The sequence below is a fragment of the Grampus griseus genome (assembly GCF_964374135.1).
Source record: "Grampus griseus genome assembly, chromosome: 2".
Classification (NCBI taxonomy): domain Eukaryota; kingdom Metazoa; phylum Chordata; class Mammalia; order Artiodactyla; family Delphinidae; genus Grampus; species Grampus griseus.
The window spans coordinates 34142048-34408050 of NC_139018.1; the positions used below are offsets into that span (position 1 = coordinate 34142048).

The 266003-nt window shown below is 44.9% G+C and overlaps 7 protein-coding genes across 15 annotated transcripts in view; 4 read left to right on the forward strand and 3 right to left on the reverse strand.

The window, feature by feature from the left end:
* ZFYVE26 (zinc finger FYVE-type containing 26) overlaps positions 1-57217 on the forward strand; it is a 62109-nt gene extending 4892 nt beyond the window's left edge. For 2 of the 3 annotated variants that reach the window (XM_082647679.1, XM_082647678.1), the window contains exons 4-42: positions 1125-1214; positions 2617-3139; positions 3513-3643; positions 4603-4767; positions 4915-5003; positions 5969-6132; positions 8831-9034; positions 10044-10661; positions 11126-11212; positions 13531-13599; positions 14220-14371; positions 16523-16724; positions 17661-17924; positions 19760-19879; positions 19974-20138; positions 20695-20913; positions 21528-21630; positions 22427-23172; positions 24056-24252; positions 26433-26537; positions 28074-28196; positions 28589-28765; positions 30065-30311; positions 31373-31471; positions 33508-33671; positions 34727-34863; positions 37075-37106; positions 37895-38031; positions 38972-39192; positions 41761-41908; positions 42132-42341; positions 42822-43040; positions 47485-47682; positions 48353-48552; positions 49335-49476; positions 49779-49838; positions 50915-51097; positions 52205-52249; positions 54893-57217. In XM_082647679.1, coding sequence (XP_082503805.1) covers positions 1125-1214; positions 2617-3139; positions 3513-3643; positions 4603-4767; positions 4915-5003; positions 5969-6132; positions 8831-9034; positions 10044-10661; positions 11126-11212; positions 13531-13599; positions 14220-14371; positions 16523-16724; positions 17661-17924; positions 19760-19879; positions 19974-20138; positions 20695-20913; positions 21528-21630; positions 22427-23172; positions 24056-24252; positions 26433-26537; positions 28074-28196; positions 28589-28765; positions 30065-30311; positions 31373-31471; positions 33508-33671; positions 34727-34863; positions 37075-37106; positions 37895-38031; positions 38972-39192; positions 41761-41908; positions 42132-42341; positions 42822-43040; positions 47485-47682; positions 48353-48552; positions 49335-49476; positions 49779-49838; positions 50915-51097; positions 52205-52249; positions 54893-55096 — 7359 coding nt within the window. In that variant the 3' untranslated portion in view covers positions 55097-57217. Of the gene's footprint in view, positions 1-1124; positions 1215-2616; positions 3140-3512; positions 3644-4602; positions 4768-4914; positions 5004-5968; positions 6133-8830; positions 9035-10043; positions 10662-11125; positions 11213-13530; positions 13600-14219; positions 14372-16522; positions 16725-17660; positions 17925-19759; positions 19880-19973; positions 20139-20694; positions 20914-21527; positions 21631-22426; positions 23173-24055; positions 24253-26432; positions 26538-28073; positions 28197-28588; positions 28766-30064; positions 30312-31372; positions 31472-33507; positions 33672-34726; positions 34864-37074; positions 37107-37894; positions 38032-38971; positions 39193-41760; positions 41909-42131; positions 42342-42821; positions 43041-47484; positions 47683-48352; positions 48553-49334; positions 49477-49778; positions 49839-50914; positions 51098-52204; positions 52250-54892 lie in introns of those variants that run through there. The other variant, XM_082647680.1, reaches the window with a different exon arrangement.
* Positions 57218-72542: 15325 nt separating this feature from the next.
* RDH12 (retinol dehydrogenase 12) lies at positions 72543-81687 on the reverse strand (the record flags this gene model as incomplete). Of its 2 annotated transcripts, none has more annotated exons than XM_082649059.1 (7): positions 72543-72645; positions 75395-75584; positions 77247-77456; positions 78287-78355; positions 79427-79582; positions 80061-80179; positions 81620-81687. In XM_082649059.1, the coding sequence occupies 7 exons, from the start codon at positions 81685-81687 to the stop codon at positions 72543-72545; spliced, it is 915 nt and encodes a 304-aa protein (XP_082505185.1). The 2 variants fall into 2 exon arrangements, with proteins under 2 accessions (XP_082505185.1, XP_082505184.1); XM_082649058.1 differs by having other exon boundaries at positions 78287-78391.
* A 13966-nt stretch (positions 81688-95653) lies between these two features.
* RDH11 (retinol dehydrogenase 11) lies at positions 95654-120284 on the forward strand. 3 transcript variants are annotated; one of them, XM_082648885.1, is made up of 7 exons: positions 95654-95783; positions 98363-98481; positions 99764-99919; positions 101093-101197; positions 101778-101987; positions 105319-105508; positions 118562-120284. In XM_082648885.1, the coding sequence occupies exons 1-7, from the start codon at positions 95716-95718 to the stop codon at positions 118662-118664; spliced, it is 951 nt and encodes a 316-aa protein (XP_082505011.1). In that variant the 5' UTR covers positions 95654-95715; the 3' UTR covers positions 118665-120284. The 3 variants fall into 3 exon arrangements, with proteins under 3 accessions (XP_082505011.1, XP_082505013.1, XP_082505012.1); XM_082648886.1 differs by lacking the exon at positions 95654-95783 and adding an exon at positions 95967-96010; XM_082648887.1 differs by lacking the exons at positions 98363-98481; positions 99764-99919 and having other exon boundaries at positions 95677-95783.
* Positions 120285-122016: 1732 nt separating this feature from the next.
* VTI1B (vesicle transport through interaction with t-SNAREs 1B) lies at positions 122017-144839 on the forward strand. The gene is made up of 6 exons (XM_082648544.1): positions 122017-122278; positions 136595-136653; positions 138818-139009; positions 141213-141386; positions 142913-142974; positions 144557-144839. Exons 1-6 carry the CDS (start codon positions 122164-122166, stop codon positions 144651-144653), a joined length of 699 nt encoding a protein of 232 aa, XP_082504670.1. The 5' UTR covers positions 122017-122163; the 3' UTR covers positions 144654-144839.
* A 196-nt stretch (positions 144840-145035) lies between these two features.
* ARG2 (arginase 2) lies at positions 145036-172249 on the reverse strand. 2 transcript variants are annotated; one of them, XM_082647560.1, is made up of 8 exons: positions 172037-172249; positions 171046-171118; positions 152612-152789; positions 150021-150180; positions 149061-149155; positions 148780-148884; positions 147675-147808; positions 145036-145319 (listed from the first exon to the last, which is right to left on the reverse strand). In XM_082647560.1, the coding sequence occupies exons 1-8, from the start codon at positions 172145-172147 to the stop codon at positions 145114-145116; spliced, it is 1062 nt and encodes a 353-aa protein (XP_082503686.1). In that variant the 5' UTR covers positions 172148-172249; the 3' UTR covers positions 145036-145113. The 2 variants fall into 2 exon arrangements, with proteins under 2 accessions (XP_082503686.1, XP_082503685.1); XM_082647559.1 differs by having other exon boundaries at positions 147675-147811; positions 172037-172247.
* A 15803-nt stretch (positions 172250-188052) lies between these two features.
* On the forward strand, positions 188053-195896 carry PIGH (phosphatidylinositol glycan anchor biosynthesis class H). 3 transcript variants are annotated; one of them, XM_082649511.1, is made up of 4 exons: positions 188053-188284; positions 192297-192506; positions 192962-193045; positions 195237-195896. In XM_082649511.1, the coding sequence occupies exons 1-4, from the start codon at positions 188105-188107 to the stop codon at positions 195327-195329; spliced, it is 567 nt and encodes a 188-aa protein (XP_082505637.1). In that variant the 5' UTR covers positions 188053-188104; the 3' UTR covers positions 195330-195896. The 3 variants fall into 3 exon arrangements, with proteins under 3 accessions (XP_082505637.1, XP_082505638.1, XP_082505639.1); XM_082649512.1 differs by having other exon boundaries at positions 192965-193045; XM_082649513.1 differs by having other exon boundaries at positions 192998-193045.
* Positions 195897-197947: 2051 nt separating this feature from the next.
* PLEKHH1 (pleckstrin homology, MyTH4 and FERM domain containing H1) lies at positions 197948-239393 on the reverse strand (the record flags this gene model as incomplete). Its single annotated transcript, XM_082649115.1, has 28 exons — positions 197948-198124; positions 199053-199199; positions 199499-199585; positions 201125-201254; positions 201372-201514; positions 202654-202795; positions 203796-203896; positions 204960-205115; positions 205658-205835; positions 206328-206425; positions 206790-206966; positions 207595-207707; positions 208515-208623; positions 209017-209199; positions 209532-209612; positions 210590-210751; positions 211105-211191; positions 212105-212215; positions 213174-213316; positions 213474-213624; positions 216006-216097; positions 216754-216832; positions 218915-219636; positions 219772-219853; positions 222297-222380; positions 226316-226465; positions 227399-227461; positions 239268-239393. The coding sequence occupies 28 exons, from the start codon at positions 239391-239393 to the stop codon at positions 197963-197965; spliced, it is 4059 nt and encodes a 1352-aa protein (XP_082505241.1). The 3' UTR covers positions 197948-197962.
* Positions 239394-266003: the final 26610 nt, after the last annotated feature.

Consider the following 266003-nt stretch of genomic DNA (forward strand, 5'->3'; position numbering starts at 1 on the left):
CATTGGGCAAATTCTTGCCTGGTTTAGGAATGTTAGTTGTCTATGACCCTGCATATGCATAAAGTAATTTCACCAGTAAAAAAAAAGATACAAGCTAGTCAGTCTTCAGGATTTTAATGAAAGTCCTAAAATCTTAACCAGTTCTTTTGTTAAGGGCCTGCTGTCTGGGCTTATCTATTCCTTCCTCTTAGTCCTTGATAGAATCACTAACTTTCAGCTTGCCAGAATGAATTTTCTCTACACCTTCCAATCATTAGCATTATATAAGCATTCAGATGGCATGATTTACAGGTGTCTCTAATTTAAAAGAGTGCCTGTCAGAATTAGTCCCAGACTTTCATCTCATTTGTATTTGTGTCTGGAGAAAGGGGGACTATCATTTTAGTTTTAAGGACCAGGTGAGGGGAAGTTATTGTGAAACAAGCAGGTGCAGGAAGAGTCAGAGGCTTTCTCTTCCTTTATACATTAGTCTCTGATGTCCTGTCTCATTAACAAACAATGGGGTCACTTTTTCCTTTTCATGCTTGAAATGATTAGAAAATACTTCCTAACCATTTCATCACTACTGAAGATTATTTTTAAAAACATCCTGATGCCATAGTTTTGTTTGATTTAGCAATATAATGAGATTTTAAAAACACATGAAAATACGGCACATAGTACCTGGCACATAATAAGTGTTTCATAAACATTAGATCTCTCCCCCTTTACTTTTATTTTCCAACTAAAAATGAATACCAAAAATGGGTTTAGGCCAAAAGAGGATCATGTGGGCCATTCCATCCCAGCTTACCCATAACTGGGTGTTTTGGACACTGCAAGGGAGAGTCTTGGAGGACTTCAAGTTAGAGTCAAAAAATCACATGAAATAAACAAGCCTTGGCATTTGAGGCTAAACAGTGTGGGATTTAAGTGTTAGTATTTAAGAGGAGAATGTGTTCGGTTTAGCTGTTTCCGTTTATAAAGAAAAGTGTCTGAAGACATACCCAGGAATTTAATGGTCAGAAGTACTTTATCTTAGAGAAAACAGCAGAAATAAGATGAACCAGAAAGAAGTATTTATTTATAATTGTCAGCTAAAGCACATGCTTAATATCTATGCTTCCTTCTTATGATTCTTCTAGAAGTTACTTCCAGCTGGCTTCCGGAGAAAACTTGAGTTTCTTTTATTGTCAGAAGACCTCCCAGGTGACATCCCAGAGGACATCCTCAAGGTGAGAGAGGGCCCTGGATCTGTCTGCCCAGGTTTTCAGTCACTCAACAAATTCAGCTTTCAGGGATCCAGCAGAAACAGGTCCCCAAGATGTTGGCAGTTCTCTGTTCTCAGGCAAGACCAGGCTAGGTGGAGGCCCCTTGAGGGGAATTTAGAGATAGGGGAAACTTATCTGATTGTAGAATTCTTAGAGGTAGCTTGGCCAGAAGTACTAATCATAGCTGAGGATTAATTTTTTTTTTATTTCATGTGAAAGGAATACCTAACTTGGTTTTAAACTAGATGTTTAAATTTTTCACCAGAATGTGGCAGGGAATATAAAGGGAGAAAGGAACTAGTATGTATTTGCTGAATACCTTTTCTGTAACAGGTGCACTGAATGTGTTATAGCTAATCCTTACAACCGCCTTCTGGGAGCAGATTCAAAATCTTAACTAGATCTATACTTAAGTGCTTGAGGGATGCTCTGAGGTTCAATACTTATTTTCTTCATGACCCAGCCACCAGCTAACTGAAGATATATTCACAATAGGATTTAAGGTAGGGACTTTCACTTGTATTAGGTCAAGGACTCATGGTCCTGTGACCATCTTGGAGGTGGTTACTGAACAGGTATCCCTGAGTACCACCCACAGAAATGGTGCTGAAGTGTGGGAAATAACCTACCAAACAAATTATAGGCTACAGAGATCTTGCCTTTTAAAGGCTTGCAATCTAGCTGGGGAGGAAGGAAATACACACATGGCACAATTAGGTACTAAGCCATATGGTACTAATTTTAAGAACATTGAAAGCCCAATAAAGAGGGAGAGTTGTGTGAGTTGGAGGTACTGGGGAAGGTTTTAGGGAAGGATGAAGAATGATTTACTTTTTTAAAGGACCTACCACTAATTGTAAAACTAGTGTTACTACATTCTGTATCCAAAATCTTGGTTGGGATTTAGATCAGGGGTTAAAAACTGGTCTGTAGTGTTCTTTTAAAAGTTGAATTTAAATGCCTTGAGCTGGGCACAGTGTCTTATTCCCATCTGTTACCTGGTCTATGAGTTTGCAGTCCCTGATTTAGATTGACAGTGCACGTTTCGGAGGCAATGGGGGTGGGGGTGACTAGCTTGAGCATGGAGGCCTTGGGCAAATCTCTCTTTGCCTCAACCCCCTGATTTGAGGACACCTTCAAAACGAGGATAATAGTAGTGTCTTCTTCCTAAGGCGGTTGTAAGTATTAATTTAATTTTTCTGTGTAAAGGACCTGGCACATAGTAACTACTACAGAAGTATCTGCTATTGCTACTGTTGTATATACACACATGCATATATATACACTGAAAAGAGGAAAACATGAAGGCGTGTAAGTTATAACATTCTGGACATAGCGCCCATCCCTCTCTTCATCCCCTATTTAGGAGCTGTACACGGTCTTAGCACAAGATGCGGCAGACTCTGTGCTTGATGGAAATCAGAGGCGAGAGAGCTGGCCCCCTTGGCTCAGCTCAGAAGCTGTCTCTCTGCTCTGGGATCTTCTGCGGGAGGCCCCTCAGCCTGCGCAGGCCCTGCTGGAGCTCCTGCTTGGGGAGGAAGATGACACGGGCCTCCAAGGCTGGTTCCTGCAGAAGGCGCTGGTGGACCTCATTCGAAAGGCACTGCGAGCTTTGCGGGGTCCTGCCACCGGGCACCCAGGGGCAGTCGATGCCATCTACGGAGCCCTGCGGACTCTGCGCTGCCCTGCAGAGCCGCTCGGGGCTGAGCTGCGTCTCCTGTGTGAGGAACTGCTGGAGGCCAGCAGGGCAGAGGGGAGTCCCCTGCGGGAGGAGCGGCTGCTTGGCTGCCTGCTGCACGAGGCCGGGCGGGGCCTGGTGTCCCTGTATGGCCACACCTATGCAGAGAAGGCCCCAGAAAAGCCACCGACGACCACACCCTCGGGAAAAGGTGTGTTCCCTGCACTGCTTCTCTCATTCCACTCTGCCCAGCCCCTCTGACTCCCTCTAGCCTGCTCCCTTCCATGTTGTTCAGGAAACCTAATGGGAGAAGCAAAGCAAAAATGGGCAAGATGTTCTGTGAAAGCACAGCTTTCATAGCTTAAGAAAGAGTGATGGAGAAAAAAATAAAGTAATAGTCATAGCAGAAAAGAACTTTTCAGAAACTACTGAGAGAAGTAAAGAGTCTTTAAGAGAGAAGTATAGAAAACCTGGTTTAACTTTTTAAAAGAGTGAACTCTCATATCAATTGGTTTTTCAAATGGGCTTTACCTTAGGAAAGAAGAGTCCAGTTCCCCAGTAACCCCATCTGGTTTGATTTTCAGTCTCACTGGCTCATCTAGATCCTGAGCGGGCAATGCTAGCCTTGTTCTCCAATCCTGACCCAGCCCAGGCTTGGAAATTGGCCTATTTCTACTGCCTGAGCAACAGCAAGCACTTCCTCGAGCAGATCCTGGTAAGTCAAACTCAGTGCTTCACCACTCAAGTACCCAGGGACTCTCTCCAGGCTTCTTCACTCCTCCTTTCTCTCGCACTCATTTATCCAACACAAAGCAGTTTAATTAGCAGTGAGTCATCTAGTTTGTGTCCATCCCACAGTTCCAGAAGGCTCTGAGAACCAGTATCATTCATAATTAGAACTGCCAGCATTTTGTGTCAGTCCTTGGGCAGGCACTGAAATGTTGGATACATGTAAGCTTTCCGGAGGGTGCAAGGAAGAAAAGACAGTGGCAGCGATATGTTGCCTAGCTAACAGGGGACTCTAATTACTCTAACCTTCTCTTTCCAGATTGCAACTGAACTTTAGTTTAATTCAACAGCTATTTTTTTTAATATTTATTTATTGTATTTTTTTTTTTTTGGCTGTGTCAGGTCTTAGTTGCGGCACGTAGGATCTTTCGTTGCGACACAGGTTCTTCGTCGCAGCGCACAGGCTTCTCTCTAGCTGTGGCGTGCAGGTTTTCTCTCTCTAGTTGTGGTGTGCGGGCTCCAGGGCACGTGGGCTCTGTAGTTGTGGCAGGCAGGCTCTCTAGTTGAGGCACACGAGCTCATAGTTGTGGCGCATGGGCTTAGTTGCCCCACGGCATGTGGGATCTTAGTTCCCCGACCAGGGATGGAACTCACATCCCCCGCATTGGAAGGGGGATTCTTTACCACTGGACCACCAGGAAAGTTCTTCAACAGCTATTTATTAACCTCATTCTATGTACTATGTACTATGCTAGGATCTGGGGGTACAACAGAAGTCAATCCCTGCCTTCTAGGAGCTTACAGTCTAGTGTTTTCCTAAACACTTTGTATTCAACTGGCCACTTCTGTCATTGTCAGAAACCTCCCTTCTATACTGAAAAGCTTCTTACCCTGATTAGCAGCAAGTCCCCAGAGCTGCCTCTAGCAGCCTCCTTTGGCTTCCAGGTGACAGCACTCACCCTGTTGAAGGAGGAAGACTTCCCAAGTCTTGGCTGCCTGCTAGATAGAGAATTCAGCCCTCTCAGTCGACTGCTCGTGCTCCTGGGCTGGACACACTGCCAGAGCCTAGCGTCAGCCCAGAGGCTGCTCCAGACACTCCACAGGACCCAGGTAACTCTCACTCTGAAGCCCAAGCATCTCTGGAAATGAGTATGGTGGCACTTTGGGCTGAGGCAGAATGCAGGGTCCTGAAATCGGTCACATCTCTGAACCCAGGTGCCTGAGTCAGCGTCTCTTTCTTCTCCTGTATCAACACAGGACCAAGGCTGTGATAAGCTCCTCAGGGATGCCTGTGATGGGCTGTGGGCTCACCTGGAGGTCCTGGAGTGGTGTGTGCAGCAGAGCAGGTATGGCCCTGCACAGCCAGCCCTCTTCCCACCACTGGGCACACTTGACCCATGCTCTGCACGTGTGGCCATTTCAAGACATCTTCCCTGTAAATGGTTTAAGTTGACAGTGTTGACCAGCAACAAATAATTGTTCCAACTATTAAACCAGGAAAGAAGCATAAGTAGTGATTATCTTCACCACAGCCATAAGGTCATAACTAGAGGATAATTTAAGGATGACAGTGATCACAAGAACAAAACCTCACACCTCCTGAGCACTTACTATACAGCAGGCATTGCTCTAAGCCCTTTACGTGATGATTTCACTTAAGCTTGACAATAATCCTGTGAGGTAAACACCAATATTATCCTCATTTTAAAGGTGGGGCACCTGAAGCCCAGAGGTGTTAAATAACATGCCCAAAGTCACACAGCTAGTGAGTGTGGTCCACATTCTTAGCCACGTGTTATCTCAGATCACATTTTTATTCAACAACTGCCTCTTGAAATGTGTGCGCGGCCCTGTGTTTTCCTGATAACTTAGCCTTGGGTCTTCCCTGGATCTGGGTTCTTATTTTGTTCTTCACCCACCTCACCAGCACTTCTGAAGTCGAGTAGGCCACTGCGGGAAGTAGCAAGGGGCCCTGACTCAAAGAAAAGCAGAGAAGCTTGTGTCAGCTCTCAGCTAGGAAAATTACAGAAATTAGGAAGCTTAATCTGTGGGCCCTTTCTAGACCCTGCTGAGCACAGAGGCCCTTCCTAGGTCCTTACTAGACAAGTAAAGCCAGCTTGATGAATGTCCTTCCCTGGGGGTAAACAAATGCTATCCTCTATCATAGACCAACTGAAATTTAGTGTTTGGGGAAGTGAAACCTGTGGTGTTACAGGCCAGAGAGAAAGAATAAGAGGGAATGGAGACTGGTCTTTCTCAAAGCAATTATATAAACTGCCTCCCCTTCCATCCTCCCAACTTTCCCTTTCAGCAACCCCATACCAAAGAGAGATCTCTTGTGTCACTTACATGGTGGAGAAAGCCACTCAGTGCTCTACTCTCTCCATCACCTTACAAACCTTCCAGCCCTCAGGGAGGAAGATGTCCTCAAGCTCCTACAGAAGGTGCCAGCCAAGGACCCCCAGCAAGAGCATGGTGAGTTGGCGATGGAGTGACCTGGGCAAGGTTCCCTCTTAGGACAATCTTGCAGATGTTTCTTACAGCACAAGATTTATCTAGATGTGATTGCTGGGATCTATCAAGATGGGTGGTCCAGCAGGTACCCTCTAAATTAGTGCTGTTTGCCACAATCAGATGACAAGATGTAGGGACATCTTCCCCTTTCTTGATGAGGCCTAGGGTATCCTATGAGAACAATTCCATAGGAACATTTGTCCTCATGGATCCAGCTCAGGAGCCATGAGCATACCCTCATTTCACTGGAACAGAATTAGGAGCTGCCCTCTGAACTCACAGCATCGTCACTGGCAGTATTTATGCAAATTCTTGGTGAGTCTCTCCATGCTTCATAAGCTTTCTTACAGCACATTTTGTGCCTTCCTTCCCTCCCATATCTTCTTCATAGTCTATTGAACAGGTAAAGAGTCTTTCTTCTAGAAGATTCTTGTTTTGAGTTTTTTTTTAGAGTTTTTCTTTTAGAAGAAAGACTTGCCTGAAACAGTAACAAAGCCTTGTTTTTTTGGGTTTTTTTGTGGTACACGGGCCTCTCACTGTTGTGGCCTCTCCCGCTGTGGAGCACAGGCTCCGGACGCGCAGGCTCAGCGGCCATATGGCTCACGGGCCCAGCCGCTCCGCGGCATGTGGGATCTTCCCAGACCGGGGCATGAACCCGTGTCCCCTGCATCGGCAGGCATACTCTCAACCACTGCGCCACCAGGGAAGCCCACAAAGCCTTGTTTTAACCTTAGATCTTTGCTTAAAATTCAAGTCCCCATTAAACAAGCACTCTTTTTTGCTCTCAAAAATCATATGATGGTGTGGTCACAACCTACTACACAGGCCGGGGACCTTACTTTTGAGAGAAACAAACATTCTCATATGGCAGTAGATGTCTGTCAGCCTAGATATTGCTTTGATTTACTTTTTTAAAGGACCTACCACTAATTGTAAAACTAGTGTTACTACATTGTATATTTTTTGGAAAGGTAGACAACTTGTTTAGCAGATTTCCTAAAGAAACTGGAACTCTCTGTTTTCTACATACGAGTACAAAAGGCTTCCGAAGAAGTGTTTGAAATCTATCCCTGGTGACCCACCAGAACACACTTAGAACTCGAACTTGGAAAAGGCAAAAGAGGAGTGATAATAGGGCTTGGACTAGGGTGAGGCAAGAGAGGCATCTGGGGCAAAAATGTAAGGAGCCACTCCCTCTCAGCGAGCTTGCAAGTCCTGGCTCTGGGCAACAATGCCATGAAGAGGTCAAGACCATAGAACAATATTGACTTTGTTCTGCTTATTACCCTGACCTTGGCGAGGCCAAGCTTCTAAGAAGTAATCACTAGGAAACCTATACCTAAAGGGGCTTGTTGCAGCATTGTAGTAGCAAAACATCCCTAACTATTCCAATGTCCTGCCCTTGAGGAATATGCCTAGACAGGGATTCATTCAGTAGAGCTATATGCATCCAGCAGAGATTTAGTTTGTAAAGAAACATAATCAAATGCTTATGCTCTAAAGGATTTTTAAGAAGTAGGAAAATTAAATAGTATATAAAATGTTACACTCAAACACATACACATGTACACAAAACTATTAAAGGGGTTAAACCAGAATGTAGCAGTGGTTGTGTTTAGCTGGTAGGCTTATGGGTGGTATTTTTTTCTTCTTTTTGCTTTATTACATTTAATGTTTTTTCTTTGAACAGGTTATACTTTTGCTATGATAAGAATTAGGGGTAGATTAAGATGTTTAGAGATTCTGTAAAGATGGTAACCTTCCTCCCTCCTAAATTCAAAACAAATTTTTAATGAAAAATTATAAATTATTAAACAAGTGTACGGAATCTCAACAGCGTTTATGTTTTTTCTCATGATGTCTGCTTCAGGGCTTTCCTAAAAATATCAAGTATTTTTTTTTTTAAACACCGTGTTACCTTTGCTCTCTTATTTCTCAATCTAAACACATTTTAAGCCTGTCTCTTGGGTAATGTGGCATTCGAAAGGTAGACCAAACATGTACTTCAAGTTTTATTTTTTTAAAAAAGGAAAAGCAAGTATTTTAAGAAATGTAAGGGAAAGATTTGTTAAATAGCTATGAGGCCTAGGTTGAACAGACGTGTAGAGGGGAGGTTGGTGGGGAAAAGGCAACCGAGAGACTGAAAGTTGTTGAATAGAAAAAAAGGCCTGGAAGGGACACACATCACACTGCCAGAAAGGAGAGAGGGTGAGAACACCTAGGGGATTAGCAGTGTGGCATCTCTTTGCTTCAGCCATACATGCAGCCCCTGCGTGAAAGAAGCATCTCTGGGACTTCCCTGGTGGCGCAGTGGTTAAGAATCTGCCTGCCAATGCAGGGGACACGGGTTCGAGCCCTGGTCCGGGAAGATCCCACATGCCGTGGAGCAACTAAGCCCGTGCACCACAACTACTGAGCCTGCGCTCTAAAGCCCGCGAGCCACAACTACTGAGCCTGCGCGCCTAGAGCCCATGCTCCACAACAAGAGAATCCACCGCAATGAGAAGCCCGTGCATTGCGACAAGGAGTGGCCCCCACTCACAGCAACTAGAGAAAGCCTGCGCACAGCAACAAAGACCCAATGCAGCCAAAAATAACATAAATTAAAAAAAAAAAAAAAGCATCTCTGAAGTTCTGCCTGTTTCTCTCTATAATTCAGATCCAACTGACGCCACGGTCCCTGCGCACCTGAGCCGGTGTCAGAACCTGACACTCTACCGGAGCTTCTGTGCCATGAAGTATGCCATCTATGCCCTCTGTGTGAACTCACACCGGCACTCCCAGTGCCAGGAATGCAAAGACGGTCCCTCTGAGGACCTGGCCGTGGCTGCAGAACCAGTGAACGATTCTCTCTCCTCCCCAGGTGCAGCGCCGCCCCCCACCCCTTCCCTGGCGGGAGCTGGGAACAACCTGTCCCAGCAGGTTCTTTGCATGGGAACCCTTTGCCACCTTTGCTGGGAGGTGGCCTTGGTTTTATTATGCCCACGAATAATTTTTCAGCCTCTGTGAATCAAAGGGACATAGAGAAAGCAAGTGATCTGCATAAGTTCTAACAGAGCCTGAGCACCTAGTACAGTGTTTTCCAAATGCTTCTTTTTTTTACTCCAGTCCACAGTAGATAGCATTTCACGTCACTCCAGTTTGTACCTAGGTATATAATTTGTGCTTTCATGTGTATGTGTATATGTGTGTATGTGATGCGTAAACTGAAATAAGTTTTAAGAAACATTACTTACCCTTCCAAACAGAGCACACTCCTGATTATTTTTCTGCTTTATTTCGTTTTTTCAAATGCAGCCGTCCAAGTCAGTGTCAGAGGTCACAGCCTACAGTTTGAAAGAACCTTCTGTCCTATTAGCTCTCATTTTTCTTAAAAACTTATAACTCCTTACCTTGCTTTCTGTGACTGGTGGTCAAGTGTCTCTCCCTTGCAGCTTTGGAATAGACCTTCATCTCTGAGCATGGTCATTTTAAGAGATCTGGGTAGGCTGTGATCACCTGTAGTAAAACAATGAGTGCAAACAGGAATTGAGGAATAAGGAGTCTCCAGGCTGCCTTCCTTCTAGGAACTGAAATATGGAGTGCTTCTCAGAGATAAGGAGTAATGTAATTTTAAAAAGCAGAAACAAAATAATGAGTGTTCACTGAACTGTACTTTTAGTTAAGGGAACAAAATCTTTCTACAAATCATGAAAAGACATGGCTCAATAGCCTCTTAGTCTTCTGACTGTAACCACGGTTCCCTGAGTCACTACAAAGAAAGAAATGAGTTAAACTTGGGAGAATGTTTCAGTCTGGCAAGTACTGTTTCTAATGTTTGCATTTTCTCTCTTCTCTTTCTCTGGCCTCTTCTTTTATACATGCTTCTTCAGGTGCTTCAGATCTCTTTTCAACATACCTGGCCAGGTGTCAACAGTATCTTTGCAGTATTCCTGACTCTCTGTGCCTGGAACTTCTAGAAAACATCTTCTCATTGCTCCTTATCACCTCTGCTGATCTTCACCCAGAGCCTCACCTGCCCGAGGACTACGCTAAGGATGATGACGCTGAGGGGAAGGGCCCGTTGGGTTTGAGGTCCCCGTCAGAGAGCCCTCAGCACATAGCACAGCCTGAGAGGAGGTCAGAACAGGGTTCCCTGGGGGCCTCCAGGAGCCTGGCCTCCACAGTTCCAAGCTCTCTGAAGGCACAGCCAAAAGACAGTTGCCCAGAGCCTCACAGGCACAGCTTTTTGGACCTAAAGCACTTTACTAGCGGTATCAGTGGGTTCCTGGCTGATGAATATGTAATAGGGGCCTTCCTCAGGCTGCTGCAGGAGCAGCTGGATGAGCTAAGCAGCCGCAGCTCCCCCGAGAAGCCAAAGCTGCTTGAAGGCCAGAGTGGCCTGGGCAGCAGCAGCAGAGACGGACTGCAGAGCCGCCTGCACCAGTTCTCCAAGGTTCTCTCTGAGGCCCAGTGGAGGTACAAGGTGGTGACCAGCAACCAGGGCTCAGGTGAGAGGAGATAACAGAAAGGGAGGAGGGAGAAAAGTCTCGGGAATGTGGGACAGCTAGGAGTGCATGGAGGCACACTAGTTCAGGGCATATCACCATGGCCACTTGTGTCAGAACTCTGGGGTACCGCTCAGTGTCACACAGGCCAGTCCAGATCTTCCCCTACTTGTTACCCCAGGAGGTGGGTCAAATCAAAACTGATCACTTTCAGAAGGGGGAGGGGCAACATAGGAGTAGGGGAGTAAGAGGTACAAACTATTAGATATAAAATAAGCTACAAGGATATATTGTACAACGCAGGGAGTACAGCCAATATTTTATGACTATAAATGGAGTATAGCCTTTAAGAATTGTGAATCGCGATATTGTACACCTGTAACATATAATATTGTACAGCAACAATACTTGAATTGAAAAAAAAATTGATCACCCTCCCGTATGACCCACTGGGTTTGCTGTTTCAGAGGAGCAACCCTCCCGAAGATACCGGCCCATCGCCGCATGGCACCCCAGTCTCCGCCGGGGTCGTCGGACAAGAAGGAGCCGGGCAGGTAATCTGAAGAACTCTCTCCATGCCTCCTTCCCACAAGCGGCAAATGGTATAGTGCCGCTTGTCTAATATTCTCAAGATAAAGCAGTTCATAAAGTACCTTAACACTAATGGTAAAGATAAGATCTGAAAGTATCTTAAAGCAATTCTTTAAGATGAGGTACAAACAAAAGTGATCTAAGATTATCCTAATCCCACTCCCCCAAAGTAACCCTTGCTAATAGTTTTCTTCCAAAAATTCTCCATGAAATACAAGCATGTGTATCATTTTAGATATACAGATGCATCATACTACATAGAGAGAACTGCAACTTTCTTTTTTCATTTATATCCTCTTACATATGCAAACATATCATACTCTATATTGAGAACTCACTTCTCTTCACTTATTTTAAAGGCTGCTTAGTAGTCCATTGTCATATGTACCCTTTTGTGGGCATTTAAATTGTTTCCAGTTTTTTACTATTATAAATAATGCTACAGTAAACGACCTTGTACGTATGTCTGTGCATACTTGTGTGAGTATATCTATAGGATAAGTCCCTAGCAGTATAATATAGAAGGTCAAAGTATATTTGGGTATAAATACAGATATAACAAATTGCCCCCCAAAAAAGGTGGACCAAATTTACATTCCCACCACCTGTATGTAAGTGCCTATTTGCATATACATTCAACAAAAATGAGTAGTATCAGGTTTCTTTTTAGTCTTTGCCAATATGATTAATATAGTAATGGTGTGTCATTGTTTTAATACTAATTTTTAGTTTGAGATTGAATGTCTTTTATTGGCCATTTATATTTTTCAGTCTAAGGTACATATTTTCTGTTGGGTTTGTCTTTCTTGTTGAATTGTAAGAAGCTCTTTATACCTTAAGAAAAATATTCTGTCATTTTGTGCTACGAGTTTTGCTCCATTTTGTATTTTGACTTGATTATGAGTTTTTCTAAAGGAGTTTAACACAGACGCATTATACAGAAGTATTAAATTTTTAGATAATCAAATTTCCATTATGGTTTTTGGTAGTTTTAAAATAATTAACAGGGAGTTCATAAAGAGTTTCCTGTGTGCTAAAAAAAATACTAGGTATCTTGAGGGAGGTCAATGAGGCATAAACCAGGACTTTGCCTTCAAGGAATTTATAATTTACCTGCATAGACAGTATACATGAAAAACTTAAACTGCCCGGAGGCACGGCCTGAAAACAGAAGAGATCTCATGGACGGGGAGGTCAGCGTAGTCTACAAAGGCAGAGAAACAGGTTTTCTGAAAGAGTTGACTTTTGAATCAAGCTCAGAAGAATGAGTAGGCTTTAGCTAAGTGGCAACAAGAGACATGAACATGCTGGCTGGGGTGGAGACTACCATGAGAGAAACATGGAAAACGTAAAGGCTGAGCCCCTTAAGTTGCTCAGTTAATTGGTTTGAGTCAGTTTGCATCCACCTGACCCATCCCGCCCAGAATGCACAATCCATCTTCTCTTTTCCTACAGCTGTAGGAAAGCAGGTGTTGAGAAGAAGATGCTTTTTCTCCAGGACTTTCAATATCATGGTCTTTTTTTTTTTAATAAATTTATTTATTTATTTGGCTGTGTTGGGTCTTTGTTGCTGCACGTGGGCTTTCTCTAGTTGCAGCGAGCAGGAGCTACTCTTCGTTGCAGTGTGCGAGCTTCTCTAGTTGTGACTCAGTAGTTGTGGCTCGCGGGCTCTACAGCGCAGGCTCAGTAGTTGTGGCGCATGGGCTTAGTTGCTCCGCGGCATGTGGGATCTTCCCAGACCAGGGATCGAACCCGTGTCCCCTGCATTGGCAGGCGGATTCTTAACCACTGTGCCACCAGGGAAGTCCCAATATCGTGGTCTTTGATCAGCCTGGCCTTATACTTTGGTTCCCTACTTTTTTAACTATGAGGACAACTTTTTCTATGTCAGAAAATTTTGTGACCCTCTTTGGCACCATACTGGTTCCATGTCATAATAGTTGTGCTTTAATTTTTTTTTCAGACTATTGACAGTGCTTAGTGAGCAATGGGGGTCGCTGACCCCTAGAAGTAACTTGAAAGCTCCTGGGGCTCTGAGACCCAGAGACTGGAAACCACTGATATAAGCTACTATCCAAATGAGCACTGGGACCATATTAAGCCCACCCCTGTACCTTTGGTCTGTAGGAATTTGCATTTTACTGTAGAAGGAACCACTGGTATAGTAGCTACCCATTATCTTCTCACTCTACCCAGATCTCAGCTTTTAAGCCAACTTCTCACTTTCTACACTGTAAGGCACTGATGGTTGATTTTCTCTCTTTCCTCCTAATACCTCTAGATGGCCGGGACAGAGGTTCCAACCCATCCCTGGAAAGTACAAGTAGTGAGCTGAGCACAAGTACTTCAGGTATGGGGGGTCCGAACCAGTTGCCAACTTCCAGCAGCTTTGCCCTCATAAAGAGATGCCATACACCACGGTGTGAAAACCTGGACCGAGCAGTTCATGCTTGTGTTCAGTGGGGAAAGGGCTATTTCACTATCAGCTGAGTTACCCATCAGTAGAGAGAAACACAGGTAAATACCCAAGGAAGGTTGTTGGTACCTAAGTCTTATATTCAAAGATGATAACATATTAACAGATACACACTACCATATATAAAATAGACAAACAACAAGGATTTACTGTATAGCACAGGGAACTATATTCAATTTCTTATAATAACCAATAATGGAAAAGAATTTTAAAGAATGTATATAATGTATATAAATATATATATATATATAACTAATCACTTTGCTGTACACCTGAAACTAACACAATATTGTAAGTCAACTATACTTCAATTTAAAAAAAAAGAAAAAGATGATAGCATAGGTATGCGCTTCATTTGAGGAAAATTCAAGGTCCGTTTACAGACCTTTTAGAGAAGGACTTTGAGAAGATAGGAGTTTGGCAGCAGGTGACAGAATAGTTTTTCCTCAATTTCTATCCCTTCCTTGGACCCCCACATTCTTGTGTCCCGACAGAGGGAAGTCTGAGCACTGCATCTGGGAAGAATGAGCTGGATGGCCGGTTGCAGCCTCAACCTCAAAGTTCACTCATCCGCATGATGTTCTCCCCACCTGAGTCACTGCTGGCATCCTGCATCCTCCGGGGGAACTTCGCAGAAGCCCATCAGGTGAGGCGGGTACTTGTGCAGCAGGTGTTAGGAGCCTAGGCTCTACTTTGTCACAGTTAAGAACGCTAAGGTAGCCCTTTGCTGTCTGGGACCCGCGGGGCATCAGGTAAAGCCAGATGCTTGTGCAAGCAGAGCCAGTCGGGCGCACCTGAGGGGCCACGTGTAGCAGAAGCAGGAGGGAGTTTCCATGTATGGAGCCTGATCTTGAGCACTGTGGATTTCAAGATCCAGAAGGAGGAGATTTAAGCCGTTGAATCATCTGTTTGTATAAACAGTTTTTTTTAACAGTTTTTTAACAAGAAAAAACTGTTTTAAAACAGTTTTTTAACAAGATAAAAGAAAACATTCGGCCACAGTCAAAACGTTGAAATATTTTTGTTTCTTGTAGTCCTTTTCTGAACACATATGTGGTTTTACATAGTTAGAAATCACTATGCAAACAATTTTTAATAATAAATAGAATGCCAGTTTAACATACAGGAAGTGTAGGGAGCTAGCAAATTAGAATGTTGTGTAGGGAAAAGTGCAGGGAGTCGAAACCAGAAAGACTCTACTCCCTCTGAGCTTTGACGTCCTCATCTGAAACTTGGAGTTAAATATAATACCTGCTTGTGCTACCTCTTGGAATGTTAAGCGGATTATGTGCAAGCTGTGAGAAATACAAGAATCCTCTGCTATTGCTTAAATTTAAAAGCATAAAAGCCCACTCTTCTAGTTTTTAAAACTCTCTTGATATATTTATGACGCTTGCACTGGTCCCTTAATACATAGGTCAGAATTTTTCTTTCATGTGAGTTTACTTGTTGAGGAGTAAATCATCGAAACATCTAGGTGATTGGATAATTTTTACTTAACTTCCTCTGACACATTTTAAATCCTGTACTTTAATGATAATGATAATTCTATCCCTCTGGGAAGGATAGGACCCTCGCCAGCCTTTCTGACACCCAAACCAAGAGGAAGTCAGTTGTAAGCCCCCTGATGCTTTACCGCTAAGTGTCCTCACTTCCTCTTCCTTTCCTGGGGCTTTGATCTTTTCTTTTTTTCATTTTTCTTTTTTAATAAATGGTTTTATTTTTAAACCTGGTTACAGAGCAAGTTGTGCATATTTATAAGAAAATACCAAAAAATATTAACCAGAAAATAAAATTACTTTTTTTCTTTTTTTTTGTGGTACGCGGGCCTCTCACCGTTGCGGCCTCTCCCGTTGCGGAGCACAGGCTCCGGACGCGCAGGCTCAGCGGCCATGGCTCATGGGCCCAGCCGCTCTGCGGCATGTGGAATCTTCCCAGACTGGGGCACGAACCCGTGTCCCCTGCATCGGCAGGCGGACTCTCAACCACTGCGCCACCAGGGAAGCCCTAAAATTGCTTTTAACCTATTGTCCAGAACAACCAATACTAAAGATAAAAGCATATTTTTGCCAATGTTTTTCCAAGATGTATGTGACTTTTATATAGAGCCAAGATCATTTTGAATCTAAAACTTAGTGCCTTTTTTACATTATAATATAAGCATTTGCCTAGTAACTGATTTTAGTGACCTTATGATAGTCTGCTCTAGTAGCTGCATTTGACCATTCCCTGTTAACTCACATTTATTTTCAACCTGGTAATAGTTGTAGTGAATAGTGTCAAGATTATCACCTTTATACATTGACTTTTGAATTATTTCCTTAAGAAAGTTTTTCATAAAAACGACTGAGTCAAAGAATATAAACATTTTTAAAGCTCTGTAGACTGCCAAATTGCTTTTCAAAAAGGTTGTGACAGTTCATTCCGCCACCACCCCCTGAGGGTTTATTTTTACACTTTGTCATTATGGTAGATGCAAGGTAGTATTAATGTTAAATTCCCTGAATTACTGGGGAGGGAAAACATTTTTTACCTGTGTATTAGTCCTGTGTATTTTCTCTTTGAAATTGTCCACATCTTCTGCCTATTTTCCGCTGGGGCTTTAGTGGCCCCTCTTGCTGACTTTTACGAGTTATTTCTACATTTGACCTACTCTTTGAGTGTCCAGTGTTCTTCCAGCCCCACAAAGCAGATGTCTTAGGGCCAGAGTCTGATGACGAGCAAGATCTCAGATCTGTAGACACTCTCCACCTCAGTGGGCCTGCCGCAAGCCACACTCCTTCCTCTCCTGTGGCAGGTGGTGTTCACATTCAACCTGAAGTCCTCGCCCAGCTCCGGGGAGCTGCTGTTCATGGAGCGCTACCAGGAGGTCATCCAGGAGCTGGCCCGAGTAGAGCACAAGATCGAAAACCAGAACTCGGACGGGGTCAGTGGCACCATCCGACGAACAGGCAGCGGCCGCTCAACTCTGCAGGCCATTGGCAGCGCTGCAGCCGCAGGTCCGGCTTCCCTGTTGCCAGGTGGTGAGGGAGCTGCGGGAGGAGGGTATGGGGGAAAAACCACCCAGATCAGAGGCTCATCATGAAGGTGAGCAGAAACCTAGAGAAGGACGGTTGCCTTGAAGAACAGCAGTCCTGACACCTCCAGAGTCATTTTCTAGCTGTGCCTAACCTCGCCGACCACGGTGGTCACTTACCTGCCCCACGAGCTCCTCCATTAAGCTTGTCCCACGTGACTGACACTGAAGAGTGTGAATGCAGTTTCCACCATGTGTTTTGATGGCCATTAATCTTGGGATTTGGGGAATTGCTTATTTTCTTCCCATGTAATCATTCAGGGATAAAGCATATTCTACTTTTCTAGCAAGTGAAGAAGTTGTATCTAACACCTGTGGCCTGGGATTCACAGATGTCAATTCCCACCCTTGGCTGCACTGCGGAAAGGGCTCATCGTTTCATTATTTCTTGAAAGTGGAATCTTGTCCCATATTTTTACATCTCTTGCTGGTCTAGGCTCTATATATCAAGTTACCATCACTCGTTGCTCCTTCTATAAGCTCCCAGAGATTTTCTTTACATCCTTTTTGTTTTTAATATAAATGAGTTCTTCCAACAAGTACTATTTTCTACCTTGCTTTTTTAGTGATGTATCTTAGAGATCTTTTCGGATGAGCACACACAGATCTACCTCATTTCATCCTACTTTTAGATCCCATTTGGATCTAAACTCCACCTTTTTGAGTTTCTCTTGGTCTTTCTTTCCTTGCCATTGTTTTGATGCCGTAAGAGTGGGCTGTAATGGTGGTCTTGATATGCATAGATGGTATACTGTGCAGAAGGACCTCAGACATTTTTTAAATAACTACTTTTCAAAATAAAAGTGCTAGTGAGAGTCATTTTAACCTCTCGCCTTGTATCCCACTGCTGGGTGTCCAGGAATGGTATTTTACTCCATCTCTGATGTGACCGACAAGCTGCTCAGCACCTCGGGAGACCCCATCCCCACACTCCAGGAGGACTTCTGGATAAGCAGTAGCCCAGTGGAGCCCACTGCCCCCCTGAGAGAGGTTCTGGAAGACCTCAGCCCCCCCGCCATGGCTGCATTTGACCTGGCTTGCTCTCAGTGCCAGCTCTGGAAAACCGGCAAGCAGCTCTTGGAAACTGCTGAACGGCGCCTGAACAGCAGCCTTGAGAGTCGGGGTGAGTGTGCTGCTTTTGCTTGATCCCTTCATTCTCAAATGAGGAGATGGGGTTCTGAGATGCTTAATAATCGTGCAAGAAGAAAGTTATCGGGGAAGGAGGGACGGGGAGAAAGGATTATTAGTTCATTTCCTCATGTCCGGTCTGGCAACTTAAATATAGTTTACTGAGAGTCTCGCCTTCTTAACAGATATAACAAATTCCAGTCATTTGGGGAAATTCTCTTCTGGTTTATAGATAAATTCAAGGAAGAAATATACATTCAAAAATGGTACCAATGGAATTTGTGCCCTTAAACTGCATACCTCCTCCAGAGTGAATCCCACTTAACCTAAAACCTGAGTCTCAAGCTTGTAAACCAGGTATAAGGGAAAATTTAGTGGATCACAGTTGGAGGGAGGATTGTATCTTGAGGTTAATAATATCCCAGAATGTGTACATGGAATTCTTGGAGGAATGAAGGTAGAGGAATGTGAAGAAAGAATTAGGCAAAGTTCCACTCCCCACCCATCCTTGATACACACACCCAGCATTGGAAGGACTGACCAGGGAGAGAGAAAGAAACATGTTCTCTCTGAGTAATATGGAGGGAGGAATGGTGAATAGATATGATATGAATAGCCTCCCTTAGGTTCAGTGATTCGATGAGTGAACTCACAGAACTCAGCATATAGTCATACTCATGGCTACGAATTATTTCATCAAAAGGACACAAAGCAAAATTAGCGAAGGGGAAAGGTTCATGGGTAAAGTCTGGAGGAAATCAGATACAAGCTTCCAAGAGTCCTCTCCCACTGGAGTCACACGGGATGTGCTTAACTCCTCCAGCAATGAGTTGTGACAACAAACAAGTGTGAAGTGTTGTCTGCTGGAAGCTCATTAGTGAGCCAGTGCCCAAGGTTTTTATTGGGAGCTGGTGACAGAGGGACCCTCTGCCCAGCATGTACCAAAATTCCAGGCTCTCAGGAGGAAGGCAGGTATTCAGCATAAACCACATTGTACAAACAGTTTAGGCACAATCAGTCGCTCTCATCATTTAGAGAAAGTTTTATATCAGTGTAGGAAACCGTTTACCAGTCAAGTTCACAGACACCAACCAGGGACCAACCTTGCAAGCAGCCCTTTCTAAGGATAGCAGTCTCAGGCCTGCTGTGATAACTCTATTCTGCACACCCTTCCAAATCACTTCTGAGCTGTTGATTTAAAAGTCCTTTAACATTGACATAGTCCTTCTAGGAAAGTATGCCATGGCATACACAATGCTGTTTTTATCGAACAATTTCCCTCTCCCTCATCTAGTACTTAAATTCTAAAATGAATGTAAATATTATCCAAGCTATTAATAATATTCAAGCTGACTGGTTTCATGCCAATCAATCAGGAATTAACTTAGTACCTACTGCATTTCCAGATTATCCCAAGTATATGGGAGTACAGGAGAGGTATGAGGAATAATCTCTGTCCATAAAGTTATTTATAGTCTAGTCAGGGTGTCAAGATACAGATAAGATCCCAGCTCAAGTTCTCAGCTGAAGGAAGTACCAAGGCACATGCACAGGAAGTGCCTGATCGGCTTGGGACAGCGATTCCCTAGGAATGCCAGAGCTTCTGCGTCTGCTGCTGTGGACAGCTGAGGCATCTTGCCAGAGGTAGCCCTGGAACAGTGGGCGTGGAATAAGCCCAGTACGCTGGTTGTCATGAAAAATGGCACAGCGTATGTTTCTTCCTCAATATTGGAGAAGATAAAACTTCACAAGTCAATACAGGACTGAGTGTCAATCTCTGAAAGTACCTTATTTTTTTCTGCATTCCTTCTCGATTCATCCTGTTTCCAGGTCGCCGGCTAGACCACGTATTCCTCAGTGCTGATGGCATTCGAGGTTTTCCAAGCGTTCTTCAGCAGATCAGTAAGATTCTCAATTACCCACTTCTGTCAGCCGGACAAATCAAACCAGGTGAGCTGCTTTACTACCCCTTTTTAACCTCCCAGCCTCGGAACATGAGGTCAGCATCAGACCTCACTTTTTCTTTCTCATTTGCTCTCCGTAGAGAGTGTAGAGGAAAAGGGGGGAGGTCCCCCACGGTGCAGCATTGCTGAGCTGCTTCAGATGTGTTGGCCCAGCCTCACCGAGGACTGTGTCGCTAGCCACGCTACCCTCTCCCAGCAGCTGGAGCAGATCCTTCAGTCACTGAGAGAAGCACTACAGCTGCCAGGTACAGGCCCGACTGCATGGGAGCAGATGAGGTTGAAATGGGGAGAGGACACAGTGGAACGGGAAAGAGTACTTTGGAGCAGAGGCTGAGGACTCAGAAGTGGGCCCTACCAGCCCTCTAGTTAACCAGGGCCTGTCTCGTAACTAATTCCACCTGTTTCCCCACCGCCTAAGTGAAGGGCTGCTTAGCACTTCATTAGCTGGAACATTTTTCTCATTCCTTATGAGAGATATACCCAGAAGGGACTCCGTAAACATTGATTAACCCTTCCGCAAAAGAGTGCTGTAAGCTTCACAGAGCTGTTCCACCCGAGACATGGGTGAAAATGGAACTCTCCACCCTGATTTCTCCAGACTCAAAGCTCTTCCTGGCTGAGAATCACTTGTATAAGCAACCAACTTAGGATTTTATAACTGCCTTGTCAGCATAGCAGCCAGGCTATAGGATTTCCCATGCAGTGTACAGAGGCCCAGTTCCCATATTGTTTGGAAACTGACCCAAAGCCAGATGCACAGACTCAACACTACATGCTTTCTCCTTTCATAACTCCTCCCAGAGCCCAGGAGTACTCCACTCACCTCCCTGGTGGAGCAGGTGGCCGAGAAAGCTCTGGAGGCAGAGGCCCACCCTGTGTATATCCAGACTCAGCTCCTCCAGAAGAACCTGGGCAAACAGATGCCGGCAGGCGGCAGGCAGACTGACTACATGGGCACCTTCTTCAGGTACTGCAGCACCCTGGCTGCTGTTCTCCTGCGGAGTTTGAGCTCTGAGCCTGGTAAGTAGCAAAAAAGAAAATAGAGTCAGGACTGGCCCACAAGTGTTTAGGGGCAAGGAAGAGGAAGGCGCACACTGAAGAGGTCCTGGGTACAGCGGTAGCCGAGGACACTACGTATGAGGTCCTCTGTTATTCACCTCTGTGTTTTATTCACCTCTGTCTCCTTGATGCCTCGTACAATGGTACAGCACATGAGAGTATTCAATACATTTTGATGGCATTAATGACTCAAAAATACCTCTCCCAGATCTTCGATCTATTGTGGATATGAGGACCCACCAGGGGAATTAAGTCTCTGAGTCGAGTGCCAGATTCTTACTCAAGTCCGCAGAGCGAGTATTACCTGCACTTCAGTCATATCGAAGGGAGCAGTCTGGGCTGTCTGTGGCTAGGCCTGCTCACTGAAGTCTGTCTGTAGTTGGAAGTCTTTAGAACAGTGGTAAGGCGTAGATAAACCTGTGGTCAGCATCATGTCAGGAACACCTTTTACCTAGAAAAATATCAACAGAAGGGCTTTCCATGTAGTTTTGACACTACTTTTTTATTGATTCTGGAAAACAGCGCTCTGAATGTTGCAATCAGTGGTGCAAAGATCACTTTCTTTACTTTTGTAGAGCACGTGGAAGTCAAGGTGGGAAACCCCTTTGTTCTCCTGCAACAGAGCTCTTCCCAACTGGTGTCACACCTCCTGCTTGAGCGACAAGTTCCCCCAGAGAGGTAGGAGCCAGGCCTGGGCCTTCCTAATTGTTCATCAAGGAAACCAAGGGCTCAGTGGGGCTGTGTTTGAGTTCAATACAGGAAGTTGAGATTTCTTCCAGACTTTTCCCTTAATTTGCATTTACTCTTATACAAGCTACATTAAAATTCAGTGTACCTCGTTTCTTTCTCTCTCTCCACCTCTAATGTTTATATTGCAAGTATAAAATTAAGGGGACTCTTCACTTATGAGTAGGCAAAAATCCAAAACTTTGATAACACATTAGTTGGCGAGGCTGTAGGAAAACAAGCATTCTCATAGATTGCCAGCAGGATATAAATTAGTACAGCCCCTGTGGGAAGGCAGTTTGTCCATATCCACTAAAATGACAAACCACATTTTTGACCTAACAGTCCACCTTGGGGAATTTATCCTTTGTTATAAGTATGAAAAATGCTGTATGTACCAAGTCATTTTATTATAGCTTTGTATGGCATAGCCATTGTCCGCTAATAGGAGACTAGTTAAATTCAGTTTCTTCCACATAATGGAATGCTATGTAGCTGTAAAAAAAGAATGAGGGGCCTCTCTGTAGAGGGCTATGGACAGATCTCCCAGATTTGTTATTAAGTAAAAAAGCAAGGGGCAGAGAATTGGGTCCAACAGGCTGCCTTTTGATTTAAAAAGAGAGGGGTTGGGGGAACAATTAGAGGGTCTACATTTACATTTGCTTGTTTACACATAAAGAAATTCTGAGATTGAGTGATGGTGCCCAGGCACTGAGGCCTTACATGCCCTCTGCTTCTCTCCCTCCAGGCTGGCAGCCCTTCTGGCCCGAGAGGGTCTCAGCCTGAGTGTGCCACAGGTCATTGTCAACTGCTGCTGTGAGCCCCTTGCCCTTTGCTCTTCCCGTCAGAGGCAGCAGACATCATCCCTTCTGACCCAGCTGGGCATTCTGACCCAGCTGCATACCTCACACTGCCTGGAGGACCTCCCACTTTCTACACTGAGCTCCTCAAAGCCAACTGAGAATCCCACGCTGGAGAGAAAGCCCCCCTCCTCCCCGAGGGATTCATCAGGCCTAGCCCTCACCTCCTCTGCCTTGGCCTTCCTTAAGTCCCGCTCAAAGCTGCTGGCTACCGTGGCCTGTCTGGGGGCTTCCCAGGGGTCAAAGATCACCAAGCCCAGCTTGTCTTGGAAGGAGCTTCGTGGCCACAGGGAGGTGCCTCTGACTGCAGAGCAGGTAGCCCAGGAGTGTGAGCGCCTCCTGGAACAGTTCCCTATGCTTGAGGCCTCCCTCCTAGCTGCCTGGGAGCCCCTACGAGGGTCCTCCAAGCAGGGGCAGAGTCTGGCAGCGGGTCTCTGCGGCCGGGCCAGTCTCTCTACCGTCCTCCTGGGCCTGCATTCTCCCATAGCCCTGGATGTGCTCACCAAGGCCTTCGAGGAAGCCCTGGTGGCCAGAGATTGGCACCGGGCCCTTCAGCTCACTGAAGTGTACGGGCGAGATGTGGACGACTTGAGCAGCATACAGGATGCGGTCCTGAGCTGTGCTGCGGCAGGTGGTGAGCAGAAAGCCGTGCCTCCCTCCTTCACCAGTGGTAATAGTATTGGGCATTCACTGAGTGGATCACCGCATCTGATGCTCACAGTAACTCTAGAGAAAGGTGCCACCATAATCTCATGATACTGAGAGGCGAACGAGGCTCAGAGGGTAGGAAACTGCCCAGGATAGTCAGTGGTAGAGCAGAGCTTAGAACCCAACTCCATCGAACTTTAGGACAGGCACTCATAACCAGTATTCTCAACCCTGCATGGCAGAATCGTTGTGAAATTCTATAAACTACAAGTATCAGAGCCCCGTTTACAGAAGCCCATGATAGGGTTCAGGCAAGTGTTTGCTTTAAAGTAGGGGTCAAGAAGGTTTTCCTGTAAAGGGCTTTGCAGGCTGTACAGGCTCGGTTGCAACTACTTGGCTCTGCCGTCATAGCATGAAAACAGCCATAGACAATACATAAATGAGTGAGCGTGGCTGTATTCTAATAAAACTTTATTTATAAAAACAGAGTCTGGGCCTGTTTGACAGCTCCCCAGGAGACTTTGATGTGTACCCAGAGTTGAGAGCAATGACCTACAGCTGTCCACTAGGGGGAGCAAGAGCTGGGCGGGCTGTGGGGAGTGGAGAAAATCTTTCCTTTTTCCTCTCCTTTCGCCTTTTCTCCCTCTCTTCAGAAAGTCCCGTGACTATGATTACATTTGCATAAAGAGAAACAGGGTATAGTATTTCTCCTATAGTGTTTCAAGTGTAAAGACTAATTCAGGTCAGAAGGATCTTCAGGATCCTCCAAGCTTCTGTTTTGTGAAACTGAACAAAGCCCTTCTCTTGAGAAGTAACCTGGACTCTTGAGCTCCGGCGCCAGCCTTGCTGAGCATCTTTTTGTCTTGTAGTCAAAGAAGGTTGGCAGTACCTGTTTGCTGTGAAGGATGCATCTCTGAGAAGTCGGCTAACACTGCAGTTTGTGGACCGGTGGCCCCTGGAGTCATGCCTGGAGATCCTGGCCTACTGCATTTCAGACACAGATCTCCAAGATGGGCTGGAGTGTGAGCTACAGAGAAAGCTAGCAGAGCTGCTGGTGTATCAGAAGGTATAGGATTCGGCATCAAGAGAAAGGAAATAGCCTTCTCACCTTATTACCAACTCCAGCCTATTCTCATGTGATGGTGGATTTTTTTTTTTTTTTTTTTTTTTTTGCGGTACGCGGGCCTCTCACTGTTGTGGCCTCTCCCGTTGCGGAGCACAGGCTCCGGACGCACAGGCTTAGCAGCCATGGCTCACGGGCCCAGCCACTCCACGGCATGTGGAATCTTCCCGGACCGGGAGCCCGTGTCCCCTGCATCGGCAGGCGGACTCTCAACCACTGCGCCACCAGGGAAGCCCGATGGTGGATTTTAAGAAACAGAAAATCTGGGGCTGGCTTTTGCTCTGTATCTTGCTTCTGCTCTGTATCTGGCTTCCGTTCTTAGGTGAAGAGCGAGGGAGCCTCTATCTGTTTCCTATTTTATTTACTCCTATAATTTTAAATATGTACATGTCAGACAAGGATTAAAAATTAATAATAAAATTAACACTAGAATGGTGCTTTACAGTCCACAATGCCTTTTTCATATGTACAGGCACACCTTTTTTTTTTTTTTACTGCATTTTGCTTTATTGCACTTTGCAGATACTATGTTTTTTACAAATTGAAGGTTTGTGGCAACGCTGCATTAAGTAAGTCTCTTGGCACCATTTTTCCAACAGCACTTAACTCATTTCATGTCTACGTGTCACATTTTGATAATTCTCACAGTATTTCAAACTTTTTCATTATTATTATATTTGTTATGGTGATGTGTGATCAGTGAACTCTTTTTTTAACTATTTTTAAAGATTTAGTTATTATTTATTTATTTTTGGCTGCGTTAGGTCTTAGTTGCGGCACGCGGGATATTTTGTTGCAGCGTGCAGGCTCTTCATTGTGGTGCATGGGCTTCTCTCTAGTGGTGGCGTGCAGGTTTTTTTCTTCTCTAGTTGTGGCACGCAGGCTCCAGAGGGCGTGGGCTCTGTAGTTTGCGGCTCGTGGGCTCTAGTTGAGGCGCACGAGCTGAGTAGTTGTGGCATGCAGGCTTAGTTGCCCTGCAGCACGTGGGATCTTAGTTCCCTGACCAGGGATCAAACCCACGTCCCCTGCATTGGAAGGCGGATTCTTTACCACTGGACCACCGGGGAAGTCCCTGTGATCAGTGAACTCTGATGTTGCTATTGCAAAAACATTATAACTAGATGAATGCTCAAATTAATTGCTAAAACTAATTTTTTAGCAATAAAATATTTAATTAAGGCATGTACATTTTTTGTAGGCAATGCTATTGCACAATTTATAGACTACAGTGTAATGTAAACATAACTTTATTTGCACTGGGAAACAAAAAAATTCGTGTGACTCACTTTATTATAATATTCACTTTATTGTGGTGGTCTGGAACTGAACCCACAGTATCCCCAAGGTATCCTTGTATATGTGAGCTCGCTGTATGTTTTATGTATATTGTGTCTTGTTGTTCAAGAGTTTTTATAGAATTTAATCTCATGTCTTTTTTAAAGATTGTTTTAAACTTCAGCTAAATTTCAAGAGCCATTTTGAAAGGGATGCATGAGAGTGACAGTTTCACAGTGAAAAATTTTGGGATATATGTGTCATATTCAAGATCAAGAGGCTCAGGAAGACAGATTTCGATGGTACAGCTACATAACAAGTATACATATATGCTAATTTTTCCATGTGTGCTTGGAACTGAACAGAGCCCAGAGCCCAACCAGGGAAAGTGAAAGTGGCAGGTGAAAAAGATTTTCTTTCCACTCTTCCATAGCACTTTTCATGCAGAGCTAAAATGCTGCATGAAAGGTGATCCCACAGAGCATTCAGGACAGAAGAATAACCTCTCTAGAGTTCTGAGCTGGCGGGGCAGGGGACAAGTGACTCCAGAAGACCGAACAAGCTGCAAAGCACAGAAGCCTCTGAGGATTGTCCTCCAAGTGAAAGGCCCCGATCCTGGCCCCCCCACTCAGCCTTTGCTCCCTGATTATACTTGCTGGATAGGTTCTCTCACCTCTCCAAACACTCTTTGTCCCATTCGTTCTAATCCCTCCTCTGTCCTGGCAAGTTCTGACAGCCTGACTTTGGGACAGAGACCTGGGGATGGCCCATCCCTGGAAACTCCAATGACTTATTCCTGAGCAGAGTAATTGCAGTGTGGTTTGATAGCTTTTTCTGTCTTTCCTTAGATTCTAGGTTTGCAGGCTACCCCCGTGTGGTGTGACTGGCAGACCCTGAGGAACTGTTGTGTCGAGGACCCATCAACTGTCATGAATGTGATTCTAGAAGCCAAGGTACCATTTTCCTGGGTACTATTCCCCTTCCTCCTCTTTCCAGAGTTGCTGTTCCTTAGCTGGTTATGTAGACCTCTTTCCACGTATCGAGGTTCACATTTTTTTCTATAACTACACAACACTTTTTTTTTTCTCTTGTGTGTGTGTGAAATTTACCAACATACCTAGAAGAATAGAGGATAATACAGTTGACACTTTGGTACTATCACCCTTGTTTTCATTCACAAGATTTCCTACACTGTTTACACTAGGTACAGAATGTGTACCTAGCACTGGAATGGCTGGAGCATGAGGCATGAGCATCCTCACCTTTTCTAAGATGTTACAACATTGCTCTTCAGATCCGTCGTCCTGTCCCTGTTACTCTCCCACTCACAGTTCCTGTTGTTCCGTCTTCTTAGCAACTTTGGCATTGTCCAGCTTTTCACTTTTTTGCCAATAAGATGGTATGTCATTATGGTGTTAATTTACATTTCCATGATTACTAATGACCTTGAATATCTTTTCATGTGTGTATTGGACATTTGAGTGCCAAGGAGACTTTTTTTTACCCTTTAGGGAGCTGATATACCATAGTTCAAAATGAGGTGTATTTATTCAGATGTTCATTCATCCGGGAAACCTTTACTGTCTGTTATTTACCACTGCGCTAGATGGTGTTGAAACAAAGATAATTAAGCTTAGTCCTTGCCCTTGTGCAGCTCACATTTTGGGAAAGGAGGGAGCAGGGCGGGGCGATGTGAGACACATCCCTGGGTGATTGCGATATACCAAGTGACCGAAGTAAGCCCAGACTAAGGTGGGGCACAGCCAGGTGCCTAAGACAGCCCAAGAAACAAGGAAGCATCCTGAAGAAGGTGGCCCCAGGCAGAGTTGTGGGGAGGGCCTTCCAGATGCCATCATATTAGAACACATGGACAAAGCTCTGGGAAGCTTTAATCCAGAGTTCACAAATTTGGTGTTGGAAGGGGGAGTAACAAGGGGTGATATCAATGGAATCCAACCCCAACATGTTTGTTTGGCCCATGTAGTATTGCTCTGCAGAATTTTTAGTTTTCGTATTGATTTCGTTGCCAACATTGTAAAATAGGGAATTTTTTTAATTAAAAAAGTTTTTTTGGCATTTTTAAAAGTCTGGCACCACTGGGCCTGCACATTCATAGGGCAACAGTCAGAGCTGAGCAGGCACTGTCTCCTTTGGACAGTCTTTTCGGTCTTCCCCACTTCCTTAGTATCTTCCCAGGGCTGACACCGAGTGTCAGTAGCTGTATGTCATCTGTTTCTTTATTATAGTAGAGCTAAAAGAAAAAGGGCATCCTGAACAGTCAGCCTACTTGGATCATTTTCATAACTTACCTTGCCACTCTAGTCCTTTATGATCCCACTTTAGTCCCACAGTGAAGTTCCCATCAGCGCTTCCCAAACTTTCCTGGGGCTTTAGCAGACTCAAGACTCCTGAGAAAAATCAGGCAAGAGCTGGATGAGTGACAAGGCCAGGAATTTAAAGGGATTGAAGGCATGTGTGTTTCCTTCCAGGAGTATGAGCTGTGTGAGGAGTGGGGCTGCCTATACCCCATTCCAAGAGAACATTTAATCAACCTACATCAAAAGCATCTTCTCCACCTTCTAGAAAGAGGCGATCATGAAAAGGCTCTGCAGGTAAGCCTCCAACTCTTCCCAGTTTTCTTTTGGTAGGGGATGAGAAGTTTAGTCAAATCAGTGGCTCTGTTCCTGCTGGATCCCATGCAAAGCATTCGCAGTCTCAGATCTGCCCCTCCGTGTCCTTCAGGAGCTGGTTATAGTCACCTTCCCTAGAGGTGCCTAGCCCTGCATTAGGTGCCAGATGGGCAGCTGGGTCCAAGACTCTGCTGATCTCTGGTCCTGTCAAAGCCATCATTTGTAAAGCTTTGGGGGTGGTGAAAAAATGAGTGCAGAGAAGGGGTTAATCCACAGTGACTAAACCTGAAGGTTCTGTTCTCAAACAAAACAAGGCTGTTCTAAGAGTTCTTCTAGAGGTCTCACCTTTCTCCTCTACCTTCCTCCTGCAACAGCTCCTGCGAAGAATTCCTGACCTCACCATGTGCCTTGAGGTCACAGAGCAGTCCCTCGACCAGCACTCTAGCTTGGCCACTTCTCACTTCTTGGCCAACTACCTCACCACCCACTTCTATGGAGAACTGACCGCTGACCGACACCGTGAAATCCAAGCACTGTACATGGGATCCAAGGTCAGGAGGAGAAGCGGGTGTTGGGAAAGCATGCCTGAGGGAGGGACTGCTGGCCCATCTCCCACTTCAGAACTTGCCCTTCCAGGCACCTGCCATCCTTGACCTGTGGTATATAAAATCTTGACCCTAACAGCCCACCACATCCCTTAGGACTTACCGTTCTCTTACTGCTCTGCCTCCAAAGTGAATTTTACTGTCCTCTTAAATTCTCTTTATGCTTTCCTTGGCATCTGCTATACCAAGCCTTCTCAATTCGGACCATGAATTAGAATCACCTGGACTTTCTAAAAATAGCAGTAGTTAATCTCCACCCTAGAGTAATTAAAACCGAACCCCTTGGGACAGGGCCTACCTATCTTCCAGAAGGATTCTGATGCGAGGATTTAAAACTACTGCTTTAAATCCTTAAAACTACTTTGTGCTAAAGGAAAAGGGTTAATTGTCTAGGCAATGAGATAAGTCTTTACCTTTGATGTGTAACCTTGGAGACACTAATAGAAGAAATTATAAGCTAGAAAAAGTAATCCAGTGAAGGAGAGTTTGGGGAGAGATAAGGCCTTCTAACTCTCTAATAATGATTCTGATTGGAAGTCATATATACTGGCCCCCTGAGTGTAGAACTTGCCCCATGAATAGAATGAGTGCTGGGAGAGCCACGAATATGACCACGAGCCTATTGCTAAGAGTTCAACTATGTAAAATAATTCTAAAGAGGATACACCTTTTTTTTTTTCTTTTTTTTTTTTGGATGTACTGTACCTAAATGGAATCTTTGAAAATTGGCAATGAGAAGAGCCAGTGAATGTATTTCAAGCCCAGGAATAACGCCTCTAGGAGGAATTTAGAGTCATCATTCACCTGTAGAACACTGGAGGTGCCAGGTTCAGTCCACCTTATATTGCTTATTCTAGTAAAGCCTCAAATGGACAGAATGGTGGCTTTAAGGATCAGGCAGGGGTCAACCATGCCTGGTTGGTCTAGGCCAGGAGTCAGGAGACCACCACCTGTGGGCCAAATCCAGTCCTCTGCCTGCTTTTATAAATCAGGTTTTATCAGGTTTTATAAATCAGTAGTTGCCACAAAGACCTCATGGCCTATGGAGCCTAAAATATTTACTATCTAAACCTTTACAGGAAAAGTTTGCCAGCCTTGCTGCCTAAGAGACTCCTAGCCAGTTTCAGTAGCTGGCCAAGTGCCCTTTGGTCCCAGATACCCTTCCCCCTTCCCAGTAAGAATCTTGGCTTTCTTCTGAAATTCGTGTCCTGTTTTCTTCACTCTGTGGCTCTGCCCCACACCCAGGTCCTGCTAACCCTGCCCGAGCAGTACCGGGCCAGCTACTCCCACTTGTCCTCTAACCCCCTGCTCATGCTGGAGCAGCTGCTCATGAACATGAAAGTGGATTGGGCCACCATGGCTGTGCAGACTCTGCATCAGCTGCTGGCTGGCCAGGAGATTGGCTTCACCATGGACGAGGTGGACTCACTGCTTTCCAGATACGCGGGAAAAGCCCTGGACTTTCTGTACCCTCTGCGGGAGAAACGCTCAGGTAACCGCCAGCATCCTCGATGGGAGTTCTACATGGAGAAGGAAATACCATGCTACATCCTTCATTTTTCCTCTTTTATAATTTTGAGTTGATTGAGAGTGAAAGGATACACTTCAGGAGAGATAGCTCTTTTATATAGGAGAGATCTCAGTCTTGGAGGAAGTGACAGGCTAACCAGAATGAAAGGATGGTAGATAACCACCACGTGCATAATAATATAAAGCTTCGGGGGAAAAAAACATGCTGGGGGGTACTTCCCTGGTGACGCAGTGGTTAAGAATCCGCGTGCCAATGCAGGGGATACGGGTTTAATCCCTGGTCATGGAAGATCCCACATGCCGCGGAGTATCTAAGCCATGCGCCACAACTACTGAGCCTGCGTTCTAGAGCCCGCAAGCCACAACTACTGAAGCCCACGTGCCTAGAGCCCGTGCTCCACAACAAGAGAAGCCACCACAATGAGAAGCCTGCGCACTGCAACGAAGAGTAGCCCCCACTCGCCCCAACTAGAGAAAGCCCCCATGCAGCAACAAAGACCCAAAGCAGCCAAAAATAAATAAAAACAAAAAAAACATGCTGGGGGTGGTCTCTGTCTGGCCTTGGTGCACTGGGCTCTAAGCCATCGTTTTGTACTGAGGGTGTGCGCTATTCCCAGGATCACATCAGATGCCACTAGTGTGGGAACTGACTCAACCTCTTCTAGAATGAAGAAAATGAAATAAATGGGGGCTGATGTTCCCAGCCAGCTTTTTTTTTTTCTTACTCCCTACCCTCCAGGACCACCATTTAAATGTCTTCTACTTCCCCCTGGGCATCTTTAGATTTATTTTGTAAAATCCTAGTGTCTACTTCATTTATCTCACGTGCCTCACACAGTTTGTTTATTGAGGCATTTAAAAAGCATGCTTGCTGTCGTCTTAGAAGTACCTCTGCCATTCTTTGCATACCTAGTAGAGTCATGGGATGACAGCGAAACCAACAGGGCTTTGAACTAAATGCCTAGCACAGCAAGTAAGGATGTTTATGATAGAACAATCTGTCAACATTTTCCCTCCCTACAGATCCTGTGATTTACCTCCAGGAAATTGTCAGTCCGGCTTCAGACCTCGAGACCTTGTCTAGGTCACCGTCAGCAGAGTTCTCTTCTGTTGCTGCTCCTGGTAAGGACAGGTTCTGAGAGTTACCCATTTTTCAGTTCAATCTTGCCTTACTCTGATTTTCTGATTCTTTTGCTTCTTTTTTCATTTCCAGTCACAACATTCTTATTGTTTTTCTTGATTCTTTCCAGCTTTTTGTATCCCAGAAACTTCAACATACAATCGATTCTTATTATTTGCAGTGGTATATCTATGAAGGCACCACAAACACTGAATTAGCAAATACTAAACCACTGCTCCTAGGGAAAATACGCCCACGCGGGTGTGTGATTACATGTGTGGACATGCACACACACACACACACACACATTTCACATACATTATAATCTCAAATTGGAAACAATTCATCCCAGTAAATTCTGTTTTCTTTATTTTACAAAAGAGAAAAAGCGGTTCAGAGTGTTAAAGTGACCTACCTGAAGCCACCCCGTTAATGAGTGCCTAATGAGCCTTTGGGATTCAAACCCTGTCCAACTAGCCCCAGAGTGGAGCTTCTTACACTACCCTGCTGCACTGTCCCCTACCATCTGCATCCTCTGGTCGTCTCTGTATGAGAGCTGAGATAAGAAAGGGAAACATTACCTTGTTCAACCCCAGATGAGAAGCTGTATACCAGGCAACTCAAATTATTCACCACTCTGTGCATGTCTGCAAAAGCAATGCAAATATTGATTTTGAGGTTACAAACAAATTTTAGCGAGTAGGCAACTTCACAAATACGGAATCTACTAATAAGGAGAATCGACTTATTTAGTCCTTATGTTCACTCTGACCCTGTCCTGCAGGTAGTTATTTATATCTGTCACCCACACAGGGTGCAAGGTCCTTGAAGGCCTCTGCCATGTCTTGGTCACCCCTCTTCTCCCACAGTCTCCTGACTTGCCCAATGGCCTACACGCAGAAGCAGCTCAGCAAGTGTTTGTTCTGCCAACAGGAGAGCAGACTTCTAGGGAGAGGTCGACAGCCCGTCTTCTTCTGGGTGCTGCTAAGAGTCACTGTGTTTTCCAGTTCTCTTTTTCTGTGACCTGCCAACATCGTTCTGCTAGTTGACAAGAAATCTCCTTAGATATCATAAAACAAAGACCGTGGCATTTCGCGGCCATGCTTTGAGAATTAGCCATGCTTCACAGGAATCAGCAGACCTGACAGAAGGGCTCAGACGTACAGGCATGTGAGCAGCTTTGCATAAGGCAGCCTGAGCAGCTTGGGTTACTTAATTTTTTTAACTCTTTATTACAGAAAGTTTCCCGTACACGAAAGTAGAGAGACCAGTGTAATGAAGTGTCACATACCTATTACCCAGCTGCAATATTTATCATGTCAGTATGACCATTCTTGTTTCATCTTTACCCCTGTCCCTCTACTGGATTATTTTGAAACAAATCCTAGATATCATACCATTCTGTTTATAAATAAAACAGGGTATATCTCTAAAAGGTAAGGACATTTATAAAACAAAACCATAACATCATTCCCATACCTAAAACCAAATTAATGATTCCTTATTATTATCAACTATCCAGTCACTCGTCAGATTTCCCCAGTTGTCTCATGAAGATTCTTTTTAGAATTGGTCTTTCTAGAATCAAGATGTAAATAATGTCCACACATGGCATTCGACTAAACTCTCTCTTAAATCTGTTTTAATCAGTAGGTCCCGCTACCTCTTTTTATTTGTGGAGGAAACTAGGTCATTTGTCCTTTAGAGCTTCCCACACACTGCATCTTGCTGACTGTCACCCCATGGCAATCTGGGTCTCCGTCCCCTGTGTTTTCCAGTACACTGGTAGATAGATCTAGAAGCTTGATTTGATTCAGGCTTAATGTTTTTTGGTTAGTACATTTGATAGGTGGCCGTGTGCCTTCCATCAGGAGACGCACAATGCTCTTTTTGCAGTCAGCCATCGATGATCAATAACTGGATCTATGCTATCAGTAGGGTTTGTAAAGTGGTACAGTTCTAACTCTCTCATCCCTTCTTTGTTTATTAGCTGGACTACTGATCACCTTTTACTCTGATTTCTGGCTTTGACTCCCAGGTGTCTCCATTGTGCATTCCCCCAGTCCGAGGGAGAGGAGCTTCCCACAGAGTCAGCCGCCACTGGAGTTTGTGCCCCCAGCAACGCCCCCTGCCAGGCACCAGTGGGTACCGGATGAGAGTGAGAGCACCTGCATGGTCTGCTGCAGGGAGCGCTTCACCATGGTAAGCAGCATCCGTCTCCGGCTTTACCTGCAGGAGAAATTAAAGGAAAGCTCTACTTCCTGAGCTTGAGTTTATAGTCACCTCCTGTCCCCAAGAGGATATGGGTATGTTCAGAAGAACTGACTACCAGATCTACAGTTCTGGGTTTACCTTTGACCTGACCAGAATATATTTTCTAAATTTAGACAGATGGTAGACACCCTCAAGGAGCCTTAAATTCTAAAATCTCTGCCATTCTCATGAAATAAATAAAAAGAGCCAGAGTGGTATTGCATGGGAGGAGTCACCAAATGTTGGGGCATCTCGTTTCTAGCTCCTGTGTCTTTTGCAAAAAGACGGGTGACCTGGTAATGGTTTTATGTGCTGGCGCCAGATGACCTCAGTTCTAATACCAGCACTGCCTCTTACTAGCAATGTGACTATTAACTTTCTCAGTCTCAGATGCTCACTTGTAAACTAGGGATGCTAGGTTATTTGGTTCATGGAGCTATAAACACTAACTACAGTAACAAATGTTACCACCCTGAACACAGTACCTGACTGGCACAACAGCTCAGCTGATGAATAGGATGACGATGCAATTTCTCTGTGTCTGTTTCCTCCTCGTGTATAAAAGCAGTGTAATATATCTGTCAACCTCTTATGAAATAAGGCAGTATTTGTAAAAGCATCTTGAAAAAAACACTGTTTCATCATCATCAATACCATGTAGACATGTGATCCTCATTGGCTGAGAAAGTCACTTCTTCCCCACTGCTTTTTGCGGTGTCTTCACATGTTTCCTCCACAGACAGATAAGACTTGTCAGGAGCTATTGAAAAACTGTCCATGACTTGGACATCTTTGCCCATCAGATGAGAGAGATCTTTAAATGTCAGCTTCTTGAAGGCAAGGACTAGTGTGTTCTTTTCTCAGTAGAGGCCCAAGCACATGGTATTCTTAGTAAATCACAGGTGGCTAATTCCAAGGATAAATGGATTGCCGGGTGCTCACAGGTCCTGCAATCTCACCTTCTCTTCCTCCCTCCTCCTTCTCTTCCTGATGACACTCCTCAGTTTAACAGGCGTCATCACTGTCGCCGCTGTGGTCGGCTAGTGTGCAGTTCCTGCTCCACTAAGAAAACGGTGGTGGAAGGCTGCAGAGAGAACCCTACTCGCGTGTGTGACCAGTGCTATAGTTACTTCAACAAAGAGTGAGTGTCCTGCAGCGGGGCCGCTGCTGCTATTGACCACTGCACCCTCCCCCAGGTCCCGACACTCCTGGGGTCTCGTTATGGAAAGCGTCTCCAATCTGAGCAATTACAGAAAGTTTTCATTTCACATTCACACTGAAATGCCATTCACTCTACAGTGTAATGTTTGACCCTGCTCAGAGAGACTTCTAAGAGAGGAAGTAGGGATGAGTAGAAGCAGAGATCAGAGCTCTTACATGATGTTCTCTCTGGGATCAGGACACTTAGTTCTTCGGCCTGTCCTCTAACTGAGGCCATGGGCCTGTCCCCTAACTGAGGCCGTGGATCTTAGTTTGCCAACAGCCTCACCTCTTTTCCAGCCACTCTCGCTTTGGTTGGTCTCAGCTGGACTCCAAAAGACGCTGAATGTTGGGGCCTCACTTGCGTCAGCTCTCACTGAGCTCATCATTCTGGCTTGTTATCCGCAACTAGAAGAGCCCACACACTTTCCTGTGCACAGTTCAGCTGGGAACAAGCCTCAGAAACTGCTCATGCCTCTGGCAAGATAGGTCAAGACTGTGTTTGCCGGCCCAGTATTGCTCAATTTTTTCTACTTCTTCTAGCAGCAGAGGAGGGTGAAACTAAGACTGCTAGAGCATGTGGGAATAGGAGCCAAAGCAGCTCTCCAAGAGCAAAATCACTTTGAGTTCTTCATGTTTTACTAACAGACATAAAGGGATTTTACATTCTGCCCAGTAGCTCAGCAGCATTTTTGTGTTTCTTTTACTAGGAACATTTTTTTAACATTATTTACCATGGTGATTACTGACCTGATAGGAAGGAAGACGTGCCGTGTTCATACCACAGTTTCTGTGACCCTGGCATACCACTGCCTCCCTCTGGGTGGGGGACAGGGAAATTACCCATTTATCATACTGCTGAGATTAGAAATGAGCAGTTGGTATCAGTGAGGATTCTTTCATTCAGCAATCACTGAGCAATAATCACTTTGCCCTCAAGGAGCCCCGATTTTAGTGGGGAGACAGCCAAAACACAGACCACAGAGCCCTTGGGTAAGTGCAGTGTGGAGACACACCCAGCTTAGCCCAGTGATCTGGAGGGTTTTCTAGAGGTGTGGCACTTGGTCTGAGACTTAGAGGATGAGAAGTTGGTAGGAAAAGAAGCCAAAACAGAGCATGCCCCAAAGTGGGAGTAACAACTGCAAAGGTAGGGGCAGGAGAAAATGTGGGTCCTTTGAGGAAGTGTAAATAGGTAAGTGATGGGCTAAGGTTCTGGACTCAGAGGCTGGCAGCTGAGCTGGGAGGACCTAGGGAATGGCAGAGAGGCTTGAAGCTTGCTCTTTGAAGCATGGGCCGGGGTTGACCAGGAGGCTCCTCGTGCAGATGCTAGACCTGGGCTCTGGCTTGTGACATTGGGATTTAGTGGTTGGTGGCACCAACTGAACTTGATCAGAGCCCGTAGCAGTGTGGGGAGGACTCTTATGGGTTGAGCAGAGGTCATGGGTGGTAGGAGATGGTCTCAAGAGGCAGCAAAGCCATAAGGAGCTTTGTCTGCTAAACTGCAAATGTGGAATATTTTACCCTGAGGAGCTATCAAAGAATTTGGTAAAAGAATTTTAAGCAGAAGCATAATATGACCAGATTTGCATTTTTTTTTAAATTTTTTTTCTGCGGTACGCGGACCTCTCACTGTTGTGGCCTCTCCCGTTGCGGAGCACAGGCTGCGGACGCACAGGCTCAGTGGCCATGGCTCACAGGCCCAGCCACTCCGAGGCACGTGGGATCTTCCCGGACCGGGGCACGAACCCGTGTCCCCTGCATCGGCAGGCAGACTCTCAACCACTGCGCCACCAGGGAAGCCCCAGATTTGCATTTTTGAAAGCTCGCTGTACCTACAAAGTAGAGAATAGCTTGGTAGAATCAAGGAGACCAATTGGGAAGCTATTGCAAAGGCTCTAGCATTAAATGATGAGGGCCCTCTCTGAGGCAGGGATGAGGAGAGAGATGGGGACATTTAAACAGGTATTTTAAATGGCACGGGCAAGAAATGGTAAGTGGTTGATTGTGACAGGTGAGGGAGAGAAAAGAGTTTTGGATGATTCCCTGATAATCTCATTCGAGTAACAGTAAATGTCAGTGCTATACACTAAGCTCAAAACAAAGAGCAGGAGGAGGGATTCAAGCATTTCACTTTTTCTTTCTCTGTTTCCAGTGCGCCAGAGGAGAATCCAGGACAACCAGGAGGTAAGGCTGAATCACATTCCCTGTGACTTTTTGTTTTTTTTGGCCACACGACCCAGCTTGTGGGATCTTAGTTCCCCGACCAGGGATTGAACCCACGCCCTCGGCAGTGAAAGCGTGGAGTCCTAACCACTGGACCACCAGGGAATTCCCTCCCTGTGACTTTTTGTCTCTGTGCTCAAGTTGGCTCGTCCTTCAGCATATCTGCTGCAACTGACACCCTCAATGGCAACTCAGTCCAACAGGTTGACCAAAGGAAGTTCTTGGCATTTCTGTCAGGCTATTTCCCTTAAGGTTTGTCATCACAGTAACCTATCATACTGGCCCATTAGCTTCCAGCATCGAGGAGGCCAGCAGCCAAAGAATTTGGTCCTTAACTTTTAGTAGCTTATTTCTCTTCCTTCCCCCACTAGGTTTCCCTTCACCACCATCCTGCCTTCTAATGCTCCCTCCTTCCCCTCGGTAATCATTATTAATAATTTGGGCAGGTTAGTTTTTAGAGTAGCCAATGGCTCATCCCTCCATTTGGGAAGCATGCAGCATTCAGAGTTTCTCGTGTGAAGCAACAAGTTTGTGTGACAAACACTGTAACACTCATTCCAGGTCTGTGCCTGGGGAAGAAAGTTTGAGGTACCCAAGGTGGTCTCCTAAAGGAAATAAAAGGGACCAAAAGGAGAGAAAGGGCCCTAAGATATCAGGCAAGGATCTGCCTGCAGCTCGTGGCTCCCTGGGCTGGGCTAGACTGGACTACCGGCCAGTGAATGACACACGAACGGCATTTGTCTTCTCAGCACCAGACAGCCCCAAGAGCGAAAGCCCTCCATACTCAGCTGTGGTGAGAGTCCCCAAAGCAGCTGAGGTGGAATGGATTTTGGATCTGAATGAGGAGGAAAATGAGCTGGTGCGGAGTGAATTTTACTATGAGCAGGTAATAGCAATAAAATGTGACAGTCATTTGAGTTTCCTTATGATGTGTAGTAGCATGGCAGGAAATGCAGAGTTGGGCAGACACAAGCAGGCCTTCACTTGCTCACAGTGTAATATCATGGGAGCTAAGACAAGTAAACCACTTAAAGCAGAAAATGAGGAACAGCTTGAGAAATACACAAGAGGAAATCAGGAAAGGCTTCGTGGAAGAGGTAGCATTTAAGAGGAGCCTTGGAAGTGCGGTAGGAGTTTGACAAGCAGAAGTTTGGGTGTCCTGAGTGGAGTGAGGATAGGAGAAGGGCAAAGAGTTCCAAACTCTAACATCCAAGCGAAGGCACAGTATCAAAAATGATTGGGGAATTAGAAGTGGTTTAATTTGGAGAGAACATAGGGTGTTAATAGAGAGGTAGGAAAGGTAGGGTTGAAACAGGCTATTTATGTGTAGGGCCTTGTACTCTGCAGTAAGATATATGTACTTGGTAGGCATCAGGGCCACGGAAGGTTTCAGAGTGTGCTTTAGGAATATTAATTTAGCAGCACTGTTTCCAGTGGCTTGACACAAAGACTTCTGCAGGTAGCCAGACAAGCAAGGTGACTATCGTCCAAGCCAGCATTAGGAGCACCTGCGCTGGTGGGACAGTAGACTAAGAAAGAAGGGCACCTACAGGCATTCCCAGGAAGTAGGTAACACGTGGACACAGCTGCCTTCCTCCCAGTAAGGAGACAAAAACCTAGCAGCCAGAGCTTTGCCAGTGCTACCTAGAACTTCTGAAGTATGTTTAGCTCTACTTCTGCTGTGCCGTGGGATTTTTGGCTCCTTCCCCCAGGGTTTTTCAAGCTTTGTGAAACGGGAAGAATAATTCCTCCCTCCCAGCTACATTTGAAGACTGCTTTGGTCTGGGAACTCACAGTGTGCTTCTCTCCTCGTCCACCTGGGCCAGGCCCCCAGCGCCTCCTTGTGTATCGCCATCCTGAATCTGCACCAGGACAGCGTTGCCTGCGGCCACCAGCTGATTGAGCACTGCTGCAGGCTGTCCCAGGGGCTCACCAACCCAGAGGTAGATGCGGGGCTGCTCACAGACATCATGAAGCAGCTGCTCTTCAGCGCCAAGATGATGTTTGTCAAGGCGGGCCGGAGCCAGGACCTAGCTCTTTGTGACAGGTAAGTGGAAATGAGTCTCTCTTCTTTCACACGGTGGTCATGTCTGTCCAGCTTCTTTTTCTGACCCTACTGTGGGTTTTCACCTCCCAATCCTCTGACAAGACATGCTGAACTGTTTTGCGTCTCCATTTGACGTTGATGAAATGCTGTTACACAAGCAGTCTTCCTCACCCTACGCTGACAGCCTGTGTGCTTCTCTTTCCCTGAGTGGATCCTCAAGGCAGGTTCTCTAGCTATAGAGTCTTTCTTTTCCAGTTGGAAAGAAAGACTTGGGTTAATTTGTAATGCACATCAGTTTTGGAGAGCACCTTTAGTCTCTGTGGAACTTTCTGCCTTTTAAAGGAGATGTGTCCTCTACCCTAGCCTTGACCAAATTCAGACTGTGGCCTCGGAGTTCTGGGTAACAGATCTATAAAGCTCACTGCGGACTGGTCTGTCCCTAAGTCCCAGGGAGGAATGAGTCATAAAGTAGAAGTTTCTATGGAAAAGTGAGGATTAGGCCCCAGCTCCCTACGCAGCCTGCTCTGCCTCCATTCATTAACCTGACAATGAAAACTCCCAGTTCCTGGCTTATCCACCCAGATGTGTGACTCACGTGCATTCCCAGCTCTCAGTCCTAGCCAGATTTGAGAGCAAAGAGCATAATTTTCTTTGACGTGTCAGTGCTTCAGGCACTTGCCCAGGGTACTGGCCTGCAAACTCACCAGATAACAGAGAGTGCAGTGACTCTCAACTTCACCGCTTCCTAGCTCTGTAACCTTAGATGAGTCTGTTAACCACTCTGGGCCTCGGTTTCCTCCTCTAGAAAATGGGGATGATAATAATATTTATTTCATATGGCTGTAAAGTGAGAGTACTGTATCCATATAAAGGGCTAAGAACTGAGCCTGTGTACTCCAAAAATGTTAGTTTTATTATTCTTACTAACAAAAACCAGAAGGTTGAGAAAGGCAGAAGGAGGTGGGACAGAAAGTGGAAGGAAATATAAAGGAGTTAATTTCACTCATATCAAGAGGCAAAAGATTCTACATCATTTTTCAAGTTGACAAATGAAAAATGAGCTGTATAATATGTTAAATACAATTTTTTAAAGAACCACAACTCTACCAATTTATCAGAAATGGAGGAGAAGGGAAGGAAAGAACAGAAACCATTTTATATAGCAAAAGGTAGAATTTAACGCAAAAATAAAGATATATCTAAATATTTCTCAACTATCAGGAGTGTAAATGAGATAAAATCTTATTAACAGAAAAGGATACTTAGATGGGGGGCTGGAGAACAAATCTAACAGCAAGTCCTATACTTCCTTCAAAATCTAATATAGATGGAGGAAATATCCACTTTGGGTTAAAGGAGCAGAAATTAAGGAAGTCCTTGCTTCAGTGGGATTCTCACCCATCCCCAGGTGCCATGGGCTTTTCTGACACTTAATAGCAGTGGTTTCAAATTACACATCCTTTCTTCCCAGCCCTGGAATCGGTACGCTCACTCTAGGGAATCACTGCACTTGTGCCCCGTTGCTGATGATAGTAGATTCGTCTCTCATGTGTGTTTAGAACTCCTGGTTTGCAGAGTATTTTCCACTGTTTTTAACTCATACCTTCTTCTGTAGACAAATAAATAAATGTTTAAAAGCAAAACTCACACCACCTATTACACACGTCCAATACATTATGATACCGAATTTGCTTTTACACACTATGCTCTCCCCTGCCCATCCCCACTAGGTTGAGAATCACTGATGTACTGAATCCCTTTCCAGGGAAATCAGTGGACAAGTCAGGATCTGCAGGGGGTTTTGATAGAATTATGATACAAGATTCAACAACCTTGAGTGTAGGCCTGTCTCAGGCAGGACTAAACAGAATGATCCCAGACAGCTCTCTGGGCTCTGTTGTTATAAGGTTTTTGCAATCACCAGGTGTCAGGAATAAGATCAAAGGCAGCAGTCCTAGTAACAAGAATCCATCCTTAACCCAGAGAAAGGATGTCAAGTCCAGGGCACTCGAATCTGAGGGCCCTGCCCAGCAGCACCTCCAGAGGATGGTAGTGATGTGACCTCTGTACTGACCGGGAGTGCAGGCTGCCGATACAGTCCATATACACTCTCCCAAGCAAGCAGGGTTCCAGAGAACCAAAAAGAAACGGGTAGCTTGCGAGCTCTCAGCGTCGGTATAAAGGCCTTGCCTCAAAATAGGAGACCTGAGTGTCCTGGAGCGTCCGTACTCCATGTATTGATGAGTGCCTACAAAGCTCTAGACACCATCCTAAACTCTTTTCCTCCGGTTATTTCATTTTATCCTTAAAACTCCCCATTATTCTGTCCATTTTACAGATGAGTAAATTGAGGCTGAGAAAGGTTAACTAACTTGCCCAAAGTCATAGAGCCACTAAGTGATAGAGTTGAGTTTCCGAGAGTCTGACTCCAGAGTCTTTTCTCCCATGTACCTCACAATTCTCATTATCACATTTCACATTGGAAATGAAATAGAAAACCTTTGAGCAGCACCTGTTCTTGGGATGACCCTGTGGAGCCTCACTGCCTTGCCCTTTTCCTCCCTGTAGCTACATCAGCAAGGTAGATGTGCTGAATATTTTAGTTGCTGCTGCCTATCGCCACGTGCCATCTCTGGATCAGATCTTGCAACCAGCCGCAGTAACCAGGCTAAGGAACCAGCTTTTGGAAGCTGAGTACTACCAACTGGGCGTTGAGGTGAGGCACAGACAAAGCTGACATCTACCCCAACGAGTTACCTCCTCTAGTTGTCCTTGGCCATGGGGAGTGTCTAAGGCATGACAAGTTTGCCAGTGTGGGAGTAATGGCAGGTGGGGTGGTGGGGAGGGAAATGATTGACACCAAGGGGATAGAGTTGGTCTTTGGGACCTCAGGCATGGCTGTGGGTGCCTCCCCCTAAAAGGAGCAGTTTTTCCTCCAGGTCTCCACAAAGACTGGCCTTGATACCACTGGGGCATGGCACGCTTGGGGCATGGCCTGCCTCAAAGCTGGGAACCTCACCGCCGCACGGGAGAAGTTTAGTCGCTGTCTGAAGCCCCCTCTCGACCTCAATCAGCTGAGTCATGGCTCAAGACTGGTACAGGATGTGGTTGAGTACCTGGAGTCCACAGCGAGGCCACTTCTATCTGTGGTAAGAGCACAGCAGGCAGAGGGTGGGCTCCAGGGCCAGGGGGAGGCCCAGGGGCAGTAATGGCCTGGGGAAAGTATGAGCTTCCATTCAGCTGACAGTGGCAGCCCTGGCTCAGAGCTGTCAGGTTTGGATTTTGTTCTTTCCATTATATATGGTTAGATAAGTCATAAAGAGTCAAATTTCAAAAAAAAAAAAAAGAAAACTAATTTTAAAACAATGAAAATCACATATAATCCCATACCCAGACTTAAGCAATATTTAGATTTTAGTGAATTTTCTTGGTTATGTTTTTGATTTAATTGGTGTTGTACAGTTTATAATATATAGAAGTTTATATCCTGCCTGTTTTCTACCCTTAAAACTATATAATAGTGAGCACTTTTCCACATTGTTAAATGTTCTTTGAAAACAGTATTTCCAGCGGCTGCTGAGAACTCCCTGAGTTCCATTGTTCCCTCACACTCTGTCCTCTCTTGGCAGCAAGATGATGATTATTTGGCCACCTTGAAAGAGCTGGAAGCTACCCTTCGGACCCAGAGCCTCTCTCTGGAGGTGATTCCTGAAGGGAAGATCATGAACAACACCTACTACCAAGAATGCCTCTTCTACCTGCATAACTACAGCACCAGCCTGGCCATCATTAGCTTCTACGTGAGGCACAGCTGCCTGCGGGAAGCCCTGCTGCACCTCCTCCACAAGGTGGGACGTGCAGACGTGGCTGGCTCTCACACGGCAGTGCCTGCTTTGCCCGCTTGGCTTGGCCCATCCAGCTTTCATGGAGGCAATAACCCCCCTTAACCTTACCCCAGGGTTGAGCTATGAGATCATCTCTGGCAAAGTCAGGTCCAAATGGCAAATTCTAGGGAATTCCCTGGTGGTCCAGTGGTTAGGACACCACACGTTCACTGCCGAGGGCCCGGGTTCAATCCCTGGTCGGGGAACTAGGAACCTGTAAGCCTCATGGGGCAGCCAAAATACAAAACAAAACAAAACACAAATGGCAAATTCTGTCTGCACAAATCATGATTTGATGAGTGTGCGAAAGTCTTAACCTGGATCCCAGATTGCCCTTCTGACGGGCAGTGACAAATTTCATCCCTTCTCCCAGAACATTTAGCAGAACCAAGTAATAGCTGAGAGCATGGTCTCTGGAATGAGATGCTTGGTGTAAGTGGCGTGACCTTGAGCAAATTGCCTAACCTCTGTTTCCACACACTTCCTACCTGCTGCCGACCCCACTGCTCGTCCACTCAGGGTTCTTACCACAAAGGCCAGGAAGCACCCATGAGCCACATCCTCAATTTGGGGCCACAAGTATCTCATAGAAGGAGAGTGTGCCCTCCTTTGTTTCCTCTGGCATCCTCTGCCCTCCTCCCACAGGGGGCAAAGGCACCCCTGAAGTGCATTATTTCTTTGGAGCCATTGTTAGGACTCTGTTTCACCATGACTCTTTACCCTTCTCTTTTTTATCTGAAAGTCCCATGCAATTTTTCTGAGGAATTGAGTGATTAGTACCAAATTTCATATAAAATTAAAGGAGCTTGAGTTATGCTTTAATTCCAATCTGCTGCCTTTATCCAAAATGGCGGCCATTGAAAGTTTACAAACAGGCATATCTTCTAGGATTCCTCCAAGTGGGTCAACAGTACAGAGTCGTGGTAACCATACCCCTACAGGACAGCGAAAGGGAAGTGTTTTCACTACTGCCGTAGCTACCGTGTCTTAACCGGGTGTCAAGAATATTGTAAAAGTTATATTATTTGGCATTTAATTGCTGAAACCTGTTTCCCTTCCCTCAGTTTCCTAAAGAGTTTGGAGGTAAAGCTACTTCTCCTCACCCAGTTCTGTTGCTTCTAACTGATGACCACTCCAGAGGGTTAAGCTGCTTACTTACTTATTTTGGTAAAAGCTGACGGCAGCATTGCCCCTGCTTTACATTCGTCAGAGCTAGGAAAGAAGGCTTCTTTTTATCTCCTGTAATCACAGCTACCCTTGAACTGAAGTATCTTACCTTCTCAAGCAGGTGGGGAACAACAGAAAAAAACATTGTGAAAACTATGACTGAATGCCTAGAGCATGGAAGACGTGGTGTTTCCAGCCTCATTCCCTGCCTTTTCACCCCTTACCCACCACATTGCCCCAGAGTGAGCTTTCTAAAACATAGTACATGTTATTTATGTTATTCTTAATTCATGGTATTCCTCCCTCTAAAAGGCCTTCAGTGGATCCCCATGGCCACAAGATGCAGTCCAAATTCCTTAGCATGAATGCAGGACCCAACAGTATCAGGCCCCCTTATTTCACCAGTTTATTTTCACTGCAAATCCTATCTATGCTCTATATTCCAGACTTGCCAAATTACTTAAATTTTCCTGATCGTACCATGACCTTTCTTACTTCCATGAGTCTGCATTGCTGTTTCCCCGTACCTAGAATGCCCTGCCCCTCCTTGTTTTCTTGGAAAACTCCTGTTTATCCTTCCAGACCCTCTGTATTGAGCATTCACCTCTTCCTATAAACCATCACTGTACCTAGAACGTAACTCTGTTATTGCATTTATCCCACTGGATTGCAACTATTTGTTTACAATCGTGTCTTCGCATCTGGAGCGAGAAGGCCCATATTTACCTTACCTGGTGTCTTCAAGTACCTGGCCTAGTGCTAGTTATGAATGAATGAGTGGATAGATGAATGGATGAAATGGAAGTTCTTTTTTTTTTTTGGCTGTGTTGGGTCTTCCTTTCGTTGCTGCACGCAGGCTTTCTCTAGTTGCGGCGAGCGGGGGCTACTCTTCGTTGCGGCGAGCGGGCTTCTCATTGCGATGGCTTCTCTTATTGCAGAGCACAGGCTCTAGGCATGAGGTCTTCAGTAGTTGTGGCTTGCGGGCTCTAGAGCGCAGGCTCAGTAGTTGTGGTGTACAGGCTTAGTTACTCCGCGGCATGTGGGATCTTCCTGGACCAGGGATTGAACCCGTGTCCCCTGCATTGGCAGGTGGATTCTTAACCACTGTGCCACCAGAGAGGTCCCAAAATGGAAGTTCTTAAGGGGTTGAATGGCCAAATGGTTTTCTTTTCTATGACTGTGGAATGGGGGTTTATGACTCATGGTCTCTGAACCACAGATGAACTTCAGAAGTGAGCAGATTAGTATGTGTTTGTACTTTCCTGATGAGTTGGTCTATGATAGTTATCATTTATTCATTCATCCAAGAAATAGTTATTAAATAGCCAAGGACTATTCTTCACAATAGTGAAGAAAAAAAAGGCAGACAAAAATAGTTGCTCTATAAAACTTACATTATAGTAGGGAGAGAGACAATAATCAAGATAAATAAGATATATAGTGTAGGTGACGAGTAATAAGAAGAGTAAAGTGGGGGAGAGGGAAGGGACGGATTGTGTAATTTTAGACAGGGTGCCCAGGACAGATGACATCTGAGTAAAGGCCCAAAGTAGATGGGGAATGAATTGTGCAGATTGTGGAGGAAGCACGGTCCAGGTGGAGGGAGTAGCAAGGGCAAAGGCCAGGGCAGCTTGAGCAGAGTAAGCTGGGGAAAAGGGTGGTAGCAGATAAGGTCAGAAAGCTAACAGGGCCTAGATCATATAGAGCCTTGTAGACATTATGAGGACTTGGGCTTTGTGCTGAGTGAGAAGGAAAACCATTGGAAGATTTTGAGCAGAGACGTAACGTGATCTGACTTATGTTTTAACCGAATCACTCAGGTTGACTGGTTGGCATTAGTCAAAAAAGAGGCAGGAGTGGAAGATGGTAGACCAGGGAGGAGGCCATTGCAATCATCCGGGCAAGTGGTGATGATGACTTGGACCAGGATGGTACATGGAGGTGGTGAGAAGTGGTCAGCTACATACAGATTCTGTATGTATTTTGAGGTGGAGCCAATAGAATTTGCTAATGACTTTTATGTTGTGGTGTCAGAGAAAGATGGCTAAGGGTTTTGGCCTGAACAAATAGAAGAACAAAATTGCCATCTGAGAAGGGGAAGACTGCAGAAAGAGCAGATTGGGAAGACACAATCAGGAGTGCAGTTTTATATCAATATGTATTGTTCTCTAGATACCAAAGAGGACTTTTTGCGTTGGCAGTTGGGTATAAGTTAGGTATACAATTTTGGAGTTCAGAAAGAATAAACAGGCTGGGAATAGAGATTTAGACATAATCAGCAGATAGATAAATTTAAAGCCCTAAGACTTATGAAATCAAAAGAGTGAGTAAAGAAAAGAGGACAGGGACTTCTCTGGTGGCACAGTAGTTAAGAATCCACCTGCCCATACAGGGGACATGGGTTCAATCCCTGGTCCGGGAAGATCCCACATGCCACAGAGCAACTAAGCCCATGTGAGGCACCAGTACTGAGCCCAGGTGCTGCAACTACTGAAGCCTGCGCGCCTAGAGCCCATGCTCCACAACAAGAGAAGCCACCACAATGAGAAGGCCACGCACCCGTCGAAGGGTAGACCCCGCTCGCCGCAACTAGAGAGAAAGCCCACGCGCAGCCAAAAAACCCAACGCAGCCAAAAACAAAGAAAAGAGAACAGCTCCCTCCTAAGCCCTGGAGAGATTAGGAGGAATCGGCAAAGGAGACTGAGAAGGCGTAGCCAGAGAAGCAGAAAGAAAACCTGGTGGGGGTGGTATCCTGGGGGCCAAATAAAGAAAATTTTTCAAGGAGGAAGCCATCAGCTGTATCACAAGCTGTTGACAGAGCAGGTGGAAAACAAGGACTAAGAATTTTAGATTTAACAACATAGAGGTCATTGGTGACCTGAGGGGCAGTTGCAATGGAGTTGTAGGTGCAAAAGCTAGATGTGAGTGAGTTCAGGAGACAGTCACCGGAGAGGAACTGGAGACAGGGAGTGCAGATAACTCTGGAACAGGGAGTGCAGATAACTCTGGAACTCTGGAGTGCAGATAACTCAAGGAACTTTTCTGTACGGAGAAGGAGAGAAGGCGAGCAGTTACCTGGGCGGGATTCTCAAAGGGTTCCATCTGTGATGTGCAAAAAGATAAGACGCACCGCTGTGGGAGGATGCTGAAGGGCTGTGAGTGGAAGGAAACTCAGAATGGGTCCCAGACAGTGCCAGAACCAGGCTCAAGACTTCTGACTTTTTGCTTTGCCCTGCTCCAGGAGAGTCCCCCAGAAATCTTCATAGAAGGCATCTTCCAGCCAAACTATAAAAGTGGGAAGCTACACGTTTTAGAAAACTTGCTAGAATCCATTGATCCAACCTTGGAAAGCTGGGGAAAGTACTTGATTGCCGCCTGCCAACATTTACAGAAGAAGAACTACTACCACATTCTGTACGAGCTACAGCAGTTTATGAAGGTAACAGCAGCCCCATCCTGCCTTCTACCTCTGTCCCTGTTGGCCTGTCGCGTGGGGAGACTGTGCAGGATGAGGGAACGAGACTGTCGTTTTGGTTCCTGGCCTTTTGCTCCTTGACTAAGCCTACCGCAAATCCACGTTACTCTCTAGCATTCTTACATAGTATCAGGATTTCCATTCTTATCCTAAAGAGGCAGACTTTAATCTTGTCAGTAATAGCATTCTTCAGAATTCAGGGAATATAAAGATAAAAAAGAGGGATATGGTAGTTTCAAGATAAACATGGGGCATGAATGCAGAATTCATAAGGTGTGAAGGAGAAGTAAGTGTTTTTACAGAAGATGCATGAAAGGAGAGGGATCATGTTTCTTCCAATCTGTCTGAGGGTGGCCAACACTAAATCACAGAGAAATTGGCTTATTCAACGCCAGCGTCAAAGTGAAGGCAAGTCAAATGGAGAATCAGTAGTCTCCTTTTTAAAGATCTCTTTTGTGCTGGAATAACGTCCTACCTAAGGTCCCAGCCAGTCAGTTCACTTTGGGATCTCTTGGGCCTCTGAGGGAAAGGGTGCTGGCAGCCAGGCTTCACGGGGGGACATCAGATCAGAGTTCTCCTCACACCCCCACCCTCCAAATCTCCTTTGACCTGAACATTCATTTTCCTCTTCCAGGACCACATCCGGGCCGCCATGACCTGTATTCGGTTCTTCAGTCACAAAGCAAAGACATATACGGAGCTGGGAGAGAAGCTCTCTTGGCTGCTTAAGGCCAAGGACCACCTGAAGATCTACCTCCAAGAAACCTCCCGCCGTACTGGAAGGAAGAAAACCACCTTCTTCCGAAAGAAGATGACAGCAGCTGATGTGTCAAGGTAACTTGGGGTTCAGGGAGCAATTGGGGTATGGCAGAAAGGCTGGAACTGAGGGTCTGTCGGTGATGCAGCCGCTCTTGCCCATCTCTGAACTCTTGGGAAACAAACACATACACATACACGCACACACCTAACAGGAATCATTCCTGGATGACAGTGTCCGGTACAAGCCTGGAAAGCCGCCAGAGGAGCTTGTAGGAGAAGAGGGAAGTAGGGGAGGCACAGGGACTGGGATCACATGTGACAGTCAGACTAAGCCCCTACCCCTTACAAGACACAAAGGAGGTCCTGGGTGATCTGGCCCCCGCCTGCATCTCCATCTTACCTCATGCTACTCTCTCCTTTCTTGTGGCGCGTCAGGCACCCTGGCGTCCTGGGGGTTCCTCAGCACCCCAGGTCCTTCCCTCCTCTCAGCCTTTTTGCGGAGAACACATCTGAAGTAAATGCTCCACCGCTACCGTTTATCCCTTCACAGTCCCAGTCGCTAGATACTCGATGTGTCTGCTTGTTACCCACCTCTCCTCTAGCCTCTGAACTCTGGAGGGCAGGGTTCACGTCTCTCTCAGCCGCTGCTGTTGTTAGTAGCACGCCGTGCTCCGTAAACACTCATCAGCCGCTTTCGTCTTGTCATAACTGCTCAGAGGGTATTTTGGATCTCTTTTCCCTCCGCGTCCTTTCTTCTGCCTTTTCCATTGCCATCCTATTATGATTTCTCAGTCACCTGGCCCTGTTACCCCTGAGGCCCCTCCTGAGGCTAGACTGTGCATCTCCTGTCACCGTAGGCACATGAACACACTTCAGCTGCAAATGGAAGTGACCAGGTTCTTACATCGCTGCGAAAGTGCTGGGACCTCTCAGATCACCCCCTTGCCTCTGCCAACCCTGTTTGGAAACAACCACATGAAAATGGATGTTGCCTGCAAGGTATGCACGATGTGTCAGACCTCCGGCAGGCTGTTCTCTTTCAGAGCGCCTGTCACACTTGTAATCGTCCAGTTATCATTATTTCAGTCATTCTTTTGATGGCTGCCTCCCCGATGGAATGAGAGCCCCGGAAGGCTGGAGACTGAGTCCGTTTTGATTACACTTGTATCGCTAGTGCCTGCACTCAGTAGAGTCTCCACAAATATTTGTTGAATAACTGAATGAGTGAGGGCCTCGTTCGTGACTGAGGGGCTGCTCCAGTAATTCTTGCTTCTTTAAGCACGTTTCCCTCTCATTTTCAGGTCATGCTAGGAGGGAAAAATGTAGAAGATGGTTTTGGAATTGCATTCCGGGTTCTGCAGGTATGACTCAGATTACTCAGGATTATACCGAGGGCGATCAGCACATGACCACAGTTCTGTGAGAGATCATTCTTCAGAAAATTTTTATACCAAGGAAAGCAGATTTACACGTACATCAAGGATGAAATCAACAAGAGGGCTGTTACAGAACTGGGTCAAATTCAAGACCGTAGGCCACTTTGCCAAAAGCCAAGCAACCAATGACGAGTTCATCAAAAGCTATCAAATAACTACCCGAAACGAGGTCTAGGAGAGTTCCACACAGCTGTCCTCATTGTGGGGGGCGTGGCTGGAGGAGGTGGCAGAGGGGCTGCGGTGTGGGGGTCCTATTCAGGGGGAGGGGCCACTGCCCAGGAGCCGGCTCGAGGCATACATTTTCTGTTGCTTGTGATACGAGGACATGGGTACAGCTGCGGCACTGGAGCAGAGGATGGAACAGGGCGCCAAAACCATGAAAAGCCAGACCACTCCCCACCACACAGTGACACACAGGCACGCTGAGGCCCATCACCCTCCAGGCAGACACGGTCTTCACACAGTGTGCATCTAAAGGATCAAAGACCACAAACCATCTGACAGATTTCTTTCTTCCCACCCATTTTCCCTGTTGGGCAAAGACCCCAAGGCAACAACATGTTTATCTGGTAGTTTCTAGCAAATCAGTCTTTTGGTGAATTGGTCTGTTTCCTAACACCAAGGCATCTCTTAACAGAGCACCAAGTGTCCAGGGCAGCCAGTATCAGCCCCCGACATCCATTTTCCAAGAGAAAGGTGACTCGTTAGAGAGAGAATGAACTGGTCTTGGGCATTTGATTAGAATATTTTCAGAAAGTGACACGGCAGCACGTGAGATGTACCGGTGTAGGTATCAAAGTTACGATTTTTGTGGCTGCTTCCTAAATGTCTGCCAAGCTCCAAGAGAAGAACTTTTTGCTGATTGTTTGTTTATGTATGTTCTCTATTGGGACTGCAGTCTTGTCTACCCCAAGCCCAGTGGGAGCTCTGTAAATGTCACCTTCCTTCCCGCCATTGGTGTCCCTGCCTCCCTACACCCATCACCCCACGTTCTGTTCTAGGACTTCCAGCTGGACGCTGCCGCAACCTACTGCAAAGCCGCCCGGCAGTTGGTGGAGAGGGAGAAGTACAGTGAGATCCGACAGCTGCTCAAATGTGTCAGCGAGTCAGGCATGGCGGCCAAAAGTGACGGGGACACCATCCTCCTCAACTGCTTGGAAGCATTCAAGAGAATTCCACCCCAGGTGCGCTCACCCCCAGACCTCTCAGCTCCTCTGCCTATTTCAGTGTCTTCACATCCCCCTCTTTATTTTTCTCTTCCTCATACTTCTGTACCTGAAACTCTACAAGATCCCTCTGTCTTTCTGACCCCTCTGTAATGATGGCCTCACTAATCAACCCTTCGCTGGAAAGAAAATTCATGGTGATAATCACTGTATCCAGAGGCCATCCCTCAGCATCCCATTGTCTGATGCTGTTGGCACCCGGAAGTGTCTGCAGACGGACAGAGTTGAGTTTCTCCCTGTGATTGTAGAGGAGGTCGTTGTGGGCCTGCAGGTGGCCTTTGAAGCGTGTCACCTGCAAAAATGTCCCCCAATGGCTTCCTAGAGGGGTGAACAGAGCCACATCCTTTCTTTTTTTTTTTTAATAAATTTACTTTATTTTATTTTTGGCTGCGTTGGGTCTTCGTTGCTGCACGTGGGCTTTTCTCTGGTTGTGGCGAGCGGGGGCTACTCTTCTTTGCAGGGTGCAGGCTTCTCATTGCGGTGGCTTCTCTTGTTGCGGAGCACGGGCTCTAGGTGTGCGGGCTTCAGTAGTTATGGCTCGCAGGCTCTAGAGCACAGGCTCAATAGTTGTGGCGCACAGGCTTAGTTGCTCCACAGCATGTGGGATCTTCCCAGACCAGGGCTCGAACCTGTGTTTCCTGCATTGGTAGGCAGATTCTTAACCACTGTGCCACCAGGGAAGCCCCACATCCTCTCTTGAAGGCCAAGGACAGGCCTTGTTTGCTGTTGCTTCTCAGATTCCCAAGCTTCGTGTTATCATTAGCTTTCCTCTGTTGCTCTTACAGCAGGAGTTGAGTTTGGTTTTTGTGGGGGTTTTGGCCGTGCCACGCAGCTTGTGGGATCTTAGTTCCCTGACCAGCTATTGAACCCGGGCCCTCAGCAGTGAAAGCATGGGGTCCTAACCTTTGGACCGCCTGGGAATTCCCAGGTGATGAGTTTGTAGAGAAGGGTCAGGCAGGCATCCCCACCCTGAGTCAGCATGGCTGGGCTGAGGCTGGGTTGGGCCCCGGCTGCCACGCTGGGGACCCCTCCATCTCGTGACTACTGTGTCTCTGTTCTGAACAGGAGCTGGAGGGCCTGATCCAGGCGATGCACAGTGATGACAGCAAGGTGAGCAGAACTGTCTCCACACCCAGTAGCGCTCGGGAGCAGCACTTTGGACTTGCCTTTTCACCTTTATCCTTTGCTCGCTACCATTCAACCTGTATCTCAGCCTCTTTGTTATCAGAGGTGGGACTGAGACCCAGATAGGGGCGTAGAAGGGAGGGAATAGGTGGGGAACGTGAGAAACCTGACCACATGAGCCTTTGCCCTCCCATTTCTTTATCCCCCAAGACACACATGTCCTAGGCTTCTCTCAACTCTCCATTTCCTATGGAGGTTTTCTCTCAGAGCCCTAGGAAATCCTCACTTTCATCTTCAGATGGACTCACTGCATGAGGTTCTCAGAGTGAGCAGGCATCTCTTTATCCTGGAGGAACAAGTGTACCCTCTACAGTAAGGAAAAACCCCACCCAACCCTTTGACCAACGATGTACGTTGGTGCCTCAGTCTGCAGAACAGGCCTTGCCCCTGGGGCCTGCAAGCTCTTTCTGTTGAGTGTGAAGGAAATCGGTGAACCTTTGGGAAGGGTGCCAGCGGCTCCTGTTTGTGGCCTCACCGCAGGTTCAATCCACCTGCCATCTGGAGGAAGGCCCACAGGCCAAGAGAGGCAGGAGAAAGCCAAGCCAGCCTGCCCTGCCCACTAGCAGTGGAATGATCTGGCAGCTGAGTCCCTTGTGAAGAAAACTAATGTTAGGCAAACAGCTTCTCACGCAGCCACATTGCTGCTCCCCACGGCGGTATTGCTAATCCCTGGACTGAAGTTGCAGGGCATTTTTCATTTGAGGTTAGGGAGAAGCTGTTCTTAACATTTCTTCACTTAATTCTGCAACATGCTGATGACGTCCTGTGGAAGGGGTGGAATTCTGACATCCTAAAATGTGGAAAATTACTTTTTTAGAATCAAAATGAGAACCCGACAGCCAGGCCAGACACCCAGGTTTCTTGATTCTCCGGCTATGGTTCTTTTCCAAGCCTTCAGTGATCCTCCTGTTCTGTAGGACAGAGACTTTGTGCCTGGGAAAGATGGACGCTGAAAGCTATGCCGTCGTTATTACTTTTTCAGGTTTTTTCTGGCAGCAGCTGTTCTAACACACTTACGTGATTTCAGGTCACAGGATCTTGCCAAAAAACAGCTTCGTTCAGTTTCTATTCCAGACTTTCTGGAAAACTGCCCTCCTCCTCTAGGTAGGAATTTTGCCTGCCAACTTGTGATATTCTGTTTAATGTACACTGGTACCAAGCAGAGCTGAGGGCCTGGGTGAAGCGAATGTCCTAGAGCAGCAGGTAGATAACCATACTGCAGGACTTGATCACTTCAGAGAGCTCAGACATGTCAGAACATGTCTTCTAGCTGTAGGCGATTATCTATAATTGAGCTTAGGAAAGGAAGACTTTAGTGACCAAGGTAAAAAAAAAGAAGATGGAGCATTGAAACATCAAGAGAGAAGAGTCCCCTCCAACCACCAGAAGGACTGTCACGGCAGAAAGGCAGCTGCTAGCGGGAGCTCTGAGGCAACTCACCTGGGCCTTGCTGTTCGCTGGCCTGGAACCCTGGCTAACCAGGGAGGTGCTGGTGAGGTCGTGGCCAGGGAAGGCAGGGGCTCTCGTCTCCACCCAGCTGGGCATTCCTGAGCTGGAGGGTGTCCTGAATGTAGGAAACTGAGCTGCCTCTGTGCCAAACTGCAAGTCAGATCAACCTGGGGTCACGCCTTATTTAGAGTTTTTCTAATTGTGTGCGTTTTCTTCCCAAAATTTCCTGTTAAAAGATTTTTAATTCAGCAGGCCAGAAACAGAAAATAGAGAAAGGGGCTCTGTGTGCCCATTGTAGGGGGCAGGTATGATGGCTCATTCATTCACTCATTCACTTCATGCATTTTCATTGAACACCTGCATGCCAGACCCTGTGCTAGGCACCAGGAATGGCTAGAAAAAGCAGACACCATTCCTGCCATCCTGGCCAAGGAGGCAGTCATCAATCAAATCATCAGACAAATAACTACAAAACCACAGTCTGTCGGCAGCGAGGCCAGGAGGAGGCTGGAGAGCCCAGGGGAGTGAGGAGGGCCTTGGAGGGAGTGGTTAGCGGCCAGACTCTGCCTGCCTACCTTCTTCTTTTTGAAATTCTTAGCTTATTTGTAATAACTTTTTACACTATAAAATAACAGTGTAATATTTAAAGAGTGGCCGTAATGTAATAAAAGGCAAGAACCCAATTATTTTTTTTCCTAATAACCTCTAATCTGTTTTGACAGAGTATCTTTTCTTTTTAATTAATTAATTTATTTATTTTTGGCTGTGTTTGGTCTTCGTTTCTGTGAGAGGGCTTTCTCTAGTTGCGGTGCGCGGGCCCCTCACCGTCGTGGCCTCTCTTGTTGCGGAGCACAGGCTCCAGATGTGCAGGCTCAGTAGTTGTGGCTCACAGGCCCAGTTGCTCCGTGGCATGTGGGATCTTCCCAGACCAGGGCTCAAACCCGTGTCCCCTGCATTGGCAGGCAGATTCTCAACCACTGCACCGCCAGGGAAGCCCAAGAACCCAATTATTGATTGGTAGGTGAGAAGTGTGTCTCATCTGCTTGAGCTCTCTGTGCGCCTGTTGGTGACTTGTCAGTGACGGTTTCCTTCCCGCTGTTTCTTACACCCACCTGGCAGGTTCAGGCCTACCTGACGTGTTGCAAGCTGCGTTCTGCCTACTTGATCGCCGTGAAGCAAGAACACTCGCGGGCCGCGGTCCTCGTCCAGCAGGTGCAGCAGGCCGCCAAGAGCAGTGGGGACGCAGTAGTGCAAGACATCTGCTCCCAGTGGCTTCTGACAAGCCACAGCCGGGGTGCCCACGGCTCGGGCTCCAGGAAGTGACCCTGGACTACGGGGCCTGACAACTGTGGGAGGGGAGTGATGGGCATGCTTCCAGCTCTTCCCTCCTGTGGGACGGGACTTCCCTGGCTCCACCCCAGGTGGGAAAGAGCTGGAATTGGGCCCGACTTGCCATCCTGGGCAAAGACAGGACCTTTCACACAAGTGCCATGTTTCTGTAAAACTGTGGAGTCTGTGTTTGTCTGGAGATGGCCAGTTCTTTCTACCTCAGAGTGAGTGTGTGTGTGTGCACGCTCTTTGCGCTCATGTTTACGCCCAAGCATTTCTGAACAAATGAAACTCTCCCCCCACTGCAAAGAGGCACTTTACTTTAGACTTCTGCCTGTCTGAAAACCTTCCCCGCGTTTTTGGTTCTTAACCCGGGTTCATCCTGTTTGTACACAGTTCCCTCTGTGTGGAGATGTTCCAGTAGCTCCTCGTGACTGGAAGGGTTTTAACAGAGAATTATAGAGCAGCATCAAAAGGATTTCCTCTTCTTCCCTCCTTCCCGTCCCCAAATTCAGAGATGGCTTTAGGGCAGTTGCTTCCTGTGCTATAAAACCATTCTGAGTGTCTCTCCTCTCACAAGCGCCAGAGTTACCATGAATCTTCGGAAGGTGGTCTGAACAGAAAGGTCCTCAGGTGCTGGCATCTGAAAGCTGTGGCTACCTGTGCACGTGATGGGGTCTGGAGCCCTACACATGGGCAGGAGGGGCGCCATCACGTTTATCCACAGGGAGAGAAAAGGGAACCTCTCCAAACAGGATTGCAGGAGGGTTGTTGACAAGCAAAGAACTGGCTCTTGTCAATATCCCTGCTGCAAAGTGAGAGTCTGGGGAGAGAAACAGTAGCCCAGACCCTGGAACTGAATGGCTGGACTTCCTATATGTGCCCCTTAAATTGGTTAGGAAATCACTTCCTCTTCCCTCCTGCTTCTCTTCAGTCTCTTCGGAACAGAAGGATGTACACGCAGAGGCCCAAGGTTGTTGAGAAGGCAGTGCACTTCTTTGTCTTAACAAAGGGAGTCACGGGTTCACTTTGAAGTTGGACCAGCGGACAAGAATTAAACAAGGGGGGCTTCCCTGGTGTCTCAGTGGTTAAGAATCCGCCTGCCAGTGCAGGGAACACAGGTTCGAGCCCTGGTCCGGGAAGATCCCACATGCCACGGAGCAGCTAAGCCCGTGTGCCACAACTACTGAACCTGCACGCCTAGAGCCCGTGCTCTGCAACAAGAGAAGCCACTGCAATGAGAAGCCCGTGCACCGCGACGAAGAGTAGCCCCCGCTCGCCGCAACTAGAGAAAACCCGTGCACAGCAACAAAGACCCAACTCAGCCATAAATAAATAAATTTATTTTTTAAAAAGAAGAATTAAACAAGGGGATGGTGAAATAGGTCATGTCCAGTTGGGCAACTAGGTGAAGTGCTCCTTTAATAAGCATTGGCCTGTCTTCCCACCAGAGATGTGACAGCGTTTTGGAAAAGGTCTTCCATAGTCCATGACTTGGATTTGCAAATGAGGGGTGTGAGGAAAGCTCCGCAGCTGCGAGCCTCCCACCAGCCAGAGCTCAGCCTGTTGATCTCACGTTTGCTGCTGAGAGAAACGGGAGCTAGAAGCCAAAGTCACTGTCTCTGGCGCTTAGAAACCCTGTGGATTTCCCTCTGAACCAGGTTTTTTTAATAGTAAAATAAACAACTGTAAGAGCATCTGTCAGATTCAAAGTTTTGGTCCTCTTAGAGAGGGGAGAGACTGAAAAGAAAATACTAGACCCCTTTATGGGAAAGTGTGACAAGTGGCTTTGAGTCATAAAATGCATCTGTCTCCCAGAAAACATCATTTCCTGGCATCTGCTTGCCCTTCTGAGTCTGCCCTTTTTGCACTGAACATAAGCACTTTATATAAATGGGTTGCAAATCTTACAGCCCTTAATTTGGGATGTTAATACCAGATTTTCCTGACTCTCAATTAGTTGAACTATAAAATAGGCAGCCGTTGACTAGACTGACGTAAGATGAGGCTAAGGGCTTTTGGGCATCAGGCTGTGGTCTCCAGCAAAAAACAAAATAACAAACTAATGGACGCGTCAAAGGGTTGAATATTTTATTATAAGCAAGTCTTAATAAAGTGTCTGTCCTACAAGTTCTTGGCTTCATGGCTCCTTTGTGCTGTCTTGCTCTTATCCTTCCTTTCCTTCATGCCTTGTGTTCTGTGTGGAGAGAAAAGGTGGGTGGGAAACATGAGATGGCTTTCAACTCCTGAACTTCTCTAAATGATTCCCATCATAACTCAGGACTGTGGTTAGGATTTATCTCAAGATTCCTAATATGTTAAAAACTATTAGTGTACTCTCTGCCACCAGGAAACTGTCTTGCTTCATTCAGAGTGGTGGGTGGAGGTAGGTTATACATTCATCAGGTATAGAAGGCAAATGAAAAGTCCCTCCCATCCCTGTCCCTTTAGCCCAGTCCCCTCCCAGAGGCCACCAGGGTGACCAGTTTCTAACGTATAGTTCCAGAGCTATTTTATGCATAAAGAAGCAGTAACGCCTAAGGTATTTCGTGGTGAAGACACACCATAATTATTTAACCAGTCTCTGTTGATGGACATTTTAGGTTGTTGCCATCTTTGCCACAACAGATTATGCTGCAGGGAATCATCTTGTCTCGAATACCCTGGGTCAGAGGATATGTGCATTTGGTAAATATTGTCAGTTGCCTTCCAAAGAGGTCGTGGCAATTCACTCTCCCACCAGCACTGTAGGACAAGTGCCTGCTTTCCCACAGTTATCAAACTTTGTATATCTTTGCCAGGCTGAGAATGAAAAATGGAACTCTGAAGTTTTTTTCAAGCTGTTAATTCTACGTATCTTTTTAATAGCAACCAAACTGTGACTCTGAAACCAGGTGTAGGGTCTTTGGGGAAAGTAGAACTCAAGTTGGGCTTAGATAGTTTTCTTGCCACCCTCTGACAGCACACATGTGCAGTATGATACTTGAACCATGGACAGTAACATTGCTGCCATTATCACCTTTCCCTGGAAACATGATCTCATCCAATTTCTCATTTAAAAAAATTAACAAAGCTTCAGAAACAGAGCTTCCCTGGTGGCGCAGTGGTTGAGAGTCCGCCTGCTGATGCAGGGGACACGGGTTCGTGCCCCGGTCCGGGAAGATCCCACATGCCGCGGAGTGGCTGGGCCCGTGCGCCATGGCCGCTGAGCCTGCGCATCCGGAGCCTGTGCTCCGCAACGGGAGAGGCCGCAGCAGTGAGAGGCCCACGTACAGCAAAAAAAAAAAAAAAAAAAAAAAACTTCAAAAACAAACACAACAAACAAAAAGTAATGATGAAGGTAGACTGGAAACCACCTGTTTGGGATCTGGCACAAAGATGCGTCACAACAAAGGAAATTGGAACACCCAACCTAACCCTAGGATAGAGGACGCTGACTATGTTTAGAAACCTGAGACATTCCAAATTTACCGGATATCTTTGGCTGGAGCTTAAGTGAAGTAGATCAAATGCTGTCAGACTTTTCATACTCAAGCAACCAAATGTCAATAGTCACAGTTACCCTGAGGGAAATGGTCTGTTCTTGGCCATCATCTTCTCTTCCACAGTAATGATGTTGACTAACCCATCCTTGAAACCTCCGATTCTACAACAAATTTATTCAACATCTGGTTTACTGAAGGGCTTCTTTGGTGGAGCGCTTTCCTGCTCGCTATTTCTTCACATTCTTATTTCTGCTTGGAACTCTTTAACCACCTCCGCTACCCCAACCCTCCAGTCTTCTGTTGTTAAAACCCTTTCGTCAAGCCCCTTTCAAGTACCTTTTCTACAGATTATTTGCTGCTCTGGCTATACTTCCTCTTCATCCCACTGAAGGGCTAAAATTCTTCAAGGTCTTATCCATTCTCTCTTGACACTCTTATACTCTCCCATACAATCCCATAACTTCAGCAATCATCTTGATTGGCTGGGTTCCAAGTCAAATTTCTCCCCCTTAATGTTTTTCCACAGCAGATCCACCTTTTGATTGCTTTCTGGAACTCACCCAGATGGCTGACCTGCCTGCCTCTAAAAATAGTAGCATGTCCAAAATGGAACACATCCTATTCCACCCACAAACCTAATCTTCCTGTGTCAGTGAATATTAGTATCAATCAATTAATGTTATTATTACTATTGTGCATGCTGCCTGGGTTAGAAACCTCAGGTGTTCTCTGTATTGACTTTCTGTTCCCTTCTCGATCAACAAACATTCAAGTACCTTCCATGCATATATCCAGTTGAAAGCCAAATCCTTTCATCCTACTTTCCCAGTCGGAAGACACTGGCCCTTCCACTGCATCACCTTACTTCAGGTCCTTGTCACTTTCTCCCCTGACTGTTGCAGAAGCCTCTTTTCTTCACCTCAAACACCTATGCAAAAGTTGGTTCTCCTACCAGCTCCATATTAACAAACAATACCTCTAGAAGAATAAACAACTCTATCATCTTCAGGCGTGGGAAGTCTTTCTAAGCAGATACAAACCCAAGGATCCTTGAAACATTTAATTGTCATTATTGTGGTTAAAATGCCCATAACGACAACAACAAAAAAATTTACCATTTTAACCATTTTTAAGTGTACAGTTCAGTGGCATTAAATACATTCACATTGTTGTGCAACCATCACCACTGTCCCTCTCCAGAACTTTTTCATCTTCCCAAACTGAAATTCTGTACCCATTAAGCACTAACTCTCTATCCGTCCCCCCACTGTCCCCAGCCCCTGGTAACCACCGTAATGCATTTGACCTTTGTTTGTCATATATGTTGCAAACATGTTTTTCTAGGTTTTGATGGTCCTTTTATTTTTGTTACAGTGTATTTTAGTTATTTATTTTATTTATTATTTAATTAATTTTTTGGGCTGCATTGGGTCTTCGTTGCTGCGCGCAGGCTTTCTCTAGTTGCAGCGAGCTGGGGCTACTCTTCGTTGCGGTGCGCGGGCTTCTCACTGCAGTGACTTTTCTTGTGGAGCACGGGCTCTAGGCGCACGGGCTTCAGTAGTTGTGGCCTGAAGGCTCTAGAGCTCAGGCTCGGTAGTTGTGGCGCATGGGCATAGTTGCTCCGCGGCATGTGGGATCTTCCCAGACCAGGGCTGGAACCTGTGTCCCCTTCGTTGGCAGGTGGATTCTTAATCACTGTGCCACCACGGAAGCCCTGTTACAGTGTATTTTAAAAACTCATGAGCAACACATTTGATTACATAAAAATTGTCTTTTCATTATGCTAAGTGAAGCCAGATACAAAAGGACAAATAATATATGATTCCATTTACATAAGGCACCTACATCAATTCTATCAGTACTTCAGGGCCCTTTTCAAAAGGCACTTCTGCTGAGAACATTTTTGTTTTCTGCTTCCCCGCTTCCTTCTCTGCTCCTGCCCCATGGATGTGGACTCTTACTCCTTTAACCCTTCTGTGTCTCTTAAAACTCCCCTATTCTGCCTTCCTGACAGTCATTTTTTTACTTGTCCTTTTGTTCCCTCATAGACCATAAGCTCCTCAAAGGCAAGGATCATCTCTTGCTCACCTTTGAGTTCACCCACAAATTACTTGCACATTATTTACTAGTAAATAAAGATTTTTGAATTAAACTGTAAAGAATATAGCATGTCCTGAACCAGAAATAGTTGAGAAAGTGAAACATTTTTTAAGTTATCTGTTCAAGAGTCTTTCCAGACTGTAAGCTGGTCAAATGACTATAAGTTCAAATGCCTTATTTATATCCCCAGGACTGAGCCTGGCACATGATGGGCTGTCAGTAAACTTTAGCTGAATTTTTTAATTGGATTGAACTAATGGAAATAGTTCATTTAAGGAAACTACCAGTATAGAAGTCATTTCCTTAGAGAGAAAAACATTCTTTGCTTGTAGGGAAAATGGGCAAGATTGAACATATTTAAAGAAAAGCTGAGAAGATTCTTTTCATTTCTGTGTTGATATTTTAAGAACCTTTGAGCTGAGGGAAAAAATCCAATATAGTAGTTACTCCAGTTTAATGGAAATAGAAGCTCAATGAATAGAAATTTGACTCCCACTATCTTTTTAAAAGTAAATTATTGAACTGTTCCTAAGTCACCTGCATCAGACAGCACCTACAAAGAACTATGTACTTTTTAGAGCTAGAAGTGATCGTAGAAGACATTGACTACATCCCCTATTTTATTTTTTGTTCACTTATTTATTCAACAAATATTAAGGTTATATTGTGAGCTGTATGCTGGAGTTTACAGAGTCATAGAAGATGCCCGGTCACTTGCTATTGTCTCATATATTAAATATTGAGAGGTTGTCCAGGGTGTAAATGAGAGCTCATGGAAGGAGTACTGAATACAGACTGGAGGGAGGCCAATGAAGGCTTCCCAGCAGACATGATGCTCAGGATACAAGTAGCGGGAGAAAGGGGTCCAGAGACAACAGAGTATCTAACTGAGAGAAATCAAAGAAATCGCATCAGGCTGGAGCCTGGTCAGCGTGCTGTGACCAGGTCATGTAGGGTCTCGTAAGCTTGTTAAGGAGTTTGGGATTTAACCCATTGGATAATAGAAGGACACCAAAATGTTCTAAGCAAGAGAGTGACGTGACGTGACAAATTTTAAGGTCACTTTGGCTGCAGAATGGAGCACAGGTTAGTCAGGGGGAAAAGTAGAAGCAGAGATGTTACCAAGTTTGGGTAGTAGTTGAGGCTTCCTGTAGCCCTCAAAATAAAGTCCAAATTCGGACTTCCTTGGCAGTCCAGTGGTTAAGACTCCAAGCTCCCAACACAGGGGGCGTGGGTTCCATCCTTGGTCAGGGAAGATCCTGCATGCCATGTGGTATGGCCAAAAATATATGTATATAATAATAATAATAATAAAATCCAAATTCTCACCAGGGCTCATAAGGCCCCTCCTTACTGGATCCCTGCCTACCTCTCATTTCTCACCTTCTACCCCCAACTCCCTTCTTTCAGCTTCTCAGATGTGATATATGCTTTGCCCCCTCTGAGCCTGCTGCCTGGACCACTTTTTACCGTCTCTTCACCTAGTGAACAAGTCTTGTTAAGCGTATGCTACTTGGTTTAGGACGTCTCCTTAGATCTCTTCCCTCCATCCCAGACTAGCATGGGCATTTCTGCCACATGTCCTTGTAGTGAGGGCCGAAACAGGAACACTCTGGGTCACTTCCTACCGCCCGTGCTTGCAACAATCCTGGCACAAAGTGTGTGTGTTCTTTTTAATAAATGAATGATCTAATGGTGGCGTGAAGGTATCTACAATTTAAGGGGCAAGTAGAGGAAGAAGAACCTGCAAAGAAGTCCCAGAAGGAGGAGGAGAACCAGAAGAATGCAGGTCACAGAAGCCAAGGGAGCAAGTGTGGGTCTCTAGGTTCCATATGGCTCTACTTGTAAACCACCCCCAAAGAGCCAAGGAGGGCAACAAATAGAAACATGAACTTCATCTTTGATGAAAGAAGGAGACAAATGTTAAGAGAAATTCTCAGCATGAAGATTAAACAATCTTCATGGATGGAGTGACACCTCTTCTACTGTGGAAAGAGGCAAGGAAGAAAATATGAGTGGGATATAGACAAGTTTGCTGGTTTTGTAGCAGAAAGTTGAGGGAGTTAAGACTGATGGCTTCCCAGTTCTCCATGAAATCAGAGGAGAAATCAACTGTTAACAGTTCAAGGGAGCTGTTGGGTGGAGTGGCTTGAGAATATGGAGAGGACGTGAACCTCTCCATATTGTAACCTAAGAGGCATTTTCACTATGAAGTTTTTGAAGCTTACTTGGGCCCCTGTGAGTTAAGGGAGTTGCTGGAAGTTGTATTCTAGGTGGGGGGGGGGGGAGCCAAGTTGCTTCTGAAGGCATTTTTATGCAAGCATTGCTGTCAAATTACCTAAAGAGATCTCAGAAGATCTTAAATTCCCACGGCTCTAATTACTTTTGGTTGGGGGTGATGGGTTTCTTCATTCTAAATCAAAGTCCAATTTTGTACCTAATTTTGTAACTGTAATTGTGTATTACTCTTTTAAAGATGATCCCATGAATTGTATAAGCTTCCTTGGATCCATCCTTGACTGTGGAAGAACAGGTGATCAGGCAGCACTGAAAGCCCAGTTGACACTGAGGACCAGTGATTGATAGTGGCTCCAGTCTGCCAGGTTGAGTGATTTTCTCCAGCAGCACTCTTGGCGTGTAGAAATCAGAGAGTTGGATTTTTCTAGCCTTTGCTAGACAGGATGATAATGGCACAGGGAATTGACAAGAGAGAAAACTGGGGGAGCAGAAGGTTGTGGTTGGAGTGGGATGTTGGAAGTTAAGATATCTGAGAAGCAGCAAGTTCATGTGATGACAAAGCGCCCAGGTGTGGTCCTTGTCATGGGAATGGGAGATGAAGAGGGGTGGAGGAAAAGGTCAGTGTTGAGGAGATCAGGGAACTGAGTCTGAGTGGACGTGCAGGACACTTTCAAATATTAGTGCTAGAGAATAGGAAACATATTTAAGAATATGTGGAGATCTCTTTTACTTAGGCTCTGGTGCTCAGTTCTGACATAATACAACCTGATACCCTGGACATCGGCTCCCATGACTAACATTGTTTAAGCCCCAGGGGAACACACCTTGACTGCATCCAAATGCTCTCAAGGTGTGTAGATTGTGCTGCTGCTTCTGAGTGCAGGCAGAATTTGAAGAGAGGAAGCAGTTGGGGAAAAGACAATTAATTAACTTGTCAAATTCTTTCTCAGCATGATCGTAATGGAGACTTGCATTAAAATGAGCATCATTTTCACGTAGTAGTGCTGAGTGTCTATTTTCTTGTCTCTCCATATTTCAATATGTGTGCGTTTGCAACACGTATAATGGAGGCTACAAAATAATTAATTTATATTACATTTAAATTGATAGACATGTAGGTGTAGAGGAAACATGCATGAAGTATGATATCCATTGTTTACATTGGCGGTTAAAGGGACATTGAACACTAGAATCATGAATAGTTTTATTTTTATAAAAATTCATAGAGATAATTAAATTTTTTAAAACAAAAAATTAGTTTATTTAAATAATTTTGATTTAAAATGTTGATATTCATCTCTATAATGTTTTATATTTTGCCTTTTAATTTTGATAGATAATTTAAATATTTTAGAAGAAAAATAAATACATTAAAAAATTTTTTATTTCTTTAATTTACATTTTTATGAAAATATATTTAAATTGCATATACTTTGAATACAAGTACATTTTGTATTTTTTTAATCCTTTAGTTAAATAACTACTGCCATTACAACACAAAATATTGGGTGATTAACACCACGTAATCAGTGATTTTATTGAGCTGAAAGCCATGTGAAGCAGAGCTACCTTCCCACTCCGCTCCCTCCATTGGACTATGACAAGAGCAAGAAATAAACTTTTTTGCATTAAGCCACTAAAATTTAGCATTGTTTGTTACAGCAGTTAATCTACCTTCTATCAGAACAAGTTGTACAACATGTTTTCTGATCTTCTCAGCTGATTGTTTTGGCTAAGAGATATCATATATCCATATGTAGAAAAAATAGATTGTACATATAGATTAAAATTTGGATGAATACCTGTGAATGAATAGCAGAGCTATTAAGACTCTGTACTAGGATGTTAGATCAGTTATCGCTGTGGATACTGAAATTAATGAAAGATGACAGATCTTTGGGGTGGAGAAAAATATAATGAAACAGGTAAGGAAATTGAAGGTGATGAAAGTAAGTCAGGAAGACATCTGCCTTGGATCCGCAGTGACGATGGAAAAAAGTAGGTGTAAAAAATGGTAAGATATCAGCAATTTTATATGGCTCAACATAATACTATTGTGTCAGTTAGGACATAGACTTCAACAATAAGGACCATTTATCGTGTTATGTAACAAGTCTTAAGGGAGGGCAATCCAGTCTTGGCTAATTCGGTGACTCACTGCTTTATCGTCAGCGACCCAGGTTATTTCTATCTCTCCCTCTACCATCTTCAGCATGTGAGTTTGGTCTTTGGGCCAGCTCAGCTCCACTCATGACTCAAGATAATTGTGGTAGATTCAGATGTCATATTCAGCCATGACAATGTCCAACAGAAGAAGACAGAAAATTTCTTCCTGTGCCTCACTTTTTAGTCAGTGAGGAAGCCCTCTCCCAGAAGCTTCCATACCCCATGATTGAGGCACATGCTTTTTCCATAACCAATCACTTGCAAGGGAAATATGCTCACCATGATTGTCTTGGATCAGCAGTTCACAGCCCCAGCTGCACATTAAAATCATCCAGGACTTTCCAAAACTTTGCCCAAGAACAGAATAATTAAACATGAATCTGAGGTAAGACCTAGGCATTGGCATTTTATATATATATATATTTTAAATAAATTTATTTATTTATTTTTCGCTGCATTGGGTCTTCGTTGTTGGGTCTTCATTGCTGCGCATGGGCTTTCTGTAGTTACTGCAAGCGGGGTCTACTCTTCAGCGTGATGCGCAGGCTTCTCATTGCAGTGGATTCTCTTGTTGCAGAGCTCGGGCTCTAGGTGTGTGGGCTTCAGTAGTTGTGGCACTCAGGTTCAGTAGTTTTGGTGCACGGGCTTAGTTGCTCCACGGCATGTGGGATCTTCCTGGACCAGGGCTGGAACCCGTGTCCCCTGCATTGGCAGGTGGATTCTCAACCACTGCGCCACCAGGGAAGTCCCAAGGCATTTTATATATTTTAAAATACAGCTAGGGTTGAGAACACTGCAATAGGTTAATCAGGGCCATGGTGACAGTGGTAGCCAACAGCATCTGCTGAAACTACTAATTTTTAATTTCCAAGTAAAATATGAAAATATTCTTTTTTTTAATTGAAATATTATTTCCCATAATTCTTCTCAAGGGCAACCTCTCTTGTGTGTTCATTGTATATAGTTTTTGACCTTTTTCTGTACTGTTACATACTTATATATGTACCCATAGAAAATATATGGTATCATGTTAGATGTGTGTAATTTTTAAATATAAATCTTATCACCTGCACATATTCATCATTCTGCAACTCATCAATTTATATAAATATGTGTGTGTGTGTATAATCATCTTTTTGGACTAATTACCCCAAATACAAATGTACTACTTCATTGTGTGATTATACCAAAGATTATTTAGTTTTCTCCAATTGATGGACTTTTAGGTTGTTTCCATTGCTTTTCTAGTACAAGCAATGCCTCCTTACACACATGTAGTAATGTTATTGCAGATATTGAGAAGTAGATCTCTGGGTAGAATTGGCATCACCATTTCTTCCACTCATACCAGCAGTATATAAAAATATCTATTTTCTAGACTTTTGCCAAAATTTGTTAAGCTCTCTAATTTTTCACAATCTGATCATTAAAAAATTACATCTTGTTTTGATTTGTAGTTCCCTGATCATTACTAAGGTGTATTGACCATTTTTATTTCTTCTGCAAATTTCCTGTTTATATCTTCTGCAAAGTGCTCTGTTGGGAACTATGTCTTGTTCTTATTGAGAGGTAAAAGTTCTTTATATAATGTGATTACTACTCTTTTTTCTGATCTATGTATCAGCGTAACAGATGCTGTGGGGTGCCAACCATCTTATTCATTTCAGAAACGATGCACCCATTCCCCCAGAAGCTGGGAACGTAGGTAGCTGACAGCTCACAGCTGAGTCTCTCTCTAGAACTTGCCTTCACCCAGGTCATGCCCCCTTCCTGGAAGCTGCGCACATCCACTGACAGGTCAGTGTGGGGAATAAAAGTCAACCTCCTTTCCTCAGTTCAGGGCAACTCAGTTCCAGAGCTCCCTGTGGGATCAGGATCGTCTAAGCCTTCGTGAGACTGTACCACAGTTCCACTTTGCCCTTTGCCCAGTCCTACTTCCATCACTCCCCCGTAGGTATTGATCCCAAGAGAACTCCCCACAAACTCCCTGTGTGCAAATGTCCATCTCAGAGTCTATATCCCAGGATACCTGACCTGAATTACAAGAATACCCATCAACATCACGACTTTTAACTTAATTTTTGTGTGTTTTTTAGTTGTATCCCTCTTTTCCTGTATGCTTTTTGCTTTTCATATCTCAAAAAGACCTTCCCTCTTCTAAGATCTTAAAGATATACTCCTATATTTTCATAATACTTTTAGTTTTTTTTTTTTTTTTTTGGCTGCATTGGGTCTTCTTTGCTGCATGTGGGCTTTCTCTAGTTTCGGTGAGCGGGAACTACTCTTCATTGTGATGCACAGGCTTCTCATCGCGGTGGCTTCTCTTGTTGCGGAGCATGGACTCTAGGCATGCAGGCTTCAGCAGTTGTGGTACGTGGGCTCAGTAGTTGTGGCTTGCGGGTTCTAGAGCGCAGGCTCAGTAGTTATGGTGCACGGGCTTAGTTGCTCCGTGGCAAGTGGGATCTTCCCGGACTGGGGCTCGAACCCGTGTCCCCTGCATTGGCAGGCGGATTCTTAATCACTGCACCACCAGGGAAGTCCCTGGATAGCTATTTGTTCAACATCATTTATTGAACAGTCTACTTTTTTATCCCTGATTTGAAATGTGACCTCTACAGCTGTCACATTCTCACATGACTCTTCCCCCCACACCATAGCTAAATGCTTCCTAGTGAGCATCAGACCCAAGCCAAACCTGAGATTCTTTAAATACTAAAAATAGAAAATAGCTGCAGTGCCTCTTCAATGGTAAAAACCACAAGGTGTAAAGCTTGAGAGTTTTCAACAGCCGAGTGTTTTGCCACTTACTCTGAAATGAAGCCCACATCCAGAGAAAGGCACATATATAGGAATCTTGATTCTTGAGTTCTAGTTACTTCTGAGATCTATCCCTGCCCTTTCCCACTTCTCAGTTTCAACCCATCTTTGAATTTATGAGCAAAATATTCCATGTTTTTTTTTGGCCTAAGATTGCTCAAAGTGGGTGTCTGTCTTGTAAAAGAGGCCAAACACACAAGGTAGATCCTCCAGGGCTTGAAGGCATGGTGACACATAGCACAGACTTGAACTGGACAAGGACCAAGTGCCAGCTAAGGTCATCTGCGGCAGCTGGTCATCGCTTAGGTAATCTGTGGTCTGGAACTGTTTGCTTCTCAATTTTCATATGTCTCTTTGATTTCCTTTCCCTTTAGTTTCCCAGACAAGCTTTACTTTTAAGAAATGTAAGCCAATCTCAGTGGAGCCAAAGGGAAAGATTTTCCTCACCTGGGCTAGGCTGGCTGAGAGTCTCAAAGCATAACAGAAACCAGGAATAGTGAAGGCAGTGACCTGGGGCAGCTGGAGAGACACCCAGGAGCAGAGAAATCCATGGTGACTGTCATTCCTGGGCCTTCATCCTTGATTTTGTCTCCGGTATTGTAAGGAGCACTCTTCCAGGAAGCCAGGAAGCCTGGAAGCCATATTTATAGCACACACAGACTGGAGGGAAAATGGCTCTGTGGTCATGGGAGAATCTAGGGAGCAGAGATGGGAAAGTGGAAGGGTGACTCAGCCACTGGATTCCCGGCCTTGTCTGTGCTGAGCCAAGGCCTTTCCCTTGTGTGGTGGTGACCTTGGGGCAAGTCTCTTCAGGAAACATAGCAAGAGGCCAAGGCTGGTACTTATTCCTTGCCCAGGCTGAACATATGAGACAACATTTTTGGTGCTGGGCAGGGAGCTACACAGAAGCAAGATGAAGCCTGTGCATGAGAGGATTCCAAAAGGGGAGTAGTGCTGAGGGAGGCTGTCTCATGGGAGCACCCGGAGGCCACGAGCAGTGACGGAGTCCGGAATCTGAACAAGGGAGAAAGGGAAACAATGATTGCTTCATAGCCCGAAAATACCAACAAAATGTGAAGTCAGTACCCACACCTCTTTGGGTTTTTTGTTTGTTTTGTTTTGTTTTCTGTTTTTTTGCATTCTTTGCTTCTCAGCTCTCCCATAGTTGGCATCACTGCTGTTAGGTATAAACGCATCCGAAAATTTGATAGGAGAGAAAACTTCCAATTTAAAATATTTTCCCTGGCCAAATAATATTTCACAGACTTCTTTCAATGAGAAGCAGCATAGCATTGTGGTCAGGAGTAACCACCTCCAGCCTGTACCTCCTTGAACTGGTTAAGCTATGCCACTTGCCTAGGATGGCAGGAAAGGAGGCATGTTTCAAGTAGTCATTCTTCAGGAAGTGAGGGAATCTACAGTATGGAAGTTATGACTAGGGAAGCAGAATTGGGGCAATTTCTGTGTTTTCCAGAGACCAGGGTTAGGTGATAACGCAGGGAACGCCATCTTCCCCAACCCCTGCCCTAAAACTCAAGAGGAAGTATTTCTCCACCAAACACCATGACCTTAAGGTCAGCCATCATCTTACAAAGTTCCTAAGGCCATTAGGCTGTCCTTCCCTCTTGGGTGTCAGATTCCCACTCAGATTGCTTTCATCTGCCTCCCCAAATTAGATGGGCCCCTTCTAGCATTCACAGACTCTGAGGATTCTATATTCAAGCTTCTTTCTTGGTCCTGAGTCCTAGGCCCTGCTCAGTTGCCATTCCCCAGCCCCTGTACTCCAGACTGAGGCTATCAGCCCCCTGCCCCCAGCAATTGGCCCCAAGCTCTCTGAGTCTCTTAGAAAAAATACAAAGAGGTTTTTCAAATTTCAGACTTCAGATATTTGATACAAGTCAAGAATCGGATGAACTTCATTAAGCCAATCATACTAGCAAGTAATCTGGCAAACAAAAAAGTATAAAATGTAATAGCCCAAAGGATTCCAAACACACACACTCTAAGGATTCCATATATTTTAAAGAACAATCTTTTGAATGTTGTTAGCATTCTGTTCTCTGAAAAAGATGTTCTAGAGAGAGAAGATTCCAATTTGATAAAAATGACTATTTTTGTTTTTTTATTTTATTTATTAAACTACATTTGATTTAAAATGTTGTGTTAGGGCTTCCCTGGTGGCGCAGTGGTTAAGAATCCACCTGCCAATGCAAGGGACACAAGTTCAAGCCCTGGCCCGGGAAGATCCCACATGCCACAGAGCAACTAAGCCCATGCACCACAACTACTGAGCCTGCGCTCTAGAGCCCATGAGCCACAACTGCTGAGCCCGTGTGTCACGACTACTGAAGCCTGCGCGCCTAGAGCCCATGCTCCGCAACAAAAGAAGCCACCGCAATGAGAAGCCCATGCATAGCAACGAAGAACCAAAGCAGCCAAAAATAAATAAATAAAATAAATAAATTTATTTAAAAATTTAAAAATAAATAAATAAAATGTTGTGTAAGATTCAGGTGTACAGCTTCAGATTCTTTTCCAGTATAGGTTATTACAAGATATTGAATATAGTTCCCTGTGCTATTCAGTAAATCCTTGTTGTTATCTATTTTATATATAGTGGTTTGTATATGTTAATTTCATACTCCTAATTTGTCCTTCCCCCTTCCCTTTCCCCTTTGGCAACGTTTGTTTAAAATTACTGTATTTGGGCTTCCCTGGTGGCACAGTGGTTAAGAATCCGCCTAGCCAATGCAGCCCTGGTCTAGGAAAATCCCACATGCCGTGGAGCAACTAAGCCCATGTGCCACAACTACTGAAGCCCGCGCGCCTAGAGCCCGTGCTCGGCAACAAGAGAAGCCGCACAATGAGAAGTCCGCGCACCACAGCAAAGAGTAGCCCCTGCTCGCCGCAACTAGAGAAAGCCTGTGCACAGCAACGAAGACCCAACGCAGCCAAAAATAAAATAAATAAATTTTAAAAATAAAATATCTACCCAACCCCCCAAAAAATGTTATGGGGGAAATAGATGAAACAAGATTGACAAAATGTTAACAACGTTGAAGCTGGGTGACAGGTAGGTACGTGGGGTTTTTCATGATACTATTTGCTTTACTTTCATCTATTTGAAAATTTCCATAGTAAAATGGTTTTTTGTTTGTTTTTTAAGTCTACTTGCTATGGAAGGAAAGGGAATTTTTGTCACCACATGCCCTTTGGATGCTTTCAAACTGGAAGCAATAACATAACTTCTTGGGTCAATTGGCTAAAAGATTTGGCATGTCTCTCTGCTCTTCTTGGAGAACTTCAGCACTTAAGGCAAGAAACAGGTCACCCAAGGCTGCAGCAGAGGAGAGCAGGGAGGCCAAAAGAGAAAAGAGCTATGATTTTAGGCAGAGGGTTTATCAGAGCTTGGTTTTTCTGCATCTGTGTATCAAATTAAATGAAGTCCTTATTACCTCTGGGCTTAATCTATAGTGAAGCTCAGCATCTGTATAATTTAAGTCACTCCTATCACTTCTTAGATAATCAAATGTGAGAGCTGGAAGAAACTGGAGAAAATACTCAACTGAACCATCTTATTCTGCACCCAGAGGAGATATTATAAGAAGGTTATGAGTGGCTGGGTAGGGTGAGATAGTACTCATTAAACTTGGTTTTGGGACTTCCCTGGTGGTCCAGCGGTTGAGACTCTGTGCCCCCAATGCAGGGGGCCCGGGTTTGATCTCCAGTGAGGGAACTTGATCCCACATGCTGCAACTAAAGATCCTGCACGCCACAACAAAGATCCCATACACAGCAACAAAGACCCGGTGCAGCCAAATAAATAAATAAATAATAAAACAAAACAAAACAAAACAAAAACAACAACTTGGTTTCATTTCTCCCTTGCTACCTTGAGAGAATAAATAAGGCAATAAGGTGAATGTGCAGTCTTTATTTTCTCTAAAAATTGAGGTAAAAGGGAACTCTTTAGAAAAAGAAACCATCTACATTGAAAATGGGACGGTCCAAACTTACACAATATGTTAATTATATCTCAGTAAAGCTGAAAAAATGTGTTTTTAATTTTTTTTAAGTACTGGAAAAAGAAAACAGGAAGGTCCAGCTTTACATCGTTGCTCCAGGATGCTCAGAGGAAGGAACTAAAATTGGCCAAGGTTGAGCCAAGATTTTCCTGAGTTGGTCCAGACTCCAGATTAATGTTTCAAAGAGGAAAGAGATCAATCAAGAGTTTTTGAGTCTATAGTCCCTGGAAAGAAGTGACGTTGATGCTCCTGTCACCTCAGCTGAGCGTGCTAGCTGGTCTTGGTAAGGAAATTGACCCAATTTCCCAGGTTCTTCTGCCATCCCTGTGCCCAGCCTGGCATCTGCCCAGTCCTCCTGGTCCGAGAGGGTGGCCGACTCTGCAAGTCTTGGAGAAGAATACTCTGTAGGTGTGACTGTCTCGTGCCATGAGCCAGCCTCACGAGAGGGTTGGGTGTGCGAAGATTTCTAGAAGGGTCAGGAGTATCAGGGCAGGGCAGGATTCGCAACAGCAGCCAGCCAGGACAATCCTGCAGGGTGGGCCTTCTCCTCGGTCCCCTTTCCTTATGGCATGGACTGAGCCTCATACAGCTGTGCCTATTCCACCAGCTCTACTCCCACTGGATTCCCAGCAGCTCACAGCTGACGTTCCACAAGCGCTCAGCCGTTTTGTTATTCCGGGCCCTTGGAGACACCCAAGTCTTCTTGCAGTCACTGGAGGGCATAGAAAGGGGGTGAACATCCAGGAGTGAAAATGGACAGTCTGGAAAAGTTTATGTCCTCTTCTTCAGAATACATTTCTAAATGTGTAATAAAATACATTAGATAAAAAGAAACTAACTGTATTGAAATGCAGTTTTAAAATATTTCCTTTTCTTTTTTGCACTGACTTGTAAAAAATTTTAATTTTATTGGAGTGTAGTTGATTTTCAATGTTGTGTTAGTTTCAGGTGTACCTCAAAGTGATTCAGTTATACATATACATATATTCATTCTTTTTTAGATTCTTTGCTCATATAGGTTATCACAGAATACTGAGTAGAGTTCCCCATGCTATACAGTAAGTCCTTGAGGGTTATCTATCTTATATAAAGTATAAAATATTTTAAAAACAATGTGTGGTATAGTAATGTGTTCTATTAGAAGAGCTAGCACTGGGTCTAATCACTACCAGATTTCAAAGTATTGGCGAGAAGTGACATCCTGAGGTATCTGCAACAATTGCAATGTGACATGAAATTATTTATAGTTTTCTTGGGGACAAAGTCACCGGTATCACTACTACTGCAGTTCACTTCCTACATTCATAATCAAAGGAAATGGCAAATTTCAGATGGAGGTTAGTGAAACTAAAGATGAAATTATCTTTCCATCCAGGTTTGAAGACCCCTTAAATTCTATCCACAGACCCCTTGTGTCCCATGAACCCGACTAAGCACCCCTGTTTTGTTTTGGGGTGAGCAGGGTTGGGGCAGAGCACACTGTTCATGGTGTTTTTCTTTAAATAGAAGTTTTGGACTTCCCTGATGGCGCAGTGCTTAAGAATCCTCCTGCCAATGCAGGGGACACGGGTTCCAGCCCTGGTCCGGGAAGATCCCACATGCCGCGGAGCAACTAAGCCCATGCACCACAACTACTGAGCTTGTGCTCTAGAGCCTGCGAGCCACAACTACTGAAGCTCACACACCTAGAGCCTGTGCTCTGCAACAAGAGAAGCCACCGCAATTAAGCCTGTGTGCCACAACGAAGAGTAGCTCCCTCTCGCTGCAACTAGAGAAAGCCCACACACAGCAATGAAGACCCAACACAACCAAAAATAAATTTTAAAAACTTAAAAATTAATTAAAAAAAAACTGGGATCATACTGTACCTAGTTTGGGGAGGATATCTTTCTCTTGTTAAAAATGTACAATTTTAATTTTACAAGTAATGAATTAATATATAATCTTTAAAATTTATTTTTAAATAATAAAGGAATACCTAGAGTAAAAGGTTAAAATCCTCCTTCACACTGCCCCCCACCCCCCGACTCTTCCTCAAACTCCCTGGAAGTAACTACTACTGTGTAGTAGTTTGCTGTGTATCCTTTCAGACTGTTTTCTATGCATGTACAGTGAATAATTATATAGTTCTATATTTCATTTTTTTCTGATAATATTATATCACTAACATTTTCCCATTAATTGAATATTGTTCAAAAATACTTTTATACAGTGACTGTATTATATTTTATCACATGATTAAGGAGGGGTGTTAAACACCCAGACTCCAGGGTGGCATTGTCTAGTAGAAATATGATGCGAACTACAAATGTGAACCACATGTGTAACTTTAAATTTCCCAATAGAAATTTTAAAGTATTTTTTTAAAAAGTGAAAAGAAATAGGTGAAATTAATTTTAGTAGTATATTTTATTTAACCCAACATAGCCAAATTATTTCAGCATGTAATCAATATAAAAATTAATGAGATAGTTTACATTTCTGTTTTTCACACTATGTCTTCAAAATCTGCTGTACATTTCACACGCACAGTACGTCCCAGATTGGACTAGCCATATCTCAAGTGCTCGGTAGCCATATATGGCTAGTGGCAACCACACTGAACAGCACGGCTCTAGAGCCAGGCTGCCTGGGTTTAAATCCCAGGCCTACCGCTTATAAACTATATGACCCTGAGCAAGCTAATTTTTCTGTGCCTCAGTTTCTTCATCTGTAAAATGGGGACAATAATACGATCTACCTTTCAGAGTTGTGATGATTATACGAATTAATACACGTAAAACTTAGAAGAGTGCCAAACATGTTGTAAGAGCTCAAGCAACATTAGCTATGATCATTTATCCATTCCCCAATTGTTGGACACTGAGGCTATTTCCAATGCTTCCCTTAATAAATGGTGTACCAGTGAACCATCTTGAACAAAGTGGGACAGAAAAGCAGACTGGGCTGGATCAAGTCATGGAATGGGAAGAAATGTAATCCTGGGCTTCCCTATATTCCCAGACTCTGATTGCCCATTGAGTTTGTGATAAACCTCAACATCAAAATGTCTATTTTTATGTTCCAACAGATAGTGCCAGTCTTCGCAGCTTTGGGAGAAGTGTCCCTAGAGTTCACACTAGGGACAGGTGACTTTGCCCTGGAGTTTCGTGCTATGTGTCATTTAAAAATTCATGAAGGAAGTCAGCCAAAAGCTTCAAGGAAGAGAAAAAGGCTCTACAAAGGCTTACCTGGAAATGTGGCACACAGGTTTGAAACAGAGCCATAAAACCAGCTTTTGCCATGTTTCAAATGTAAGTTTCCTTAGAAAAGTAACAGCATTTGGTCTACTGGCCCAACGTGAACCTGGATTCCCCCATCAGGCACAAACTTGGCCACTGGGGGTGCAAAGCCCAGGGAGTCTTATGCCTGCCTCACCATACACACAGGTGATGGGGAGAACGCATGCGGCCTCTGCGCACCTGAAGTACTTGCCGCTCAGGGGCTCCAAGCCCTCAGCCAGGGCGCAGTGCAGGCTGGTCTGGGCCCCCTCCCTTGCCGTCTTGAGGAAGGGGGAGAAGAGCTGCCAGAGCAGGCACAGCAGGAAGGAGTGTCGGACCAGTTCGGAGCGGACGATGCCTGGGTGCACTGCGTAGGTGGTGACCCCCGTGCCTAGGGCAAAAAGGGCACAGTTAGACCAGAGACACACTCCGAGGCCGTGGAAACAGCTCATCTCCTGCAGCAACATGCACGATTGAGAAGAAAGGACTTGGGAAACAGAACCCCAGTGTTCAGAAGACACCACCTCTAGCCAGGTAGAATCTCATGAGTAATTAATTGATCTTATCCAGAAAGATCTATAGCCTTCTCAGCCTTCTATGCTCCAAAAGGAATGCTTGGTTGAACATCCTTCTATTTTAGTGTCATCTTAATCTTTGGCTTAAATGGTATCTTTGGAATTTCTATTGGAGGGTCTTAGGGGCAGCAATCCTGTTAGAAGGTAGGAAGCTAGGACCTTGTTGTGAATTGCATTTGCCGGGCAAGCACATTTTATGAGGTGTAGATTGAGGGGTGTTGATGGAAATGATCAGAATTAACATGCCCCCAAGACACCCCTGCCGCCTCCACTATTTTTAGTACTTATTACGTACAAGGGCTGTGCTACATGTTTTATGTGTTATCTCATTTGACTCTCAAAGAGGTTCATAAGGTCGGTAATATTAAGAAGCCCATTTACAGCTGAGGAAACCGAGTTCTCATCACAGACAGGTTAAGTAAATTGCCCAAGGTCACACCTGGCTGGTTGCAGGGCCAAGGTCTGAACCTCGATGTAGAGTAAAGAGCGTAGACTTCTGAGCTAGATTGCCTGGAGTTGAATCCTGGCTCGCCTCGGAATTAATACATCTTGCTCGGGCAAGTTTCTCAAGATATCTGCGCCTACCTCTTCTTTTGTAGGGAGGGGAAACATAATAGCACCCACCTCATAGCATATTAAATGAGTTGAGACACAGATAGTATACGGCACACACAAACTCTCAATTACTGTTGTCATTATTAGTATTCATTTAAATGATTACCCTATTCTTCTACTTTCTGCATTCTGATAGTAAATACCATTTTCCCCAAACTCTGGCTTATTCACTGTAGCAAACGGTCCTCCAGATTCACAGATGTCAGTGTCAGAAGCTCAGCAAAAACTCCAGGGCAGCACAGAATCATAGGATCAAGAATGGCCTCACCTCATTTTACAGCTGAGGGGAGAAATCAAGGGAGGTCAAAGGGACATGTTTGTAGACACACGTGGCTACTATGTGGTAGAGCAAGAACTTAGACCCAAGTATCTGAAACCCTGACTCCAGGCAGTGAGTGGCGGCTCTGTAGCTCAGCTCACCCTGTAAACCTCAGCAACTGGCACAGCAAAGGAAGCACCTGGTTTAAAGCAGAGTCCCCACTTTCCAGTCCTCACTCCTTCACTTGCCATATAATCTTGGGCCGGCTGCTTCTTGGACTTCAGTTTGGACCCATAAAATAGTGAAAACAATACCTACTCTGCCTGTTGCAAGAGGTTGTTGTGAAAAATCAGATGAGATGATAAATATGAAATAAGATGTGACAAAGCACATAAGGTTTATAGGTTCCTGACCTCTGTCCAGTTTTAAGCTTCCCAAGGGCAAGGACTCTGTTTTTACTCAGTTTTATAACCTCATTCTCCTTAGTGCACAGAGCTGCCACTGAAATGTGCACGTTTGACATCCTGACTTCAGAAGTTTCTGTGAACCTCTAATCTGGACTGAAGCCCCTGCTTCTTAACCCTGGCCCTTTCTCTAGACTTACCTTGGAGCCTCTTGGCCAGCTCACGAGTAAAGAGCACATTGGCCAGCTTGCTGTGGCAATAAGCAAAACCCCGGTTGTAGGACTTCTCACCCTGGAGGTCATGGAAGCGAATCTTGCCAGCATGGTGGACCACTGATGACAGGTTCACCACCCGTGCAGGAGCGGACTCCTTCAGCTGCCCCAGGAGCAAGTGGGTGAGAAGGAAGTGGCCTGTGAGGAGAGCCAGCAGAGGAGATTGAAGAGTGGAACGGCAGCCCGGGCTCGGGGTGTGGGAGCTGATGTATGACAGGGCTTCATCACTAGCTCACTATCTTCTGGGTGTGAACATTTTGATACCATGAGTAACAGTGTTAATGGTCAGTCAGTCTGAGTTAGTGGAGTCCTCAAGGCAAGGGCCAGAGCTGGACTCCAGGTAAGGCAATATATACGTAATCTGTTGTTATTTATTCCTCTGTCCTTGCCCCGGTCAGGAGCAACTGCTAGCTTCTGACATCCCCCGTCTGGTTATGATCACACAACTGTGGGCATGTACAGAAGGAAGGTTGGAATAGTCAGGGAAAATAACTTTTGCCGAGGATCAGAGAACCTGTTCTGTGATCCCCTCACTAGAGCCATTGCCTCGAGCTGTGAACACTAGCCTCTCTCATACCTCAAGTCCTCAAGGTCTGCCTCCACGATGGACCAACCCTTGCTTGCTTGGTCCTCAGTTATAGATATGACCCCCGCTCCAGCCAAACACGGACTTCTCCCCCACTCCTGACCCTGCTTGGCAAGTCTTGCATTACCACAGTCCCATCCAAGAAGGACCTTCTTCCTGGTATCTCCTATGTTTGGGGTTTCTTAACGGTATGAGTAGGATAAGCTCTCTTTTTTGTACTGGTTAGGAGAGAGATAGTGAAAGAAAAACCAATACCTCCAGTCTAGCAGAATCTTGGTCTCTATGAGGACCAGTGGAGATCCTCAGCACTGGTACAGGGTCATCTCCCTACAGAGAACATGATGGCGTATGTCTCGCTTTTCACTCACTCTAAGATACTCACCCAGGTAGTTGACTCCCAGGTGGGTTTCAAAGCCATCAGCTGTCTTGGAATATGGGCACATCATCACTCCTGCATTGTTGATCAGAATATGAAGCTGCTTTTCCTCTAAAGAGCACAACCAAGGAGACCATGTGGTTAGCAAGGAGTCAGCTAGCTGCCAGTCCTGAGTGTTTGTTCCTTGCGTTTGGACCTATCTCAGTGATATTCAGTAGCCACTGTCATTGGGTTTCTAATTTTATATATATATATAAATTTATTTATTTATTTTTGGCTACGTTGGGTCTTTGTTGCTGCACATGGGCTTTCTCTAGTTGTGGCGAGCAGGGGCTACTCTTCATTGCGGTGTGCGGGCTTCTCATTGTGGTGGCTTCTCTTGTTGCGGAGCACAGCCTCTAGGTGCATAGGCTTCAGTAGTTGTGGCACGCGGGCTCAGTAGCTGTGGCTTGCGGGCTCTAGAGCACAGGCTCAATAGTTGTGGCACACGGGCTTAGTTGCTCCGTGGCACGTGGGATCTTCCTGGACCAGGGCTCGAACCCGTGTCCCCCGCATTGGCAGGCGGATTCTTAACCACTGCGCCACCAGGGAAGTCCTGGGTTTCTAATTTTAGTTGCTGTTATCTTCCTGGACACCATTCATTCATTCATCCATTCATTCAGCAAATGTGTACTTAGTACTGACTCTGAGCTGGGCTGGGCACTGGGCATACAGTGGTAAAATAAGACAGACATGGTTCCTGTCCCTCATGGATTTCATAGTCCTTGATAGAAGATGGTCATTTTCCAAGATACAGAAGAATATTGGCAGCAGCACAACTTCCCCTTGTGCCTATGGCCACAGAAGTTTGATTCTCAGGATGAAAGAAGAGAGTGGCATCAGGGCCACACCTCGATGGCAAGGTACAAGCCCAGGCAGGGAGCTGTCACCTCCACCATTCCCACTGCTGAGGCAAGGAGGTGAAAAGGATCCTGCCCAGCCTGTCCACCCGCCATCCCCGTGCCAATTCCCTGCCCTGCTGGTTCGTGTGGCAGAACCTGTGCAGTGGAATCCATGATGGGTCTGATGTAAAGGTCAGAGCTGGTCCAGGGTGGAGCAGCCACTCCCACACCCAGCTTCCTGCCTTTCTAACCCCCAGGGCCTCACCTGCCCGGAAGCCCTCAGCAAAGGCTCGGATGGATTTGGTATCAGCTAGGTCCAGTTTCCGTACCAGCACCTGGGAGTTCTTTGTATCAGCTCGGATTTCACTGGCAGCAGACTCCCCCTTCAGTACATCTCGGCAGGCAATGTATACTCGGGCTCCTGGGGCCAAAACAAACAGGCAGCAATGTGTTCAGACCCTGGGCTGAAGAAGAGTCTAGTGAGTGAGTTTGGGACTGGTGGACAGAGCATTCCCCGCACCATCCCTAAAGCCGTGAGTGGCTAAATTGCCACTTCCAGATTCTCCTTGCTATCAGCTTAACCCCAGGCTGGGAACCCTGGTTTTTACACCCTGATATTTAACATGGCTTAGGATCTCCTTTTAGAATAACTGACCTGACCAATATTATACACGGACATCATTGTTTTCCTTACTTTATATAAATAGGGAAGGAGCAGGAAGGAAGGAAAGTTTAAGCCACAGAGTAAGTTGGTGTCACAGCTGGACTTGAATCCCAGGTTCCTTGAGTTCCTGACCAGAATTTCTAAGCCCAGGAGGAAAGATAAGGGAACATGAGTAGAGTTCCTAGTGAGAAAGACAGGAGGTGCTGCCCTGTGGAAATGGAAAGGAAGGACTTGCCTCTGCGAGCAAGCTCTCTGGCTGTCTCCTTGCCGATGCCTGTGTTGGCACCAGTGATCACCACCACCTTCCCGGGAAGCTGCACGTTTGTTCCACAGACACCACCAGCAAAGAACTTCCTACAGGCAAGAGAAACAAAACATTTATGCACCATCCTGTCCAATCCCAGACTGAGATACATAAAATCCACCCAGCCTCAAAGAGGGATTTCTTTTTGTTGCTGTCAGGAGACTTAAAGAAGCTAATCTTCAGGGGACAGCGTCTCCCCAGTGGGCAAGGCAGTCTCCTGCTTATCAGCTCAGCTTGGGAGGTCACGTGCCCGGAAGCTACAAATGATCATGTGGGCAAATAGAATAAGTTCTCTTGAGCCAGGGCCAATGGTTCCTTGTTAAACAACAAAGATACCTCGCTCCTATCTCTAGAGGTTCCCAGAGGTCATCTTCCTTCTCTATCCTGCCCTTAAAACACGAGGGGGATGGGCATTAGTGGAATCAGTGGTCCTGACCCCTCACCTTCAATAAGCATCAATGGTGAATAACTGATGAACAGCACCTCCAGGGTCCCATATAGAAATACGGCTCTTGGGCTGCCTCTCCAGTTTTAGAGAGCCAGAATATTCTGCCATCCCACTAGAGATTTCATACTCGCCATCCATGCACAGAGAGGAAACCTCCCTTGTTCAGACCTCTGTGCAGAGAGCATCCTTTTACATAGAGTTGACTTGATAAGTTCCCAAAAATAGGACGAGAGGAAGTAAAGCTAACATCACCTGAGCATCATCCAACTGCCAAGCACTAGGCTAGGCATTTTCCAAGGGAATTTAATTCTCTCAACCACTCTGTTATTATCCCCACATTACAGTGGAGAAAGCTGAGGCTCAGAGAAGTTCAAGTCACTTGCTAATGGTGGCAAAACTGGAACCCAAACCCAGCTTTCTATGACGGGACCTAGAGCAACACTCTGTCTCTGATATGTCCATTTAACCTTCTTTATCATCAACAATTTAAAAGTTCTCTACTCATAACACACATTTCTTTGACATCTCCAGAAATCTTCCACAGCAAAAGAGCCAACCCAAAACGTTAGTTGAGGATAGTCTCAAAGGGAAGAGAGTGTGTTCCCTTCCCCAGATGCCTGGTACTTAACAACTGAGTCCCTCGGCAATGACCACCCACCGTAATGCAGCAGGGCCACCTTGACTAGGGACGGTGAAGAAAGGGAGACCTTCAGAGGAACCCAAGGGAATGGAGTGAAAGAGCAAGGACTCCCCCATAAGATGTCTGTCAAGCTACTTAACAGAGTCATCCACTCAGCCTTCCACTAGCATCAGAATTCAAACCCGCCCCTCCTCTCCCAGCCCCAGGTGCTTCCTTCTCGTTTCCCACCACAATATTCATAACTACCTCCTTCCTTCCTGCTTTTCCTGCCTGACTTTCTCTCCCTTGGCCTCCATCCCTTTCTCTTCCTTCAGCAGCTAAGAACTCATCTTCTTACAAGCTCCGTGGCTCCCAATTCAGGGCTTTGTAAACTATTGAATGAGTTACTGAATTAAGACAAACCTGATGGATGGAGCTGTCACATACAGGAAAGAAAGGAAGGAGGTGAGCAGTCCCAAGAAAACCAGCATCTTTTCAACTTCTTTAGTTGCTGCTGCTTTACCAAGAGCAACTTTGACTCCAACTCTGGCTCGGGCTCCACCTGGTCTGGCTCCAACTCTTGGCTGCTTCTTGCTGCTTCTCTTTCCTCCAGCTCCTCTCGCTCCTGGGTGTTCAGCAACAGCCTGGCTCTAAGCGTAGCCCAGAATCCTATTTAAATCCGAGAGCTGTCAGAGCACAGCCTGCTGGGAGATGTAGTCCTGGGAGAGAAGGATGGAGAAAAGAGCAGAGCCTCACACTTACCGGCAAAGAGAATGAGGGGAGATGGAGAACTGCCCCTAACTTTCCCACCCTCAGTCATTTCTCTTATCTAAGGAATGTGTTCCCTCCACCACCCTCACTTCCACTCCTGCAAAATAGAATATTTTTAACTTTAGCAGCAGACCCCATGATACTTGAAATACAGTGTGATTAAAATAGACAGACAAGGAAGAAACCCCCAGGAGAGAGGTGAGAGAATTCAGGAGAGTGTTTCCCTTGGTGGGGAAGGGGTAGAGACTGGGGTGGGGTATGTTGGGATCTCCTGGGGGGGGGGCTGGTAGTGTTCTGTTCTTTGGGGGAGTGCTATTACACAGGTGTGCTCACTTTGTGAAAATTCACTGAGTCACACACTTGATGTGTACACTTGACTGTGTTTTATGTTCTGTTTCAATGAAGTTAACACACACATGTATCATACATGCCAAAGAAAAGGTATAGTGTTTCAGTGCACGGGCTCTTAGCATGGACTTCTTGGTTCAAATCTCAGCTGAACTGCTTACCAGATGGGTGGCCCTGGGCAAGTTACTAAACCTCTCTGTTAACTCACTTTCCTCACTTGCATAATGGCATGATAAAATATACACCTACCTTTTAAAGTATTAAATTAATTAAATAGGTAGGAAATTTGAGACGGAGACTAGCACATTGTAGACACTGTATAAAAGTTGGCTGTTCAGGGACTTCTCTGGTGGCACAGTGGTTAAGAATCTGCCTGCCAATGCAGGGGACACCTGTTCAAGCCCTGGTCTGGGAAGATCCCACATGCCGTGGAGCAGCTGAGCCTGTGTGCCACAACTACTGAACCTGCGCTCCAGAGCCCGCAAGCCACAACTACTGAAGCCCACACGCCACAACTACTGAGGCCCGGGCGCCTAGAGCCCATGCTCCACAACAAGAGAAGCCCCTGCAATGAGAAGCCCGCACACCACAACAAAGAGTAGCCCCCACTCGCCGCAACTAAAGCCCGCACGCAGCATCGAAGACCCCAAGAAGCCAAAACATAAATAACTTTTTTAAAAAAAAGAAAAAAGTTGAGTTTCCCTGGTGGTCCAGTGGTTAAGATTCCGCACCTCCACTGCAGGAGGAACGGTTTCCCTGGTCAGGGAACTAAGATCCCTGGTCTGGGAACTAAGATCCCGCATGCTGTGCAGCAAGGCCAAAAAATATATATATTATAGACAGAGAGTTGGCTGTTATGATTAGCTGTATTGATTTCTGTCCTACTTGCTTTATTCAAGGGTTTAGTGTAGAAAAGGGAGAGGTAATGAATGCAGGTGATGTTTCAGTTGAATGCTATTAAAGATGACGGGAAAGACGAGAAACAAACCAAGCAGAAACTCTCAGTGCCCTCTGGAGGTGTGTGAGGGGATGGGAGGAGGATACGTAGGGTTCACAGCCTTTGCTCACTCAGTATTCCTCTCCTGGACATGACTCCAAGAGTCATGCCCCAGATCTGCTCCTTCCTGCAAAGCTAGAGGAAGCTCCAAGAAGACACGAGTGATGAAAGAAGACTCTTGTGGCAGGCAGGTGCTCACTCCTTCATTCATTGATTCATCCATCCATTTAACACACACTTACTGAGCATTTCCTGGTTCCATTCCTGCCCCTTGCAAATCCCAAGAACCTGATGAACAGAACAAGGAGTAGTCAGATCATTCCCAAGGGGAATCCCTCTTGACTCCCAGGTTGCCTCTCCCATCTCTTCGTGCTTTTCCTGCTCTGGGTCCAGTTCACTGCAGCAATGTCAGCTGCAAATACTGCAGAGTCCCTGAAGCCCCTCAGGGGAACTTTCTGCTGGTGTTCCCCAATGCCTTCCTCCTAGTGGATGTCTGCTGGGCAGACATCCTTAAACTCAGTGAATACACACTTAAGATTTGTGCATTTCACTGTATTTCACCCAGCACAACCAAATAAATAAATAAAATATTTAAAATTTAAAAAAAGATATATTGTACAACACAGTGAATATAGCCAATATTTTATAACTATAAATGGAGTATAACTTTTAAAAATTGTGAATCACTATGTTGTACACCTGTAACATATAACATTGTACATCAACTGTACTTGAATAAAATAAAATTAAAAAAATCTAATTGCCACAAAGATCACAAAGTCCAGAAAATTATATTTTTATTAACTAACTGCCTGACATGCTTAATGATATTTTTTCTCTATTTTTTGGCTGCATAGTTCTGATGGCCTCTTGCTGTGACAATGATTTTCTAAATACCATTTTCCATAGACAGAATTAAAAGATAGTGCAGCCTTACCTCTATCATGGATGATCAAATTTGTTTAAAAAAATTTTTATTTTTAAGGGTTACAGAGAAGTTGCAAAAATAGTACTGAAAGATCCCATGTACCCTTCATACAGCTTCCCCTAATGTTAACATCTTAAATAATTTTAGTACAATGATTAAAACTAGAAAATTAACATTTGTATAATAATAGTAAGTAAACTGAAGGACTTATTCTATTTTCACCAGTTTTCCCACTAATGTTCCATTTCTTGAACAGAATCTAACTCAGGACCCCACACTGCATTTAGTTGTTAGGTACAATGGCACGTTTGAAGAGTACTGGCCAGTTATTTTGTAGAATGCCTCTAAATTTGGGTTGTCTGATGTTTTCTCATGCTTAGATTGAGGTTTTATTCAAATTTGTTTTGAATTATTGATAGTTGCATAAATTATGCGCTTTCATACACAGTCACATACACTCGTGGTTTGTAGTATTGCCGCCCTAGAAACGGAAATTCTGATCAATTATTTTTCATGTATTCACACCAAAAAAACAAGAAAAAATGGTACATTTGTAATTGTATGTGCTGCATTATTGAATAATTTCCATTTTGACTGGGCATTGATGAGAACAAAACAGTCCACATTCCACTTACCTTTTACACTTCTGATGATTGGAAGAATTTTCTACTGATTAGCTTCTAGCTCCATACATTTCAAATCTTATTACTGGTGTCCTATCCACATACTTACAGTGCTGGGCACCATCGGACCACATTCATACTATGATATGACATCTGGCTCCCCTACACCCACCCCTAACAATCAACATGGAGATTTCTTTTCAGAGCAGTGAAAAGCAAAACATAAGTTTAAGGTCTCATCAATTCACTCTGCCACATTTATTTTAACAATCCTTGATCACTGTGTTACATTTTAATGATAAGATGTAATCAAATGTTAGTGAAATCATCCCATCTTTTGATTTTACATAAAGTTGGCTTAGATCCCTTTCCTATATCTATTGGGAAGACCAACAATCAATCTCCCGAAGATTTCTGTGAATTCACACATTGTGTGATTTCTCCAAGATTTGGGAAAATGGAGGGGGTTTATAATTCAGCAACATAATTGACTTAATACTAAACTTTAAACAGCCCTTTCTTAAAGTCCTTTGGTTACCCTGACACTGAAAAATTTTCACTGGTTACTTTTATCTATGAACTCTAGTTCCTGACATGTTTCTTACTAATACTACTCTTCTTTTCTTCCTCCCCTCCCCCTCTTCTTCTTTTCCTCCCCTCTCCCCCCTTCGCCCTCCCTCCCCTCCCCCTCCTCCTCCTCCTTGTTTTCTTGAGGCACAACTGACAAATAAAATTGTAAGATTTTTAAATTTTTATTTTATTGAAGTATAGTTGATTTAAAGTGTTGTGTTAGTTTCAAGTATACAGCACAGATATTGTTATACAAACCCACACACATATGTGTGTTGTGTATATATATATGTATATATATATTCTTTTTCAGATTCTTTTCCCTTACAGGTTATTACAAAATACTGAGTATAGTTCCCTGTGTATACAGTAGGTCCTTGTTGGTTATCTATTTTATATATAGTAGTGTGAAAATTGTAAGATATTTAAAGTATGCAATGTGATGATTTGTTAACTGTCTTCTTTAGGGAGTCTTATCTTTGTTCCTTTTTGACTATTCACCCAAACCCCCAAATTCCTTTATCTTCTCATGCGAGGCAGTTTAGCTATTTCTTTATTAAACTGTCTCCATTGGGTACCTGTTGCCTTCCTAAAGGTGTTATAAATGTTTTTTTCCCAAACCAAGAGAGTTATCACCTCCAAGAGAAGCTATATTTTCCAGTTTTTAAATGTCTTTTCATCCTACTTCTTACCTAGAGTAAATACTAATAAAACAAAATTTGTACCACTTTGTAACCATGATGCATAGCAAGAGGGAGGAGAGCATGAGAGTTAGACCCACAGGTTGCGGGGCCAGATTTCCTGGGTCAAAATCCTGACTTTTCTCAACAATAAAAAGATAAATAACCCAACTGAAAATGGGCAAAGGATCAGAGTGGACATTTCTCCAAGGATACGTGCCTAAAAATAAAATGGCCAATAAGTATATGGAAAGATGTTCAGCATCATTAGTCACCAGAGGAATGCAAATCAAAACCACAAAGAGATACTACTTCGTACCCACTTGGATACTAAAATCAATACACAGATGATAACAAGTATTGGCAAGGATGTAGAGAAACTGGCAACGTACACCGCTGATACGAATGTAAAATAGCTTCTTTGGCAAACAGTCTGGTAGTTCCTCAAACAATTAAACATAGTGTTAATATATGATCTAGCAATTTCATTCCTAGGTGCATCTACAAAATAAATAAAAATATATATCTACACAGAGACTTGTTCACAAGTGTTTATAGTAGCATTATTCATAATGGCCCCAAAGTGGAAATAACCTAAACTGTGCATCAACTGATGAACGGATTAAGAAAATATGGTATGTCCATACAATGAATTATTGCTCAGCCATAAAAAAGAATAAAGCACTAATACGTACTACAACGTGGAAGAATCTTCAAAACATTACGCTATGTGAAGAAGCCAGACACAGCCACATATTGTATGATTCCACTTTTATGAAATCTCTAAAGGCAGACCCTTTAGAGAGAGAAAGTAGATTAGTTGCTGGCAGTAGCTGAGGAGAGGAAGGAATAGGGAGTGATTGGCAAAGGGTATAAAGTTTCTTTTGGGGATGATGAAAATGTTATGAAATTAGACAGTGGTAATGATTGTACAGCCTTGTCAATATAATGAAAACCACTGAATTGTATACTTTAAAAGGATGAATATTGTCGTATGTTAATTACAGCTCAATACAAATTAATTAATTGATATTAAAAATTTTTAAACAATGCCCTCACACATATTTTGAATGATAACGATTTCAGTAATTTTACAGAAATACCAAAAGAATAATTTCACTTGTAAAATATCCTTCTAGATTCCAAGCAAGAACACAGTTTAAAGATGGCATACACTGTGGTTGCTGGGAAGGGGGGGCGGTGTGTGGGGAGGGTTGGATTGGGAATTGTGAAACAAGCAGATGCAAACTATTATATATAGAATGGATAAACAACAAGGCCCTATGTGTAGCATAGGGAACTATATTCAATATCCTGTAATAAACCATAATGGAAAAGAAAAAAAAATAAAGATGGCATACATTCTCTTGGTCTCTTGACAATTGGAGAGGTAGGTCTATGTGGCCCTCCTCTCTCTGAATCTTGGTGAGCTCTGTGTGACTGTAGTGTGACTTCTCTGACCAATAGACTACACGGAAGTGACGTTGTGCCAGTTTCCAAGCCCAGACGTTAAGAAATTTTCTATCTCTTTTTTTTTTTCTTTTTCTATCTCTTAAATATCATTCCTCAAGTTCTGTCATTTTGGAAGAAGTTGAACAAGCCTGCTGGAAAGACCACGGAGAGGCCCTGAGTCTATATGGAGAGAGAGAGTGGTCCATCTGAGTTCAGCTTCTAGCTATCCTCCCGAGATTCGAGACATGTGAGGGGAAGCCTTCTTGGACCAACCCAGACATCATCTGGATTACCCCATGGAGTAATTCCAGTCAACGCCACATGCAGGGGAAGAAACATCTAGCTGAACCCTGCCTAAGTTTCTGACCCACAGATCGTGAACATTATAAAATAAATTCTATTTAATCTTTATATGTGGGTGGATTGTTACGTATATAGTGTGTTGCAAAACTGTAGATAACTGAAAAAACAGACTTAAGAGAACTGTCCTGGAGAATTCTTGCTAAGCCTGTATTTGCAAAATAATTTCCTTAAGCAATAGAAAGTAATAGATAGCCTTACTAATGAAATCTTACTCTGTATGGATTTATCTTTTAAATGAAAGCTTGGAAGAGACAAAGAAAATGATATGCCATAGATCAGTTCTATCGTGAACCCAGTATGTTGACTGGGTCACCTCCAAACATTGATTGAGCATGATAATGGAGCAAATTAATGAATATGCATGTTAGACAACTTTGCTGTTAACCATTGATTTGTCCTGGCACCGACCTCCCCAGGAGCATGGTTTTCTCTAACAGCACCCGCGAGATTGGATGTAGGCATAAAGAAGGGTGGCGTCATTCACTAGATTCAAGGCACACACAGGGAGAGGCCAGGAAAGCCAAAGGCAGAGGTCTGGCAGGTGGTTGGAAATATAGGTCTGGAGCTCAGAGAAGTGTAGGCAGGAGAAATTGGTTTATCGAGCATTACAATTTGTTTGGGAGGACAGCAGTTGGGCATAAATCCAATTATGTCATTCTGCCTAAAACCTTTCACAGGCTTGATTTCAGGATAAAGTTCGAACTCTAGCTTGGCACACAGGCCCTTCATGATCTGAACGTTGCCTGTCTCTGACCTGATCTACCATCCCTCACCCATCCCCACCCTTTGATATAGACTCATTCACGTTCTTAGAACACTGTGAGCTCCATCACGCCATGTGCTTTCAAACACATAGCTGGTATGCTTTGATCACCCCTCCTCCCCATCTACTGGCTCACTTGGCTCAACTGCCCCTCCTCCTGGCCCCTCGACTATCCCTTTCCTTCATCAGCTGGAGTTTTGTTTGCCTTCGCCTAGGAGTACTCCACTTCACTACTTGCAAATGCCCTGTGCTATTTGCACAACAGCCCTTATCACAGTGCATCCACACTGACAGTTTTCTTCGTTGTTGAAAGAACAAACATACCACACTGCACACAGGGTTGCTAAGTGAACATTCCCAAACATGAACTCATTGGTCTTCTCCCTGACCCAAGCCCACAATCCTCTCCCCTCCACACTTCTCACCGGAATTCCATTTTCATGAATAATAAACACCCTCACATCTTCAGCCTTTGTATCTCTAATGTACCCCCAATTCCCGGCCTCAACTGAGAACTGGCTGTGTCCTGTGGACACCCCTTTGCCTGCAGTTTCTGAAGTGGCAGTTTATTCTCCCGTATCCCACATGCCTCAGCTTCCCGGGGGCACCCCCACTTCCAGACCCTTCCTCCATCCTGACATGAAACGCCTGCTCCTTTGAGCCTCAAGTCATGAGGCTCCTCCTCTCTGACCCTGTCCTGGATTTACTTCCCTCCCATGTCTCTTTTTTCACAGATGATTTTGGTGCCTGGTTCTCAGCCTTCTCATCCTAACACTGCCATCGTCCAGGTGACTTAATTATCTTCATAGATGTGCCAGCAACTCCCTGGACCTTCAGGCCCTTGACCTCCTCCTCATCAGAAACCTTCTCTACCTCATTCCACTCCTCAGCCTGTCAACACCTGGAACCATCCACCTCTAAAATCCTGCATTCAGACAACCCCACCACAGCACCTCCTATTCATCTAGCTCTCTTGTGGCACGAATCCCAACATAACAGTTATTGAACCCCAGGAGGACCTCCAGACCACTATAAGGCCCTGCTGTCATCACTTCCTTTTTTATCCAACTGAGATTTCATACTCATCACTTCAATAATTCCCTTGCCAATATCCTCAGCCCCCTGACCCCCTTGTCTTTCTGCCCTGAGAGCCTGAAAACCCCAACTCAGGATGAACCCATGCATTGGTCCTCTTTGTGCAGCTGGCTGATGAGAGCTGCTAGAGACAAATCACATCGCCTTGCATGTTGATGCCATTATAAGTACAGAGCCACCAACATCACCCAGGGCTTCCAATGAAACTGTCCATCTTTTTTAATTTCCCTAATTGCCACCAACCTAATCTCCACAAAGATTATTTCAAACCTTCACTATCCCTCTTAAACTCCTTGCCTCAATTTCAACATGTATCCTGACCTCTTAACACACACACACACACACACACACACACACACACACAAATAGGGACCACCAGAAGGAATATTCTGCTACCAAGTTTAGAAGTCTACTTGAATTCATGCTCATCATATTTTCCTTTCCTCCTGAAGCGAATTTGTCTCTAGCCCATCATCTCCTGCTTTCTCAGAGACCTTACTCTATCATTTATTTCCTATCTCCCCTTTATCTTTAACTTTTTCCTCTGTGCTCTTTAAAAATGCTCCTACCAGGGAATTCCCTGGTGGTCCAGTGGTTAGGATGCCACACTCTCACTACCGAGGGCCCGGGTTCAATCCCTGGTCAGGGAACTAATCCCACAAGCTGCGCGGTGTGGCCAAAAAAATAAAATTAAATAAATAAAAATGCTCCTACCTTCCCACCTCCTCTTCCTGATACTAAACTCTTTTCTCCTCCCCAGCCTGAAAACGTTGGCTACATTTTCTAACTTTCTGCTCACCCCACAGCCTCCTCCAATCAGGCTCCCACCCCACCACTTCTCTGAAGCTGTTCTCCCCAAAGTCACCAATGACTGATACAGTGCTGAATCTAGTGGACACGTCTCAGTTCTTTGTTGCCTGACTTCTCAGTAGCATGGCACACTTGATCAATACCTACTTCTATTTTTCACAGTTTTATTGAGGTATAATTTATATGCACACGTTAAAAGTATACAATTTGATGAGTTTTCACATTACCATACATTCATCACACAGTCTATCACCACTGTCAAGACAATGAACATGTCCATCACCCCAAAAGCTTCCTCCTTCCCCTTGGTAAAACCCTCCCATTCCTCTCCACTTTCCTCCATCCCCGGGAAGCCACTGGTCTGCTTTCTATCACCACAGTCTATAACCTACAGTTAGCGTTTTCTAGGACTTTATATAAATGGAATCATTCTTTTACTCAACATAGTTACTTTGAGATTCCTTCAGGCTGCTGAGTGCATTGAAAGTCTATTCCTTCTTATTGCTGAGTAGTATTCATTGTGTGGATGTATTACAATTTGTTTATCCATTCACCTGTTGATGGACACTCGGGTTGTTTCCTATTTTTTTATTATAACACAGAGTCTATGATCATTCACATACAAGTCTTTGAATGAATAAACTTCCATTTCTCTTGGGAAATTACCTAAGAGTCATATGATAGATGTATGCTTAACTCCCATTTAACTATTTGAGAAATTGCCCAACTGTTTTCCAAGGTAGTTGTATCATTTTGCATTCTCAGAAGGTGTGTATGAGAGTTCCAGTTGCTCCACATTCTCATCAATACTTGATATGGTCAGTCTTTTTTATTTTACCCATTATAGTAGGTATGTAGTGGCATTTTATTGTGGGTTTTTTTTTTTTTTTTTTGCGGTACACGGGCCTCTCACTGTTGTGGCCTCTCCCGTTGCGGAGCACAGGCTCCGGACGCGCAACGGGGCACGAACCCGTGTCCCCTGCATCGGCAGGCGAACTCTCAACCACTGCACAACCAAGGAAGCCTTTTATTGTGGTTTTAATTTGTATTTCCCTAAGGACTAGTGATATTGAGCACTTTAAAAATGTACTCATTTGCCATCTATATATCTTTTCTTCCTTCCTTCCTTTCTCTCCTTCTTTCTTTCTTTCTTCCTTTCTTTCATTTTTGGCTGTGTCTGGTCTTAGTTGCGGCACATGGGATCTTCGTTGTGGCACACGAGCTCTTCATTGTGGTGCGTGAGCTTCTCTCTCTAGTTGCGGCACGTGGGCTCAGTAGTTGCAGTGCTTGGGCTCAGTAGTTGTGGCACACAGGTTCTCTAGTTGTGGCCTGCGGGCTTAGTTGCCCCTCAGCATGTGGGATCCTAGTTCCCCGACCAGGGATGGAACCCGCATCTCCTGCATTGTAAGGCAGATTTTTAACCACTGGACCACTAAGGAAGTCCCTATATATCTTCTTTGTTGAAGTATCTGTTCAAATCACTTGACCATTGAAAAAATTGGGTTGTTTTCTTAATTTTGAGTTTGGGGAGTTTTTAAAATATATATTCTGACTACAAGTCCTTTATCAAATATGTGATTTGCAAATATTTTCTCCCAGTCTTTATTTTTCAAAGAACAGAAGTTATTAATTTGGGTGAAGTCTAACTTCATTTGTTCTTCTATGGATCATGCTTTTGGTGTTGTACCCACTTCTTTAAATGCCTTTATAATGCATTCTATTACACCACATCCTCTGGGTTCCCTCTGGTGCCAGTTATCAATTTGTTGCCTTTCAGCTCCAATTCATCCTTTTTGCCTGCTTTACGAGAGTGGAAAATGACCCTTCTATTTTCTATATTCTCTTCTTTGGCATCTGGCACAATATTAAGCTTTGTCAATAGATGGCACTGGAGAGACACTGCGGAAGGAAGGGGCTTGCTTTCTGGTTCTGTTGTGCTAGCTCTGCAGGCTTCTGCAGCAGGCTTGTCTCCCGCAGTGCCAGGCTCCTGTGGTCCAGGCAGCTTCTGCACCATCAAGTGCCTGGCTCCATCAGCATTCAGTGGCCGGCAGCGTCCCCCAGCAACCCTCCCCTCAGGTGGTTTTGTAGCAGAGTGCCTCCAGTGAGACACTTCCCTGTGGACAGCTTTCCCTAGCACAGTGGATTTCCAGCAAATTTCAGTGGTGCAGCAGACAGTGACTTCTCTGCCATTCAGCGTGCTATACTCTCCAGCAAGCCCTGGGCTTCAGTCTGGGAGTAGAAGGGGTCTTTTGGTTGGCAAACTGTGACCCACAGGCCAAATTCAGTCCACTGCCTGTTCGTGTAAATAAAGTTTTATTGGAACACAGCCATGCTCATTCATTTACATATTGTCTATGGCTGTTTTCATGTTACAGTAGCAGAGTTGGTAGCTGCAACAGAGATGGCCCCCAAAGCCTAAAATATTTACTTTTCTTTATAATAAAAGTTTAATCACTCCTGTACAAGCCAGTTCCTCATTATTCCAATCCCCTGTTATGGTTAATAATTCTTCATATTAAAATTTCCCTGTTCAAATTTACTGTGTGGTTTCTCTAACCTGCTCAGACCCAGGCTAATACATCTCCAACCTCTCTGTCCCCTTTTCACAGTCCATTTTCAGTCTTACCTTTCTCTACTTATCCCATAATTTGAGTGCTCCTCAAGATCCTCCTCTGCACTTTCTCTAACTTCCTCTCCAAGTGACTCTTCTGCTTACCCATCTTCAGTCATCAATTTTGTGGAATTGACTAAAGAAACCTCAGCTACAATTGGAGTGGGACAGGCCTATATGGGGAGCTCTCATGCCCAGCCATGCATCATCAATTACTCCAAACAGGAAGAGATGTTTGCCTACATCTCCCACAGGAAAGTGTTGCCTACATCACTATCCAGCAGGAAGAAGAAAACTCTCCACTGCCTACAGTCCGGCCAATCAGACTTTAGCAGCCCAACCAATGAGAAGCCTCCATACTTTGGATTCCCAGCTTTCTCCGATGCACTCTTTGATTATCACAGCCCCTCCCACCCCCCTTTTGCTATAAAAGCAAGCTCCCCTTCCTTGTTCTCTGGATTTGCCCATGGGCCACCATAGTTTGCATATCTTGAATTGAGGGTTTCTATGGCTATTTCTGAATAAACTCACTTTTACTTGTAAATAACTCCCTATTACATTATTAAAATTGACAGGTTTAACCAATTGTTTTTAATCTGGGTTCTATGGATGAAATTGCCTGCAAAGTTTGTGTAGATGCCCAAATGTGCATATGTATAAGAAGAAGTTCTCCAGCCTCATCTTTTGGCAACACGGCCCAGTCATTAAGGGCACAGACCATGGATACAACCTGCTTAAGTTTGAATCCCAGCTCTGCCACTATGTCCTGGGCTAACGTATTTAAACTTGTTGTTGTTTCAAGTTTCCTTGTCTGTGAAATAGGGAAAATCATAGTACCTACCTCACAGAGTTGTTATGAGAGTCAAGGTAGTTAATAGATATAAAGCACTTGGGGGCAGGGCCTGGCACATAATAAGCACTATATAAGCACAGGCTGTTATTGCCATTTCTGGCACTGCCCCTAGCCCCTGTGCCTCAACTAGACCAGTGTTTTCCATTGTTCTAGTGGCCCCTGTTTGAACTCTGCACCATCAAGTGCACTCACTCAAGTCCTCTGCTCAGAGCACTCTTGCCTATATGTTGCTTGCCCACTAACTCCTGACCTTCCTCAGGCCTCAGCTCAAACGTTATTTCCTCAAAGAAGCCTTCCTGATTTCCAGACCAGGAGAGGTCTCCTGCTATGACCTTCCAAAGCTTTCTCTATTTTCCCTCATAACCCTCATCACAATTTATTCACAGTGATCACTTGTTACAGAGGTCATTTCTCCCTTGTACTAGGCTCCTTGCTGGACCTCAGCACAGTGCCTAGCACATTGTAGGAATACCATAAACATTTGTCAAGTAAATGAGTGAATGAATAAGGAACAAAACATGGGAAAAGCTTTTAATACAGGTGTAAAAGTCTATTCAAATATTAGGTAACCCAATAATGAGCGTGTGACAAAATCTGATGACTTAGATAATATCATGTTAAATCAGTAGAAATTTGTATTGTGTGAAGGAAACCCTCTCCTCTCCAATTGCTATAAAATATATTGGTTCAAATTGAGCTTGGCGTATGTGTCTTTCAATCAAATGGAAATGAATTATCAAGAAGAACCAGAATACATTACTGTGCGCAGTCAGGGACCACAGACAGATAATGACTTAAAACATTCCCCACCTTCACCCCCAAGAAAATGAGACATAGTCCTCAGATGGCAGACCGAAAGGAGTGACTGACCAGGGAAACTCCTTGTTCCCAGAGAATTCCCATGGCTTTAATTCAAGACAGGATTAAATACTTTCATGAGTAGGCAAAACCAACTGTGCTAATCTGAGAAATCCATTGCTACCCTGGAAGTTAATATAACTAACCCAAGTCATCAAGAAAACTATATTCTATCATCAATTCACACTCAAACACCAGGAAAATTACGATTATACTTTATATTTCATTATAATTCCAAAAAGACACAATAAAATGATTCTCCTGCTAGTGTCTTCAGGGACCGATTGCTTCTGCTTCTTTGCGTGAAGGAATCCCTAAGGAGGAAAGATTCCCCCCTCCCCCCAAACTGTCAGACTCCAACCGCTCCTCTTTTGTGCAATCAGCCTTAGAACATTTCCCAGACGCCAATATTTGACCTCCAGGAGAAACATGCGGTAGCCACCTAACGATAATTGGGGAAAACTGAACCAGGGTCTGGACTTAGGCACCGGCACAGAGAGGACTGGGGAGATTTCATGGTGGCCAGAAGGGCCATGGGAGAGCTGGTTTGATGATCCCAAAGGCCCTAGATCCTAGCTGGTTGGGGACCCGTTGCGTATCTGGTGCAAGATTCAGCTTCTCTCAGCGTCTGGGAACAGCGTGCTCACATGCCAAGCTTTGGACTACATTTCCCAGACAGCTTTACTCCCCGGGCTGTCGCACTTTACTAGGGCGTGTCTTGGAAGAGAGGCCACAGCCGGCGAGCACCGCTGGGGCATCTCGCTCACCTCCGGCAGCCGCACCTGCCTCCCCGCGAGATGATTGGGGTCCTGCTCGTGCTCCTCCTCCTCCCCTTTCTCCTGTACATCGCTGCACCCCAAATCAGGTCTGTGCAAATGTATTGCCTTCTCTTGAGAAGTCTTCGGGGGAAATATTCATCCCCATAGAAGCTCTGTTCTTCAAAAGAAGGAAAGGAAGACTCCCCGCGGGGCTCCAAGTAGGGGAGTTCGGTTGGTCGGAGGAGGTGCAGGTCCTGGGTGAGGAGGGCGATACCAGGAGACCCCAGGCCGTGGGAAGGGGCTGCAGTCCGGAGCACCCTGCTTTGTTTCCTCAGTGCGAATCGTGACATCTGCAGCTCCATTGCTTGCTCTCTTGTTGCTGTTAGATTTGCTTTTTCTCTGGACAGATGTAGTAAAGGAGAGAATTGAAAGGGTTTCATCACATTCTCCTGCCTACTACCTGCCTTCGCAGCAGGAGTTGGGGGTGGGAGGTGGTCCGAGCCCTGCTCTGGGGTTTGGGGGTGGGGAGGAGAGGTTGAGGGTCGTGGTCTCTTGACCAGGTGACACATCAGCCAATGGCTGGCTGAGTGCTCCGGAGAATCAGCAGCGAGTTGCACACTGCTGATTGGTGCTGAGTAAATCACCAGTAGTGACGGTGGACCAGTGACTGAAGACACACACTCCTTCCCTCGGTGGGGATTGGATGGGCGGGGGAAGGGGGACGCGGTCACTGTCTGAGTGGAACTGGAAGGCGCGCTAGATCACCCTCTGCCGTTTCTTACCACATTCACCCCTTCCCTTTCTCCCCACCTCCCTCGAGGCCCTTCTCCAGTTGTATTTTTCCTCCCCTCTGCACACGCAGTCCTTCCACCTCTAGGCACACATGGGTGTTGGTACTGGGGCGAAACGCTGCTTTTTATCTCTTTCTGCCACGACATCCTCTTATCCCCATAGAATCTCACTGAAGAGTTGAACCTGAACTGAAAATAGTGCTCATACCTCAGCAAGATTTTTCTAAGGAAGGTTGCACTCCAAGGGTGATGTTCCAAACCACCGAGCTAGGTCATGGGGGCTCGACCAGAGCTGGACTTTCATAGTTGATTGTCTCTTTTCTTCCTGCTGGTTAAGCAGAAGGAAGAGCTGGGTAGAGGCCCTGGTATGTTGTGGCTCCTGGAGCTAAAGCTGAAGGAATGTGGGAAACAGAGCAGGGAGGCTTGTTCTGAGGAGGAAGATATCCGTTGGTGGTCACCTTGAGTTAGTTTGCTTCCTTCGTGGCCTGTGTGTTCTAAGCAGGAACTTGAGTGGCTAGAAGTGTGCACTTTGCAATTCTAAGTTCAATGAAAAAGGTTGAAATGCTCTTAAAAATGCATCTCCCAGTCAACAAATTGTTTTAAATTGAGCCCCCAAGATTTGCAGAGAAAAAAACAATCCGAGGCCTACTAATATCTGTTTGTGCATTCATTCTTCTGGAGAAGCAGAATGAAGGAAGAAGGACTCAAATTAGTGAAACCAGGACTTGAATCTCAGCTCCCCTTTGTACTTATTAACATTATTCTTTGTCTTATTTATTTATTTTTTCTAAATGTATTTATTTATTTTTGGCTGCATTGAGTCTTCGTTGCTGTGTGCAAGGTTTCTCTAGTTGCGGCAAGCAGGGGCTACTCTTTGTTGCTGAGCGCAGGCTTCTCACTGCGGTGGCTTCTCTTGTTGTGGAGCACGGGCTCTAGGCACACAGGCTTCAGTAGTTGTGGCACGCGGGCTCAGTAGTTGTGGCACACGGGCTTAGTTGCTCCGTGGCATGAGGGATCTTCCCGGACCAGGGCTCGAACCCATGTCCCCTGCATTGGCAGACGGATTCTTAACCACTGTGCCACCAGGGAAGTCCCTCTTTGTCTTATTTTTAAGTGTGTGTGTGTTTCTGTTCGTTTTGTCCAGGTTGACAAGCTTTCATAATTTTAACTTTGTGTTCGGTAAGCTGTTTTATTAAGACCATAAAGTGACAGTTATGGACAGATTAACATCAGTGGACCAGTTCTTTCTTTTTCTAGGCTGAGTCTTGTGATTTCCTAAGCCTAAGAAAGAGCTCACCAGGATCCTGGCTAAACAGATATTCATCAGTTCTTGTAACTGCAGGGAACAGTGCTAAGGTTTGCCCTTATAATAGAATCACTTCTGTCCTCAAGCAAGAGCAGAAACATTTGGACAAGCAAATCTTTTTCTTTTTAATAAATTTATTTACTTATTTATTTATTTTTATTTTTGGCTGTGTTGGGTCTTCGTTGCTGCACACGGGCTTCTCATTGCGGTGACTTCTCTTGTTGCGGAGCACGGGCTCTAGCCGCGTGGGCTTCAGTAGTTGTGGCACGCGGGCTCAGTAGTTGTGGCACGTGGGCTTAGTTGCTCCATGGCATGTGGGATCTTCCTGGACCAGGGCTCAAACCTGTGTCCCCTGCATTGGCAGGCAGATTCTTAACCACCGTGCCACCAGGGAAGCCGAAGCAAGAAAATCTTAAGAGCAGAAAATTTTGTTTTCTTTCCTCCAACCTTCCTTTAATCTATAAAAAGCCAGCAGTAGAAGGAACCAAAACAGCCCTCAGCCTTGGGACCTGTAGACGCGAGAACATTGCAGGAATCTCTGGCTGAGACAAAGAGAATGAAGAACTGATGAGCTCTCCTCTGTCTGCAGGAAAATGCTGTCCAGCGGGGTGTGTACATCAACCATCCAGCTTCCTGGGAAGGTCGCTGTGGTCACTGGAGCCAACACAGGCATCGGGAAGGAGACAGCCAAAGAGCTAGCTCAAAGAGGCAAATTCATCTGCTTGTAATTCCCTCCTGCCACTGTTGTTTTTTTTTAATTGAAGTGTAGTTGATTCACAATGTTAATTTCTGCTGTACAGCAAAGTGATTCAGTTATACATATATATACATTCTTTTATTAATATATTCTTTTCCATTGTGGTTTATCATAGGATATTGAATATAGCTCCCTGCGCTATACAGTAGGACCTTGTTGTCCATCCATTCTATATGTAATAGCTTGCATCTGCCAATCCCTAACTCCCAGTCCATCCATCCCCCACAACCCCCATCTTGGCAACCACAAGTTTGTTCTCTATGTCTGTGAGTCTGTTTCTGTTTTGTAGATAGGTTCTTCTGTGTCATATTTTAGATTCCATGTATAAGTGATATCATATGATATTTGTCTTTCTCCTTCTGACTTACTTCACTTAGTGTGATAATCTCTAGTTGCATCCATGTTGCTGCAAATGGCATTATTTCATTCTTTTTTATGGCTGAGTAGTATTCCATTGTATATATGTACCACATCTTCTTTATCCATTCATCTGTCAATGGACATTTAGGCTGTTTTCATATCTTGGCTATTGTGAATAGTGCTGCTATGAACATAGGGGTGCATGTATCTTTTTGAATTATAGTTTTGTCCAGATATATGCCTAGGAGTGGATTGCTAAGTTATATGGTAATTCTATTTTTAGTTTTCTGAGGAGACTCCATACTGTTTTCTATAGTGGTTGCACCAACTTATATTCCCACCAACAGTGTAGGAGCGTTCCTTTTTCTCCACACCCTCTCTAGCATTTGTTATTTGTAGACTTTTAATGATGGCCATTCTGACTGGTGTTAGATGATATCTCATTGTAGTTTTGATTTGCATTTCTGTAATAATTAGCGATGTTAAACATCTTTTCATGTGCCTATTGGCCATCTGTAGATCTTCTTTGGAGAAATGTCTATTTAGGTCTTCTTCTTGCTACTGCTCTTTTATCCCTTGCAATGATGACCGTTCTCATTATTTCCTCCCAGTCTTGGAATTCAAGAACATTCCAAGTGCCCCGCTGATTTGCTGGTCTGACACTAGTACAATGTTCTATATATAATGGACACAATGAATATTATTGATTTATTTTTCTTTTCTGATTTGTTCATCAGATACCTCTGTGTCAAGTAGGGGTAATTCCTTTTTTAAAAAAACAGTAGAAAATAACATTTAACATTAGTATTAGGTCTTTGATGCTCACTCAGAAACAGAGCCGACAGTTTGTCTCTTTTATATGTTGGTTGACAGGAGCCCGTGTATATTTAGCTTGCCGGGATGTGCAAAAGGGGGAGTTGGTGGCCAGAGAGATCCAGATCATGACAGGGAACCAACAGGTGTTGGTGCGGAAACTGGACTTGGCTGATACTAAATCTATTCGAGCCTTTGCTAAGGGCTTCTTAGCAGGTAAGTGTGGAACTGGAGACTATGCTGTGGGTCTTGCAATCAACATGGCAGACTTAGCTAAAAGGAAAAGACTCCTCTCCCTCTCTGACACATAGAAATGCTAGACAAAATATAGCCAAAAACTTATGATTCATAGCTGAACTCATTAGTAACAAAGGGAAATACTCAAGAGGCAGAAACAAAAAGTGAATTCAAAGGTTCATAGCAGTGCATAAGAACTAAAGCCAGAAATCTCATACGTGTACCAGAACTCAAAATGGGCTTTAAGGTCTGGAGTCCAAATATCCACACAGGGATAGGAGATGAGACCTCAGGATGTTGAGGGCTGGGTTGCTGTCTGTATCTGAGGCTCCACGTAAGGTTGGGATTCACAGAAAGCCATCTGGTCCTTGGTACAGGGAGCTTAAAAAAAAACCCAGGCCACCAGCTCAGGGACGTGACAAAGAAGCTTAACATCTCTTTAGAACATGGATGGATAAACCGTAATCTGCAAGAAATTAGAACTTCAAGCTGACATCATTTATGGGGTGGTGGGGAATTCATTCACACCACCAGCCGGTGCAAGAAACTTGAGCTGAGAACTTAATGTAAAACCCCATAGTATCACATCAAAATTGAGTCCAAGAGCACCCTGAAGGCTTATTCCCTCATAACCCAGGGATCTAGACCTCCCAAGGGAAGCAACTTCCACTGATATATACTTTTAGTCAGAAATTACAACTCATTTGAGGAAATAAATCATAAGAGAGAGTTGGCAGATGAAACAAAGCGGTGAAACCAGTGTTTCTTTGTGGGCCTGAATCCGAGCGGCAGGGAGGCATAGAGAGTATCCTTTTCCTCTTGTTTTGGAATTTCCCATTCAGCTTGGGAAGTCTTTCTGTTGGGAGAGATAGACAGAACACTTCCCAAAAGCACTGAGTAAGTAGCTCCTGAACTGGAAAGATTGGAAAGGCCATTTGGTAGTGTCAGGTGGAATTTTGCCCTGTATTAAGAGTATGTATGATTCAACTGAAGTCTTAAAATGAAAAAACAATACAAAATAAGTATGAGGGGAAAATAGAGGAAAGATTGAAGCCATGCGTCCTCATTTTCAAAGCATGGGTATGGGGCAGATTTCAAAGATGTAACAGCTGTGGCTGGCCACTTCCACACTCCATCCCCTCTTCCCTGCAGAGGAAGAGCATCTCCACATTTTGATCAACAACGCAGGAGTGATGATGTGTCCCTACTCCAAGACAGCCGACGGCTTTGAGATGCACATGGGAGTCAACCACTTAGGTAAGAAATTGTGTCTCATCACAAAGCTAGAGGGAAACTAAAGTTCTCCTTGGAAAACTTAGGGTCACATGGAGCCTTCTTTGCGGTGTGATTGGACCTTTGGGCCATAACAGACTATAAATGTATAATAAATAGTGTTGTCCTGCCTGAAAGCTCAGGCTCGCTTGAGGTTCCTCCCACTTTTTAATCTGTGCTTCAGATTCAATTTACCTTAGGATATTTTTGAACAACCTAATTGGATTGGGGGCTGTGTTGCTTTCTTTGTAGAGACCCTTGTGGCCAGCATCAAGTAGAGGCCACCTGCTCTTAAACAGCGATGTTATTCAAAGTTGGAATAAGACATGACTTCATATCCGTATTCACATAATCCAGACCTACCTCATAGAAAGATGTCTCATGTCTTTGGCTGTGCCTATTTCCCTAAACCGTCACTGAACTTATTCTGTAGTTGATAATGAATTAATGAGACAAAAAGCCTTATTCTTGAATGCTCTGCCTTCCATAGCTGAGCCCGGCTCACCACTACTCCCTTCACCCTCCCATTGGCCCTGAACTCTGTTAATTCTACTTTTTCTCAAAGGTCACTTCCTCCTGACCCACCTGTTGCTAGAGAAGTTGAAGGAATCAACCCCATCAAGGGTAGTGAATGTGTCTTCCTTAGCACATCACCTGGGAAGGATCCACTTCCATAACCTGCAGGGTGAGAAGTTCTACCATGCAGGTCTGGCCTACTGTCACAGCAAGTTAGCCAACATCCTCTTTACCCAGGAACTGGCCCGGAGGCTAAAAGGTAGGCTTAGAAGAAATGAGTGTGGAGACATGAGTCAATGGGAAGTAGCTAAAAGCCACAGGAATAGGAACTGTTTTCTGGAGCCCATCCTCTGGACAGGACCTGCTTCCATGGCTCTACCTGGGTATAGTTTCAGTAAACAGCCCGCAAGTGAATGTTAGAGGTGACTGGGAGGTAACGGGAAAATTCTGAAGGCTGGGCTTTGGCAGTTATTAGCTGCATGACCTGCAGCAAGTTGTTTAACTTTTCAAGACTTATTTCCTCATATGTAAAATGGGACTGCTTCACGGGTTATTGTCATGATTAATTCAGGCCTCATGAACAAAGCAAGTTTTTTGACTCGTAATGAAACTAGATAGAAGGGAAGGACCAGAACTGGCACTGGCTACAACCATTGGGATAAAACAGGTGCTGGGACTATGGAGGGGGTCTCCCTAATAACAAAGGGTCATATAAGAGGGAAATGTATGCTTGAGGAGGGCAGTCTCCAGTCACAAATAAACAGAGATCCTTGGAATGGTCTACTATGGATTTCCAATAAATAGAACGGGAAATCCAGGGTGGACAATTAGAGTTGCTTAGGATTAAGGCAGGCAGAATTTAGGCTGAAGGTATCAGACATATTAGCTCCATCATTGGAACAGGATCCTCAAACCACATGGACAGCTGTGAGATGGAGAGTTGTGTCTGTGCCCAGGGCATAACATCCTTTATCAGCTTGGGATGGATCAGGGTAACTGGATGGTGAAAACTACCCAAAGGTTGGTCAGGGAACTAGGGTGGCCTGGAAGTGGAGAGATGGACCCAGCTGTGAGGATCAGATAAAAGCAGAGGCTACACGAGTGAGAAAACCTGATAGGTATGAGGACTAAGTGGGAAATAGCTATGATGCAATGAAAGAAACCTGGGCATGACGGAAGAGTCATTCATTCAGCCATTCAACAACCACGTATGCCAATGTCCATGCTATTTTACACACTGGATTAGTGGAGTGGTGGAGTGGTTCACATCCAATGGGAGAGAGAAATAATTAGCAAGTATTTATACAACTGTCACATGTAAAATCACATGTAAAATCAGTCTAGTAATGCATGAGTAATTCTCATTGTAAAAAGTTCAAATAAGATGGAAGTATATAGAGTTATTCTCCTCTCTTCCCTTTCTGCTTTTCTACCCTCAAGATACCACTGTCAACAACTTGATGTGCACCATTCCAATTATTTTCTTGTGCATTTACATGTGTATATGTCATACATAAGGAAGTGAAATTCCAACACAGCATCTTAGAGATCTTTCCATGTACTAGATAGAGATTTACCCCGTTACTTTTGTTGGCCACATTGTATTTCATAGTATAGATGTGCTTTAGTTTATTCATTTCCTAAACAACGTCTAGACAGTTTTCTTTTTGTTGTTGTTATTTAATTATAATTGTAATAAATGCTATAAAGGGGAATTACGAGGACCTATAATGGATTGGCAGGGGGGTGGTGGGGAGAACCTTATTCAGTCTGAAGGATCAGGAAGGACTTTTCTGAGGGAGTGAGTTGCAAGCTGAGCCCTTGCAGGATGATTAGAAATTAAATGGGTTAGGGCTTCCCTGGTGGCGCAGTGGTTGAGAGTCCACCTGCTGATGCAGGGGACACGGGTTCGTGTCCCGGTCAGGGAAGATCCCACATGCTGCGGAGCGGCTGGGCCCGTGAGCCATGGCCGCTGAGCCTGCGCGTCCGGAGCCTGTGCTCCGCAAGGGGAGAGGCCACAACAGTGAGAGGCCCACGTACCGCAAAAAAAAAAAAAAGAAGAAATTAAATGGGTTACAGTGTGGGTGGGGTGAGGCAGCTGAGGGGGCTGAGGAACATTCCAGGTAGAAGGAAGAGAATGCATGAAGGTCTGGTCTCTGCTTGAGAAACTGAGAAAAGGCAGTCATAGTTAGAATGTAGAAAGCAAGAGGTCTGAGCTGAGACTGGTAAGGTTGGTGAAGGTGAGATCCAGAGAGGCCACAGTAAGGGTTTTAGTGTTTATTCTAAGAGCAATGGAAAGCCGTTAAAATGGAATCCTTTTTTAAAACGAGGGCAAGAGTGGATACAGCAGGTGATTTCTGTGGTTGAGATAAGAAGTGAGGATAGCTTGGACTAGGGTGGTGGAGACGGAGGGGAATAGACACTCCTGAGAGATATTTAGAATGTGAAAATCGCAGGGCCTGTTGATTGGAGATGTATGGTGAGGTGGTGGATCCTTAAGGACTGGCCCTGTGTGCCTGCCTGGTTGAAAGTGTAGGGAACACTGCAAGAACCAGGTCTGGCCTTAAATATATGAAGTCAGTTTTGGACCTCTGAGTCTGCATTACTCTGGGTCATCTAGAGTAGATGTCAAGTGGAAAATAATACAGGTCCACAGTCCTTTTTCTGTAATTGTGAAATCCACAAAGGCCTGAAAACTCAGTTTTTTCCTAAGCTTGATACCAAAACTCATTTGGCAGCAAAACCTCACCTGTACTAGGGAGAGTAGGTAATAGACACTTTATATATATATAATAAAATTTAAAAAATTGGAAACATTTCTGACCCCAGGGTTTCTAGAAGAGAATTGGGGACCTGAAATAGCACATGCATAAGTGTCATTTAGCACTTATCATGCACCAGACAGTATTCTAAGCTCTTTTACACATGAACTCATTTAATCCTGAGAACAGCTCTGTGAGGTGTAGGTATTATAATTATCCCTATTTTACAGATGAGGAAACTAAGTCACAACATCAGGAAGGTCACACAGCTAGTGAGTGGTAAAGCTTGGATTTGAAACTGGGCATTCTGACTACAAAGTCCATACCCTTAACCACCACATTATACTGCCTTTTATTGTCAGCCAAGAGTTAAAAGGAGCCACTTGGACCATAGATAAAAATGAGTGCTGTGAAGTTACAGAGAGGGAATTTAGTGAGCCATGAGAACTCTTAACATTTAAAGTTTGGGTAGAAGATGATGAACCGGTCCAGGAAACAAGAGGATGCATCCAGAAAGGTTAAAAAAACCAGAAGAGGTGTGGGATCATGGAAGCCAGTGAAAAGGCAGCTTTAGGATGAGAGTGGTTAACAATGTCAAGTGCTTCTGAGAGGTCCTGGCTCTGCTGCTTCCGAGCAGTTAATAACCTCTCTGAGCCTTAATTGTAATCCGTGAAATGAAGGTATAAATTACTGTGAGGAGTGCTTGCGATTGCATCATGGGAAGGGAGTCCACATGGGGCAAATGTTTATTCATGTCTTCTGCTCTCTTTGGCCACTTGGCAACATAAAGTCCTGTCTTCCCCTCTCTATATGGCATCCCCGCATCAGGCTGTGGCGTTACAACGTACTCTGTACACCCTGGCACAGTCGACTCTGAATTGGTTCGGCACTCATCCCTCATGAGATGGATTTGGTGGCTTTTCTCCTTCTTCATCAAGACCCCTCAGCAGGGAGCCCAGACCAGCCTGTACTGTGCCTTAACAGAAGGTCTTGAAGTTCTAAGTGGAAACCATTTCAGGTATGAATGTATCTGTTTTTGAAGATGGAATTTCATTGCCCACAGGAAATAATTTGGATTTGTCTGGTATACCATACTCTTTTTATTTTTGGGGGGGGAGCGGGTGTTTATTTATTTATTTAAATTTTCATTTTATATTGGACTATAGTTGATTTACAATGTCGTGTTAGTTTCAGGTGTACAGCAAAGTGATTCAGTTATACATATATTCATTCTTTTTCATATTCTTTTCTCATATAGGTTATCATAGAATATTGAGTAGAGTTCCCTGTGCTATACAGTAGGTCCTTGTTGGTTACCTATCTTAGATATAGTAGTGTGTGTATATTAATCCCAGGCTCCTGATTTATCCCTCTCCACCATGTTTCCCCTTTGGTATCCATAAGTTTGTTTTCGATATCTGTAAGTCTGTTTCTTTCTGTTTTGTAAATAAGTTCATTTGTGTTATTTTTAAAAATTAGATTCCACACATGAGTGATGACATATGATATTTGTCTTTCTCTGTCTGACTTACTTCACCTAGCACCTAGTATGATAATCTCTAGGTCCATCCATGTTACTGCAGATGGCATTATTTCATTCTTTTTTATGGCTGAGTAATATTCCATTGTCTATATGTATACCTTACCTTTTTAAAAAAGTACATTGTCCAATATGGCTTTTGTCTCTTGACTCTAGGGATGAGGGTAGTTAATGATGCTTCTAATGATGCTGATGTTTTATCTTTTAATAGGGGAATTTGACCCATTCATATTTTTTTGTGGTAACTGCTAGGTTTGATTTTATTCATGCCATCTTTTATATGGATGATTATGCTTTCTGGTTGTTTCTTTTCTTCCTACATTTTTTATGTCAATCTAGTTTTCTTTGTTCCTTTTTGGACTCCTAGTTCTATTTTTTCACATTAAAAAGAATTTGAATCTGTATTTCTCCATTGCTTTCAGGACTAAAATAGTATCAATGGACTCCCTTCTTGAATAAGTGAAGACTTTTAAAACTTTGTATTGTAGGGAATTTTGAATGTACACAGGAGTAGACAAAATAACATGTTGAATCCCCATATACCCGTAATCAACCTCAACAACCATTAACCCATGGCCAATCCTGCCTCATCTCCATCCACTACCCCTTCCCATACTTTTCTCATTCCATATTATTTTGAAGCAAGTTCCAGATATCACATAAGATCAAAATTTTAACACGGTTTCACCTCCACCTTCAAGATTTTGTGGAAATAATCTGAAATTTTAGAGAAAGGGCTGTAAATAAATTCAGATTGAAATGAAAGGTAGACAGTCAGATCATGAAAGGTCTATAATGCCAGGCTTAGAGAGGAGCCACAGAAGTTGTTTCAGCAGAGAGAGCCACAATCTGGTCTGCGGTTTAGAAAAATATCCTTAGTAACTCCGTTTGATGAATGAATGAAGTACCTCAAATGAGAGAGAATGAGTTCCTGATGTAGGGTAATGACAGCCGGAATGAGGAGAATGATTTAAGTGAGAGACCCTGAGGAGGCAGAATTTTTACCACTTGATGACCAACCAGTGAGGGGGTAGAGGAGGATTTGGTGACCTGGGTTCAAGCCTGACTTATTAGGAGATTAATTGTGACATTAACTGAGACAGAAGTTGTAGATAAATAATGTGTATAACTTAGGGTTCTTTGATTCCAAACCAGTGGAAATGGACTCTGGCTAACATAAGCAAGAAGAGAATTTATTAAAATATGGGGATACTCCTAGGTTCGAAGGGAAGACTGAAGAGTCAGGCTTCGAACAGGCAGAATGGCCAGTCAGCTGGCCAGGACCCTGCTGCTGGAGTGAGTGAACGCCAGCTGTCTTCAGTCTGTTGTGTTGCTCACCATCCACTCTCCAGGGAGGAAGCATTGGGTCTCCTTCCTGCCCCGATCATCGCCTCCATCCTCTCATCCCCACTCACTTGGCTACAGGAGGGCAGGCAGGCATTTGACTAATGGGCTCTTCAAACTATATCCAAGAAGAAGAGGTAATTCCATAGAAAGAAATCAGGTTTCTATTGCCAAAAGAATGTGGGATGGGTGTTCAACCAAAGAGTAACAACTGCCCACTACGTAACAAACCCGGCTCTGTACATGTTGAGTGTGTTATCCATAAGATATGTGAGCAGAACTGTGTAGCGGATAGTTGGAAATGCAGGTCTGAAGTGCAAGAAGATAGATTATTTAGTTTTGTACACTGGAATGATTTTTCAAGAGTGACTGGATTCTTCTTCCCTGGAGATTTTTTAAAATGAAATAACCCTCTATCTTGGTTTTGACTGAATGGCTTAGGGTCAGCTTCAAATCCATAATTATTGAATTGACTTTTGAAGAGCCTTTCCAGTACAATGGATTCTTAATTTTAAGCATTTTGAAGATCCAACAGCAGCCATGTAGACCACTAGCAAGACATGAACATAGAAGTCTGTCTTGATTGAAGCTTTAGGACCTTTGCACTGGTTGTTCTTTTCTGCCTGAAACTACTAATCAACTTTTTGTCTTTATAGATTTGCCTATACAGTTGGAATTATATAATATATGGCCTTTTGTGACTGGCTTTCACTTAGCATTACATGTTAAAGGTTCATCCATGCTAGAGGGTGTATCAATACTTCATTCCTTTTTATTGCCAAATATTTTATGGATACACCATCTTCATTTATCCATTCATCAGTTGATGGGCATTTGGATTTTTTTCCCATTTCTGGGTTATTAAGATAATGCTGCTATGAACATTCATGTACACATTTTGTATGGATATTTCTCTTGGGTATAAACCCAGAAATGGAATCTCACTGGAATATGGGTTATATTTTAACTCTACTTTAGCTGTTGAGAAACTACCAGACTGTTTTCCAAAGTGGCTGCACCATTTTACATTGCCACAAGCAGTATATGAGGGTTCCAATTTCTCCACATCCTTGTTAACACTTGTTATTGTCTGTCTGTCCTTTGATATTAGCTATCTGAGTAGGTATGGAGTAGTATCTTATTGTGGTTCTCATTTGCATTTTCCTGCTAATGATGTTGAACATCTTTTCATATGCTTATTGCCCGTTTCTATATCTTTGTTGGAGAAATGTCTATTCAAATCCTTTGCCCATTTTTAAATTGGATTGTCTTTTTGTTGTTTAGTTGTAACAGTTCTTTATATAATCTAGATATGAGTCCTTTATCAGGTATATGATTTGCAAATATTTTCTCCCATTCTGTTGGTTTGTCTTTTCAGTTTCTTCATGGTGTCCTTTGAAGAACAGAAGTTTTTAATTTTGATGAAGTCTCATTTATCTATTTTTTCTTTTATCACTTGTGCTTTTGGTGTCTTATCTAAGAAACTATTGCCTAGCCCCAGGTCACAAAGATTTATTACTGTTTTCTTCCAACAGTTTTATAGTTTTAACATTAAGTTCAGGTCTATGATCCTTTTGGTTTTCTTTTTGAATTTTATTTTATTTATTTTTTTATACAGCAGGTTCTTTTTTTTTTTTTAACATCTTTATTGGAGTATAATTGCTTTACAATGGTGTGTTAGTTTCTGCTTTATAACAAAGTGAATCAGCTATACATACACATATATCCCCATATCTCTTCCCTCTTGCGTCTTCCTCCCTCCCACTCTCCCTATCCCACCCCTCTAGGTGGTCACAAAGCACCGAGCTGATCTCCCTGTTATACAGCAGGTTCTTATTAGTTATCCATTTTATACACATCAGAGTATACACGTCAATCCCAATCTCCCAATTCATCACACCCCCACCCCCACCCCCGCCACTTTCCCCCCTTGGTGTCCATACGTTTGTTCTCTACATCTGTGTCTCTTTTTCCGCCCTGTAAACCGGTTCATCTGTACCATTTTTCTAGGTTCCACATACATGCGATAATATATGATATTTGTTTTTCTCTTTCTGACTTACTTCACTCTGTATGGCAATCTCTAGATCCATCCACATCTCAACAAATGACTCAATTTCGTTCCTTTTTATGGCTGAGTAATATTCCATTGTATATAGGTACCACATCTTCTTTATCTATTCGTCTGTCGATGGGCATTTAGGTTGCTTCCGTGACCTGGCTATTGTAAATAGTGCTGCAGTGAACATTGGGGTGCATGTGTCTTTTTGAATTATGTTTTTCTCTGGGTATATGCCCACTAGTGGGATTGCTGGGTCATATGGTAATGCTATTTTTAGTTTTTTAAGGAACCTCCATACTGTTCTCCATAGTGGCTGTATCAATTTACATTCCCACCAACAGGGCAAGAGAGTTCCCTTTTCTCCACACCCCCTCCAGCATTTGTTGTTTGTAGATTTTCTGATCATGCCCATTCTAACTGGTGTGAGGTGGGTGATACCTCATTGTAGTTTTGATTTGTATTTCTCTAATAATTAGTGATGTTGAGCAGCTTTTTTAAAAATATTTATTTATTGTTTATTTTTGGCTGTGTTGGGACTTTGTTGCTGTGCGTGGGCTTTATTTGTGGCGAGCGGGGGCTACTCTTCGTTGCGGTTTGTGGGCTTTTCATTGCAGTGGCTTCTTTTGTTGCGGAGCACAGGCTCTAGGCGAGCAGGCTCAGTAGTTGTGGTGCACGGGCTTCGTTGCTCCACAGCCTGTGGGATCTTCCCGGACCAGGGCTCGAATGCGTGTCCCCTGCATTGGCAGGCGGATTCTTAACCTCTGCGCCACCAGGGAAGTCTCTGTTGAGCAGCTTTTCGTGTGCTTCTGGGCGTCTGTATGTCTTCTTTGGAGAAATGTCTATTTAGGTCTTCTGGCCTGATTGGGTGGTTTGTTTTTTTAATATTAAGCTGCATGAGCTGTTTATATATTTTGGAGATTAATCCTTTGTCTGTTGATTTTTTTTTTTTTTTTTTTTTTTTGTGGTACGCGGGCCTCTCACTGTTGGGGCCTCTCCCGGACACGCAGGCTCAGCCGCTCCGCGGCATGTGGGATCTTCCCGGACCGGGGCACGAACCCGCGTCCCCTGCATTGGCAGGTAGACTCTCAACCACTGCACCACCAGGGAAGCCCTGTCCGTTGATTTGTTTGCAAATATTTTCTCCCATTCTGAGGGTTGTCTTTCCGTCTTGTTTGTAGTTTCCTTTACTTTGCAAAAGCTTTTAAGTTTCATTAGGTCCCATTTGTTTATTTTTGTTTTTATTTCCATTACTCTAGGAGGTGGATCAAAAAAGGTCTTGCTGTGATTTATGTCAGAGAGTGTTCTTCAAATGTTTCCCTCTAAGAGTTTTAGTGTCCAGTCTTACATTTAGGTCTCTAATCCATTCTGAGTTTATTTTTGTGTATGATGTTAGGCAGTGTTCTAATTTCATTCTTTTACATGTAGCTGTCCAGTTTTCCCAGCACCACTTATTGAAGAGACTGTCTTTTCTCCACTGTATACCCTTGCCTCCTTTGTCGTAGATTAGTTGACCATAGGTGTGTGGGTTTATCTCTGGGCTTTCTATACTATACCATTGATCTATATTTCTGTTTTTGTGCCAGTACCATACTGTCTTGATTGCTGTAGCTTTGTAGTATAGTCTGAAGTCAGGGAGTCTGATTCCTCCAGCTCCGTTTTTTTCCCTCAAGACTGCTTTTGCTATTAGGGGTCTTTTGTATCTCCATACGAATTTTAAGATTTTTTTGTTCTTGTTTTGTAAAAAATGCCACTGGTAATTTGATAGGGATTGCATTGAATCTGTAGATTGCTTTGGGTAGTATAGTCATTTTCACAATATTGATTCTTCCAATCCAAGAACATGGTATATGTTTCCATCTGTTTATGTCATCTTTGATTTCTTTCATCAGTGTCTTATAGTTTTCTGAGTACAGGTCTTTTACCTCCTTAGGCAGGTTTATTCCTAGGTATTTTATTATTTTTGTTGCAATGGTAAATGGGATTGTTTCCTTAATTTCTCTTTCTGATCTTTCATTGTTAGTGTATAGGACTGCAAGAGATTTCTGTGCATTAATTTTTTTATCCTGCAACTTTACCAAATTCATTGATTAGCTCTAGTAGTTTTCTGGTGGCAGCTTTAGGACTGTCTAAGTATAGTATCATGTCATCTGCAAAGAGTGACAGTTTTACTTCTTCTTTTCCAATTTGTATTCCTTTTATTTCTTTTTCTTCTCTGATTGCTGTGGCTAGGACTTCCAATACTATGTTGAATAAGAGTGGCGAGAGTGGACATCCTTGTCTTGTTCCTGATCATAGAGGAAATGCTTTCAGTTTTTCACCATGGAGAATGATGTTTGCTGTGGGTTTGTCGTATATGGCCTTTATTCTGTTGAAGTAGGTTCCCTCTATGGCCACTTTCTGGAGAGTTTTTATCATAAATGGGTGTTGAATTTTGTCAAAAGATTTTTCTGCATCTACTGAGATGATCATATGGTTTTTATTCTTCAACTTGTTAATATGGTGTATCACATTGATTGATTTGCATATATTGAAGAATCCTTGCATCCCTGAGATAAATCCCTCTTGATCATGGTGTATGATCCTTTTAATGTGTTGTTGGATTCTGTTTGCTAGTATTTGGTTGAGGATTTTTGCATCTATATTCATCAGTGATATTGGTCTGTAATTTTCTTTTTTTATAGTATCTTTATTTGGTTTTGGTATCAGGGTGATGGTGGCCTTGTAGAATGTGTTTGGAAGTATTCCTTCCTCTGCTGTATTTTGGAAGAGTTTGAAAAGGATGGGTGTTAGCTCTTCTCTAAATGTTTGATAGAATTCACCTGTGAAGCCATCTGGTCTGGACTTTTGTTTGTTGGAAGATTTTTAATCACAGTTTCAAATTCATTACTTGTGATTGGTCTGTTTGTATTTTCTATTTCTTCCTGGTTCAGTCTTGGAAGGTTATACCTTTCTAAAAATTTGTCCATTTCTTCCAGGTTGTCCATTTTATTGGCATAGAGGTGCTTGTGGTAGTCTCTTAGGATGCTTTGTATTTCTGCTGTGTCTGTTGTAACTTCTCCGTTTTCATTTCTAATTTCTATTGATTTGAGTCCTCTCTCTCTTTTTCTTGATGAGTCTGGCTAATGGTTTATCAATTTTGTTTATCTTCTCAAAGAACCAGCTTTTAGTTTTATTGGTCTTTGCTATTGTTTTCTTTGTTTCTATTTCGTTTATTTCTGCTCTGATCTTTATGATTTCTTTCCTTCTACTAACCTTGGGTTTTGTTTGTTCTTCTTTCTCTAGTTCCTTTAGTGTAAAGGTAGATTGTTTGAGATTTTTCTTGTTTCTTGAGGTAGGATTGTATTACTATAAACTTCCCTCTTAGAACTGCTTTTGCTGCATCCCGTAGGTTTTGGATTGTCGTGTTTTCATTGTCATTTGTCTCTAGGTATTTTTTGGTTTCCTCTGATTTCTTCAGTGATCTCTTGGTTATTTAGTAATGTATTGTTTAGCCTCCATGTGTTTGTGTTTTTTACCTTTTTTCCCCTGTAATTGATTTCTAATCTCATAGCATTGTGGTCAGAAAAGATGCTTGATATGATTTCAATTTTCTTAAAGTTACTGAGGGTTGATTTGTGACCCAAGATGTGATCTGTCCTGGAGAATGTTCTGTGTGCACTTGAGAAGAAAGTGTAATCTGCTGTTTTCGGATGGAATGTCCTGTAAATATCAATGAAATCTATCTGGTCTATTGTGTCATTTAAAGCTTGTGTTTCTTTATTAATTTTCTGTCTGGATGATCTGTCCATTGGTGTAAGTGAAGTGTCAAAGTCCCCCACTATTATTGTGTTACTGTCGATTTCCTCTTTTATAGCTGTTAGTAGTTGCATTATGTATTGAGGTGATCCTATGTTGGGTGCATATATATATATATTTTTAACATCTTTATTGGGGTATAATTGCTTTACAATAGTGTGTTAGTTTCTGCTTTATAACAAAGTGAATCAGTTATACATATACATATGTTCCCATATCTCTTCCCTCTTGCGTCTCCCTCCCTCCCACCCTCCCTATCCCACCCCTCCAGGTGGTCACAAAGCACCGAGCCAATATTCCTGTGCCATGCAGCTGCTTCCCACTAGCTATCTACCTTATGTTTGTTAGTGTATATATGTCCATGCCTCTATCTCGCCCTGTCATAGCTCACCCTTCCCCCTCCCCATATCCTCAAGTCCGTTCTCCAGTAGGTCTGTGTCTTTATTCCTGTCTTACCCCTGGGTTCTTCATGACATTTTTTTCCCCTTAAATTCCGTATATATGTGTTAGCATACGGTATTTGTCTTTCTCTTTCTGACTTACTTCACTCTGTATGACAGACCCTAGGTCTATCCACCTCATTACAAATAGCTCAATTTCGTTTCTTTTTATGGCTGAGTAATATTCCATTGTATATATGCCACATCTTCTTTATCTATTCATCTGATGATGGGCACTTAGGTTGTTTCCATCTCTGGGCTATTGTAAATAGAGCTGCAATGAACACTTTGGTACCTGACTCTTTTTCAATTTTGGTTTTCTCAGGGTATATGCCCAGTAGTGGGATTGCTGGGTCATATGGTAGTTCTATTTGTAGTTTTTTAAGGAACCTCCATACTGTTCTCCATAGTGGCTGAACCAATTCACATTCCCACCAGCAGTGCAAGAGTGTTCCCTTTTCTCCACACCCTCTCCAGCATTTATTGTGTCTAGATTTTTTGATGATGGCCATTCTGACTGGTGTGAGACGATATCTCATTGTAGTTTTGATTTGCATTCCTCTAATAATTAATGATGTTGAGCATTCTTTCATGTGTTTGTTGGCAGTCTGTATATCTTCTTTGGAGAAATATCTATTTAGGTCTTCTGCCCATTTTTGGATTGGGTTGTTTGTTTTTTTGTTATTGAGCTGCATGAGCTGCTTGTAAATTTTGGAAATTAATCCTTTGACACTTGCTTCATTTGCAAATATTTTCTCCCATTCTGAGGGTTGTCTTTTGGTCTTGTTTATGGTTTCCTTTGCTGTGCAAAAGCTTGGGTGCATATATATTTATAGTTGTTATATCTTCTTCTTGGATTGATCCCTTGATCATTATCTAGTGTCCTTCCTTGTCTCTTGTAACATTCTTTATTTTAAAGTCTATTTTATCTGATATGAGTATTGCTACTCCATCTTTCCTTTGATTTCCATTTGCATGGAATATCTTTTTCCATCCCCTCACTTTCAGTCTGTATGTGGCCCTAGGTCTGAAGTGGGTCTCTTCTAGACAGCATATATATGGGTCTTGTGTTTGTATCCATTCAGCAAACCTGTGTCTTTTGGTTGGAGCATTTAATCCATTCATGTTTAAGGTAATTATCAATATGTATGTTCCTATTACCATTTTCTTAATTGTTTTGGGTTTGTTTTTGTAGGTTCTTTTCTTCTCTTGTGTTTCCCACTTAGAGTAGTCCCTTTAGCATTTGTTGTAGAGCTGGTTTGGTGGTGCTGAATTCTCTTAGCTTTTGCTTGTCTGTAAAGCTTTTGAGTTCTCCATGGAATCTGAATGAGATCCTTGCCGGGTAAAGTAATCTTGGTTGCAGTTTCTTCCCTTTCATCACTTTAAATATATCGTGCCACTCCCTTCTGGCTTATAGAGTTTCTGCTGAGAAATCAGCTGTTAACCTTATGGGAGTTCCTTTGTATGTTATTTGTTGTTGTTCCCTTGTTGCTTTCAATAATTTTTCTTTGTCTTTAATTTTTGTCAATTTGTTTACTATATGTCTCGGCGTGTTTCTCCTTGGGTTTATCCTTCCTGGGGCTCTCTGCGCTTCCTGGACTTGGGTGGCTATTTCCTTTCCCATGTTAGGGAAATTTTCGACTATAATCTCTTCAAATATTTTCTCAGTTCTTTTCTCTCTTTTCTCCTTCTGGGACCCCTATAATGTGAATGTTGTTGTGTTTAATGTTGTCCCAGAAGCCTCTTAGACTGTCTTCATTTCTTTTCATTCTTTTTTCTTTATTCTGTTCCGTGGCAGTGAATTCCACCATTCTGTCTTCCAGGTCACTTATCTATTCTTCTGCTTCAGTTATTCTGCTATTGACTCCTTCTAGTGTATTTTTCATTTCAGTTATTGTATTGTTCATCTCTGTTTGTTTGTTCTTTAATTCTTCTAGGTGTTTGTTCTTTATTTCTTCTAGGTCTTTGTTAAACATTTCTTGCATCTTCTTGAACTTTGCCTCCATTCTTTTTTTTTTAATTTATTTTATTTTTTTATTTTTGTCTCTGTTGGGTCTTCATTGCTGCATGCGGGCTTTCTCTAGTTGCAGTGAGTGGGGCTACTCTTCATTGAGGTGTACAGGCTTCTCATTGTGGTGGCTTCTTTTGTTGTGGAGCATAGGCTCTAGGTGCGCAGGCTACAGTAGTTGTGGCTTGTGGGCTCTAGAGTGCAGGCTCAGTAGTTGTGGTGCCCAGGCTTAGTTGCTCCGCGGCATGTGGGATCTTCCCGGACCAGGGCTCGAACCTGTGTCCCCTGCATTGACAGGTGGATTCTTAACCACTGTGCCACCAGGGAAGCCCTGCCTCCATTCTTTTTCTGAGGTCCTGGATCATCTTCACTATCATTATTCTGAATTCTTTTTCTGGAAAATTGCCTATCTCCACTTCATTTAGTTGTTTTTCTGGGGTTTTATCTTGTTCCTTCATCTGGTACAAAGTCCTCTGCCTGTCTTTCTGTGAATGTGGTTTTTCTTCCACAGGCTGCAGAATTGTAGTTCTTCTTGCTTCTGCTGTTTGCCCTCTCTCCTTTTTTTTCTGGCCATGCCACACAGCATGTGGGATATTAGTTCCCCAACCAGGGATCAAACCTGGGCCCCTGGCAGTGAGAGCAGAATCCTAACCACTGGACTGCCAGGGAATTCCGTATGATCCATTTTTGTTAATTTTTGTATATGGTATGATGTAGGGTTCCAGCTTCATTCTTTTGCATTTGGATATCCAATTGTCCCAGAACCATTTGTTGAAAAGATTATTTTCTCTTTGCTGAATTGTCATGATAGCTGTATTAGTCCATCTCGGGCTGCCATAACAGAATACCACAAACTAGATGGCTTAAATGACATTAATTTATTTTATCACAGTTCTGGAGGCTGGAAGTTCAAGATTAAGAGGCTGGCAGGGCTAGTCTCTGGTGAGGCCTCTCTTCTGCATTGCAGATGGTTACCTTCTTGCTATGTCCTCACATGGCCTTTCCTCTGTGTGCATATATTCTTGGTGTCTCCTTCTCTTCTTAATAAGAATGCTAGTTCTATTGGATTAAGGCCTCACCCTTATGACCTCATTTAACCTTAATTACCTCCTTAAAGACCCTATCTTCATTATAGTCACATGGGGGCTAGAGCTTCAACCTATGGATTTGGGGGGACATGAATCAGTCTATAACAGTAGTGTTACCAAAAATCAATTGACTGTAAATGTGAGGGTTTACTTCTGCACTTTTAATTCTATTCCATTCATTTACATGTGTATCCCTATGCCAGTATAATGCTATCTTGATTATAGTAGCTTTATAGTAAGTTTTGAAATTGGTCAATCTTTTACCTATACTGATTAATACTTACCAAAGTCCCACTGGAAATATCAGCATCATGACCATGCTGATGTCATAACCATACTTCAGTAGTTCTTATTGTATGTAATATTTGAATTTTGTATTTGAATAATTTTTACAGCATGTCTTAGCTTACAGGCGATTTTCATGTCCTTTGTATCATTTGCTGTTCACCATAAACTTAGAAGGAATTTAAGGCTTAGTGCATTGGAGGCTGTAGAGGCCTACAGAGGCCAAGTCATTTCCAGAGAGTCATCCAGACCCTCTTGGTCATCAGTGATAGTCTTTTCACTCAGAAATGGCAGGTTTTGCTGGTGGTATTGGTGAGTTCCCTTAAACAGAAGTACTACACTTATAAGGCTTGTTTTTTAAATGCAAAGTTATCTTTAAGTATTTTTTTTCAACCTTTCATGTATTTAAGAAACATTTGGAGAACTGGTTGAAAACAGATTACTAGGCCTCAATCCTAGAGATTCTGATTCAGCAGGTCTGGGGTGGGGCCTAAGAATTGGCATTTCTAGCAAGTTCTCAGAGATCCTGCTGTTTGTCCACAGCCCAGAGTTTGAGTAACACGGTTTTAATGGACATAGTGTTAGGGGTTTGCTTCACATGGTTGTTTCAGACTTATCAACTCTCCTTTTTACCTTCAGAGTTTGCTTAGATGGTCCAGGAAGCAGTTTTCTTGAAATGGTATAGTTTTAAAAATTGTTTCTCACATGACGTCAAAGATCGTGAGCCTTTTACTCAATCATTTAAAAAGAAAATAACCCTCCATTGAATCCCTGCTGTGTACTAGATGCAGAGAATACAAACATGAGTAAAAGAATTATCCTTGAGAAACTTTTCTGGGTGGTGAAAAGTTGGGACACCCCTCCGGCATTTAATGGGGACTTAAAACAATTGTAGTTACAACAATGAAGAGAAGGTATATGAAACACCTGGGACCTTGTTATTACCATTTCTTTTCTGCTATCATCTTTTACTTCTTTTGTTGGTTATGAAGCTGACTTTGCTTGTTCTTTGAGTTTAAAAACAGTTATAACTGCAGGTAGATCAGAAGGAAGAAGGTTTTTTTTTTAGCCACTCCAAGCATCTATGACCAATGTAAATAGCAGTATCTCAGCTACATGACACTGTACAAGGTCCTATAGAGTGAAGCTTAGAGACATGTTTGAACAAGATGGACATACACAGGAGTCAGGCAGGCACTGATATTACAGTTAAATATATATACACACACACACACACACACACACAGGGGAATATAAAGACTAAATGGTACACATTATATATCAAACAAAGCATTCTGAGCCGGTGTGGTCTAGTGAGCCCTAAAATGGTAATTACATTTTCTCTGAGGTAAACATTGGAGGATGCAGAATTAGGGCAAACACTGGTCCTGTGAAGCGCCCAGAGCACATGTCATCCCTGGGTTGTTTTTCTGTTGTGTTCCTTATCCCAGGCAGAGAGCAGACTCCATTCTCAACCCTGTGCTTTCAGCCTTTCTCTTTCCTTTCCAGTGACTGCCGTGTGGCATGGGTCTCTGCGCAGGCTCGTAATGAGACAGTAGCAAGGCGGCTGTGGGATGTCAGCTGTGACCTGCTGGGCATCCCTGTGGATTGACAGGTGATGGCAGTTGGACCCAAGAGAAGCCTGCAGTAGACTACTAAGTACTCCCTGCCAAAATGATTCTCCTTCAGGATGGCCAAAACCTTGAGCACAAAGAAAGCAAACCTTCCAGCCTCACCTGCTTGATGTCTGGTAACAGCCCCGTGTACACTGCCAGATTCATCTAAACGCCTCGCATTTGTCCAGATTTATTTTGCTCCTGTTACTGCCAGAGTTACTAGAGATAATATAGGATAAGTAGACCTTCATATGACCTCCAAGCTCATATCTTCCTTCTGAAGCCTACTACCTAGGAGAACCTAAGCTATGGCAGGGGTTAATTTCTGGCACTTTGGATTAGTTTCTATCCTCTTTGTCCACAATGTAGTTCCTCCCAACCAAACAGCCTTCAAGGGGGCCATCCTTTAGCCTTAGCTAAACTCCAGGAGTCACAGTGGCTTGGCTCAAGAGCAGGGCTTGTCCCTCACCTCTTAAGAAAACCATCATGGCACCAACGTCTGGATTCTTTCAGGAAACTTCACTGAATCTGGATTGTGGCATGGCTTTATCTCTGACAACCTAAAGCCACTGCTGCTAAAACACTTTCACATGCCTAGACCACAGAAGAGCTTCCTTTTCTAAGAAGTTGGTAGAGTTTACAGGATGGCAGAAACTTGGGGAAAGGCAAAAATAAAAATCAAATTTAAACTGTCATTCATTTTCCTGCTGTTTCTCAAATCAGCAAGAGGGTAGTGAAAGAAGCAGCTTGAGAAGATAGGCCACCTGACTTCAGTTACTGACCCTAGATCCATGGAGGCCTCCTTTTTGTGCCTTCGTTTCTCTTAGAAAACCAGAAGGGAAAGGCTATTTAGTGATTGTCCCTGAGTATATCTTTGTGTGTGTTCTTGTGTATTTATGCAGCTGGGAGTATTCAAAATAGCCACAAAGGAACAGTATTAAACTGGACCCCTGTGCAGGTAAATAATCAGAGACGGAGCAGACCTGTGTCATTCAGTCTTTGATACAATGGAAAATGAACTCTGTATATGCTGATAACTACCCACCAAGAAGCACATGGGTGGCAGGGAAGAAGTCCAAAAAAGAGAACAATCCTGGAAGATAATGCATGCAAAGGCAATGAAGGGACTAGAAAAGGGTTTTAAAAAAAACCACACACACACTCACACAACAGCTAAATATGTTAGTAATATCCAGCAATAGGAGAATTGAGGGTGACCACCTGAGTTCAAGTAAGACGGGAAAGGCACTATGTTAAGCACCAATCAACCTATGTGGTAGAAAAAAACCCAGACAAACAAAAACAAAAAAAAAACAAACAAAAAACCCCCAATTATTTATTCAGCAAAATTGTCTTAAGGACTGATATCGGTAATTATAGTCAATTTAAAAATCTTTCAGGGCATTTCCTTACATTATCTTGACAAGATTAAAATGTCTACTGTATTTGCTAGAAATCTACAGTTTATTTGGAGAATGTTTATCAAAAGTAATGCTGCCAAAGGAAGGTTGAGAAATTGGTACTGTTCCATCACTTGTTTGGAGTACATTCTTCTAATAGAGCTTGTGATTTTCTTGGACTAACAATTTACATATTCACTTTTGTGGAGAAAAGAGTTATAGGACCACAGTCTTCTCATATTTGTAAATAATCTTTTGTTGAACTTGTTTTGACCATTAGGATATATATTTAGACATGGTCATTTTATGGAAAAATTGGAAAACTTTTGATAATAGTGCAGAACTGAGTTAATATTTTACTTAATTTATATTAACTGTCAATGACAAATTAAAAAATTTGATTATTTATGTTTTTATTTACCAGAATAAAAACTGTAACAATTAAACATTTAATTTGAGTCAACAGAAGAAAACAATTAAATGAAACCTTAATTAGAGTCAAAAGAAGAAAACACTTTTCATTACTACGGTTATGCAATCATTTCTTGTTCATGAGGATAATTTGTCCCATAGTTAGCCACAGTACAGTCTCAATTCAAACTCCATTAACTTGGGTTGTGTGATAATTTGATTATTCATTCACCCATTTTCTACTAATCTTTTATGATGCTGTTCAAAGATCATGTTTTCCATCCCAGGCTATTTGTTACCTCTCCTTTTTGTACTTGTCCCTTCTATAACACAATGCTATGGGACCTACAGTACACTGCCACTAACAACCTGACTTTTCCCTCTCTCTCTATGCTCAATGAATATTAGTAAATCAACAAAAGTTTGTTGAATAAATGGTCTTTGAACTCAGTCTAATAAGGGTCCAGGAGATATAAATCACCAAATCATTTCCCTCTGAACAGTCATATGTCTTTTAATACGTGTGGGCAGTCTTAAGTATTGGGCTGCCAAGCAAACATTTCAGAACGGGCTCCATAGGCACACCATCAGTGAAAATAGGAATTTTCGTCCACTAAACCATGAAAACCCACGGAGTGCAGGAAAAGACTTCGTAATTGTTAACACATTACATACACTTACTGAGAAAGAGACCTGATGAAGCCAGGTCCGCCTTGCTCACTACATATAAATAATACACATATAAATTACATATATACATATGTACACACACATATATTACATAAATAATACATAAATTACCCAAGGTCAGAGTGAATCTTTTATTCAACACATGCCCAGATCCAGGCACAAAGGCTACGCTTAAATTGAAACACCTGCTGAGTGAATGCACGGCGTGCCCAGCCGCTAGAGGCTGAGCGTATATTTTGGGGGTCGCACTGCCCGGGGACCACTTCTGAAAGAATGTGACTCTGGTGACTTGACTCCCCAGTAAAAGTGCTTTAAGCTCAAGCGCAGGCAGGAACCTGGCCCAGCTATCTTCCAAGAACTGAAAGCTAACAGTCGGAATGTGAACTGAGAAAGTAAGGGTGGCCAAACAGTGCGACGACTGAGAAGATAACGACCAGGCGCCTACTGATACCAAATCATTGCGCGTCAGCATCACGCTGACGCCCGCGACGACGGCAGAACTACCGCCCCCAGCAATGCTTGACTTCCGAGTCTGAGTGTCTTCCGTGCCGAACTACAGCCTCCGGCATGCACTGCAGCGTCCGCCCCTCGCCAGAAGGCGAGGCCTGGGAGAGAGGCGGCCGCGCCGCCGGGCCCGCGGGTTCCCACAGTCCGTTCCGCCGTGGCGCTCTTCCCAACCCCGGACTGACTAATTCCGGAGTTCCGAGACTGCCGCTCGCGCCCGAGCGCCACCGCTCCCTCGGGAGTAGCCCGGGCAGCGCAGCCCGCCCGACTTTCCGTCAGGCTTTGGCGCCCGGCGCGCCGTCAGTGACGGCATGCAGGGGGTGGGCGTTCCGGCTCGGGAGGACCCCGCCGCGGCCCCGGAAGCGCCTCGTCCTGAGCTGCGGTGGTGGCGGTCGCCGGGATGCCTGCGCGGCTGGGCGGCTGACGGCGGAGTAGGAACGGGCCCCGTGCCCGGAATCTCGGCTGCCGCTGCTAGAGAGCGGCCTGCGCCATGGCCAACTCAGCCGCCTCCTCAGAGCATTTCGAGAAACTGCATGAGATCTTTCGCGGTCTCCATGAAGACCTACGAGGGGTGCCGGAGCGGCTCCTGGGGACGGCTGGGACAGGTGAGGCGGAGTCAGGCTGAGCCCAGGAGCACCCAGCTCCGCCAGCTCTGGGAAGAAGAGCTCCCACCCCCTTCCCAGACCCTCCCTCCCTTCTCTCCGTTTCTCATTCTCAGACACGCCCCCTAGGGCTGGCTGGGTCCCGGCGCCCAGGATCTCCCTGCCGCCACTTAGCGTGCTCAGGGATGCACCTCGGAGTGTCATCTTCCTCTTGATCCTCCTGTAGCCTTCAGATTTTTCTCGTTTCATTTTCACTATGGCAAGAAGAGTGTAGGGGACCTAAGCCTGCGATCCGGTATTTGAGTAGAATTGGGTTTTCTTTTGTAGCTCTCTTTTTTTTTTTTAGTTTTTTTTTTAAATATCTTTATTGGAGTATAATTGCTTTACATTGTTGTGTTAGTTTCTGCTGTGTATTTTGTTTTATACGTTTAACAGTGTTATTCTCAAAAGAGGTCCGTAGTTTTCACCAGATTGGCAGAGGATTTGTAGCACAAAAAGGGTTAAGAACCCAAGGGAATCATAACTTTTGGGGTTGGTAAATAACCAGTCGTGAGGGGGATTGGTCTTTAAAATCAGGATTGTGGTCTTTAGGTGTGGTCCCCTTATGAACTCTCTGCTTAGACTGTCTCTTGCCCCTTGGTTTCAAAATTCAGTGCTGCAAGCTTTGCTTGGAGGAGCTAAGAGTTTTCCAGTTGAATCTGTATAGGAAGGTCTCCTATAGCTCTTTGCCTTAAGAAAAATAGATCTTGATGGCAAAGCAGATGAGACTTTTATCGCTTTTACTTAAGTGTCAAAGCTTGAGTGTTTGCTCTGTGTGTTACCCAAGGTCATATGAATTGAATGACTCTGGTGAGAATGAAATTCATACCTTTGTTTAACATTTACTGGGAGAGGCTGCTGCGTGCCAGGCACTGTCCCTAGATGCTGGTAATATTGCACATTACAGTGAAAAGACTTACAAATCTCTGTTCTGATGGGTCGATGATAGTATATAAATATTAAGAGGTGGTGTTAAGGGCAATACAGGAAAATAAAGCAGGGCCAAGGAATGGGCGGGGGCTCTAATTTTAAGTTGGGTGGCTGTGAAAGGCCTCTTTGAGGAGGTGGCATTTGAGCAGAGACTTGAAGTAAGGGAGTAAGCCACGCAAAAATCTGGGAGAAATGAGTGTCAGGACAGAATAGTACTGCAAATGTCCTTAAGCAGAAATGAGCTTGGTATGTTCTAGGAAGAACAAGAAGGCAGTGTGTTTGGGGTGGAATGAGCAGGGGAGATAGTTAGTGGTAGTAGATGAGGCTTTAAAGAGGTAGGCAGGGTCAGATTGCATATGGGCCCTTGTACACCAGGATGAAAGATTTGCATCTTTTTCTAAATGTAGTGGCTTGCAGTTAAAGGATATAGAACAGGAGAGTGATGGGATCTGATTTACATGGTTGAAAAATAGACCTTCTTTTCAGCCTTGTGTTGAGTTAAATTTTGCAATGTCTATTTCTGTAAGGCTAAATAATGCCAAAGGACATTCTGTTTTGAAAAATAGAAAACTGAGTTAGTTATATTTACTTTTGTCATCTACCTAAACTTCTAATTCCTGCAAAGAGGACACTCAAAAAGGTGTGAATTTCTACCCAAGTGCAAAATACTCTAACACGAGTTGCTGGTAATGCTTTGTTCAATGAGTAAGTAAATAGAATATACAGATATCCACAGGTTATAAGAATTTCAACAACTTTTAGTCTTCTTATTCACTACTTTATTCATACTTCTCAATAAATATTTGTCAAATAAGTTGAATTTAATTAAGCAAACACACCAGGCCTCATCTCTGATTCCTCTTTTTTCTAGGCCTGAGACTACTTCATAGGCTTTCCACCAATGAAGCTTTATTTTCCACCATGAATTATGAAGCACTGAATAATGTACATAACACATCCCTTGCATTTAGCTTATGCTCTGTAACTGAATTCAGTTTTTTCAATAAACATTTATTGAGAATTACGTATCAGTTAGTGTCCTGAGCCCCGAGAAGTTCCAAGAGTTCTTGCCTTAAATGGGAGCAAATTTACAACAAAGTGTGTGATGAGTCCTAAGATAGTTTTGAGACCATGACAGAAAAACCTAACATGGGCGTGGGGGAGCAAGAGGGAAGCTTCACAGAAAGGGGAACTTCTGAGTGTCACGGGTTGAACAGGAGTCTGCCTGAGAGGGGAAATGGGAAGAGGCAACAAAGGAAGAAAAAAATCAAATATTCACAACTATTACTGGAGCTTAAGATATGTGTGGGACCTAGAGGGGTGGGATAGGGAGGGTGCGAGGGAGATGCAAGAGGGAGGGGATATGGGGATACATGTATACATATAGCTGATTCACTTTGTTATACAGCAGAAACTAACACAACATTGTAAAGCAATTATACTCCAATAAAGATGTAAAAAAAAAAGATTCTTAATAAAGAGTGGCTGCCACTTTCATTAAAAAAAAAAAGGTATGTGTGGGAGAATAGTAACAGATGAGGAAAGTAAGACACAGCCGGACAGTTAAGGGACCTGAGTGTCACATTAAGACATCGAGACTTGATATGGAGAATCAGTAAAGGACTTCAAATAGCTGACTAATATGGTTAGATTTAATTTTAGAAGGAGAATGCTGGTGGCTGAGTAGAGGATGAAAGAGAGGCACAAGAATCTGTATACCAGGGACCATGTTAGGAGCCTTTATGGCAGTCATCTAGGTAACATGGGACTCTAGAGAGTCCCAAATCCAAGAGGTGATTCTGGACAGAAATTAACCATACTGATTGGACATGAGGAGTGAGGGAGACAGATTCAAGAATGTCTGCATTTTCTCACTTGGTCAGTTGAGTGAATGATAATTTTAAGAAATGTAAGAGTAGAAGCAGGCTTGTTTGGGTTGTGGATGAGAACATCAAGAGTGATTACATAGAATAGAGAACGTATGTCCATTCTAGCCTGACAGATATTTCTTCTCCTACCATTAAAAATAACATTTATGAAGAAGATACATGAGTTGAAAGGCAGGGTATTGTAATATTTAACAGCAAGGATTCTAGAGCCAGACTGCCTGAGTTCATATCCTGGGTCCACCTCTTAATAGCTTGGTGACCTTGAACAACTTACTTTAACATAATTAGTTTCCCTTGCAAAATGGGAATCAGTCATTATATTTACTTCATAGGGATTTTTTGAGGATCAAGCGAGCTAATATATGTAAAGCCCTTAAAATACTGCCTAACAGTAGTAACAGCAATTAGCCATTATTCCTATTATATGGGAAATTGGATATTTTATTTAAATAAAACATAAGAATACCAGCTCTGTATACAACTACCCTTACCTTGCACTACTTTTCCTTTTTTTCTAGAGCACGTATCTTCTAACACACTAGACACTTCACATAGTTTTTTAAATTAATTAATTAATTAATTTATGGCTGTGTTGGGTCTTCGTTGCTGCGTGCAGGCTTTTCTCTAATTGCGGTGCGTGGGGGCTACTCTGTTGCGGTGCGCGGGCTTCTCATTGCGGTGGTTTCTCTTGTTGCAGAGCATGGGCTCTAGGCACGCGGGCTTCAGTAGTTGTGGCACACAGGCTCAGTAGTTGTGGCGCGCGGGCTTAGTTCCTCCACAGCATGTGGGATCTTCCCGGACCAGGACTGGAACCCATGCCCCCTGCATTGGCAGGCGGATTCTTAACCACTGCGCCACCAGGGAAGCCCAGACACTTTACATATTTATGATATTTATAGTATATTATTTGTCTTCCTTTCAGTAGAACAGTGGTTTTCAAAGTATGATCCCTGAACCAACAGCATCAGCATCACCTGGAAACTTGTTAGAAATGCACATTCTTGGTTCCCACCCAAGACTTATTGAATCATTAACTGTTTTAACAGTCTATTTTAACAGCCCTCTGGGGGATTTCTGATGCCTGTCAAGTTTGAAGGCCACTGATCTAGGACATAAGCTCATCAACACATGTTGTTTCTTTCTTTCTTTTTTTTTAAATACATGAAGCCTCTTGATTTTTATTTGTGAGCCACCAACTCAGATATTTTTTGTTTGTTTGTTTTGTTTACGTTTTTTTATGGGTTTTTTTGCGGTACGTGGGCCTCTCACTGTTGTGGCCTCTCCCGTTGCTGGCCTCTCCCGTTGCAGTTGCGGAGCACAGGCTCCGGACGCACAGGCTCCGGACGCACAGGCTCAGCGGCCATGGCTCACGGGCCCAGCCGCTCCACGGCATGTGGGATCTTCCCGGACCGGGACACGAACCCTTGTCCCCTGCATCGGCAGGCGGACTCTCAACCACTGTGCCACCAGGGAAGCCCCCAACTCAGATATTTTTCAAATGCTTTATGGACCAAACAGAGCAAATCTGCAGGTGAAATCTGACCTGCCAATTTAATCTTCTGTAGGTATGTTCAACAGGTACTCATTGAATGAATGCTTATGTACGAAACTAATGATTTGAAAATCAAATCATGGTTTTCTATTAATTACATTCCAATTGTAGAGACTACTTTCTCCAGAAGAAAATGTTGGCCTCAGTCCATAAAACACTGCTTAAAATTTTAACATTTACATGAGAATCATTCTTTTGTTAATGGGAAGCATAAGCAAATCTAATTCTAAAAATGACCCCTGAAGAAGTTAGTTAAATGGATAATCAGTTCACTCTTATAGATGCCTTCTCATATGATATTAAAAGGATCACACAGCCAGCATGTATTGGCATTCTTGTTTATTTCTTGTTACTTAAGTAACAAGAAGAAGTTTAAATGTTTAAACTGCTTAATTTGATCCTTTTCATGAAGGCATTTAAAACTGCTATCAGCCATACTGATATCTCTTTGAATTTCTATAGCACATGTTATTTCTTGTCTTTTTGATAATAGCCATTCTAACAGGTGTGAGGGGATATCTCATTGTGTCTTTGATTTGCATCTCCCTGATGATTAGTCAAGTTGAGTATCTTTTCATGTACCTGTTGTCCATTGTATGTCTTCTTTGGAAAAATGTTTATTCACATCCTCTGCTCATTTTATAATTGGATTGTTTGGGTTTTTGCTATTCATTTGTATGAGTTCTTTATATATTGTGGATACTAGCCCCTTATCGGATATATGATTTACAAATATATTCTCCCAGTAAATAAATTTTTTTCATTTTGTTGATAGTTTCCTTTTGCTATCCAGAAGCTTTTTTTTTTTTCAAGCAATGTATTTTCTGGTGTGTGTTTTTTGCCTTTTTTTTTTTAATGTAGTTGATTTACAATGTTGTGTTAATTTCTTCTGTACAGCAAAGTGACTCAGCTATACATATATATATTCTTTTTCCTATTCTTTTCCATTATGGTTTGTCACAGGATACTGAATATAGTTCCCTGTGCTATACAGTAGGACCTTGTTGTTTATCCATCCTATATATAACGGTTTGCCTCTGCTAATCCCAAACTTCCATTCCTTCTCTCCCCTACCCCCTCTCTCCCTTGGCAACCACAAGTCTGTTCTCGATATCTGTGAGTCTGTTTTTGTTTGGTTTTGGTTTTGGTTTTGTTTTGGGTTTTTTTTTGGCTGCACCACGTGGCATATAGGATCTTAACCCTTGCTCCCTGCAGTGGAAGCACAGAATCTTAACCATTGGACCACCAGGGAAGTCCCTGTTTTGTTTTGTTTGTTTTTTAGTTAATTTATTTTTGGCTGCATTGGGTCTTCATTGCTGTGCACAGGCTTTCTCTAGTTGCAGCGAGCTAGGGCTGCTCTTCGTTGCGGTGCGCGGGCTTCTCATTGCAGTGGCTTCTCTTGTTGTGGAGCACGGGCTCTAGGCACATGGGCTTCAGTAGCTGTGGCTCGCAGGCTCTAGAGCACAGGCTCAGTAGTTTTGTGGAGCATGAGCTTAGTTGCTCTGTGGCATGTGGGATCTTCCTGGACCAGGGCTCGAACCAGTGTCCCCTGCATTAGCAGGAGGATTCTTAACCACTGCACCCCCAGGGAAGTCCCCCTGTTTTTGTTTTGTAGATATGTTGATTTGTATCGTATTTTAGATTCCACATATAAGTGATATCATATGGTATTTCTCTTTCTCTTTCTGACTTACTTCATTTAGTATGATAATCTCTAGGTCCATCCATGTTGCTGCAAATGGCATTTCATTCTTTTTAATGGCTGAGTAATATTCCAATGTTTTATATATATTTATTTACACACACACACACACACACACACACACACACACACACACCCCACATCCCACATCTTCTTTATCCATTCATGTGTTCATGGACATTTAGGTTGTTTCCATGTCTTGGCTGTTGTGAATAGTGCTGCTGTGAGCATAGGGGTGTGTGTATCTTTTTGAATTATAGTTTTGTCTGGGTATATGCCCAGGAGTAGGATTGCTGTATCATATGGCAACTCTTTTCCATACAGTTTTCCATAGTGGCTGCACCAATTTACATTCCCACCAACAGTGTAAGAGGGTTCCCTTTTCTCCAAACCCTCTCTAGCATTTGTTATTTGTAGACTGTTTAATGATGGCCATTCTGACTGGTGTGAGGTGTTACCTTATTGTAGCTTTGATTTGCATTTCTCTAATAATTAGTGATGTTGAGCATCTTTTCATGTGCCTACTGGCCATCTGTGTATGTCTTCTTTGGAGAAATGTTTATTTAGGTCTTCTGCCCATTTTTTATTGGGTTGTTTGGGGGTTTTTTGTTTTTTCTTTTTCTTTTTTGGGTTTTTTTTTTTTTTGCGGTACACGGGCCTCTCACTGTTGTGGCCTCTCCCGTTGCGGAGCGCAGGCTCCGGACACGCAGGCTCAGCGGCCATGGCTCACGGGCCCAGCCACTCCGCGGCGTGTGGGATCTTCCCGGACCGGGACACGAACCCACGTCCCCTGCATTGGCAGGTGGACTCCCAACCACTGCGCCACCAGGGAAACCCTGCCCTGGGTTGTTTGTTTTTTTGTCGTTGAATTGTATGAACTGTTTGCATATTTTGGAAATTAAGCCTTTGTTGGTTGCATCGTTTGCAAATATTTTCTCCCATTCTGTGGGTTGTCTTTTCGTTTTGTTTATGGTTCCTTTTGTTGTGCAAAAGTTTGTAAGTTTGATTAGGTTCCATTTGTTTATTTTTGTTTTTATTTCTATTGCCTTGGGAGACTGACCTAAGAAAACATTGGTATAATTTATGCCAGAGCATGTTTTGCCTAGGATCTCTCAGAAGCTTTTAGTTTGATGTAGCCCTGCTAGTTTATTTTTGCTTTTGTTGCTTTTACTTTTGGTGCCAAATCCAAAATATCATTGTCAACATTCACGTCTTTAATCCTTTTTGAGTTAATTTTTGTATATAGTGTAAAGATAGTGGCCCAGTTTCATTCTTTTACATGTGACTGTCAAATGTTTCCCAACACCATTTATTGAAGAGACTGTCCTTTTCCGTGAGGGAACAGGAAACAAATATTTCTCTCTCTCCTGGCACAGAGCTTCTAAAACCCTTGTAATTTCTGGGAGCATCTTTTATTCAGTGAGGCTGCTCTGGGTGGGCTCCTAGGTGGCTTCTGGATGGGAGCTGGTTACCAGAAAGACCAACCCATGATTAGAAGCTTGGATTTTCAGTCCTGCTCCACACTTCTCTGGAGACGGGAAAGGGGCTTCAAATGGAATTAATAATTAACCATGTCTATGTGAGGGAGCCTCCATAAAATTTCAGTAGTATGGGGCTCAGAGAGCTTCCAGGTGGTTGAACATATCCACACTGGGAGGGTGGTGCACCTCAGCTCTGCGGGGACAGAAGGTCCTGCGGGACAGAACAGGAGGGGAAAGAGACCCTCCAAGACCTTGCCCTATGTCTCTCTTCATCTGGCTTTTCATCTGTATCCTTTATCATGTCCTTTAATAAACTGGTAAACCTAAGTAAGTGTTTCTCTGAGTTTTGTGAGCCTTTCTACCATATTAATTGAATCTGAGGAGCGGGTCATGGGAACCTCCAGTTTGTAACCAAATTGGACAGAAGTTGTGGGTAACCTGAGGACCTACTACTTGCAATTGGCATCTGAGGTGGTGGTGGGGCCAGTCTTGTGGGACTGAGCCCTGAACCTCTGGAATCTGATACTGTCTCTGGGTAGATAGCGTCAGAATTGAGTCGAATTGCAGGACACCCAGCTGGTGTCTCAGAGAATTGCTGCTGTGGGGAAAAAACCCATACATTCTGTGACCAAAAGTGAAGTGTTCTTTGTGAGTAGTAAAGGAGACACACGGGAAACAAACAACAGGAGGAAGGACTAAGTTTTTTCCTATACAGGAGAGAAAGATAGGAGGGAGAAAGACTGGGTTTTTCCTAATACATTTCCCCATTGTATATTCTGGGCTCCTTTGTTGTAAGTGAATTGACCATATATGTGTGGACTTACTTCTGGGCTCTCTTTTCCATTCCATTGAGCTTTGAATCTGTTTTTATGCCAGTACCATACTGTTTTCATTATTATAGCTTTGTAATATACAGTTGACCCTGGGTGCCAACCCTCTGCGCAGCTGAAAATCTGAGTGTAACTTGTTGGCCCTCCTATCCAAGTTTCCTCACTATCTGCAGATTCAGCCAACCACAGGTTATGTGGTACTGTAGTATTTACTATTGAAAAAAATCTGTGTATAAGTGGACCCGCTCAGTTCAAACCCTTGTTGTTCAAGGGTCAGCTGTAGTTTGAAATCAGAAAGCATGATGCCTCCAGCTTTGTTGTTCTTTTTCAAGATTGCTTTGGCTAATTGGGGTCTTTTGTGGTTACCTAAAAATTTTTGGATTGTTTGTTCTATTTCTATAGAAAATGCCATTCAGTTTGCTATTATTTTGTTGAGGATTTTTGCATCTGTGTTCACCAGGGATATTGGCCTATAATTTTTTTGTGGTGTTCTTCGCTGGTTTTGGTATCAGTGTAGTGCTGGCCTCTTAAAAAACTTTGGAAGTGTTCCCTCTTCTATCATAAGCTCTATATTTTGTCTGTTTGGTTAATTATGTATCCTAAGCACCTAGAGCAGTGCCTAGTACATACTAGGTGCTCTATAAATATTTGTTGAATGATTGTATAAATACTGTGAATTGTTGGGAAGAAAATAGTAATAATATATGATTGGTTATAAAAACTCAGTGTGATTTTATTTCTATTCTGCCATGTTTTCCACAGTTTCACCACTTTTAAAATCTATCTATCTATCTATATACCTATTTAAAAAAGGGATAGGATAACAGACACAATGTGTCCTACTTTAGGAATTTTGTATGACAGTGACAATCCATTAGCATATGTGATAATTATTAATCCATATAATATTACATTAAGTACCTACAACCATAATTTCTAGTCTTAGCTTTGCAGCATATGAAGATGTCTCTCCAAATACCTCAGACTGCTATAAATTCTTATCCAATTAATAGAGTAAGTACCTATAGTCATGACTTTTAGTTTTAGTTTTGTAGCACCTGAAGGCACATTATTTTTTTTTGAAGGCACATTATTAATGAACATTATAAAATTATTGAAAGTTTTTCATTTTAATTCACTTAAATCTCAGTATCTATACGTGAGACTCCATTATTTTAGAAACCAGAAAAAATAATAACTATGAAGGACCATATGTAGCAGGTTGGTAAACACAATTACTCACTAACTGCAGAATTTTAATTTTTCCAACACTCTTCATATTCTTTGGTGAATTTTGTTTTTGCTTAGTTTTTCCTACCTAGGAATTTACTTTTAAAAAACAGTGGTAGTTACTATTTATTGAACCCTTAATATGCTTGGCATTTGTTATGTGTTTGTTATGTGTATTGTCTCTTTTAACTCTTTCAGACAACTGTATGAGGTCAGTACCGTTATATTTATTTATAGTTGAGGAAACAGGCTTAGAGAGGATCAGGTAACCATGTGGTCTACAAAGAGGATGTAGGTCCTAGAAATGCCACAATGGGGCGCCAAAAACATTAATCACAGATTTTAAAGATCCTGGTGAAACTGAAGTTATTTCCACAGTTCTGATGGACCAAGGTTAGTCATTCTTGGGCTGGCAATTCAAATAGCCTGTAAGAAAGAGAGGCTGCCACCTTGGTCGAACATGAGGTAGGTTTCCTCTAGCACTTTCAGAGCTGGGTGTTTCCATTTTATTCCATGTCCGGGGCATTGTGCGGCCATCCACCCAGTTTACCAAACATTCAGCTTCAGAGTGAGTCAGTCACAGGTGAAGGGTTTGGGAAGGCATGTGAGGTAGGGGATAGTGTTATTTGGAGTAGCTCACTCTTGTTTCTGGTGTCTGTTCTACCCAGTATCAGTCCTGTTGTTTTGTAGTTGATTGTAGTGTTAATTCTAACTCCATAAAAAATTAAGAGGTTAAGAGGTTTGAACATATTATACCTGTATACCTGGGAGCACGAAAATGCCCCTCAACACTATAGTGTACAGAAGCACTGGGTTGGGAGTCAGGAGACTTGCATTCTGGAACTAGTGTTGCTACACATCTACTCCTTCTGTGGCCTTGGGGAAGACAGTTTCTGCAGGCTCTAATTTCCTCAACTGCTAAATGAGAAGGTTAGACTAGATGATCTCTGAGGTCCATCTCAGCTCTTATATTCATTGATTTCACAATTCTGAGTCTAAAGCATAAAGGAACAGCTATTAATACCTCTCAGTTGGGTAGGGGTTTAACCTCTTGAACCTTTAAAAGTGTATAAGTTGTAGAGCACTCCTAGTAGAATGCATGCCTTATGAAATTAGATAGAGAGCAGAGTATTCCAAAAAGACTGAGAATAACAGAATCATGCAGGGAAGTTAGTGAAAGGATCAAGATTCTGTGTGCTGCCTCCTTCCCCCCCCCCCACTCTTATTTATGTAGCTACTTTCTTTGAGTCATTCTTAGGAATGCAGATTTTCATGTCTTTTAACAAAGAAAGAATAAAGGAGGAGAATTTATGACTAATAGAGATGTAGAAAAATCTAGGACGGGAATGCACTTAGAGAATACTGTCATCTTGGATCAGAAGTGAGTGTGCTTGAGTTTGGAGATGTGCCTATTCAGAGGAGTGACGACACTCAACACTTTAGTGAATGCTTGTTACAAAATAATATGATAGCTCTCCATGGAAGTGGCCATTCTTGACTGCAGATATTATTTCACTGCTGATAGCTGAAAACGCAGACTACTCAAGGATAATAACAGCTGCTTTGGCACTTATTTCAGTTACATCATGGTTAGTCAAGAAGTAGGCCCTTTGCCAGGGCTGAACTTTCTCCTATTTTTTTTTTTTTTTAAACAAAAAACCCTGGGTTTTGGGCTTCCCTGGTGGCGCAGTGGTTGAGGGTCCGCCTGCCAATGCAGGGGACACGGGTTCGTGCCCCGGTCCGGGAAGATCCCATGTGCCGCGGAGCGGCTGGGCCCGTGAGCCATGGCCACTGAGCCTGTGCATCCGAAGCCTGTGCTCCACAAGGGGAGGGGCCGCAGCAGTGAGAGGCCTGCTTACCGCAAAAACAAAACAAAACAAAACAAAACAAAACAAAACAAAAACCCTGGGTTTTGTGAGTGGTGTGTAGTGAGAAATAGTTTACCTGGAGTACCTATTTAGGGAATGTCACATGACAACGAAGGCAGCTTAGTAAAGGGTGCATTGTCGTTTGCTCTTGTAGGCAATAGCAGTGTCTAAGGAGTACCCTACCAGGTTTAGAGTTCTAGAAGCTATGGGATGTATAAAAGAAAAAGTAAATTTCTCTACTCAGAAGGAGCTTGATCTCAAGTTGAGAATATAGAATATACACAAGCAAAATGATTTATGATCATTTGAAAAGCAGTGGACAGCTGACATGCTAGATGCTGTTGTGATTAACAAAATGTAAATGCATATAAAGCATTACAGTGGTGTTACATCTTACATGGTATTTGGCTTTAAAGTCAAGGTGTGAGATGAAAATCAGGGTAAACAGAATTATCCAAGAAAATCTTAGGACAGCATGTCGAGTACCCACGTGCCATCCCTTTGTAAGCGCAACTCAGCTGTTTTCTTGGCATTGGAAAAGATTGCTCTTTCTTCAGTTGATGGAAGTGCTGGCTTGTATTTAGAAATCACATTGAGCTTTTTAAAAGACCGTGTCCTGGGCTTCCCTGGTGGCGCAGTGGTTGAGAATCTGCCTGCCGATGCAGGGGACACGGGTTCGTGCCCCAGTGTGGGAAGACCCCACATGCCGCGGAGCGGCTGGGCCCGTGAGCCATGGCCGCTGAGCCTGTGCGTCTGGAGCCTGTGCTCCGCAACAGGAGAGGCCAGAACAGTGAGGGGCCCGCGTACCGAAAAAAAAAAAAAAAGACCGTGTCCTTATACATGCTACAGTATGGATGAACCTTGAAGACATTATGGTAAGTGAAATTGTAAGATTCCTCTTATATGAGGTGCCTAGAGTAGTCAGATTCATAGACACAGAAAGTAGAATGGTGGTTACCAGAGTCCAGGGAGAGGGGAAATGGGGAGTTAGTGTTTAATGGGTATGGAGTTTCAGTTTGGGATGATGGAAAGGTTCTAGAGGTGGATAATGGTGATGGTTGCACGACATTGTGGATGTACTTAATGCCCTTTAACTGTATACTTAAAAACAGTCAAAATGGTAAATTTTATGTTATGTATATATTTTACCACAATTAAAGAAAACTATATCCCCAGATTGTGAACATAATTCCAAAAGATGAGTTCAAAAAATATTGTAAGCAATGACAACTTTGTGGTAATAAGTAGATTATGTATAGATTTCCAGGGAGAACATTCATTTGGATGTATACATTAAAAAAAAACTCATAAATAGGACTAATTTTTGCTTGTTAGATATGCTAATAAGCCCTAATAAGGGCTTCCCTGGTGGCGCAGTGGTAAAGAATCCGCCTGCCAATGTAGAGGACACGGGTTTGAGCCCTGGTCTGGGAAGATCCCACATGCCATGGAGCAACTAAGCCTGTGTGCCACAACTACTGAGACTGTGCTCTAGAGCCTGTGAGCCACAACTACTGAGCCCGCATGCCTAGAGCCCGTGCTCCGCAACAAGAGAAGGCCCGCGCACCGAAGAGTAGCCCCCGCTCGCCGCAACTAGAGAAAAGCCCGCATGCTGCAATGAAGACCCAATGCAGCCAAAAAAAAATTAAAAAAAAAAAAAAAAAAAACTATGCCTGTTAGGTATGATCTACCTCCTCATTTTATAGCCAAGGAAGGAGGTTAGGTCCCAAAGAGATGAAGAGAATTATCCAAGCTTACATGTTGAGTCAGACCCAAAGCTAGAACCAGAACCTAAGCCCCTTTACTCACCAGCACTTCCCCCATACAGATGTTTACCAGGTGACAGCATGCCAGTACTCCCTTCAACATTTTTGCTGTGTCCAAGCACCATTTTACTATAATTAATCATTTTATTTATATGAGTATTTCATGTAAAATGCATTTATTTAATACATAAAGTTACTTTAAAAGGAAATTTTATATCACTACCTTAAATGGAAAATCTATAGAACCTATCTAAATGATCAGAAAAAATACAGTGAAGGCAAAACAGTGCTGTTTTAGTTAGATGTTATTGCTTTGAAGCTAAAGCCTGTTCTGTTTTTGTTAAAAGGGGAGATTAGTAATTTTTAGTTGTTAAAGACATACTAGCACTAAAATGATATGATGCAAAGTACTGAACAAGGAGTGACTTTCCCTGTGTGAGTCAGTGGTATTTTACGTCATTTCCCATACCACTGCCCGTGGGTGTGGCTAAGAAACTTGTGCTGTATACCATGCAGTCTCTCCAGTGAGCAGAGTAGGTGGGTTTTGAATTTGTTTGGAGAACAGCAGTGGATAAGGGTTAATATAGAGATGTGATTTACAGTGGGAGTGAAAATGGGGACAAAGATTTCAGAGAACTAGTATTGTTAAACATTCTTATTGATGAAAGTGTGCCTGGTTCCTGTTAGGATGGGTGAAAAATGACTGACAATGATTGATTTAGACCTGTTGTCTTTCCTAGTAGGGATGCTGTTGGTCTTTGGGGCCAGATCATTGTTATGCAGGACTGTCCATAGCATAGATACTCTTGTTCCCTGGACACTTAATGCCAATGGTAATACCGTCCCTCTCCCTTCCCCCCAGTTACTGTGATAACTAGTTCCCCTATGTTTCTAAATGTCTTTTAGGGGTGATTAAGTACTGTAGTAGTACCCTCAGGAAAGGAATGTGGAGTTTATTCTAAGCAGGGGATATAGCCTCTAGGAATGTTTGGAAGCAGGACTGAGCATTGAAAACTTGTCTGTCTTTTCCAGAAGAGAAGAAGAAGTTGATCAGAGATTTTGATGAAAAGCAACAGGAAGCAAATGAAACGGTGAGAACAAGGAACAAGTCCTTATATCTTCTTCCTGTTTGTTGGTCTTTTCCAGAAGTAATGCTTGTGACCTGATCACAGATTAACTGTTCCTGTCCATTGATCTTGCTTTTGATTATTTCTTACCAAATGAGGCCAGTTGATGGGGCTGGGTGTTGAGGGGCAAACACAAATGGGTAAAGCTTGGAGACTCTCCTGAAACGAGTCTTTGATAATACATTGCTGCTGTAATAAGGACATTCTCATACTTCTGCCTGGGTGGTCTTTTAAAATCTCATTTTAAAAGCTGGCCATTGAGATCAGTTATTCTCCTTTGTTAAACTTACTGTCACACAAAATGGAGCTCAGAGGTGGTTCTAGCCATGTTCCCTTCTGGTTTTGGGGGTTTTTTTGGTTTGTTTGTTTGTTTTGGAGAGTGTTGAATTTTGCATATATGCCAGTGTAGTTTTTATTTTATTATTTATTTATTTATTTATTTATTTATTTTGGGGGCTGCGCCGGGTCTTAGTTTCAGCACACAGGATCTTTCGTTGTGGTGGGCAGCCTTCTCTCTAGTTGTGGCGTGCGGGTTTTTTTTCTCTCTCTAGTAATGGGCTCTGTAGTTGTGGCACGTGGGCTCTGTAGTTTGCAGCACGTGGGCTCTCTAGTTGAGGCGTGCGAGCTCAGTAGTTGTAGTTCGTGGGCCTAGTTGCCCAGCAGCACGTGGGATCTTAGTTCCCTGACCAGGGATCGAACCTGCGTCTCCTGCATTGGAAGACGGATTCTTTACCACACTGGACCACCAGGGAAGTCCCTGTTCCCTTCTGTTTTAAAAGACAGGAGGATTTGGTACCTTCGGCAAGGCATGCATGGACAGGATGAGTTCCCAGTCAGGACCCAAAGCTTGTCAGATGTTGGTCCAGGTTGCTGAGCAGTTTAAGAACTGCTTCTCTCTTAATCTGTGCCTTTTCTTTAACAACAACAAAAAACAAACAAAGAAACAAAAAGCAAGTTTTGCTCTCACCTTTTCGAAGTAAGGGTCCTCTGTTCTCCATATCATTGTGCTCTGGCTTCAGCAAAACCTTTTAGGAGGCTGGAGCTAAAATCCAGGTCCCTGGTAGTACTCCAAAGAAATAGTTGCCCCTAGTATTTGCTACTCCAGAGTAGACTGAAAAATTCTTTTTAAGCCAGAGAACTTCTTTATTGCTTGTTGAAGAACAACTTCCTTATCTCAATGCAGTTCTGAGAAGTTAAGCTTATCTGCATCCTTTTCTCTATTCTGCATCTATTTTAAGAAGGATCAGCCTACCAGACTGTGGAAACTATCTCCTTCATAATGGGAGTACCAGAAACTTTTCTAATACCTGTGTACAGCTGGGCATATCCATGATACCTGTTACAGAGCCAGTCTTCTTTTTCACTTAACATCTTGGTAGCATTTCAAAAACCTTTTAATTAATACCAATTTATTTGTTTGGTGCTTAGATACTTTCTTTCCCTGAACTTAAAAAAATTAACCAGTCCTACTCTGGCCATCCCAGACAGACGGCTTCTTGTAAATTGGGTCTAGGTGTTACAGTTTACTTATCCCAGAAAAATGGGAATGATTTGGACCCCTGGTTATTCTGACATGGAGACAAACAGTTGATTTTCAGAAGGAGGAGGAAGGGAAGAACCTTGATGCCATACCCGTAGCATTTTTAGTACAGTAGATCTCAGAGCGCTTCATGAAAGCACTTGAACCATAACAAGCTAAGAACTTGGTATACTGAAAAGAGAATTTGAAGATTTTTGAATCCTGACTTCTCTTGTTATGTAATCTTGAGCAGGTTTCATCAAGTCTTATATATGAAGTAGAAGTAGTATTTCCTACCTTATTGATCTGTTGTGAGGAATAAATGAGAGAATGCATGTAAAAAATGTTTAATAAGCTATAAGGTACTTGTTAGTTTTCTCACTCATTCATCACATACTTTTTGAAGGCCTGTTCTATGCCTGCTAGGCACTGTGCCAGGCACTAAGAGTAATGAAGTGAACGTGTCACATGTGGTTCCTGCCCTCCTGGACCACATGGTTGAGTATTTATTGACGGTGATCTGTGGTTTGATTAGTCCAAACTAGACGTATTACCCATATGAGAGAGAACAGAAGCAGACCATCTACTCACTACTTTCTGCCTTCCTAGCTGGCAGAGATGGAAGAGGAACTACGTTATGCCCCCCTATCTTTTCGTAACCCTATGATGTCTAAGCTTCGAACCTACCGGAAGGACCTTGCCAAACTCCATCGGGAAGTGAGAAGCACACCTTTGACAGCCACTCCTGGGAGTCGAGGAGACATGAAATATGGTACATATGCTGTAGAGAATGAGCACATGGTAAGCTTCAGCTGTCTTTTCCTTTACTGGTCTGTGGTACAATGATTAACCATATTGTAGAGTATACAGTTCATGTCATCAGTGCACACTTGACTTTTTTTCCACCTTATCCTCTTTCTTGCATCCAATTCCCCTTTTCCCCTTGGGTGCCCACCTCTACTGAATTTAATGCAGATCATTCCAAACAATTTGCTTGTTTAGATTTCTTTGTATCCTTTATGTATAAAACAGTGCTTGGTGTGTAGTGGTGATACACAAGTGTTACCTATTCATATTACATCTGGACTCTGTAGTCTGACTCATTGATCCAGTTTCTTTCTCACATATGCCCCCAAAGTTCAGTTAGGCTTTTAATTTATCAGAGTATTCTTACAAAATTAACCCATGCTTTCCCTTACATTTATATCAGGATGGCCCAACAGCCCAGATACAGTAGAGAAAGCAGGCTGCTTCTTAAAAAGCGGGCTAACACCTTACTTTGTTGTGATAGAAAGTGCGCCAGACTGACTCTCTAGCCTCCAGTATTCTCATTTATAAAATTAGACTGTCTAAGCCGAAAACCTGTATTCTCAAAACTGTCTAGAGAACACGGTTAAAGGAATAAAACTTCACAAAGATTAAATTTTATGTGTTACATTTGGGATTATATTCCACACCACAAAGTAGAAATGGCCTGACCAGTAATGTGGGAGAGAAGTGAACAGGGCCCACCAGTGCAGACTGCACGGATGTAGAAAGGCTAATGGCACAATTTTAAACAAATCCTATTTCATGATACATCCTGAATATAGTTTAAGAGATATTCAAATGATACTAGCCTGACATTCCTGATGTCAAAACTAGAGTATTTGAGAATGTTAAATTTTCAAAATTCACTTGTGAAAGGAGGGTGAGAAAAGGCTGGCAAGTAGAGCTTGTTAAAGTGAGATGAAAGGTGTATAGTGACTTTGGTCATTTGTGACCAAAAAACCCTGAAAACAAAAAGGGGGGAGATAATTCCAAATAATAATTTTGCTTTAAAATTATTAGTTTCAGAAACTATTTAGATATACAAACCACCTGCAGTAGAATTATTGTTCCGAATCTGGGGTTGATCTGTGTGACCTTACTGTCTCTTCCTGCTCTTTCTTAAGCCTAATCAGTTGAAAATCCCCATCTTTTATTTTTAAACCCCCTTTTTCCTGCTGCTTTATAAGCCAATGTAACTGGGATTTATTTCAGCCTCATTCAGTGGTTTCCTCATCCACTTGTTCATATGCCATATATGAACTGAAAAGCCTTCTTGTTGCTTCTGATCTGGGGATGCATCTTTTGCCTTCTTGGTGGTGGGGTCTAGTGCTAATAGTCACCTGCTCAGTAATAGGCCTTGTGAGCCAGCCCCTTTTTGAGTGTGTTCACATGCGTGCTTTGAATAGCTGAGAACTTAGAGCTGCATCCATTTCTGTCAGTGGTTATTTCTGGCCTGACAAAGGCTACTTCTGTCCTTTTGCCTTCTGTGCTTAGGATTATAGGTGGAATAAAACTTGGGTGGAGATTTAGAAATAGGGTGCTTGGGAAATTAGGGCAGCTTTTTTGGCTCCAGATATTACCTTCCCTGAGAGCAAATCACCAGTGCAACAACTTCAGTTTTTGTTTTCTGTGTTTGGCCTAAGGTGAAATTCTTTTGGAGGCTTACCAAGAGTGTAGCCACTTTTTTCCCAGAATGTGGTAGTGTCTCACACTTTTAAATGAGTTCTATATGTGCTGAAAACAAATAGCTTATTCATGGTCCCTCAATCCTCAATACCAATCAGTGGGCATTTTCAGTGAACTAAACTATTTCTAGGGCGGTAGAGTTTAGTTGGTTTGCTCTCTCAAAATTACAGGCTGTATGCATTTTGGGGAAGCTACTGTACCCCACATCAGGGCCATTGCCTCTCAGAAGTTGCTAGTCCAGAAAGCACATGAACCAGTTCAAATTCATCAGGAGCACAGGGAAAATGCTCTGATGTGTTTAATCCTTTTCTTGCCTCACTTAAGTGTAAGAAGCAGTGAATTGGGAGGTATTATGATCCTAGATTGAATCCCAGGTTCTCTTTTAGTTTGATTTGTTAGCATCTTTGGTTGCCTTAAAAGTAATGAAAATTATTGCACACGATATTCCTTCTTATAACTTCAGTTATAATGGAAGAAGTATAACATTTCCCTTCCATACTGTTGTCAGAATCGGCTACAGCCTCAAAGGGCATTGCTTCTGCAAGGCACTGACAGCCTGAACCGGGCCACCCAGAGTATTGAGCGTTCTCATCGGATTGCTGCAGAGACTGACCAGATTGGCTCAGAAATCATAGAAGAACTGGGGGAGCAACGTGAACAGTTGGAACGTACCAAGAGTAGAGTAAGTCTGAGTGGATGGGGAGAGGGGCAAGAGTGGGGAAAGTAGGTGGGCCCGTTACACCCCGATGCCTTGCTAGTGCCAGAAGCTACCACAGTTCCAAATTCAGGGTATGACCTTTTAGGTTCTTACTCTTTTCTCTGTCTGTAGTTTGCTTGGCTGAAAGATATCCCTTGGAAGTAATTTTACTTCTAAGATTTAGAAGTCATGGGGGGCGGGTAGGGGGTGGGCTGCAGAAATCCAATTTCTGCATTTATTGAAGATTGTCAAATAAGATTGTAGCCACTCCATCCTTTTACTAGGTCCTGTATTATGAATCAGATTTTCATTTCTCATATGTCTAGTAGAACATCTGCTATTCTTAGGAAAGCTAAGATCTCTTTAAGTAGATGATGCTTTCATGTCATTTAGAGCCAAGGCTATTTTCCACATGTCATAAAATAGTACTACTGACAATTTAGAGAGGTTCAATTCTGGGCTCTAACTCTTTACTGTTACCTAAGGTAAGGGAGATCATTGTGAGAAGAAAACAAATACTCAGGCCAAATGATGATTATACTGTGGTGTCTAATCTACTACACTCTAAGAGGCTCTGGAAAACAATTCATTCCTTCCTTTCTGTACCATCTGCAAAGGAATTTTGAAAATAGTACAACTTGCCAATGGAATGCTGTATTCTTAAGAGCATGAGGCAGATCCAAACTGAAAAACAGATACTGTGGGCAAGACTTAGATATATGAGAAAATCATCTGAAATCCCCACACTGAGTTATTTTTCCAGCTTAGCAGCTGTAATTCTCCATTCTTAAAATTAAGTCAAAATGATGCCCCCTTCCCTCCTTAGTGAAAATCCACAATAAAGTACCGAATTCAAGTTAAGCTGTAGAGAAGGCAATTTGTTTTACAGATTGTATGTTTTTTTCACTTCTGAACTTAACCAGGTGGATTAGTTGAACTTAAAAGCTGAGAAATGAGCTGAGAGATCAACTTAACAAGGTCGCTGGGGAACAGGAACAGATGGCAGGTGGCATCTGTTGAAATATCCTCCAGCTATATAGATTAGTAACAGGCAACCAAAAGGGAATAAAAAAGGCTTTAAAAAAAGAAAGAACCAGATCCCAAAAATGGTAGTCCACCAGCCTGCAAAAACAAACATTAACTCAAGAGGCTCTTCTGGAGTTTGGCTGATGAAATTCAAATCTTAAGTTGCTCAGTTACGTCAGTTACTGGCAGGTACACTTGAAGACTTTGTTTTGAGTAGTCAAGGTGAAAGATTAGCCCAGTCCCAGAAGTCTCCCCACAGCAACCTTGGGATATAATAATTCCTAGGCCTACTTGATGAGTACTAAAGTATATTATCCTTTCCAGTTTCTTCTGCTTATATGCAGAGGCCATCATTTAAATTGATTTGATTTCTGGGAGTTTTTCAACATATACCCCTTAATGCCCACTGTCAATTTAGGAATGTTCAATTCTATAGTGTGTACTTTCGAAAGAAGGGGGAAATAATTGCTATTTTCTCTTCTCAGCTGGTAAACACAGGTGAAAACTTGAGCAGAAGTCGGAAGATTCTCCGTTCAATGTCCAGAAAGTAAGTTTTAAAAATAGTCACAAGATTAATTTCTCTTAATTCTAATATCTTTCAACCAAGAATGTCAAAGCTTTAAACAGTGACTGGCAAAGGTGCTAATAAAGCAGAAGAAATAAAAAATATCGTATAGTTAAATATCCCAGGACAAAGTCCCTTGTTAAAAGTATATATACTGCTCTGATTTAGAGCAGTGGAAACTTTGTCCATTGGAAGGACTTTTATTTTATTTATTTATTTGGCTGCTTTGGGTCTTAGTTGCAGCACGCAGGCTCTTTGTTGCGGCATGCGGGATGTTTTTTTCGTTACCGTGCACGTGCTCAGTAGTTGCGGTGTGTGGGCTTCTCTCTAGTTGTGGTGCACAGGCTCAGTAGTTTCAGCGCGCAGGCTTAGTTGCCCCACAGCATGTGGGATCTTAGTTCCCCGACCAGAGATCGAACCCGCATCCCCTGCATTGAAGACAGATTCTTAACCACTGCACCACCAGGGAAGTCCCTGGAAGGACTTGTAATCCCAGCTTACTTTCCTTAGAGAAGACAGCACATGGGAATAGAGCTTCATATTCCTGGAAATAAATCTGTAAAAACTTAATTAGAAAACTTTTCACTGCTACTGCTTCGTACTTGCTTTTGGCTCTGCTTGCCCTTCATGGGAGTCAACCCCTTATTTGGGAGTTCTGTCTTGTTAGTAGAAGTTGACTTAAAAAAAAAAAACAAAAAATGTTGAGGTAAGTGCTGACAGCAACAAAACCAGGGGCAGAAAGGAAGTATTGCCACTGAGGCTGAATTTGGGGTAAGTGGGTGTAGGTATGCATGAAACAAACTACAGTCGAGTCATGAAACAAGCAGGAGCGTGGGATTTTCCTAAACGGTGGCAAATTCCTTGTGGAATAGGGGAATACGTTCAATTTAGAGTGATGAGATTTTTTGTGTTAAGAAAAGAGTATAGGAGCTTCAAAAAATTTACTGCCTTTATAAAGGTACCCATAGAGGAAGAAAGTAAAAAGGGCAAGAAGTTCATAAGAGATTGAAAGGCACTACTCAGCTTCTAGTTAGTTACTTATCCTAAAGCAGGAACCCCTCTCCCCACCCGAGCTGGACTTCAGCACTGGAGTGTCTGTCGCCAACCCTTCTCCTAATGTGTGCTCACAGCTGTATTATGTAATCAGTCAGTGCAGCTCTAGATGGTTAGGTAGTGGGTTTGTATTTCTGCTGTTTTGCAATATGATTCAACCTGATTTCAGAAATGGTGTACTTCTTCATATGTATATTTAATATTTTTCGAACTAGCTGCTCATAGAAAAACTATTTTTAAAGTGAAGTACTAACTACCATTTGAAGACATTGTAGAAAAAACATTTATATGCTTTGGTATCTATTGCCCCAATTTTCAATATTTCTGTGAAGTAGATAGTAATTATTTATAAGTTTCTTTAGCTGGTAATACTAAGTGGCTACGTGATCAAAAATTCAGTCTGCCTCACAGTATCTGGCCTTGGCCCCAGGTCAAACCCCTAAGTATTAAGAATGGAAAGAAATAGGTTATCCAGACTTCTGACTACATCCCACTTTGCTTCTCCTTGTAGAGTGACAACCAACAAGCTGCTACTTTCCATTGTCATCTTACTGGAGCTAGCCATCCTGGGAGGCCTGGTTTATTACAGATTCTTTCGCAAGCACTGAACCTCCTACAGGGAACGGTTTGTGGACCAGGACTGTGACTCTGTGAATGGTGTTAGAGACGTGGAAAAATCTTACTGTTGCTGTGAGCTAACGGTTCAAGAAGGCACTGTGTAGCCAGACTGTGGGAGGAGGGAGGAAGATGGAAAACCACTTAAATGTGAAGGAACAGCAATAAGACCAGTATGATATACCAAGGTAGTAAATGCTGTTTATGAGTTCTTTAAGTTTACATAGTGCTCTAACATATTAATACCCTGTGAGCTTCAAAAAACCAAATACATTTACAGCAGTATTATCGGTCACCAAAATGAAGGGGAAGGAAACTTTACAATTGTGAGAATGCACAAATGTTCTCATTAAGGCAGTACTGACCCAGACGATCATTTAGTATCTGTCACCACAAATGCCTCCCAACTCTGGAATGCCCATTGCGACAGACACGTGTCGCACACAGTATTTCCTAAATTCTTACACGTTCTTCACTTTCCGATTCATCTGGTGAACTAGGAGTAGGAAGTTGGTCATAGACAATGTGCCCTCCCTCCCTTGTCTGCCCAAAACTTGAAGCAATCACATCCACTGCCAGGCTGGCTGTAGCCTTGGCCTCTTCCTCCGACGCAGCCAACCGAGGATTGACTTCCACAAGATCCAGTGCTGAGAGCAACCCTGAAAGAACAAAGTATGACCAAAAAAACTTGCTAGCTGCTACTTTCAGTGAGAGTCGTCCCACCTGGGTAGAACAAGCTAAGGTAAAAAACAAGTTATTTTCTACTATAAAATTATCCACCGTCAGGAAGCCCCTTATTCCTCATTCTCTTGGGCATGAATTTAAGTTAAAAACACTCATATACCAGAGTAGGATTGAAAGAAACCTTTAAGGTAATAAAATCAATTATCCCTGTTCAGTGAACGTAACAGGCATAGCTGACAGGCTTTCCGGTTCGCGTAGGAGCTGGGTTGGGGTGGGGGGTAGGGGGGTGGTAGCAAGAGTTTCCAACCTAGTCGGGAAAATGTGTCATTTCCAGTGTTTCTGGGCCCTCCTAGATGCCTGCCTGTAGTTGCATGAAGAGCAGATCTCTCACATCTCACTAGCCAGAGCACGGTTCCCACTTTTGAACTCTTTTGCTGCATCTGTATCTCTTAAGGCACCATGTGCCCTAAAGTATAGTTATTACTGCATATCTCACTCTCACCCCTGAGCTCTGAGGGCAGGTTCCACTTCGGACACAGTTTTTAGGTCTCCCATCAGACTAACCCAGCATCTTGCACTTGGTCAAGGGAAGACTTGGTCATACTTTAATTTGAACTCCAGTTACCTTCTGTGACAGTTTGGGAACTTGTGCCAAAGGGTTTGAGATGGGAAGATTAGACCAGAAAAGAATCTATCCAGACCTGCCCTCTACCACCACCCCAGTACATACGTACGTACGTACATACATATATATATACTTCTAGGTATATATAGTTGGTTATTCTGGATGAAGTTAATCTACCTCCTGCAAGAGTCATCTGAAGAAACTAGCACTGGAGAATATAAGTATCCGAATATTTAGGGCGGCCATAAAGCCTGGAAGCAGGGGTGAATATACCTATTGGTTTACCAATATTACATTATAGTACCGATACATGTTATGTTCAGTGCTGTTACGTCCGCTCAGTGTGCCGTCCCTTATTAGCAATGCAGAGTTCAGTGCGCTGTGCAAAACTACAATGAGCAGGTATGTTACTATAGCGTTTCCACCAATCCCTGCCTGCACGTTCATCTGTGTCTGACGGCTTGTGTGTCTGATTTCCACTGACTAAACGTGGACCTTTTCATAGCCCAGAAGTAAATCAAGAGGGCACAAGCTATTAAAAATATATATTACCCATGTTTCTAGACTGTTGCCACCTTGTAAATTAATTTAAGCAAACTGCTTTATCTATCTAGTTGACAGTGTCAGGACAGACAGCCTTTTAGAATAACATTGCAGCAGGGGAGGGAGGGACATGGCATGACCACTGCCCCATCTAAGTGCTAGAGGTTACCAGCCTGTGCTCTAAGTTGTGTTACTGGGAACCAGAATGGAGAATTGAACTTCCAGGTTCACTGGCCAAGGACAATTGACAACATCTACAGTTGTGGGTCTGAGAATAAGGCTATCTTGCCCCTGTCAGATCTGATAGACAAGCATTCTTCCCCTTTCTTTAGTGCCTAAGGCTCTGGTAGGCTCCAGAGCCAGGGAGACCATTTCTCAATTTCCGTATCTATCCCAACTAGTCAAGGGTTTTCTATGGTCCTGAACCTTTCAGTGTGAGGTCTCTATGCTATCTTGACCCTAATTTCACAAGGTAGTATTGAAGTACCATGTGGTAGTTGCTTAAATTTTGCAATGAGAGGTCATTTAAAGTAGCCTTAAAACCAAAAGCTTTCTGACAGAAATGGAAACTGTTTGCAAATGAGTATGAGTTGTAGGATAGTAGCCTCTTGTAGCTACTCTCGATGATCTTGCATTCAGTTTACTCATCTTCCTGTCAGCCATTCATCTTCCAGTATCCCCCTATTACAGGTCCTATCAAACAAGCCCTAGTATAAGACTTACATGAAAGGACCCAAGGTATTGTCCAGCTTTGAAACATCTTCAAGAGAAGCTTTGACTTGACATTCTTAACTCCCAGTGAACCAACCTCTTAGTGTCAGGCTTAAAATTATAGCTATTTGGCCTCGGCTTTCAATCTTAATCTGCCTTTATACAATTCAGATGCAAAGAACTGCATCAGTTTGGCAGTTTATTCTTGTATTTATTACACGTTTAAGTAGACAGACAATTTTTTATTCAGTGTTACCTTGGCATATTTTGTTATAAAGCCAGGTCCAAACATGCCTCTAAATGACTGTCCCTTATTAGCCTGACCACATGACTTATAGCTATAGACGTTTAAGCAAAAACAGTGTCGGCAGTGACGTAATAGTAGAAAAGATCCCCTGGCAGGCAAGAGGCTTAAGCATATTATGTAGTTAGCAGGTTGATCACTGCTTACCTGTATTGTGTACTTCCTCAGTAATATACATGCCTTCTCGATAGGTCAGTCCCCCTACAACAGGGGTTCCTGTGGCTGGAGCCAGCGTAGGGTCAAATGCATCAATATCGAAACTCAGATGGATTGGCCTTTGTCTTCTTGAAAGGAGTAGAATAAGAATAGTCATTTGGGCTGTACTTGGACATTCGTCCTTCCTACAGTTGCAACTCCTTGATTTTGTTGCTGTTAATCCTAGTACTTTGTTAATATAGCACATTTCCAGATTTCCTATTCTGGAAGCTGTTGAGTATGTTAGATGCCTATGCACCACTTCATAATTTTGCCCTTTGCTCTGTGTGCCTCAGACAGACTAACTCCAATTTGTATTTCTGATTTACCCTGGGCATCAGAGCTCTTACATTAAGAACTATCAACAGAGGGAATTCCTCACTTCCATAGGACATGGGCTCTGACAGATTGTAGTTTAAGTTGGATTGATCTAGGTTACAGTTGCAGTTGCTGTTATACTCTGAGAGAATAACAGCAGCTCTGAACTTAACTCTGAGTTTATGTTTGCAATCTTACCATCTCCTACTTCTAACTTGTTTAGCCCAGGTGTCCAGTGGCTGAAGCTAACATACAGCAAACACCTATACAGTAAATTATTTGCACTTCTTAACAGCTTAAGAAATGGCATACTACCAAGGTGACAGTTAATCACCCAGAAATGAAGACTCGGCACTGGGAAAATGTTCTTAACTAGCATTTGATTAGTATTCATCTCCCATCTTTCTACACTACCAAGATTTGCTTAATATAAAACTTTCAGATGAAGCAGTTGTGAGGCTGGGAAGAAGAGGACAGTTGAATGCTTCTCCTCTCAAAAGGTAAGCATTAAAAATGGAAAGAGAAATTCATAAGAGCTGTTTTCCCTCCCAACCCCAGAAGAAAAATATGACCTATATTTCATATTTTCCCTTTCTGAATTTTTTTTATGTACATGTTTTACTTTTATTTTAAAAGAAAGGTCATTATCCTCAAGAGACAGGCTAAAGTGTACTGCCCACTGAGAATCTGTCCTGTTCCCTTTGGGACCTAGAAGTAGATATCCATTGTAGTTACTTACTTGCCAATCAGCAGATCGAATGTCTGTTCCATGACCTTCTGGATACCAAGTCGATCTATGTCTCTCATGGAAAAGTACTGGATATCATAATTCTTTAAAATAAAACTGGTGACATATAAAGGAAGGAAGCCTTAGTTTAAAGAGCATTTTTAATCAAATGTGGGGGGGCGGGGGGTTGTCTTCATAGTGACTTACAACAGGTTAAGGCAAGAAACAACCCATCAAGTGGAACATTAGTGGCCAGGACAGGCCCAAAGCTCAACTCTAATGTATCAACTTACTGTTCAGGAGGATCCACATCTCTTAGTCCAATGTATACAATACTTGGAGAAGAGATACAAGGTTTGATCCAGGAAAATCCTGGGAGTTGTGGGACCTATGAAGGAGGAATGAACAGGATTCATCAAGGATTCTTGATCTCATCAAGATAGTCCCCGTGTGCTTCCCAGTGTGCTTTCTCCTCTTACCCACAGTATATGGGTAAAGCAGCAGACACACTTGATCTGGGAAGGAACTGATAGAAGTGGAAGTGATTCAGAAGGGCAGCTGAAGAACACAGCTGAAGAATAAAATACCTACTCCTAAGGTGGCCTTGGTTTCTCATTAACTTACCTAAATAGCAGGAATACCGCCGATTAGGCCTTTCCATCTCTTTGCACACTACTGAATTGTTTACAGATTGGTTCTTGAGATGGCAACTGGGTTATGTTTCAAGTCCCCAACAACCAAAACGTGAATTCTGCCTAGTGAATAACCTTTGTACTGTCCTGGTTTAACTTGGTCCCTCACTGAGGGGAGGGATACACAGATTCTAGTCTATGCATAGCATGGTCTCCCATGTCTTCTGAACAGCCTGGGAAAAGATTACCTAGACGTAATCATGGTTTTACTTGTCTTCTAGACCAGTGGGTCTGAGAATGAGGCCTAGGAGGTTCTTACCAAGAAGTCTTCCGGCTGTAAGTGTATCAGACCACTAGAGTTACTACCCACTCACCACATTCCTTTATTATGAGATTATGATCCCCCCTAAGAGCAGGGACCATGTCCTAGTCATCTTTATGCCTCCAGCATCTAGACTGTCTGGTCCAAAATAATGTTTGATGAACAAATGAAGGAGTGGTAAGCATTACTACAGCCACCATAAACCCATCCTTCACAGAAATGTTACTGAACTAGACTCTCAAAGTCCCAGGATAACCCTTGCAAGCTGTTCAACGTTCTCTTCATTTCAGCCCACTAACCTTGTCCTGTAGTTCTTTGAGGAGAAATGAAACTGGCTGTCCGTGGAGATTTCCAGATGAAGTGGTGAGGGGTGTATTGATGTCAGCATGGGCATCAACCCAGATCACACAAAGGTCTGGGGAGTGCCGGGCGTGCCCACTAATGGTACCGATTGCCAGGCTGCAAAGAACAAACAGTAATATTAAAGGCCTTCCGCTTGGCAAGCATCACTAACAAATATCTTCAGCCAGCACAGCTCACACTTTGTCCTCAGGGCAAAGTCAAGGCCCTACATTGAGGCTGGATTTGGATGAGATAGAGTCCCTGGGACTGTGTTCCCAAAGATGAGACTTGAGAGAGAGAGAGAGAGACAGGGAGAAATGGAAGGCTCTAAAGATTCAAAGCTGACAGCTGGTTATCCTTGTAGTGTGACAGGTGTCATTGCTGCCCCCAAATCCCTTTAATTGGATCCATTAGCCTTGGCCCAGAAAAGGACCCAAAATATTTGTTCAACAGATGAAATCCTGTTAAATGCTATGGGCTGTATGTAACAACTCACTAATACTACTTAATACCTTTTGAGAGACCAGGGAGATCTAATTACTTTTAAAGAATCAGTTATATTAACTTGTTAAGGATAAAAATTAGTATTACAGCTGTTTAGAAAGATTATGTGGTATTTCCTAAAACAAGAAGTCAAAGTTTTTAAAGACATCAAAGTTAACAGGGCAACCCAATTAAAGACCTCATTAGATGACTGAATAAAGTAGAAGTTTATTTCCATGTTATCTTATATACATTAGCATGGCATGCAAATATCATTAAGTGTTTCTGGTTTTTGCTTTGTCCTTGATCTCCGCTTGCATTAGCCAACTGTCCTTGTCTGACCTGTAGGAATATAGCTTTTGAAATTGTGCTTGGAAAGCTGCCCAAGCTTCCTAGGAAGCAAAGAATTTGACATAGATGAGAAATGCAGGTTAAGCATCTTAGGAACTAACTACAGTCATCTTTCTTGATCAGTACAGCCTGAGGTAGCATTTTAAGCTCCATGTCCCACATAGGACCTTTTCGAGAGATAGCATGGTCTGGCGCTAAAAGCACTGGATTAAGTCCGAATATTGGGGGTCTTTCTAGGAAGAAATGTGTGAAATAGGGCAAGACTATCTATCTAGACTGCAGTTTCCCTTTCTAGAAGATAGGGATAATAATCTTAGCCTGTTTAAGTCAGAGTTGGTTTGACGATTAAAGCAGTAGTGAATGTTGTACTATTAAAGGGAGCTGAGTGACCTAAAAATGCCTCTTCCTTTAAAATATTCAACAGCTGTTCAGGTTATTCACACATCCCTTCCTTTCTAGAATCTTCCAGACAGCCTAGGTTTTAGCACTGAACAGGAAACAGGGAGCAGTGATAGAGCTGCAATCTAGACAGAAACAAAAGGAAAAGCAAGGATTATGATAATTACAGTAATAAGCAGTCCCCAAATAGTATGCTGACCAGAAGAGAGCCAATGAATGAACTTTGAGCACTGAGCTAAGAGACAAGAGATCCACCCTTGGGTTATTTAATCAGTTTCAGTAGAGAACCTGTGACTGACTTATTCTACTTAAAATTTTATTCTTGATGAGGAATCTTCCTGCATTTGCAGTTCCATTAAGTGATCTGAGAAGCTCTCTGAGTACCTCAGGGGAAGTTGCTAGATTAGATCTCAAAAGAAAATTAAATTGCCCATAGAGGTCACAATGGACTTGAATCCCAGCTCTGCTACTTCCTGGCCCTAAGACCTTGGGTAAGTTATCTAACCTCTGTCCCTCAGTGTACCCAGCAGTGAATTAGATAAAATTGTATCTGCCTCATTGCATTATTTTGAGGATTAACTGAGAATATGTATGAAGTGCTTGATATTCCTAGTGTTTCAATGCCATTTTTCTTTCTACCAAAAAAATCTTCATAACTTAGCTCAAATCACACTTAGCTGTGAAATCTGACTACTCTAGCCTAGACTGATCTCTTCCTTCTGAGATGTAGGATTCAATATTTTTTTCATTCCATGTGTATTTATTTCATTTAATCCTAATAGATCACAAGTTTCCCATAATCCTTAGCACTGCTTGAGAACTCATCAGAACAGTGCTCGATAGATAAAGTGCATGCTGATTTCACTGAGAGGAAGGATCTAATGTATTAGCCACCTAGGGAGGCTAATACAATACTGTGCAGGGTAGAGAATGTATTCACATGCCAAGTGGGGCATTTCTAACAAACCTATTAGCAGAAATGCTTTAAAAAAAAAAAGCCCCAATTCAGCCTATCAATAGATCCCTCCAATTCTCCTAAATAACCAAAATGAAAGTCATGAGACAGTTTTAAGAAAGCTTTCCAAGAAATAAGCATGAAACATACTGTCTAAAAACTTTGCTTAGTTTAACTCTGAACTTATACTACGTGATATTTTCTCCAGTGGTTCATGATCTTAGACATGAAAATACTATGCACGTTATACCCTAAAAATTCGAAAGGGTATTTTACTCTAAATGAGGAAAGTGAGACAAAGAAGCTAATTGATGGGCTGATGGAATCCAGCCCCTCCACCACCCCTGGCTCCCAGCTTACCTGTGGTCTCCTCCCACGGTGACACAGCTGTAGCCACCTGACACTGCTCTACTAACCACCTCTGCTAGTTCCTGGTTGGCAAGGCCCACTGAGCGAGGATTCACTATCAAGTTATTATAGAGATCATCTTTGGGAACTGGGGTAAAACTCAAGTCTCCGAAGTCTTTAAGGTGGCAGCCTAGAAACAGGGATGACAAGATTAATTATAATATATGTTATTACAGCTCTTACTGGCCTGGGCCACAAATAATAACTGTGACAAAGTACACATCATACTTATTGCCATGGTAACTCAAAACGTCACATGACAGTGGCAGGATCCTCCCAGTCCTCCCAGCAATCCTGTGGGGTAGATCCTGTTAGGAACACCATTTTGCAGATAAAGAAGCTGGGTTTTAGAAAGTAAAGCCCAGAAATGTTCACTAACTTAACCTAACAATCACAAAACTGGTAGCGATTTGTAAGACCTCAGATATCCCTGAGTTACAGAGTGAAAATAAAATACCGAGAGGAACTGGCAGGATTTTAAGAAACTTAAGTATTGTTAATTTAGGACAAAGAAACATACTTAGGAATTTTCACATTACAAACTTTTTTTTTTAAATAAAAGGCCAGGGCTTCCCTGGTGGCGCAGTGGTTGAGGGTCCGCCTGCCGATGCAGGGGACACAGGTTCGTGCCCCGGTCCAGGAGGATCCCACATGCCGCGGAGCGGCTGGGCCCGTGAGCCATGGCCGCTGAGCCTGCGCGTCCGGAGCCTGTGCTCCGCGACGGGAGAGGCCACAACAGTGAGAGGCCCGCGTACCGCAAAACAAAACCAAAAACAAAAAAAAAAATAAAAGGCCAATCTGAGGACCTAAATATTTCTTAATTTTAGGATGCTTTAACAGTTATTACTTACAAGATCCCAAACACTGTTCCAACTGCTCAACAGAAATTCTTAAGACTCACAACAATCCTATTAGGCAGCTACAGTATGCCATTCTGTAGCTGAGGGAACTGAAGCAAGGTCCCAAGGTCACACAGTTGCTAGGTGCCAGAATCAGGATCCAAATTCAGGCTGTCTGCCACAAAGTGTGTATTCTTGACTCTGCAGTTTGTATCTCAACGATTCTCTCTTGATTCTGACAGTTTTAAGAACTAAAGAGTCCTCTCCAAGGTACTTCCCTGGTGGTCCAGTGGGTAAGACTCCGCACTCCCAATGCAGAGGGCCCGGGTTCGATCCCTGGTGGGGGAACTAGATTCTGCATGCATGCCGCAAATAAGGAGTCCATGTGCCACAGCAATAATCCCGCGTGCTGCAACTAAGACCTGGTGCAGCCTAAATAAATAAAATTAAAAAAAAAAAAAAAAAAAGAGTCCTCTCCAAGGAGCCAACAAGGTGGCAAAAGTGGAGCAGAAGCAGCAGTGGACCTTCTGCAAGTTCATCCACTTTGGTGAGCACCTAGACCAGGCACTGGACCTGTTGACACAGTGACACAGCTGCACAGTGCCCTGCGGCTGTGGCAGAAGCACCTGGGCAGGGCCAGCCTGGGGGCACGGCCCACAGAGAAGCTGTAGGTGCTGAAGATCATCCTGCCCAGATGGTGGGCGTGCAAGACCTTCACCCAGGTGGAAACCAAGCCCAAGATTATTGGCCACTACCTGGGCGAGTTCTCTATCACCTACAAGCCTGTGAAGCACAGAGCCACCCACTCCTCCTGCTTCATCCTCCTTGAGTAGCCTGTTCGGCCAGTAAAGGCACAGACTTCTCTTTGAAACAAACAAACAGAATGAACTAGTGGTATATTCTGACAGTAAGCTGTAATATTTTCCCACCCGGGGTTCACATATTCCAGCAAATTATGACATTAGTCACTACATGTTAATCTTTAGTGTAAGTACCAGTCTTTCAATCTTAACCACTTATATCAATAAATTGGTTGGATTTAGGGTGAGGACTAAGTAATCCAACACTACCAAAGGATTTGCGCAAACAGAACGTTAGCATGGATTGTATTCTTACGGGCCTGTTTCTCAAACTACAATCCAGGTATGTTGAGGGGAGGGGCAAGTGGTCACAGTATAGACATCTGAATGTTTGCAGAGACTTGTATTAAGACTAGCACAGACCAATCTTGAATATAAATTGTACAGTTTGAGCTTTACCTCTTGAACCCAAACTCAATCCAAAGCCAAACTTATGAGAGAATGTAGAGATTTGAGAAGCAATGGCCTGGAACATAAACCCAACCGAGGGATCACCACCAAGACCTGGACGACTAAATAAGAAGGAAAGGTGCTGAAGGTAGAAGAATATGAAAACAGGCCAAAGACATTGAGAACCAAGAGAAAAAATAAATAAAACATCTATAAAAATCTTCTTAAAATCTTTTAAAAAGAAAAAAGCCACGAGTAACATCACAATGTATTTTACTAAATCTCGAAATATGGAAGGACATTTTAGATTTAAGAAAAATGAAGCTTTAACTTTCAAGTCAATACCAGGTCTTGCCATTGTTGCGACACAGTCTTGAGCTGGACAGATTTGAATGGCAGTGCCTGTACTTGATGTCTTAACTTCCATATCCATGTTTATCTCAGCATCTCTAGGTGCAAGATGCCATGGCTTGACTGGCGTTTTATATTAGGTGTATAATTAGAAAAGGTTTATAATCTAATTGAATAATAATGTTAATATTAAATTTTGAAGACTAACTCATTTAATCCTTCCATGACCAATAAGAAATACATGCGAATTAAAGTGATCATCCTGGTGGTTAAGTGGTAGAACTTGGGGAACACTAAGTCCAGTCATGGAATCTAGGATGTAGACTTAGATAAGTATGACAGAAAACAGTACAAACTGGGCTATTATTTACTTATCAGAATAAAGCTGCAGAAAGCTTAAAAAGGGAACTTAAGAGAATTTGATAGTCTTACAGCAACACTCGCCATGGAAGAGAGACTGAATTTCATAAAGGTATTTTGGTCATTAAACATATAACTGTGGAGTGAATCACCAGCTTAATTCACAGCCTGGTTGGTGGGTTCCAACTCCTTGCTCACCAAACAGCCTTCTGCTTATTCACTTAGTTTCTCAGTTGCCCTCATACCAGCAAGAGAGCTTCCTGACAGTGGATGCCAGAAGGTCTCTTGCTCACTGAAACTACGCACGGGCATTTGGGCTTATACATCATGGTTAGCACGAGTCTCTGGGTCTGAAAGCCTGATAAACTCTGCACACTTCAAGACTTCTGTTCCTGGACCCACAGAGCTGAGGGCCAGACCCCCTGAAGGGATCAATACCTTGAGAGGCCCTGAGTGGCCCACCTTATATGACTCCCAACTCTGCTCTTGATTTCCGCATTAAATTCCTGGTAAGGACTAGGGACAATGAGTGAGTGCTAAAGGAGTGAAAGGAGGTTATAGGGAACATGAATTATGACCCGTAGGCCAGTGTTTGAGGAGTAGAGAGGCTGATGGGAGGTTAATTTTTTGTTAAGGATGAACTGAGTAATGATAAAGCAATTACCTTAGCAGAGTACAATGGCAAGTTCTTCTAGTTCAAAAGGTAAATGGTCTCACTAATTTTAAAGAATCTTGGAATAATAGTGAAAAAAGCAAATATTATAACATGGAATATCTATCATACTGGAGAGAGCTGTCCCTTTCTCAAACTTTTTGTGCTCAGGTCAACTCATCTGCAAGTCTAAATCAGATGAGACATAATATTTCATTGCTGCTCTTTCCTCTTTTAGAAGGCATTGTAGGATGAAATAAACCTGAAACTTCCAAGGAAGCTCTCATATCAAACACATTTGGAACCGACTGGAAAGGGCTCTCATTTTTCATTTGCAGTGGGAAAAAGTCAAGCTCTGTATACACTGGTACCACCTCACTGCTTCTCTCCCCAGTGCTGGTAATAAAAATACACTGACTACTACTCTGATCTTTTAGGCCCGGTTGTTACTTTTGGCCTTGATAAACCTCTCAGGTTCCACTGGAGTGGAACAAGAACACAAGTGCATCCACAGAATGATGCAACCGGAAGAAATCCAAACAGCCCTATCTGACGTTAGCAGTGTCTGTGGACAGCACTTCTGTTTCAGGGCCCTCATCACCAGTGAATCCTTGAAAGAAGTCAGTGACAGGAAAGAAGGAAAAGGAACAAAACTGTCTTTCTCCACACACCACACAGTGCTAGCTGGATGCTTTACAATAGCTACTAATCCTTACTTCCTCTGCTGGTATGATTATCCACATACTTTGGAGGAAGAAACAGCAAAGTTAAATAGCTCCAACTGTTTAGAGCAAGCCTGAATCCTCCTTTGGTTAGAGACTCACGAAAGAATGAGTGAGCAGGCATTTTGATAGCATAAGGGTAGCGCATTCTCTCTGCTGCTCTGACTTCCACTTACAGGTAGCTCCAGCTGCTCCCAAGCCTCCCAGCAAGTCAAGAGAGGTGGGTTTTGAGGTGGGCTGACACACGGGCGTGTCTGCCAAGCCACAGGTAGCTCACTGGCAGAATATTAGACTTGGAGAAAATCTAAGAGTCTATTAGTGTACAGTTTTTCGAACTGTCCTTGAATAGGATGAATGTTTATGATTTGTCAGGAATAACAAGTCAGTGAAACATGCAGAAAAACAAAGACTCTGAGTTCTCATTTGGTGCTGAGAGAACACTGGTGGCTATTAAAGTTATAGACTCAAATATTGTACACAGCAGATTTCATCCCACAGAAAGGGAGTTCCCAGTATTTTAAAGGATGGCATCTGCTAACTCTTAGAACCTCAAAGTTGTACCTGGAAGACCAGCCTACTGAAAACAGTTGCAGTGTTACTGTAAACTAGGAAAGGAATGCCAGTTAATTCAGGTCATTTGAAGTAGGCAGAATTTCTCTTATCCCTAAAATGTGATTTGGGTAATAACCTTTGAAGAGACTGTTATATAAGGTAAACTCATTTGGCTACCACCAATAAAATGCAGGGGTCTGAATTCTGTTTAGTGCATTTAACTCCCAGAGGCTGTACAACCTCAAGAACCATGTGTCCTGGGGTATCTAAGAATCAGCTCTTTGCTTCCTTAGACCCAGCCTCCAAAATAAGTTTGGTGCTTTAGGGAAAGAAATCATATCACACAAGTATACCTATTTGTTCTAGTTCACTTCTTCAAAGCCCCTCATAAGACTGCTCCAACCAACCCTCTCGACACTCGCTTCCTCCCCACTCTGTTCTCCTGTTCAACAGGAGGTGTTCTCAGAGGCAGTGAAGACCATGGATGAGGAAGACCAAGGACAGTGGCACTAGGGGCTCAAGGATGGAAGGTGACCCCGGGCATCCAGGCCAGTCACTTCAGACATGGCCATCTAACATCTGTCGGAGTTTACCTCAAGATCAGCTGATACAGATGTGATGTTAATAGATGCCTTTGCGTGAATGTGATCCTTGAGTAAAAAATCCCAATACAAAACAAACCCAAAAGTTTGGCTCAAGACATGTAACTGAGATGACTTGCAACACCAGTTATGTTTCCTGCTAATTGGTTCTCCAGCCACATCTTAACTTGTCGAAGAAGAACAGTGTACCACTTGCTGAGGATGGGCTTAGTAATGTATGCCCCTCTGGACCCAACCCATGTCAACCCTCCAAGCACCTCCAAGAACATGGTGAGCCAACTCAGGCTTTCTTGGGCAGACTGTTAGCTGACGGCACCCTGACAGCCTGGTTCCAGCACAAGCAGGGGCAGAGGTAAGAGGAGGGTTCCTCTGGCTTCACGGGTCACTGCGACAGAACCACTTTCCCTCGTGCAGAACAAGACTGTTAAGCTTCTCTGAGAAAAAAAATCTGTTGTTAACATGCTGACAGAACTTCAAGCTACTCCAGTATCTAACCACGGGAAGAGACAGCAACAATCCCTGGGGCTAAAGTACTGCTTTTTAGAATATGGGATCTTTCTTCTTTAAATTCTTGATGCTCCAACTTGTTCCAGAAAGGATTTAAAGGGCTAGTGACTACAGCTCTGCCAGTTAACCAGTCCACATGTGTAGCTCCCTGCCCCATACCTGGGCTAGCATCCTGGTGAGTTTCACAAGGGACCTCAACAAACCAGACAGACCACATTCCACGCTACTCCAGGCTGAAAGCAGAGCGCACAGGAGATGAGGTGGCCACAGTGGGTCAAGTGGCCACAACAGACACGAAGGAAAGAATCCTGTCCTTTGGCCCCTAACTTCCCAGAAGAGTCAAGATCACCAATGAAGTTCAGTCTCGAAGTTTGTCCCACCTCACACAGCCGTTAACAAGGATTGAAATGAGATAACAAGGAAAAGCCTACACATGCTAGGGGTTACATTATTAGTTCAACTAGATGAGGCATCTTTGTGGTTTTTCTCCCCACCCTACCCTTTTCTTTGCAATAGATGGTGTAATCTAAGACTTCCCAAAACTTGTTTGCAATACGACTATGTCATTTGGATAAGAACAAGAGTTTTTGGTGAGAAGTAGCAAACGTACACAGGCCCACTGATTTCTCATCGAAAGAGCTCCTAAGGAGCCCAGCTGTCACACACAGTTCAAATTTTCTACCTTCCCTGTAAAAAAATATAAAGGCATGGCCAATTTCACTGGAACACCAGTTCTCTGAAAGCCCTAACCACAATGCCACACCCTGCTGTGACTCAGTTCTCAGGTCACACAGGAAGGTATTTTCTACTTCTTTTCCTATTCTGTGGTTCTGGCTTCCTGGGGTAGAGGAGGGGGCCAAAAAGATGCTTTCTTCTCTTCAGATACTAGCATTACCACACCTATTATAGGAATACACCCTCATTATTAAGAGAGCTTGGGGGACTTCCCTGGTGGCGCAGTGGTTAAGAACCTGCCTGCCAATGCAGGGGACACGGGTTCGAGCCCTGGTCCAGGAAGATCCCACATGCCACGGAGCAACTAAGCCCGTGCACCACAAGTACTGAGCCTGCGCTCTAGAGCCCGTGAGCCACAACTACTGAGCCCACATGCCACAACTACTGAAGCCCGCGAGCCTAGAGCCTGTGCTCCGCAACAAGAGAAGCCCCCGCACCACAACGAAGAGTAGCCCCCGCTCACTTCAGCTAGAGAAAGCCCACGCACAGCAACGAAGACCCAATGTAGCCAAAAATATAAATAAATAAATAAACTTATTTTTAAAAAAAGAGAGAGCTTGGTCATTAATAGGGACAAGTAAGTTTATTCAAGGATTAAATTATTTAAACCAACCACAGTAATCCCCTTAGGTTCTAGGCCTCTGAATGTGCTATTTTGGATATTAAAGGAGTAACGCCACTCCTTTCTAAAGCAACTAGAGGCTTGAAGCAGTCATCATTAGCTACTTAGGTCCTGGAATAAGTATGTTTCAAAAAAGGAGGCAAAAACTAGCCATTGCCACTTACCAACATTTAGCTTGACTAAATTCATCAACTGGTAGCCCAATACCTTGTAAGAGTTTAAAATTTGATATATGACAGTTATTCAATTTAAACATTTTTAAAATCTGGGAAACCAGGGGGCTTCTGAGGAACAAACCATTTTGAGAGTAAGGAAATAGTGATCCGGGAAAATCCCACGGATCACGATGTGAATGAAGTTCCAGGAGAAAGCCTGGATGCTTTGCCCCATTTCATCCTTCAACAAAAGCTAACTGTGTGCTGACTGTGCACCTGGTTGCAGCCTTCAGGAAGCTCACAGCCTCGTCAGAAGACAGGCAGGGAAAGCATAGGCCAGTGCAAACTGCGAAGATGCAACTGTGCACAGGGTGTGATGGGAACGGGAAGGTGCTGACTCAGACCCAGGATGAGCCAAGGGGACTTCTCAGAAGCATCAGTACCTGAATCCTGAAGGTTTTAGCCAGGAATGAAAGGGGAAAGCCTTGCCAAGCAGAAGCACATAATACCTTCAGCCCTACAGAACAATGCCCAGGGTCCATCCGGTAGGACTGCAGAGAGATGAGGAAGGAGGAAGGGGCAGGGCCCAGGTCCTAAATGCAGCAGGGAGCTACTAAGGTTCAAGTCAGGAGGTAACAAATCAAATCTGCACTATCCTGCGTGCCACAACTACTGAGCCAGCGTGCTGCAACTACTGAAGCCCGCGCACCTAGAACCCATGCTCCGAAACAAGAACCCACTGCAATAAGTAGCCTGCGCACCACAACGAAGAGAAGACCCCACTCGCCGCAAGTAGAGAAAAGCCCGTGCGAAGAAATGAAGACCCAACACAGCCAAAAAAAAAAAAAAAAATCTGAAAAAAAAAAAAAAGAATCTGCACTGTTAATCTAGTGATCTGGTGGCCTCTGGAAAATGGCCTGGCCTGCAGAAGAGCAGCTCCCAGAGGGGCTGTAAAGACAAGACAGACAGAACTGACAAGATTCCAGCAATACTTAGAGGGGTGTGGAGGAGAGAGAAAATGTTTGCCCTCCAGCTTTCTGGCTCTGCTACCATCAGAGATGAGAAACCACAGGAGAAGGGAGTGGAGATGATGGTAAGTTCAGTTTTGGATACTCTGATATTGGGGCGTTAGAGACTATCCTGTTGATAATATGTCGAAACAAGTTAATGGCTCAGATCTAGGCAGTGTTCAATGGCTGATGACATCACTTCTGATGGAAGTGTACACCACCACCTATGAAGCAGAACTGCCAGAAAAAAAAAACTGGACCTGAATCTGACCAAGGATCTAGATCCAATAACCAGTAGAAAGGAAATACAGGGGACAAAGAATATGTCACAGGATGCCACAGGGATGTGATCTGCAAAATACAAGCTGAGAGATTCTACAGACAAATGACCTAGTTTCCGCTACAGATCAACTGCAAGGAAGAAGGAAGAAAACAGGAAGGACTTATAAAGGACTTACGAGATAACACTACAGACCTTATTTCGATCCAAACTCAAAAATAAAAATAAACACAAAAAGTGTAAAAAAATAAACACAAAAAGTGTAAATCAGTCGGGCAATGTGAACATTAACTGGTGTAAGGGCAGATACAAGTTGAAAATAGACTTAATTATCTCTGTTGAAAATAAGGGTAAAAACTTCTCTCCTCCCTTGTGTTTCAGAATTTCTTTCTCTGTCCTTTTCACATGTACGTAATCTTTATAATGACTAAATAGGCCTCACAACCCAGGAATGTTTCCTCAAGGACTTGGGAACCACTTTTTGAAATACAAACATCTAGGTCCCCAACCTCCCAGTTCTATGGGTATGAGTGGTTGGCCCCTTGCTTCAATTTGCCAAAAAACTACCTCCCCGCTTTAAGATAGGAGAAGTTTGTTTCCCCTCCAGATAAAGCCAGTCAGCTAACCGGTAATCACTCCAATTTCCATGATAAAGTTAGGATGAGCTACATGTGACAAAAGGTCAACTATCAAAGTCCTCTAACTGGAGGACTAGTTATTAATCTTGAAAACATGGATTGCGTTGCACCTGCTTGGCTATAGAAAAGAGTAAGATTTGTCTTTGCAGTCTTTTATCAGATCACCCAATTTAATGCTTATTCAATAATAAACTGTTTTTCCTTCTCTACCACCTTTGTGGATAGGTTCTCAGATGGGAGATTTTTTTAAAATTATATTTCCCAATACTGGTATTTGATATTAATTTATTTTAGGTGTGATAATGGTATTGTAGTTAAGTTTTAAAGCATTCTCGTATTTTGAAGACATATAATGAAATATCTGCAGATGAAACAAAATGATGTCTGTGATTTGCTTCAAAAGGTATGGAGGTGGGGTGAGAAACCTTGCCAGGTATAGATAATTGATGCTAGGTGATAGCTATCAAGTTCATTATGTTACCATCTCTACTTTTCTTATGTTTGAACACTCCTGTAATAAAAAGTTAAGAAGATACATGGAAGCCAGCTGGTATACAGGTTTGGAGCTGGGAGGGAGGGGGAATAAGTGCTGGAGATAAAGCTCTGGAGGCATCAGCACACAGGTCACAGGAAGGCCGTGGAAATGGACAAATGGCCAACTGAGGCAGCATAAAGTAGAGGGTCAAGGACAGAACCCTGAGGAATACTAAAATGTAAGGGGTAGGCAGCAGAGGGTCTAGCAAAGGAACCCGAAGAGTTAAAATCAGAAGAGAGTGGTGGCAGTTTCAATAAGATAAGATGGTTAATAGTGTCGAAAGTGAATGTTGCAGGGTCCACCATATTAAAAAGTAGGAGGTCAGAGACCTCAGCAAAACCAGTTTCATTGCAGTGATGGCCCAGGACCCCTGATTATAGCAAGTTGACCTGTGAAAAGGCAGTGGGGAAGCCAGTTATTTTGTTTCTGAAGAGAAACAAAATAACTGGACAAGAGCTAGAAGGCTACATACGGCAGAGGGGGATGGGAGGTGGGCAAGATTTGCACTTACTTACTGAAGGGACAGGTTAGTAGAGAGACGCTGAGAAACAAGGGGAGAGAAGGGCTCAGTGCTGGAACAAGAACCCTCGGGAGCCAGGAAGGGATGGGATCTAGAGCACAGGGAGATGGTGTGGCTGACAGCCACTTGTCCGATATCTGCTCTTCCCTTCCTCCACAGAGGATTTTAGCTGGGGCACGACCCCTTAGAAGAGACTAAATTCACCATCTTCCCTTCCAACTAGCTGTGGCCATGTGACCCACAGAAGCCAAAAGGATAAGCAGAGGTATCCTGCAGCAGTGTCCTGGGAACTTTCCTTAAGGGAAAGCACAAGTTCTCCCTTAGCCCGCTTGTCGGTTTATTTTCCCATCCTGCTGCCAGAAATGAGGCCACAGCCATCTGGGGCCATTAGATAGAGGCCTTGCTGGTAGTGCAGCAAGATAAGAATCTAGGAACTGAACTTCAATGAACTGAGCCTCCAAACCAGTTCTGGACTTCTCTCTAGACTATTTCCTAGAGAGTGAACTATTTTTCTTAAACCGCTTATCTGGGGCTCTTATCACGTGCAATTGTACCTACCTAATACAGGAAGGACTGGATACCTCATCCTCTGAGGACAGTGTAATAGTATCTTTGTCGATACAACTCATTGGGGGATGATGGGGAGAAGAGCTAGAAGTTAGGGAGTTCATACCTGAGTTGGAAAAACAGAATGATTATGGGTACAGATTTGAAATAGCCATCATGAGAAACAGGATTTTTGGAAGAAGTTGGAGACCGTACCTTTATGATGGTGCCACTCAGTTTCTTCAACCATGGTAAGAGCTGAGAAGGCAGCTGACTGCACCAATTGAGGGGCTAGATTGTATATGGTAAGAAATGAGGTTCTCAACTACTTCTACTGCTGACTGTATGAACTTCAGGCCATACTTTACTTTTTTCCATTCTCAGCTTTTATAGAACAATGTGCTAAATAACAAGCTGAAAAAAATTTTCAAGCCTACAGCATTATGTCCCTAAGAAGTTACAACCTCAAGTGAACTTCCTTGTTCTTAGAATATTCTATTCTAACTTATTTTTAAGTGTTTCCTTTTTAATTTTAAATTGTGGTAAAATACACATAAAAATAACCATCTTAACCATGAGGTGGTATTAAGTACATTCACATTGTTGCATAACCATCACCACCATCCATCTCCAGAACACTTTCTTGCAAAACTGAAATTCTCTACCCGTTAAACCATCTCTCTCCATTCCTCTTCCCCCAGTCCCTGAACCACCATTCTACTTTGTCCCTATGAATTTGACTAATCTAGGTACCTCATAAGTGGAATCATACAGTATGTCTTTTTGCAACTGGCTTATATCCCTTAACATAATGTTCTCAAGGGTCACAATGTTACAGCATATGTCATTTTCCTTTTTAAGGCTGATATTCTATTGTATGTTTGTACCACATTTTGCTTATCCATTCATCCATCAGTGGACGCTTGGGTTGCTTACACCTTTTGGCTATTGTGAATAATGCTGCTGTGAATATGGGTGTACAGATATCTCTTCGAAACCCTATTTTTCAATTCTTTTGGATATACGCCCAGAGTAGAATTTGTAGATCATCTACTAACTATTTTTAACTTTGAGAAAACTCCACACTGTTTTCCACAGTACCTGTATGATTTTATGTTCCCACCAACAGTGCACAAGGGTTCCAATATCTCCATATCCTCACCAACACTTGTTATTTTGGGGTTTTATTCATGCTAGCCATCCTAATGGGTATCATAATTTGCTCTTAAGATTAAGAATCACATAATAGGGACTTCCCTGGTGGTGCAGTGGATAAGACTCCACGCTCCCAATGCAGGGGGCCAGGGTTCAATCCCTGGTCAGGGAACTAGGTCCCGCATGCATGCCACAACTAAGAGTTTGCATGCCACAACTAAGGAGCCGGTGAGCCCCAACTAAGGAGCGCTTGAGCCGCAACTTAGGAGCCCACCTGCTGCAACTAAGACCCGGTGCAACCAAATAAATAAGCAAATATTTAAAAAATAATAATAAAATGCATGGATAATCCCAAACTTTGTTTAAAAAAAAATCAGATAATAGCAAGAACCTAGCATAGTGCCTAGAACATAGTAAATGTTAGATATCAAACAACTTTGAAATATAAGATGTAAGTTAAATTCTTTGCTGCCTTCTTCTAAGCAGGAGAGATATGGTTACATTGAAATTTGCCAAATCCCAAAAACATCTATAATAGATTTACCTATATTGAGGTTCATCAGTGATGTATGCTTTTGCCAAGGCATTAGCAAATTACTAATTCCAGAAAAGCTTTATCACACTCCGGAAAGAAACCAGTGCCCATTAGCGGTCACTCCCCATTCCCTCTCCCCCCAGCCCCTGGGAACCACTGATCACTTTCTATATGGATTTGCCTTTTCTGGACATTTCATATAAATGGATTCATACAATATGTGGTCTTCTGCCTTCTTTCACTCAGTATAATGCTTTCAAAGTTTATCCATTTTGTAGCATGAACTAGCAATTTATTCCTTTTTATGGCTCAATACTCCATTTTATGAATATCACATTTTTCTTAAATCTCCCGTAAAAACCCAGATTTCTGGCTTTTCTTGAAAAACTGGAGATAAGAGTGTAGAAAGGCCCTTCCCTTCCCACATGACAACCACTGGCAAGACCTCAGGAACAGCTTTTCGTTCCCTGAACATTCCAGGCACTTTTCTATCTCAGGGTCTTTGCACTTTACTTACCCTCTTCCTGAAATGCTTTTCTCCCAAATATGCACATGGTTCCTTTCCTTACCTCCCAAGGGTGTGCTCACATGACCCCTTCCTCAGTGAGGCCTCCTACCTACATCTGCAATGCTTACCCTATCCCTCCATCCCTTGCTTTCATTTATTCTATAGCGTTCATTACATCTGACATACTGTATGTTTTACTTATATCTGCTTCCAACCACCCCTCATTAGAATGAGAATTCCATAACAGGTATTTCTGTTTTGTTCACTATTATATTCCTAGTACCTAAAGCTTAGTAGTGCTCAAATTTTTTGAATATATACAAACAACGAACTTGTTATAGTTTTTAGTGACTGAAAGCTGCTAAGAAAAAATCTGAAAATGTTTAAACAGCTTTAATGCATACTTTATATTGACACTTTAAGTGCAATGAGTTTTGGCAGTTATATGTAGTCCTGTAACCTCCACCATGCTTAAGATATAGAACATTGAAAGTGAAATTAAGTCACAGTAACACTTTAAGGTAGGTCTGTTTACTATAGTCAGGCATGCCTAGAACTTGAAGATGTTTTAAATTAAAGCTTTAGGCTTGGGACTGCCCTGGCGATCCAGTGGTTAAGACTCCGCGCTTCCAATGTAGGGGGCGCGAGTTTGATCCCTGGTCAGTGAACAAAGATCCCACGTGCCATGTGGTGCGGCCAAAAAATTTTAAAAAAAAGGTTTTAGGCTGTTATTTCAGAATTTGTATTAAGGAACATGATAGTTCAAAAATCAGAACACCAAGAGAACAAGGAGTTGCTAAAATCCAAAGGGACTAAAACATACTCCTAGATTAAAGACCAAAGAAAGCATAACCTAATGAGCTGTGTTAACATACAAGAAGATTGTGTCAGTACTAGGGGAAAAAAGCCAACAAAAGAATAAGAATTTATTATCAAGGGCCTGGAGAGAGAGGGCTTTTCATATTCAATCCACATGGTAATTTCTCACTGGAATTTGTAAACTGATTTATCGGTCAGGAAGTTTAAGCTGCAAGCAACAGAAACCTTTCTAGCTAATTTAAAGAAAAGCAGTTTTTTCAATTTGGGTAACTCCCAGAATCATCTTAAGAGGACCAAAATGTGGTTTAAAGGTCACATTGCCAGGAATAATGGCCCCAAAAGTCACACTGCAGATTGCTCCAGTGAAGATACCACTGCTGCTGTCACCTCCACTACTAGGAAAAGGAGTACTGCAGCTTGCATGGCTGACCCCACTGACACTGGACAGAAGCTACTGCTGGAACTGCCGCCACAACTGCCCATCACAGAATGAATTCTTTATTTCCCCTTCTTCCAAAATGTCAAGACAAGGTTTAGGGTGGGTGTTTCTGTTGGTGGAGCCTAGGTCAAGAGCCCACAACCCCAGTTACAACACAAATGAGGTGGAATGTGGATGGAGAGAAGTCTAAAGAGGTAAAAGAGGGTCAAATTGTAGAGGATCTGTCTTACTGGTTGTCAAGCATGGAACACATACCACCAGTGGTTGAGGGTCAAATACCAAAATGTAAAACTACTAAAATGAAAATTTATTAGAAAAATGCATCTAGCACAAGCCTGAGATTTCATTGTTTACTGTAGGGGCAGGCTACATTTTAAAAGTATAAAGCTTTAAAGCCAATTTAGAGAACAACACCAAAATAAATAATATGGCAAGTCAGCAAAGATGGTATATGAATGACAAGACTGAGAAGCATGGCTGCCTGTAAAAAGCCATGGAAAGACTAAGCAAAGGAGAAAAATAGTCTTAAAAAGATCAGTCTGGTGGCGGTAAAGAATGAACTGAGGTAGGCAAAATGGGACAAGAGTCATTATTGGAAAATTAGATCTGTGTGTGAGAAGGACAGAACTAGAGCAGGGCCATTAAGGGAAAGGACTCTAATCATTTAGGAGGAGGAAAAGAAGTCAACAAGACTTTGTGATCAGAAGTAAGGAACAAAAGGGACGACAAAAGAATTCTGATGGTCTTGGAGTTTGACTTGAGTAACTAGATAACGAGTGATAGTGTGAAACAGATAATGGGAAGACAGCAAGACAAGCAGATTTGACGGAGAAGATAATGAATTTTGTTTCGAACCTGTAGAGTTTGAGACATCTGTGACAGTGAGATGAGGCTACTTAGAACAAAGCTGGTGGAACACTGGGGACATGAGCATTTGAGGGCTGGAAAGAAGAGGAGGATCCCCAAAAGGAGTCCAGGAAGGACCAGGCAAGGGAGAGGAGGCTCAGGAGAGAGTAGTGTCCTGACTAACGGAATATTTCAGGAATAAAGTGGTCAGTTGTGCAGTAGAGAGGTCCAGCAAAACAGAGGCTGACCAATCAGTGAGCTTGATCAGAGTAGTTTCAGTGTGATGGTAGGATGGGAGCCAGGCTGAAAAGCATCACTATCATAAAACTAAATCTGTGACGGCTGCTGTTCTCTACCAAACACCGAAAGCACATCCAGACCCCTGCACTCACATATCAATCTGTTCCAAATGAACAGCTCTCATGCCTTTATGTTTAAACTATCTCAGGCTTTCTGTTGGTTCTTGCTGAAGCAGCTCAGATTCTTGGGTCTCAACCAGAGTTGCCTGCTCTGCTCTCTCATGGAGCACCAAATGGAGCAGAAGAATAAATGTCCCTAGCCTAGTTGAGGGGAGCCAGAATAGCTCCCATATGTCTTCCTGAACTCCAGGACCCTTGGCTGGTCACGGGAATACAGTTCATTTAGGCCGTCACCGCTTCAGTACCACAGCTGGGTCAAATTACCATAATTACAATGACAGACACGACAAACTGTTTATATTACCCACAGAACACTCATCCTACTTGTGAAGAAAAAAGGGCAAATTGGGCTTCCCTGATGGCGCAGTGGTTGAGAGTCCGCCTGTCAATGCAGCGGATACAGGTTCATGCCCCGGTCCGGGAAGACCCCACATGCCGCGGAGCGGCTGGGCCCGTGAGCCATGGCCGCTGAGCCTGTGCGTCCGGAGCTTGTGCTCCGCAACGGGAGAGTCCACAGCAGTGAGAGACTCGCGTACCGGAAAAAAAAAAAAAAAAAAAGGCAAATTACCGTGGCTATAAGAGCTAACCAGAATCATGAGCAGAGGCACTGCACCTAAGCCTTGCCAGAGCAATTACTTCTTCATTTTTCTCAGGCTCTCTTTGTATACTAAAGTAAGTGGTTACCTGAGAGAGGAACCATTGAGTGTCCTTACTAAGCCCAGGGTGGGGAAAAAAAAAAACCCAGACAAAGGCAAATATATTCATTCAAGAGAACAGGAAGTATAACTGATGCCATGGCAACACCAGCAGCCTGTGACATCAGAGCAGAAGGCAAGGAACAAAGGGATTTATGAGCTACCTTTCCATGGGTCTTCTCTCCCTTGAAATTTGACCCATGCCACTTATGCTGTTTCAGAATAGAGCAACTGAAACTTCTCTTGGTATTTTTCTCCAACGTATGTCTGGAGATTAGCCGAAACCACATGCTGGAAACCTGCTGAGTGCCACAATCTTATTAACATGCAATGAGATTCTGTTTCAGACTGCTGGTGATACCGGACTGCCAATCGGCTACAGGGTAAGGATATAAATTGTAAAACGAAAACTATTTGAAAAAAATTAAAGGGGAGACCAAATAAACTGAAGCTTCATCATCACTTTAGGTTGGAGATTTACACAGGAAGTATTTGAGGGAGTGGAATTTTAGGGAGAATGGCTTCCCCAGGTTGGAGTGGAAAAATACCAGGAGCTGTGGCAGGAAAGGAGGTGTACAAAGCATGAGTAACAGAAGCTGCTTATAAATGTTCCCTTCCCCCTCATTCAGCAGCCTCGGCTGGATACTATTAATGTCCCCTGTGTAAGAGGCTACAATTGAATCTAGTCAGAAGTCTCTTCAGACAGAATAGAACAATGAGCAGGCAATTTGAGCAAAGCCAGGCTCAGTTTATCAGATGAGCTGCAGGATTACCAGGTATTAAAAAATAGTGATTAGCAGAAATTGCTTTCCCTCAGTGTAAAATTATGCTTTTAAAAACAATGTGTACAGCTGATTTAAAGGGACAGTATCTTCATTTATAAGCGGGGGGAGGGGGGACAACTTCCTCCCATTAGGTGACCTGCGACACATTAAGTGTAAATCTTATCTCTCATCTTTGGTGGTAAACTTGGAGAATTATTAAAGTGATTAATTATTCCTTCTTCAGTAGGGTCTCTTTATTATTTAACAGAAAAGGTTTGAGTATCCAAATCAAGACACCACATCCATATGTAACCAGAGGTGTACGGAAGACACACGGTGACTTCATTATTCCTGTTTTAGAGGGAGATAACCCATCCCTGGAATGGGCTCAATGATCAGCAGAGGAGGTTTCAAAGCAAGCACGGGTAGGGGATTTGTAGTTCACCTAGATTCTGTATTAGTATCTCCAGGACCTATAGTTCCCTACTGCCATGCCTTTTGCACTTTATAGCTCCAGAAGAGATATATGAATGGCCCTAATAAAATAGAGGAAATGGACTTGAACAGCAGCTAGGAACATTTGGATTAGATATAAGAACCTTCCTACCATAAGGGTGTTGGAATTTGGTACCCTGTTACTAAAAAGGTTTTCCTTTACTATATAAATGGCATTTATCTCTGGGTTGGATTTACCTCTGGTTCTGTACGTTTAGAGTACTGTCCAGATTACAAGACTGCAACGTTACTTTTGATTACCTGGGGTGCCTGTGAAAATGCACGTGTCTGGGTCCTACGTCAGAGCCAATAAACCAGACTCATCCGCTGAGAAGCCTAGCAGTCTCTCTTTCTCACAAGTAAACCAAGTGATTTTCATAATCAGGGAAGTTTGGAGAAAACGGACCTAAGGCTCTGCTTACAGTAATAGAAAGTTCTTAAACCTAAGGAGGAAATGAATGACTTGAAGAGAGGAAGCTGGTTAGACGGATGAATCATAAGCACCTCTGACTGAGTTAGGAAAGCTGGAATTTTGGGGAAAGGTTGACTGCACAGTGGGAGTGAGAGCCAGCATGCTCAGCACTTCGCAGTCACTAGCAGCTTGTTCCAGGCCCTGCCTCACTCCGCCTCCTTGCCTTCCACACAGGCTGTTTATTGCAAGAAGACTTTGCCTGGAGACTCCTCCATAGATCTTAAGCTGCATGTGGAATCCAAGGGAGGATGGGAAATGCTTTCCAGATACACAGCTGACGCTGTGCAGTTCCTGGACATGAGGGAATAAGACTCTGAACTGGCGTGTTACCAGCCCTCAGACTTCTAAAATCCAGCCACTTACCCAAATCGGAGAGCCTTTTCATCAAACCAGCTTCTCTTACAGCAGTGGGACCATATTCCACTCCTTTTCTTTTCTGTAAGATAAATTACACAGATATGAGGGAAGATGACTAGAAAATAAGACCACTTTAGCTCACAAAAATACAGAAGTCTGCAATGCTATACTTAGTTCCCAGCAGATCCCTCTGAAAACCTGTGACAGCATCAGCCCTTCCTTTTATTCTTTTCACCTGAGGTCTGGTCATTTCAAACACTTGCAGGGAAGGAGGAGAAACAACAATCACTGGATTCAGATCAACCTTCCAAGCCCCTCGTTGTGGGAAGGGCAAGTGGAGGCAAGATAGAGGAAGGGGCTGAGCCAAGCCAGAATCTGGCTGTTGGGTGTAAGTGTCGCAGGCCAGGGCCGAGCCCCGGCTTCTCCACCAGTGACCTCTCCACGACTGCAGGTTTCTTTCATTGAAGAGAGAACACAACAGCCCCTTCCGTCTTCCTGCCGCTAGAGAGGCAAGCACCAATTTCCTTTCCAGTTAATTCTCTTTCTGAGAATGGACCCTGGAGCCTTAAATCCTCGGTCCCTCTCTTTAACCTCTCCTCCCTCAATCTTCCACCGGGGATTCTGGTCGGTTTCTCCTCTTCCAGCCCCTCCATGAAATCCTCTCCCTCCTTTCCTCTCCTCCACCACCCCAAGCGGAACCCACCACTTTCTCGCTCCTCGGGGGTAAGGCCGAAGAAACCCACCAGCCCGCTGCCCCCTGCCCACGTGGCAAACCGGGTGCCCTCATCCCCTCCCTCCTTCTACCGAGGAAAATCCCACGTGCTCCCCCGGTGCCCAATCACGGGAATCCATCTCCTCGTCCCCTCTTCGTTTCTCCCCATCCTCTCCTCGCCTCCCCGTTCTTCCCACCGGTCCCGATTTCTCCAGGCTTGGGTGAGGGGGTTGGGGGGTGAGGGGGCGGGAATCCTGCACCAAGGTGCCAGGTCCCAGTTCTCACCTGTCCCCGTGAAAATGGGGCTCCAATGACAGCCACGGAGTGGACGGACTTCTTCGGGACTGAGAGCGCTTGCGTACGGAGAAGAAGCGAGAGGCTGCACCTCAGGGACATGATAGGCAGCGCAGGACGTAGACGAGCGAGAGGCTGCTACGTGCGGCTCGCCGCCTGGGGTGAGCACCGCAGCCTGCAGTGGTTACCTACCGGCGCGCGAGCCGCGCCCCGCCGCGCCGCCCCATGACGTCACCGCCGCCTCGCCCCGCCCAGGCCCCGCCGCCTCGCCCCCAACCAGCCCCCGGCACACCTTCCGGCAAGCCCCGCCCACTGCTGCTCAGTGCCCCGAACGCCCTCGCTGATGTCACTCGGCTCTGGTCCAGGCTCTCCGGCCAAGGACAAGCCCCTGCCGCTGACGCCACAGGGCCAAGATCGGGGCCCGGCCAATAAGAGTGCGGTCACGGACAGGTGTGTCCCTGGGCGGGAAGCGGTCGGCTCCTGCAAAATTCGCGAACTCAGCGGAACAAGCGAACGCACACGTAGGCTAGCGGATGGTGGCTGTCTTCACACAGAGGCACGCCGGGCAGATGCCTATTTTACGGAACCGTTGGCTGGGCTGGGCTTGGCCCAACCCCACGTGAGTGCCTTGCGGAGACCAAGCTGGCGTCCCTTGGCTCCGTTTCGTATCAGAGCTCAAAGTCCAGGAAACGTACTTATCCCACCTTTGGGCGTCGAAGGCTAGGAGATCAAACTTAGATTAGAGCTCTCCCAGCCGGGCGTGTTAATAGTAACCCACCTATTTTAGATGGGAAGGTTAGGATTTACAAAGTACCTTCCAGGAGTTTTAAATTCTTTACCTGAATAACTGGAGCACTGGTTATTAAAAACCAAACATAGCAACATATCTGGACTACTTCTAAATTTCAGCGAGGCTAAAGAGCTGAAAGTAACTGCTTAAAGTTTTAATAATAATAATATTTTAATAACAATAACCAACTAAAGTTCTAAGAACGTTTAGCCCTCTAACAATTCCATAAAGTAGGGACTATTTTAAAGACGAGATTACAGGATCAGAGAAGATAATTTACTTTTCCAAAGTCAGGTAGCTTGTAAGTTGGTAGAGCTATGTGACTCTAGATTCCAAGTTCTTATCCATGACTAGTGTCTTGCAGGAATGGCTTGCAGGAATCTGGACGTTAGTCCTACCAAAAATAAATTTTTAGGTGCTACCCTGGTGGCGCAGCGGTTAAGAATCTGCCTGCCAATGCAGGAGACACGGGTTCGAGCCCTGGTCCGGGAAGATCCCACGTGTCGCGGAGCAGCTAAGACCGTGCGCCACAACTACTGAGCCTGTGCTCTAGAACCCGCGAGCCACAGCTACTGAGTCCGCGTGCCGCAACTACTGAAGCCCGTGCTCTGCAACAAGAGAAGCCACCGCAATGAGAAGCCCGCGCACCGCTAAGAATAGCTCCCGCTCACCACAACTAGAGAAAGCCCGCCAGCAGCAACGAAGACCCAACGCAGCCAAAACTAAAATAAATAAATTTATTTTCTTAAGTTATTAAAGATAATATTCTGAAATTACATAAAAGAATGAATTTTTAGAAATTTACTTTAAAACTTGTAGTACTCTTATTATAGCATAGTTTTAGGACCCTTCCTCAGGTCCAAACCAGCTGATTCTGTTTTTCTTCTTCCTTTATAGGATGACCTAGAGATTCTGCCTCTTTAATTCAGTGGCTGCCAACACATACTCTATCCCTTGATAGGTTGCTGGGAGTGTGTGTTGGGGGTGAGGGTGGTGAGTAGATAAGACCTGATTATGGTGTTGGGCGAGTTCCCTGGGGTAAATACTCCCCCACAGCTACCATTTCAAGCTACCATAGTGATGTCACTGAACATGGAGCTGGGAAACGGTGCTCACTATATAATGTTTCCACCATACATATACAATCAACATAAATAACCTCAAGAGCATAAAAAATAGTAAGACACAGTAAAATAATTAGGCATAAAGTTTTGAGTGTATATTATCTTTGTTTTTAACATAATTTACTTGTAAGTTTATATAATTTGACTTTTAATGATGGCAGTGTTTAACAACTGGCTTGCAAAATTCCTGAAAATTTAACAGTAGGGTTTTGCAGGTGGCTAAAAGCAGGTTCCAGCACAACACTGTTTACTGCAAATCCAAGGGAACTCAGAAAGGACTAAATTGCAAATTCTCAAAGGCAGGAACCATGACTTTTTCTATTCATCGTTTGGTCCTTTCCTGAGTACAGTGCTTGGCACATAGCAGGAGCTTGGTAAATAATAAACAAATCTTCCAGATTCTTATGAAACCCTTACTCATAGTCCTTGGTCTATGGCTCTGATATGGTAAGTGAAAATTCCCAAAGATTTCTTTTGGGACTTCTGCTTTTACATACTAAAGGGCTGAGCTCATTGACCACACCTTTTGACAAAATTTAGAGCCTCTTAATTTAAGATATTCATTCATTCATTTATTGTCAATATTTAACGTGCAAAACATTGTTCTATGTGCTGCTGATAAAGATGAAGACAGATAATATCTCATCACTCCCAGTACTTACCTTCTAGTGGGGAAAACAGTCAAGTAGATACATAATTTCAGATGGCAGTAAATTCTATGGAGAAAATTATGCAGGGTAATGGGACAGGACATGATGTTTTAGAGAGGGGTGTCGAGAAAGGCCTCTCCAAACTGACATTTGAGCCAAAGACCTGAATGACGAGAAGGAGCTGCCATAACAAGTTCTAGGGAAAGAGCCTTCCAGGCTTACGGGAACAGCAAGATCAAAAACCCCGAAGTTGAAACCTGCTTGTGGGTCAGAGAAAGAACAAGAATGCCCGTATAGCCCAAACGTGCAGAGCAGAGGAAGCACGGTGACTTGGGTCAGACTGGTAGGTGGGGGGTCAGGTCTCAGGGGTAGCGTTGAAGAGCATAAACTTCAGAAGACTTTTTTACACAAAGGGTTAATGGTCCTGAGTCTGCATTAGGGAGTTGGGAAAATGTGGTCCCTTCTTTCTCACGTTTCCATCCTGGAGCTGAGAGAATTAACATAACAACCCTAGAATACGGTTAAAGTAAGGAAGCAAAGGATGAGTTCTACGGAGAGTAAAACTTAGGAGTCTGTTTACCATGCAATGGAGATTCCTGGGTTCAGTAGAGAGGCGGGAGTGAAGGGACTAGAGGAGGGGGCATAAGAGTAAGTGACTGGTTTCATTGCCTGCCCAACCAGCAGCCCTGTGTGGAGGCAGGTGCCTGAGCCCCTCACATACTCATCACTTCCCCTCCCCCTCCCCTACCACCACCACCACAACACAGAGGGGTTTTTATCTGGGGCCCTGATCAGTGATGGAGGAGTGAAAGCAGACCAATGGCTGCCATCAAGGGCCAAATGAAATTTAGGTGTGAAATCTCTTTTAGTGCCAGCAGAGGCTGGGGCTGCCGAAGACACGGAACACTTTGTCCTTTGTTCAGGTTCCAAACTGAAAACGAGCTTCGGGCCCTTTGCACTTTACTGTTCTTTCTATTGGGAACCTTACATCTTCTCCCTCCCTCCCTTCCCTTCCTTAATTTCTTCTCATTCTTCAGGTTTTCATTTTGAAGTTACTTCTTCAGAGAAGCCTCTCCAGACCTTCCAAAGCTGAGTTAGTCATAATAGTACTTGCTAACATTACTGAATGATTACTATATACTAGATACCTGCTCAACACTTTGCAAGTGTTAATTAAATTCTCATCGCAAGGCAGTGAGGTAGGCACTGGTATTATCTCCATTTACGATATGGTAACCAAGACCTGGTAAGGCTAAGTCATTTGCTCAAGGTCACAGAGTAAGGAGTCAAAAGCAGAATCCAAAACCAAGTCAGATCAAGGGTATTAATTACCCCTCCCATGGTTCACTTAATCCTCTGATTTACAATTGCCTATTTAGAGGATTATTTCTTTCTCCTGGAGAGCAGCTTGTTTGAGAGCCTGAATGGTATCTTACTATCATTTAACACAGTGCTACATGAAGGGTGTTCAATAAATTTGTATTGAATAAATAGATATTAAATGACATGTGTCTTTTAAAATTGAAGTATAATTAATTTACAATATTGTGTTAGTTTCTGGTGTACAGCAAAGTGATTCAGTTATATATATGTATTCTTTTCCATTATAGGTTATTACAAGATAGTGAATACAGTTCCCTATGCTATCCAGGAGGACCTTGTTTATCTTAACTGTCTTTGAAAAGAAGTCATGTCTCTTTATGCTCTGAAAGTTCTGAGGATGGAATTACCACTCTTATATGGGACAGGGAAGATTTCATGCAATTGGCGTTCAAGCCGAGCCTTAAGGATTTTCCAGGAGGAATCTGTAGGGTGTCTGGGGAATGGTGAGAATAGTGATTTCAGCTAAGAGGCATGAACTTGAGTGATGGAAGTGGAGGGAGAGAGTCAATAAATATTTGGGCGCCCACTGTTTGTCAGATAGTGTTTTAGGATCTGGGAGTACAGTGTTAGAATCCAAGCTCTCCTTGAGACAGAGAATTGTAGGTACTGATATGCATGATAAATTAAATACGTGTGAAAAATAAGGTAATGTGGTAGAGAGTATGTATGGGGGAGAACTTTAACTAGTGCAGTCAGGGAGATGAAGGACAGATGTTAAAAGTACTGCACAACTGGAATAGATGGTACTTAGCTACAGATTAGGGAGGGAAACAGAGGAGAGATTTTAAGCCTGGGCGAGGAGGAACATGGTGGTACTAGAGTAATATTGATACATATAATAGAGAGTAGTAGAATAGTGGTACTAGAGTAATAGTTCTGAAAAGATGAATAGCCCACCAAGGTAGTATGAAAATTACTTTAAACTAATAATACCTGATTATCAGCCATAAAAAGAACATTAAAAAAAAAAAGAAACTTAATCAGAGCCTCCTGAAAATACAGCTGCCATTGACTCCCACCAGCCCACCCCACTGAGGGATTTTCCTGATTGGGAAATGACTGACTTTTAACACCAAAAAGGGAACCAGCTGCCTATTAGCGTCAAAAAGCCCAACAGAACTTTCCATACTTTGAAGTATGAAGCCCTAACCCCCTCTCCTTTTGTTAAGCTGGTGTATATAGCTTTACTTTGGCTATTCAGCGAGTTACTCATCACTGAGCAACTTTCTTTTCTCCTGTTAATCTGTTGTCAGTTAATTCGCAAGCCCCCACTCACTTGAACCTGAAATGACAGAGGAAAAGGTTTCCTTCCAACAGTTTTCAACCCTGGCAGCTGTTAAAAAGAACCTACGGACCTTTCTAAGAAACACTCAAGTCCATATCCTCCCTCCCCTACCACCCATTATTTATCAGGGATGGACCCAGGCAACAGTTTAAAACCTCCCCAGGTGGCTCTAATATGCAGTCAGGGTAGAGAATGCAGTATGAAGAGTTAGATCTTTCAGAGCTTCTCAGACTTTAATGTGCAAGCAAATCACCTGAGACTCTTGTTAAGCTCAGTAGATCTGCTGTGAGACCCAAGAATCTGCATTTCTCACAAGCTCCTAGGTGATGCCCATGCTGCTGGTCTACCTACCACACTTTGAATGGTAAGTCTTTCACCAGCCTTCTTTCACTTTTCATTTTAAATCTTCAGAATCATATTCACATGAAGGTAACTTACTTCCTAGGCTACACAGTTGTGGCTTCATCAAAATCACTTAAAGAAGTCGTTGCTACCCATCACTTGAAACTGAGCTGAGAATATAATGATCTAACTGAACCTGTTTCTCAAGCCTATGTCCGTCAAACTAGATCCATCATTTTAACTAAACTTTCCCATGTTTGGTTTATTCCATTAAGAAAAACTTTAGTGTACAAGGATATAAAGTCTCTTGATATTTCAAGGGCAGAGAAACCTCCCACAAAAAAGCCAGGTGGTTCGTTGATTTAAATTGAAAACATTAAGCTTTACTATCCTAAAATGGCACAAGATGGGGATATGACTCCAAGAAAAAAACCCTCTGCTTTCTGTGCTGTATCTGTTTCTGTAGGTTTCCTTCTATTTCTACGTGTCTATTTTTCCTTCCTTCTCTAGTTGTTTATTTTTTCCACTGTCATTCTTCCTTATATGAAATAGTTACTAGCCATTTTCACTGGGTGGGAAAACAAGAGGGTGATATGAAGTAAATTATGGTAGATTAACAGGCTGGAACACTATGTAGCTATTTTATTTTATTTTCCTTTCTCTTTTTAACACCTTTATTGGAGTATAATTGCTTTACAATGGTGTGTTAGTTTCTGCTCTATAACAAAGTGAATCAGCTATAAATATACACTATGTAGCTATTTCAAATGTATTTATAAAATCTATAGAAATATGGAAAATGTCTGCCAAAACATTAATTTTTGTTAAATTAATTACACTGAGGTGATCCTAATACCTTTGCTGCCTACATAAGCAAACCAAAACCTATAAATGCCTCAAAGTTAAGAAATCTAAACTTAAGGGCAACCAATCACAAATGGCCAATCAGGCATTCCAAATACTACAACCTTATGCTAAAGCTAATCAGATGATTTCCTTGCTTTGCTTCTACCTTTTCTCTATAAAAGTCTTTCCCCTAGCTCCTGTCAGTGGAATGAGAGTTCTTACCCACTTCTGGTTTGGTGCTGCCCAATTTGAATTGATTTTTTTCTCAAATAAACTCTTAACATTTTTTAAATGCCTCAGTTTATATTTTAACATTACAAAATGGTTTATATACTATCACTACAATAATTTTTAAAAGTGCAGAAACTAAGAAAATGATGGAAAAGTAATATGTAAAACTGAACGGTCTTTAGGACTTGTGTAATTTTTTTCTCTCATTCACATTTTCTTTTCTTTTTTAAAAAAATATTTATTTATTTATTTGGCTGCATTGGGTCTTAGTTGCAGCACGTGGGCTCTTCGTTGTGGCACGCAGGTTTCTCTAGTTTTGACGTATGGGCTCCAGAGCACGCAGGCTCAGTAGTTGCAGTGCACAGGCTCTCTAGTTGTGGTGCGTGGGCTCCAGAGCGTACAGGCTCAGTAGTTGTGGCACACGGGCTTGGTTGCCCCACTGCATGTGGGATCTTAGTTCCCCAAGAAGGGATCAAACCTGTGTCCCCTGCATTGGAAGGAAGATTCTTAACCACTGGACCACCAGGGAAGTCCCCACAAATTTTCTGTATTGCATCATCTTCTCAACAATTAAAAACATTAAAACGAAAGGACTTAAATGCTTGGGAAATGAAGATTTGTTTAGGTGACACAATTATGGGTGTATTTTCTTTCATAAAATTTCAGTTTGATGTTGGGAAAATAATAAACATATCTTATTAAAAATGGACAAGTAATAAAATTTTAAAAATATATATTATTTATAAGAGTATAAAAAAAACACCAAATACCTAGAAATAAGTGTAATGAAATGCACAAGGAGATTGCTGAGAGAAACTAGAGAAGACCTAAATAAATGGAGACATATACCAGGTCATGGGCTAGAAGACAACATAAATAAGATGTTAAAAATAAATAAGCTACAAGGATATGTTGTACAGCACAGGGAATATAGGCAATACTTTATAATAACTATAATGGAGTATAATCTTGAAATACCATGAATCACTAAGTTGTACACCTGAAACTTACATATTGTAAATCAACTATACCTCAGTTTAAAAAAAAAAAGTCAATTCTCCCTAAATTGATTGACAGACTCAATGCAACCCAAGCAGGATTTCTGGTGAAAATACAAAGAACCTAGAACAGCCAACACAGTCTTGAAGTAAAATATCAAAGCTGGAAGACTTAACACAATGAGAAATCAAAACCTACTATAAAGACAGGTTGATGTTGGCACAAGGAAAGACAAAAGAGAGCAACAGAACATAACAGAGTCTGGAAACAGACCGCTGCAGAGGTCGTCACCTAGTTTACAATAAAGGCACCACTGCCATCAGTGGAGAAAAGATGTTCTTTTTGACAAATGTTGTAGGGGAAAAAAAAAGAGCCTTGACCCTTATCTCATATTAAACAAAGTATTAAAAATGGATCATAGGCATAAATATGAAAGATAAAACAATAAAGCTTCTAGAAAAAAAAAGGAATCGAATATTTTCATGAACTTGAGGCAGGCAAAGTTTCTTAAACAAAACATACAACAGCACTAACCATAAAGGAAAATATTGCTAACTTAGACTTCATTACAATTAAAACCTCTGTTCATCAAAAGACACCATTTAAGAATATGAAAAAGTAAGGCATAGACTATATTTTACTGCATGGATGATAACCCCTCAATAAAAAATTGTTTTATATGGACAGATAAAGAAAACTCTGCTTCTGAAAGATGGGGTTGTCTACTGAAAAAAAATGCACAACCCAAAAGTTGAGAATTATGTTTTATTTGCTGGCTTACTAAAGACTTCAGCCCGGGAGACAGCCTCTCAGAAGCTCTGAGGGACTGCTCCAAAGAGGTAAGGGAGGAGCCAGGATATATAGGAGTTTTTGCAACAAACAAACAAAAACAAAAAAACCCAAGTAGTCAGAACACAAAAAGATTACTGCTAATTAAGGAAAAACCAGGCATCTCAAGTTAATGAATTTAGCACTTTTCTAAGTATGGGAAGATGCAAGAGTCTGGGCTTAATGAAATTATTCCTTTGATATGCACCTTAACTACCTAGGGCCAGTACCCTAGTTTTTCCTCCATCCTGAGCTCCCCTCTGTGCACCACTAGGGGCATAGCTGCAGTGACTGATGTCTTTTCTTAAAAAATTAATTTACTTAATTTATTTATTTTTGGCTGCATTAAGACTTCGTTGCTGTGCGTGGGCTTCCTCTAGTTGTGGTGAGCAGGGGCTACTCTTCGTTGTGGTGCGTAGGCTTCTCATTGTGGTGGCTTATCTTGTTGCAGAGCACGGGCTCTAGGCACGAGGGCTTCAGTAGTTGTGGCATGCAGGCTCAGTAGTTGTGACTCACGGGCCTAGTTGCTCCATGGCATGTGGGATCTTCCCGGACCAGGGCTCAAACCTGTGTACCCTGCATTGGCAGATGGATTCTCAACCACTGCGCCACCAGGGAAGCCCAGTGACTGATGTCTTGATGGCCTCAACATCCTTTGTTTACTGAAATGGCAAGTGACATTCTTTGTCCACAAGGCAGACATACCTTTCCCTATCCTTCCCATTAAGAACAGCTAAAGGGCTTACCTGGCGGCGCAGTGGTTGAGAGTCTGCCTGCCAATGCAGGGGACACGGGTTCGTGCCGCGGTCCGGGAAGATCCCACATGCCGCGGAGCGGCTGGGCCCGTGAGCCATGGCCGCTGAGCCTGCGCGTCCGGAGCCTGTTGTGCTCCGCAACGGGAGAGGCCACAACAGTGAGAGGCTCGCGTACCGCAAAAAAAAAAAAAAAAAAAAAGAACAACTAAAATCCTTGGACATTTTATATGAAACAAACAAAAGAAGACTCTGAAAGATGGAGAGAAGGAGGCTGACTAGGGACCCTAGAAGGACACAGTGGTGAGTTCCCTGGGTTTTCTTTTTCCCTCATATGTCCCAGACTGCATGCTGGAGAAGATGGCCTACGGAAACCTCTGTAGGGAATTGAAGAAATGCGCTACAGAAACCTGTTCTCTTTAGCCAAAAGACAAAATAAAGAGCAGCCTAGCAACACAGAAAACTTTTAGACAATAACTACTTTACTCCAGCGCAACACTACAGAAAAAACTGCAGCCCCATCATCATCCCTGCCACAAAGGCCGAGGGGGGTAATCTAGACTTTCACCTTCACTAGGCTGTAAAGAGGAGCCCCACCCTGCTGCTGGGGCGACATCAGAGAAGGCTGAGTGGTAATAGCTTCTGCTAGTGCCACCCTGTGGTGTCAGTGGAGATCGTGTGGGAAGCCTGGACTTCCACAGCCACCCAGAAGTTACAAGGAACGCCTCCCCACCAGGTGTCAATGGAGGCCAAGTGGGGAACCTGGACGCTGCCCCTACCTAGTGATGTGGTGGTGCCCTTCTACCTCTGCTGGAGCAGCATCAGTGTGTTAGCAACCTGGGCCGCTGGACTCTTTAATCAATAGATATTGAGAAGAGACCGGACAAGAATTCCAGGCAAGGCTTTATTGGGGCTCATGCTGCAGCAGGAGGGAGTGAAAACAAGTCAGGTGCCCATGCTCGCTCCACAAGAGGAGCTGCTTGGGTCCTTAAAAGGGGTAAGAATGGGCACATACGTGGGTTGGGCAGGAGGTGTAGATTAGGTGGTCTGCCCACACTCTTGGTGGTGCTGTGTGAAGGGATCATAAACAGTACCCAGCTTTTGCTCCTGGAACCTTAGAAGTGGCAGTTGGTTTGAGTTTTTTCTGTATCTTATTGTTCATAATTGCCCCAACTGCCCATGCATGCAGTTATTTTTAGTCCCTTATAGTTGCTTTGTATTCTGTTGCTTGAGGGGACATTTGTCCAGGTTCAAGCACTCCAGTAAATGGTCCCAGGTCCCAGATCCCAGCCCATCTCAAGTGGAGACCTGCTATAACAGAAGATTTAAATAAGATACAAAATCTCATAATATTAAAAGTGCTCAGGTTTCTAGCTAAAGTCATTCATCAGAAAAATCTCCACTTGAAAGACAATAGACAATCAACAGATGCCAATACCAAGATGACATGGTTGTTAGAATTATCTGACCAGGATTTTAAGTAGCCATAATAAAAATGCTTCAACAAGCAATTACAAACACATTTAAAACAGTTGAAAAAATTGGGTCTCAGTAAAGAATAGAAGATATCAAAAATCACCACATGGAAATTTTAGAACTGAAAAATATAATAACTAAAATTAAAAACTCAATGTATGGACTCAACAACAAAATGGAAGGACACAGGAAAGAATCAGTGAACTTGAAGATAGCAGTCACTCAATATGACCAACAGAGAGAAAACAGACTGGAAAAAAAAATGAACAGAGCTTTAGGGACCTTGGGACTATAACAAAAAAATCTAATAATCGTTTCATTTGATCAGAAAGAGAGGAGAAAGAAGGTGAGGCTGGAAAAAAAAAAAAAAGGTGAAGAAATAATGGCTGAAAGTTTCCCAAATTTGGCAAGACATAAACTTACATATGCAAGAAGGTGAGTAAACGCAAAATACGATTAACCCAAAGAAATTCGTGCCAAGATATATCATAGTCAAATTTCTGAAAACTAAAGACAAAAAATCTTGAAAGCAGTGGTGGAGAAACAATACCTTACTTAAAGGGGAAAAATAACTCACGTGACAGAGATTTCCCATCAGAAACCATGGAGGCCGGAAGGAAGTGGCACAATTTTCCAAGTGCTGAAAGAAAACTGTCAACCCAGAATTGTATATCCAGTGAAAACATTCTCCAGGAATGAAGGGGAAATCAAGAAATTTTCAGATGAAGGAAAACTAAAAGAATCTGTTACCAGCTGACCTACCTTAAGAGAATGGGTAAAGGAAGTTCTCTGAGCAAAAAGAAAATGCTGAAAGAAGGAATCTTAGAACATCAAGAAGGAAGAACAATGGAAAGAGCAAAAATATGAGTAAACACACAGACTTTCTTTCTCCTCTTAAGTTTTCTAAGTTACATGTGATGGTTGAAGTGAAAATTATGCTACTGTCTGATGTGGGTCTCAATGAATGTAGAGGAAATATTAAGACAATTATAAATATGGAAGAGTAGAGGGAGGAATGCTTTCTACACTTCACTTGAACTGGTAAAATGTTGATATCAGTAGACTGTGATAGTGGTTGTGAGGTAATAGAAAAAATATATATATATATATATTTATATATTGGTCTCTGCCCCTGGTTCCTGGCACAGAGCTCCTAAAATCCTTGTAATTTCCTAAGTGATAAGAGCACGAAGAGCATCTTTTGTTCTAATATTTGGTCTTTGACTTGGCTCCTGACACAAAGTTCCTAAACACTTTGGGATTTCCTGGTTGACAGCAGTGTCTTCTGTTCTAATGAGGTGACTCTTGGTGGGATCCTGGATGGCAGCTGACCACCAGAAAGACCAAGACATGATTAGAAGCTTGGGATTTTCACCTCCTATCCCCCCATCCCATTCTCCAGAGAGGGAAGACTGGCTGGAAATGGACATAATGATTGATCATGCCTACATGATGAAGCCTCTATAAAAATTCCAAAAGTACGGGGTTTGGAGAGTGTCCAGATTGGTGAATCCTCCACATATCGGGAGGTTGATGCATGCCTACTCTACGGGGACAGAAACTCCTGCACTCAGGACCCTCCCAGACCTTGCCCTCTATATCTCTTCATCTGGCTATTCATCTGTATCATTTATCATATCCTTTATTAGATAATAAACTGGTAAACGTGTTTCCCTGAGTTTTGTGAGCTGTTCTAGCAAATAATTGAATCCAAGGGAGAGGAGGTCATGGGAACCTCTGACTTGTAGCCAAGAGGGGAGCAGTCTCATGGAACTGAGCCCTTAACTTGTGGGATCTGACACTGTCTCCAGGTAGACCGTGTCAGAATTGAGTTAAATTGTAGGATACCAAGCTGGTGTCACAGAGAATAATTGTCCTTGGTGTGCGACCCGCACCACCCCCCAGCTCCCGCCAACATTTGGTGTCAGACGTGTTATAAGTGTGGTAGCAGGGTGAGAATAAAGGAGAAACACAGGAGAAGACTGAGTTTTTTTAAAAACAGTTTCATATATATAATGTAATACCTAGAGCCACCACTAAAAAAGCTACATAAAGAGGTATATCCACACTACATAGATAAGCCAAAATGGAACTCTAACCAAGATGAAATGTGTAATATTTACCTTTTTTATGCAAAGTAAATTATTTCTTGATCAGTTTCACAAACTTGCAACAAGCTTTTTAGTTCTTTTTGTTGGCTTTTTAAAAACTGAAGTATAATTGGCAACATTTATCTTTTTAAAAGGCTATTTATTTGGAATTTCTTTTCACTTAGATGGGCCTTTACTTTTACAAGTAAGTGGTCCTAAAGAAGACCTACTCTCAGTTAACACAGTAGCAATAATCAGTAATGCTATATCATAAAAAAAGTAAATGGAATAAAAACTACAGTGTAAGACAGTATTTTTAGAAAAACTACTCAATCTGTAAGTGTAAGTACTAAAAGAAAGCTCTATAGAAGGGTTTTAAGAATCCAGCACGGGCCATAAAAATAAAAAGTTAACTGAATTCTTTGGCTAGATTTTTTTTCTTACTATTCATAGACACTCAGCTTCCAAGAAAAACTTCAGCAGTTGAAATAAGTACCCATTTTATCAAAAGTAGGTCAGATTAATCCCGTATATTGCCACCACAATGCTCAATGCATTCAAATATATTTCCTAGTTCTGTAGTCACGACTCTTTGGAAAGTGTACGCCCAGTTGTTCACCAATCATTTTTCTTTCCCCACTGGGCATACTGATAGACCATGCTTCCTGGCCTCCTTTGAAGTTAGGTACAGCCATGTTTATGAGTTCTGGCCAGTGGAATGCGGGTTGAAGACTTGGCCTTAAAACCCTCCCATGCATGATCCTCCATGCTTGCCCCTCATCTGTTAGCCAGATGTAGAGGATCCAATGGAGGGGACCCTGAGGAGGCCCCAGGGGATTGTGAAGCCACTAAATGGAAGGAGCCTGGGTCTCTGAATCACAACTTGGCAGAAATGATGGGTCATCTGACCACAAGCACCTAAGTGGAACTGTAGACAGACAATAAACAAACATTTATTGTGTTATGCCACTGACATTTTTTTAGTAGCAGTTAGCCTGCCTTGACAAATACAGAGTACATGTTTCTCATGCTTCCTTTCTCTGCTTCTCCACAACTGAATTCATGAGGGAATTAGCTGTGAGACTCCTTTAATGACCCTGCAAAAAGATATTACACCTCCTCGGAGAACCTTGCCAATTGCTAAGTCTAAGTTCTTTTCATCAGCCTGCCCTTCCTTGCTGTTATTTTCCACCGAATTTTTGAGGCTTGTGAATACTCTGAAGTCCAGCATTGAGAGACGAAAGAATCACTCCTTGCTGTGTTTACAGGGTCATGGGCATGAGAACTTGTTGCTTCATATCCCAGGCGGCATCTAAGTAAATAGCAAATACATAGATTTCCATTTCTACTGGGATGCCAAACTGCGTAATCGAGTTACCATGACACTGTGATCTGACAGAGCAAAGTGATTATAAAGACTTCAGAATTCTATTACCACACTATCTATCCCTAGAATGTGGTATTTAATATAATAATTTAATATTCAAAAAATTAAGTACTTTAAATATATTTAGGTGTCTTTTTTTCTTTCTATGACTCTAGAGTTGTGAAACTTCTGAGCCTGCACAGGTTCTTAACTTTTTTTGGTGCCACAGATCCTCTGTAAGTCCGGTAAACCTAATGGACCCCTTATCACAATAATGTTTTTAAATGAATAAAGTACATAGGATTTCAAAGAAAACCAACTGAATTAAAATACTGTTATCAAAATATTTAAAAAATGTCTTACGGTAATAGGTGTCTCTATTGACACATTAAATTAGAAGATCTAGTAGTTGGTCGAATAATTACTGCAATTTTGAAGTAGTGATGAGTGGAAATGACATTTTGAGATAATTATTGTGAGATAAAGATATCTGTGGTTTCTATCGGTGACAAAAATCACAAGTATTGCTAATACTAACTGGTTTGTTGCCTAATTCATAATCAAAAGAAATGTTAAATTTCAATTATAAGTTAATGAAACTAAAGATGAAACTCTGATTTTATCTGTGAAGTGCAAGTTAAGAACTCCAGGCCTGGTGGTTTCCCCAAAACATCAACCCTGTTTATCTCGGAGTAGTGGAAATACAGATGGTTTAAACATTTTCTTCTTTTCTGTATTTTTCAAATTTTCCACAATAAGCAAACATCACTTTTGCATGATATTTACAAAAACAAAAAGGGGTGTATTGCTTGGTAAGATTCAGGGTATAAAAATAAAATTGGAAAAACAACAATGCTTGAAGAAAATCCTTTAGGAAAAGTAAAAAAAGGAAAACAAAATCCTGGATGAAGATGGAGAAGCTGAACCTGACTTTCATCGGAACACAAAGTTGGTGAGGCCTTTATGCCATTTATCTTTATACACAAATTCTTTCGTACACGATGCTGCCTCAGGGCTGAAGCACCATAACTCTTTTAACGGGCCACACAGGCACTCTTGGGCCACATCCCAAGTAAAAAGAAAAAGGGGAACCCACAGGTCACTAGTAGTCATGAGTTTAGTAATTTTATTATCCATCCATACCTTCTGCATCTTCCCCTCTTGCTAACCCTCCCAGCCAGGACTTGTCTGCCTTCTCAATGCTCTGCACAGTGGTCTGGGAGAGAAAACTAGACAGTGAAATCCAAACTCCCTACGGGCCCTACAAGACCCTCATGGATCTGGCCCCTACCTACCTCCCCAACTTCCAACTGCATTCCCCATGCGTCGGCCTCTCTGACCTTTTGATTCCTCCAATAAGCCAAACTTGTTCCAGCCTCGGGGGCTTTGTCTTTCCTGGTCCTCCTTCCCGGCAATTTCCTCCTCCAGAGCATCCCGAGACCAGTCTTGGCTCCTTATCCTTGGGGCTCTGATGTCTTTCCCCAGAGACTTTCCTTACTTGCCCATTGAAAGTCCCCAAGCAGCCCCTGCACTTAAAACTAGCTGGCACCGGAATCAAAGAATGAATGAATGAATGAGTGAAATGAACGAATACCTGCGGACTGCCTCCTTGGGGCGTACTCTGGCTTGGAAATCAAACTCAGTTTGTAGAGCGAAAGCACGTTAATAGCGGTTTTAACCTGTCCGCTCAGACGTTGGCCCCCCCACAAATCTCTGGAGGTCCGGGCGTGGAAAACCCAGAGAGCCTTGGGGGCTGTCGGCGCGAAACTGCGGCTGCGCGCAGCCTGGGGCGGGGCGTGGCCAACGCCGATGCGGGGAAGTGAGTCCAGAGCCGGCGAGAGGACGCTGGAGGGCGCGCTAGAGCGGCGCGGCCCGGCCTGGTGTGGGCGAGCCGGCCATGGAGGACGAGCAGAGCTTCTCAGATATTTGTGGCGGCCGCCTGGCCCTGCAGCGCCGCTTTTACTCCCCTTCCTGCCTGGAGTTCTGCCTCAGCTGCCCTCGGATCACCTTGCGTTCACTCACCGCTGTCACCTGCAGCGTGTGGCTAGCGGCCTACGGACTCTTCACACTCTGCGAGGTAAGGCCTGCCGGCCTCTTCCCGCGATCTGAGTCGGGGTCTCGGGTTTGGAAGGGTCGTTGGGGCCTTAGGGTCGAGCCCAGACCTCTCGCCGGACCCTCCTGCGATCGTAGGGCCTGGAGGGCGGAAACTCGCTGGTTCTGGGGACGCCATTCCGCTGCTGGACAGCTCTCTTCCTTACGTTTAGTGAAGTTTGTGCTCCTGTACTTTATCCCCCTCCTGGGTCGCTGCTCTGCTCCGTGGTTCCACCCAGCATACATCCAGTCCTTGCAGGACAGGCTAAAACTTTAACTTCCATGTACTCTCCGTAGTACATGCTCATAGTAATTCAGTTCCAAGGTCCTCATCCATAACTTTCACCCCTCAGAGGAATCACTGCTAACAATACCTTTTACAGTCTTCTAGAAACTGTCTTTGCCACCATAAATCACAAGAATTGTGTGCAAGTTAATTGTTTGATAGTTCTTCCTAATCTCTCTTTTTCAAGGCAATCTAACCCCCCCCAAATCCCTTCCCCAACTTCAAGTATTTTCTAAAGAATTGTGAAATTACGGAGAGGAGTGGTTTCTGTGCTCAATTTCCAGACTCATTCCTATTTTCTGAGCCTCAGTTTTCACATCTCTAAAATGGAATTAATATCTGCCACACCAACTTCACAGCATTGTGAGGGTCACATGTAGTAGCATTGTGACAGCCCTAAAATAAAAGGAATCATCCTAATTGCCCTTTTCAGGATGAATTTAGTTTCATATTTAGTGTCCTGTGTGGACTATATTATTTCAGGAGTGGTCTGACCAGAGCTGAAATACAGCAAGGCTATTTATTTCTATAATTTGGGTATTGTTTTCGATACTGCATCCATTTGCTTTTTTTTTGCCATCAGAGCATATTTCAGAGCATGGTAATTTAGTAGTGTAGATATATGCAAAATATATGCCCTAATTTGTACCAAATTGTATCTAAAAGTTTGTTCATAAGTCAGTCAAAATGGTTAAGTTGCCAAGACAGTCCTTCCTCCTCCCCCCAGAAAGATTTCATATATAAAATAGTTGAATATCAATACTAGCCTGAGCTCTGGTCAGGTAGTCATGTGAGGAGGAGGGAACAGGTATTTATTAAATGCCCACTGAGTGCCAACTGCTTTACTGAATGCCTCATCTCAACCTTAGAAGAAAACCAAGACTCAGAAAGAGTAATAACTTATCCGAAGTGATAAAGCTAGTAAATGGCGTACGGGGGCTTCAAACCCAGGGCTGTCTGACTCTGAAACCATTTTTTTCCCACTATACCATGATGTCTCCTCATTGCAGGGGGCTTGCTTAGGCAAAATTTTTAAATAGAGGTTTGTGTTTACGCCAGCTCCCTTTTGTACTCACCTCTCTCATCCTGGTATATCCCACTTACCCTCAACAAATGTCCAGGGCTCGGTAACCTTATCTTCCTTTAAACTCCGCTGCAACACTTCTTAAGGGCTCTGTGTACCAAAATTTCTTATCTTTCCTCCTATTCAAAACTACTAATTACTGAATCTCAGCTAGGATGAGAAGAAATCTGATGAAGGAATTCATTAAAACATGTGGCTAAACTTCAACCCAAAACGAATATTGAACTGTCAGATAGAATTTCAGAAAGAAAAATGAAGTATAGAAAATGCAGGGGTAATGAAGTTTGGGGCAGGGATTACTTTATAGAAAAGCTGATATGGATCAAATCCCCTAAGTATATACTGTTCTTCATCCCTTCTTTCCTCCCAGTTTTTGAATTCACAGTTCTATTAGAATTCTAGGTTTTTACCTTACTTATTCCAACCTGGAATGTCCTTCCCCCTTCCTTTTCTCAGCTAAGTATATTTGTCAATAACCACCACCTCCTCTGCACCAGTTAAATCCTGCTTCCTTGGAAGTCTTCTTAGGATATTCCTGTGTGCTTTAATGTCTCTCTTTCTGGCTTTCTCTCTCTCCCTTTTAATCCTGTCTTAGTCACTTCTAGTCAGAATCATAGTATTCTCCAAAAGGATTTTATATATGTTAATCTTGCCTCTAATAAGTCTGTAAGGGCCAGAACTGAATTTTATCTCTCTATTCTTCCATAATGCTTATTCGGTTCACACGATGTACAAGACACTGTACTAGATACTAGACATTTAATTAGCTCAAAGTAGATATTTCTGGGTCATCAGAGACCCAGCACATAGATTTCTCCATCCTTCATTTGTTAATCAACAAATAATTTCCTAGCACAGAGGTCAGCAAACTTCTTTTTAAAAGGTCGAATAGTAAATATTTTAGGCTTTCAGGTCTCCGTCTCAGATTCTTCTGTTTCTTTTTCTCTCTTTTTATCAACCCTTTAAAAAATGTAAAAAACATTCTTAGCTTAAGGTGGACCAGACAAACACATATCACAGGCCCAAATAGTTTTCAGACTCCTGATCTAACAGTTAACTATGTGTTATGTAGAAAGAAGTCGAAAGGTACCTTCAAGGAAAACCAGAGCTGGTCAGTAGTTAAAGCAGTAAACACAGATTTTATTCAGAAACTATTGCAATGGGAGAAAAGAGACTTAAGTATTGAATTGGGCTCAATTCTAAATATAGCAGGGACCAGTGGAAATGTATAGCTAAGGAGCAGGGTCAGGGGTCAGTGGATGGAAAATTACTAAAAAGAAACATCAGGGGTAAAGGGGGATTCTGGGTAAATTGATTTGACAGGATTCTGGCTGAAGGCAGGCCACGGTGATTAGATACCAAGGGTGAGGGTCTTCTTTAAACTCAGCAAGATTCTTGCTACAACTTGTTGAACAATGCAGGCCCAACAAGAATGGACACCAAGGTCCAGCACTTAGAAGAGCTTGACTAGAGTTAGGTCAAAGAGAGTATCTTGTTAGTAACAAAAATTAATAAAACACTTCCTATGCTCAAGGAATGACAGTCATAAATTAGTGAGTCTCTTGATTCTAGATCATCGATGATTTTTTTTCTGTGTCATCCTTCTAAATAGCTTTTTGGAAAAAAAAGGGAAAACAGTGCCACATGAAAGCAACATACCTTGATGGAAAGACACACTTCAACTTCAGAAATGTTAAAAGATTGTAGATGTCTTAGAATCAAAGAAGTAAATACCATTTTGGGGGCCCTTAACACATCAGTCATTTCATCTAGTCAGTCAACCTTAACACATTAGTCAGTCACAACCCAAAACAACTAAAAGAGCCCTAAATAGTAAGATCTTTATTATTTAACAAAACAAGAAGTCAGGACGAAGGAGGGCTCTAGAGGGCTTAAGAGGCTCTGTTGATTTTACTTTTTTCATCTTACTGCTCTTCCACCCTTGATGTACTCTACCTGTCCTCAGCCTAGCTTTCCACATGGTTTGGCAGAGGCCACGTAGTTGGTTTTCAGGCATCAAAACCTCAGGATGAAGGGGCCTTCTCTTCCTTAGATCTCTTTTTTGAGATGGACTTAGTTTTCCAGAAACCCCTCCAGCCGACTTCCCCTCACATCTCATTGGCTAGAGTTGTGTCATAGGTCCATTTCTGAACCAATCATTGGCAGGAGTGGGAACCAATCATGATTCCCTCCAACTTCTATTAGGAAGGAGGAGCGGCTGTTGAGTATTATCTGCTACACTGTGCTAAGCATTTTATTACTCTCCAGTCTGCGATTTTCCTACATATCTTACTGATGGAGCATGAGAAGAAAAGATCTGAGTCCTTAAGTTGCAATTTTGGAAGAAAAATCTCTGAAAGCGGTGTGATGCGTATTTTGCTGATGGAGGTTCACCTCCCGAGACCTATCCATTTGTTGTCTGGATGTATTTTATCATATGCTTTCGTAGCACTACAGAGCCCAAGTAAAAGTAGTTTCCTCTTCCTCCGTGCATGTTCGTCCCATCTGTTCACCTCACAACAGAACAAAGGCTTTTTTCCGCAGTGCCTGGAGTTGACGTATTAAATAGCAGAGCTATATGTGGAGGACCACTTGGTAACCTTACCGCCTGTGTCTGGCTCTCTTCAGAACAGCATGATCCTCTCTGCTGCCATCTTCATCACTCTCTTAGGCCTGCTTGGTTACCTCCATTTTGTGAAGATTGATCACGAGACCCTGTTAATCATTGATTCCCTTGGCATCCAGATGACCTCATCCTACGCCTCAGGCAAAGAAAGCACCACCTTCATTGAGATGGGCCAGGTGAACGATGTTGTCATTAATGAGGCTATTTACATGGTAAGTACTTAAGTCATTACAGGCCTCTCTGGATGAGGCAGCGCATGGGGTATGCCTGGATCTAAGCTGAGTCTTAATGCGTAAAGTAACTGATGTCACAGAATTAAACTTGAGGGCTCTCTGTTCCAGTACCTGTAGTGTTTTCTTTTTGGCTGACATGTCCTTAAGCCATAAAAGTGAAACTTGTATTGAAAACATATGTTCTTTATTTTTAAAGAGATACTATAGGTTTTTATGGATAGGGAGTCAGCATTTCATCTTTATTTTCTAGCCCTGCTTCAAAGTCATCTCTGCTTGTTGTTGTTTTGTCTTTTTTAATCTAAAGAATGAGAATATACTTCTCCCTCACTTCAAATGCATTCTTTTTCAAGTGTATGAAAAAGTTTTAAGCCTTCCCTTGAGAAAGAAAACTGAATTTTACTTAGATCTCTGCTATTTGGTTTATTTTCTTACAGCAGAAGGTGATTTACTACCTCTGCATTTTATTGAAGGATCCAATGGAACCACATGGGATATCCCAAGTAGTACCTCTCTTCCAGGTGAGCATAGAATACTTGTTTCTTCTGCAAAGAAATCCTCTACCTTTCCCCTCCTCTCTGCATATCCACGGCTTCTTATGTTCAGTAGGAATGTGAACTTCTGTTGTCAAGAGTATTTGAGGATACCTGAGGGGTATTTTTACTGAGAATTAGGATTTTAGTTATTTCAGAAATTCCTTTCTGAGGCAAATAAGGCTTTCAGAAATATTATGAATTTATACAAATTTTAGAGATAAAAACATATATAGCAACTTCTGCCTGTAGGTCATCATTCATCTGCTTTGACTCCGTCAGTCTGCCAATACGCGATTTTACATAGATATTACTGATCTATACAGACTTTTATACACTATTTTGTGTCTTGTTTTTTTATATATATACATTTATTTATCTATCTATCTATTTATTTATTTATGGCTGAGTTGGGTCTTTGTTGCTGTGCGCGGGCTTTCTCTAGTTGCGGTGAGCGGGGGCGACTCTTCATTGTGGTGCGTCGGCTTCTCATTGTCGTGGCTTCTCTTGTTGCGGAGCACGGGCTCTAGGCGCGCAGGCTTCAGTAGTTGTGGCATGTGGGCTTAGTAGTTGTGGCTTGCAGGCTCTAGAGCTCAGGCTCAGTAGCTGTGGCACATGGGCTTAGTTGCTCCGCGGCATGTGGGATCTTCCCGGGCCAGGGCTCAAACCCGTGTCCCTTGCGTTGGCAGGCAGATTCTCAACCACTGCGCCACCAGGGAAGCCCCCTTGCTTTTTTAATATACATATTTTCATGCATTTACAAAGGCCATTATACTTATTATTTAAAATAATTATATCATGTCAAATATCAGTTTATTTAGCTACCTCATTTACTAGCTTTTGAAATCATGTTCAGATTATTTTTTGTTTTTTTCTTACAAAAAAACACTTATACAAAGACGCAGACCTACTAGAGAATGGACTTGAGGATACGGGGAGGGGGAAGTGTAAGCTGGGACAAAGTGAGAGAGTGGCATGGACATATATACACTACCAAATGTAAAATAGAGAGCTAGAGGGAAGCAGCCGCATGGCACAGGGAGATCAGCTCAGTGCTTTGTGACCACCTAGAGGGGTGGGATAGGGAGGGTGGGAGGGAGGGAGACACAAGAGGGAAGAGATATGGGGACATATGTACATGTATAACTGATTCACTTTGTTATAAAGCAGAAACTAACACACCATTGTACAGCAATTATACTCCAATAAAGATGTTAAAAAATTTTTAAAAAACACAAAACTTATACAAACATGATTATAATCAATTATTTTATAGGTATGTAAAGTATTTATGTATGCAGTTAACTCTGCCTCACTGCCCTTCCTTGTTCAAAGGATTTAAGGAAGCTAAGCTAAAATTCTTTTGCATTATAGTTCAAAATTATTTTATTAAAGCTTATGAATAGTTTCATAGATTTTAATCATGTTTGAGATTTGGCTCCAGAGATTGGACAACCTTACCATACTTTTGTGAATTTGTACTTGTTTTCCTGTAGTCTTGGCTAACAGTGGGTTTAGCTATTTTTTAGTTTAGTATGTAGGGAAAGGAATTTAGAGTTATTAAATTTGTGTCTCTTTAAATGACAAAGAGACTTTTCATATTTCCTTGTAAGTGCTACCTATCAGTATTTTCTGTTTTAAACTATCCATCTCCTCTATTAGTCAAGTAGATACTAGATAGTGATTATGCATTGTAACAATTTATATATTTTGGGTAGCAAACTGTTATGAAATATGCTTTCCCCATATATTTTTCCCATTCTGTGGCTTTTCTTTTCATTTGGTTGTATTATATTTCATTATACAAAATAATTTTCAATATTTACATATTAAACTGCCCTTCCTGTCTCTGGGAACTGTTTCGCAGCTTGTGATACTTCCCAAGAGGGTCTGTCCTTGTTACTCTTCTTGCTTTGTCTTAGGTGGAGGTCATGAAATTTAGATTAAAAACTGTCTTTCGAGCTCCTACTTCCACAGTTCACAGGCTGGGATGTGGGCCTGGTTAGGGATTCCTCCTAGGAAAATGCTGTGAGGCCTGAACTTCTGCCTCTCTGAAGCCCACACCTGTACCATTTAGACTCCCTGGTCGTGGGTGAGAGATTGAGGTTGCACATGGACACAATACCACTAAGCACTTTACATTCATCTTGTTTCTGCATTTCTTCCCTTTGGAATTCAGAGTGCCAAGCCCCGGCTGGACTGCTTGATTGAAGTGTACAGAAGCTGCCAGGACATCCTGGCACACCAGAAAGCCACATCAACGAGCCCGTGAGTCCCAGCGTTTAGAAGGCCAGTATTGTCTTCCAGAGGAGATGACTCCTAAGCCACAGTGGCTGGTTTATTTTCTGTATTTTAAACCATCAAGTGGGCACAGTCCTAGGAACCAGTATGGATGCGGTGGATCTCAGAGCCGTAGAGCAGGTGCCTGGAAGCCTAACTTACTGTGTGGTGTTGAGCAAAGTACTTATGTGTATTTTAGTGTTCCCCTTGTAAGATTTCGTTTACCACCTGAGGGGAGACCTCGAAACAGTATGTCAGGAGTAATGTTGACGAAGAGCACTTTGTGATATTCCTAAGCACGTTCAAGTTTACTTTTTGTTGAAATTTGTAGAGCAAGACAATGGGAAACTGACATCAGATCTCTTGAGAAAGATAATTTTCAACTGCACAGTACCCCTGTATAAAAGCTAAGAGAAAAAGCAAGCCCTTCAGGGGCTGGTCAGTAGGAAGAAATGTCCTACAAAAGACTAGTCTCTGTCCACCTAGCTCCTGTGTTCTGTACAGGGTTAATTTATGGTGATTCTCTTAATAAACAGATCTCCTTCCAAAACATACACAATTGCTTGGTTCAGACAGCTGCTTTTTATTGACAAACACGATCATGGCATTTCAGTCACGGGTGTCTAGCACATTAATACTCTTGTTACTCAGCATTGTCTATGGTTTCAAAAACTTCTTTTGCCAAGAGGGGTGAGATAAAAGGCCAGACAGAAATTTGACTTTGGTTTCCAGACATGTTAAAGAAGGATAAACATACATACTGTAGAAGCCTTTGTTTATAAGGCAGTTTCTTTTATATAAAATTAATAAACTAAGGGAGGATTCCTGAAGGGTTGGGAAGAAGACAGGGTGGGGGAAATAGCTTGACCCCCAAATTCAATATGAACACAGCTCCATTCTTGCTTACTTTTTCTTTGGGATTTTTTTTTTTTTTTTAACTCCTGGCCAGATGATAATTCCTTATTTGCCTTAGACACACTCAAGATATTACAAAACCAGAGCTGTAACTTCTGCCTTTTATACCAGCCCTGGAGGGGTTATTCAGGAGCCTGTGGGACATGTGACATGTGACTTGGTCGAGGTAGAAATGTCTCAGCTAAATCCCAAATGCTGGGGGAAAGGCAGGAACAGAAATGGGAGGCAGCTATGAAATTGCCAGCCTGGCAAAGTCAAGTTCGTTTAAAAAAGGTAGACACTCTGATGCGCTGCTTTTTTCATCATGCTTGTCAGTTTAATGGGTGAGAGAGGGGAAGCTTACAGCAGCTGAGGTGTTCAGATAAACTAGTTCCAGCCTTGCAGTTTTCACAGTGTGCAACACACACACACTTTGCTGGGGTTAAAGGCTTGGTTCTTGGATGCTATTGCTAAACCCATATAGTTTGTTTGGCACTTTATCGAAAAATGATAAGACTGCCTTAGAGCTATGAAATAAAACTCAGTTTCCTCAATGTTGGAAAATCAGAGTATAAATGAACTCTTTCGTCTTTTTTTTTTTTTTTTTCCTGTTAAGGGAGGGTGGAGACAAGATCATCTCTGCATCCAACAGAAGGTCTCACTCGGGGATGGGGGCATATTGGCATCGTCAGGAAGACAAAAGGTGAAAGATACTTTCAACTGATGCTCTCAGGCTAGGACAGATAACGCATATGTGCGTCTGCCCTCAAACATTCCCAGCGCAAGTTCGCCAGAAGTCTTAAGGAGCAAATCCAGGCCCATGGGCCTGCAGGGTTGTCTTCTGTTTCTGACTCATCTTTGGTGGCCTCACAGAGCAGCAAAACGCAGAATGCATTTGCTTGGTTTTTCAAAGAGCAGGGGGACAAGCGACGACCACCTTCTCCTACAGTAGTAAGCACAGCCTTCACTGAGCCCTGTCCAGTTGTTAAAATGAGACAGGGAGAGGTCAGGTTGGACCTAGCCCCTGCCCTTGCCTGTACCCAGTTGGGCTGACGGTCCAGTGTGAGGGAGAACAGCTTCAGTCCCAGGCGAATAGCGCCTTGTCCTGCAGAGACAGGTGCCGCTGCCCCAGAAGGGCACCGCCAATGCCTCCTCGTTCGCACCAGGGGAAGGGGAAAGGTGAGTCTCCTCCTTTTTCTCCAGCCCTGCCAACACCTTTCCCATATGGGAAAGGAAGTCCAGTCTTAGTGAGTTCTAAGCTTTTGTTGGAGTTCAGGTGAATTGGAAATTCTAGTCCTTCCCTGTTCAGGGATGTCGGGAAAACTTCAAGTATAAACCCCTGCGTGAGGACCATACACAACATAAACATATTAGTCTCCCTGAGAGTAGCAGTGCAGGAAATTCTGACTTACAGCACTGATGCCCTCAGTAACCAGTAACAGTGGGCCATCCCTATCTGTGTCTAGAACTGGGCAGCATCCAGAGCTCAGTATTCTTATGAAAACAAAGTGGTTTTTATACTGGGTCTGGATTTTTAAAGGTTGGCCCTGAAACATTATAAGGCACCTAGAGAGTAAAGGCTTCATGGACACTGAAATACACATTTCACAGAACAACTGGGGCAGGCTGCAGGGGGCTGTTAGACCCATCACAGTAGTATCGCACCCGAGGATACATCTCTCTAATCCCAGAGGCACCAGGTGGTGGTGGGGAAAGGGGTAGGAGGAATATTCACAGCAACGTTGGCCCCTTGGCAGCACATGGAACAGAAGCAAAGAACTGTCGTCCATCCAGTTCCCATGGCTGGCAGGCAGCAGGCGGGTTGGGGGGTGGGTCCACGGTTGTGGAGCAGTGGTTCATGTAGCTGGCCATGATGAAGGTCACCTCTGCAATCTAAGGAGAGAAAGAGAAACAAAGGAATTGAACACTGGCTTTGGCTTGAATCCTGGCTCTCTCACTCACTAGCTGTTGCACTGGTTATATAAGCTTCCTGGGCTTCAGTTTGTCCCTTAAGTTAAAATACCCACCTGGGAGGAAATGTCCAAAGGGGATCGTTCCTGTGAGGCTCAGAGGCCTAGTGAAATACGCGTCTGGAGGTCCTGAGGTGCCCAGTACCTCCTGAGGACAGGAGGACCAACATTCCGCCCTGGCTGTCTCCAAGACAAGGCAAGGCAGCCTCCCTGGAGGAAGGGCTCTGTATATCCTCTCCTTTGGCAGGGACAGTATTGAAAGGAGGAGGTGGTTTGGCGAACTCCAGCTTTAGGGTTAAAACAACAGGGTTTCCAGTTGCTCAGAAGGGAGCCAGGAACTATAAATCAGAACTTTGGTTCCAGAGTCTCTGCAATTGTTATTTTTTGCATCAACATTTCCTGTACTGAGTAGGAACAAGGCCCTTAATGTGAACAGTTCCTAGGACCCCAGGGAAGGGGGAGCATGTTCAGAGTGTCCCACTTGTGACTAGTGCCGGGACAGCAGAGCCCAAGGCAAGGTGAGAACACTGGGCCTGCTGCAAGGACGACAGCAGCAAGAGGGCCCCCATTCAAGCCTGTCCAGTGCTGTGGCTGACAGAACAGAGGAAGGTAACGTGAGGAGTGCAGAGTAGCTGGACCAGAGTGAGTTCCCTCTCCTGCCAGCCCCCCTACCTGCCAGCTCAGCAGTGACCGTAGAGACGCCACCTGAACCCTCTGGGGTACTGATGATAGTTTCATTTGGGGCAGGGCCCTTCTAGAGTACTGTCATAACCCCAGTTTCCTTTCTAAGCTCCGAGCCCATCTCATCAGACTACAGCAGGGTAAAATGTTTTAGCAGCTTTCAGACCCACCTTGGGAGCAGCCATCCGGAAGATCAGCTTCTCAATGTGGCCTTTTCCAGAGCTCTGGTCTGAAGTGGATCTAATCACAAGCATGAAGTCATCCCGGCAGCCACCAAAGGTCATCACTGAAGAGTAGGGATAAGTGACGTGCACTTGCTGTGGGGAAAGATCCAGTTAGTTCTGGAAAAACTTTCCACCTGCCTCCTGAGCTAGGAGCCAGCATGCCCAGTCTCTTCCAGACCAGGAAGGGAGAAGTCCGAAGTGGTCACACTTTGGAGATCTACATTTTGAATGTCTACAAGCTGTGTCTAGACTAGAGGACAGCAGTACTTGGGCAGGGGGTGGGGGAAGGAAAACCGTGGTCACTTAGCTCAGCCCTTTGAGTCCAGAGAGAAGAAGAAAAGATACTGTCAGGAGAAGGAGGGGTCAGGAAGCCAGCCCTCATCCTCCCGTACCATGGTGTTGTGGTCCAGGATGCTGACACCATCCTCATTCACCGCAATCCACACCAGGGTGTTCTCCTTGGAAGACGGCTGTGCAGGCTGGGGGAACAGGAAAATCCCATCAGACATCCACAGCTAGGGATTCTGAACCACTAGAGCTTTCTGAGGAAGAAGGCACATCTAGGGATCTGCTAGGCAGTGATTTCCAACTTTTTTCTTTTGGAAAACATAGAAGATGGTATTTGTATAGCATGCGGGAGTAAACAGGCTGCTCGTGGCAGGAGGCACCTGGCTTGGGGCTCTGGCCACCTACTAACAACCCCGAGTATCACTTTCTTGTAGTACCTATAGCCCATCCTGCCATGGTACAGAACACAGTACACTTTGTTCCTGTTCCAGAACAGAGGCCAGCCCTGGCTGTTCTGTTACAGGCATGGAGAACAGGCTGTTTTTTCCTGGCTCTCAGAAACTGACAGCATTCCACCCACAGGCCCTCCTAAGTGCAAGCTGCATCTTGCTTCAACCATTTCCTAGGGACTATAAAATAATTAGGGAGACAGTAATGCAAGGGCTTTAGGCCCTGCCAGGGAGAAAACTGCCTATTTGGTGGATAAGTCCTAGAATGACTAATTTTCACTGCCAGGGCTGCAGTAGGGCAATCTAGATTTCCTGTCTCTCCTACCCTGGGGAGGCTGGGGAGAGAGATGGACATGTCCCTTTTTTCAGGAGCTTCTCCCAACCTTCCAGACTAAGTAGGTCCCCATGTTATATGCCTTTATAACACCCCTGTACTTTTCCTTCATGGCACTTGTGACAGCTTCTAAAAAAATTATATGTGTTTTATATATATATATATTTAGAAAGAGAGAGTGTATGTGTGAGTATTTGATTAGTGTGTACGTCCCCCACTAGATGGGAAGCTCCATGAAGGCGAGGACGTGTCTGATTTGCTCACCTCTTGTCACCTCAGACAACTAGCACAATGCCTCAGATATAGTAGGAGCTCAACAATTCTTTGTTGAATGAATGAGTGAATGTCTGTTGTCTAATCTGTATCCTCAGTGAACAGGATCATGATCCAGCTTCGAGGATAGGACACTGTGATTACGTACAAAGTTTCGTGCACACCAGATAGCCAGTGAAGAAAAGTTCCATCTGAAATTACTTTTAGCCACCTGGCCTTCCAGCAGGAGAAATTAACTGGTGCCTGAGTAGTCAGATCCCTCTGTGGCTGCACCAGGTCAGCAGAGATGTATTTGTTTAGGTTACACGTTGTTCTTTCAAACTTTTTTTAAAATAAAAACATTCTCAAGAGGAACATCATATCAAGTCTGAACTCTGTTGTGTATTAGTTGACCCTATCTTTTTTTTCAAAGGTAGGATTGGGAAAGAAGTCAATAAAGGAAAGTTAAGGATCGCCCAGAAATAACCCTGGCCCGGAAGCAATGAGTCACAACTGCTCTGGACCAGGGAAAGCTGGAGTAGGCAAGAAATGGGTGGAAAGATAGTGACCCCTAGTGGTTGCGGGTGGGCGCTGCAGACTGAACTGGCTCAAAACATGACCGAATCCAGGAGAAACTTAGGGAGTTCCTGAGGGTGTGGTAACCACTCCTTTGGCTGGAAACCACCCACACTTACCTGAGCAGCAAAGAGCTTAGCACCAAAGAGGGGCCATTTCCGGGCCACTGTCAGGTAGATGCGGATGCACTCAGGAGAGGAGCAGCCTTGCAGTGCTGCCCACTTTGTGGTCAGCTGATCTGCCAGGTGCCTGGTTTAGACGGATGGAGAGAGATGGTGCCATGTTTCTGTTGCAGCTCTGAGGTTTTTCCCAACTCTGCAGCCCATGCCTCCCTACGGTGACTCCCTGCAAGACCTTGCAGCCTACCTCAGCTGTTCCAGGGGGGCCCCGTGTCTGTAGCGCCTTGGGTAGAACCTGTCTAGGACCTGCTGGAGGTGATGCAGAGCCTTGGCAGGGGGTGTGCCCCCAGGTCCTGGCAGGATGGGCTTCTCCAAGTCCCCATACTCTACCTGTGGTAGAAGCACATGGAGGGACAAATCAGGAATTTGGACGTGAATGGGGTTGGGGGCCTGCTGAGAGGTGAAATAAACCATTATTTCATCCCTTTATTGGTGAGGTGTGAATGGATGTGAAAAACACTTCTTGTGTACAGACAGACCCTTTATCTCAAGTTTCACAGACACTAGAGAAACAACCTTAGGGTCCTAGAATATTAGAGATTGTCTAGATCACCTTTCCTTTTGCAGCTGAGGTTAAGTGCCTTATCCAAAGACACAGTTAATTAGTGGCAGACAAGGGAAACACTATAGAAATTCTGGCTCCTAATCCAAAAATATGGGATACAGGATTGAAGATGCTACAGATCCTTCAGTAGAGCTGACTGTTCCAAATGTGGCCATTAGAGTCAGATGCTTGGCTCAAATCCCAGCTCTGCCATTTACCAGCTCTGAAACCATGATCAAGTTAAACTCTGTGAGCTTCAGTTTACTCATCTATAAAGCGGGGGTGAGAACTAAATAGGGTACTACATATAAAATGTTTCGCACAGGGCCCTCTACAGCATACTCAATACGTGTTTACTGTATTAAAGGTCCACTGTTATTATTTCCCCATCCTCTCCAGCATGTAGATCCAGACTCTTTCTTACGGGAACCATGAAGGATCCCAGATTCCTTTGGCAAGACAGCCTCCTAAAGGTAATAGAAGAGTCAAAGTCTGAATGTGTGTTCCTTTTCCTACTTCTCATTACAATGTTTGACAGCTGTAATACACACTTAACCACATACATTATATGACATACATTATCTAGGAATTACACTTAGTACAACCCTGTCGGGGCAGGTAGGGAGGTATTTTTGTTTTCGGGATATGAAAAAGGGAACTACAGCACAGACAAGTGAAGTGACTTGGCCAAGATCTCATAGCGGGAAGGTGGCTAGGATTCAAACCCAGGCCCCTGGTTTCCACGCCCAGAGTTCTGCATGTAGCCTGGATCTGCAGCGAGGCACTCTGCTGGGTAGGAGTCAGCAAGGCCGCCCTCTCTGGCACCTCAGGACCCGCAGAATCTCCTGTTTCAGCCTGTGTGGTGCACTCCACCTATGAGTCCAAGACGTCTCCTGACCCTCCTGACTCCTGGACAGAACCTTACCTGGGCCATCAGTGCCGCCATCTCCAGAGCCAGCTCCTTGTTGACAGGAAACCTCCCTGCCACTATCTCTCCGCTAGTTTGGGAGGCAAGCAGCAGGCGCTCTCGCTCTGTCTCCCCTTTGACTTGACTCCGAAAGTACAGCCTACAGGGGAGAGAGTGAGAAGCCAGGGCTCAGCTGGGATCCCAAACGGATGAAGCTGTCTCTGCATCTGTTTATCTTGATTTACAAAGAAAAAAAGAAACTACTCTTTTTATACCATCTGTGAGCCTATTTTCCACTGCCTCCAGAAAAACTTAACCAAGCATGACACAGAGCAGATAGAGGGCCATCAGGTCCCATAGCAACAGTAGCATGTGGTCGGTTCTGAATTCACCGTTAAGACTTACTGGATTTGGTGAGGGGAATCTGGTACCTGGAATCATAGCTTATTAGGAAACTAAATGAGTTAAGATTCCAAGAGACTAATGGAAATCATCTGCCTGGAGACATACTGGGATGGAATTTTCTTAGTCAAATTGGTATAAGTCAGGATTTCTCCTTCTGTATTTCCTGGAACTGGTATATAGGAGCAATTTATTCTTTTTTTTTTTTTTTTTTGGTACGCGGGCCTCTCACTGCTGTGGCCTCTCCCGTTGCGGAGCACAGGCTCCGGACGCGCAGGCTCAGCGGCCATGGCTCACGGGCCCAGCCGCTCCGCGGCATGTGGGATCCTCCCGGACCGGGGCACAAACCCGTGTCCCCTGCATCGGCAGGCATACTCTCAACCACTGCGCCACCAGGGAAGCTCCCAGGAGCAATTTATTCTTTAGTCTTAAATATCTAGTGCTCAGACAAAATCTTCCTCTCCTGATGTAACACATGCAGCCACCTGAGGAAGTTGGTCTGTTTGGGGGGCAGGGGTGTGTGTGTGTGTGTGTGCATGCATGTGTGAGTGTGCAGACACAGTACAGGGACGGAGAGCCTGAGCTGTCCAGGGTCTCACAGAGGCCAGCAGAGCCAGCCTGGGCCTCCAGCTGCTGACCAGCAGGCAGTGTTATATCTCTTGCCCTGCCTGTGCAGGACAGGCCTCCAGCTGGGGTAGTGATGAGCTGCACCCCAGCAGCAGCCCTCATGCTTGGTCCCCCTTGGCGGTGCCCAGGACCTGTTCTTGTACATCAGCTTCACGACACGTGTGCCACCCTCAGACTTTCCGGAGTGCAGCTCCTTCAGGGCTTGTTCCCACTTGGAGATGGCATCGCAGATCTGCATGAGGCAAAAGAGGAAAGTCAGAAAAGCCCCTGATGAAGGGAACAAGGTCCAGTCAGGGCTGGACTCGGGCAGAGCCGCGGGGCAGAGTTGAGGGACTGTCCATCAGGAGGCTGACCCGCGGGGCCTCATGCTCCCAGGACCCAGGGTGCCTGCGGCTTTCTCACAGACAGAGGTGTAGCTCTGAGCATGGCGTGGGCAGCAAACCATGGAATGCTGCTGCCATTGCCTGGACATCTGAGGGGGCCCCCCAGAGGCTAGGCAGGCCCCAGTTCAAAACCATGGCCCCTCATCACCGGCTCCACTTCCCTCCCACCAACCGCCATTCTCTTCAACAAATATAACCGGAGGCCTACTGTGTAACAGAGCCTTACAGATGCCTGGGCATTCACAGACGCCCGGGCATAGTTTTTCCAGGCAATGGTAAAAGACTACAGGAGCCTTTGTCCTGTCACCATAAAGAAAGCAGAGACTGCAGCCAAAACCCTCATCCTCATCAAGTGCTCCAGCACATCCCACAAACACCCAGCATGCCCCGCGGCTCTAACCCCAGACCCTAATGCAACATAGGGTTCGAATCCCACTCAAGGGCCTTTACGCACAGAAGTACCACAAGGATCTACCTCTTTAAAGTTGGTGGGACCTGTAAGCAGAGCACGGGCCCTGGCAGACTGGGTAAGAGTGAGCTGCCAGCGTACAACACATCTGCTGGGTCCAGGCGTACAGTTGTCCGTCTACGCATGTGTGTACGAAACTGGCAGTGGGCTCCGCCCAGGTGGGGCTGCTGCTGAGAAGTGCCTCCCTGTCCTTCCTACCCTGAGCTGGGAAGCGGCTTTTCTTCTGGAAGCTGAACAGCCTCTCAAGGGAGGGAGGGAGGGAGGGAGGGAGGGATGTGGAGATCTTCTCTCCAGAGACAAGGGCACAAATGACTTTTCTCTGCCTATATGGGCACATTTTAAGATGGCACAGAAATGCTGGCCTCGGGCTCAGCCCCAAACCGGCTGGGAACACAAAATCCTGAAGACCAAGGTGGCTCAGTTGGCTTACGGGGGACCATCACCTTGACGCTCCCCTGCAGGCAGTGTTCCAGGTCCCTGCCAGAAGGGTCGTCCGTGAAGAGGGCAAAGCCAGAATGGGAGGACTTCCTCATGCCCATCTCCTGGTTCAGCCGCTGGAGGAACTCGTCCACTGTGGAGGAGCCGTCAAAACCCACCACCTGCCGGGAGAGGGGACCTCCTGAGAGGGGCCCACGGGGGCTAGTGGAGGGGTCAGAGGCCGGGAGGTGGAAAGGCATGGCTGAAAGGAGCGAGGGCGACAACAGAGGCCAAAGAAAGCTGGTTTCCACATGCAGAGGGCGAGTGCTTAAGGGAGGAGCCCGCCCACCATAAACTGAAGTCCCACATAAGCTCCGTTCCTCCTTTGCTGTCACTCTTTGGGAGGCCCTTCCCCTGCCACTTTCTTGGTCAGTGTGTTAGCTTCCCTGTTCACGTAGTGGGTTCAAAAGGTCCTCTTCCCAGGCCCCAAAGAGTGAAGTACTTTTGTGATTCAAGCTCTGTACTCCCTCCACAGTGGCACGAATGGCCCCACTCGCCCCTGCACCCCAGGCCCATCCTTTGGCTGGTCTGCCTGTTAAGATCTGCTGGGCCTAAGGAGGCTTAGCACCCACTGGCCCCAAGGTGTTCTCCTCTGGGATGGCAATATGAGAAGACTCAGCACAGGGAGCGCGGCAGCCTTGTCACCTGGTAGGTCGCTCGTCACCTGGTAAGTCCCGTTGGCGAAGTGCACGGGGATGCTGAAGGGCGAGGAGTGGTGGAAGGGGTTCCGCAGCAGGATAGACACCACCTCCATGCGCGAGGGCCTGGCCTCCCGCTCCCCAGTCTGCAGCGTCCGCTCCACTGCCCGCTGGCAGTACGTGGCATACTGGCCCGTCTCATTTCTAAAAAGACAGGCGAAGGAAGAAAGGAAAACCGGGAATCCACTCATCCCTACCACTTGACACCCTGGTTCCCTACCTACATGTAACCTATAGGACCACACCTGCAGCTGGAAGGCTGTGACACGAGCCCCAAAGACTGGTCTGGGGTGTTAATTGGTCGTTCGGGGCCTATCTACTGCTGGTTGCTGGCACGGATATTTTCTGCAGAAGCCAGAAAACATGGCAACAGAGAATGCAAATCTGGGGATGACCTGGGGGCGCGGTAGCTCCACATGAGGGCCCCCACTAAATACCCACACACACGTGGATTGGTGTGTAGAGGGTGCCCAGACCTCCACGTGCCCATCTGCGTATGGTGATGGGCAAAGTCTACATGGCCACTGTGCAAACCCCAGAGGGCGGGGCGATCTCATCCATCCTAGTCTCCCCTGCGTCCCTCAGATCATGCCAGTCGGTAGTGCCAGAGCGGCAGAGGAAACGACGTGCACTCACCGGGGATCTGCGTGGCGCTGGAGCTGCTGTTTGACGTACCAGAGGAAGTGGTGCTGAGGCAGGAAAAGTGGGGCACACAGAGCCAGGAGCTGCCAGCACTGCCGGGGGAAACAAGAAATGTGGGCTGAGCGCTGGGTCCGCCGTGCCACTACCATCGCAGTCCTGAGCTGCAGAGCCTTCACCACCCTCTCCGAACCGCAGCCCCCAGCCTTCTGCGGGCACCAGGATGGCCAGCCTGGTCGGGCTTTGTGCAGAGCCGCAATCACACAACCTGACTGTGTGCAGACGTCCAGAAGGGGCACAGAGAGGGCAGCAGGACCCGGGCAGCCTTGAGTACGGAACCCGCCTGCTGGCTGCCAGGCTCGGAGGATACCTGCCCGGTCACCTCCTTCCACCTTTCCCACGTCCTGGGCAGCCCTGGCCGACGGCTCCCGTCGGCCGTTCCGCCCCAGGGACGCCCACCTGCATGAGGGAGCACTTCTGCGGCGGGCGGCAGCTGGTCTGCTTCATGAGTTGGCAGTACAGCTCGCTCTGCAGCTCGGGGTGAACGAGGCAGACCTGCAGCGCGGTCTGGGCCAGGGACACGTGGTAGTCCACCGAGGCCGCTTCCACGGGCACGTTGATGAAGAGTTGGCACGACTGCAGGGAAATGACAGTGGGCACAGGTAGACTGACAGCCCCCTGACTATCGTCCTCTGTGACAGGGGACAGACTGGGCCGTCCCCCCGCCCAGGGCTCGAGGAAGGCTCTGGTTCACGGCAGACAGCCCTTTCTAGGAGGGAGCATCGTGACTGCTCGAGAACGTCTATGCTTACCGAGAAGGCTACTTTGGGATAGGATCTTTCCTTTACATGTTTCCATTACATAAGCAAGACATATTCATTTTTTTAAAAGACAGAATATTCAGCGGGGAACAAAGAATACTCTAAAATAGGCCAGAATCCCTCAGGTCCAGAAGCAACGTAAACCTGCCCTCTCCCGCTGTTCACTACAGGAGGGCAGCTCTTCGTTTCGCTAGTGCTCCCCAAGGGCCCATGAATGAAGTCCCAGAGCTTCCAGCCTCCCTGCCCTAAAGGACATGATGGGAGCCCTGAGGGACTTTCTTTCCCTTCCTCTTCAGATCCCTCCGGGAGCTCCCCCCCTAAACTGCACAGGTCTTCTCCACCCCGGCATCACCGTGGTGGGAAGAACTGCTCTGGGCAGAGCCTGGGCACAGGGCAAGGGCGCCGCCACCAGTCCATGGGCCTGGGCTCAGCTCCCACTTTACCTTGAAGAGCTTGACGGCCTCCGTCTGCAGGGCCTCGGAGGGCAGGGTGGTGAGGGAGGTGTACAGCCCGTCTTTGCTGTAGCACAGCATGGGGTGCCTCCAGAGGGGGGAATCTGCCCGGAGCACAGCACCAGAGAGCAGCAGCCGTTACCACTGAGGAGGGAACTCGCCTCCCCCGCACCCCGACCCTGATCTCTGGGGAAGACGGTGCTTTCACAGTCGGGACACGTGGGCTGTGCTGGATTTATATCCACAGAGTGTGGGCTGTGCACTGCATTTATTCAGCACACTCACGAGCATGGCTTACAGGAAGGCGGCTACTGCTTTGCTCGTGGGGCTGCAATAGGGGTGAACGTCCAATGCAAGGCATGGACATCGGAGTGCAAGCGTGCGTGTGCAGGGGAGGGCCTCTCCCTACAGTGCTAGGTCTAGATAGAGGAGCGTATATCAGCCCGGAACAAACACGCCTCAGAGCAGCAGTAAAGCAGTGTGTGTTCTGAGTGCCCTTGGGTCCTCAGGGTCCTGAGAATCAGTAGCAAAATAAAGACCCCAAGAGGCCCCAGGCTTAGTTAGCCTGATCCTAACTTAGGCTTCATTCATTAACAAACTAACTATAGATTAACCAGCCACCTTCTTTCCTCAACCCTCTGCCCAGCCAGCAAAGTTGCAGTGAACAAAGTAAAACATTGACCAAGTGGCCGGAAAGTCTGCTCCCCAGACAACTGCCCCAGATACTGAGTGGTCTCCTCAGTATCCTCACCAGAGACAGGGGTCCCGGAGCTTGGGACGGGAATGCCCTTCTGTGGCTCGGAAGGTCTCCAAACAGCTTCAGGGTACAGTAGTGCTTTCTTTGGGTTCCTGACCCACAGTTACCCAGCCACCACCCTCCAACCCAGCAGTGATGGCCACCCTCGCCTTACCTGGGTCTCCCTCACCATCCATCAGCTTTCCAATGAGCTGCTCATAGGCAGTGCCCACCTTGGCACTGCTGCCACCTGCAGCCACTGTGAGGTGGTAAAGCCATGTATCCTGGAAAAGGATGGAAAGCCACCTGATGGGGCTGGGCTGGGAAGAATGGAGGCAAGAGCTCCAAGGGAGCCTCCCTGAAGGGGCCAAGCCCAGGCTGATGGTCAGCCCGTCTGGTTGGCACAAGTCAAGGCCACCGGTCCCTAAGAGGAAAGACTTGGGATCGGCTGAATGTGAACCCAAGTTCCTAAGCTTGTGGTTCCCTCCATCTCATGGCCCCAGTGAAGAGATGTTGGTCACTGGGAATGGATTCAATACAAGGAATATTCAGGAAATGCTAGTTGCCAAAATGTCCAGGAGGGAAATAGATTCGAATCTGGGGAAGCTCAGAAGAGAGAAGGAAGGTGAGAATCAAAGGTGCAAGCTTTGCCATGGAGGCCCAGCCCCCTCCCTTACCTTTTCGTGCTTGGTGCCAATGAGGAGGTAGGTGGGGCTGTGCTCTGGGGGGTGGATCACAAGGGTGCAGTGGGAGGAAAGCAACCGCCCGGTCCCTCCAGCCTCATAGTCCTCGTCTGAGTCACAGGATCGATCTACTTCCTCTATGCGTGCGTCCCGCACAGGCAGACGGCCCAGGGGGCGCTGTGGACACGAGCCTTCCGTGAATGGGAGGGCCAGCGGGGAACAGAGGAGTCTCCTCTCTCTGAACCCTCAGGCCTTGTAGGGCTGGGAATCAAGGACGAGGGGGAGACTACAGCTCCCTGGCTGAGGTGGGCTTGGAGAAGCACAGACAGACCACACAGGCAGGATCTGCAGACCATGCACACTGGTCACACACTCTAGAGGGATCTGGCCAGCCAGCTCTGTACTTGTTGTGGGGTTGGGTGGGGTAGAGGGTAAAGCTGGGCCTTCCATAAGGACACAGAGCCACAGGAATGTGGTTTGGGGGAAGCTGTCGGGAGGCCAGGAAGTACCTTGTCCTCGTGGCTTCGATAGTAGTAGAAGGTTCTCCCAACAAGAGCACACCAGACCAGTTTGGAATGGCCATGCTTGACCTGTAGGCCAGAAATGAACCAGCATTATTAGAACCAGAAGACCCCAGAAGAAGATCCGGGACTGGCAAAGAGAAGCCAAAGGGAGACAGATCTCAAAAGCCCTGGTCCAACTCAGATCCTTTGGTCAATCCCAGGTCAAACTCAGATGCCACCCAGATTCTCTACTAACGGAACCAGCCCTTTCACAGTGAGCGTCCATGGTACCACGCGACACCCCATCCGTCCTCGTATGACCTGCCATTAAAAGATCGACCAGGCCAACCAGATATCCTGTCCCAGGAATATGATCACGAGAAGAACTTGCTAATCTGCAGAGGCTAGAGTCGGAAGGGAAGGGCCACGGTGGGCTGAAGCCCTTGGGCAAGTGTAATCGTGAAGTGTAAAAAACACTGCACGTGGGCAGAGGAGATGGCTGTGAACACAGACTGAACTGGGAAGCAGCGGCACAGGTAGAGCCCCAAGCACTGAACTTGCTCACACAATCATTCCTGACGGCATCCTGGCCTAGTTAACGCGCTTCCTTGTTAACTTCCCCTTTCTTGGGATTAACAAGTGCTTCTCAGCTCCCTGCAACCAGAAGAGCCCTAATTAAAACGTCTTTAGGGCAGCCTGAGATATTATAAGTCTTTGGCCACACTGTCTCGCCGAGGTCACAGCTTCCCACTATTCACACTGAGCTGTGGTGGGTACAGGCAGGGGTGAGGGCAACTCCTAATGACCTCAAAATGGGTCCGATACATTCCTTTTCCCCCTGTCTCGAGAATAGCTGCTGTTGTAACAACACTGACCCCTATTTTTCCAGACACTCATTCACCGTCACCTTGTGTGGTTCAGCCCACAGGTAGTCAGTGTGAGGGGCCTCCTGGAGAAAGGAGCTGTGTGTCAGGAGGTGACCCACCAGCCCAGCACTCACTCCTGGCTCCCCTGACTCTCATGAGGAGCCCACCACGCTCCTCCCCCACCAACCCCACCCGTACCTTAGTCAGCCAGCCCTTCACAGCGGGCTTGGCGCCGCCCTGAGTCAGGGCCGGAGGCCCAATGGCCTGGACCTTCAGCAGGCTCTGTAGGACACGGATCCACTCCTCCAGCAGGCTGGGCGAGTCCGCTGTCAGGTAATAGGTCTTCTTCTCAGAGATGAGCTGTGGAGAAGTGAGGGGTTGGGGATGGGGAGACAGGACGATGGAAGAACAGGGGCCTGGCTCTGCGGTGGCGCAGATCTCCGAGCCACCGGCTCTTCCTTCCTCCTGCCCTGGTACTCCCTCCCTCCCTTCTCCTCCTCGTCATCTTTGCCTCCGTGTCTCTCCTACCTTCACTCCATCTCTCACATTCTGCCTCCTCTTCCTTCCTCAAACCCACAAATGAGGATCAATGCAAACGTCGAGGTAATGGCTTTCACACATGCTCATTCTGCCCCATCTTTGTTTCCATCCGAGCCATATCCAAACCCAGCACCTCTTCTATCTAAAGCACTAGGCGCTAGGAGCATGCTCACCTGGAATGTCTGTGCACCCTCCCCTCGAACAATTTGGCAACGGGAGTTCAGTTCCACTTGACCTTGAGGTTTCCGGATGACGTCACTCTGTAAAGAAAGGGATGGAGAGGAAAGAGGTTGGAGCCTTCCCAGAGCACATCATTTCCCCTCAGACCTTACTCTAGGTCACAATGGGGAAAGTGATTCCTAAGCTTTCCTGGGCTGTGGTATGATGGATAACTTGTTCTGGATCCTGGTTCTAACTAAATGGAGCAATGATTAGAGACATGGGTCCTCCTGATCCTGGCCTCAAAAAGTATAGATTGAGCCTTTAAAAACTGGATGAGAAACCACCAGGTTATTCCTGAGCTACAAAGCCCTTAAATTCTTTCTACTACATATTTTATAGTGTTGCAAACAGGTGGCCTATATATATCACCATTACCTTCTCCTGTGCCACTGCAGACATAACTAATCAATCAGAGCATGCCTACTCATTGAGTGATACGGGACCTGAATCCTTCACATGATGCTCAAGGTAGCCACTAACAATCAACTGGAGTTGCACAAGAGTCAGGCCTCTTTGCCTTCTTTAAAACGTTAACATTGGTTCTCTAGGGAGGGCCTGTCAAACTAGGTCCCAACATCCTAAGGCTCCCTAATTCCAAACAGTGTAGGAAGGAGATGGAGGAGGTGACAAGCTCGCCTATCAGAACAGTCCTGATGATGTGAGGACAGCCTAGCTATGGTTCATTTACAGGGCTCGGCTTCTGAAGGAAGAAGGAATCACCAAGCCCATTCATCTAGAAGTGCCCCTGACTGCTCAGTGCCTGATTTCACTGTGAGAACCAGTGACCAGCCTCATGGTCCCGTGTGGGGCTCAAAGCCTCAGGTGCCTGCCCAGGCTGCCTCTCCCTGCCTGCCAGACCTTCACCTCTGCCCTGCTTCCAGCCCCTCTCATGCGGTTCTGGGGCTGGGGTGGGGTCCTTTTGCCTACTGTCCTGGGGAAGGAGGGTCTCACCGGAGACTTGTAGTACATGATCTGTCCCTGTCTCAGGACAAACCAGCGCCTCTTCCACGTCTTCACCCGGCTCCCCATTTTCAGCAGGTAGCCTGACTTCTCCAGTGACTCCTGCAAGAGTGGAAGGGTGTAGGGGGATGAGGGATGGACAGAAGAGGGAAATCACTGGGGTTCCTGGACATCACACAGGCCAAAATGGCCCAGCTGAGTCACTGCTTTGTCATCAATTAAAAAAAATTACTGAGTATCTACTATGTGTGTTTTCAGGGCACTGCCCTGCTAAGGGTGCAGAGAGGACTTATAAAGCATGGGTGGTCCTGCTGGCAGGGGGAGAGAACACCTGACCCTGAGGAGGTGGTAGATCAGGGGCTGCACAAGCGAGAGGCTGGCCAGGGAAGGCTTCTGGCAAGAGCCAGACCTGAACTGACCTTGGAAGGAAATCAGCCTTTCCCTTGAAGACGAGCCCAGAGGAGGAAGAAGACCATTCCAGGCAGCAGGAAAGGGCAAGAGAGGTTTGGGGAACATCAGGCAAACTGGGATGGAGGGTTCGTGGAGGCGGAGATGAAGACGGGGCAGCACAGTGCTATGGAGCGAGGGCTGGGGAACGAGCCATCTGCATTTACCACTGGCTCTGGAGCATAACAGCATGCCTCTGAGCCTCAGGCTTCCCATCCATGAGATGGGGTAATAAGCCTCATTTGTGAGGACAAATGAGACAGTGCATACAAAGCCATGGGCACGGTGCCCGGCACACAAAAAACTCAATAAACGTATTGTTAGCTCTCGGCATCCCAGGGTCAGTGTGGAGCTAAAACGAGGTAACGTGTAAACTCCTCCTGGGCCCCGTGGGCCATAGTGATGGGGTCTGTGTGTGCCTGGCCCCCAACCGCACACCCCCAGCCCACTCCCCTTGGCCTCACATCATCAGTGGCAGCCCCCAGACTCCCGCCCTCCCTTCGCCAATCCCAGGGACCCTCATGCAGCTGCTGCCTGGGTCTTGTGCTGGAGGTCCGCTCCCACCCGGCCCTGCCTTGGCCCCATCGGGGCGGAGGCCAAGCTCCCAGCTCACCCCCCCTGGGCCCAGCCCATCGGTGGAGTAGGATGAGGTGCGCTGGAGTTTGTGCTCAGGCTCTGAGTAGTCGCTGTCCAGGGAGCAGGCGTCCGGGGGGATGGCATAGTCGCCCTCAGAGCTCAGCGAGGACATGGAGACGCCTGTCCAAAGGGAGGAGGAATCAAGGCCCAGGTCCACAGCCTCCTGGCTCACACAGCCTGGGAGCTGCAGGGTCTTCCACACGCACGTGGGACTGCCCATGGGAGGAGATGAAGGGCCCTCATTGTTCTGCACCCCTCCCACCACCCTTCTCCATACCTCTCTTTATGGCCCGGGGGCTGCCCAGTCCACTGGTCTTCCTGGACTCAGAGCAGGGCACTGAAGTTCGGAAGCTCGCCTGGGAGCTGCAGTCATCATCGGACCCAGAGGACTCGTCCACAAAGGGCACCGTGCTGATCTGCATGGCTTTCTGCAAGACAGGACCCTCCCCACTGCAGCTAAGGCTGCAAGACAAGCCCCATCCCATCTGCACTTTCACTCCCGCTCCAAGTGCCTGGGGCGTGGCCATCACAGCCTGTCTAGAGCACGGGAAGCCATCACCCAGCTGGGGCACCCAAAAGACAACTGTCCCTTCCCGACTTGACGACCTTATCCCTGTGTCCTCACCTCCATGCTTCTCTCTCCCTCACACACCATCATCCTCTGTGGTCCCCAGTGAAGCTGCCCCACCAGGGCTGAACACCTTGCTCCCTGCCACTAGGGGGCCAGAAAACCATGCCACGGGGCCCAGTGTGAGACAGGAGCTTTAAAAGTGGGTGGGGATGACAAATCGAGAGATCATGGCAAAAATTTAAAAAGACCGATCACTTCAATATTGGGGAAACTGTCTGGAAAAGGGTACTCTATTTTATATAAAAGATTTATATAAAATCTTTTTAGAAGGTAATTTGGCACTACCTGTCAAAATTTAAAACATGCATATTATCTGCCCCTAAATTCCACCTCTAGAACTCTGTCCTACAGAAATATGCATATATAAGTGCACAGAGATGTATTTGCATGGTGATGTTCATTGCAACACTGATTTTACAGAAAAATAGAGACATGACCTACATTGTGAATCAGGGGAGGACAAGTTAAGGTAGTTATGGGGCATCTATACCAAGGGGTACTGGGAAGTCCTAAAAGGGGAGGCAGAGCTGTGCTGTGCGTGGAGGTGGGGCAGGAAGACCTGACACATGGCTGGGTGGACAAGCAAGGGGTAGACTGACATGTATGACATCATCCTCTTTGCGTGTGCGTGTGCGTGTGCGTAAGAGAGAGTAAATTTGTAGATGCATTTGTAAATGCATCAGAGGGCATTACAGGATAAACACCAAACCATCAGTGAGAGCTGCCTCTGGGGTTAGGAATTAGGGAAAAGCAATGTAAGAGGAAATTTCACTTTTGGCTTTTTATCCTTCTACAAAAAGTTTTACAAAATATTACTGTTACGATCTCAAAAAACATGCTGGGAATCTTTTCTTTTCCAGTTAACGTTGTAAGAACTCGCAGGCAATCTCAGATTGGTGGGGAATTTCAGTCTTTCCCTAAAGTTTTCCAAAAAATCTGGCTAGAACAGGACAGGAAACTGACAAATCTTTTCAGAGGTGCCCATCTGAGTTACCATCGGTCCCTCATCTCTTGGGGCATAATTAATGCGACTTATGAGTTCTTGTTAAAGACTATATGAAAGAAATCAGTTAAGTGCCATTTATCAACTGAACAGACATAAGAAGAATGCAGTTTGGTCTCGTTCCTAATTGGCTAAATACAAGTTGGTGTCGTAAGTCCAGGACACAGTGAATTATGGGCAAAGCTGTTTTCCTTAAGCACCAACAAATTCAGAATAAAAGGTTTCAGTAGGAAAAAAAAAAAAAGCAGACCAAAAAGTATACGAAAACATCATGTTGCAGCTATATCTGATTTTTGTTAAAAAATATGTAGAGATGTTATGGGAATACATATGGGAATATATGACATAATACATGAAAAGTTCTGGAAGGAGCCCCACTGGCCTCCGGGATAGACATGTGACAAGATGAGGAGGAGACGCAGAGCAGGCACTGGTTTAACCTTTAACTTTTTACTTTGCCCATAATCATACTGATTCACATTTTTGTAAATGCAGAATTTTTCTAATGAAAACCTAATAAAGATATTGAATCACTGTGTTGTGCACCAGGAACTAACATAGTGTTGTAGGTCAATTATACTTCAAAAACAAAGAAACAGACTCAGAGAAAAAGAGATCAGATTTGTGGTTACTGAGGTGGGGGAGGAGGGGGAATTGGATAAAGGTGGTCAAAAGGTACAAGCTTCTAGTTATAAGATCAATAAGTCCTAGGTATGTGATGCAGAATATGATAAATCTAACTAACGCTGCTGCATGTTAATACACGAAAGTTGTTACGAGTAAATCCTAAGAGTTCTCATCACAAGGAAAAGGTTTTTTTCTATTTCTTGAATTTTCTATCTATATGAGATGCTGGATGTTCACTAAACTTATTGTGGTAATCGTTTCATGATGTATGTAAGTCAAATCATTATACTGCACACCTTAAACTTATGCAGTGCTGTATGTGAATTATATCTCAATAAAATGGGAAGAAAAAAATAAAGAGTTTTTTAAAAAACCTAATAAAGATGAACAAAATAAATAGATATATGGGGGGCTGAGCACCCTGCCCAGAGTTACGTGTGCGCAGACGCCTGCCCCTGGAGACCCACGCCAGCCACTGCCTGCCGACACGGTGGTGGGGCAGTGGGTGCTGGGCGGGGACACCCCGTCCTCGGACAGCAGCTTCTTACCCCCTTCAAGGCTGTGTAGACCGGCACGGTGATGTTCTTGCAGACCAGGCCAGAGAAAGGCCCAGGGGATGCAAGGGCTGGAGGGCTTGAGGCTGGAGGGGCAGGAAAGAGGGATGAGACTCACTCAGGTGGCAAAAACCAGGAAGCGGGGTGGGGGAGGCAGAGACCTGAGCAGAGCGAGGAGGAGAGAGATCTGTGCAGACAGCATTCCCTGAAACAGCACTCCGGAGACAGACCGGGGACAGATCTCAGGACGAGGGCCAAGGGCTTCTGCAGCCCCACTCTTGCCAAGGTGAGTTACAAGCCGTGTGACTATGGGGCACTCGCGTCACTGTGGGGACTGGGCGGCCGGCGACTCAGGAGCCGCACTCAGGTGGGGATGTGGCTCCTTCAGGGGGTTATCTAAATCAAGGCACCGGGGGCTCCTCGGCCATAGCCCTTGCACTGCAGAAGGGAAGCTGGTGCAGGTGGGCAGCCAGGCTGGAGCGCCCTGCCTCCAAAGTCCCTTCCAGCTCTGTAATTGGCTACAGCTCTGTTCCCGCCCACTCCCACCCACAGGCAGGTGATGAGCTGAACCTGTGCAGCTTCCCTCTCTCTCCAAGGGAGCCGGGGCCACGTGCTTTCACCTGAACCTCACCTGCTGTGGGAGGGAATGGGCTGCAGGTGACCTGGCCCTGGGTGTTTCTCCGAGTCTTCTCCTCCCCGCACGCCCACCCTGCCCACCACGGGCAGTTCACTTGGGACTCACCGCAGCAGGTGGCATTACTTCTAGCAGACACTTCGGACAGCCGCATGCCTGACGTGGCCACAGCGTAGATCCGGCTCTCCTGGAACGGGAGGTCACAAGGGGTCAGGGTTCACCACCCCCGTGTCCACACCGGCCTCTGGCTTTGGAGGCGGGCAGACCTGGGTCCACATCCACGCTTAGCCAGTGACCAGCGGGGGGATCTGGGACAAGTTAACATCATTTCTGGACCTAAGATGGGGGTAATAATACTCACCTTTCAGGCTGTTGTGACAATCAAATGAAATTATTAACATAAACAGCTAACACTGAGAGCACGGTCAGTGCCCTGCAGGCGATATTTATTCCCTCTCTTGCTGCCACCCCTCCCTTGGGGCAAGGAAGTTCAGGAGAAGAGGGAACTGGGATGTTTTCTCTGAATCTTCCCCATCTTACAGCCCTTGAAGTTGGGGGGTTGGTAACGAGGACGTCCGAGCCCCATGGCAAGGATGTGCGTGCCCTTTTGTTTGGAAGCCAGTTGTTTGGAAACTGGGACACATTTTTTTCCTACAGTAACAATGTCACATCATGGTTAGGCTTCAGGCTCAAAGTCCTGGCTCACCCAGACCCCTGAACCCCGCCGTAGACGACACATCAATGCGAACTCCCACCCTCAACTCTTCCCTCGCCCCTCGGGGTCCCCTGGGTCTGAAGCAGGCCCACAGGCCTGGGAAGCTTTTCTTAGGTTTGGATCACTCCCAAACAACCCAGAGGCCCCACCTATCCTCCTCCATATCTCTTTTTCACTCAAGGTAAAGGGAAAACAAAGGCCTCTTCAGGTGAGAGGTGAGTCACAAGGACGGGGGAAGGCCTGCCCAGCTCGAGGAGGTAGCTGGGCTAGGCTGGGGCAGGAAGGAAGGTGGATGCTATCCGGGTCACCCCAGAGGGGAGCAGCAGTGCTGGGGCACCTGGGGGAGAGAGGGAGGGGCTGGCGAGGGCTGGGATGAGAGGCAGAGGTGACTGGAGGCAAGGGAAGGGAAGAGATGGGAGGCAGCAAGGAGGAATTTGGGGGGAGGGGCAGGCACTGGGCTGGGGCAGGGAATTCCGTGCTTATGTAGGGCAGATAAATTGGGTCCATGTGGTAAAATTAGCCATAAAAACGATTATTCCTGCCAGTAGTGGTAGTGGAATTCCACCATGGACAGGCCTCTAACTTCACAGAGAGAATGAGAAGTGTGAAGCTTGAGGGGTTTAGGTTCAACAAATGCAGGAGTGTTTTACAAAAGCTTATCTAATGCCTAACTCACACGGTTGTTTTGAGGATCAACAAAGGAACTCTAACTCAGCAAGTAAGTCCATCTGACTCCCTCAGACTGAGAAATGTCCTTCTCCCAATTCTCAGTCTTGATCTTCCCCACATGGCTACTGCCCAGCTGGTCCCACCTAAGAAGAGAGGTTGGGTTCTCGGGCCACTGTGGTTCCCTAAGGTAACAAGAGCGATCCTGTCTCGGGGACCGGAAGGACCTGAGCCCTCTTGCCACATCCCTTGCCGAATGCTCCCTCACTGCCTGTCTCTGCTTTAGGATTTCAGCACACCTGGATTTACAAGACAACAAGGAACAAGAGGAGGGATGATTCTGAAAGTGTTCCACCCTGGCCTGGCCCTTGTCGTTTCCAACAGCCTCTCCACGTATTGTGAACCACTGCTGCAACTACTCACCAAATACGTATTAACACACTTAATCCTCAGGGCAACCCTCTAAAGCAGGTACTATTATCCCCATTTTACAGAGAGGGAAATTGAGGCACAGAGGTTTAGCAGCTTGCCCTGGCTCACACAGTTTGATCTTGGGACCTCCTGGTTTGACCCTGGGACCCGTGCTCTTAGCCACCACACTGTACCTCCACGGAGAGTCAGGAAGACTACACGAGAAAATGGGCACCGAGCCCCCAGCTTTGCTGTGGCCCGTGGTGAGCGCCTGCTCAGGAAACAGCCGGCCGCCGTCCAATCGGAAATCCTGGCTTCACCCCTTATGGGCGGAGTAGTCTGGACAGGCCCCGGGGTACCCACCGCCCAGAGGAGGTGAGGGTGACAGCCTCGTCCCACGCTCAGCACATGGCTGTGCCCCACAGCGTTCGCACCATCAGCCCGGCCCCTCTGTCCTGTCCCCAGGGGGCCTCTTACCCAGGATGGAAACCGGTGCAGGGGGGGTGTAGGTGGTTTGTTCCCCAAATCCACTTCCTCCATCTTCCCCGCTGGGGATTGCTCGTCCATCTCCATCTTCTCCGGTTCCTCCCGGAGCTCAGGGCCAGCCTCCACCTTGGGAAGGCTGGAGGAGTGGAGGGCTGAGAGTGTCCCAATCTCAATGCTCACCACGTGGTCGAAGTGCGCAGGGCCCGCCTGGGGCTGGCTGTGGTGCCGCTTGGCCAGCTGGATGCTGTCCCGGTGGGTGCTGGGAGCCCGCACCTTCGGCAGAGTCAGGCTGCAGCCGGGGCCGCCTTCCCTGGCAGAGGTCTTCGTCCTGGGGAGCGTCCCTCCCTGAGCAGTGACCAGGCCTTCACCCCAGGAAGCCAAACCATGCCTGGGGGTGCAAGGCTTCAGGCACAGCTGGCCAGGAGAGCCCTGTCCTCCCAGATGAAGTGGAAGGGTCTCGGCCTCTGATATTTCTCCAGGGTGGACCATACTGGAACTAGAATCCTCCAAGGGGCTTCCTGCTTTAGGAACAGAGTCCTTGCTCTGCAGAGCACCTGGAGAAGGTACGGGCATAGCTGCCTTCAGGGCACCCTGGGCCTGAGCACCACCGTCCTGCCCCACTGGCTGGGCTCCTGGTCCTGCAGGGATACAATCCTGCTCTGTGGTTCCCTGGGGGGCCACCAGCAGCTTCCCCGAAGGTGCCATCTGAAGAGCTGTGGTTGGGACAAAAATAGGCATGTTAAGAGCTCCCTCAATTCAGCCCCATGCTCGTGCGCACGCACACACACACACACACACACACACACACACCCCACTCCCCCGACTCCCGCACATGCTGGCCCGCTTACCTTCTAGTGCACGTTGAAGGGCTCCCACCTGCTCCACCAGGTGCTGATTACAGCTTTTCAGGTGCTGATTCTCCATCTCAAGCTAGACAAAAAGAAAAATGAAGATTGAGAATAAATACTCAGCCCACACATTCAGACATATAATTCAAAATAAGATTAAAATCCTTCTTAACGATCAAATCTACACAAAAGAACCCGTGGTGCCCCCCAGTCCACTGCCGACTCTCCTGGGAGCCCTGATCTCCTCCTTCTCTCTGCGCTACCTGGTTGTAGATGGGAAAGAATTCCATTTGGCGGCCTCTGTGCTTTCTTTTCTAGGTTTTTGGGGGTTTATTTTAATAAATTTTATTTATTTATTTTTGGCTACATTGGGTCTTCGTTGCTGTTCGCGGGCTTTCTCTAGTTGTGGCGAGCAGGGGCTACTCTTTGTTGCGGTGCATGGGCTTCTCATTGCAGTGGCTTCTCTTGTTGTGGAGCATGGGCTCTAGACACGCAGGCTTCAGTAGTTGTGGCATGTGGGCTCAGTAGTTGTGGCTCGCGGGCTCTAGAGTGCAGCCTCAGTAGTTGTGGTGCACGGGCTTAGTTGCTCCGCGGCACGTGCGATCTGCCCGGATCAGGGCTCGAACCCGTGTCCCCTGCATTGGGAGGTGGGTTCTTAACTACGGTGCCACCAGGGAAGTCCCCGTGTGATTGTTCTTGAAGTTTCTAATTGAATATAGTTTACATATATGTCTAGAGCAAGTCATATAAACAAGCATGATGTCCATGATCTGCAGAAGCATATTCCTTCCTCAGGGAGGCATAGCGTATCTTATGGCAAGGGGCAGGGATATATTACCTTTCTACTGGAAAGGAGTCGGGAACAATATACAACCTATAAAAATTACTTTTATCACAGTAGCAACTTGCTTGTATTTTTTTTTGTCTCAGTTTACTAATTGGTAAATTGAAGATGGCAGTAATCATTCCACAAAGTTGTCATTGAGAGTAAATCAGTATCTATGTTTAAAATGCCTGCCTTAGAACTCGATGCATTGCAAGCGTTTAACAAATATTGGTTAATTACATTCTTCTTTTCCAATTACTCTAATGATTTTTATCCTGAGCTCTAGGACCCAGATTTTTCATTGTTTGATGTTTTATTCTCACCATATCATTTCACTATGTCATAATCCACAGGCCCTTAATTCCTCGTTATCTTCCCTGACAAAACATACTTTTTTTTCTTGTTTCAACCTGATAAAAGTAACTTTGACCTCTTATTCACCTAGGAGCAAAAAATAACTGTTCTTAAAAAAAAATAAAAATAAAAAATAAATTAAATAAAATAAAAAAGGGCTTTCCTGGTGGCGCAGTGGTTGAGAGTCCGCCTGCCGATGCAGGGGACATGGGTTCGTGCCCCGGTCCAGGAAGATCCCACATGCCGCGAAGCGGCTGGGTCTGTGAGCCATGGCCGCTGAGCCTGCGCATCCGGAGCTTGTGCTCCGCAACGGGAGAGGCCACAACAGTGAGAGGCCCGTGTACCGCAAAACAAACAAACAAACAAAAACAAACAAACAAAAAAAACCTGTTCTTCCATTGTCTCCAGCCGATATGCCAGGTCCTGTTAATAGGCTGTCTAGTACCCATTCTCATTGGAAAGCCAACACACTTTCATTGAGCTTTCAGCAAGAGATCAGGGCTGTGGAAGATGCAGGTTATAGGCATCAGCTCTGTCCCGAAGGGCTTGTAGTCTAGCAGGTGACCTGAGATGTGTGTCCACAGAAAGGACAGGAGGCAAAATGAGCCGCTACCCCCTGCAGGTGTGAGCCACTTGTGTCAGGAGTGAGTGTTCACCCTTCTCCAAACTTCAATTCCCCTTCCTTCTGTTTAGAAAGAGGTTGTTTTTTGGTTTTTTGCTAGCAGCGCTGTAGCTTCTAGTCCTGAGTTTCCTAAATAAAGCTGCAGCAAGTGATGAGCTACGAAAACGGATGGACAGAGGTGGAAAGTAGAATAGAGGTTACCAGGGACTGGGGGGAGAGACAATGGGGAGTTAGTGTTCAATGGGGATGGAGTTTGTTTGGGGTGGGAAAAGTTTTGGAGGTAGTGGTGATGGGTACACAACACTGTGAATGTACTTAATGCCACTGCATTGTACACTTCAAAAACAGCTCAAATGGTATATTTTATGTATATTTGAGCACCAAAAAAAAAAAAAAGTTAAAAAGAATGGAGAGGACAGAGGGTGGATGGTAAGGACTGTGTGTGCTTCTCAGAAGGAAACTGATGGGACTCCTCAGAAGTGAGACTCATTCCTTCTCCCCAGACACAAAGCAAACCAGGAGTTCTAGGGAAACCCAGCTCTGACAACAGGAAGGGAAAAGTGAAGTGAAGTGTCTCAGTGTTTAAGCTGAATGAGAGACAAGCGGTTAACAAAATGAAAAGCAGGCAAGGCCCCAGAAACAGATAGAGGCAGAAAAACGCAGAGGGACAGGCGCAACCCCACGCAGGTCCTCGCAGCCTTCCCAAGATAAGCTCTCACTCACCTCTGCTAACTTCAGGGTCACCCATTCCTTGATCTTTGCAGCTTTTTCTTGAACGATTTTTGCTTCCTCAGTTCTCATCTTCTTCTGCAAGAGAGAGAGGGCCTTTAGTTCGTCACGGTGGTCACCGTTTTAGTGAATAATTGGAGGTGGGAGGCCCTGAGAAGTAATATTAAGGGACTGGATGGAGGTTGGCCGATAGGAAAAAATACATTCATTTATGAATTCTTAGAAAATATTCTTAAAGTGGGAAAGGCCTTCCTAAGCATAATACAAATCCCAAATAGCCATGAAAGAAAAGACTAATAAATCTATATCATCTCTATAAATTACTATATGACCAAAAAAAAAAAAAAAGATGCCCTTAAACAAAATGAAAAGACCAATTGGGAGATGATTTGCAACACAAATGACTTACATACAAAAGGGATAATTTGACGTGAACAAACCAATAAATATATGCAAAAGATATAAATAGGAAATCAACAGCAAATAAAGGGAAAGAAACCCATGAAAAGCTGTGCAATCTTTATTATTATTTTTAAAATGCAAATAAAAGTGACACATCATTTTCCTCTACCAGACTAACACAATTTAAAAGTTTGATATAACCCTAAATTGTCAAGGGTGTTGGAAAACAGCCCACGTCATACAAATTGGCAAAGCCTTTTTGGGGAAAAACTTGATAATATTTGTCAACATTTTAAATGTCCATACCACTGAGCTAACAAACCCACTGCTTAGGAATCGTTAATTGCATTATTATTTGATAAAGCAACAAAAACAAAAAAACTCAAAACTGGAAATAACCTAAGAGTCCACAAATAAGGGCTTGGCTAAATAAACAAAATGAAAATGGAACACTGCTCTGATATACAGGAAATGGTCACAATGAACAGTGGTTAGTGGTGAGGAATGAAAATGAAGGATGGGGATGGAGGAAAAATGTCATTTTATACCCTTTTGGTCTTTTTGTATTTTTTACTATAAGCATGTATTACCTTTACAGTTAAAAAATAAAGGTAAATTAGCACATGAGTACAACTCCTTCAAAACAATCAACAGTATACAGTGATCCCTCGGTATCTACAGGGGTATTGGTTTCAGGACGCCCAGCAGATACCAAGATCTGCAGATGCTCAAGTTCATTATATTGATATAACGGGGTGAAGCACAGTCGGCCCTCCCTATTGGTGGGTTCGGCATCTGCAGATTCCACCAACCGCGGACCTAATTCTGCGGATATGGAGGGCTGACTGTCCTATGCCCTTTTATATAATGGACCTGAGCATCCACGGATCTCGGTATCTGTGGGGTGTCCTGGAACCAATCCCCTGTGGATACCGAGCGACCGCTGTAAAATGACTCAAAAGCGAGGTTTGTATCTAAAGAATAGCAGCCTAGGAGAAAACAAAATACAGGCTTTGGGGATTTGGCTCTGCCTCTGAGGCTTATTTGCTGTGGGGCACTGGGAAGGCCACATCAGCCTCTGGTGATGGCATCTCTAAAATGGGCGAAGATACATGTCCCCTCTGGACCATCTTGAAGATGAAGGGACAGAAAGTGCACCGCACAGTGCCTGAGGCACAGGTAATCAACAAGTTCTAGAACGAGTACTAGTTCCCTGCTCTAAAAGGCATGGAGGGACTTTGCTGGTGGCAGAGTGGTTAAGAATCCGCCTGCCAATGCAGGGGACATGGGTTCCAGACCTGGTCCAGGAAGATTCCCACATGCCGTGGAGCAACTATGCCCGTGCACCGCAACTACTGAGCCTGTGCTCTAGAGCCTGCAAGCCACAACTATTGAGGCCGCATGCCACAACTACTGAAGCCTGTGCGCCTAGAGCCCGTGCTCCACAACAGGAGAGGCCACCACAATGAGAAGCCTGTGCACCGCAACAAAGAGTAGCCCCCGCTCGCTGCAACTAGAGAAAGCCCGCCCGCAGCAACAAAGACCCAAGGCAGCCATAAATAAATAAATAAATTTGTTCAAAAATAAGTAAGTAAAAAGCATGGAGACAACTGGTGTACTCTCAGTTGTTTAGAGACCAGCAGTAACGACTTTGGTTACACTTCTAGGGAAAAACTGCCTCGAAGTTGTAAGATGATGGACATGAGCTCCCAACAAGGGAGTCTGTGGAAATGAGATGGGCATATGGAAATGTCTGACTCAGTATTTGAGAGCTGGCGAACCGGTAAGGTTATCTAGGGGTTTGCAGACGGGCCACAGGCCAAATCCCGCCTTCCACCTGGTCCCTCCCTGAACAGCCCTGCCCATTCATTTCTGTATTGTCTAAGGCCACTTCCAGGCTACAGCAGCAGAGTTGGCTAGCTGCAACAGAGACCACGTGGCCTGCAAAGCCAAAAATATTTACTACCTGGACCTTCGCAAAAACAGTCTGCTGACCCCTGACCTAGTTTGATACCCTGATATTTATGTGGCTGTGGAAACTGAAGCCCAGAGGGTGAAATGACTTGCCTCTGTCAGTTTGTGCCACGGCTGGGGCTAAAACCAGGTCTACTGACTTGCAAAACAGCATTCTCTCTCTTCTGATCTGGACCTATTATTATTGTAAAATGATTTTTTTTCCTGACCTAAGTAAGCTTTAGCAGGAATCATTTTGCCCACCAATTCCCAGGTGCTGCCACTTCTAACTATGAACCACTCAACAGAGAAGATAGGTATCTAATATCAATGGGAGGGCTTCCCTGGTGGCGCAGTGGTTAAGAATCCGCCTGCCAATGCAGGCGACACGGGTTTGAGCCCTGGTTCAGGAAGATCCCACGTGCCATGGAGCAACTAAGCCCGTGCACCACAACGGCTGAGGCTGTGCTCTAGAGTCTGCGAGCCACAACGACTGAGCCTACAGGCCTAGAGCCCCTGCTCTGCAACAAGAGAAGCCACTGCAATGAGAAGCCCACGCACCACAACGAAGGGTAGCCCCCACTTGCTGCAACTAGAGGAAGCCCACGTGCAGCAACGAAGACCCAATGCAGCCAAAACTAAAAATAAATTAATTAAAAATAAAATAAAATCAATAGGAAATTGATGAGAGATTCCATGTGTCAACATTCTATTGATATTTTCCCATGATTTTTCAGGAACACATGGTGCCCCACACATTGTGGGAGGTACGTCCCACAAAGGAAATGTTCAGTGACTGTTGATGAATGATTACGAATGTGCCTATGATAGTGGGAAGGCACCAGCAGGATTAGCTGGGACCTCCATGGAGAGTACACATGTGGAAAATTGTAAGTTGGCCATGCTGTGAGGTTTTCTGTTGGAAACAATGGAGCTCTGGCACCAGGGAAAAGCTGGGTAGGTAAGACCAATGGCAGAGGGAAGGGACAGAATTAGGATGAAGTTAATGGGATTGTGAAGGGGAAGCTGGGCCTAGGGGACTGGCAGGGGGGTGTTCCAGATGTCCTCTCCAGAACAAAGATGCTGACTGTGGCTGGAATACTGGGCAGTGGCCCCTCCTGGGCTCCTATGCGCTTTTCAGAGGAGGTGGCAACTTTGGTCTCTGTCTACTCAGGTTCATTGAGAAACTTTGGCTGGGCAGTTGGCCAAGGCTGATGGTCCAGCTCTGTGCTGCTCTGCTACTATGTGTCCCACAGGTTGGCAGGGCACAAGACCAGGGTGGAAAAGGAAAAGCTCTCCTTACCAAACACCGACCTCAGGTCTGATACTGTACCCAGGTTCCCTGAGTTCATTCTGCCGACAGCCCTATGACGTACTACAACCCCCATTTTACAGATGCGTAAAACGAGAATCAGCGACTTAAGTAATTTGCTCACTGGTGCTAAAGGGGGGTTCAACCCAGATGAGTCAGCCTCCAAGGTCCCTTTCCCACCATATCCCCATGCCTGGCTCTTCATGCACCTTCCAATACATCTCCACGAGAAAGAACAGTCTCGTGAGGGAGAGAGTCCCCACCACCGGCGGCCCAAGCAGAGGGGCTCTGCTCAAGGAGCCGTGGGCAGCTGGTGCAGGTGCTGCAGGGGGGCACTGGCACTTACCTGCTTCTCCAACTGTGCCTCCAGCCGGCCGATGAGTTCGTCTTTGCCCTGCATGGCGTTCAGCAATTCTTGGTACTTCCGGTGCAGGCTGCCTGCTGAGTCCACATTCTTCAGATTGGACAATTTCACCTTCTCTTCCATCACACCCACCTGAAAAGTACCAATTGTCTCATAGGGTTGGGGTACGGTGTGTGAAATGGCCTCCAGCATGGGATGGGATGGGATGGGATGGGATGGGATGGGATGGGATGCTTCCTGATGCCCCCATCTGTGACTCTCAGGCAGAGCCCATACCTAGGGCAGTTGGGGCCAGTTAATTCAATGACCACTTATTAAGCCTCATCCGGGCAAAAGAAGGAATTGACAAGGAAGGAATAGCAGGGTGTAGGGCCATCTAACTCTGGGGGCCCCAGTAGGGACAAGCTGGGCAGGTCAAACAGCCCTGGAGAGGAGATGCTCCAGCTTCACTGTGGCAGAGACATATGCTGCCCACTGAATGTCCGTGAACTTCCCGATACTTTCCAGCCCTCTTGGAGTTAGATGGCCATGGAATTCACTGCAGCCAATGGGCCTGAGTGGAATGACGCAGTCATTTCTGGGCTGAAGTATTTAAGAGCTGGCGCACAAGGACCCAGCTCTCTTTCCCTGCCACGGTAACCAAGGAGGCTGCATGTTCTAGCTGGTTCTGCTGGAAGATGGGCAGCTCCATTACCTTGGACCCCTGAATCACCGTGCGAAGCAGAATCCCTGGCTTACCCTCAATGGAGAGGTACCATGAGTGAGAACTAAATGTGATCAACTGCAGACACGTCAGACTTCATTGGTTACTCAGCATAACCTAGCCTATTTGGACGAAGCCACTCACCTGCTCACTGCACTGACCCTTACCCAAAGATTCCTTCATGCCCACAGAAAGCCCCAGGCACCTTCATTTGTTCAGAAGGTCTAACGCATGACTGCTGGCTTTCCTCGTCCCTGTAAGAGGCTTATCGGTGTGACGTGTCCATGTGTGACCATGGAAAGGGTCAGGAAAGGCCAATGGTCATTTCCGCTGCACACTCCTGCCATCCCCTCCCCGGTTACCTGGGTCTCCGCGTCCTCTGCTCTCTGCTCTGCCTCCAGCAGCCTCTGCTCCAGCTCCTGCATCTGCTCAACCAGAGAGGAAGGGGAGATCTAGGTGCAGTGTCCCTACTGTGAACATGGCATCAAGGCAATGCATGTGAATTGTGCAGATGCTACACGCAGGCCAGGCTCAAACTGCCCATCTCGAGGGGCTCAAGGATGTCAGGGTAAAGATTGCCATGGCAGCCCTCGGCTCCCTTATCCTGAATTTCTTGGGCAGGTGAAGAGCCTAGAGCTGCTGTCCTCTCTGCTGAGTGAGGAAAAGCCTAGGTCTTTCTCCCTGTGTAGGGCACCCGGGGAGCCGGGGCAGTACCACCATCATTCTTCCTGAGGCATCCTCACCCTCACTGTTGTTTTCAGGCTCCTCTCCCAGATCTCCCTCTCCTCTCAGCACTGGGCTGCAGGCAGTGCCCTGCCACGTGCCTGGCATGGAACGTGCTCCCATGTGAGCCCCCATCATGTCGGATATTCCTTCCTCCTCCAGAATGGCTCCCTGGCTGGGGACAAATACTTCCTCCCCTTCTTTCAAGGATGCCTCTGACTGCAAATGGCATTCACAAGTATCACCTTATTTGACTTCTTTAATCTTAAGCACATTAAAAAAAAATTCTATCTAGCTACCAGCCTGGAATCGCATGCCAACTGGCCATGCCAACTGGCCATGCCAACTGGCCCAAGAAAAGGGACCAATGTTCTCATACACAGAGCCTCATCAGGGACCAGATCTAAGGTGAAGTCTAAGGAGCAGCTCACCAGCCCACGGCCCACACGGCATCTCTGCAGCTTCGTGAGCTCACAGCCCGTTGAGTGAAGTGTGAGCTGGATTTCAGCTCCTACCCTCCCCCTGGTCAGGGCTCAGAGTGCACTGCCAAAACCTTACACCATCACACAAAAGTCCTGCGGAAGCAGAGCAAAGTCATACATTCCACTCTTCTACCAAATGCCATGGGCCACAGCCTAGTCAGGCAACTGCTTCCTTCCCCGCCCTGCCTTGCCCCAGGGCAACAGGTATGCAGGAAAAATACACTAGAGGCATAACCTCCCAGCCTTGTCCTCCGTGAGGCTGTACAGGCCTTGCTTCCCAAGCTCCAGCCCAGCCCTCGCCCACCTTATCTCTGCAGATTTGGCCTTTTTTCTGGCTACTCAACCTCTCCCTTTGGCCTGGACCCTGGCTTGATATTTACCAGTGAACTGAGCAATTAATTTTTTCTCTTTCCCAACCTCTCATCTGCTCAGCTGAAATGCTGCTTTCCCTCCTTGATTAAAAGATGAAAGAGAAGGAGCCCTCCAGCCTGGTGCTGGACAGTGAAAGGAGGGTTACCTGGGAGCAGTTCATGTTTGAGAACCTGGGGAAACTCTGTTCTCAGGGCTGCCTTCCCTCATCCGTTTTTTTCCTCCTTGGGGTTGGGGAGAGACAGATGTTTTCAGTACACAGTCCCTCTGAAAGGACTGAGGATCCCAAATAAAACTCAAGATTTACAACCCATGTGACAAAAATGCCCCCTGGGCTCCCAATAGACAGGACCATCTTTGACAGGCATTCCTGTACTCAGGCTTTTTTGCGGTACACGGGCCTCTCACTGTTGTGGCCTCTCCCGTTGCGGAGCACAGGCTCCGGACGCGCAGGCTCAGCGGCCATGGCTCACGGGCCCAGCCGTTCTGCGGCATGTGGGATCTTCCCGGACCGGGGCACGAACCCGTGTCCCCTGCATTGGCAGGCGGACTCTCAACTACTGAGCCACCAGGGAAGCCCTATGATGGAACCTCTTGACTCAAGCCTGAGAGAGTGGGTTGGTTCTGGCCAGACTCAGGCGTCAATTACAGCCAGATGGCCTTTCCAAGATCACACAGTCCTTGGCCCTTTGTAGCTATGGGGGAGGTAACAGCATAGAATAAACCAATATTATGGTTATAGGGGTGGCTTCCTAGCACACAAAAAAATTCTACTTGGTGGCGGGGTTGGGGGGAGTGGTTGACACATAACCCATGACCAGGTTAGTACTATATAACCCTTCCCCCTTGGGCACCAGACTCGACTCTCTCCCCCCGGAGCGAATCAGGTTCTCTCTCCCCAGGAATCTGAAATGTGGGATTAAGAGGCCAGAGATAGGGCTTCCCTGGTGGTGCAGTGGTTGAGAGTCTGCCTGCCGATGCAGGGGACACGGGTTCGTGTCCCGGTCCGGGAAGATCCCACATGCCGTGGAACGGCTGGGCCCGTGAGCCATGGCCGCTGAGCCTGCGCGTCCGGAGCCTGTGCTCCACAACGGGAGAGGCCACAACAGTGAGAGGCCCGTGTACCGCAAAAGAAAAAAAAAAAAAAAAAAAGAGGCCAGAGATGAGAGCCAGGGGGCTGCACCAGAGAACGTGCACAAACTTTACCAAGTCCTGATTATTAGATAGGTTCTTCAGTTCTCTGAGATGTCCCAGGCTCCTCCTAATAAATTCCCTGTTTGCTTAAGCTGGCCAGAGCTGGTGTCTCTGCCCTCATCAGAAACACCCCTAACTAATACAATTACTGGGAGCATTTAATTTTTAAGAATACAATGAAATACTGAATGGGAAGGCTTTGGATTCTTGACAAGTTTCCTAGATTAACCTTCATTAATTTACTTATTTTTAACTCTTTATTTTATATTGGGGTATAGCCGATTAACAATGTTGTGATAGTTTCGGGTGCACAGCAAAGCAACTCAGCCGTACATACACAGGTATCCATTCTCCCCCAAACTCCCCTCCCATCCAGGCTGCCACATAACATTGTGCAGAGTTCCTTGTGCTCTACAGTAGGTCCTTGTTAGAGATTAACCTTCATTTAGATCTGACATCTGCTCTGTAGCTGAGAACACATATGATTTCCATAGGAAACGATCATTCATATTCGTGACTTTACAGATGGAGAAACCAAGGTAGAGGGATGAATAGAATGTATTTGAGTCCTACCTCCCACTTGGGCATTTCCATTTGTGTCAAGAGTGATCAATAACACTGGTCAGAGGCAGAAATCACTCTGTCACTGACAACATGGTGAGTATTTTATGCCCCCAAGATCTTAATATTAGACATATTTTAAGGTATGCTATCAGCGAAGCAGATGGAAAGGAAAGCGCCCCTCGGAGCCTAGGGTCTCCTCCCAGTCTTGGCCCAACAGACACCTGGTCCTCCTTGCTGCCGACCCTCCAGCCATTCTTATCTTCCGGGCAAGGACACTCGAGATTCAAAGCGTTCTGTATTCACCTTTATGCTAGAGTATTCTCTTTTCTCTAAAGTGAATTTCTGAACATTAAAACTATTTGGAACATCTGGAAGTTTTTTAAAAGAGAAGAGTACAGTGACCATCTATGTATCCATCACTGTGCTCCAACAATTACCAACATCCTGCCACCCTTGTTTGAAGAGAATATCTTTAACATCATGTTTCCCTCTGTTTTTATGAAAACACGTTTTCTTCATTGCCACTGGAACACTCCCAGGGGTGTCTATGCCGGAATATCATGTTTGGGGTTTTCAAACTCTTCTTTTAACCCCAGCATCAACACTTCTCATGACGGCAGATCATTCCTTATGCTCACTTAGAGGGCCACACCCGGCCCTCTGAAAAGCTGAGCTACTCGCAGGTCCCCCTCATTTGGGTTCTGTTTCTCCTTTCAGAGGGTTCCCTGGGACCGTGTCCTCAGCTATCCTTTTAGTTTGTGGGTCTGGCTGACACACCAGCCAAGGCGGTGTCAGGTTTGGGCAGCTGACTTTTAGGCAGGATCGACTTTCACCAGCCGCAACTTAACCTGAGACTCGTAAGCCACCCTAGAACAGGCTGCAGCGACCTGATGAAATGCACTGGGCACCAGCCTGGTATTTAATCCCCATGTCCACAGCTCCTTGTTACACGCGGTGACGCTGTGAAATACTGGCCCCAAAGGCAGCAGGCACCCTCTTGCGCACCCAGCACAGACCTGCGTGCTGAGTGGTGGTTGAGCCCAGAGCCACGCCAGGCTGGGTCTCAGCTATCCCTCTGCAAAGGGTTCAACATTCTTACCACTGCTTTGCACCGGCTGGAGAGAATGGTACAGGTAAGCCTAAGGCTCTGGAGCCCGCCTGGCTCCACCCCAGTGTGGCTTTAGATAAATTCTTAACCTCTCTTTGCCTCAGTTTCCTCACCACCTCCTAGTATCCACCTCCTAGGACTGCTGTGAAGATCACAGGAGATGCCTCATGTCGAGCTCACGTGCTCAACCTGGCACTTACTGAGCAGTTCGCAGCTATAAGCCACTTGTTGGATTTTCATATACAAAGGTGGCACTTAGGATCAGGGTCAGCTTGCCGGGACAGTCCAGTGGTCACCTGTCATCCAGAATAAATAGTCATAGAGCCTTCTTTTCTCTCTCCAAAGCGTCCCAGTTTAGATGATAAATTACCCGGCCATCCTACTTATGATCCATCTGCAGAAAGAATGGCTTTAAGTCAGAGGTTGCCAACTATTAGCCTACAGAGCATCACGTAAGACCTACAGTGCTGCGGGCATTGTGGCGACACAGATATAACTAAACAAGGCCACTTGCTATGTGTCCAGCACTGGTTAAAGCACTTTAGGTGTATCAACTCATTTAATCTTCAACCCAATCCTAGAAGGCAGGTCCTATTATTATCCCTGTTGTACAGATAAGGAAACTGACGCAGAGGGGTTAGGTAACTTGCCTAACGTCACACAGCTAGGAGGCGGAGCCGGGATTCAAACTCAGGAGGACTGGCTCCGGAGTCTATTATACTCTTAGCCACCGTGCCCCTCACATCCAAATCTCACGTCCCGTAAAAACCCAGACTCCACATGCAATCCCCGATTTCCAGCTTCTCCTGAAAACTCAGGAGATCTACACACACTAGGATTACCTTTTCTCATGGCAATACCTGGCTTCCTCCTCAAGCGGTAGCACACTGCCCCGAATCCTCACTCATGTAAGTTTAGTTACCTGCAGGCCTTTGAGACTGCAACCCACAGTTTTAGCCGTTAAATGGTTCTAACTCTGTTGTAATCAAAGACAATGATTCTCAACTTTTTGTTTTTTTAGTATCAAATCTTTTGTTCAACTGAAATCATATGCTCATTCCCAAGATAAAACTGGGGGGCCGCCCTGCTGTCTGAGTGCAGAAGAGGCAGGAAAGAAAGGACTCCAAGTGTTGTCTGTGGGTCCACTGCTCCCCACCCCCCCACCCAGAACCCCCTCTGAGGCTCAAAGGGCTCAAGGCGTCCACTAGAAGGACAGGTGAATGAGCCCAGGGACATGGCCAGGGCAGGAGTTCTGCACCCTCAGGGGCGTAAGGATTCACATGGAGCTTGTTACAGACTCCTGGGCCTTGACTATAGAGGTTTTTATTTAGCAGGTCTGAGGCATGGCCCAGGAATGTGCTTGAAAAGAATATCCCAGGTGATCCTGATGCAGGTGGTCTACAGACCACACTCTGAAAAACACTAGATTGGCCGCTGAACACAAAGCAAGCACCCCAGGGCAGAGCCCCTATTGGCACAGGATCCTTCTCGAATGGCTTTATAGGAGTACAAAGCTCTAGCAAGACTATGGTTCCTGAGAAATACTATAGTGGGCCTTATTTAAAATGGGGGTTAGGAGAATAAAAAAATTTCTCTACACGCACGCACGTATGCACTGATACACAGCGAATAAAAGTTCTAGAAGGCATCTACTCCCAAAGCAAATCGGATCCATCAGCAAGGAGATCTTCTAAGGCTGATTCTGTGATGACTTTATGCAGATTTTATTTCCAACTAGTCATGACAGCCCTAGTATCCTCCTTTTATAGTACCTGGCCTTTTCACAAATTCTGAGGTATTTAAGGATATCTTTTTCTGGGCCTTGTGTTCTATCAGCACGTTGTGAAGCTGGTGTCTAAACTGAATCACCGCCTCTGTATAATCCGTGGTCAGAGCGGGGAGAAGCAATAGTCATTGTTCCTTTGTTTAAGGGACTGAACTGAACCATTTATACACTCAAAGAAAAGTCCTGAAGCACAAATTTTTGGTATATAAATACAAAACTGAGTTACTGTATTTCAAAACATTGGTTGGAGAAACTAGTAAGGGATTCTAGAAAAAGAGGAAGTGCACACAGTCCCACCGGAACAGGCTTCGGGAAGAGGTGCCTCAGTGAAAACTATTCAAGCTCAAAAATGACGGATGTTTTATTACGTAATGTCTTCTCTTTAATAGATGCACTCAAATCCCTTTTGGAAGCAGAGAGGGAGTAAATAAATCAAAAATTTTAAACTTGTTTTAGTCCTAATATTGATGCCATGTATTCATCATGATACAAAGCTCTTTTGAGTATAGACAGTATACTCCCACTTTTCTGATGAGAAAACTGAGGCACAAGTTTAGCAAGAATGAACAAAGTCCAAGGGACTTTTAATATCCAGCTCGTAGAAGAGCATCAGTTTTTAGATTGATCTGACTACCTCTGTGACTTCTTCAACCAAGAAGAGCGCTGGGGAAACGGTTCCCAAGAGCAGACAAGATGTGTGCTCTAAGACATGAGCCACTCCCTCAACTTCTGTGCTGGATGGAAAGTGACCCACAGCTCACCTGGCTTCGGAAAGGGTGGCCCGGGCAAGGGCACATCAGACGGTAACAGGTGTCCCAGCGGAAGCAAGGTCTAGGGCTGCCTCCTCTCCTCATCCTTCCTCACCCTTAGGTGAGGGATTATCCTGTCTCGAATGGCAATTCTGCAAGAGGGAGTCAGGTACGAGCAGACTGTGCGGTGGGGAAGGAGGAGGGCTTGCTTCCAAGCCGTAGTGGCCAGTGCGCAGTATCTGATCCCAGGCAGGGCCGGGCCCCTGGGAAACACACAGGCTTGGCCTGCCGTATACGACCGCCTGCAGCGAGTGAGTGGCCATCCGTCATCCAGGCAATGCAATCTCCATGGGCGGCCGGGCGGGCTGTGCGGAACGGCAGAGGTGGAGGGGACAGGCGAGGGCGGGGGCTGGTCAGAGGGACCCAGCTGACCTGGCTCACCTGGGTGCAGGTGGGTGCTGACGATGACTAACTAGTAAGTTCTGGGAGCAGCAACAGAGACGGGGACCAGGGCCCAGGCCCGGCAGGAGCTCTCCTGAGAAACCTGGGTCATCTCTTCCTCTGACCTGAAAGTTACCTTGACGTATTGGGGAAAACCTCTAATGAATTGTTGAACCCGGCCTACTGGTTTGGGGATGACAGCAGGTGATAGGCACAGCCCTCACATTGAGCAACATGGTGTTTACGGCCTTAAGGTTTCCTGCCAAGAGGTCCAGTGTCAGGCTAATGTCCCAGCCCTCTTCCCTACTTAAGTCTCCCAGCCCATGATTCCTAGTCAAGATTTTTTTCTCTCCCCTCCCACACCGCCAGGCTCTTCTGCCCTGTGTCTATACACTTCTCCTTTCTTTACCCAAGTCACGCTCTGAGCCCCCAACATTGTTATGGGAGGGCATTCTGGTTACTTTGCTGGTGAGCAAATACAGTCTGGAAGAGACGAAGGGGCCGATATTATAGAAGTTCAACCTACCCAGACCCAAGGGGCTGTGGAAGAAGAGGGTGTTTGTTTATAATGTGTTTGAGGCCCCTGGGGAATAGAGGAGGAAGGCATTTAAAAATATTTTTCTATCATGAAATATTTCAGGCCAACAGAAACATGCAGAGAATATTTTTTTAAAACACGTATCCACCATTCATCTTGGTCAAATCTTAATTTTTGTCATCTCTGCTTCTGCTGTTCCTAAGAAATGGACCACAACAGACATGTGAAGCCTCCAGTGTACCTCTCTCCAATGTTACCCCTCTCCTTCCAAGTGTACTTAGCCTATGCTTGGCTGTGTTTACATTTTTGCCTCATTTGTATACACCCCTAAACAACAGAGAGTACTGTTTTGTGCAGGTTTTAAAACTTTATATAAACTGTATTGTTCTCTGTATATATCCTTCTGATCTCTTTTGTTCAATGTTGGTTTTTGAGACTTATTGACCTTATACATGTAGCTTTACTTGGCTCATTTTTAACTGCAATGTACTATTCCATCGTACAAACACACTCAACATGGTTATCCATCCCCCGTTGGTAGACATTTAGAGTATTTCCAGTTTTTCATGCATCATTGCTGCAAAGGACATTCTTGGATAGGTCTATTTATGACCAATATATTTGGATTCTTGCTTTGTTTAAATTGCAGTATAGCTGGTTTAAAATGTTGTGTTTGGATTTATTGCTACCGTTGCATTTTGCGCTTTGTATTTCCTACTTTCTTCCTATACTCCTTTCTCTCTTCCTCACCTGGATTTAACAGACTTTATTCCCTTTCTGGTAGCTGCTCTCCTGATTTGAAAGTTATACGCTCTATTTCTATTTGTTATCTCTATTATTCTAGACTTAAAATCTAGACTTAAAGACTGCTCTTTGTTCCCCACGTTCTGTTCTCCACTGCTCTTTCATACGAACTCTGACTTTTAACAGAGCATATCGTTATCCAGAACAAAGACTACACTTTCCAATCTTTCCTGCAGCCTGGTATAACCACATGAATAAGTGGCCAATGGGATGTGAGTAGAAGGAATGAAGGCAACCTTTGGCCCGTGCTATCAAAGGGAAGGAGTTGGAATGTGGACATGAGGGTGAACCACCTTCAAACATGTAGCAGACCTCCCCCCAGAGCTAGATTGCTTATGTCTGGAATGTTACATGAAAAGGAATGGATTTTTTAAACATATATACTGCTTGGTCTTATCCTGCTTCCTAAGTCTGAGGCTTTAAGTCTTTCACCCAGTTTGGAAACTTTAAAGCCATTATCTCCTTGAATCATGCCTCTCTTTCACTTTCTTCTCCACTTCTGGAATCTCTATAAGGATCCTGTCATTCTGGCAACCACATCTCAGCCTGTGTCTTCATCTCTCTATGCTGTCCTCAGGTCTATCTTTCTGTTCGTGAAGTCTGTCTCACGTGGTGCCTAACCTGACATTAATCTATCCACTGAACACTAATTTATCCACTGAACATTAATTTCATTGCAAACGTTTTTCATTTCTGGCAGTTCTATTTGGTTCTTTTTCTCACCTTTTTGGATGGTGTCTTGTTCTTGTCTTATATTTTCAATTACTTTATTATGTCTTCAATAGTTTTTTTTTGGTGGGGTGGGGCATACCACGCAGCTTGCAGGATCTTAGTTCCCCGACAGGGATTGAACCCAGGCCTTCGGCAGTGAAAGCACAGAGTCCTAACCGCTGGATCGCCAGGGAATTCCTTTCAATAGTTCTGAACGCATTGATTTAGTGTGTTGCCAACGGTTCTATTATTAGAAGTTCTTGTGGTGATCGAGTCCCGTTGTTTGTTGCATACGTGGACTCTCACTCACTGTGGGTTATTCTCCCAAGTATTTAGTCATCGTGGATCATATATTCATCTTCACTAAGGACGTTATTTTTCTCTGTGGGGATCCTGTGTAATCAGGGCTGAGGTCTTGTTCCTCCAGAAGAGGTTCTGTGTCTGCTTCTACAAGGTCTCTGGGGTTATCACTGGCCCAGAACTTCATGTTCCTAATCCACACAGATAGTATAAATTCTCATGTTAAACCACTAACGTCATCAGGCTCTCGGGGAACAATTTTCATTTTCTTTATTTTTCTTTTTTCTGCCCAGAGCCTTGGCTAAGTATGAGAAGCTGTTCTGTCGTCTCCCTGTGCTGGTGGGTGATTTTCTTCTCCTTGTGCACCTTTTTATTTCGTGTAAAATCTTTTGATAGTCCTGACTTTACCTGAGAAGTTTCAGTTTCAGCTCCAGCCTCCAACTGGCCAGACCTCATCTCTGTCTCCGCAGATGTTAAAACTCAACCTTGACAGTTGCGTTACTAAAGGGAGGTCACACTCACCCGTCCCAACTCAGCTGCCAGTGTTGAGTTCCACTCTGGTTTTTCCTCTTCATTTTGCCCCCTGAGGATTCCTCTCATTTTTTAGTACACAGCTCTGCACTTAGAAGGATATTTTAAATATTTAATCTAGTATGAGTAGGTGTCTCATGGTGGTCATTTTTAGGTTATTACTAGAAACAGAAGTCTCCTGGCTCTGAGATGTGCTTTAGACCAGCTGGCTGAATCAATCCCTTCTTATTGCCCTTCGCACACCTCCAATTCCATACACAAGACAAAGTTCTCAAATTTGATAGCGTACAAGACCAACTTCTGGGCGCTTCTGAAACATACAGATAATTAGCAGCACGAGACTTGCATCAGGAGGACTGGGGTGGGGCCCAGGAACATACATGGTTAACCAGCACTCTAGCTTTCTGGCATAGGGGGACCCAGGACCACACCAGTGTCTAAGGTTTATTTCCCTTTCCCCGAGGTGGCTGAATTCTACTAGCAGTACCTGAACCACACCCAAAGGAACCCTGCCAGTCTCCAGTCTGCAAAGCCTGAACTAGGAGACAGCAATGCCAGCACACCCAAGGTTCATGAATTCTAGTCCAAGCTAGTCTAGGGCCACTCCCCTCAGCAGTGGAAGGGCAGAGGTGATGTCAATGACTGGTCTTCTTGGACTCCAGGTTGTGGGGTTGTCAAGAAAACAGGTCATTTATGCAGGCTTTACTCATCAAGACTTTGGCATTACTTAGAGGTGGACTGAATTTTACTTTTGTACTAGGAAAGAAGGGTTTACTAGCAGATGGCTACTGTAAACAAAACTATAGACAGAATGGTTGATTCAATTAAGATATATATAATTTAGTGTAGGTTGCCACTTTCTAGATGGGTTATGCTCCAAAATGCCTCTGAAAACAGCCGTTTAGAATGTATCTTCCCATGGAAACATTATGAATAATGGTCAGTTTCCCAGCCCAGCCCACCCAAACCTGTAAAGATAATAACTGTTCCCATTTAAAACCGATTCTATGCCAGAACCTTTATATATGTCATCTGATACAATTCTCAAAATAATTCCGAAAGGCAGACATGTGTGTCCCTGCCTGAGAAGTGAAGGGACTTGCCCACGGTCACGTAGCTAGGAAGTGGCAGAGCCAGGCAGGTCTGGCTCCAAAGTCTGTATCATTGTCACCAGAAACCAGCCTGCCTTCCACAGCTCATAATCTTAATAGAGGGTGAGCAGCAGGGTGGGGATATCCATTCTTCTCTCCTAAAATATCGTCCTTCCCCACATTGAGGAAGAAATGTTAGGGGAATAATAGAACCTCCACTGTACATACACGTGACTCAAGAGATGATGCACGACCGTGAAGACCTGTATCGTTTCTTTGGTGTGTCACATGGAGAAGCAGAGCAGGAAAGGATGCAAGATGACAGATTAGTCAACTGCTTAGAATTTGGTCTTTGAAAAAACAAACTACCTTGGGTTTCATTTTACAAGAATGGAAAGCACCTTATTAAAAGTTCACCTTCCTGCAACAGAGAATAAATAAGCCCTGGAGATCTAATGCACAGTATAGTGAATACAGACAACAATATTGTACTATAATCATCAAACTTGCTAAGAGACTGGAACTTAATTATTCCAACCACTAAAAAGAAATGATTATTATGGAATATGATAGACGTTCTAATTACTGCTACAATGGCAATCATATTAAAATATATAAATGGGTCAAATTAACATGTTCACCTTGAATTACACAATGTTATATGTCAAATATATTTCAATCTATCAACCAATCAAACACAATGTTATATGTCAAATATATTTCAATCTATCAACCAATCAGGAAAAAAAAGGAAAAAGGAAAGTTGGCTTTCCCCAACTCTCCCTCTCTGACAGTGACCTCTGCAGAGACATTAGAGGCTGCCTGCTCTCCAGGACTCACCTTGTCGGCCAACAGCTCCCTTATCTTGCTGGCCTGCAGGCGGAACCGGAATAGCTGGCTTTCCAGGGCCAGGCAGCGCTTCTGCCAGTCCACACTGGTCCTGGTCTCCACCTTGAGTTCTGCCATGATGGAAGCAACTTCTGGAGATTCCAGGGAGCCCTGAGGGCCAGCACACAGAGAGGGGAAAAGATAAGTAAGTGTGTGAGGAAGAGTTCTCTGCGGAAAGGAGGAGGAGACCAAAGGAGGACAGAGGAAACAGGGCGGGGGAAGGTAAGTGAGCCTGGCTCTCCCTCTGTCCCATGGCCAGCTCTCTGAGCTCAGCATGTCCCGTTCCATCAGAAGGTAGCTGCGCAACCTCAGGAAATCACAAAACCCAAGAAACCGCAAGGAGAACCTAGTCTCATTGTTACAGAAGTGAAAAGTAAGGCTCATTTGTTTTTCATTCAACTATCCATTTAACAAAAATTTATTCATTCAACAAACATCTATGTGCCAGACACTGTTCTAGGCACTGGAGATGCAAAGGGAAATGAGAGAGGTCCCCTTGTCTTTTTGAAGAACTCTTAGTAAAGTCTAATTGCAAAATTACAATGTAGTCGCAATTGCTAATCAATATGCAGATAAATGGAAGCAGAGATATGGAGTGGACTATGCTGGGGGGAGGGTGTTTAGGGAAGGCTTAAAGTGGGTAACAGATTCATCCATGATCACGTGGCTAACTGGAGGCGGAACCCTGGTTCCCAGGTGAGTACTGATTCTTTACAACTGTACAGATTTTAGATGGGAAAAAATGGAACGAAAATGTAATGCTTCAAATTTCCTTGACAACTTTCTATTTAGTTGGGATTTCATATATTGTCATCAAATCATCCTGTTTTGGAACGGATTCTCACTCTTTCCTTTAAGTTATAAAATGCAAATCAGAAAATTGGTAGATATTTTGCTGTAGCCTCTGGAGAAAACCACAAGTCTTTAGAAAACACTTTAGACAAATTCAGAACAAGCCAAGGAGACACCTATAATATTTCCAGGCAGGGGAATTTACCCAGATGTCTCCTGAACATATTTCAGAGAAAAAAACCTGGGTCGGGGATGAGAAAATGAAGGATGTATGAGTGTGTATGAGAAGAGAGACAAAGGTGCAGAGGGGGCACAAAGCAGAGAAGGGCCGGAAGACACATCCACCACCAGGACTTTTTAAATCCCCCTGCCAGGGTGCTATTAATAATTATGTTTGGCAACAAGCATAAATTTGGTCTGTCCCAAACCATGACATATGGTCTCCCTACTATCAGGTGATTTTAAAGAATAATTGTTAATTTTCTAGATTGATAATATATTATTTATTTATTTATTTATAATTTATTAAAAAAATTTTTTTTGCCCACGCCATGGGGCATACAGAATCTTAATTCCCTGACCAGGGATCGAACCCATGCCCCCTGCATTGGGAGCATAGAGTCTTAACCACTGGACTGCCAGGGAAGTCCCTATTATTTATTTATGTATTTTAAAAAATTAATTTATGTATTTATTTTTGGCTGTGTTGGGTCTTCGTTTCTGTGCGAGGGCTTTCTCTAGTTGCGGTGAGCGGGGTCCACTCTTCATCGTGGTGCGTGGGCCTGCCTCACTGTCGCGGCCTCTCTTGTTGCGGAGCACAGGCTCCAGACACGCAGGCTCAGTAGTTGTGACACACGGGCCTAGTTGCTCCGCAGCATGTGGGATCTTCCCGGACCGGGGCTCAAACCCGTGTCCCCGGCATTGGCAGGCAGATTCTCAACCACTGCACCACCAGGGAAGCCCTATTATTTTTAATTTTTTTAGTTTTTATTTTTTTGGCTGCTCCGTGCAGCATGTGGGATCTTAGTTTCCCGACCAGGGATCAAACCCGTGCCCCCTGCAGTGGAAGCAGGGAGTCTTGATAGTATTTTTTAATGTCATCTGTTAGAGATACATATGGCTTACAGGTGAAATGATACAATGCCTCTGGTTTGCTTTAAAACACTTCACCACAGGAGGCGAGGAGCTGGAGTGGAGGGAGATACATGCAGTAAGATTTGTGAAAATGTTGATAATTTTTGAAGCTGAGTGATGTGTGTACTGGTCTCTCTACTTGAGTATATGCCTAGAGTTTCCCATAATAAAAATTTGTCATTAGAGAACAGACTTGTGGTTGCCAGTGGGGAGGGAGGGAGGGAGGGATGGACTGGGAGTTTAGGGTTAGTAGAGGCAAACTATTACATTTACAATGGATAAACAACAAGGTCCTCCTGTATAGCACAGGGAACTATATCCAATATCCTGGGATAAACCATAATGGAAAAGAATGTAAAAAAAAAGAATGTATATGTATGTATAACTAAATCACTTTGCTGTACAGAAGAAATCAGCACAACACTGTAAATCAACTATACTTAAATAAAAAAAAAAAAAGGTTAAAAAAATTGTCATTTAAAAAAAATCTCCTTTCCCTTCTTCAGGAGCCACATGGCTTCAGAAAACCCAGCCACCTCCTGTATGTCACTGAAATTACCCTGGAGCATCAGTGAGCCTGTCCTTGATAGGTTAACCACCAATATTGCTTCTCACCCCACATCTGACTTTTACAATATCATTCTCCCATTATACGCAACAAACAGCTATTATTTATTGAGTCCTTACTATATGCCAGGCACGTGTGGCCTCTTTAATTTTCAAGAGAACCCACGAGACAAGGAGTGGGCACTAGTCCATACTCTCAGGTGAGGACACAGAGGGACAGAGAGTTCTGTAGCTGGTAAGTAGTAGGGCTGGGATTCTCATTCCAAAATGCCTGTTTTTAGCTACTGTGCTCCTTACCCATCCAGAAACTGCAAACAATGTTGATTTCACAATGAGTTGGGTAGACTGTTAAGAATGAAATATTTTATAGGGTCTCTCAGGATCCTTGGCACTAAGGCGAACCTACACCCCAGATTTCCCAGGGTACCCTGGTCTCAAATATTCTGACGCTTTAACCTCCATAAGCACAGACATTTATCATGTGTCCTGACTTTTTGTTTAGAAAACAGGGTCAGTAGACCCGTAGAGAAAGGCCCAACAATTAAACCACTGACGGGTCAGGTGATGGAGTCTTTCGGTTCTGGGCTGCTCAGAACACTGGACACATGACCTCAGTCAGCCCTGCTCTCCCGGAACTGTCATCCCAAACAATCCGACATTGTGACCTCCCAGCAATCCCCACCTCAAAAGACTGGGACCAACTGGAACGGGCAGGAAGACAAAAGATGAAAACAAAACATGACCTTCTCTGAGCTAAGATCACAGCTGAAAAGACACAACAGAACCTTGTGGGGCCTCCACAGAAGGCCTGGAGGCATGTTTGGTTTTCTTTGTCCTTTAAGGGGATTTTACTTTCCCTGCATAATTAAAAAAAAAAAAAAAAGTGGCAGATCCGAAGGTAGGACCTTGGAGTCTTGCAACCTAGCCCTGGGCTAAGAATTAGCAGAAAAAGCACCCAAGTAAAACCCGAAGGGCAGGGGAAACTCAATCCTTTTGTGTTGTTAAAAAAAAGTTTGGTGAATGTTAATTCCCTCTTATTGATTGTTAAAACTGCAGCTCAGATTCCACTGGGAGAGCGGAAACCCAAATTATCAAAATCTCCAGGGACTTTGGAAATAAGATATGTCATTGGTCTCTGCCTCGCTGTGACACCTGAGATTCTACCTAGTCTGTAGGGAGCACTTTCCCCAATCCAGCATCCTCATGACATCAAGGTTTTGAACCCATCAAGTGCTCTGCTTAATCCTCTCCCTGCCATGCGGATGCTGGCAAGCGAGACGGCACTCTTGTTAGGCTTGTCTCGGCATGTGAAGAGAGCTAAAAGGTTTCTAAATGGATCTGGAGCAAGGTGCCTGCTGCCAAGCCAAGGCCCAGAGGCTTTTCCGACAGAAGCAGGTGGCCAGAGCTGCGGCTATATAACACAGGATGTTAAGGGAAGGTACCAGTAAGATGAACCTCAACTGCTAAGTCACCTTGCACTTGTGCCTCCCATAAAGATGCGCAAGGATAAGCAGAAAGAACTTGCAGAATGGTCCTTGACTCTTCAAAGCATTGCTTTATCAGGTGTTATTTCTCTCCTTACCCTCTGGATATCCCTGAGATGGAGGACAAGTGATATAATTCGCACTAAACAGATGAGAAAACTCATCACATCTGTGGCTTGCTTAGAGACACACAGCCAAGGAGTATCAGAGCTGGGCCAAGCAACCTGAACTCCCAACATCTAAAACGGTCCCCCTTCCATGAAGATGCTTCTGTAGTGGTGGTACAGTCTTATGCTACCAGGCTAGCCTAATGCACATATAGCATTAATGTGTTGTGTTAGATGAGGAAATGATATACGGGATGTGAACTGGGGACAAACCCCAGCTCAATGGTTTGTTTCACGTTTTATTCTGGAAAACTTCAAACATACATACGTAGGGAGAACAGTACAATAAATGCCCCTGTGCCCTCCAGCCAGCTAATGATCACCAGCTCACAGCCACTCTCGTGAAAGCCAGTTCTCTTGATCCCCACTAGTGCCCAGCGTGCTAAACTGCTTGGCAGGCAAGAGTCAAACGGTTGCCATGGCCTTGGCACCTACTTTGGAACTCCCTAAGCCCTCCAGTGCCCTGGACTGACACACCACAGAAGTCAGCAGAGATATGCTTCAAGAGGCAGGGGCTGCGTGTAGGACTGTGGTGAGGAGAGGGCACAGGACGTTGTTAGGTAGCTTCAGACTCTAGCCTGTCTCAGAGAAAACGCAAACTTGAACTGGGATAGCTCTGGCAAGTTTAGGGATTTGACCAGAAATCCACAAAATGCTAAAATTTAATTTAATTTAACCGCCTTTTGTTAAGTGATTCCTGTGTGTGAGGTTGGGCACATAAAGATGAGCAAAGATCCTGTGGCTTGTGGGGCTCAGGTCTCCCGTCTGAATATCCTGGGACTTTCCTGCAAAGAGGGCCAATCAGCACAAGTGCCTAAAAGAAAGAGGTCAGAGGTCGCTGCAGGAGGCATCAGAAGGTAACAGGAACTCTGTTCTGGGTGCAGTTTCCACTAGGCTCTCCTCTGTCACCTCACTGTGGCTCACTCTCTGAGCGCGAGCACCTTTTGTCATTCCCACTTGGAAAGGGCTCCGCAGATGAGGCTAACCACGTGCCCAACGGTGGGCAAGTAAGAGCCCTGCGCCCCCTTTCTGGGGTTGGAGCCGGGGGGGGGGGGGAGGGTGAGTGGACACAGGGGCACAACTCCCTCCATCTCTCACTGTCAGGTGATCAAACCAACAACATGCATTTAACCTCTTTTGGGTACTAAGCATCGCATTTCACAATGTTGGGAGAGACAGGAAAAGGTGAGCATGTTCAAGCCTTCTGGGATCTGAATACGAAAAGGGGCTAAGAGAACCACAAAGACAAAACCAGTAAAGAGAAACGGCAGAGTGTAGTACGTAAGATCCTGAGTTCCGGCAGCAAAAAGACCTGGGTTTGAATACTGACTCAAGCACGAATTAATCCTGTGACCTTCGACCATTTGCTTAACTTCTCTGAGCCTATTTGAAATTGAGGGCAATAATATTTGAAAAGGAGAGCCATAATATTAGGTGGAACCATATGAAACTGTCAACACTTAACCATTTTTTGACCTTCGAAAATGGCAATTTCATAGACCACACTGTGTCGGATTTTTCTGAGAATTAAAGGAGGTATTACAAAAGCCTGGCACGCAGGAAGCATTCAATAAATGACAGTTACTATCAACAAACAAAAGGCCAACCCACAGTGCCCTGGGCATAGTAGGAGATGCAGCCCACAGATGTGCTCACCACCAGATCAGAGGGGAGGTCAGGGGATTTTTAAAAATTATTTTATCTCTTTATTTTTGAATATTAGGCAAAAGAGTATATGGTGCAAAGTAAGCCTTCTTCCCACCCCTGTACTCCAGCCATAGTTCTCCCCAGAGGCAACTACTGTCATGGGGATTTGTGTCTTTCAGTGCAAATACAAGCTGTTCAGTGCATATACGAGTGTTCTTATATACGATGCACACACATATACACACACAAATGGTGGATATAACTCAGAGTTTCCTACATCTATCTATCTATCTATCTATCTATCCCATTCTCCCTTCATGCTTTTTTTTAAAATTATTTATTTTATTTTTGGCTGCGTTGGGTCTTCATTGCTGTGCACGGACTTTCTCTAGTTGCAGCGAGCGGGGGCTACACTTTGTTGCGGTGCGTGGGCTTATTGCTGTGGCTTCTCTTGTTGCGGAGCACGGGCTCTAGGTGCGCGGGCTTCAGTAGTTGTGGCACGCGGGCTCAGCAGTTGTGGCTCACGGGCTCTGGAGCGCAGGCTCAGTAGTTGTGGCGCACAGGCTTAGGTGCTCCGCGGCATGTGGGATCTTCCCCGACCAGGGCTCGAACCCGTGTCCCCTGCACTGGCAGGCGAATTCTTAACCACTGCGCCACCAGGGAAGCCTCCCTTCATGCTTTTTAACGGCTTTATTGTATTCTACTGTATGGCTATTACATGATCTCATTTGAGTCCCTAATTGACAGGCATTTGGGTTGTTTTAAACCTTTTGCTAAAATAAACAATGCTGCAATGAATGTTCAATGAATAGACATCATTTCATACACATCAGAGTTTATCTGAAGGATGAAGTTCCAGAAATGGAATTGTAGGATGAAGTAATATACATTTTTAAATGGCCAAATAGTCCAAATTGCCCTCCCCTGAGGTTATTCTAATTCATACTCCAGCCAGCAACAAGGGCCAGTTTCCCCACAGAGCTGATCAGTTTTGAGTTCGTTTTTGACAGAAGGGAGAGACGGTTCAGGTGGGCTGGCCAGAGAATGCAGGATGGTGGCTCAGCGGCCAGCCTGCCATGAAGTCACTTGGACCGGGAGTGAGGGAATCCTGACACCTCAGCGTCAGCATGTAGAAAGCACTCTTCAACCCATAGGGAGCACAGAGAGCCACACAGTTACACAGCCTCCCAGAGAGAAGGAGGGAACAGTAAAGAGCACTCCCCCAGGAGCACAGTGGGAAGAACAACACCCCTTGCCTGTAACTGGTGAAGGGGAGTCACATTTTCTCAGCTTACTTGTTAGTTTCAGTGAGTTTGGGACCACCGGGTGTACCCCACCATAACCCAGCTCTGAGCAGACCCCCTCAGAGGCCTATGGGAGAGGGAGGGGGGTGGACAGTGAAGCAAACCCCACATTTGGACTTTAGGAGGCATCCGTTTGAGTCTTGCCTCTTCCACTTTTCTGCTATATGACCTTGGGCAAACCATAATTTTTCTGAGTCCTAGCTTCCTCCTTTATCAAATGGGGATAACAAGCAGAAAGACTAGAAGTTATGTTCTATAAAGTGTTTTTTGTTTTTTGTTTTTGCAGTACGCGGGCCTCTCACTGTTGCGGCCTCTCCCGTCGCGGAGCACAGGCTCCGGACGCGCAGGCTCAGCGGCCATGGCTCACGGGCCTAGCCGCTCCGCGGCATCTGGGATCTTCCTGGACTGGGGCACGAACCCGTGTCCCCTGCATTGGCAGGCGGACTCTCAACCACTGCGCCACCAGGGAAGCCCCATGTTCTATAAAGTGTTAAGTGATGTTACCATACACAGTGTCTGCGGCATAGAAGACAGCCCAAAAAGTTTAATGAAGGAACGAATGTCTTTTCCATTGAAATTGCTATTAAAATGATCTTTCAAGCAGAAGTTACAGCTGGAACTAAGGCTCTGTCCGGAAGAGTTTTATGAGGTGTACTCATAGTAAAAGCTTATGGAGAAGACGTCCCCTGGCAGGGCCAGATCCAACAGAGAGCGGATCTACTCCCAGATGAGGGTCTTCATGGCGTCTGCTACCTCGATTAAGGTCCCCCTGCGCCCCGGTAATCGATTCCTCTCTAAAGCTCCTAAGGACGCAGAGCTCCTGGTGTCATTCGGCACCCAACTGGTTTTCTTTTCTGTTTGGCTGACCTGCCTCTAGGAGTCTAGCCTAGGACCCCTAAGACAACCACGCAGAAATCACAGAAGAGACAACCCGAGATGAGACTTCAAGGAAAGCGGGAGGAGTGAGAGCTAGCGAGAGCTCAGGCAACGCGGTGGAAAGCCTGCAAGTTCGCTCCGAGGGCCCTTCCCGGAGCAACTGGATCGAGCCGGTCCCAAATTCCGGATCCTCTCCAGGAAGGCTACTCCTCGCCTCTCAGTGCGGGCTCCCAGAGCCTAACCCGCCGCTCCCAGCGCTCCTGGCTGCTGGGAGCTCGTTTCCAGGTAGGGAGGCACCTGCTCCGGAATCGCCCTCCGGCCAGAGGGAGCCGATCCTCTCCGCCCAACCAAACACCCTCCCGGGCCCGCGAACCAACCCTCCACCCACCCCCCTGCACCAACCCCACCTCTGCCCGCGGGGCCGCTCACCTCCAGCCCGCTCGCTGGCGTCCCTGCCGCGCACCAGGCACCCGGTCCTCCCCCGCGCGCGTCCGCCGCTGACCTTGCGTCGATCTCGTCCGAGTCCGCAGCGGCCGCCGGGTCTCCGCTCCCCGGCAGCAGGGGTCGGGGTGGGCGGGGCGGGCCGGGCTGGCCCGGGAGGGGTGCCCGCCGGCTGGCCGCACAAAGCCGAGGCGACCTCGCAGCGCCCCATTCAACGCTCCGCCGCGCCCCCTCCTCGTCCGCTCCCCGCCCGCTCCTTAAAGGCAGAGCGCCGGACTCGGCTCCCGGGGCGGCTCGCGGAGAGGCACAGGAAATGACCTCAGCAGGCTCCAGCCTCCCACCTCTCCGCACCGCTGGGCTCGTCCCTGGAGCGGCGGGGACGGCGGCGGGGTCCCGTGGGCCGCGGGGAGGAGGGGCGTGTCTCCCGGACTGCGGCCCCGAGCTCTCTGTGGAGGTCGAATCGGCTGCCGCCCGGAGCGGCCGGGTAGCCCCGGCATCTGCTCAGCTCCCAACCAAACTGGGACCCTCGCGGGACGCGGCACAAGACCAGACCCTCCCCCCAAAAGGAGGTTCCAGCATTTGTCGGGCGACTTGCAGGAACCGTCACGCCCGGATATTTGGAGCAGAAGTCTGTCCCACTGGCAGACCAAATTTCTGATTTGTAATTTGAAACAAAACAAAACTCGCCACAGCCTAAAGGGTAATTTGCTTGCGTCTGTCCGACTGTATATATGCATGCACTCATTTATTTTAAAGGAGCCGGCCTAGGAGCCAGAAAGGCCAACAGGCCACCGCCTGCGGGCAGCTCGCTGTGCACCCTTGCAGTCCCTCAGCTCACCGGTATAATCCTACACCCAAAGGAGAGTGGAACACTCAATTTTTGGTTAGGTGGATATGGGGTAAAGAAGATGAATATGGAGAATATTGCAGGGAAGAATCCGCATTTCAAAACAGAGCTTTCTTCCCCAATCCTGCGGGCTCTCATTATAAGCCTGAACAGGGGCGGACATCACCAGGGTCCGTTTCTCCAAAGGGGCGTTAGAAGTCTCACTCCTGGCAGTGGTACAGGCAGTCCCTGGCTGCACCCCAGGTTTGAATCTGAGTCTCTGGAGATGAGGCTGGGAATTTGCCCAGCTAATAAACTCTCCAGGTAATTCTCATGCACAATTTTGAGAGCCCAGACTCTATGGAATGCTGACCCCAGTAGTTCAGGAGGCCAAGGGTGAAAATTCAACTGGGTCAGTGGGACTTCAGGGGCTGAGCTTGCAAATGGATTCATAGCTCTTGAGGATTGGAATAGAACAGCTCCAGACTGTGGGACACTAGCCTCTGCTGTCCCCTTCAACACTGGAAGTGGTTGCCTAAGGAAGCCCCAAAGCAAGTCCTGTGGAGTTTGTAAGGGAGGCTCGTTTGTTCATTCATTCATTCATTCATGCATGCGTGCATGCATGCACTCACTGATTTTGAACAGGTAATCATGCACATAGTATAAATTTCAAATAATACAGAAGGGCTAACAATGAATAGTAAGCCTTCCTCCTGCCCTGTCTCTTGTCCCCTAGATCACTCCCCCTCAAAAGCAGCTACTGTTGTAAATTTTTGTGTGTATTCCTTCAAGATATAAAACATACATAAGTATTCATGTCTTCATAAATGCATGTGTATTCATATATATATTTTTATATATCCCTTTCAATACTGAGGAAGGCTTTTTTCTCTTGTCTTTACCATTCCTGGACTCTAAGTGTGACACGTCAGCACACTTAGAGATGCCTTACTTTTTTCCCCCAGTTTTATTGAGATACGATTGATATATGGCACTGTATAAGTTTAAGGTGTGCAGCATTACTTGACTTACGTACATCATGAAATAAGTTTAGTGAACATCCTTCATCTCAAATAGTTTAGTGAACATCCCTCATCTCATACAGATACAAAATTAAAGAAATAGAAATAAAATTTTTTTCCTTGTGATGAGAACTCTTAGGGGTTACTCTCTTAACAACTTTCATGAGTAACACACAGCAGCGTTCATTGTATTTATCATGTTGTCCATTACACCCCTAGTACTTATTTATCTTATAACTGGGAGTTTGTACCTTTTGACCACCTTCATCCAATCCCCCCCCTCGCCCCACCCTGCCTCTGATAACCACAAATCTGACCTCTTTTTCTAGGAGTTTGTTTGTGAATTACTTTGTGTTTGAGGTATAATTGACCTACAACACTGTGTGAGTTCCTGTTATACAACATAGTGATTCGATATTTCTATATGTTTCAAAATGATCGCTATAATAAGTCTAGTTATGATAAATCACCATAAAAGGTATTCCATAGTTATTGACTATATTCCCCACACTGTGTATTTCATACTCGTGAGTCATTTATTTTGCAACTGGAAATTCGTACCTCTTAATCTTCCTCACCTATTTCTTTCCTTCCCCCACCCTCCTCCCCTCTGGCAACCACCTGTTTGTTCTCTGTACCTATAACTCTGTTTCTGTCTTGTTATGTTTGTTCATTTGCTTTACTTTTTTAAATGGTTACCTAGCATTCCTAATGATGGATATTTAGGATGCTTCCAGTCCTTGGCTATTGTATACCTTGCTGCAATGAGTATCTCTTTACATACTTCTTGGTCCACATATATGACTATCTTTATGGTTTAACACTTACAAGTGGAATTGTTGGGTGTAAACACAATGTGAATTTTAAATTTCATTAGATGCTGCCCAACTGCCCTCAAAGGAGACTGCACCAACCTACACTTCTGTCCGTGTGTTTGAGTGCCCCTTTGTTCCCTCCCAGCGGCGACGATGAAGTGATTTATCACAAAGCACAAAGCTTTTAGAGAGGGAGGATGAAATGAGTTAAACACACGGACGATTTTAAAACACTGCCGGCACACAGAAAGTCTCAATAAAGTGTTAGCCGACACTCCTCTGCATGACCCTCCCCTTGCTTTGGGCTCTGTTTCAATCCCTGCTCTGTAAACTTGGGCGAGTTCGTTAGCATCTCTGGTACTCGGTTTCCATATCTTTAATGTGAGAATCACAATATCTCCCTCTGGAGCTGGTTTGAGGATTAAATCAGATAATAGAGTTACATAAATATTGGGACCTGATCATTGTTCAATAAGTGATAGCTATTCTTCTTCCCTCAAATCTCCCCCCAACTTTTTATTTTGAAATTTTCAAACCTATAGAAGTTGCAAAAAACTGTGCATTAAACACCCATATACTCTTCACCTAGATTTACCAATTGTTAACACATTGTTACGTTTACTTTCTCTCCCTGATTCTTTTTTTCTCTCGTGTGTGTGTGTGTGTGTGTGTGAGTATATGTATATTTTTCCATTTGTGACGTAGTTGTACACATCATGACCTTTTGCCTATGGATACTTCAGCATGTTGCTCCTAAGAACAAGCATGTTTTCCTAATATCATCACACTTACAAAATTTATCATCAACACAATACTATCACTGACTGTACAGGCGACAGTTACATTTCCCCAGTTGTCCCAATAATGCCCTTTAGAGCTCAGTTTTATAGCTCTCCTATTTACTGTTATAAGTCCCTACCTAGTACTCCCCAGGGAGAATGGATGCCTGGAGGAGGATGGGCCTGCCCCCTCCTCCACTCCAGGGAGAAAGTGACTCCCACAGCCCTAGACCCTGGCATCCTTTGGGGGCTGCAGGTAATCAATAAGCAGGCTGGCAAGGATGCACACAGGCAGAGCAGTTTCCCATCGAATGCTAGGGATTGTCCCACCAGCCTTCCTTGCTACAGTTGCCTCCTCTGCCTGCCCCAGCCACCCAGTGCTAGCAGCCCAGAAAGGTCCTGCCTGCCTCCCCCGAGCTCTGGTTGGGTTTCTGCTGTCTCCTCCACCTGCCCTCTCATTGGTCCCCAATCATCAGGGGCAGCTGTTCAGGCTCCAGTGAGGCCTGGCTCCCCAGCAGGGCCCTCAGCCACAGCTCCCATGCCACGCCTCCCCCAGGATGAATTCTTTTGGACCTTCAGGGTGACCTACCCCTAACTTAACTCTGGGATCAAGGGTTGGAATGTCTGAGACACTGTCTTTTCCCCACAATCTTTTTGTCTTAAAGCACTTTCTTTGTTTTTAAAATTTTATTTATTTATTTATTTTTATTTTTGGCTGTGCTGGGTCTTCGTTGCCGCACGCGGGCTTTCTCTAGTTGTGGCGAGTGGGGGCTACTCTCCGTTGCGGTGCGGTGGCTTCTCTTGTTGCGGAGCACGGGCTCTAGGCACATGGGCTTCAGTAGTTGTGGCTCGCGGGCTCTAGAGCGCAGGCTCAATTGTTGTGGCGCACGGGCTTAGTTACTCCACGGCATGTGGGATCTTCCTGCACCAGGACTCGAACCCGTGTCCCCTGCATTGGCAGGCAGATTCTTAACCACTGCGCCACAAGGGAAGTCCTTAAAGCACTTTCTATGCAGCCCTCCATGGACTGAGACAGAGTCAAACCATGGCCGCTGCCGAATCAGATGATAGTATCTGCTGACGCCAATATCCCTCTCTTCTTCCCTCCCTCCCACCATTTCATTCATTCATTCATTCATTCATGGTAGCTGACTTTCAAGTTGTTCCAGGGATTCTATTAGCTGCCCAACTATAAGCTTGGATACACCATCTCCTTGCTTCCTGCCTCAGTTTGTCCTGTTGTAAAGTGGGGAAATTATTTCCTCGGCACAGCTACCCTTCAGGTCATAATATCTGAGAGTTGGAGGAAAAGGCAGGATTATGAGGGAGTCACCACAGCAAAGGGGGAACTTTGCAAAACTGAGGTAAAGAAAAAAAAAGCCATGTTGGATGGGTGCTGTAGTGGGAGAGGGAGGGGAGCAGGCAGGGCTGGGTGGGAGCTGAGAGGAAGGCTCTGAGCCTCCAGACCCCTCTAAGGATTCACGGAGAGATGGTACCCACAACACCTGAAGCTCGTTTCTATCTGATGTTAGCTTATTATTACAAGTGGGCTGACAGCACCGAGAAGGGGAGAAAGTCATCATGTGCCTGGAGTCGAAGGCTCAGTTGGGCCACGGAAGCCGAGGGCCTCCTCTTACTCTTCCGAGAAGAGCATCAGGCCTGGATAGGCACCTGTTGTGAACAGATCCGAACTCCTTTGGCCCTTTGGCAATTGTCGGTTCTTATATTTCCAGCCACTAGCAATGAGAGGTGAGTGGAGGCCTCTTGTCCCCTTTCCATTACCTCCTACAGGTGGGGCATTAAACATGGCCAAGGCCAAAGTCTGCCAAATGTACAAACATTTATCAGCATCCCGGCCCCAAAAGTCCCACAACCCGCTTCCAGGGAGTTGGGGAGTTGGCCTGGTCTGGTTCTCACACATCATTCATCATCATCTTTCTGGCTACTTCCATATTTTGAAAGCCACTCATTTCACCAGTGAAAGATTATTTCTAGCATCCTTCAAGCACATCCAGCCCGCTAGTGTACATTTTGATGGCGTTTGAAGTGTTTATGTAACCACCCTCTAGAGTGCAGATTCCTGATTAGAGCACTTCAGGGGCTAACTAACCACTCTAGGAGTGAGAGGAGAGTCCATTTATATCCATACACCATACCGTTTAGACTGAAATAGTTAAAAAAGAAATTCCTCCAGAGTCAATATCACAGCATCCTAGTCTGTGCCTGGTTCCCCGGACAGCACTGTGGGAAGGAATGGGGACCTTGGAACTGGCCAGGCCGCAGTTCAAGTCCCAGCTTTCCCACATATGTGCTGATGTAACCTTGGGATGGTTGCTTAAGCTTTCTGAGTTAATTTTTGTTTGTAAAATGGTGATAATAATTCTCGCATCTTAGGCTTGTTGAGAGGGTTCAGTGAGATAGTACGTGTCTGACACTTAGCAAGTGCTGTATAAATGGTAGCTTTTCTTATGCATTCTTTGAACAGATATTTGCTGGAAGTCTAATGTTTACCAGATACTCTCCTACGTCCCTCTCTCGGTATCTCCTCTACTAGGTCCAGAGGTGGTATCTGCTCCCAGAGAATTCTCTTTGTTGCAGGATTGCAATAGTTAAGCAAGATAGCTTGAGAGACAGCAATAACTCTAGGAGAGCTGGTGAAATGTTTGACGGTTCATCCTTCCCATGTCCTGGGCCTTCTAGAGACCTCACTTCCTAACCCCACTTGTTTTCTCTGAGCAGGGCTCTGGGCTCCAGAGATCCATCCTGCCTCATGGAAACCCTCCCAAATCAAAGCAACCCTTCTTCTGCCTTCAGGGCCTGGTTCTCAGTTGCTGTTGGAAGGAGAGCAAAGGGAAAGAAGGAGAGCAAAGAGGAGAGGGGGGAGGGGCCTCAGATTCTCAGGAGCCCTAGAGCCAGTCCTGGTCCAGCCTTATGCCTCAGGAGCAGGGGCAGAGCTTGGTAGCTTTCGGGAGGCTATTTCTACTGCTGAATCTGTGGGACCAGCCAGAGCAACCATGGGCTGGGTCACAGAGGCTCAGTTATCATCCAAGTGAGGCTGGGAGGACAGTGATGGGACTTGCAGAGAGGTGCAGGGTAGGAAGGAAACGAGAAGGCCCAGAGGCAGAATTCTGTGTGTGTGTGTGTGTGTGTGTGTGTGTGTGTGTGTGTGTGTGTATTGGGTGGGTGTATCCTAACGTTGAGTGTGGATCCCTCTTTCATTTATTCATCCAGCTACTCACTAACAAGTATTTATGGAGCATTTCCTATCTTCCAGGCACTGTGCGAGGAAACAGACTGTGGCAAGTGTGACGGACGAACGCAGGGCACAGGCTTCAGAAGCAGACATACCTGCCATTGAATCCAGGCTCTTCCCAGTGGGGAACACAGGGAAGAACCGATGCAATTACCACCTGTATCCCCACAAATGATCCGTCCAGTGCAGCTGTGGGCTCTGGAGCCAAAGAGAGCCAGGTGGAGGAAGCGGGTGGAGGGGTTCTGCGTTTGGAAAACAGAGAGCAGGATTCTTATCTGCCCTGAGGGGTGGAGATAAAGGTCTGCCCCTGTGCATGGCATATGATAGGCACCTAGTAAGTGTTGTTCAATGAGGAGGGAATGTGAAGGTATAAAGGGGTAAAAGACTAGGAAGATGTGCAAAGACTAGGGACCTGGAAACTAACTACTAAGAGGATTAGGTGGAAGGAGGGCCTGAAGGAGAAGGATTCCAGTGAGAAGGTAGGCGGTGATTCCCCATCACGAAATCCTGGGGACACTTATTAAAAACATGCATTCAGGGCTTCCCTGATGGCGCAGTGGTTGAGAGTCCTCCTGCCGATGCAGGGGATGCGGGTGCGTGCCCCGGTCTGGGAGGATCCCACATGCTGCGGAGCGGCTGGGCCCGTGAGCCATGGCCGCTGAGCCTGCGTGTCCGGAGCCTGTGCTCCGCAACGGACGAGGCCACAGCAGTGAGAGGCCCGTGTACCGCAAAAAAAACAAAACAAAAAAAACATGCATTCAGACTCAGGGCTCTGTATTTCCCGGCTCCTTAGGACCCGTAGGGTGCCTGGTATTGACTGGTTTGTCATACATCATATTCCAACACTCCAGTGATCTTCTCAGAGAGCAGCAACAGCCCCAGAGGGGAACACAGGGTAGAGCTGATGTAATGACAACATATATCAGTGCAAAATGATCTGTCCAGTGCAGCTGTGGGCTCCCCAAGCAAGAGAGAGCCAGGCGGATGGGGGCTGGGTAGGATAGGGGCCGAGAGGGGGGAAAGGAGATGGCAGGGAGGGAGAAAGGGAAGCTGAGTTGGGAGCTGATGGAGCTCAGGGAATGAGAACCTGGTAAATCCAGTCATCTAACTGGGATTCTAGATCATTTTAGAACTTGCAACATCATGGTTTGAAACCAGCTGTCTTACTTCTCCATTAGCTTTCATCACAGATGACAACAATGGCAGCTCACATCAGGGGGCAGGACGGGCTGGGCAGAGACCAGCTCCAAGTAGGTGGCAGGTGCTATAGCAGCCTGGGGAGCCCCTTGGCTTCCCCTCTAAGCAGCTGCTTCTCCTGACTGGAAGAGGCCTATGAACCGGGGTGGGGCAGGGCTTGGAGTTCCCTCTGCTTCAGGGATACCACGCTCTCCTGCAGGGCGCCTTCCAGGGTGGCTGTAATACTGGGCCAGCAAACACCCCAGCATTCACAGAGAAGGGAAGATGTGAAATACCTGAATGAATGAGAAGGCATAGCCGTTGCAGCCCTTGCCCCACACCTGGGTGGTTTGGGATGAAAAGAGTAGGTCTCCTTTGATCAATCAGACCTTTGCTTCCTGTGCTTCTGATCGTTGTGCTCAGGCTCGGGGTTTTTACCAGAGGCGTCAGGGCTCATATCCTACTGGAAGCTGTTGTTGCCAACTCCTTTTTGTGAAGGGGTTTAGTCCAGATGACAAACGTGTCTTCCGTCTCAGAGTCCTGGGTGTGACCCAGGACCCGCCAGGACGTCGGAGGCTATTGCTCAGCGCCATCTAGTGGTCGGCATGGCTTATTTTCCTAAAGGACCCTGAGCCCCAGCGTTCTTGTTCCCAGCCACACCTAGGGCTAGATCTGCTCCCTTCTCCTCGGACCGCTGCAGGCTTTTGTCACTTTGAAAAGTGGTGATTAACGAAGCTTTAAGCTCTGCCTAAAGTGGAGACTTTAAACTCTGTATCCTTTGTCCTTGTTCAATTTTACATAGTTTCAGGGAAGGGGATAGGAGAATTTAGTGGTATTAAAAGACTAAGGTGAAGTAGGGATAGATGGAAAGAACATTCTCCTTTTTCCCAGCTGCCTGGATCCAGCATGCACAGATCATCAGCTTGGCACTTTTTCCAGGTCTCTCTCACCCAACTGTACCATAAGAGGAGGACACAGGAAGAGTCTCTTCTGCACAAAGTCCAAGCTGAGCGTTTAGAATCATCTTTACTCCGCCACAAATAAAGTGATGGGACACGGAGCTGGAACCAGACTGCTTGACTCAGAGCACTGAGGGAATCCACCTATTGGGAGCTTTCCTCATGTAAAAGTGAGCTTTGGAGTTTTCAGAGAGGTCCTGTGGACAGTGCACCTTTCCATAAAGGAATATCCACATTTCTAGGTTCTCAATTTCCTGGTTCAGGTCCAGAAGAGGGAACACTAGTCCTTTTCTTCTTACAGAGTTGGGTCCACCCAAAGGAATCAGGTAGAGCCTACAGACAGGTCTTGTACATAAGAAGGGAGGTGGGCTTCCCTGGTGGTGCAGTGGTTGAGAATCTGCCTGCCGATGCAGGGGACACGGGTTCGTGCCCCGGTCCGGGAAGATCCCACATGCCGCGGAGCGGCTGGGTCCGTGAGCCATGGCCGCTGAGCCTGCGCATCCGGAGCCTGTGCTCCGCAACGGAAGAGGCCACAACAGTGAGAGGCCCGCGTACCGCAAAAAAAAACAAAAAAAGGGAGGTAAGCGATGGAGCAGAACACGCCGATTCCTAGGATGGGAAACCAACAGGCATTGCTCTGGGAGTGAGACGTGACTGCTGCTCCTTCCAAGCACTATGCATTGTCCCATTGGCCACTGGATAAACATTCAGATGGCATCTGGAATTGCCTGAACCTGCAAGCAGGAATTTCCCTGCAGGGCACAGGGGGTTGTGCCTACGTGGACCCAGGATCTCTGGAACAAAGACACTCTTGGGAAGAAAATGATTCTTTTGGGAAGCAAAATCTTAGTGTTGAAATAAATTCATTGGTGGGGACTTCCCTGGTGGTGCAGTTACTGTTGAGACTCTGTGCTCCCAGTGCAGAGGGCCCAGGTTCGATCCCTGGTCAGGGAACTAGATCCCATGCGCATGCCGCAACTAAGAGTTCACATGCCCCAACTAAGGAGCCCGTCTGCCGCAACTAAGACCCGGTGCAACCAAATTAATTAATTAAATTTTAGAAAAAGAAATAAATCCATTGGAATATCCGGAATGAGAAATTTCCCTAAAACTACTTGCCACTCAAGCCAGTGGAATAGTAATGTACATATGTAGTAATGTACATAAGATTGGAAACCATTTATGGAGGTAAAGATCACTAAAAATTTTCTAGGACCTTTTCCTCCACTCCAAATTCCTGTTCTCACTGACAGAGGTTTATGATTCTTGTGTCGTTCCTTGAGCTACATCATTCAATATTTTTCTTGTTAGGAGAAGGATGCTTAAAAGACCGTGTCACCCCAAATATTTATAGCAGCAATAATAACAAAGTAAAGACAAAAAGATATAGCCTAAATGTCCATCAGTTGGAACCTAGTAAATAAGTTATTAAAATTCATCTAGAAAATAAAATACTATGCAGCCATTAAAATTTACGTTGAAGAATTATTTTTATTGACATGGAAAAATATTCATTACTTAATGTCAAGTGAAACAATTTCTAGAAAAGTATAATATAATTGACTTTATGTAAAACTATATGTATAAAACTATATGTATGTAAATATGGGTAGAACACTTTTTCTGCCAAATATTAACAATGATTATCTTTGGGTGTAGAAATTTGGTGTAACGTTTTTAGTTTTTGCTTTGTTCTTTTTCTATTATGTGAATGTTTTATAAGGAATATGAATCATTTTTCTAATAAAGCTATTAAAATGTTTTAAAAATATTGATCTCATCAGTAAAGTAGAAAACTGAGATTCAGAGAAGTTGACAACTAACTCAATAAAGCCACAATCTGCCACTCGGAGAACCAGAATTTGCCCTCATAACTTCCCATCTTTCAAGTTTAATGCCAACTCACGGTCTCCAGCTGGTGAAGATCCTGGGCAGGGATTTGGCAAGGGGGCGAGCTGAGGACCAATGCCCAGATCAGAGGGGACTCACATGCTTTTGATATTGCCTGGGTCCTGTTACCTCTTCAGAGCAATTAAGCTATGACCACGACAGCAACTGGATTCCTATTATACACCATGTTCTTGTGGTCTGGAAGTTGTCCAGGTCTTGAAGGAACAGACACAAGTCTGGGGACAGAGTTAAGTTAGGCCTAGTTCTAATCCAAGCCCCTTTTACATCTTGCAAGGGAAATGTCGTATTCAGCCGTGGTCTCCACTTGAGGAAAGAAGGAATGTGAAGCTAGCTGGGTATAGTCCAGAGGCTTGACTTTGTGAGATTCTGGGCGGGAGCAGCATGGCGGATGATTTCAGGGAGCAAGTCTGGAGCCCCTGTTCCTTCCCTGTACCCCTTCTCACTCCTCCACACTCAACCACGTTTATCCTGGACTGCAGCACCAGAGACCCTCGTGAACCTTCCTTTGACATTCTTAGAGTTTCAGGCCATCATCCAGCTCCATTCAGTTAGGACGGGGGTGGGACCCACCGGGTCCAATGTTTTCCTACAACATGAATTTGGACTTAAATAGTTAAAGCTCCAGGATATGGTGTAGTGTTAATCTCCCATCATACAACTGCCCACAAGGGCACTTACCAGGTCAAGATGAGGCCTCGAGCAACCAGTTCCCTTCTTAGCCTGTGCACTCTGAACAGACATGCAGGTCCAGAACAAAGCACTTATCCCCTCTGTGGTCTTCCTTTTTCCGTTGGGAACCCCACTATTGTTCCTTCTCTGTCCCTGTACTCCTCTGCTGTATTCCCCGGGGAGATCACAGCTCTATACCTGACATTACTGCTCACAGATATGGAAAAATCCACTAAAGATGGCAATACCCCTTCCCAAGTCTGTACTTGCTGAAGGGCACAAGAGAAAGCAAACCCTTGACCTAAGCCGTGGACAAGAAAGAAGGGTAAAGAGTCTCTTGACAGAAAGAAGTGTATAAATTTGTAAATACTAGTCAATTTTGAGCCAGTGCCTGAGAGTTTACTTTACAAATCAAGTGTGGTAGAGATAAAGCTTGGCATGGAAACAGCTCCATCTGAGAACACAAATAATCACATGCCCTTCCACGGGAGGTACAAAATTGAAGTCACTAGGAGCATCGGGTAATATTGAGTTAGAGACTGTTGTGTATTGTTCCCATATCCATATGCTTAGGTCTCAATCTTTTCACCACTATGACCCTAATCCTTAGCATGCTGCATGGTACATTAAGGTTGTTAAATTGAATAACAATTTCCTTGAAGTCAGGATTCCAGTCCTCACAACAGCACAGGACTAGAGAAGAGAAGACATTAAATATATAACTTCTTAATCAGTTAGCATCTAAGACTAATAGGACACCTCACCTGAACTAATTCCCCAGACAAGATGGAGTCCCTGACATCATCAACCCCTCAGGCTTACACAACCTTTCCCAAAGGTGGCAGAGTTCTCCTAGAAGGGCTAGGACAAAGGGGGTAAAAAGAATTGAAACAGATTTTATCCTACCCTCGGTGATACAATCCCAATACCACCGCCCCACCTACCCCCATTCCCCCCTCCCAAGCTGGGCTGCTTCTCAGCCAGCTCCTATGGGACAACTCTTTTGTCTCAGATCTACAAAAAGCAAGATTCTCCCACTCTAACCCAGCTCAGGACCTAGTGGGGCCAGGAATTGGGTCTTGGATGAGATGTTGTGATAGAATTTCTTAACCTATTAATGTTGCTGAGTCCTAAGATATCCTTCTGCAATCACTGCGTCAGGCTGAAATTTCTCTTTGAACTGATATAGTGAAGTTGGGACAGGCACCCACTGTCCCCCAGGCAGAAGGGCTTAGATAGCAGCATAAAAGCTTTTAGTTGCAAAGCCTTCTCATAACCAGGCTCGCCTTAACAATACTCCTTTGTCCCCCCTCAGACGAGTAAGCTCCTTGTATCCTGGCAAAGGGAGGCACGGAGGGGAGGTGACTATCTTGGAGTTTGGTTTCTAATCTCCAGGGCAGAAATTCTTTCAAATTTGCCCAGCACCTGGGCTGACTGCTGAGTGGGAAATGAGAGCAGCTGCAGATGGGGCTGGCTCTCCCCATGATTCCCAAGTTTCATAATCAACTCTAGCCCTCCCCAAATTTACAACCTTCACAGTTAAACTCACACTTACAGCTGTGAAGTAGTGTAGTTCCAATGTATGTTCATATTTTCACTTTGATTTCTTTTAGCATTGGCCTCCCCCCCCCTTAATTTACTGCTAGTCTCATGAACCTGCACTCATTTTCCAGGCTACCTTACTGCACACATGTTAATGTCGTAATGCTTTATGGGTGAACTCATATTATCACAGAATGGTGAGTTCCTCATTTTCAGGCTCGAGGCGTTCATGAATACTGCATAGTTCTTATCCACTGCATTTTCTTTTTGATGACTGAAAAAAAGAGAGAGGACATGACTTTTAAATATCCCTAAAGTAGGAACAGACATTATTTTGAGAGCTCTGTGACAAGTACGCACCCCTTTCCCACATGGACATGTTGGGTAGCAAATCTTCTGATAAAACTGCAGTCAACTTGACCATTTCCCTGGGGCCTGATGCCTCTTCCCCCTCCACTGGTACCACTTTCCACTCCTCAGAGGCATTTAATAAACATTCAAGGACATCCTTAATAACCTATTGCACCTGCTTCCCTATCACTGTTCATCCATCCCTGAGCACAGCTCGCAGCTGTGCAAAGTCCCTAAAACGTTGGCCTGTCTCTAGCTCTATACTCACCCCAGCACGAGCAGTGATTTTTGTCAACAGTCTAGGCCTTCCTGTCCCAGTACTTTTCAGAGCTTCCTGTTACTTTCTGAAGGCTTCTGTGCTTCCCCCTTCACCTTTTCTCATGGCTGAGAACTTTACGGGGCCCCGAGTCAGGTGTACATTTCCTGTGCTCCTTGCTTCCCCCATACCATGGACATTCCCTTTTCCGGGGATGCCTAGCAACCTCTCCTTTCCTTTGGGTAACGGTAACAGCACTTTGATTTCTCTGTCTTACCTCTCAGTTGTGATGTGGGGTGCTGATAGAGCTTACATCCGGGTATCCTGCTGGCCCTTCCCTGGCCAAGATGCGGATGCATGACTGAACTTAGGCAAATTTGATTCTTACACTTGAGCAGAAGTGATAAAAAGATTGAAGCCCCTTTGTTCTGGCAGCAAGGCCCTGAGGAGGCTCTCAGTTACTTCCCATTCCCTGGACTCCCAAAGCTGTCCTGGTCCTAGCCTTTTCAAGTCTGTTCTGCCCGCATTCCCTCCAAATCTGTGAGCCACCTGGTCATAGCCTGGCAATAAATTCCTTTTAGACTTAAGATAGCTAAAGTCAGTTTCTGTTGCTTGCAGCCAAAGAATCCTAAATGGTGCAGGTTCATACTCCTCAGCCTCTTGATGCCTCTTTCCTTCCTATTTCAAGAAAAGGCTTTTACAAAGAGATTCCTTCCCCCCACACCCACCCATTTTCAAACTCCAGCAGATTACCTTGACCTCCTCTCTTACTGCCAAGACCATATCTTCTGGAAGACAAGAACTTTTCTGCCCTTCCACTAAGCACACCATCTAGAAAGCAGAAGCACTTGTCCACCATAAGTAATTTTCATGATGACTTTCAAGGGAAAGTTTCTTTTCTTTCTGTTTCAAAGGGAACAGAAATATTTCTGTATGCCTCTTCTGGAGGACTGGTTCCCTGGGGGTTCCCCCAGTTCTTTCTCACCCAACTTATTTTCCTGATAAGCCAGTCCAAATAATTCCAAGCTCAAGATCGCCTTTGACTTCAATGCTTCCTCGGCCCCTACCTCACTCCTCTCTTTCTTATCACAGCATCTGGGACAGACTATACATAGTTCTCTCTCGGCCTCCAAATTCCATGCTCCAGCTCCCTCCTTCCTGGTCCTTCCTGCTCTGGCTGCTGGCCCAGTCCCTCCACTGAAATCACCCTCTGGAGCAACATCTCTCCTGACTTGTAGTCAGAGGGCAACCCCCAAAGAACCAGTCCTCTCTAATGAGCATACAGAAGTGTTTTTCTGGTGCCCCTTGAAAGTCATTGAGAAAACTACTTACGGTGGACAAGAGCTACGGCTTTTATGGAAGGTTTGCTTTGTAGAAGGGCAGAAAAGTTCTGCCTGTCTTTCAGAAAATATGGTTAAGAACCTAACATATTCAAGGCACTTTAGAAACACAAAGACACTTGAAAGACTGTCTTTTTCCCTGCCTAGTGGTAGAACAGAAAGAAGACGGTGAAGAGAAAGACCATTAGTTGCCTGTGGTGGCAGGGAATTCAAACTACGTGTGTGTTCCTGGCACTGTGCTATGGTCCTAACACGCATCATCTCGTTTGTGCTTGCAACCGCCATGGGGTTGAGTTTTATCGCCATTTCCGTTTTGCAGATGAGGAAATAGGCTCAGAAAGCTTAAATAAACGGCCTTAAGACATCTGGCTGGGATGTGGGGTCTGAACTCAGATCCAAGTTGCTCTGATAAGACAAGAAGTCAAAGGGCTGGCATCCTTTGGCGCGTGTTAGTGCGGTGGGGCTTGCTTTGCCCCATGGCCCTCCACCTTGAATCTATACTTGAATCACTGGAACCACTATCATGGTGCCTACCTTCACCCAGGGCCACCCTGCCCCAACCCATTCCCAGAACACCGCATGCTTGTCTCAGCATTCTTTGGGTGAAAAGCCAGGGGACTCACTTGCTGCTACAGATGCTATTTTTAGGTCTGCTTCTGCAACAGACAGCTCTGTCCTGTACACACCTGATCTTATTTGAAATCTTCTAGGTGCAGATGGAAAGGACCTTGGATGGGGTGCCAGAAGACCTAAGTTTGAACTGCATTCTGCCTTTACTAGCAATATAACCTTGACCATATATAATCTCTCTGAGCCTTGATTTCCTCGTTTATAGAATGGGGATTAAAAACAGCTGCCTTACCCAAAGAGAGAAGATATGTCCATTGTAAGGCATTATATAAATTTTTATTAGGAAGAAATGATTCCTAATTTGGGAATGAGGAAGACCCAGATGATGGAGTTAAGTCCATAGGAGAGCTGGTTACAGGAGAGAGTGACTGATGCCAACTCTTGTGCCTTAGTTCCCAACTCTTCCTTCTTCAGATTCTGTAACTGGCACCTTGGCTTCTATATACTATGGCTTCTATACTAAAATTATAGAGGAAAACATTTTCTTTGACCTCAAAGTTTATTTTTTGCCTCTGATTTCAAAAGAAATTCAAACATTTTTGCTGGCCCCCAAAATATTGTGGGTGCTAGGCACTGCAAAGTACCTAATGGATAAGTCATCCCAAATTCAGATCTTCTGCCTTAACAGACCGCTGTGCTTTCCTCTGAGCAATGCTGCCTCCCCCAGCCAGAAGGGAGTAGGATCAGCGGCCAGCCACAGATTGAGAACCAGAGCAGAACTGGTCCTCCGAGGCAAGGGGGCGCCAGGGAGGTCCCTCTGCAGCAGGTGGGCTTTGCTGCCAGACTTACTGAAGCCTCTTCTTGCCAAGGTGTTTCTGGGAGGGGGCTGTCTCCTGCCTCTCTGACAGTGTTCTAGGACAGCCCACATGCTTCACTGTAGCTCTGGTCGCTTCTCCCCATCCCTGCTTTACCCCCAGCAGAAAACACTTTCCTGTTATTGAAGGCCTACTGTACTGAGGACTCTACATACATTGCTATTGGGTCATCACAATATACTTATGAAATAGGCGAGATTATCTCCATCTTAGAGGAGGAAACTAACTCAGAGACGCCAAGAGCTCTTGTCACTGGCACCGCATGGCTGTGCACTTCCTCTGTGGGTTTGAGAAACCCAAGACTTAGGATCAGATTAGGTTCGGACTGGAGGACAGCAGCTCAGCTTCTCATCCAGAGTGGGGCAAGGCCAGCTGGATGAACCTCAGGTTCCTTTTCTTAGAAGACTCTGTGCTGCCTTGGACCTCTGAGAGCTCTCTGTCACTGTGGCATGTGACAAAAAGGGGGTGAGGGCTAGGAGGGAAGCAGCATCAGACCTCACAGATCAGGCCTTGGCACACATATGGTCTGTGTGAGAATTAGAAAAGAGCACCCCCCTGGACGGATTATTTACAAAAAGATACCTTCAGGGGGCATTAGAAGTTGTAAAAATGTCCTTCCCTCTGGGCTGCAGAGCCCAGGGCCAAACCCAGGCTTGGTGTAGGGATTGGGGTTGCATTGCCTTCCTACTCCCTGCGCAGCCTTTCTGCAGGACCCAGGACCCGCCTGAGGGGCTGTCTTAAGGCAGGGCCCTCTGCCACTGATTTCCCACAGTTCCACATACCAAAATCTCCAGGTTTTCTAGATGACATCCATTATTTTCCACCTTCCAATAGAAGAATCGAGATTGACTTCAGAAGGAAAATCTTATGTTTAATCTTTGTGGTATAGACCAAACTGTGGGCCTTGGACGTTCAGGCTCTGCCTTAGGTAGATTCCGTAACTTCCACAGGGCTCAGTTCTTCCATCTTGAAAATGGGGATAATAAAACTCATCTTGCAGGCCCGTTTCAATGAATGGACGGCACGGAACATTATGCTGGCATATAGTGGGTCTGCAATACCATGTTGACCGTGGCCCTCAGGTAGCTGGGACCTACAGGATACCCACAGTGGACATTGTACACGCAGTCCACACAACTCCTACAAGCTGGGAGCTGAGGGGTCCCGGCTGGTCCTCTCCTCGGGGCTCCTGCAGACACCTCAAACGCAGGCGCGGTGGCAGAAGCTGGGAGGGCCGAGGAGCTCTGCACTGCAGCCACCTGCGCCGCGGCCCGGACCGAGGGCGCGCTTCCAGGCGCCCGGGGCGCCGCCGACTCACGGCGGCGCGAGGCGGTGCGGTCGGCCGGGCAGCGGACCCGGCGGGGGAGCGGGGGAGCGGGCGAGCAAGGAGTTAAGCGGGGCCGGAGGCAGAGCGCTTGTCAGACGCGAGCATGTGCAGTTTGCACCGCATCCGTACTATGGGTGAGTGCCGCCGCCGCCGCCGCCGCCGCCGCCGCCGCCGGCGGCTCCGTTCTGCCCGGGCAGCGGCGACAACAGCCCCCCGACCTCCGCACCGCCGCGGCGGCGGCCGACACACAATGCGGGACTAGGCGCCGCGCGGGAGGACCGGCGGCGTGGGGGAGGCAGGGCCGGCAACTCGGCGCGGGGGGAGCCCGAGCGCCGGGCTTGGGGGCGGGGAGCAGGCGGCGCAGGAGAGCGCCCCGAGCACCGGCGCGGGAGGAGGAGCGGGAGCGAGCAGGGGAGACAGCGCGCCCGGCCGCACCTGCGCCCGGCAGGCGGCCGGCCCTGCCCTGCCCCTGCTCGCGGCCCCGGCCCCGGCCCCGCACCGGTAGGTGCCCCCGATGCCCGCAGAGAGGCCTTTCCGCCGCCGGGAGAGGTGGCCGCGCGGGGCGGGCAGCGCCGAGTGCGGGGGGGCGCGGGCGATGGTGCGGT

What these genes read in the sequence shown, in the direction of transcription:
- RDH11 (XM_082648885.1), top strand. Translation starts at nt 95,716, where the DNA reads ATGATTGGGGTCCTGCTCGTGCTCCTCCTCCTCCCCTTTCTCCTGTAC. An exon ending in TGCTAAGGGCTTCTTAGCAG is followed by an intron (nt 99,920 to 101,092) that starts GTAAGTGTGGAA and finishes TCTTCCCTGCAG; the next exon opens with AGGAAGAGCATCTCCACATT. An exon ending in CTAAGTGGAAACCATTTCAG is followed by an intron (nt 105,509 to 118,561) that starts GTATGAATGTAT and finishes TTTCCTTTCCAG; the next exon opens with TGACTGCCGTGTGGCATGGG.
- VTI1B (XM_082648544.1), top strand. Translation starts at nt 122,164, where the DNA reads ATGGCCAACTCAGCCGCCTCCTCAGAGCATTTCGAGAAACTGCATGAG. An exon ending in CCTGGGGACGGCTGGGACAG is followed by an intron (nt 122,279 to 136,594) that starts GTGAGGCGGAGT and finishes TGTCTTTTCCAG; the next exon opens with AAGAGAAGAAGAAGTTGATC. An exon ending in TGGAACGTACCAAGAGTAGA is followed by an intron (nt 141,387 to 142,912) that starts GTAAGTCTGAGT and finishes TTCTCTTCTCAG; the next exon opens with CTGGTAAACACAGGTGAAAA.
- ARG2 (XM_082647559.1), bottom strand. Translation starts at nt 172,147, where the DNA reads ATGTCCCTGAGGTGCAGCCTCTCGCTTCTTCTCCGTACGCAAGCGCTC. An exon ending in GAAAAGGCTCTCCGATTTGG is followed by an intron (nt 152,790 to 171,045) that starts GTAAGTGGCTGG and finishes CCCTGTTTCTAG; the next exon opens with GCTGCCACCTTAAAGACTTC. An exon ending in TGAGGAAGTACACAATACAG is followed by an intron (nt 145,320 to 147,674) that starts GTAAGCAGTGAT and finishes TTGTTCTTTCAG; the next exon opens with GGTTGCTCTCAGCACTGGAT.
- PIGH (XM_082649511.1), top strand. Translation starts at nt 188,105, where the DNA reads ATGGAGGACGAGCAGAGCTTCTCAGATATTTGTGGCGGCCGCCTGGCC. An exon ending in GACTCTTCACACTCTGCGAG is followed by an intron (nt 188,285 to 192,296) that starts GTAAGGCCTGCC and finishes GGCTCTCTTCAG; the next exon opens with AACAGCATGATCCTCTCTGC. An exon ending in TTAATGAGGCTATTTACATG is followed by an intron (nt 192,507 to 192,961) that starts GTAAGTACTTAA and finishes ATTTTCTTACAG; the next exon opens with CAGAAGGTGATTTACTACCT.